Consider the following 252,565-nt stretch of genomic DNA (forward strand, 5'->3'; position numbering starts at 1 on the left):
AGTGTAGAATAGTTTACCTTTTGTGTAAGAAATTAGGTGAAATACATGTGATACAGGAAAATGGGGTGCAAGAGGATGGCCATGTCTCAGGTCTTGGTCAAATCCCTGGGATGTACCCCAAGTTAGGGACCTTGGCTTCATGCAGGAAAGAATTCAAGACCAAGCCATAGTAGAGTGAAGGTAGATTTATTGAGAGAAACACATACTCCCTAGACAGATTACGGGTCATCTCAAAAGGCAAGAGAAAGACCCTGAGGTGTGGGGTTGTTAGTTTTTATGGGCCCAGTACCATCATATGCTAACATGTGGGAGGATTATTCCAACTACTTTGGGGAAGGGGTGGTGATTCCCAGGAACTGGGCTACCACCCACTTTTTGACCTTTATGGTCAGCCTCGGAACTGTCAGGGCACCTGTAGGTGTGCCATTTACCATGCTAATATATAACAATGAGCATATGGTGAAGTTCAAGTTCTACTAGAAGTCAAATTTTCCACCATCCTGGGCCTCAGTGTCTACTGGGAGTTGAATTCTCTGCCATCTTTGTGCTAATTGCTGTGTCATTCTTTTAATGGCTGTGCCCTGTCCCGTTCCTTCCTGTCTCATAGGCATTGTGAATTTTTGCAAAAAGAAACACCAGAAAGGTTAAACTGAAAACTAATAAAAATGGTGACCTATAGAAGATGGGAATGGGATTTGGGGGGTGGAGACTGAAGTGAAACATCTCTGAGGATAACTGTATAGAGTTTTGATTTTTGAGTTATATAATAGGACTTTTATATTTTAAAATAAAATTACATCTAAAAAAAGCCAACAGTAAAGTTGAAAACAAATGCAAACAGTCGAACCTAACTATGTATTGAATTGCTCACATGAACACAGAGAGATAAGAATTATTTCAAATGACTTTATACAAGACGGTTTGACTGACCAGCCTTAATGTGACATAATTTAAGGACAAAAAGAGCTTTTAAAAAATCTCACTCATTGTTCTTACATTAGTTCATTTAAGATAAACTTAGAAAACAGTAAAAGGAGAAAAATTATGCGACACACAATCTAGAGATAAGTACTTTAAATGTTTTGAAGACATAAATATATGTTTTGTAATATATATATTACAGTCATCCATTGATATCCCCAAAGGATTGGTTCTAGGAAACCCCCTCCTGCCCCCAACAGATACCAAAATCTGTGGATGCTCAAAGTGCCTTATATAAAATGTTACAGTATTTGCATATAACCTATGAACATCCTTCATGTCACTTTCAAATTACTTATAATACCTAATAGAATGTAAATTCTGTGTAAGTACTTGTAAATACAATGTAAATCCTATGTAAACAGTTTTGAGCAGTGACAAATTCAAGTTTTGCTTTTTGGAACTTTCTGGACTTTTTTAATATTTTAATATTTTAATATCACAGGTTCTTTCTGTCAGTAAGTGTACATTAGCATCAGTTTACTGGCTACATGACATTCCATTGTAGAGCTGTCTTGTGATATACAGTAGTCTTCTTTCTCCCTTATGCACAGTTTCAGGTACCTGCAATTAACTCAGTCTGAAAACATTAAATGGAAAGTTACAGAAATAAACAGTTCATAAGTTTTAAATTGTACACCATTCTGAACAATGTGATGAAATCTGGTGCTACTTAGCTCCCTTGGTTATCAGAATGACTGTTGAGGTATTGCAGTGCTTGTGTTCAGGTAACCCTTATTTTACTTAGTAATGGCCCCAAATTGCAAGAGTAGTGGTGCCGGTAATTCAGATATGCCAAAGAGATGCTGTAAAGTGCTTTCTTTAAGTGAAAATGGTGAAAGTTCTTGCCTTATTATGGAAAGGGAAAAAAATTGTGTGCTGAGTTTGCTAAGTCCTATAGTAAGAGCAAATCTACCTGTGAAATTGTGAAGAAGGGAAAATAAATGTATGCTACTTTTCCTGTCGTACCTCAAACTGCAAAGGTTATGGCAACAGTTTATGATAAGTGCTTAAGGAGGAAAAGGAATTAAATTTACACAAGGAGATATTTTTAGAGAGAGAGAGAGAGCACACATTCACATAACTTTTATCATAGTATATTGTTATAATTGTTCTATGTTATTACTACTATTTTTAATCTCTTATTGTTCATAATTTATAAATTAAACTTTATCATAGGTATGCATGTATAGGAAGAAACAGTATATATAGTGTTCGGTACTACCCCATTTCAGGCATCCACTAAGGGGTCTTTAAACATAGGATAAGGGAGCTACAGAGGATAAGAGGAGGGGACCACCATATCAACTAGTCCTCTACTGTTAGATGGTGCAATAAACATCCGTTACTACACATCTTCTCATGCATCTGATTACTTGGAAGGGTGAGAATTCAGGCATGGAAAGGGCAAAGGTGGGAATATCAGCAGAGGCAGAGGAGACTGAAAAGAGTAAGTGTATGGGAAAGGTTAAATAACTTACTTTGGGCTATAGGCCACTGCAGAGGAGAGGGTGAAAGGAAAGATCTTATGATGGTCCTTGAACCGAAAAGAGTTTGAGAAGACTTGCTCTCACTTAATAATCTTGGACTATGCCAGATAGTGTTCTAAGCACTTTTTCATGTATAACTTATTTAAATGGCAGGTACTATTGTCATTCCTATTTATAGGCAAGGAAACTGAGGCACAGAGATGTTAAATTGCCCAAGGTTACCCATCTAGTGAGAGAGAAAGCCAGGATTTAAATGGGTAACAGTCTTGGCTCCAGTGCCTGAGCGCTATTATCAGGATTCATGCAATGCTGAGCTTAAAATCTGGGCCTTATTGACTTCAAAGTCTTAGATACAATATTAAACCGTGACGGTGAAAACTAACAGGGCTTGATCTGTCTCTCTCATACCCCCAAAACGTGAAGAGCATTAACTCAGACCACAGAAAACTTCATGGATTCCTCATCTCCAAAATACAAGAGGCATTTAACACTTAGCATTGCTCCCTAAAATGGCCAGTTTGCCTGAACTAAACTGATTGGCAGTCAGGCTTCAACAGAGAAGAGTCAGGTTCCACAGGTTGATAATTAAATTCCAAAAGGCGCGCGAGCCTTCAGGAGAAGCAGTTTCCCGCCTCCCAGCCGGTTGCAGCCAGCTCGGCAACAGCCTCTCCTGCCCAGGGCCGTGACGTCAGTTCAGGCATTGGGCCCGCCCCTGGGATCTTTCTGCTTCTGCGCTGTTGAGTAACCGGTGAGTTGCGCTCTTAGCTCCGCCCACTGCCCCCGGAAGTAATGCGGAAGCCACACCTCCCCCTTCGGCCGGCTGGGGTGCAGCCATTTTAATTCATATCTGAGTGGGCGGTGGCGACTCGCTTTGGCTCTCTGGCTCCGCAGGGCAGGGGTCAACTTTACTGGCTTGTGGGTGGTTTTTAGTTTGATTTTTCTTTTCCAGCTTCTCATCGCGGGCCAGTTCGCACGTTCTAACCGGCTGAGGCCATGTCAGGAGACGGAGCCACAGAGCAGGTGAGGAAGGAGAGTGGTGGGGCCTCGTGGCGACCTCTTCTCTCCGTGTCTCTGTTCATCAGAGTACTCCAGCCATGTTCGCTTGAGGAAAGAATCAGGGGGTCTAGTGTACCTGAAGGACTGGGTACAGAAGAACACGGGGGATGGGGAGCAAGATCTGACTGAGATTTAAAACTGTTTTTTGGCTTCTCTGATTTAGGCGTTAATATGAACAAATATTTAGTTTAGACAATAGCCGGGAAGTTGCTTCGTCCTGCTTAGGTTCATGGGACTACTCCGGTAGGGTTCCTTCCTTTAATACCATTTTGGTGTTAAAGGGTTAGGAATTAATTATTTTAACATGTACTAGCTGTTTTCAAAAACCTTGACAATGATCCTTCCACCGCCTTTCCGATGTATACTGAACCCAGAAATAAGATGACTAGTTTGAGAAATAATTTGAGATGAAATTGGTGTAGAGAAATAGACTCCTGCCAGAGTGAATGAGGAAGGAAGCGAGCAGTCTAGGAGTAGAACATGGTTATGCTGAGATTTGGGAATTTTGTGACTTTTCTCCTGCTCCCTCCTTTTCTCTCTTTTATCAGCGTTTCATTTTCGTTTTCCCAACGACACAGATGATTGCAGAATTTGATAAATCAGAAATAAGTCTGTTTTGGCCACTGTAAATAAAAGCATCTGTTTTAGTACTGGATGTGTGACATTTAAATATTTAAAAATTCAGATTTTTGGTTAAATGATTTGCTCCTTTTGCTCTCTGTTGAGAATTTTGTAGGATAGTATTTACCCTTTAGTTTGAAAGAGGAGACTGATGTTTTATGAAAGATGTCGATTTATTTTTTGATTTAAGTCTGGTATATTTGGGTAAATAGTTTTTTAAAATGGAGGCTAGCTAGCCTACAGAGTCTCAATTTCCTGAAATTTCCCATTGCCATAGCAACGAAATACACTTAGGTTTTCGTTTTTCAAGTCCCCAGCTTGTAACGTGGGGGCTGTTCTTGGAGGTTGACAGAAATGAGGGAAAATTGGAGCTTTCCTATTGAATAGTCTGGGTGACTGAATTTCATTATATCGAGAAAGTTTGGCTAAACTGAATTTTGTGTTTGCTTGTCGACTGATTTCAGCCCTGAAATCTTTGCAGTATTTACATTTTACATGTTAGAATGCCCAAGAATGCAGTCTTAAAATTATCATATCAAATCTGTTGTATACTTCCCTTTTGCTGGGTTCATATTTGTAATCTGAAAATTGAGGAGGGGTAATGTACTGAGAGTTCACTGAAAGTTTCTGAAATTCATTGTAATTCTTAAATTTATATAATTGTAAACATTGTGAAATGTTGCCATGGCCTTGAATATTTCAAAGTGGTTGTGTTTTAAGTGAGAGAAAAGGTGGTGAGAATTCACAGGAAAAAATTTGCCCAGAAATTTTATTGTGCAGAGTTTAGGACAAAGGAAAGGTGCAATGAATGCCTGCAGTACAATTCTTCACCTAGAATGACAATTGTTGAACACTTTGCCATAGTTGCTTTATCTCTTGTATGTATTTATTTGAAACTAAGTCGACACATGTTCAGCCCTCCATATTTCAGCACTCTCTTACATAGTATAACGGCATTAATGCTGTTATATAACCATTATACCATTTCCCACCTAAGAAAATTAATAGTAATACCGTATCAATTCTAAAATTCAGTCCATATTCAAATTTCCCCAGTTTTCCTAAGAATGTGATTCATAGGGTTTTGGCTTTATAAATCAGAATCTAATCTAGGTTTACATTGCATCATTTGGTTATATCTCTTGAATAGTCGCCTTATTTTTTTCTCCCCTAAAATACTGTCTATTTGAAGAAGAATCCAGAACAGTTCTCTTGTAGAACTTCTCATTTTCTGTTTGGGTTTATTTGATTTGTATGTGTGTGGTATCTTGTCCCCTAATCTGTATTTCCTAAAAACTATGATTAGGTCTAAACTCAGAGCTTTGATACTATTCAGGTTAAGTATTTTTGGAGAGAATACTTTATAACATCACATCAAAAGGTACTTCATGCTAGGTTGTTCCATTGTTAGTAATGGTTAAGATTGGTCACTTGGTTAGGATGATGACTGCTAAATCTCTTAAATGTAAAGGATTATTTTCCCCTTCGCAGTTAGTAATCTGTGGGTTGATATTGTGTTTCTCAATAGCCTTTTATCTAATTATCATCAGTTGGTATTCCTTGAATAAATCAGTAATTTCCTTGGAGGTGGCAAATGGTTTTTTTTTTTTTTTTTAAAGTTCTATCTCTATTTATACTGGCTCATATTTTTCTGCAAAAAAGAAATTCCTTTTCTCCCCTCCTCCTTTGTAAAATTGGGTATTGCTGTGGATTCATGGGATTTCTCTGTGTTTACTATGTTAAAATCAGCTATAGCTTTTTTGGTTTATTTGGTGCTTAACTTGTCCTGGCCTTTGTGGTACTCCCCTATATTTTTTCCATCAGTCTAAAAGACATTTTTCGACATCTGATTACCAACAAAGAGTCTTCCTATAATCTTTTAAACTTTGTAATGATACATTTCAGGCATGCAAGAGAAAAGAACAGTATAATATATGATGTTCCTGTTATAGAGCTTCAACTCATGGCTAAACTTGTTTTCTCCATACTTACTCTCCCCACACCCATTACTTTGAAACAAATCCGATATTGTATGATTCAACTTTAACTGAAATGGTAATTAAATGATACCTTAGAGGGTGACAAGATTAAAATATGAATCAACTAGCTTGCTCGATGTATAAGACAATAGTTAGTGAAAATTTAGAGGAAATGTGAGTGACGATAATAAAAAAAAAGACTAAAAGCTGAAGAATAATAAGAAAAAAATCAGAACCACTCTGAATCATGGATTTGCTTTGGAAAGATGCCAAGAGGTGGGATAGACAAAGAATTTTGCAAGATGTGAAGTGTAGATTTCTTTTAGCTGTTTAGTAGTGAAGTTCAAAAAAATAATTTGTTCAATAAACCTGACAGTACATTTGTTAATCAAAAATATGGGTGGTCATTTCTTGATACTGAAGAGAGAAATTATTGTAGACAAGCAAAATCACGGCTAAGGTTTACTGTGATTTTTTAAAACTCTTGTGAGAGAGTACCATTTTACATTTAGAGGACTATTTAAATTACCTTACAGTGTGGATGGCTGTTCCTCTGCATCTTTGTGTTTACTGTTTTTGCCAGTTTAATGGTGACAAAACTACTTGTGTATAGATTTCCCCCCTAACAAAAACACATGTGGTTCCTGTGTGGAATTATGGCTGTATTTTCATCTTGTACTTTTTTTTTTTAACTGCTTGGTTCAGCTTTTGATCTCATTCTTTCTTTGCTCCATTTTACCTTTTGTACCACCCCTACAGCATTTAATAGGCTATTGTTTAGGGTTCCTCCACTGGGTCTTTAGTTGAAAGGGCTGCCTTAGTTATTCACCATTGCACCTTAAAAACTTAGAAACACTGTTTCGATACTTAAAGGTGTTCAGTAAATGACTGGATGAAGTTTTGCATCTACAGGATATGCTGTATGTTACAAATTTTTAAAGATTTTATCTTTTGGGAACACAGGTGCAAAAATAATACAAAGTAAAATATTTTGGACGTAAGAGTGAATGGTTTCTAAAGTTTTGTTGGTAAGAGAAAGGGAGAGAAATGTGTTTGACCAAGTCAAGTCATATGAACCTTTAAGCCCCTAAAATTGTTTCTACACTTTTGTCTTTTAGAAATAAGATTTCAGTTTTCAAACAATAACCTATTCCAGAATTAAGAAGGCCTAAAATATAAACAGAATGATTCTTATTTTGTAAAAATTGCATGACTTGAAGAAGAGCAAATTAATTGCCAATGGTTCTTAACAAAGAGAGGAATTCAGGGTCATAAAATCAGTGTTTTGCTTTTGGTGAAAAATAAGTTTAGGAGGATACAAAAAATATACGTTCTATTATGTATTTATTAATGAGGAAAGAAAGATGAAACACGCAGTGTTGAAACCTGATTTATTTTGTTGGGTAACTGTTAGTATTTAGTAGGGGTTAAAAGGAAAGAGCGCCAATTTTAAACCCAAAGTGGATGTGTGTGAGAGTTAGGAAGAGGGAGGTAAAGGGCCAAGTATGACAATGTGTTCTTTGGGTCCACTTATTCTTACGTGTTTTTAACAGATCATTCTGTAATAGCCTTTCCTACTTTTCCCCCTCCTATTTTTAACTTCTATTTTAAGTGATATTTAGTGTAACAGTTTTGGGGCAGGCAGATTTGATTTGATCTTTATTGTTAATGTTTCTTGAGAAGACTGACTACATAGGATACTCTTCTTGGCAGTAATTGTTTCTAAGAGAGATTGATCTGTGTTTACAGAAATACTGGTTTTCCTTAGAGGTACAACAGAAAGGTACTGTGTTAGAGATTGCTTTTCTTCAGCATTAGGAATACAGAAACTTATATCCTAGACAGACCTTCTAGAATGGCAAAATCTATTCAGATGTTTGTAACTATTAAGTAGATGATTCCAAAAAAGAATTCGTAGTTTTAAGCTTTTCTGCCATTGTCTCTAAATTTCTCTTTAGACAAGACCTAGTTGTGAATTTGAGTCTTTTTGTTTTTACTGGACAGTTAGTAATGGTGTGATAATTGATTTAAAAAGGGATTTTAATTGGGCACATGTTTAAATTGTTTTTAGATTAATGAATAGTTTATAATAAGCAGCAAATATTGAATGAAACCAGAAGGGTAAAACTGTCCTAATTGTTGTTTTTCGAATGCTTCACTTAGTTTATCAAGTGAGTTAATATTTTGGCTATTCCTGGTCTAAAGCTGCATTTTTCAAACTCTAAAAGATTAAGATTTTTGTTTATAGTTTGTAGTTATTTGTTTCCTAAGAGGTGAATAAACAAATTTAATAAGCAAATATGATACATATAATTATTTGGACCAATAACAATTAGCCTACTCTTTTTTAAGTTTCTGAATTGTTTGCATGTTTAGTAGTAGACTTTTAGTCTTTGGGAGGTTTGAAGGGATTATATGCAGGATACATGTTCAGATTCATTCACAAAAAAGAAAATGTAGTAGAGTTTTGTTGTACTGGTAAAGGGACAGAGGACTAAGCCGGCATCCAGTACTAATGTCACCTGTCACATAAAATGCTTAATCTCTAGGCATGTGAATCAGCTTGGTTACTGCTTGCACATAGTCTTGCGGAGTGCTGCCGTAGTCTATGTTTAATTTTGGGGGAAAGGTTAACTACCAAGAGAGACTTTAGACTTGAAATGTATAGTATTTGCAGTTTTCTTGATGTTTTAGCGAAAAAAAAAAAAAAAGCAATGACTTAGATCTGATGCTACTTTATTCTTAAAAAAACAACATTTGGGAAAAAATGTATTTGCAGAACAGATGAGTCAGTGGGTGTTTCTCAAAATGGAGTCCATGGTCCATTGTATCTTGATATTAGATGCTTTATAAAAGTATAGGTGCCTCTATCTCAATTTCAGACGTACTATAACAGATCGTGTAGGTGGGGCTGAGAATCTTTGTTGGAAATGAGTATCACAGGTGATTTTTATGTCAATGAAAGTTTGCAAACCATTTAAGTTAGGAGTTCAAGATACCTGAATCTTCAAAGTTGTTTTTGAATACATTCTTGAGAAAATGGGGGAAAACATAATTTGAGGATGCTTAGGCTTTTGATAGTATTTTACTGATTTTTTTCCATCTACTACATGTGGTCAGTCATTACCCTTAATAGTGGAAAATGCTCATTACAAAACTAGGTTTGAGACTCATCTCTGCTTTTTCTGTTGGTCATTATCAAAAAGCTTGTATAAGTTTAAATCCTTTAACTTACCACATCCTTTCCTCCATTCTTTTGATGTTTATTACTCAGTTTAAATTTTCACCGATATCTAACTTAATTTCCATATGACCTCCAGCATAATACCCTCCCGATTTACCACAAAAATAGACAACTCTTGGAGAGAGAACTACATTTTTTTCTGTCCAAGTTTTACCTCCCTGGTGGAAATAGAAAGAAGAAATTAGATTATAAATTCTTTCAGTAATTAATATAATAGTGCCTGTCACTTCTCCACACACCCCCTCCATTAAAAACCCCCTAATATAAATTAAGCTACTGTATAGAAAGTGGTTTGCAGCTTAACTCAGTTTCCCAGAGGCTGCATTACATATCCACTGTTAAATGAAAAGGCTATTAAAAAATGCTTCTCCCTTTTCCAACTACATGACTGTAGTTTTGTAGTCTTATACTTCATCAAAAACAATATATTCAAATAGATTGAAGGCAGAAGGAGATAATGTCTTCTATTCATCCAGACATTAAAGAGGTCACAAAAATGTATAACATTGCCATTGTTTTCACTTTTTTTTTTTGGAAAATTTTTTAATATTTGTATTTAAAATATTTTAAATACAATTAAAAATGACTTTAAAATGAATGAACAAATTAAAACTTTTAGTTTTAATTTCTAGCATAATATTGATAGATTTAATGCACATTAAAAAAAAAACCTCTTTGGTTACTCAGTTTTAAAAGTGTAAAGCAATTCTTAAAAAGTTTGAGAACTGTTGAAATAGTGCACGGAGCCTGTGAGGCAGTGTCATAAGTTCTATTTCTCTGAGTTAGTTTCACCTAACAAAGGTTTAAATATGGAAAGTAAAAAGACAACTGACTGAATGGTAGAAAATTTTTGTTAATCATATATCCAATAAAGAACTTGTATCTGTAATAATGTAAAGGACTAAAATGGGCAAGGAATCTGAAAAGACATTTCTCTAAAAATATACAAAATAGCCAATAAGAACATGAAAAATGCTGAACTTCATTAGCCACCAGGGAAATATAGATGAAAACCACAGTGAGATACTACTTTACACCCCCTAGGACTGTTAATAGTCATCAAAAAGATAGTAACAAGTGTTGGTGAGGATATGGAGAACTTGGAACCCTCATACTGGTGAAAATGTAAAATGATCCAATCACTTTGGAAAACAGTCTGGCAGTCCTTCAAATTTTAGACATAGTGCCCTATGACCTAGCAATTTCACTTCTAGGTATATACCAAAGAAAAAAGAAAAAATGAACTCCACTCAAACTGGTAATAATCCAAATGTCCATCAAATGATGAATAAATAAAATGTGGGACAGCCATACAGTGGACTATTATTTGGCAATAGAAAAGAAAGTACTTACATGTGATAAAACATGAATCTTGAAAACATGCAGAGTGAAAGTCAGAAACAGACACATTTTATGATATGATTTACAGGAAATACCTCCATATCTATGGAGACAGAAGGTAGATTGATGGTTGCCTAGAGGTAGGGGGTTGGGGAATAGGAGTGACTGTTAATGAGTACAGGTTTCTATTCGGGGTGACAAAAATGTTTTAAAAATTAGTCTGATATACTAAATTTTGAATTTTACACTTTGAATTGTATGGTACGTAATTATGTCTCAATAAAGCCATTATTAAAAATAAAAAAGGTCAAACATATAATTTACCCTACCTCCATCCTTTTAGCCAATTGTATACGTTTTGTTATTCACAGAGAAAAATTGATGCTTTAGCAATGCACTGCTACTAGAAAAACAGTTCATAGAACTAATGCTAGAGGTAGTTCCTTAATAACATTTTCTTCCTTATACAAATAAAGTACATTATCTAGTTGACAATTTTTTCTTCATTTTTGTACCCATTTTAGTAGTATATGTTGATGTGCGTCTCTGTATACTCTGTACAGTTGTGTAACTTTTCTGCTTTTTAAAATCATACAAATCAAAGAAGTTCCCAATGTCCTACTGATATCGTTGGTAATGTTCATGCCTTGAGAACTAGTCCAGCTTTTGTTCTCATTTCATTTGGGGCCTATTTTATTCCCCATTAAAATCTCACTAAAGAATGATAATGGGATTACAGTTCATTCCAAAGACAAAAACTGGATATTGATAGAGTTTCTTATTGTAATGTTTTTTGGGGACATGTAAGCATGAGACAGCTATTCTTTTGCTATAACTAAGCAGAGTTCTTCTGACCTCATTCCATTACAAATGGGCAGTGGAAACTTGCCATAAGTTTTCTTAAAGTGACCTATTTCTCTAAACTGGCAACAGATTGAGGAAATAATAATACGACTCCATTCCTTATGGAGACTCAGTCTTCTTGTGGTTATTAGAAAACTTGTTCAGTTTTCCTTTGCCCTATATCAATGTGATAACCAGGCCACAAAACAAAAATGTTATGTTCTTGGCTACCTAACTGGTTCATAGCTGTGACGATGAATGACTTTCTGATGTGGGAGTCAAATGTGGCCCCCAAAATGTGGCCATTTTGGTTATCTTCCATTGTTAATCAATTCAGTTTATTGAGAATGATTTATATAGATTGTTTTGTGGACATTTAACTACATCCTTGACCAGAGGAAAACATTTAGGGTTGTAAGATTCTGAAAAGAGCTGAGCCATGGTTCTGTGAGATTGTAACTGGACTTTGGGCAGATTTGTGTAATTTGATTACATTATAAATTATGAAATGGGATTATCAGTTACTTAACAAGGAGTGATGATAAATGCCTGATGTGGGAGATGCAGAACAGATTTTTTTTTTAACATCTTCTCCTTCTTTTTCATAAGTTCTTAGATGCATGGTAACCCTGCTTCCTGGAGGTATCTGTGGATGGAATTTTCAGGGTTCCATGAACTTGGATGGGCAAAATAAAACTCTTTATTTTCACTAATCTCTAACTGAAATTGAGTCTTTCCTTCTATTATGAATGTAGGCAAGAAACCACACTAGTAGTAGTACTGTTAGCAACAAGTGTGTGACTGGGACAGAAATACTCAAAATACTGCTGTTCTCATCACTGGACTCACCACTAGATTTTGTTATATAATGTTAAGTATCTATTACTATAGAAGACTTTGTTTACAAACTATTTTGATAATTACATTTTAGTATAATTGGTTTCCTCTGAAATCCCTCATAGTTTATTTTGAATATTTAAGAATATTATTGTGAGAAAGGGCTCATAGGCTTCACTAGACTTCAAGAAGATTTAGTAGCACCAGAAAAAGTTAGGAACTCCCAGAGAGCTGTAGTTTTCAACTGAGGCCGCACATTTGAACCACTTGGAGAGTTTTTTTAAAATTAGTGATGATCCAGGCCCATTCCTAGAGATTCTGATTTAATTGATCTAGAGTGGGGCTTGAGCATTTTTTAAAATCCTCTTTACCCCAGGTGATTTTCATGTGCTGCCAGGGTTGAGAATCACTAAAGGAATAGCTTCTTTTATTTTATGAGGAAATATACTTTATACTTACTGCAGTTATGGTGGTCAGATACTAGACGCTGTCTTATGAGTTTCTTTGTTCTTTTACAGGTTGTGGTATATATTACCTAATTTGGTAGGTTAATTTTTAGCAAGTGGATTTGAGTGATTTGGCCTCCTATCCCACTGCTTTGAAACACTAATTGTTAGCATTGATTAACTAAGGCAATTCAAGTATAGATTAGCTGGGTTTTAGATCCTGATTTGAAGTTCCTATATCATGTTTACTTTATTGTTAACATTTTGTAGTTGATATCTTTTGAACTAAAATCCTAGTTTATTTTAAAATGTCTTTAAAACTTGTTTTGTCAAGAAGTAAACCGTTTGAAAGAAGTCTTTATTTTGTTGTATCCCAAGTGCCCCTTCAACAATGTCTGCCACGTACTAGGCACTGAGCAAATATTTCTCAGGTGAACAGTAAAAATTGAAACAGCAGAAGACTATACAGTGTAAAGTAAGTGTATGTGGTGTGTGTGTCTCTCCAGCCCACTCTTTTTTAACCCAGTGTTATGGAGATTGTTCCATGTTGCTATTTATAGACCTGCATTGCTTTGTTCTTTTTAGTAACTACAAATTCTATGATTTATTTAACCAATTCTTTTATACATGGTTATTTAATTATCCTGGTCTTAGCAACAATAAAGAGCCACGTAGCTGACTATTCTTCTGTATGCATCTTTATGCACATGTAGAGTAGGATAGGTTGTCGGAACTGGAATTCAGGGTCAAACATTGATACTAAATTGTGGTCAGTATTACTGCTTGCTCTTACCAACAATTTGAGAATGTCTGTTTCTACATACCCTTTCCAGTGCAGTGTTAATTATGAAACACACTTGATCTCTGTCTTATGCCTTTATAATAAGCATTTGTGTTGCTTTCAAGTGTTTAAAGTTCACTGTTCTTTTTCTATGAACTGTTCGAATACTTTGCCCATTTCCTTTTTGAATTTCTGGTCTTTCAATGGCTGGAGTTTATATTAATAAATTTAATATTCGTGCTATGTGTTGGGGATACTTCTTAAGTTTGATTTTTCACTTTCATTATAATACTTTTCTCAGGCACAAATTTAAACTTCAGGAGTTAAGTTTAATCTTTTCAAAGACTTTTTTGAGGGGATGGAAGGGAGGTAATTAGATTGTTTATTTTTGAGGTACTGGGGATTGAACCCAGGGCTTCTTGCATGAGCTCTACCACTTGAGCTATACCCTCCCTGCTTCAAAGGCTTCTGAAGAGCCTTTCCCATGCAGAGATACATTTCAGTGTTTTTTCCTCTAGATCTTTCTTGTGTTTTTACTTTCAGTGTTTAAATCTTTGATCTATCTGAAATTAATTTGGTAGAAAGAGTAAAATAGGAATTCAGCTTTATTTTGATAGTTGACTTTGGAGTTATAACAGATACAGTTATTCTAGCACCATGCACTGAATAACCCACCATTCTGATTTGAACTACCACCTTTACTATTTGCTAGTTTTCACATATTTTTTATCGTTCTGAACCACCTTGATCCAGTGATTGGTTTGTCACCATTACAAAACTGTTTTACTGTGTGTCATTTTATGTTTTAATATGTGGATGGGGCCAGTGGTCCTCCTTTATTAAAACTTTTCCATTTTAGTTTCTTAAACAAACTACTTGTAAACTACTTGTATGTTATTAGAACACCATGATTTTGATACAAAATTATATTAGTCTTTTAAAACACGTTTTTCTTTTTAAATAAATGTATACTTATCAGTGTTGGGAACTGTTTTATTACGAAGAAAAGTGTATTTCTTCCAGGTAGTTTTTTTCTCTTTAAACAGATGTCTTTAAATTTTTTTTCTAAACTAGTGTTTTGACAGGATTGTTTGATGAGCTATTAATTGTCACTTAAAAGAAAGAAGAAGAAAGATGTTAAGGGCAATGCTTCCCTCCCTGTCCCCTCTTTAATATTACCAATGTTTATTGCCGTATCATGGATTTCAAGAAGTGCTATAAAAAAGGCAAAACAAAACTTTATACAAATTAACATTTATCTGACTTATTTGAGTATTTCTTTTTGTGGTACACAGTAGTATTCTGAACAGCAATTTTAGAAGTAATACTTGAAATAATGCCTCGGGTCCTGGCTACTATTTTAGGTATTAATGTTTTAAGATTGTGTTTTTGTAATAAAAATAAAACTACATTATTAAAGGGTTTAGAAAATACTGAAGCTGTAGAAAGGGAGAAGTCACCTGCACTTTTCTATGTCATTTCGTGCTTTTTCTTTGTGGTTCAGGATGAATTCTCTGTAGCAGTATTTCTCAGAGTTGGTTCCGGGATCCTGGGGGTTCCTAAGACTTTCAGATGATGTATGAGTTCATAATGTTTCATAGTAAGATTTGCCTTTTTGACTCTTAATTTCTCATGAGTGAAATTTTTACATGATTTGGTGTTGTAGTAGGTTGAGTGCAGAAGCAGATGTGAAAATCCAGCTATTTTAAAGTCAGACATTAAACAGATTTGCAAATACATATAACAAGGGTATTCTCACAATTTGAAGTTATTTTTCATAAAAATGTTATTTATGTTAACGTAAATAATTTTGTCATTTGTACATGAATGAATATGTAACATTTTTCTTAGCTTTAATTTCTAATGTGCTAAATACTGAAGTCACACACATAGTCAAAAGCTCTTTGGTATATTCAATAGTTTTTAAGAGTATAAAATGTGCCCTGAGACCACAAAGTTTGAGAACTGCTGCTCTATGTTGTTTCATATAAAAGAGGGGTTTATTTAAGTTTTAAAATGTTTTTTTAAGGTATGTGTTGACTTGATTTTGTTATTTTCCAAGTGATTTATGAAAAGATAAACAGGCCTCTTCAGAAGTGAACATTTTTATGCTTTGTATTGTGATACTGCATTTGGTGGCTGATATGTTGTACTTGAATTAAATTTTGGCATGAGATTTTAAAAACAGTAACTTCAGTTCATTATTTTTCCCCCTAGGCAGCTGAGTATGTCCCAGAGAAGGTGAAGAAAGCCGAGAAGAAATTAGAAGAGAATCCATATGACCTTGACGCTTGGAGCATTCTCATTCGAGAGGCACAGGTTTAGTGTTATAGGATTACATTTCCTTCTCTATGGGTCCAATCACACTTCTTGATTCTGCAGTAAATAATATTTTCATAATCCTAACATTGTAAATGCTGTTTATTGGTTTTCAATTTTAGAATCAACCTATAGACAAAGCACGGAAGACTTATGAACGACTTGTTGCCCAGTTCCCCAGTTCTGGCAGATTCTGGAAACTGTACATTGAAGCAGAGGTTAATATTTTATTTTATTTTTTCTTATATAGCATTTGATGGGAATTGCAGCATACAGTATAGTGATAGAAAAGAAATTAGGAGCATAGATAGCACAGTTAGGACAAGGAGGATTTAAATGTCTCTTGCTTTTATTTTGTAAAATAGGTATAAAGGAGTAATTAAAGTGAATTCTTGAAATTTGGGTCTTTACAAGCTGATGATTGTTGCATTTTGGAGTTGCAACAACATTAAAACAGTTTCAATGGTATTGGAGTGCTTTAGCCTTTTATTTACTTGTCATGTGTCAATTTATTGCCTCCTGTGTCATTTATTTAGAACTCTTTTTCTTTTTATTCCTACTTACAAACTAATATGAATGGTATTAAAAGAAAATACAAAAATGTTAACTTAGTTTCATAGGCCATTTTGAGTGTCTGGTGAAATGAAACCTTTAGGTGAAAAATTATTTTGGATTTTGATTTTGTGAAAATGCATGGTTTGTCAATAAATGTAAGCACTTCAATAATTTAAAAGTTTTTCTATAGGATAAAGTTTACATTATACAGGAATAAGCTAATATGACTCAAACCTATGTAATCATAATTTATCCAATAATACTTTGTTTTTCTTTCTGTCTTGAAATTTGAAGTCAGGCATGTTTAAAGAGTAAAGGCCTCATTCTTGATTATGATTAGAAGGGAAATGTTCATATTTGAAGACTGGAATTAGCAGTCAAGATGATAATAAAGTGTTAATGTATTGATAACAGTTGGCACCAAGTAATCATTTTTCAGGTGATATATTAATGTGATGGAAGGGGTGAGAGGGGAATAGTTGATATCCACATTAAGCTGAAAATGATATCCATTTCTTTTTATAACTTATTTGTACTTATGAAGTATTCTTATTTGAATATTAACTTTGCAGTATAAATTCTCAACAAAATCTAGTACACTGCAGCCTCGTCATAACATTTCCACAATAGCTGAAATTTGATAATATGTGGGTCTGTTTTGGACCTGTCAAAGGGCTTTAGTCATCAACAAGTGTCAACACAACACAGTGTCACCTGTGATGTGTTCCTCAGAATGGACCCAACTAACAGCAGATTTAAATTGAGGCTACAGTGTACTGACTGTGTTTGTGCTATAGTTTATATTGTATTATTTTGTTGGGGATGGGGTGGGCATTACTGGCCAATAGCAGGAACATTGTGTGTGTGTGTTAAATTTTTTTGTGTGGTTGTGTATGTGGTATGTGTGTTTGTGTGTTTGTATGTGTGAGAGATTGTACCTTATGTGGAGTCTGGTTGTGGTTTTGGACCAAGGCATATCCTTAAGGTTTCATCACTTATCCTTTGGGAACATTTCTTTCCTTAGTATATTTAATCATCACAGTAGACTGGCGTGAAATTCACCAGGTGAGTGACTAGGCCTGTCTGAAGTATGCTGAAGCCAATGCTGCTTTGTAATACTCTTAAAACAAGGAACCTGGATCACCTATACTTGATCTTCATTCCAGTTTGACTTTACAAACACATTAGCTTATATGCAAACTCTACAGAAATTAATATAATTGGTACATAATCGTCTTTGTATAATGAAGTAGTGCTTTCTGAATTTTAGAAATTTCTTTCAGTTTCTCAAATATTCAGGCGTTGATTTTATTATAGCATAAGTTAAACTGAAATTGGCTGTTATATACTCCATTCTGTATAAGTATAAGCACTGTGAGTCTGTTTTTCCCATTTATTGGCTAAAAATACAAACTGCATTCTAAAAAAGAATTCTAAGACAGGACAGATGTTATTCCAGGGGGCTGAAAGTTGTCTATATAACAGACTCATTTCAAGTAATATTTCAGAGCTGTCAGCAGTTGCCTGATTCATTTAGTTCGTAATGTTTGCCATTTGCACATATATACACACAAATATGAATGTATGTATAAAACATCTTTTGAGAAAAAATGGTGAAGAATATATATGTGTATTTTATAAAATTTATATTTCTGATTTAGGAATTAAGGTGTTGAATACAAATTTCAAAAATATATATCCTAAGCTGTGTTTCTTTTTTCCTAATTTGCTCTTTAGTTTTTATTTTCACATTTGTGCCGTGTTTAGCCCGTGAGAGACTAAAGTTTTCTGTGGCCATATTATTCTATGTGGCCTTTAATATTTCTGGAGAAGATGCATAACCTATTTATAATACATTAAAATCTGAAGTAGTAATAAGAATGTCTTTACGTTAAAGATAATGCAGTGTTTACATAACATCCTGTATGCACTCTCAAGAAAATAAAGTTTTGTTAATACATTTGTTGTAACTCAGTACTTCATGTTGGGGAAATTATAATGTTTCTTTTATTTATGTTCAGTTAAAACCAATGTGTGTGAGCCCAGATACATTTAGTTTTTTCCTAATAGAAATTACATACATCTTTAAAAATAAGATAATTTGCTTCCCCAGACAAATTTATTATGAATCCTACATAAGAACAAAGTGGGAAAAGGAGAGAATTTTTGAGGGTGGGGGTGCTTTTAAACTTGAAACATCAATTGCAAATGAGAGCATATTATAAATGATTTTTAGTCAAGAAGTTATGACATTAGTCTGATATTTTTAATATTTGCCAATATATCAGCTTGTCTCGTATCAGTGAGCGTTTAGCAATACCTACTTACTTGTGTCAAATTTGAGCTTTAAAATGTCATCTTTAATTCATTACCTGCTTTTATTTATTTGTTTGTTTATTTTTGCTTGTTGGAAGTAAAACTCTCTTGTTCTAATGAAAGGACGTTTAGGACCAACATCTATGTATTTATAATACATCCATAATTTCAAAATTAGAGGTCAGATTACTTTAGTGTTGAATATATTACATAGGAGATGACATTTTGCCTCAAGTGCATGAAGTACATTGCTTTACTCTTGAATTCCAAATTGCTACTTTACATGATTTAGCCACATCATAAGAGCAAACAATTCTGACTATTCTTAAGTCATACAGTTATCAGATGTAGAGTCTAAATTATTATGCTATGAAAATAGTTTTGCTGCTTAGTTTTTTAGTAAAGGAAACATTTTAATACATCTCTAGCCATATAGTTGATATATAGATATCTTAAATCTGCAATGCAGTTTATTTTTTTTTATTAAGAAATGTGAATTTTTAAATACTAGAGTTAGGTTAGATGCCCATTCGGAATCTAAGTGCTCTTTAAAGAGCCACTTTTGAGATTGGTCAGAAGGGCCACTAAGTATTACAAAATTGAGAAAATTTATAGTTTTGCAATTTTAAAAAAAATTGTTTCTCCCCCTTTTGGTTTCTGTAGCTTTTCAGGTAGCTAGGTAATCAGTGTGACAGCATGTAAGCTACAAATATTTTACCCTTAGAAGTAATTTGTTTTTAATTGGGCCACATTCATAAGAAATTTTCCTATGAAAGGATGATGTTTTTTATTGTTAGTTGAAGGAGAAATGAAGGTAATGGTGCTGGTAATAGCGACAATGTATTTTGCTGTCTGTGAAAGCTGTAATTCTTTAATAAAAGTATATAGAGAATTGATTGCCTTTTATTAAAAAAAACTTTTAACATGGATCCTTTTCTTAGAAATAATGACTTGTGAAGTACATATTTCAGTTTTTTTTTAAAAAAACCTTTCTTCTTGGGAAAAGTGACTTTTAAAAATACCTTTCTTCTTGGAAAATGGAAATGAACTCAGGATGGAACATGAGTGACCTAAATTGAAATAAACTTCTCCACTGTTGATACTCTTTTAATGCCTCCAAGTAGCAGTTTAAATAACTGTATTATAATGTTTTGTATATATTGAGCAATGTGATTTTTAAATGCAGATAAATTTTTTGCATTATCATATAGATTATATTTCTTTCCTATACTTCAGCTTGCAATCTTTTTTTAAAAAACAATCTGTACTCTTTTCTTATAGATCTGCTCTTTTCCTGTTTGTAATAAATGTTGGTCCATGTCTGTGTGATTATTCAGACTGTTCTCTAAAATGCAATATGCTTTTTAATCTGTAGTTTCTTAAATGCATGTATAAATGTAGTGTAGGGGTATAAAAACAAATTATTTGCAAACACTGAACTGAATGAAAGTGATTTGAATAATTACACACAACTTTTAAAACAAAGGAAATATTTACATTTACTATTGTAAGTAGTAAACTTTTGTTTCAGGTCTTACTGAAATATCCCATCCATTTTCCCTTCTGTTATTGCAGCCTAGATGTTTATGTGTGTTGTCACTTCTCCTAATATCTATACATTTTTCCCCTTTGAGCCTTTTCTCTTCACCCAAGGCATTGCATAGTAAAACTGTTTGCAGAAGAATATAGTTAATTTAGATAGTGGAGTTTCTCTTTAAAAAAATCTTATTTTCTATTCTTTATGTCTTCTAGGTAATTTATTATTTTATATGAAATATAGCCATTTACTTTTAAGCAAAACTTTGTGTTAATCAACCTGATCATTTTTATATTTCTTAACTTTCTAAGGCAAGTTTGTCATTGTTGCCGTCACTGATAAAAATATTGAAAGAAAAGGGGTCATTTTTTTTTCCCTTTGCAAAGACTCTTAAAATTTTTAACCCAGCTTTTTACATTCTGTTTTTTGAGTGTCTAATAAGAGTTATGGTATGTTCTGAAAATCTGGAAAAGGCATCTCTACCCGTATTTTTTTTAAGGTACATACATTCTAAAATCTTTGATAAACATAAAAGACTATTGGATTATGCTATATGAGGTTTCCCTGTGGGTGTCAGCCTAAATTTCGTGGGAATTTATGGAATAACATAATATACAATACCTAATACTTAGTTTTATAAAATTATTGGGTATTGTAGTCAGTAAGATTGTAGGAGATTACCTTGGTATATGACCCTCACCCCTATCCCAATTGATATTAATTAAAGATAATGCTCCAATGTGTAGCATCCATGAATAAACACGTACCTAAGCCCTTTATATTATTATGGAGTTTAAAACCTCCATATTTAGAAACAAAACTAATCGTGACACAGGAAAGTCTTTTTAGGGTGCTCTACATTTTTGGTTCTAACCTGAACATAAGAGAACCTGGTGACAATTGATTTTCTCTTAAAAAAACAAAAGACCTCTTAAAGGCTTAAGTGTTTTCTAATGGGTTCATTGTTTATTTTGTTTAGTGTGTGCTTTCAACTTATAAACAGCTGTTCCTTTTGACTGGGTCTGGTCAGGGTATTTCCAAGAAATGAAGATGTCTGAAGTAATACTAGTCATGTTTATTAAAAGCTGCAGTTCTAAATATGGACAAGAATGCATTTATTTGCTTGTAAATAACTTACTTTTTAAACTTTATTACTAAACAGTTTTGCTCTTAGCAACTTTGGAACAGAAAACAAATAGTCGGTTAGTATAATGAGCCCCCCACATATACAGAATCTACAGCAATTTCAACAAAATTGTGAATATGTGCTTTGAATACAACCTGCTGAGAAACTAAACGGCTTTTCTAAAGCTCAGGGAAGCATAACCTGGGGTAAGTTTTACCATTTTGTATGCTAGGAGACCTCCAAAGAAAAAAATTTCTATATGGAAATGTTAAGTGATGGTTATGAAAACAAAGAATCTAATGTCAACAAGACGGTATTGAAATGTAGTTTTAGAATAAATACTTTGAAATGTAACAAGGTCCAAAGATAAAAGTCCCAAAGCTATTTTTTATCTTTTTGGTACATTTCTTCATGTGATAGAGCATGTTCAGTTACAACCTTTTTTTAACACAAAATTTTAGTTGTAGCATATATAGATAACATAAGTCTTTGTCTAAAGATTGCTATATATGGGAAATGGTCTTTTTTTTTTCTCAGTTTTATTGAGATATAATTGACACAACACTTTATAAATTTAAGATGAATGACATAATGATTTGATACATACATATATTGTGAGATGATTACCACAATGTTGACATACATCACGTCACATAATAAGGGAAATGGTCTTATATGATGACATTTTCTGTAACTTTCATACTGAGTTCGAAAAAAAAAGTAACTATTTCATGATGATAGTTTTCTTCAAATTTTTTTGATTAAACAAATTATGAGTATGATGTATTACATTAAAGCCAAAAGGGTATTAAGTTGAAATCAGATATTTAGGGATGGAAGATGAAATGAATCAGCTTAGCCCCTTTTTTAGACATGAATAAAATAAATTAAGAAACTGTTATCCCTTAGACCCATAATTTACAAACAAGTTTAGCATCTACCTGGAAAGCTTTTGAAACATACAAGCTTTGCAATTATAACAGTATTGACTCAATCTCCAAAGGATGGATACATGGAATCTGTTACTGTTCAGTGTTTCTGGTATCCAGTTTTGGGAATTGAGGTTTTAGAGGGCAATAACTGAATCTATTGCCTTAAGTATATTTTTTAGCTGGCAGAATACTCCCTGTATCTGTCTGGAGTCTAAAGTAATTAATCTCCTGGCTTGTTCTTTTGACTATACCATGTGATTTGTCAGTCTGTATAATCAATCAAGCAGTAATCTTAGAGGTATCTGCTATTTGCTTGGTAGTAGTTTTGACTGCGTAACTGTTAAAACTGCAGTCAGGTTTAGAGTTGCGTTATTAAACTTTGTCCTTTTTTTTTTTTTTTCCCCCCAACTGATTTAATTCCTGGGGTTTGAAGCCTGATATTTTCTGACTCCATAAACTTTTTTTTTTCTTTAAACACAATATTATCACCTAAGTGCCAAACTCTTAAGATATCAACTTGTCTCATGTGTTAAGAGGGACTTAAGCTGGCAAATGTGGCTTAAAAGGATTACTGCAGCTTTTTTCAACAGCTAACTCTTAACCCCTGAGAGTTTTTAAACATATGAATACCACATCTTCATATTTTCAGGTTATTAGCTAACATCTATCCTTTCTTTAAAAAAATCCTTTTTGTGTATAATTCTCATTGTTTTGGGGGTTGGGGAATGGAGTGTTCTCACAAAGAATCATTCGTTCTTTCTAGCTATTCCTGTAGTTTACGTTTGATTTATTTCTAAATTTTTCATTACACAGATGAGTGCAATATTTCAACCATTTTTAACTCATCTCCCTTTATTTAAATTTTTTTTCTTTAGTGGCTTTTGATAGTTTTTAAGTCAGATGCGTTTTTTTTTTTAAATAGTAATTGTAGTATTTCCAGTTAATGTCTATTTTCAAGAGAATTGGCTCTTTACAGCTATAATTGAGAATTTTGCTACCAATGCTATTTGTAGAAATACACAGGTAATATCCAAATTTCATAAGATTTAAAAATGATATTACCTTAACAAAATAGCTGGTGAAAGTGTAGACTGTCATAGGAGAGCTTTAAAGTATTTGGGGGAAGTGGCCAACAATATAGCTTATGTTTCCTATAGTATCTGTACATTTATTTTAGTTCTCTCATCCACCATTTCCTTTGGTATCAGTTTTACCTGTTGTGTAATAAGTGAATTTTTTTTCGGGTTTTGTAGTTCTCTTAATTAGAATGTGTTAGGTGAGAAAATGCTTAAAATATTCATTATTTGATTATCATTGTTTTAAAATTAAAGTTTGAAGTTGTATGCCAATCACTTAATCTGATTGACCAGTTTTTAATATTTGACATAAGCTTTACCAGTTCTATTTTTTCCTGAACTGTAGGAGATTGCATTGCATACACATGACCTTTAATACTTAAGTGTATTGCCTAATAACAAAGATACTGTCATGTATAAACAGACTAACGAAATTCAGGAAATTTAACAATAATAGAATTTTTTTTCTCAGGATAATAGATTTTTAATAGATTTTTAGAAGTTAAAAGTCTGCATTTAAAAAATCCATTGTTGATTTTCAGTTGTATCATGTTGGTAGTGATTTTCCCTTTATTCTGATTACTTGCCTAAATAGTAATAACTAAAATGTATTAGGCCTTTAATGTATTCTGGGCACTGTGTTTAGTACTTTATATGGGATATCTTACTAATCACAGTTTACCTTTTGAGGTAGGTAAATATTATCTTTTTTTTTTTTTTTTTTTAAGATATTCAGCTTTTCTGAGATTTAGAGTTCTTAAGTAACTTTCCTAATCAACAACATTAACATTTAAGTTACTGGGAAGTTAACAGGAAAGCTGGGGACTTTGTACTCATCTAATTCCTGAGTCTGGCCTCCTACTCACTAGCCACTACACTGACTTACCTAAAGGACCTAAACTACAGTAGAAATAGCTGTATAGTAGGTTCATAACTGACTCCTTTTTTCTTTGCTGAAGAGTTTCTTGCATTCTTACTTAGCTATTAGGACTTGAGGGTACATTTGGAAAAATATGTGTAACTACTCAAAACCACATAAAGTTGCTACAAATATTTTGGAAGGTAGCGTAGTACAATAATTAACATGTAACCACATCTTATGATTTGTATAAAATCTTAATTCTAAAATTCTACTTCGAAAAATTTTTTTACCCTTCATAATTTTTAAACTTTTCTGCAGCATGTACTTGGGTCTAATTTCAAATAACAAAGGAATTCCAAACAAAAAGGGGGGGAAATGTTAGCAATTCTGAACTTTTAAGAAATTTATAAGAACAAATTCTTTACAGGTCCAAATATTTATCTACATTCAACATTAATGTAAGAACAAGCAATTTTACCTTTCATTTTTGATTTAGCAATTAAAGGTTTTATTAGGATGGGATTTTCTCAAATCAAGGCCAAAATTTAGAATTTAGGGAAAGTAAGTTATCTTTGAATCTGCTTTATGAACAGTTATCTTCATCTTTATTTTCTTTCTGTAGAAGTCTTGCGAAATTAAGTTTTCGGATAGGATAGGCTATTGTGATTTTTTTTTTTTGGAGGAGAGATCTTTAAGATGTTTGAAATTATGAAGCAAAACTTCATGAAAGAATAAAAAAGGAAAGATTGAAGACAGGGGTACAATAGAATTCTTTTTTTTTTAAATGTGATGTCAATTCCTATAATTAACAGAAAAATCACATTTATTGAAGACCAACATTTCCAGTTATTTGTAATTTGTGGTTTATCAGACTTAAAAATTCAGAAATTTAAGAAATACTTTTGAGCACCTCCCCAGACTGTGTCACTGAAAACTGAAATATATTCGTGCATTTTCCTGATACTATTCAGTTGTTTCTGAATAAACCATTATGATGTTATGTCAAAATTTGAATTGTTTACCTTATATAAAAGAATTTCGCAGTTCTAAGTTTCCCACAATTTAAGAACTATAGAAATTTAGCGTGTTCAGTGATTCCTATTCTAAGATACTTTTTTGGTAGGAAGAAAAGTGCGAGGTGTAGTTTAACTTTTAGGAGATTCTGTACAGATTTAAATATGCAGAATTTTGTTAGCAAATCCTTTTGGCAAGTAATTTTACACGTGGAGTCCTTAAAAGTGTCCTAAAACAGTAGGTAGAATGAAGACTTACAGATGCCTATTGATATATTTGCCTGGATTGGATTCAGATAAAATTACCCAAAGTGTTACACTATTTTTCCACAGCACAATTGACTGTTGGATTTATAACGCCTTTAAGAAAAGTCATTTGGTACTTCTTCAGGCCCCATATCATTTTCATATTTTCATAGATTTATATTTGGCTCTGGGCAAAAAGATACATGAAGATGTCTTTGGGTTCTTGCTTTCACTTTATGAATCTGGGGAAAATGGAATTAACTTTCAAGTATCTACTGAGTAAATTCATGCTAGACACTTAGATGCAATGGACACCTTAGTGAAGAAATTACAGTTTGGTATAGGAGACAGTTAAAATACTGGTAGGTTCTTTGATACAGAGAACATGGGGACAGTATGTGAGGGTGGGTCAAGGAAGTCCTCTAGAACAAGACTTAAATGGAAGCCTGAAATTAAGAACAGAATCCCTGGCAAAGAAAGACACCAGTGCTGAGGCTTCAACAAAGGCGAGGGAAAAAACATGCTTTTTGAGGAGTTGAAACAGCTTAATAGTTTTTAAGTTAAACTTTACTTCTTGTCCTTCCCAGTATTTTAAACAAGTGACTTGTAACTATTTCATGAAATTTGTCTTAAATACAAAACACTAGCTCTATAGTTAGTCTAGAATTGCAGCTAAGCTGTTGTAGTTGGAGAAAAAGTAGGAACATCTGAAGTTTTATAATGCTAAAATAATGTGAATATAATCTTGCTCTAGGAAAATCTTAAGTTGAGATATCATTTATAACTCTGGGCCTTTTAACTCAAATGCTTGCATAAATGTAGGAATTAACTGAGTGAAAGTTTCCTTTTTAATTTTCAAAGAAAATTGCATGGTGATTAGAGATTCTCTTGATTTCATTAATTTTATTTTGTACTCAAGTCTTAAAGTTATATAATTAAGCAATGAAACGTTTTATTCTCTATCATAGTCTTAATATTGTTTGAGGAAAATGTGACATTAATTGACTAGGATATTCATTTGGGGGGAGGAAGAAAAGCCTTTTCAAAGGGGGAGAATTAGTTATTTTTTTAATATATAAAACTAGAGTAGTTGCTTCAAACAATTTGATTTCTAGAAAACTTTTCACAATGAGTAAAACCTGCTTTTACTAAATGCCAGTCAGTCCTAGGATACCATATTGCCAGTATGTCTAGTTTATCCAATAACATACAGTTCCCGGATTTACTTATACATGGGAAAAAAATAATTGCCCATCTGTTTATGAATTTTATTAATGAAGAAAAATGTATAGGACTATCTTTATTTGGTTAAATACATGTAAATATGCAAATACTAAAAGGGACAAAATTTTTTGAAATAACTACTTTTATTGATCGTAGTATCAAAGGTTTAAGGTTAATTTTGAACAAAACCCTTAAAACTAATGATCTGATATCCTGTGAATATTTATGGGACACTTAGAGACTGACTAAAATTAAGTGAAATCACAAGAACTGGTTTTTGAGCTTTTTGACAAAAATAGTTGGTAAATTTATAGTCATTTTCTAAATTTTCATTTTGAATGTTCATAAAGTCCAAAAATCTGTTAGGGCAGATTATCTATGACAATATCTTACTATAAGGAGAGAAATATTAATAAGAATTATACTAATATTAATGATAATGTATATTTTAGAAAGACAGTGGTATTACATGAAATACAATGTGTTTATAGCAGTAAATAGTTGAATATTATAATGGAACTTTGATCACCAAATTAGTGAGTTCTGGTTCTTGATTGGGTTTGGCTACTTTTGGAATCTCCAAAAATAATAAAATAACCAAGGTTCTATTCTAAGTAGAAATTGGATATAGTTTTTAAGAAAGTTTTTTTTTAGTGATTTTATATCTGTAAAGCCTGACATTTTTATTTAAGAATCAAACAGGTTGATTAAATAATTCATTTTAAATTATTAGTAAATAAGTATAAGAAGTGAATACTAGGATACCAACTTAAGTATAAAATTTTGTGCCTGATATCTGTATGATAGATAATTCACATAGTAAAGTCTCATCTTCAGTCACTCTGGCTTATTCAAACATTCTTGACACATTCCCACCTCAAGGCTTTTCTTTACATTAGCTGTTTTATCGGCTCTAAAGATATTTATCCTGTGATAGCTGCTTTACAAAATCCTTTGTTTCAAATTCTTGAAGTGTTAAATTTCAGTGAGATCTGCTATGGCCACCATGTTTTGAACTACCCTCCACTTCCCAACACCTCACTCATCCTTTCCTCTATTTTTTTCCACCTATAATGTTTATCTCCTAATACTGAATTTATTGTAGTTTGTCAGTATTTTGTAAATTGATGTTTCAGGGATGTAAAACAATGCTTATTAGCACATAGTGGCACTCTAAATATTTGTTGGGTGAAAAGTCCACAGTGGGAAGTAAAATTGATTTCATATTATTTTATAACTTGAATCTTAATTTCTAAGAATTAGAGTATGATATCAATTTATAACCATTATTTTCATCCAATTATAAGTGGTCAGTATCTTTACTGTTCACATAGGTTTAAAAAATGTCTTTACAGTTTTTCTAAAAATACAAAGAAAGTATCCTTTTGAATTGTCTACTACCCTCAGCTATTTAAGTATTTTTGAATAAGTGTCCTTGACATTTACAATTACTGTCTTGATACATGACTTAAGGGAAAGGTTTTTAAAGTGTTAACCAGTTTTAGAGAATTGCCAAAGGACATTACTAATTTACCTAGCATTTTGAAGTACCTTGCTTATTTGTAATTTTGAAATGCTTTCAGATAAAAACCTGATATAGGTTACAAGAAAATTTTAGGTGTATATATTGAAGCAAAATTTCTGAGACATTTGTATGTGTATCTATGAGATAAAAACTTGAGTTTTCACAAGGGGATTTATCAAATTTCACTGTTTATTTTGTCAGATTAGTAAAGCATAAACATTCTAACTCTTCCCCACCCATTTTCACAGCTTTGACTAATGTATATATGCACAATGCCAACATCTGATTGAGTGGAAATTCATTACGAGATCTTGATATTAAAGTATATATAAAGCTTCTGTTTTAACTTAATCCATAAACTTAACTTTATATGATTTATTTTTAAAAACAAGGATAAAGGATGAATTAGTCTAGCTTTGATCTTTATAAACAGTAGAACTTCTGTGTTAAATATTTATAATTTTACTTTTTGTTCTTGTAGCTTTCACCCAAACTTCACCTTACTTGGGCATAGCAAACACTAAAGGTAAACTCAGATTGCTGGTTTACAAAGTGTTTCAGAGAACTGAATTGCAGTTATTTGGAAATTCTCTAATACATTAGAGGAAGTATATTTGGTTAATTGAATTCTATAACTTCTTTTAACCTTTGGAATTTAGTGTTTCAAAGATAATTGGATTTTAAAGGTTTTAGTTGTTTTTCAAGATAATTTGCACACAAATTTTTACCTTAGTTTTTTTGAAGCTAGTTGTTAATATATTGAAGAAGATTTGAATGATATGGTGATCTTAGTCCAATCAGTGCTGAAAACAAAAGCTGCTGGACAGAATTTTCAAAACATCTTGAAGAACTGACAGCATAGTAAAGAATTACCAGGCTGAAACCTAATTGGAAAACAAACACACAAAAAATAAGAAATCTGGGAGATAAGCATGGCCCTTAAACTATTTTTACCCTGAGAGACTTTGCCCAACTGGGAGAACTTGAAATGCAATTTTGAATGCTTCTAGGAGCTCAGGTAACAAAAGTCAAAGCCCAAGGTCTGCCCAACAGGACATCCTCTTCCTTTAAAGTCATACTCGGAATGACAGTGAACCAAAGATCTGTGCTACCATATTAACCCTAGGAAACAGGAAATTGCTGTGATCCTGAGCAGAACAGAATGGGAAAGTCCTGAGATGTCACAAGTTGGCCCTTGCATGGATTTGTGGTCCAAATAAACGTCACTTGGGTGGTTCAGAAAACTTTTGAACTATGAATACAAGGTGGACTCAACCTGAATTATGCTCATAGGTACCTGATAATTTTACTCAGACTTTTTCTGGAGGAATGCACCTTCATCCTAAGCCACTAAAGAATCTCCATGAATGTTTTTCCAAAGAAAAGGAGTTCACTTGTAAAAAAACCATGTAAGGAAACCACATACAGCAGAAAGAGATCTGCAAAGACTTCAAAGACTAGAATTAAGATGGAATTAGGTTAATAATAGATTAGACACAGATGAAGAGAGAATTGGAGAATTGAAGAAATTCAGATTGGAGTTTAAAGAAATAATGAGGTAGAAAATATGAAAGGATTTGGGCCTCAAAGGATGGAGTGAAAATGTGTCTAACTGAAGTTACAGGAAAGCTATTGGGCAGAAGCACAATCTGAAGAGATAAATCCTAATAATTTTTTCAGAATGATTAAAGAACAGGCTCAGGAAGCTCAGTGTATCCCAAACAGGATTTTAAAAAGAAGAATTCCCCACATAGGCAAAGAATGAAACTACAGAAAACCAAAAAACAAAAGTACAGAAGCAGCTGGAAATAAAAAGACAAATGACCTTCAAAGGGGAATGGTAGTTATGTTGACAAATTCCCAACGACAACAGTGGAAGCCAGAAAAGAATGGAATTGCCTCTTCGATTTACTTAAGAAAAATACCTGTTGGAGTTCAATACCTAGGAGAAAAAATATGGGGGTGAAAAAAGACATTCTAGGCAAGGCTAATAAAAATAACCATTGTTAAAATTATATATGTATTTTTTGACATTTCCCATTATAGTATATAACTTCCTCAAACTAAAAGAAATTATACATGTATATTTTTAAAATATTTGTTTAGTTAGTATCCACCAAATAACTTTTTAAAATTAGAAATTCATTTATTTGGGTTAATCTTTTTTATATCTTCAAAGTATTTTTTGTCTCATCATATTACTCTTTAATGTTTTTCTTAATACGCTTTCTCTCCCAAAATCATTCTGTTCTAATGAAAGTCTCAAAAATGAAAGGACTTGTTAGAATTGTAATTCATGGTATATTTTGGCCTTCATTTTTTTAGAGGAAAATGGTTATGAATTTTATTTTTATTTTTATTTATAAATTGTTAAATTTTATTTGATTGGCTTATTAGTTCCAGAAGTTTATAAAGTTTGTGGTATGCAACAGTTTGTTAGAGTCAGAATTTTTACCTATATGTATCACTTTAATCTTATTGTTAAATGTTATAAATACTTTATAAAACACTTCAAGTAATCTTGAGTGACATTAGTGTCCTGTTCCATTAGTTAACACCCATTTATAGGTTTGAAAATTACCTAAGTTAAATTTTTACGGTAGTACCTCTGTAACTTTTTATCAGTTTGTGTTAAGGATTTTTTTTAAAGTGCTTAAATTCTACTAGATATTTAGAAGTTACAAAAATAATCATTTGCCTTAAAAATATTGTTAAATAGTTTTAACAGTATTATACATCTAATTTTTTTTTAAAGATATTATTTGTTTTTTGGAGGGGTGGGTAATTAGGTATACTTACTCTTTTTTTTTTTTTAATGGAGGTACTGGGGCTTGAACCCAGACCTTGTGCATGCTAAGCATGCACTCTACCACTAACCTATACCCTCCCCCTATTTATTTATTTATTTTAATGGAGGTACTGAGGATTGAACCCCAGACCCCGTGCGTGCTAAGCATGTGCTCTACCACTGAGCTGTATCCAGCCACCAAATTTCTGTATGCATAATACATATCCTATTTCTTTTATATACATTTTTAGAGTATTTGGAATGTTTGAGAATTACATAGAAAATTGTTTAGAAGCCCCAAAAGGTGATGTGTTAACTAAAGAGTTTTAAAATACATATTTTTTAAAAATAATAAAAAATATATTTTTAATATTTTGGAATATATATATTTTAAATATCCAAGATATAAAAGGGACCTATGAAAAGTCATCTACCCATCCTTAAGTCACACAGTTCCCCTCCCCAGTGAAACATGTTCAGCTTATTTTTTCCTCTTTTTACATGAACATTTGCCTCTTTTTTAAAAAAAAAAATTGGAGGGGTAGGTAATTTTTTTTTAATGGAGGTACTGGGGATGGAACCCAGGACCTCATCATGCATGCTAAGCATGCATTTTACCACTGAGCTATACACTCCACCTAACAATTACTTCTTATGTTTTACACATTGCTTTTTTTGTTTTTTGGTGTTTTTTTTCCTTAACAAAATAAATTTTAGAGATTAATTTTGTTGTTTTACAAGTACTTATTCCATATTTTGTTGAATCTGTCTCCTACTAAAGGACATTTAAGTTCTTCCCAAACTTGTTTTATTACAAATATTAGTACATGGAATATATGTGTATATATTTTGATCTGTGTAAGTCTATCTGTAGATTATTCCTAGCTGAAGGAATTGCTGGATCAGAGTATGAGGGATTTAAATTTTTTTCTATATTCAAATTACCTTCCACAAAGATTGTAGTTTGAAATCCCATTAATAATCCTTGCTTTTGAAAGAGTCCACTTCCTCACATCTTCTTAATGCAATATGTTATACTTTTTGATTTTTGCCAGTATTCATAGGTAAACAAGTATAATCTCAGTGTGGTTTTGATTTGCATTTCTTTTATGTATGTGATTATACCTGTTTTCGATTTCTTTTTCTGAGAGTTGATATCCTTACTCCATTTTTCTGTATTTTATCTGTAGGAACATTATACATTAGGGGACTTAAGGGGAACTTTTAACTTTAGCATGATTTGCTGTTTATTAGTTCAAGCAGTTTTGACATAACATTTATATAGTATGTTATCTTTATTGCTTATATTTTTTTTCTACATGTCAGATTGGAAGGAACGGTAAATATGCTCTGAGGTGAAAAGCCAGTATTTTCGTTTGTTATTTTGGTGTTCGTGACATGCTTTAAATAACTTTCTTCCAAATACTTCTTTCGTGCTTAAATTTTCAATTAGTTGATCAAATCTATAATTTCCCATTTAAATCTTTATTTGCTAATTATTTTTCTCATACGTGTCTTGAGTTTTTTATATTCTTGCAACTTGGTGTTAGAAAGCCATGAGGAGACTTGAATACCCATATGTAATGATAATAGTTTTAAGTAGACTTTATTAAGAGTATGTTTCTGCTGCTAGTTATGTGTTTTTCCCTTAAATTGATTTGCCTATAGAATATTTATGAAGGGAAATCCTGATTTACAGTACAGACTCTTTGAGTTATTTATAAGGTTACTGAGAATAGTGGGCATCAGAATTGTGAAGGCATTTTTCAAGAATCATAGTTCCTTTTGAACTGAATTTTATGTGTGAGGATTATTTAACATTAAATTTAAGCTGGTTTTCTCAATGGTGAGGTAAACACTTCATAAAATCTGGTTTTCCAATGTGCAAAGCCCTCCTAGCCAGTAGTGTATCTCAGCTATAGCAAGTTGAAAGTCCATTCTGAGATTATTGTGTGCATATTGTGGAATGATGAGGGGATGTGGGAAGGGGAAAAAAACAGTTGTCTTATCCCTGTCCTGTCTTCCCTTAGGTTTAGGGATTGATTGGGAAAGGGCTGTCAGGAGTTCAGCTTCTTTGAGAAACAGCATCAGAAAACTTTTAATTTTCCTTTTACTTTTTACATATCACAGCTTTTGATAATCTGACATCTCCACTAACCTGTTACATAAAGCCTGGACAAAATTAGACCTGTGTATTAGGACCCACTAGAAAGGCTGGCCATGAGCTTATTAGATTACAAGAGCCTTCCTCCAGACTTCATTAACAGGCTAAAGTAACATCTTGATCCAGGGCTTGCTATACAGGTTTTCTCCCCTTCAACTTTTCTTTACATTTCTGTCACAGCACAACAAAGGAATTCCAGTATAGTCTTTATTTCATTCTTGTCTACTAAAACCTTAATGGCAGTATTCCATATAGAATTTGAATTTAATTCTTTATTTTTGGTGATATCACTGGAAAATATCATCACAAACATACATTTGTCAGAGGTAAAAGGCAAACTATAAAGCAAATATTTCAAACTGTCTAAATCAAATTCCAGAGAAAATAGGGCATGCTTTTGTTAAGCCTTTAAATTTAGTCTTGTTTGATGTGTAGTTTACTGAACAGGAACCATACCATAATAAAAGTGTTTAAAATTTTTTTAAAGTAAAAAAATATGTATTTGGTCCTGTTTGGAGACATGCACTTAGGAACTTAGAAAGTAAGGAGAAAAGTTTTAAAATTTAAGTGCCTATTAGATGATTTAATAAACATTCTGGAGATAATACTTAACATTTCAAAGTAGGATTTAACCCATTAAATAGTGTTAAAATTTCAGTTTTGGAGCATGTCTATCAGAGGAAGAAGATTCATGTCTTAATCTCATTGATTCTTCTGGAGTTTAATGTTTTTTACCTGAATTTTTTCCTTCCTTTCATGAAGATTTGTTAGCTATGTCTACCTATTTAAACCTCTACTTTCAAAATCCCAACTCCTCATCTTTTAGGTGGCTATTTAAAAGCAGTTACATGGGAAATGAAAACCACGTTTCATTCAGAAGAATAAATGAAAAATAAAGTTGATTTTGGTGTTAGCATGGAGCCATGTGAAAATCTATTTTAAAAGAGTTTTAATCAGTCCTTATCCACTTTGTAAAATTGTTATTCTGGATTGTTTCACAGTATAATTCTTAGCATTCTTTTTAAAACTTTTTATTGAAGTGAGGCTTTTTAGTTAATGTTTAAACAAGAATTACAGAACTTATAATGAGCTTTCTATAAAAGTTGTGCATTTTACATTTTTACATTTCCATTGATAATAAGATATTAATTCCACAAGTTAATTTTGAATGTGCAATCAGTGATAGATTTTTATCCACATTCATTTAGCAACTGTTTACTGAATGTCTACTATATGTTAGGCACTATTGTATGTGCTATAAAATAAACTGATAAAAGTCAGTGCATTTTTAAAATGATGTTGACTCATTTTCAAATGAAACAATGGAATTACTCTTAGAGTACTGGAAAGATAGTTATTGTACGCTTTTGTAAACAATTGTCACTAAAGCTAAAAATGTAGATGAATAAAAATCTTGGAATTAAATGGTTCAGTTTTAAAAGGCAAGCATAATGAAGTATTAAATGAATAGAAGTTGAAAGAAGAGAGATGAAGAAAATAAACCTTGTTTGAAAAAAGAAAACATTTTTCTTATTTAAAAAAGTAATATAATTCATGTTTATTGCAAAAAATTAGAAAAATATAAGCATAAATGAAAGAAACATCCTATTTTCACTGTCTTTTACCACTTAGCTTTTCTAGATATAGCTATCTATAAAATCTTTAAACTCTTGTGTAACTTATGCTTTTTTACATGGTAGCATATTTTTGTATTATTGTTTATTATACAAAATCACTTTTAAATATGCCAAAGTAGTCCATTTTGGATACATGCTATTTAACCAGCCCTTTATTGTTGTACATTCATATTGTTTACAGTTCTTTGCTTTGTAAGAAACTAACATAATTTTACTTAAATATCTTTATACATTTATAATTTCTTTAAACTTTTAGAATTGATATTTCACTATCAGTAGTTGCCAACATGATCTTCCAAAAATTGAACCAGGTCATAATGTTTTTTAATTGCTTCAGAATTTTAGTAAAAATGGCCAATGTATAGTTTATCCAAGAGTAGAGAGGAAATGGTTATATAAATGTACAAATTTGGTGAAAAAAATGATTAGGAAAGATTATTTGATACAGATTTTTTTTAAAGGAACATGAAACATTAAGTTACTTCATTAACAAATAGAAATAAACTGCATATAGGATTGAGAAAGCTAGAATTCATGGATCTGTGTTGATAGGGAAATACTGGGAGAGGCAAATTGCTCAACATGTAGAGAAATGTAATCCACTGGATTTACATCCACTTCATTGTAGAGAAGCTTAATCTTGTTTTTGAAAAATGATTTTAAGAAAAGTTAGATTAAAGCATTACCCATGATACTAGATATTTAGTGTAAATGTTGATTTAGCAGTATAAAGTGTATATAGAATGAATTAGTTACAAAGAAATGCATAGAAAAACTTACATTTGATGTCACTGAAAATTAGGCAAGCAAAATGATACTCTGATAGGAATCTATCAAAATGGGGAGGAAAGTATCTTGATTTATGAGACTAAAATAAGAGTGACTAAAATAAAGCTTTTGTCCAATGATAATTAACTTTTTAAAAATAGCAATTCTGAATTTGTATGCAGTGAGATGTACAGTGAGAGATGAAAAAATTATAAAAAGTTTTAAGTAAATAGTTGTCTACTCTAAAAATTTTCCCCTCCACATGTTAAAAAGTTGTGTGACTATACTAATGGAACATTAACTCAGCAAATGAGAGTGGAGTGACACATTTTCTAAGGCAATGCATAGAATTCATGTGTAATCTTAGTGAAGTTATACTATGGAGTAATATTTTGAGTTTGCCAGGAAGGATTTTTATTTTTTTAAGAGAACAATTCATAAAAGCTGAAAATTAAGGTAGCAGGGAGGAGAAGGCTATAAATTGATGTGAAAGAAATAAACTGATACTAGACTTGAGGGAAGTGAATCAGCACACCTACTTAAGTACTTCTCTCGTGCAGTACGGAATTGTTTCCGTTTCTGAGATCAGTGGCTTATAAAGTTGGTTCTCTGACATTTCTGGTAGCTCAAAGATCTTAAACAATTGTATGTATTTCTCATTCTCAATTTTAATTTGCCATTGAAAGAAGATCTATGTCATATATCAATGTTGAGAGAGTGATGGGAGAGGTGGTGTACCGGGGCTAGAGTAGCAAAACCAATGAGCCAGGAAGATTAACTAGTGATTTTTGCTACTTCAGACCAAATTGCTCTTTTTTTTCAAAAAGTGAAGTATCCTGTTCTTTCTTACTCAAAATTTTCAGATTAGTTATTTTTGAAAAGTAATGATTTGGCATGGTGTTTACAAATGTGTTTACTGGGAGAAAAGAGTTTAGACATTAAGTGAAATAGGCAGTATCTATAAATGTCAAGTGAGGATTGTTAACAGATGCCCTATAAATTGGGGCAAAATCAAATTTAGGTGAAGGTTTTATCTTTGGCCATCTTGTTTTAAATCAGTTTTGCCTGATTTACTAGCAATTAATAACTTTTTTAGCTTTATAGGCTTGGCTAAGAGAATTTGAGAGCATTTTTAAATGTATTTTAAATAGAGATGTTTATAATCAGAGAAAAATATTCATGAATTACTCAGGAGAGGAGTTTACTGCCCCAAATCAGCTATGATTTTTTTTCCTCTTAAACAAAAACCCAGCTCTCTTTACTGCTGTGAAATTGTGTTATAGAAATAAAATCTGTCACAGAAATAACTGAGAAAAGTTATCTATTCTCCCAGTGATAACAGTTTTGGCTAACAATTTTGTGTGCACTTCTGAGTCTCTTGCACTCTAAATAGACACAGGGGGTGGAATGGGAAGGATAAGTAGATGGATAAACATACTAAATGTGTATCTATTTTTAAATTTCACTTTTTAAAATAATATATTGTGGACATATTTCCCTTCAGTATTATAGATACATATCATTGCTTTTACATTTTTATGTGTATATGCATAATCCATTCCGTTATTTAGACAAAGTATAATTTATTTAGTCATTCTGCCTTTGGTCATTTAAGTTTCCAGATTTTGTGTATTATTGGCACTCTTTCAATGAACATCCTCATACCTCTATCTTGGTAAAGAACAGTATAGTGTAGTGGCCAAGCTAAGCTAAATCAGCTGTGCAATCTTGGGCAGCTTACTGAACCTTGTCCCTCAATTTTCTCACCTTTAAGTAGTGAATAATAGTACTTTACTTGATTGTTGTTCTAAGGATTGAATGAGTTAATACATATAAACTCTTAGAGTAGCGCTTACATACATTAAGTATTAAGTAAATGTACAGCAACTACCATGACATTTTTATCATTTTTGTTCCCATGAAAAAAATCTCTCTAGTTTTTCCCTCTATATAACTTTCTCTCTGTTCCCCTTCTCCTAATTCAGGCCACCATTACCCAACTTAAGGATGACAGAACAGCGTCTTAGCTATTCTCTCAGTTAGTGCCTGCTCACCACATTCCATGCCACTGAAAGCCACTTCTGTTTTCTTTCCCACTTCCCCCGACCCTACCGGTGAGGCATAGTTTCTGTACTTTCTGATCTGGTGACATCCAGTTTTTGTGTATCAGGTTTAAACTCTGCTTGGCTTTTTAGGCCCCCTGTAATGGACCTCCACCACAATTAGCCAGCCTATTTTCCCAAAACCTATCCTTTCTTGTATGAATGTTTTCACTATTATATAGAAAACTTTAGAAACTTGTATTTCATTAACTTTTTTCTCGTTAATGGCCAGGATTCCATCTGCACAATGGTTTTCTTGATAACACTAATTTGCATGGAGCTCCTATTCCTCTGGATTTTATAAGACAGTACAAATATTAAATAATTTCAGTTTAGTCCTATGTTCTTTTCCAGTAATTTTATGTTTCTAACTAGATTATAAACTATTTCAAAGAGTTCAGTTCCATCTTCCCATGTTTACTTGATAAATATTAATTAAACACACTGCAAATACTTTTTAGTTCAGAAAATAGAATTTTAATATCTAATTGGGTTAGTACGAAGAATCAAAATGAACATAAATTTTATCCAGAACTGAAGATAACCATAACTTTGCTTAGCGTATTAAAATGTCATCATGAGACTATAAGTGGTTTATACTTTCCACTCATATTTAACAAATGTTATTTCTGTGCACATTTAAGTGCCTGGAAGAACTGAAAATTTATGGGACAGCAGCAGGATTTTGGCTAATCTTAAATCTAAATCTGTGTATATGTGTATGTATGCATACATTTGTAACTGCATTTAATAGGAAAATTATAGTAATAATACAATATGTTGTAGGAAAAATTAGGAAGTACAGATAAACAAAAAATTTTAAATTACCTAGTTTATTTGTCTGGCTCCCTCACTAAAATATAACTCCGTGAATTATAAAACTTAGTTTAATCCACTGCTGTATCTCCAGACCTAGAAAAGAGCCTGCCACATAGGCATATAATCATTTGTTGAATAAAAATGAATTGAACTGGGAGATACTCCTTTCCTGATATCGTTACTTTGAAATTGGGACTGGGTAGTGGAAAGGAAAAATGTTCTGCAGGTACTCTGGCAACTTAAAAATCTGTTGTTTGATCTTATAGTGCCTTTCTTCAAAGTTTCCCAAATTCTTTAAACCTACTTACATTCTGTAATCTAAGGCATAGGGGACTGAAAAGCAGCAGAAAAGAGTAGTCAAAAAGAGTAAATCAGTGGAAGCTGGGGTTTATATTTAGCATTCCATTTGCTTTCAGGTTTCAGGATTGTGGCTGAGCTTTTTGGATAATTAAGACAAGTAGAATTAGGGACTTCTGCAGCTCAAACTTAATTTAAATTGATTGTCCTAAATTCTACAAAAGTGTGTGTGCTATGCTTTAGAGCAGAAAAGATACAGAGAACAAATTAGGAATGTGGGTTTACAGTTAATTCAACTATTCACATTTAGCATAAGCAACTACCATGTAAACTCACTTGAGGTGGGGCCTAGCCCTGCCTCTACTGAGTGGATCAGTAGTGTCTTAAAAACACAAGCACTGACTTGCCCCAAATTGTTATTACATGAAAACATAAAATATAGAGAGACTTTTTTTCTTTAGATTTTTTTGGTTGTTTACTTTGCTCTATCTTGTCAGGTGGACTGCCAGATGACTGCCAGGTCATCCTGCCAGTTGGGTTCACTTGTCAAGTGTTTTTGAATCATTTGAAATTAGTTGTGCAGTTAATTATTAATGATTCTTAAAATTGATGTTTTAAATAACATTAAAAAAATTCCTGATGTTACGGGAAAAAAACTGGTGTTTTTTTCCCCTAAGCTGTATTATAAGAAAATAATGAATTTGAGGAAATCATCCAAAATGCTAGTGACGTGCAGAGGTTTATTTCTCTGATAAGAGAAATATTAGTTTTATAGTCATTTGTACCAACATTTTATAAAATGTTCAATGGAATATGTTAACATCATCTCAGAAAAACTATTTTTGAAGAGTTAAATATCATGACTTCTTTAGATCTTCATATAAAAATATTTCAGGTAAAAGGCATAACTAATCTAAATTGTATTATAATGAACATTACCATAGTTAACCAAAGGTTTATTAGACTTTTCATCTGACGTTTTTATGACAACATAAAATATTAAATACTCTGCTGTAAATGATCACTAGTTCCAGTAATTGCTCAGAGGATAGTTTTAATTTCAAAAGACAGTGTTCAATTAATCCTTGGGAAGTAATTGTGAAAGTTAACAAACAATTGGAAATAGGAAGTGTTCAAAAGTTAGGAAATAATTGTTTTACTCTCTCCCAATACCACCCATTTGAATTTAAATAAATTAAAAGTTTAATTAATCTTGATAGAATTCCACTTATCTTCCTCCTTTATAAAATAAAAATAGTAGGAAGTTGACAATTTAAAAATTTTTATTCCTTTTCCTCCAGAGCAACTTTTCATATCTTGGTTAAATTCAGATAATTCATAAAAAAGTAATATTGCAATTGTATGACAAAATTTTATAACAGTAGATATATCAAAGGATAATATTAAAAATTATCCTCAATTTTTTCTTATAATTTTTAATTACAAAAACGGAGGGGAGGGTATAGCTCAGTTGTAAAGGGTGTGCTTAGCATACATGAGGTCCGGGATTCAGTCCCCAGTACCTCCATTAAAAATAATAATAAGCAAACCTAATTACCTCACCTTTCCCCCCAAATAATAATATAACCACATTATACAAGCTTTGAAAGAACAATCATTCCATCACACTAACATACAAGTTGTTCATTTTTTGGTATATTTCCAACCACTTAAAAATTTTTTTGCATTAGAATAATTTGGGATTTCTGTGAAACATAAATCACACTTTTTAACAATCACCTCAGATGATTGTTTGCAAGTTAGAGAACCAAAGACTAAAGATAATTTTTTAAGAGCCCCTGTTATTTAAACTTACATAACATTACTTTTAACAGATAAGATGTGAGCAAGTTCTAATAGGCTTTGCAAAATTATGTGTATTATGTAATGGGTTTTAAGTGGAAGCATTTTAAATTTTATTGAAGTATAGTTGCAGTACAATATTATATAATTTACGGGTGTACAATGTAGTGATTCACAATTTTTTAAGGTTATACCACATTTATAGTTATTATAAAATATTGGCTCTATTCCCTGTGTTGTGCAGTATATCCTTGTAGCTTCTTTTACCCCTAATAGTTTGTCTTAATCCCCTACCTCTATACCACTCCGCCCTTGCCTCTCCTCACCGATGACTAGTTTATTCTCTATTATCTGTGAGTCTGCTTCTTTTCGTTATAGTCACTAGTTTGTTGTATTTTTAAAATTCCACATATAAGTGATATCATACAGTATTTGTCTTTGTCCGACTTATTTCACTTAGCATAGTGCCCTCCAAGTCCACCCAAGTTGCTGCAAATGGCAAAATATCCATCTTTTTTATGATTGAGTAGTATTCCATTGTATATGTATACCACATCTTCTTTATCCATTCATCTATTGGTGGACACTGAGGTTGCTTCCATATCTTGGCAATTGTAAATAATGCTGCTGTGAACATTGGGGTGCATGTATCTTTTCGAATTAGTGTTTTTGTTTTTTTCAGATACGTGCTCAGGAATGGAATTGCTAGGTAGTATGGTAGTTCTATTTTTAGTTTTGTTGAGAAACCTACATACTGTTTTCCACAATGGCTGTACCAATTTACATTCCCACCAGCAGTATACTAGGGTTCCTTTTTCTCTAATCCTTGCCATCATTTGTTATTCTTGTTCTTTTTGATGGTAGCCATTCTGACAGCTGTGAGGTGATAACTCAATGTGGTTTTTATTTGCATTTCCCTGAAGATTAGTGATGTGCAGCATCTTTTCATGTCCTTGTTGGCCATCTGCATTTCCTCTCTGGAAAAATATCTGTTCAGTTCTTCTGCCCTAGATGGAGGCATTGTCTGTTGGTTAATGACAGAAAGATCTGAAAATCCCTGATGTCAAAACAAAATTCAAAACAGTATTAAGAATTTTTATTTTTAAAATTTAAACCAAGCATTTGTTATCAAGTAGATTCCTATATAAATGTACATAACTGTGCTAAGTATATTTAAGAATATTTAACTTATAGGTAACATGTTTTCATATAAATCTAGTAAATAACACCTGGGATAACATTAGTAGGTCAAAGGCAGGGTGTTCACATGTTCTTGTGATAGTTTCAGCAATAATGGAATTTGAATATGACCTTCAGCATAACCTTTGCTTTTCCCTCAAATGAGGCCAACTATAATAACGACATTGATCTTTCTGGCTACTTGGTTTACATAGCTCTGTTCAGAGAAGATACAATGAAAACTTTATATTCTTTGGTTCATTGTTTTGTTAATTGGTATGATTTATGAGCACCTCGAATGTCTAGATGCTTTATTTTCTTTTCAGTCCTTGGAAAACAATTCATAGTAGATATTATTGTTTCAAAGTGGAAACACAGGTGCTGGGAGAGATTCAGTAGTTGATACAAGGTGATCAAATTAATTTTATCACACTGTTTCTCCAAAGCAGGCTGATATTTTAAAAAACTGAATGATGTTTTTTAAAAAATGAGATGTCTGCTATGGTGATGCTACGAGTGTAGGCTCTGTGAGTCTTCCTATATTAGTCAAAAATGTCTTTCTCTATATATGTGTTTTGAACTAATCAATTCATGTTGGAAAAAACTAGAAAATTTTTTTTGCATTTTTTACATACCCATTTATAGTCATAATTTTTACTGAAATGCATAAGTAGAATCATACATGAAGTACATTTTTTCTTGTCTTTTCCTCCCTCCACCCGTAGAACTCTGCCCACCATAACCATATTAACAACTTTGTTTTACAAAAATGAATTATATTACACATATTTAAATCTCTTTTCATTCAATAAAATCTTGTGGAAATTTCCCTAAATTACCTGTTATAGCACTAATTCATTTTATATGGGCATGTAAAATTCCATGATGTAGATGCATCATAATTTATTAGATCATTTCTCTACTGGTTGGCATTTACTTTGTTAACTGATTTTGCTGCTGCAAAATTTGCAGTAAGTAATTTTATACAAACACTTTATATCCTGGTGCTTTTATTTCTGTGGGTAGGCCCTAGGAAAAAGATTGCTGTGTTTAAAAGATGAGTAATTTTTATTTGAGGAGCTTTTGCTGGTGGCCATAGCAATTCATATTTCCTTCAGCAGTGTTTGAAATCACTTTTCCTCATTGCTTTAGTGGTGTTAATACCCTCTGACAGTTTTATCATTCTGATTAGTATAAAGTGATAGCTATTATTTTCATTTGTTTTTCCCGTTCTGGAACTTTGTACATGGTGCCATGTTATTTTTAACCATTTACATTTTCTCTTCTGAGAATTGCCTACCCATATTCTTTGGCATTTTTCCCAGTGAGTAGTTTTGGTTTTCCTGGCCAGTTGTAAGCACTGTATATTATCTGTCATCTGCATTTGGGAAGCTGGTGACTTGAATTCATCTTACTTCACTCCCACTCTCAACTCAACCTGTGTACCTGTACTGAACCAAGCAGCTGGATGCAAGGAAACCTCAGGCCTATGGCAGTCTCACAGAATAGGGCTCGTGCAGAACTTAGGGCAAGGAATAAGAAACATCTGTAGAAATACTTAGCACCCTTTCCCTGTCTTTCTGCCCCAGAGGAATGTTGACATCAGCCTTCAAGAAATCAAAATGGAGCTGAACTGGCAGGCTGAGTCCTCCCTACTCTTGAGCAAATATTTCTCTCTGGTTTTTCATCTGAAGACTACCAACAGCCAACTTGCTGTCTACACCTGTTACACAGCTGTCGTGGTCAAGAAGGGTCAACTACTACACTAGGACTGCCAATTCTGAGCTCAGGGAATGGACAGAAAAAAATAACTGCATATCCAAGGATCCAGCAACAGGAAAGGAATATAAACAAACTGTTGGGACAGGCCCCCAGCAAAACAGAGCTACAAAATAATAGGAACACAGTGAGACTGAAAGTGCAGTATTAAAAAAAAAACAAAAACAAAAACCCTCTGGAGCCAAAAGCCATTATTTTTGAACCGACTACAATGGTCAAATGGAGGAAAATGGTAACATGGAGATTTAAATTTGTGGTCCAGAGAATCTAGTGGAAGAAATATTTTTAAACCTAAAGCAAAAAGGTAAAGAAAGGGTAAAAATAACAGATTTTTATGGTAGAACAGGGAGACCTAATGTGTATAATGAGAGCTCTGAAAGGAAAAAAAAGGAACAGATTGAAGAAAGGCAATTTTAGAAAGATGAAAAGTCTTGAGCTGAAAGGGACATGAGTCTATAACTTCAAAGGGCATGCTGAGTTCCAGGCAGAATTTGTGGTAATAATAATAAATGTCAATTACTAAGTGCTCACTCTGCCAGGCAGTGTTCTTATGGCTTTATATTTATTAACTCATTGAGTCCTTACAACAGCCCTACGATATAGGTGAGGAAAAAGAGGTTAAGTAGATAGAAAGTGAATCCAAGAGATGTGACTCCAGAGCTTTCACTAAACTGCTTCAAAGAGCAAAGACCTATATTTAGGCAAATCTTGTTACAATTTATGAACTCCGGAGAACAAGGGTGAAATCTTCCAAGTTCCAGGGAGAAGGAGCAAGTAATCAGCAAAAGAAAAAGAGCCTGTCACCAGAGTTGTGATTTGTAGTACCATAAGCAGAAAGCAGTGGGAAAATTTATATGTACTACTGATTGAAAAGGACCACAAGCCAAGATTTCTCTAACCAATCACATTATTACCCTATCAGGCTGATACAAAGATTTGCTGGTTTATCACAATTGAACAACTAACCCCCGCTACCATCTGATGAAAATACTCAAAGAAAGGGAAATCTAATGACATTTAACCTTTGTCTTCACAGATGCCATTCCTCCTGCCTGGAATAACTCTTCCTTTTCTGTAGCAGTGTAACACCTCATTCTTTTTTTTCTTTAATTAAAGTATATAGTTGATTTGCAATATTATATTAGTATCAAGGGTACAACAAAGTGATTCAGTTTTATGTATACATCTATTTTTCAGATTATTTTCCATTACAGGTTATTACAAGATATTGAATACAGTTCCCTGTGCTATACAGTAAATCCTTATTGCTTATCTATTTTATGTATAGTAGTTTGTATCTGTTAATCTCATACTCCTGATTTCTCTCTCTCTCCCTTCACTTTTGGTAACCATAAGTTTGTTTTCTATGCCTGTGAGTCTGCTTTGTATATATATTCATTTGAATTATTTTTTTAGATTCCGCATATAAATGATATCATATAATAGTTGTCTTTCTCTGTTTGACTTGGTATAATATTCTCTAGGTCCATCCATTTTGCTGCAAATGGCAATATTTCATTCTTTTTAATGGCTGAGTAATATTCCTCTGTGTTTGTGTGTGTGTGTGTACACATATATATGTCACATCTTCTTAAGCCAACTATTTGTTGATATGCACTTGGGTTGCTTTTAAGTCTTGGCTATTATAAATAGTGCTTCTATGAACATTAGGGTTCATGTATCTTTTTAAATTAGAGTTTTCATTTTTTCTGGATATGTATGTACCCAGGAGTGGAATTGCTGGATTGTATGGTAGTTCTATTTTTAGCTTTTTGTTTGTTTGTTTTATGAGGAGAGGTAATTAGGTTTATTTATTTGTTTCTATTTGAAGGAGGTACTGGGAATTGAACCCAGAACCTTGTGCATGCTATGCATGTGCTCTACCACTTGAACTATACCCTCCCCCCTATTTTTAGTTTTTAAAGGAAACTCCATACTATTTTCTATAGTGATTACACCAATTTACATTCCCATCAACAATATAGGAGGACTCCTTTTGCTCTACACCCTCTCCAGCATTTATTATCTGTAGACTTCTTGTTTGTTTGTTTGTTTCGGGGGAGAAGGTGATTAGGTTTTTATTTATTTACTTTTAGTGGAAGTACTGGGGATTGAACCCAGAACCTTGTACATGCTATGTACACACTCTACCACTGAGCTATACCCTCCCCACTTACTGTAGACTTTTTCATGATAGCTATTCTGACCTAACACCTCATTCTTAACATCTTAACTTCTTTCAGGAAATCTTTTGCAACCCCCTAAGTCTGAGTTTTATGCTAATCCTAAATGTTCCCATAGCACCTTGTACATTCCCCATCTTGGCACTTGTCCTCATGAAATTGAAAGCTCTGTAAGGACATAGGCAGACTATGCACATTTTGTTCACTGTGGTAGCCCCAGTGCCTAGCACAATGCCTGGAGTATATAATAGGTTGACTGAATGATTAAAATTTATGTATAGTAAAAATTAGCAAATCTCTTTTTTGCCCTACTCAGATTGTTCTAGTAGTAGCTATTCAGGGAAAATAAAGCTTTAAGTTTGTCTTCAGTAGATACTTAAAGCCCTATTCAAGTATGCATTCTTTATATTTCTGTATTTATCTTGTGGCTGTTTTATAAAATTTTAAATTCACAAAATTACAACATAAATGAGTGTATAAAATTTATCCCTATAGAGTCAATTAATGTAAGGCATATTTACAATGCATATTATCCATGTTGGGTTCAAACTTCTATTATTTGTTCTTTTTGAAAGGCAGAATTAACAGGAAAGTGTACAAATGAATTTGCAAGATTAATCAAAACACTCAGATACAGTGTTTTAATACTCTGAAAAGAATTATGTTAATCCTATTTTTCTCTGTTTCTCTGCAGATTAAAGCTAAAAATTATGACAAGGTCGAAAAGGTGAGTTCTTTTAAATATACTTTGAATTTTATGCCGAAGTTAATTTAGAACTTAGCATTTTACTGTATTTGCCTTACATATATTAACAATTATTGAATCGAGGTAGTAATTATATGGGAGTTTATGGTACTTATTCAACTTTTTTATATGCTTGAAAATGTTCATAATAGAATTTTGGAAAAGAAAATAATTATATTATACTGACCAGAATTATGAGAATGATTTTGATTATGTAAACAAAATAGAAGGAGTTGTTATTTTCATGAATCTAAAATTCATGAAAGGAGCTGAATTTGTTTCTTTAATGTTTCATTGCAACTATGTACATATGAAATTTATTTAACTGTGGATTCTGGTAATATTTTATTGTATTTACAGCTATTTCAGAGATGCCTTATGAAGGTTTTGCACATTGATTTATGGAAGTGCTATCTTTCATATGTCCGAGAAACCAAGGGTAAACTACCAAGTTACAAGTAAGTGAAATCAGGATTTTAAGAATGCAAGTCTTCTCCAGGCACAGTCAATCCCATAGAAATTCACACCTTCTCTTAACTCCAGATGAGGAAACTGAAGGATTTAAAAATTCACAATTCTCTGAGAAGTCAGTAAACCATGGAAAAAATACTTCAAAGAAAGCCACTGGCATTAGACTTCTGGAGAATAAAATCATCCAAGCCCCTCTTCTATATTGAAACATTGTACATTTGCAACACCAAATCACTTTGTTAGTAGGCTTATTGTCAAACTTAATAAAAAGCATCTTATTACTTATCATGGCACAACTCTTGGCAGGTTACAATGCAATATGCAACTTAAGAATTCCGAGGCATCTTTGACAACTGAATTGTTGTGTATTTGACCTCCTCAGTAGGACTGACCCCCATCTATCCAACTTTGCTGATCTAAATAATAGACCTTCTCAAATGCTGTTTTTGTATATAGTAAACAGGCAAATTATCTCCATAACCAGAATTCTTAATTTTCTTTTCCTCATTATCCTTTACTGTCTTATATTAAAGAAGTTTTTTGTCCCTAAATTTTACTTCAGAGCTAGTAGATCTTCAGACATAACTTACCTTCTTAATCAGATATTTCCATGTTTGAATCTGCTACATATAAGATTAAGCAGTTTGAAGGATTAAATATAAATAAAACATGGCCTCTGTCTGTGATAAGCTCACAAGCAGTAGATAAAGTATATTAACTAATTACAGTGACAAACTAAACACAAAATAATTACTTTTTTATATACTTGCAAAGATGTCTGTACATTTTGTTTATAAAGGTTTAAATGGTGTTTTTTAAAATATTGTGTTTTAGTTGTACATACATTTTAATAATATATAATTTTTTAAAAAATGTCTTTCACATTTATTTCAGAGAAAAAATGGCTCAAGCATATGACTTTGCACTGGATAAAATTGGAATGGAAATTATGTCTTATCAGGTAGAGTTAAATCTTTTTAATAGGTATACCTAATAAATTTGAAACTACCAAGAAAGATACTAATATTTTATTTTATTTCTTAGATTTGGGTGGATTATATCAATTTCTTAAAAGGCGTGTAAGTATTTTTACAGTTTTATTTTCCATGTGAACAGTTGATTTAACTATAATGTAATTGATGGCATTTCTTATCCAATGCCAGGGAAGCTGTTGGATCTTATGCAGAAAATCAGAGAATAACAGCTGTTCGAAGAGTTTATCAGCGAGGTTGTGTTAATCCAATGATCAACATTGAACAACTGTGGAGAGACTATAACAAGTATGAAGAGGTAAATTAGACCAGAATAGTTTATTATTATAACCAAGCCATTTTAATTTTTATACATTGTGGATTTGTGGGTTCTAGCCTTTCTAATATCAGATACCTGGATATCAGTGCTGCATATGTTTGTTTTTATATTGATTTAATGAAAGAACCATTCCTAATGTTTTGATAGTGTCATATTACTGTTATTTTTTACAAAATATCCTGGGAGAATTATAATTCTTACAAAACTATTTTTATTCAGTGCTAAACCATATCCGCACAATCTTATACACACGTGTGGCCATTGATCTCTTATGAAACAGTTCCTTTTTAGAATTGTTTTTCTAGTAGTAATAATGAGTTGCAGATACACCTCTTTCACCCAGTTACAATGATGTGATTATTGCTTTGCAACTGTGAGATGTGGGTCTGTGGTCTAACATCTTTGTCTCATCAGTATATGCTTTAACCAGCTGAACTGCTAAGCCCATATATGTAAACATGCATGCCAAATAAGCTCTATCTTTAAAAGAAAGTTCCTTATATGTCTCCTGTGGTTTGGAAGAACTATGTAGGATATTGAAATTGTCTCTCATAGGCATGGGCAATGGTTCTCAAACTTTTTGGTCTTGGGGTTTTAAAAAGTATTGAAGACCTCAACTGACACAACATTGTAAAATGATTATAAATCAATAAAAAATGTTAAAAACAACAACAACAACAACAACAACAACAAAGTATTAAAGACCTCAAAGAACTTTTAATTTAATGTGGCTTTGATCTAGCAATACTTAGAATATTGGAATTATAACTGAGAAACTTTCAAGTTATTTATTTATTAAATCATTTAAAGTTTACAGTAATAAACCCCTTACATTTTAACATAGGTAGCATTAAAACAAATTGTATTTTCCAAAACAAGAAAAAATTTTATGAGAAAAGTGTCAGTTTCATATTTTTACAAATCTCTTTAATATCTAGCTTAATAGAAGACAGCTAGGTTTTCTGCTTCTAAATTCAGCCTGTTATGATATTGAATGTCATGTAGACTCTGAAAAACTCCACTGTATACCTATGAGAGAGGCAAATCGTGTCTTAGTATTATATGAAAATTGTTTTGATCTCATAGACTCTGAAAGGGCCTTGGGGAACAGGAATCTTTGACTGCTCTGAGAATTGCTAGGCATGAATGATATTTATGTCCCCTTCTGACTTCTACATTTATTTTTAAAGTTATGCAGACCTAGTTAGAAAAGCCATGGCTATTCACCCAGATGAATCTGTACATCATTCTTTGTTAGTACAATTTTATGTGAAATAATTGACCCTTTCTAAATCATTCCCTATCTTTAGAATTCCTGACGTATGGAAACTTACTGCCATCTCATGACACATGGGCAGATCCTCGAAGACCTCTTAAGCATATAATATGATTGAACTTTTATTTTATTAATAAAAAAAAAACTTCTTAAAATAAACAATTTAAAGTAGTTTAGCAGATGAATAAATTAACTATTATACTAACATTAAAAAATACTTGATTTTTAAAATAATATACATTTTCCTTTGTTTTTCTTAGGGTATTAATATTCATTTAGCTAAAAAAATGATTGAAGATCGGAGTAGAGATTACATGAATGCTCGGCGTGTAGCAAAGGTATGGAATTCCATCAGGCTACTTACTTTTATGTTTGTTATGAGTATGTTATTTACAGAGGAGCTTTCCCTGTCTGGTGTTGCTCTTAATATTTTCAATCATTAGCAATTGTAACTAATGACAATTACATTTTCTGAGCTGATATTAGAAATGAAATACCTCTTTACAGACAGGTTAAAGGACAAAATAGAATAAATGAAGTTTAGAAGAAATTATAGAGGCAAAGTTCTACTTAGAATTGACCAAGTAGTTGTTATCTATCCCTCCTTCTGCTCATACATGTCTGAACACTGTACTACTCTGTGGTCTAACGACATAGCTCTCAGGGACAGAGTTTTGTTTCTTGTGTACATACCTTTCCATTCATTGACACTGTTAGAAGTTATGGAAAATAGCCTAGTACAACAAACTATTGAAATTTTAAAAGACAGATAGTTTCTCCAAAGATGGAGTTAATGACGTCAACAGATCATCAGTCATGTTGATCTGTGTGTGTAACTCCTCTGTCCTGGAGAGTGACTTCCTAGACTACCTGCAGAGAGGGTCCAGGGGTGTTCTCTTCACCTGTTCTTGGGTAGGTAATCTTCTGTTATCTTTCTCCCTGCTCTTAGATTATATTAACAAAGAGTATCTGGGGGGAAAAAATAGGCATTTTGAATAAAATATTCCAAACTGAATCAATTCCATTCCATACATCTTAGTGGTTCTTAGGCTCACCACAGAATTCTAAATGTTTGTTGTCTAGGAATATGAGACAGTAATGAAAGGTTTGGACCGCAATGCTCCCTCGGTGCCTCCTCAGAATACCCCTCAAGAAGCTCAGCAGGTGGATATGTGGAAGAAATATATACAGTGGGAAAAGAGCAACCCTCTTCGTACAGAAGATCAGACCCTTATAACTAAAAGAGGTAACAAGATTAACCCTCCTGGGCCTCCAATTACATGTATGTTAGGCCACTTGATGTTGTCTATTCTGTAGGTTACTGAGGCTGTTATTTTCCCCAGTCTTTTTTCTCTTATGTTCTTCAGATTCAGTAATTTCTATAAATCTGTCTTCATGTTCACTGATCTTTGTTTTATCATATCCAATATGCTGGTGAGCCCATCTAGTAAATTCTTCATTTCAAATATTTTACTTTTCAGTTATATAAATTTCCATTTTGGAAATTTTTGTATTTTTTATAGTTCCTTTTTTATAGTTTTTCTTTCTCTGTTGAGATTCCATGGCCATTACCATCTTTTTCTTTATATCCTTAAACATTTATAACAGTAGCTATAAAATTCTTGTCTGCTAATTCCAACATCTGGGGCATTGTGGGGTTGGTATCTTTTTCTCTTGACTATAGGTCACATTTTTTTTTGTTTTGTCATGAGTCTAGACATTTAAAAAAATTTTTTGGACATTGTACAGATGTGTAAATGATACATAGTAAAGACTGTATTCTGTTATATTTCTCTGAAGAATGTTGAGTTTTATTTTAGCAGGAAGTTAAATTACTGGATGATCGCCTGGACCTTGTGGAGGCTTGGTTTTACACTGTTAGGATGGGTCTGTGTTAGTAGCCTTTATCTCACAGTAAATCTCAGTCCTGGGATGGAGGACTTTGCTCCCAAGACATAATGGAAAGTTCATGGTGTTTACCCAGACCCTCTTAACTTGATGGGACTCAGATTCTGAACTCAGATGGGTCTCCATTACAGCAGGCAGCTGATGAGGTGTCTGTCCAGCCTTTTCAGCTTTGCATTCTGCTTGGGTTCTTTGTATTCTTCCCTGTGTATGTCTGTTTCAGAGTCAGCTAAAATAAAGATTTGAGGGCATTTATGCCCACATTTTCAGGTTCCACCCTCTGTGGCTCTCTTTTTGGGGACTTTCCCCCTTAATTTACAGCTGCTCTGTAACCCAGAATTCCATGTTACTTACCTCAAGCTGGTTAAGACTTCAGCATTCGGCTTGAATTCTAGCTATCCCAGAACTGTACACACTGGGCTGTGCCCTTAAGGGGAAAAGCCGTATTAAATATGGATCTCACCTAGTGTGGTTCCAGTTTTTTAAGGGCTCAATCCTCTCTGGTTTCTTTTGGTCATTCTCTAGTGCCTTTAAATAGTTGCCTTTTGTATTTTAGGTTTATGATTTTTATTTTCAGGACAGTTGGTCTGATACAGACTACTCTGCCACTGCCAGAACTAGAATTTGGAACTTCTAAAAGTTCCTCCAGGGAAATATATACAAGATCTTGTGGTAGCTCACAGCGAAAGAAAAAAAAAATGTGACAATGAATATATGTATGTTCATGTATAACTGAAAAATTGTGCTCTACACTGGAATTTGACACAACATTGTAAAATGACTATAACTCAATAAAAAATGTTTAAAAAAATAAAAAATAAAAAGCTCTCCAAGACACACTAATTAGTAAGTGAAAAAAATACAATGCAGAACTGTGTGTATGGTATGTTGACTTTTGCCTAAGAAAGGAGAAGATGAAAATATATACTCATACTCTTTGTATTTGCATAAAGAAACTGGAAAGATACAACAGAAATTAATTTCAAAATGTTATTACTTGGGGTGAGAGGAATAAGATGGGAGCAGAGGGGTGGGAGTGAGAACTTTCACTGTATTTCTTCTCTTTCTGATCTCTGACCCATATTACCTATTTGAGAATAAAATAAAATTAATTTGAAATAAGAGTTAAAAAAAAAATTCCTCAATCCTGCCTTGGTCTCTCACCTGGAGGCTTTTGCAAATACTGGTTTCTTTGCCTACACCATTTTCACACCTACTTCTGTCCTCTGTGCACTCTACTTACTCTCATCTGGCCAGATTCTATCCCTTCTTCAGGTTTCGCTTAGATGTCAGTTCCTTAGTAAAGCCTTTCTTGAGTCTCTAAACTATGTTAAGTCCTGCTACCAAAAGTTTGAAGAGTACACTGTACTTTCCTCATCATAATACTTACTACTTTTCATAACTGCTTTGTTAATATTGATATTCCCAATATTCTAGATTTCTTGAGTATAAGGAGTCTTATTCACTGGTGTATTCAGTGTCTTTCACATTCCCTAGCATATAGTTGGTGCTCAATAAATATTAATTTAATAAATGATGGATGTGTGGGGCTAGGGTGGATGAAAGTGCCAGAAATCACTAAAGCTTTTAATTTCTAATTAGCATTTATTATTGAGGACCATGTCTTAGCCTAAAGATTTTATTCTGATGCTTGTATTGGTAGTTTCATAAATAATATTAATTCTAATTGAATGTTGCAAATGTCTTCCCTTAGTTATGTTTGCTTATGAACAGTGCCTGCTGGTGCTGGGCCATCATCCTGATATTTGGTATGAAGCTGCCCAGTATCTTGAGCAGTCAAGTAAACTGCTAGCAGAGAAGGGGGTGAGTATTCATTTGTTTCCCCTTTTTGGTCTTTTTGTGGTTTTGATATAGCAATAATTTGCTAAAATATAACACTGGATTTTGGTAATAAAGTGTAAGTGTTGAAAACTTTAATTTTATGTCAGTATGAATCTTGGTGATGTTCTTATATGATTAGACAACCTTAATCCGGATTAAAATATAGTGGCTATTTTTTAATGCATCAAAGTGATGAATCATTTAGGGTATTTATATGATTTTTCTTTATGTTAAATAATGGAAAAAGTCTTTGGAATTTTTTAAGAATCTAGAAATGCATATATTTCCATATGTATACACATATGGGTGTGTGTTTTATTCTCTTTCAGCTATGTGAAAATTGTGAGCTTTCTATTTTTCTCCTAGGATATGAATAATGCCAAATTATTTAGTGATGAAGCTGCTAATATATATGAAAGAGCCATAAGCACTTTATTAAAGAAGAATATGCTTCTTTATTTTGCATATGCAGATTATGAAGAGGTGAGTTAAAATATTTAGAGCTTTCCTATAATTGGATATTTTACTGCAGCACTGAATTTGTTTTCTGGCTGCTTTGCCAGGCATATTGCTTTTGGAAGACAGAGATGATGCAAAGTGAACAGTTATTAGTTCTTAGCTTACTATATATTTGTGCTCAAAGCAGGTGCCATTGTGGGGTGCAGCCCCTGGATTCCTCAGAGCTCAAATCGTGCTTGTTTATGAATATATATATTTATATCCACTTCTTCTCTGCCACCTTAGAGTCGCATGAAGTATGAGAAAGTTCACAGTATATATAACAGACTTCTGGCAATTGAGGATATTGACCCCACCTTGGTGAGTAACTTTACAAACCTCTTTCCCACCTTGCAGTCTGCTTTAATAAAAAATTTTAATTTACATAAAGGAAAATTCACTTTTTTTGTTGTATAGGTCTGTGAATCTTGACCAATAACATAGAGTCATGAACCACCATCACAATTAAGATACAAAACACTTCAGTCATCCCACAGATTCCCTCATGTGACCCCCCTTGTAGTCAGCCCTTCCCTGTCTCCCAACCCCTGGCAATTACTGATCTGTTCTCTGCTTGATTTTTTTTTTTTTTCAAGTGCAGCAATATGCTACAGCCACAGTGGGGCTTTCTCAAACACCTTCCTTGTGATCATGGTTTGAATGCCACATAACTGTTGCTTAATAAATATTTCTTTTTAAATAAATGGAGACAGGAGAAATCAACATTCTAGGAAGCAGTTGGATAGGAACTCACTTTATCGTGAATTCTGCTCTGTAACAGTGGTTTTCAAAGCCCTGAGTTTCTGTGAAATTGCAGTGGAACTCTTCCAGTGGGAGGGGAAGGGGACAGGCCCATGTGTAGAGCCCTAGATCCTCTGCCTCAAGCCAACTACAGCCATACTCCTTTTTTGTTTGTTTGTTTATCTTGGGATTCCACTGCCCTAATTGCTTGCATTTATTCGTCATTTAAAAATTCATTTAGCAAACTGATCTGTGCTATGTACTGTGCTAGATTCCAGGAATATAAAGACAAATAAGATAAAATTCATTTCCTGACAGAACTCATAGTTCATTCATCCATGTATCCGTCTATCAAAACTGGGCAATGTAACTTGACACCATCACAACTGGGCAAATCAGGACCCTACTGATAGTCACCCTATGTATATATAAATGTCCCAGGACATTTGTTCATTGAACAAGCATTGCATACTAATCATGTGTTGGGCACTCTGTAGATGCTGAGTATAAAATGGTTCATAAATAGTGTATCAATAAAGTTACACTATATGGTCTTTAGAAAACAGTGGGCCTTTAAAGCAGTAAATCAAGAAAATGTGAAGTTAAACATATATTGTTAAACATGCTTGTATTAGACCAAACCTTGAGTTTTCTGGGTGTTGGCTTTCATTAATGGAGTGTTTTCTAGTATTTTCACTTTTATTCCCTCAAGATTTAATTTGCATGTTCTGGCACTAGATAATTGTGATGATTGGAAAACCTTGTGAATATACTGAAAAACCATTGAATTGTACATTTAAAGGGTGAATTTTGTGCTATGTGAATTATATCTCAATTTGAAAAACTTAATTTGTATGCATCTTTAATATCAGAAAAAATTTGCTTGTGGATTTAAGTAATACAATATCTTACTTTTTAATTTCTTGGGTATTCAAAATTGCTTTCTTATAAAGCAAACATGTTAGTGTAGAAATAAGGTGAGCCTGTATTGGATGCTACAGGGATCACGTTCTGCCTAATCTGTAGAAAACAAATACTTTTTTTGCATAGGTATATATCCAATATATGAAATTTGCAAGAAGAGCAGAAGGTATCAAATCTGGAAGAATGATATTTAAAAAAGCAAGAGAAGATACCAGAACCCGCCACCATGTCTATGTTACTGCAGCACTCATGGAGTATTACTGTAGTAAGGTAAGCACTGAAAAAAAAAATATAAAGGTAAAATAATTTGCTTCATCTGAGATACATTAATTAAAAGAAAGGCAGTCCTAGTTCCTATCATTAAACTTTAATTGCTCTGTATCATAAAGGAAGCCTAAGTGTATCTGTGTGAGATTACCTGAAGCATCATTCATATCCCCTTTGCCTGCTAAGTTATGCCTATTAAACTCTGTATTTCTGAATCTAAATCCTGTTGAATGGTTTTTAGCTCTGCAGTTTTTACTTAACATGATTTTAATCTCCATTTTAATTTTTAGTGTACTTTGTCATATTTAGGTGTTGTAGTTTTAATAGTCTTTGAGTATCTTCTCTGACATTTCATGAAAATCAGTATTTTCCTCTCTACCTCTAGGACAAATCTGTTGCCTTTAAGATTTTTGAGTTGGGGCTAAAGAAATATGGAGACATTCCAGAATATGTCCTGGCCTATATTGACTATCTGTCTCACCTCAATGGTAAGTGGACTCTAGATCTGTAATGGTTACTTAATAAGAAACCAACAGTGTCATCTTCTGAAATTATGTTGCTGGGCTTTTTTCCTTCTCATACGTATTATAATTCTGTCATCGCACCAGAACCAGGCACTTGATAGGCACTCAAGAAATGTTCGTGGCCTGTCAACTCAGAATTGATGCTTACTGAGTAATGGTTGATGCCTTTTGACTCTGCAGGATGGTCTTTAATTCAGCATCAAAGTCCCAACAGTCGTAGGATAAAGCCACAGATCTCTAGCTACCAAAACTCGAACATGCCCAAGGAGTAAAGTAAAATGCTTTGAGGCTACAGGGGAAGAGATTTCAAAAAGAAACATTATGTTTATGAGCATCTTTATCTTTATTTTCCTATTTTGTTATAGTAATAGTAATGGCCATCCTTTATTAAGTTCCTACCTTATACTCGGCACTAAGCCAGGGGATTCATATATATATATATATCATTTGGTTTAGTTAATCACAGTTCAGAGTATATGTAATTTCATGACTAGGAATAATCTGGTATAAAAATTGATTTAAGAAAGAAATATAAAATTTTGTGCCATGTAAATGATATACAGGTATATATTAATGGTTTTAATGATATTTCAGAAAAATATAGCATTCTGTATACCTAAATGGTAGAAAAGAATAAAACTTAAACATGATTTTGTATTTCAGCTTAGTGGTTCCACGCTCTGGAAAAGGACTTAACTCCAAAAAGTGAGACGGTGGAGCATTTAATTAAAAAGAAAATTTCTTGTATAAAATGAATGTTCCTCACCAATTTTACATTATTTTGCTTGATTTTTAACAATAATTACTACTGTGTATAATATTTTTTACTCTAAAATTGAGGGTGGTATCTGATGTCAGCATTATTATCTTCTAAAATCAATGTCTTAGCTTGTTCATCCATCAACCCATCTATCCCTCATTTGTTCAGTACCTTTTGGTTAGTAAGGTCTGGAAATACAAAGGTGAATAGGACTCCATTCTTACCCTCAGAGCATTCTCCTCAGGGGATCAGATGTATAAATGTAATTGCATCATCATTTGGTTCTTAATTGTAGCATAAATTCTGGGGTTAAGTGTATAATCTTATTTCAGATTTCTTATATGCAGAATGGTCATAATAAGAGTATCTTTCATAGGACTGTTGAGAGAATTAAATGAATTTTTGCTTGTGTTTGACTTACATATGTGAAATGTGGTAAGCATACAATATATGATTATTTTTGATGATGGTGGCAATCATGAAAAAAATGTGCTGACTTTTATAATAGAGTCCTGAATGAAGTACTTTGGAAGCACGGAGAGGAGAGTATTATCTGAGTTCTAGAGCTGTGCTGTGCAATTACGGTAGCCTCTAGACGACTAAGTATTGAGCACGTGAAGTGTGGTAGGCCAAAATGAGATGTGGTGTAAGTCTAAAATACATACCTGATTTCAAAGAGTTATTCAGAAAAAAATGTAAAAAAACCTAATAATTTTTCATATTGGTTACATGTTGAAATAATAATTTAGACATACTGGATTAAATAAAATATATTAAAATTTATTTCACCTGTTTTTATTCTTTTAAATGTGGCTAGTAGAAAATTTAAATTATTGGACAGTGCTGTTCTAGAGGGTGAGAGAAGGGAACATGAGACGGGTCTTGAAGGATAAGTAACAGTTATCCTGGTAAAGAAGATACAGGAAAATGCATTATTCCAGGCAGAGAACACAGCATGTAGCAAGCAGTGGGAAGTTACATGGAATGGCAAAAAGTGTGTCTGGAGCAAAGCTTGGAATAAATAAAGTTAAAAGAATAAAATACAAGATTAACTTATTTTTTTAAGTACAGTCTGTTAAGTTGAAGATGAAAGCCATGAATGTGGTGCCATTGTCTTCAGTCTGATACATATAATCTCTTGGTTTTACTTTGCATATGTGGACATGTAGTAAAACTGAATAACTACCCCGAGGCAATAAAAACCAACTACTCTGCTGGATTTTTTTAAAAAGCAATTTTATTGAGGCATAATGTATATACTATAAATGTACTCATTTTAAATATACAGTTCAATGATTGTTAGTAAAGTTACTACTGGATTCTTACATTTTAAAAGATCTCTTATAGCTTAGCAAGCAGTGTCATTTTCCTGCTTCCAGCTACAGAGGAACCTCCTTAGACTTTTAAATTTTAATCCACCTCTGGTTACCATTCTTAATTCATTTGCCATTTGCATATTTTTTTTTTTTTTACCAATCTAGATATGGTACCTAGACAAGAATTCAAAGTACTTAAATACAGAGTAGTCTTGGTACTGCAAAGTAAGAAAATCAAATATGTAAATTTGTGATTGTCATCCTTCACATTCCATGTATTTTTTTAAAAAAAGGGAAGAGAGGGAAATAGCTCAGTGGTAAAATGTGTTTTTAGCATGCATGAGGTCCTGGGTTCATCCTCCATTAAAAAATAAAAATTAAAAAGGTAACAAATAAAAAATAACAATAGTCTGGCACTTATAATGTCATCATATAGGTAATTTTCATTATTTTTTAAAAAACAAATGAGATACCCGATTCATGAATTGTTTGACATTACAACTGCTGTATACTGTAGGGGGAGGGCTGAACTGGAGGTAAAGAGACCTGCCTTCTAGTTATGACTCTCTTACTCAGTAATGGTGAGCCGGGTCAATCCAGTTCATCTTTTTTTGAACCTTAAGTTTCCTCATCTATAAATATTCGGTGTGATAATAGCTACCTTTCTGCATAGAATTTTTGGGAGGATTAAGCAGGGTAATGCACTGTTGAATTGTAAAACTGAATTTTTAAAATATTTAACATCTTTTTTAATATTCTAGAGGACAATAATACCCGAGTTTTGTTTGAACGAGTTTTAACATCTGGAAGTCTTCCTCCTGAGAAGTCTGGGTAAGCCATCGTGAAAACTTGTTGGTCGGGTTCTAATGGCAGCTTTAATACTTGAATTGTGGTCTATAGGGTGAATGTTTGCTTGTTGAGTAAAAGTTTCAAGAGAAATTTCCCTTCTCTCTTGAAGCTTCATTTACCAGTGCCTGCCTGCATTATTTTCATATCTATTTAAGATTTGTTTTAAAAAATTTGCATACTGATTAGGATTATTTTGACAGATGCTTCAGTAATTTATTATTAAATATTTTAATGTATCTTTCTATATGTCCCTAGAAATTGGTATGAACAAATTAGAGAAGAGTTCTAAAATTTTTACTTCCCTTACTTGAGACCAAATACTCTTACATATTGAAAGTTTGACACGTTATATCCCTGATTTACGGTTTTGACTCTGTCAGTTTTACCGAACAGAGGAACAACATGACATAGTGGTATAGTGAAAGTAGCAAGGCTTTGGAATCTTGGGTTCAGATTCCAGCTCAGCCAACTACACCTTGCGCAGATTTCCTAACCTTACCAAAACTTACTTTCTTATCGAGTAGCAAAAATGTCTACCAGTATAGGACTTTTGTGATAGTCCTTTACCTAGCATATAGTAGGAACTCGGTGTATTACTTTAATACAGAGGTGCTTAGTGACACTTAAGTAGAGTCTCAGAGAATTAATTTTGGCTGTTAGAACAGTGGTGAGGCACAAATTTGTCCCTGATGATCCATATTAATGGGAAAAAATAGAGAGGAATCATGTTAGATTTTGGAGTATATGTTTATTCATATATTGCACCAAGAATGTATTCTGCATTTTAAATCATGCCACTAAACAAAATGGTGAAGCCACATCATTCAGCAGAAACTGGAAATTTGTTCCAATAGGTTTCTTTTTCAACTCTTCCACCTAGAGTTTACCCTCTCTAGGGTAAATTTCTCTCTTACTGACCACAAAGGATAGGAGGATATACTAAACAAGTAAACACTCAAAAAAAAAAAAAAAAAAAAAGCCTTAAATCTGGAAGTATTTAGAGTACAGGATTATGATGACTGTAATTTACTTTTAAATACTTAAGCAAAAACAACATGAAGCAAATAGAACAAAATATAATAATGATTAAATCTAGGTAATGATATTAGGTATTCATTAGACCATTCTATTTTTCTGTAGTTTGGAAATCTTTATAATAAAAAAGAGGTTTTTACAATTTAAAAAAAGGGAAGGAGAGAACTTCGGGCTTTTTTTGTAAGCCCCAAACCCAGAATAGTTAAGTATTCATTATATTTATTTTCTTACAGAGAAATCTGGGCCCGATTTCTAGCTTTTGAAAGTAATATTGGTGATCTAGCTAGTATACTCAAAGTGGAGAAAAGACGATTTACAGCATTCAAAGAAGAGTACGAAGGCAAAGAAACAGCTTTACTGGTAGATAGATACAAGTTCATGGATTTATATCCTTGTTCTGCAAGTGAACTAAAAGCACTTGGGTATAAGGTATGTACTCGGGCTCAAGATACGTGTAGTGTCTTTACTTTCTGGATGTTTTAGATTAGTTCACGGATAAACTTCACTCTAAAGTAAATTCTAAAATAGAATGTAATCTAGTTTTAAAATAGATTTGCAGAATACAAAAAAAAAAGTTCAGGAATTTTCCTTGGGTTTATGGAATATTGATTATCAAAAGTACTGAACAAAATGAGAATTAAAATGAGATTTAACAAATGCTTTAATTCTTTCCCTGAAATTGTCAATGCCTTATATCTTATGTCTTGAGGGCAGATGGAGGTGGGAGGAGGGAAGAAAAAAGAAAATCTGAACGTCACTTAGGTATTAGTTATTTTCTAACTGCTCTTAAAACTGATGAATGTGTTTGACAGGTGATCTTAAACCAAATATAATTCCTACTTTGTGGATATAATGAAGAAACATAGCTTGTTAAATCCATAAAGTTCCTTGAAGGATTTGTATCTTTAAAACAGCACTCCTTCAGTGGAGCCCTTTAGGAATTAGCTTATCTAGGAATGGAAATCTTCTATGTAGACTACTGAGTCATAAGAAAACAAATCTGGTACCTGAACCCATTCAGGCCAAAGGAAAGATTAATGTTTATGCAGCCCCAGAAAGAGCTCTTGCTGAGAAAACCATTGTTCTATCATTTCTTGATTATTCTGTATCATGTGAACAAAGACCAAGATGGAAATCCAAAAGGAAGTTGTATCTACAAGAGTCCTGGATTGGTCCCTTTAAGCCAACCAGCATTAGGGTGTTCCTCACCATCATTCTCCATTTCCCCACTGCCCTCTCTTAGCCTCTGGTCTGGTCTGGTGTTTGAACTAGATTAAAATGAACTTCAGACATTTTCATTAATGAAAGCTCCAGTTGTGGGCTAGCCCCATATTCCTGTTCTGAACTAAGGGGGTTACTGCTCAGGGATGAGCAGGTTCTGCTTCTGGTTTAACTGCTTCTCAGTGAAAAGCCAAAGACATTTTAAGACTACTATGTGGAATTAATGGGTAAGGCTATTTCAACTTTGCCAAGATGAAAACGGAAATTAAGAAAGTTAATGAAAATATCTTGCTATTTCTAAGTAGAACTACTTCTTGAATATGAATTTTCCATCTTCTATTTCTGTTTCTTCTGTTTATTTGGGTAAGATTATCATGCTTTTGTGTGTGGCATCTAAGTGAGAGAGGGAAAGAGAGAGGGCAAGAAACAATTCTCAGTGGGCCTGCTCATTTAGATTTGCCACCAGCTGCATATGAGCGAATTTTGAGAACGTGAAATACTCTTATATCCCTTAATGGTGGCAAAAGAGGCTCTGTTGGTTCTAGACAGGCAGATTGACACCTGCCAGTTACCTGCAGCAGAGGAACTTCTCTGGGGTAGGTCCTCTTTAATAGACAGAATGTTGCTCCTTTCGACCTGTCTTGGGGAGTTGCTCTCAGTGCTAGCAGGCGTTGCCGGTTGACTGACTTGGTGTGAGGTCAGAGAGGCCTGTGCTCTCAAATCCTCTCTCTGCTTTTCTACAAGCTATATAACCTTGCAGATATCACAACCTCTTTGAGCATCAGTCTCTTCTATAAAACAGAGCTGTTAACTATTTGCCTCATCAAAGAGGGAATAAATGGCAAAAACTGTCTTGACAAATAGTGGCTGTTTAATTAACATTCCTTCTCCCTGTAACAGTATTTGCGGATAATCTTTCATTAGCAAAATCGTATTAACTAAAGTGAGTGATGAGAAGCTGTATGTTAGCTTTCATGAAACAGGACCTCACTTAATCCAGATTCCTCACTTAAAGAAACTGATAGATGTTCAGTTTTAGTGGAAGGGAGATAGCAGGAAAATGTCTAAAACGCAGACTTTCTTCCAAATTTCCCCACCTCTACCTGGATGTATTTACCCACAAAAGCCTGTATCTATCCTACAAATGTCCTACCTGGCGACACTGATTCCGATTCTTAACTGGAGTTGGGTTAAGGTTATAAAACACCAAGTCTTTACAGCCTTTTAGCTTTCCTTGTTGTGAATTTAACAATCTTTATCATCATGGAAGTCCTTGCTTACCTTTCTCCATTCTCTCTGCGGTTTTAACCCAGTTATTCACAGCGTATCCTCAACTGTCGAATTGCACAGTTAAACTCTATATAAGTCCCTTTTTCAGGTTTAGGATTCTTCTGTTCTGCATTTTCAGGATGTCTCCCGTGCTAAGCTAGCAGCTATAATTCCAGACCCAGTTGTAGCTCCTTCTATAGTGCCTGTTCTGAAAGATGAAGTGGATAGAAAACCAGAGTACCCTAAACCAGACACTCAGCAGATGATTCCATTTCAGCCACGACATTTAGCACGTAAGCCATGACTTTAGATCCAGTACTGAGACCTCAATTTGTTTGTTGGTTTAAATCCAGAGGTGTGGGGGGCAAAGTAATGTGACCTTTCCATCTGTAGGTTAATTATTAGATTCAGAGTCACTATGACAAGTGGTTTGGCTGTAGTCTTTGAATAAAGATGAGTTAAAAATGTCTTTAAAAAAAAAAAAAACCTCACTCATCTAGACTGCAGTAACCCATTTTGGCAGTGATACTTAAGATAGTTTTGAGAAATGGTGCTACACACGGCTCACCTGCACAGCTGGAAACTTACTTCGGTGATGTTATCTAGTGGTGTTTATACTTACCAATGGGTAGTAGCCCCTCTGGATTCTATTTGGACAAGGCCCTTATGATGAAATATGTTACTGTATAACTGATTTTAAACATGGATTGCTGAAAAAAATGACTCGAGGCTTAGAAATGATCTTTGACAAAAACTGACTAGCTCAGCCCCTGGGTTGTCTTATGCAAAGTCACTTACTTTTCTGCCACCCAGTGACCGTGGGGTTGAGACTGCTTTCACTGTCTCACCTACGTGAGTTTGATCAAACCTGTAAAGCACTAAAAGCACTTTAAGTTGTCCAGAACACTGCAACATAACCTAGAACATCTTTATGTACAAATTACTTGTTCTGGTTCTTACGTGTGTAGAAACCCTTCCATCTCATTTGATTCCGACTTTTCTTTCTCTTACAGCTCCAGGCTTACACCCCGTCCCTGGCGGAGTGTTCCCAGTACCACCTGCAGCAGTTGTTTTAATGAAACTTCTCCCTCCTCCTATTTGTTTCCAGGTTTGTTCATTGTTTTCATGAGAGATATTTGCTCTATGGGTAATGACAGTAATTGTGTGCTTTTCCTCTTGTATCATCGGAAATATAAAGTAGGGCTCTTTTAACTTGTCAGATTATTGGGGATTAAATTTTCTTTGTGTCAAAATAGGGTCCTTTTGTACAAGTGGATGAACTGATGGAAATTTTCCGAAGATGCAAGATACCAAATAGTAAGTGATGAAGCTCCATTTTTAGAGTGGAATTTACATTGTTGTCTCCTAGGCAGGAGAGATTGTCATCCTTTGCCACTGAAGTTTCCAAAACCAGCTAGCCATCTTGCAGAAATACAATAAAACCTAGGAGGGATCCAAACCCTCTATGTACAGAGAGGCCTATTCATATTCTAATTCTACTAAGAAAAATGTCACCAAAAGCTTATCTTTTCTATTCATGTGAACACACTCAGATTTGGCTTACGAAAATATGTTTAACAGCAGCCTTTTTGTCTTTTCCTTTAACTATTTCGTATCAGTAGCACTAGCCCATGCTTTGCTAATAGTAGGCTACAAAATTAACTAAGTCTTCAAAGTAGTACATACATATTCCTTCGTAGCAGCGTACTTTTAAACGTCCTCCAACGGTCCTTTATGTTTTGCTCCAACAGCAGTTGAAGAAGCTGTGAGAATCATTACTGGAGGAGCCCCGGAGCTGGCTGTGGAAGGCAACGGCCCGGTGGAAAGTAATGCAGTACTCACCAAGGCTGTCAAAAGGCCCAACGAGGACTCAGATGAAGATGAGGAAAAAGGAGCTGTCGTTCCCCCAGTTCATGACATTTACAGAGCGAGGCAGCAGAAGCGAATTCGGTGAAGCAGGCGCAGAACCTGCCTCTAAAAGAAAACTTCGCCAGGATTCCTTTTGCCTCTTAAGTCTATGTTGAAAAGAGACAATGCTTTGTTACAAGGTTCTTGGAAACAAAGTTGTATTGTCATTGGTGCCTCTATCATATGGTTCTTGAGAAAAACCAACCAACCAAGTGAATTTCAGGATTTGGAACAGACCTATGCTCGAAGCAAAATTAGGTTTTCGAAAATGTGAGAACAGTACGAAATAGCAGAACCACATTCTGTTCCCTCTTCAAGGGTGTCTTGTATGTACCACTTGAAGACTTGTGAGTTTTCAACAGTTTTATTTTAAAAACTGGATGGCTTATGATTGTAAGGCATTTTATCACATTTTCTCAAAACAACAGTTCTTGGTTTGCTTATGTAGAGTCCTGCCTTATTGTTTGTTTTATTTATGGCAGAATGTATGGAGTCGGTTTTGTAGTTTAAAATTTTAAAACAATCCTTTAAAAAAATAAAAGGATCTCAAAAAAGTCATGTCGCCTGCTACTTTCACTCAGATTTTATTTAAAATAGCTACTTACGTTATTCAGCCAATACTTGTTTAAAAATAAATGTCAACAATGTAAGGAAAAGTCACCTATTTACCATATATACACTTAACTGTATGTCCTTTACTGGTCTTTTTTGCTACTATTTGAAAACATGAGAGATCCATTTTTAAGAAGCAAATTAAACATTTTAGAAATCCTCATATGAATGCATTTCCCCCAAATTAAATGAGGCGATTGAGGCATGTTCTCTTTCATCTCTTAAAAGCAATATAAGTGTGGGAATTCCTTTAACTACTCACTGTCTTGCTCTCAGGTAAATACATTTCAAAAGGTGCTCAATGTTCAAGAACTTTTTTCATGAGCTAAAACAAAGATAGCATTAAAGAAAAGTATAGCCAAGAACCAAAATCTAATTACAGTGAGCAAAAGTGTACCATGCAAACTAAGTCAGAATTAAGTTTTGCTCTTTGTTGGCAACACTATCTTCTCTTGCTCACTTCTAGAAAACTAGACAGAAAACTAGTTAAGCCTAAGGATTGTGATTCAGAATAGAAGCTAAAAATAAGGGAGGAAATAAAGAGGAGGCAAAGTATTAGGGCTACAGGCAATCTTACATCCTGGGTACACAATTTAGAATTTAAATTCAAGTGTGATTAAATATTAGCTTTAAATATTTCTATAAAACTTACAATGGAAAAGGTTATCATCTTGGATCATTTTTTATATAAACTTATATGTAGCAAGGTTATATTTACACAAGTTGACAACAAGCATGTTTTCAGTGTTTTCCCAATAAAGCTGAGTAAAATCTCAAAGTCAGCTGGCTCAAATTCAGATTTTATCGTCTCAGGTATCATTTTCAAGCAATGTGAGTTTTTTTTTAAATATCATAGTCATCAACAAAACGATCTGAAAGGCACAAGGAGTATCATATAGCAGAGACTTCAAAAAATGGAGATACGGAATCTTTCTTGACATGCTACCTTTGGGTAGTGTTAAGAAAACAAAGTGGTTTCAAACACCTGTAATGGTCTGTAATAGTGTTTCCATAAATGACAAAATAAAGCCACATGAATATGCATGAAAAAGTGATTTTTTTTTTAAGTATTGTAATAAAGAGAACACATATACACACACATACACACCCAACCCACCATGGTGAAATGTGCTCCTGAGCACTGTTAATGCCATTGTGTGTATTGCTCCTACTGCATTTATTTCTAAGATTTTTTCCCCCTAGATATTATCTGACTTCTAAACTTAAAAAGGATTATTTCTTGCTAAGAAGAAAACATTTTCTAATGTTCTGATATATATATATTTTATGAATTTTTAGTTGTCTGAATGTATGATACTTCCTTGTGTAAACAGTTGAACAAGTAGCGTGATGTTAGAAATCTGAACTTACATTTGGAAATCGATGTGCAAACTCTCATGGATGGTACATACAGCCAGTCCTACACATCCAAGGACTCTCACATCCATATTGCTGGACCCAGAGAAATTACCAAAAGACATCCATATCTTTCCTCTTAATACAAACAATGACACCATCTCCCCAATTCTAGCAACTCTAGAATTGGATACAAATTAAGGATCATAAATCCTTCCTAAACAAAAATCAAACTGGCCTTTAGCACTAAATTCCAAATGAGAAGTTTTATCTATGTTGCCACACAAAGTAAAAGGTTATAGCTGCTTAGTAAATGTAAAACTGACCAAACCGTACCACTGAAAAAGAGCGAAAAAAATACCTTTGTCAGCATACTGACCTTGGACAAGAATTATTAATTTATTTGGTAATTTTATAATCCTCTATTGGCCTGTACTTAACATGTAAAACTAAGAGTTCATTTACATGATAGTAAAATCATAATTACCATGTTCATAAATTTTGGTTTCTACATTTCAATGCCCAAAGCAAATTTCATTAAAGTTGGTAGTTCTTCCTTGACTGTGACATTCAGCAAGTAAAGTTCTATTTTAGTAAATAAAAATTTCAGAAGTCTTGAAAGGTGATTCATACAAGTAACAAAACTCAGGTACCATTACTGATTTAAGTAAAATCTTAAATATTCAACAGAAGTGTTAGTTTATCAGGCTCAGGGAATAAAAGTCCAAAATAACAATTAAGTTACTAAATCTTCTTCTCTGCCTGAACCCTGACCAAAGTTCTGCTTTAAGCTTGCGGAAGACAGTACTTTTAAAAGCAGAGACAACGTGAATGAGAAAGACAGAGGAAAAAAAAAAAAAAAGGAGTGTTATTTCAATTTTAAGGTTGTTTTTAAGTCAGAAGTTGCACTTAGTTTCTCAATGTTTAGTTCAGATAAAACAAATGTAAAAAAATGGTGAAATCTGACTATTGCTACTAACTCCAAACACATCTGATTTCTAAATTAAGTGACATTCCATCAAACCAGGCCCATAGATTAGTTCAGAAGACAACGCAGGTATGGCAGAAAGCCCACATGGGGGACAGTGCTAAGTAAAATTCTGCCTGGTTAGGTTTCTGACACATTTCTAGGACTCCAGCTTTTTCTGAAAGTATCAGTGAACATTTGATAGGTTAACAGAGGTTCGGGGGCTTAAAGGTTTTCCCCTCCCCGATCCCATGAAATTGCTTTGAATACTGTGAAGAAAAAGGCTATCCATTAAAACAGGTACATAACACAAAACCCAGTATAAATACACAATGGAAAACATCATTGTAATTCTTTATTTAGATTATGTTTTCAATGAAATAGTGCCTTTTAATGTGAGTTTCACAGCCCACCATCCACTACCATCCAGTCATCCACTCATTTGTTCTCTCACACGTTCATTTAGTTCAAATAATATAGAGTTGGAAATGGGGAGAAATCACTGGGGTGCAGATAAGAAGAGGTAAGATTGCAGGTCTAGTACAGAAGAGACGATAAAAGAAAATAACAGTTCTGGACAGGACAGGAGGAACGCCTTCCCTACAGGCCTGTAAAACGTGCTTGCCTGAAGGGAGCCTGGGCACCCACAGTCAAATTCATCATAACAGATGTGCACCTACAGGCAGAGGATTATATGCTCTCCTTTGTTGCTAACAAAGCAATCTGTAGTCCTTTTCCATGTACAAAGCATTCTAACATCCATGATCAAATTTAATCCTCACAGGAAGTGTGAGTTAGGAGTGTTCCCATTTAATGGATGAAAATACAGAGCCCAAGGGAGGATGACTAACTCAGCATCACGTAACTTGTAAGAAGGCAACAAAGGAAAGCCCAGATAGTCCTCTAAATCAGGAACTTTCTGCACAATCCTACTGCAGTCTACTTAAGTTGCTCCAGTCAGATTTACCACAGAAAGTCAAAACTGGAAGGGCACTTATAGGAAAATTCTAGTCCTTTCATTTTATAGGTACTGGAAATAGGTACTGATTTGTCCCCAACTAATCACGTAACAGAAACGGGATCAGAACTCTGGTTTCTTGACAGCTCCCAGACTTTCCACTCTACCACCCTGCCCGGAATTTGAGAGGTACAAACATTATACATATAAATCAGGGCATGCCAAAAGGTCACTGGAAATCAAACAGCAAACACGGAGCCTCTCCCTTTGAAACTCACCAGGAAAGTAGGTTGCTCTATTCCCAGGGATCTTAAGGCTTTGGAGAAATTAAAATAAGCACCGGCACAAAAACAGAACTGCTAAATAATCCATTCAGAGCTGTCAGCCAGTATGTGCACGTTATATGCCTATTACGTCAAACTTTTTAATAAATTTCCTTCACAGAGAAAGCAGTTCCTGTACACCTGTCTACTGTGCTAATCAGTAAGACATCAGTGTGATTCTTACCTGAAGTATATTTATAGTTGGGTTATATGGTTACATAAACAATCACATTTACAGCCTACTTTAGAAGTGATGAGATTTTTCAAAAAAAAAAACACATAGACTGAGAATCTACCCACCATTCACCCAATCAACTGAGAGCTGACAAGGCAGCAGTTACTGCTCTGGACAGTCACTCACTCATTCATTCATTAGTAAGACATCAGTGTGATTCTTACCTGAAGTATATTTATAGTTGGGTTATATGGTTACATAAACAATCACATTTACAGCCTACTTTAGAAGTGATGAGATTTTTCAAAAAAAAAAACACATAGACTGAGAATCTACCCACCATTCACCCAATCAACTGAGAGCTGACAAGGCAGCAGTTACTGCTCTGGACAGTCACTCACTCATTCATTCATTCAAGAGACTATCAAAGAAATCTAAGGGACCTGCTGATACTGACCCAACTCTCTAGGCACCCCGTTCTGCCCACATGCAGTGAAACCCTAATGCCAAATAAACTAAGCACCTTCATAAGAGACACTTGTCTTCCACGAATCAGTTAGGCACGAAAACACGTCAAATCCAGTCGGTATGCAGTATATAAAACCAATTCAATTCTGAGGGACGATTTATATGCTGAAGGATATTCTGTCTCGGAGGCAGAGCTGTAGAGGGGAGTTCCGACCAGATGCTTAGTGAACATTTCCCGAGTGACTAAATGAACTAAATGAGTTTTCCTGGCCCTTAGTGATAATCCTACGAGATTCCAGGAAGAAAACTAGCTCGCTTATCTTCAAAGAGCCACAACAAAATGATTCAATATGAATACTGTGATTCTGAACTCTGTCGCCTTCACTCTGGCCTTTGTAGAATTCTAGCAGCAGAACTGAGGCAGCGTGGGCCACGGGAAGTCTGTGAGGCTCCCTGCTATGTATGCATCAAGCTTTCAAACAGTCCAAATTCCATTCTGTCCGTGTAGGAACCCACGAGGGAAAAAAAAAATCTACTAAGAGTTAATTCTTACAAAAGAAAGCAGAACCTTTGAGACTGAGGGAAAAAGACTCCAGGAGGTGCGGACCCACGCTGCATATTTTGGAGTAAAGCTCCTCCCCCACCGTTGGGGGGGGGGGGGAAACCCAAATACCCCAAGGCTGAGGGGAGGAGGGGGAGCTGCCCCCAGAACCTCATACTATACAACCAGTCATCACAGCTGCCACACAGCAACCTGATCTCCAGGAACAACTCCAGAAGTGACCTCACTGAATACGCATGAAAGATGTGATTTTGTTCTTTCAAAGTTCTGCTTCCTGAACTTTATCCCCTTCCAATGAAACCAGGGACGATTTGTCCTTGAGTCTAAACTTTAACAATACGACCTCTGACCATGTAACCCTGCAGACATTTCTGATAGCAAGTAAAAATATGAGAGCACAGTCTGCAGCAAATTTGTGAAGAAGTCCCATTCCTCCCAGTATAACCATTCACTCCTCTGAAGCCTGGTATCATTACACAGTCTGCACGGTGAATGTTTCTCCAACCCTGTCCTCTGCTCTGCCCCGCCCCTCATCGGCTTGAATGTAGGAATTCCTTGCATGACTGCACGCCTTGCTGTCCCTGCAGTTAGAGATCGCTCCAACAACTTCACGGCTGTTTCGAATATCATGTCCCCATCTACAATACACACAGGCACACATTTTATTTTTTTTAACAGAACAGGTCATCCGTGAGACCCAAGCTACCCTTTCAGTCACAGGATATGTCAGGAATTCTGGTCGCTGAAGTTCCTTGATAAACACTGCTCAAAAAACCCAAGGATTTCCTATGACTTCGTTATCCAAGAAATAAGTGAGCATATGCTATTTTATCTGAAAACATTCAAATCTAATTCTGGAATTTGAATCCAGTTAATAAACCTGTGTATTGTATCACAGTGAATTTTTCAGTAAAAACTCCAGACATTTGTCTTCTTATATATTACACTGACATATATTAAAAAAAAATATTCCTCTTTAACTTCCAAGGCATAAAAGTCAACAAATTTTCCTTCCTCTGTATTCCATAACATGACTGCTATCATCCAGGCTCAGGAGTAATTCTGTATAAAAGAGTAAGCTTTTTAAAATCAAGTAACTCTCCTCTAAAACAGAAGGTTCTAGGGCTCTGACTGGGCCAGGCAGGGAGAAAGCAATAAATTGTGCAGGCGGGAGGGAGTCAGGGAAGGCAGTAAGACGATATAGAGTCCTTCTAACACAAAATACCTGGGGGGAGCCTTTCAAGAGGGGACAAGAGTCTAAACACAGTCTTGGCCTGGCTTCGTTCACTCTGGGGTGGCTGTCAGATACTCTTAGGTGTCTGGGAGAAAAATGACCCAGATGCTCCTGGGAGAGACAAGGCAGCTACAAATCAGGACAGAGTTGGGGTGGAGACACACAACAGTCCACCGGCTAAAACCTGAGTGCCACCTGCCAAACCCAAGATAACAAAAAGCTTCTTTGATTTGTAAACTTGCACTCATAAATACGAACCCTCAAATAGAATTCAGTGCCTTTTTTCAACAGTGATACACACAATAGTCTTCCTTTTGGATTCAGCGCTGTTAAACAGAAATGTACTAAATAGCCATTTTCCAAAGCAACGTTACAGTGAAGAACAGGTGTTCTGAGTTGAGCGGATCACACTGCCGCTAGAGGGCGCGTAGCGGTTAGGACCTGACGAGGATCTTACTGAGGATTGCATCATAGTAGGGACTGAAGACCATCTTGTTGTAGTTGACCAGGCGAGCAAATTTAACGGCAACTTCCTCCAGCTCTTTCTGAATCGGACCCAATCCCCCCGGCGCTGTGGGCAGTGGCTTCTGATGACCTGAGGCAAGGTAGGCATCTAAGAAGGTCAGGATTCGGGACTCTGTGATGGAAAGGAAAGCAGCTGTTTGTTTCTTGGTCAGGGTGACTTTACAAACTCCTACTTATGCTTCAGTTTTTAGTTTAAACATCAGTGTTTCAGGAAGGTCTTACCTGACCAGACCCCCAGGCCAGGTACCCACAGCACCTGCCCTTCTGAACATTCATCCCATGTGTCATGTTTCCTCCATCAGGCTGTTTCATTTCATGAGGTGGGACCATGCTCATCTTGTTTGTCACTCTCTCCCCAGAACCCAGCACAGCGCTGCCCTGAGACCTGCCACCAGGAAGAGCCCCAAATACACTCGGAAGGCAAGCAGAAGCTTGTGAATGAGTAAGGAGAGACTATGGGCGGACAGGTTCTGCTCTCAGAACAGCAAGACAGACTGAGCCCAACGTTAGCCATTGTTGAAGATCACATGAAAAGTGGGAAGAAAAATAGAGAGCAGGAAACACAGGTTCCCGCACTCCTGGCTTGTGATCTAGATCTTCCCACTAAGCCCACGTGAAAGAAGTATGAGCTTCCTTCTCTAAGGCCCACAAGGAAGGCCACGGAGCTGCGGGCATCTGTAAACTTGCCCTCCTCTGGGGAATAATGAGGCTGACGCTTTTTTCAGTCCATTCCCCTCTAAGGTATTTTTGCACTCTCCTGTGTATCTTCATCTGCCAAAAAAGTGTGCAAACCACACCTTGCAGATTTTATTACAAAAGCAATAGGGACATTTATATTGAATAAGCTTTTTCAAACTTCATGCCCAACCTCATGCCCTATGGAACCTTCTCAGGTACAACTGACTTTCACCCTTTGGACCCCAGTAACACGCTGTAACTGGCTGTGACTGAACCGCCGAGATGGCAGGACAGGAGCAGCCTGGGAGTCAGTGGTCCCTCCACCGCACTATTCTGCATCCTGCCTGGGTCGACAACATTGATCTGGATGGTCTGTGGGCCCTGCAACATCAGGGGGCTCCGCTCAAGAGACTGTAACTCTTTTTTCATAAAACATTACTTAAGAATTTTAAAAAGTCATAGTATTAGAAGCAAACCCATGTCACTGGTTCAGCCTCTACTCCCAACCTAGAACCCGATAACCACAGATCACTCTGCTCTTGCCTGCAGCCTAACTTTTCATTACTTATAATTTGAACACCTATCTGACTTCATAAAGAAGTTGCAGAGGGACTTCAAAATTAAATTATGATAATTTTAAAAATTAAGTATTAGATTAGATTGATCAACCAGTGAACAGGTTTCACAGTGCGACTGCTGTGATGATGGAAAGTGACCGCTCGCAGAGTAACAGGTTTAATAACTGCGCCTCATTACTGAGTCCTTACTAAGTGCTGCGGGGTACTGCCGCAAGCACTTCGCATACCCTCACCTGCAGCCCTCTCAGCAACCCTGCAGCTGGTGGTATCACCCCCTTTTTAGAAATGAGGAAACTCAAATATCATGTCACCTGCTCAAGCTACACAGTCCTGTGCTAAAGCTATGCTTCTCCCTGACTCACGCTACTACATGTTCAAACCGCTCTGACTCCAGATCTGGAGCAGACAGGTTCCCACACTAAGCAATTCTGTGATACCAGCTGGGTGTCCCACAATTTTACTCAATTCTGACACTACCTGGAGATGGTGTCAGCTCCCACAGGTTAAGAGCTCAGGCTCACAAGACCGCCCCACCTGACTCCAGATGCCAATCACAAGGAGCAGGTCACCCACAACTTCCATGTGGCTTGTCCACAAACTGGAAGTTCCTGTGACATCCTCTCCCTTGGGTCTTGATGATTTACTAGAACAGCTCACAGAACTCAGGGAAACACGTCCTTAGTTAGGTTTACCAGTTAATTATATAATAAAGGATATGGTAAAGGATACACAGTCAGTCAGAAGACATTACAGGGTGACGTTGGGGAGAGTCCTGAGAGCAAGAGCGTCTGCTCTTGTGGAGCTGGGGTGCACCACCCTCCCGTGACATGGATGTGTTCACCAACCCAGAAGCCCTCCAGACCCTGTACTTTCAGAATTTTTGTGAAGGCTTCATCACATAGGCATTTCCAGTCCCTCTCCTCTCTCTGGAGAATGGAGGGTAGGGCTGAAAGGTACAAGCTTCTAACCATAGCCTGGTCCTTCTGGTGACCAGGAATCTCTGGCCCCTCCAGGAGCCTGTCAAGAGCCACCTCCTCAGAACAGAAGATACTCCCATCACCCAGGAAATTCCAAAGGATTTAGGAGCTCTGTGCCAGGAACCAGCGGCAGAGACCACTACGTACATTTTCCATTGCTTCACAGAGCTGGAGCAGGCTTTTGACCCAAGACCTGTGATTCCAAAGCCAGAGTCCTAAAACAGTGATGACTGCCTGGTCACTTGCGCAAACCCTAAGGTGGCCCTAATAGCACTGTTGTGACTGATCACTCTCCCCACCTGTCAGCACTCATCATCCATCCAAAGCCCTCTAACTTCCTCAGAGGGGCCCGTCCACCAGCCCCTCGGCGGGCACATCCCTGGTCCTGCTTCCCCCAGACGTACCCACGATCCTGCGGATGGGGTTGTCGGGACTGGCCACGGCGTGGACCTGGCCCTTGAGCACGGCCTCCTTGTCCGTGGTGAGGGGGCTGAACCCGCACAGGGAGAGGCAGCTGCTCACCTCCAGGCAGACTTTCTCCCCGACGGTAGTCAGGGCATCCTCCAGATGGAAGGAGCTTGAGCAGAGAAGGGAAGGAGAAGCCAGGGAAGAAAGGGTCTATGAACAAAGCGCACCTCCACTCACTCACCAACCCCAGCCCAAGAAGAGTCACGACAACCAACTCCTGGACTGATGTGTTCAAAGGGAAAACTGTGATCTCTTCCCTGACCCGAACCTCTCAGACTGTGTCCACCTGACTCAGGGGCCTTTCCCTCTCCCCATCTCTCTCTGCTAGAAAGAACAGTGGGAAGGGGAGGGCTCAGATTACACCAGGACTAACAATCTAAAAGCCAACTTCTTGCTGCACCTGCGTGGTGAAATAAGCCTGGAAATGACTTAAGACTATCCCGGACATGGCCAGAGCAATACATGAGAAACCGGAAATGTGGCGGCCGTGGGACAGAGTGGGAGAGACTCCTTTCACTGAATGCCACTTTGTCCCTTTTGGGTTTTGAGACACAGTGCATTAACTACTTTCAAAGAATAAACAAAATTGAGATCTGAAAGTTAACAAAATGAGCACCTCGATTTCCTGGGGCTCCTGGGCTCTCCTAGAGTCTCTGAGGGGAGACCTCGTGCTGGTGGATATTGTACGAGGAGGCAATTGCCTTTGTCCTGGATCGAGATCCTTCCTACGGTAGAATGAGCAGGAGCATACATGCGAGCCCCGGGACTCACTGCTGGGCCAGGGTGCACATGACAGAGCAGGGCTGGCCTCCCAAGGAAGCTCCAGTCAGGCCCCCTCCTCAGTAGCTTTGACTGAGCAGTTCTACTGGAGGGGGACCTGGTGACAGCCGAAGGCCACACTTGTGCAAGGGCCTCAGGCCAGGCCTCGCCTCAGCAAACACCCTCCAGGCACGAGTCAAGACTACTGAACCCCAGGTCACAACTCGTGGACACGGCCTTCCCCACACTGAATACACGCACGCTTCGCGCAACCTCAGCTGTCAATTCCTCCACTTCGTCAGGAGGAGAATGTTTGGGGACACTCTCCCTGAAGAATACTCTGAGTTGGACTTCGTCAGATACAGTGTTAATTTAGAATCACTCAAAAATATTCTATATGCTGGAAAGCACGTAAGTCACCTAATCTGATTTCAACGCAGGAGCAGCAGAGCAGCTGCCCGCACACAAGTGTGCATTAGTGCTGGTTGATGAATAATCCACTTACACCCAGCTCAAAATGTCTCTGAGGAATGTGCGAAGGGCAGAACACTTTAATCACACTCATACAGCACAGGAGGAACACAGCTTGTTTCTTATTTGACCTTTCCCTAGGGCTGTGTTGACCAAACTGCTGGTTGGTTGTGAAAGTCATTCACTGGGTTTTTTTGTTTGTTAGTTTGTTTTAATGGAACAAGAATAGAATGGAAATATCAGGAAGCATTAAGCATAGCTGCATAAGTTTCACACACGTTTTTATTTCATTTGCATGTGTGTTGAAGTGTGCACAAGGTCACCCTGGAAGATCAATTTCCTTCTGTGCATCCTGGTCACAAACATTTGAAAGCCACTGTCCTAGAGCCTTGTTAATCAACCCTAGAGTTGATTCTGACTTTGACCATATAACCTTGAATAAATTCTGCTGGGGCAAAGGACGCTGGAGAGCCAGGTTCCCTGTCAGTCCCTAGAGGGAGGCTCGGGTTCCGCCTTGCACCAGGAGACCTCTGCTCCAGCCTTCCCTCTCCCACATGCTGCCTCCCACTCCCTCCACAGCTCTCGGCCACTTACGGCAGATGCATATCTGTGAGTAGGATCTTCACAAACATCTTCAGTTTCTCAGCAAAGTCAGCCCGGCTGGAAATTCCTGGGGCTGCCATGCTGAACGTGACCAGCAACACAGCCCCCAGGACGGCCAGTTGCTCCAACTGCAGTTGAAGCTCTTGGAAGCGAGAATGGTCCATCAAAACTGTCTGCAACAAGTAAAATAGAAATCATCTCTGAGGTGTAGGTTTGGGCTGCGGCCAGCAGGGGGCGGTGGGGCCACAGTCCCCACACAGGCCTCAGAAATTCCCCTCAGGATTTCCCAGTCCTTTCAGAGCCAGTCATCAGGGAGCTACGTGGGAATTTTCCTCCCGTCTCAGAGCCCCTTCTTCCTTAGAAACATAGACAGACTGGGTGCAAATCCAGACTTCGTCATTTAATAGCATAACCTCATGCAGGTTTCCTCAAACTCTGAGCCCTGCGGAAAACGGGGATTCCTATTTCACTGGGCTGTTTTAAAGATGAAAAAAGACCTAGTATATAAAGTGGCTGGCAGAGCAAACACTCGGCAAACAGGAGTTAGATCATTAGATGGGGAGAGTAATGAGGGACAAAGCGAGGATGACCAACTCGTCCCCGTTTTCCCGGGAGCGTCCTGGTTTAAAAACTGAAACTCCCAAGTCCTGTGAACACCACCCCTCCCCACTCCCGCTCCCAGCCCTGCACAAGCCAGACAGCCAGTCGCCCCATCCAGGGCACCGGAGGGAGCGAGGGAGAAATACACTTCTTCACCTCAGTCTCCCCTCAGCAGCTAGCACAAAGGAGGCTCTCAAGAACTGGTGAGTGAATAAAGAAAAAATTAAATGATAAGCAGAAAAAGCAGGAATGACAGAGATGACCCAACGCCACCTGGGAAGCAGCCAGTGAGTGAATTTCCACAACTGGGTCCCCCGTTGTTAAAGACAGCCCGGGTCCTGCAGGCCAAAGTCCCCTGTGTGCGGAGAAGGCAAGGGCAGTGCAAAGGCTGAGGAGACATGACTGCTGATCTGAGTTTTCACAGGTTAATCAGACAAACTTTTAAGGGCTGGCTTTGCTATAAAGAAACTAACACATGAAATCAAGCCTTTAACAACATGGGATCTTAGCAGAATTCTCCCTAAGATGTAAAAAGCAGTTTTGAAGGCTGAGACGCCTCTTCTGTTAAACAGAGAGGCTTCACCATCTCTTTTTTGACTTCACTTTGTTACACAGCATCCTTGCTTTGTGGCCTCCAAATAGTATGCAATACTTGGGTTCAGGATATAAAAGATTTCCAAGGATCAATTCCGAGACTAGCCATCTGTGCCCAGTGAAGACACCACTACCCCCCCCTCCCCGCCCCGGCTATTTGTTAAATGTCTCCGGAGGGAGGGGGGAGCATGTCACTGTTTCAGGAGCCCCTCCACCCCCACTTCAACACTCTCTTCAGAGCCTCCTCTGGCACAAAACAGGAACTCAGAGGCATGAGGTGAAACCTTAGACTTTTTACGTCTTGACAGGAAAAATAAGGAACTTAGATGAGAAAGAAATTTAGAGAAGTAGCGGGATCTGAGGCTAGAGGCAAGAAGACTGAATGCCCTCAATACAAAGGGAGAGTCCAGATGCCAAACCAGCTATTTGCCAGGGGAATCCCTTGCCGGTCATCTCCTTAAAGGACTCCCGTAGTGAGAAGTACTTGTTGTGAAAAATTTACAAAGGAAAAAATATTGCTCTGCATGGACAAGGAACAAGTTTCTTTAGATAAAACTGAAAAGCAACATCACTGTTATGGTTTTTATCGAGATGAGTAAAACAGAAGTTCAGCAGCACACATTGGAAGCCCCATACACGGCTGGTGGGACTGTAAAATGAGGTAGCTGCTTGGAAAACAGTCTGGCAGTTCCTCCGAATGAAACTCAAGAGTCACTCTGTGACCCAGCATCTAATCCTAGGTACATACCCAAGAGAACGGGAAACACAGGTCCACACAAAACCTTGCACACAGTTATTCAGAGAAGCCCAATTCACAGGAGCCCAAAAGTGCAAACAACCCAAGTATCCATCAACTGATGAGTGAATAAAGCAAAATGTGGTAGAGCCATACAATGGAATATTATTCAGCCTTAAAAAGAAAAGAAATGCTGACACATACAACTTGGAGGAACCCTGAAGATGTTACGCTAAGTGAACTAAGCCAGACACAAAGGACAAACACTGTGTGATTTGACCCATATGAGGCACCCAGAGTAGTCAAGTTCAGAGACACAGAGCAGAAGGGTGGCTGACAGGAGGTGGGGGAGGGAGGAATGAGGAGCTAGTGTTTAAAGGGTACCGAGTTTCAATTTGTGAAGATGGAAAAGTCCTGTAAGGTTGGTAGTGATGGCTGCACAGCAATGTGAATGTACTTAATGCCACTCAAATGTACACTTAAAAATGGTAATGTTTATGTTATATATATACATTTTACCACACACAATGGTAATGTTTATGTTATATATATACACTTTACCACACACACACACGCAAAAACTACAAAAAAAAAAGGAATGAAGTACTGATACATGCTACAACATGGATGAACTTCATGCTTATAAGAAGTAAGACACAAAAGGCCAATATTGCATGATTCCATTTATACAAAAAGTCCAGAATAGGCCAAATCCATACAGACAGAAAGGAGACTAATGGTTGCCAGGGATGGGAGGAGAGCAGATGGGTAGTGACTGCTAATGGGTACAGGGTTTCTTTCTGGGGAGATGAAACTGTTCTGAAATTAAACAGTGTAACAGTCGCACAATTCTACGAATCTACTAAAAACCAATAAATTGTACAACTCGAAAGGGAAAATTTTCTAGTATGTAAATTGTAACAAAACTATTATTTTTTAAAAGTTCAACAGCAGAAAAAGACACGAGCAGTCAGATTGCCCTGGAGCACCTACTTCAGGGAAAGGTCTGTGGAGGTGGTCCCATTTTAGAAGCATCAGGTATGCATAATTCTGGACTTCAACAGGATCTGGACTGGGACCGTCCCCAGAGCCAGCGGCCCCTTCCCCAGCCGGCAGGGCATTCTTATACTTCTGACTCAGAAGGTCATCTGCGGCCTCTTCCAGCCACTGGGTAACAAAGTCCAGGGAATCTGTGAAAACAAGGCTTCAAGCATTACTGGAACGGTCAGGAGGGATGCTTCCCAGAATTCCTTTAGGGAGGATCATTCTGGAAGTGTGGTAGAGTCTAGAGTATGGACTTTGGAATCAAACAGACCTCCACTCAAAACGCAGTTGCCCATGACTGGTTGAGGGATCTTAGGTACGTCGTAATCTGTCTGTCAAGATTCTTAACATAAAGAAATGTCCACCGCCACCTCACATTAACCAAGATTAACCAAGATGGTGGATATAAAGCATGAAGCCAGGCCCTGTTCAACCTGATGTTCAACAAACCGTCGCTTTCTTCTCCCCTACCCTGACTGTTCACTGCATGACATGTGGCTGGAAGCTCTGATGACTCCAGCTCAGTGAGATGCAAAAATTCTTGCCAGAGACAGATGGGATAAGACACTGGCTAGAATTTCCTAGTGTAAAGTATCCTCCACATTAAAGATGAGGCTTGTCCTTGTCTAGATCCTCGTCTTGTATCAATCTGGTTTACTTTCAGCCTGGTGAGAGGTTAAATTCTACCACATGTTTGATGTGCATTACGCAGTGTTTGCAGCACTGTATGGGGAACCTCAGTTGTCTCTCATCTGTCATCATGTTTTCCCTACTTTTCTAAGCTGAGTAAAGCACCATGGACTCTGAGGAACATAAGAGAAAGAAGATGAGGTTTCTGTCCACACCGAGCAAAGACTACATGCTACCAGTCTAAAGCAAACAGATAGAGTAATGGGTTAACATATTTGAAAAACAGGGTAACTACAAATCAAAAGTATACAAAAGAATCACAAAAACCAAAAAGAAACCAAGCTAATACAAAAGAAAATTATTAAACCACAAAAAGAAAAACAAAAGGAAAAGAAAGGAACAAAGAAGAAATACCAAGTCAACTGGAAAAAAAAGTTCAAAATGGCAATAAGCACACAACTATCAATAATTACTGTAAATGTCAGTGGACTAAATGCTCCAATCAAAAGATAGAGTGTCTGACTGGATAATAAAACAAGAACCTACAACATGCTGACTACAAGAGACCCACTTTAGGGTGAAGGACACACATAGATTGAAAATGAGAGGATAGAAAAAGACATTTCATGCAAATGGAAATGACAAGAAACCGGGAGTAGCAATACTCATATCAGACAAAATAGACTTTAAAACAAAGGCCATAAAGAAAGATAAAGAAGGACACTGCATAATGATCAAAGGAGCAATACAAGATGAGGATATTACACTCGTTAACATATATGCACCCCATATGGAAGCAGCTAAATTTATAAAACAAATACTTACAGACATAAAGGGAGAAATTGATGGGAGTACAATTTAATAGTAGACTTTAACACACCACTAACATCACTGGATAGATCTTCCAGAAAGAAAATCAATAAGGCAACAGGATACTAAATGACACATTAGAACAGTTGGACTAGGTTGATATTTTTAGGACATTACATCCTCAAAAACAGAATATACATTCTTTTCAAGTGCTCACATTGAGCAAAAAACCCCTCTGACAGGACCCTGAACTGGTTGCAGCTCTGCCCACGGAGGCTACCTGAAAACCATGTGGGCAGCCGCGGGCACGGCTGAAGTCCACCTTTCACTGCTGCAAGATGACACACTTCTGGCTCTGCCCAAACACTGACCACGCTGAGCTCCTGCTTCTGAGCTTCTCTCCTTTCAGCCTTTGGCAGACGGCACTCTGTAGGCCACCAGCTCCGGGAAACCCTGGCTTTCATGCTGTGAGCGACAAGCACTAGACTCTGACTGGCTCAGGGACTGGGCCCCAGCTGCCAGCACCTGGCTCTCATACTAAGGCTCTTCAGCCTATAAAACCGCAACCCTGATGTCTCCCGAGGGGCAATACAATACTGGTTGAGAAAGGGAGCTGTGTGGTCATCAGTTCTGATAAAAAAAAAAATCCCTCAAAATCAATTTCCACATCTGTAAAATGGGATTAAAAAACAGCACCTACCTCATGGGTTTACTGTGAGGTCATGTAAGGCAACACCTGTATGCCCCTGGCACAAGACTAGTACACGGTAAACATTAACCAAATATCTTCTTCTAGTACTGCTCCTTCTGCTCTGTGCTTTCTTGACTCTTCCTGGCCCCCAGGGCCATCTCAGACTTCCCTGTCTGGGGCTGGATGAACAACTGCTCAGGGCACTGAATTAACTATTCTGGTGTGGCAACACAATCTATCCAGAGATTGCCATTTTCATCTTGTGACCAGCAAAGTTAGAGGGTAAACAGAACTCATAATCAATTGGATCTGGAGACTGCAATTCACCCAGAACGTCAGCTGCCAATGCAGAGACCAAAAAAAGCACGCTAGAAATGCAAGATAGTTTTGGATTCTAAATTATCTGTTTCCTGCAGTCATCTGAGAGGTTCATAAAAATGAGACTTTTTCTGGATGTGAAACCGGAAGATTTATGCATACAGAACAGAACCAAAGTGAAATTCTTCACGTACCTCAGACGGAGGAGAAAAGTGAGTTAAACAGTCATAGGAAGTTTGTCATGTTTTTAAAATCAAGACCAAGTATACAATTTACCTCGAACTGATGTTTTCATTAAAAACTCATTTAATTTAGGATTCCTTCATTCTTTTAAATTTCTATACTTCTCTCCTGTTTACAGTTCTCTTGCTTGTCAACTAAGTTTTCAAGGCCTAACATCTTGTGCTTTTCTGTCTTCAAATTAGACTACTCTCATACTAAGCTGTTGTTTTGTTTTAAAATGTCGTTATGCAACAAGCCACAGCAACTAAAATGAATAAACACAGACAACAAACACCACAGAACATTAAACGTACTTGGCTGCTTCTCCAAAATCTCCTGAAACTGCTTCCTTTCATATTCAACTGACTGCTGCATGAGATGCGGTCTAATGCTACTGACCGCAAAGTTAGCCATGTCCACTTTCATCAGGTCCAACACAGAAAAGATTGCCCTGAAAGAAACGAGATGAGAGGATTTAGCACTGGGCGCTTGTAAAGTAAACGCTGTTGGAAAGGAAAGAAGTGAGCTGATCTGAGACAGACTTCTCATCTCAGAAAGGGTGGCAAGAAAAATTGGGGAAACCATGAGAAAGCAGATAGACAAATAAATTTAGAAGAAAGGACTGCACATTTTTAAGTGGCTCTCTGTCCCCACTCTCACCCCTAGGCAAACATAGCTTCCCACAACTGCCTGTCTGGCCCAGAACTCATTCCTTGGCTGTGGGTCAGGCCTCATGGCAGCCTCAGGGGAAGGACAGCCCCAGACCAGGGGTTAAAAGCAGAGAGCCCCCCATCTTCCCACTCCCCCCGCTCTCCATTCTCATGTTGGTTCATTCTCTTTCACCTTTCCTCTCACCCCAGTCTGAGTTTCGGGGCAGGTTTTATGCTGGAGCTCTGGTGGCATAATTGCTAGTCCACACTCTGAAAGCACCCGATGAGCAGACCTGACCCGACGCCAAGGATGCCTTCCATCCTGCCTGTTGTGTACCAGAACCACTCTTGCCAGAGGTGGGAGCTGCTAAGTGACCTACTTGCAGAAAGTGGTTACAAACTCAAGGTGCAGGTTTAGGTGTGGCCCTACTCGGAGGGAGGAACAGGGTCAAACGTCCTCCAAGTCTCCTGATGCCCTGGGGGACTGAATGAACATCATATGACAGAATAAACTCACCCACACACCAGGCGTTTATGTGTGTCTGAGAACAATTCAGGGCCCCTCCCCCTGCCATGCTGTCTGTCTCCCAAATACAGGGAGCAGTCCACTTCCTGGAGGGCATTCTGCCTCTTCTTTGAGCATTTCCAACAGTTCCCTAAATCCACACAGGAAATCAGAGACTACTAGAAACTGCCAACTGGCAGACCACTGACTGGAAGTAACCCACAAACATGTTTTGTGCTTTCATGGTGTTTTTAAAAACCAGGATTTCTAGCTTCTCTTGAAAAATCAAAAGATCTGGCAATGTGGGCCCATGTTCCATCATGGCCACAATCGGCTGGCACTAAGAGGCCACTGCAGCCTCCTTTAGGTAGGGTGTGTACTCCCAGTTTGCTCAGTCCCTTCTCTTTCCAGGAGGAATCTGAGTTAGGTTGAGTTTGCTACAAGGCATTCTTCCTTTAACTTGGCTAGACTATGAGCACTTACCGACTATGTTATTTCTAATGTCTAACACCATGCCTAGCACACAAGGTGTCCTCAGTTAGAGCCTGCTGAATGAATGAACAAATCAGTAACTATTTTTAGTTACTTTAGATAGTCTTTTCAACGTGCTCTTTATAAACCCTGAGGTAACCTTACAATGCAAGGCATTTTCCTAAACAATGAATACTGATATCATAATGAAATGGAAATGAAACTTTTTTTGCTTATAAAACTTTTGGAAAGCAACTTGGTAACATGCAATGAGCCTTAAAACTGTTCACATCCTCTGACACAGTAATCCCATTTTAAGAATCTATCTTTAGGAAATAACCTAAAATATAGAAAAAAGTTTTGTGCAGAGATGTTCATTGCAGGGTTATATAGTAAATAACTATGTATAATGTAATTGTCCATTTTAACAGAGAACTAGTTAATCCTATCTATGCAAATGAGTATTTTGCAGACACTGAAAATGCTTATGGGGAGTTTTAAAAAAGTTAGTTATGAAAGGGCAACACAAGAGATCCTTGTGGTGCTGGAACTGTTCAGTACCTTGAATGTGGTGGTGGATATGTGAACTTAGATGGTAACATTGCAAAAAAACTACTATACATAAACACACACATGTGTAAACAGGAAATCTAAATGAGACCAGTAGATTGTATCAGTGTGAACATCCTGGTTGTGATAAACTACAGTTTTGCAACGTTAACCACGGGGGGACGCTGGATAAAGTGTACTGTATTATTTCTTAAAATTCCATGTGAATATGCAATTATCTCGATGACACTTTCAATGAAAGCATAAGTGAAATAATTAGGGTGTAGTGTTAGCAAAAAGACCAGGCCTGCCACGCCCACTGGGAGGTCTTCTTAGGTTCAGCTGAACATTCAGACTCACAAGACGAACACAAGCCACAGGTCTGGCACCATCTAGTCACACAGCTTGCCAACAGGGTAGCACCAAGCACTCCTCTTCAGGAAGTTACAATATCAGGCATGAGCAGACATCTCAGAAAATGTGGGAGCCCCCTGGGTTAAAAGACTCACGCCCCAATATATTTTGTAACAACTCCATGGCATGGCTTCTAGGGTCTCCATGGTGCATGCCCAGTTATAAAAGTTACCCACTCAAGGAAGTACAAAGTATGTTGTCCCTTCCAGTATTTATAGCTCATTATCATTCCTTTCTATCTAGATGCAATTTACCAATTAGAGGCCATTTCACCCCACTAGCAATGCTGCCCAGTTGATACGTAACACCTTTATCCGTTTACAGGAAAACAGCTAAGCAGTTAACCGAAAGATAAATTCTCAGGCAGCATCTTGTCAATCCTATGTTCATATTAGCATAAAAATTATATAAATGTGATCACAATTATATATATTTAAAAATAAATATTCAAAAGACTAAAGGAAGTTAATATGGACTAAATGTTAGTTAATAGGATCATATTAATGTGAAGTTTCTTGAATGTCCTGGTTGTATTTTGATTATGTAGGACAATATCCACATTCTTAGGAAGTACTTGCTGAAATAGTTAATGCTGACATTTATCATCAGAAGGTTCGGGGGAAGAAATATACACACATGCGTACATACTCTTGTATATATAAAAAGATAAAGCAAATTGTTAAAAACTGGTAGATCTATGTAAGGAATAGATGAGGGTTGATTGTACTCTTTTTGCAACTTTTCTGTAGGTTTGTAACTTTTCAAAATAAAATGTTGAGGTAAAAAAAGACAAAAAATTTATATATCAATAACAGTGATTATGCTTTTGTGTAGTAAAATTATGGGTAAATTTTTTCCTTCTTTCTACTTTTCTATTTTACAACATGTTTTGATTTTTTGGATATTTCATGTCTTTGAATTTTATATTGATTTTGGTAAAAAATAGATTTGAATTGTAACATTTTTTAAACATATGTTAATTATCAGTCTTCGCCCTGACGTGCCTTCAACCATTTAGAGCACAGGGACTAGGACATGTGGAACTTCACTGAGGGTCCCCTCCCTCACTCCCTTCCTTCCTTCCTATCTTTCCTTTCTCTTCCCTTCCTTCATTTCCTCCTTTCCTACCTCATTCCTTTCTTATAATAATCATTATTTTTAAAAAATGCAGAACGCTCATGAACTTGCATGTCATCCTTGCGCAGGGGCCATGCTAATCTCTGTATCATTCCAATTTTACATGTGCTGCCGAAGTGAGCACAACAAAACGTTTGCTTTTCACTTTTTGTTTGTTTGCTTTGGGGGGGGTAATTCTGTTTATTTATTTATTTTTAATGGAGGTACTGAGGACTGGACCCAGGACCTCGTGCACGCTAAGCACCCACTCTACCACTGAGCTGTACCCTCCCCTCTTCAATTTTTTTTTAATGCATGAACAGCTATGCTTGAGGAAGTCTAACTTTGAAAACAGGCTCTGCATTTTACGTGAGCAGAAGGCGATTAACACAATTCCCATACCTGAAAAGGGGCACTATTTCCTTAATGTCCTTTAGCTTCTTAACTTCCTCGTCTCGAACAGGTGCACACAGTGTCCCCATCATGCCAATAATGAATTCTGCCAGCTTGGAAATGTCCAGGGCCCCGTTCTCTGCCTCTTGCTTTATCAGATCCAGATCCAAGACTTCTGTTATTTGGTTTCTCAGTCTAGTGTGACCAGGCAGCAAGAAAGATAAGAGAGTCTACAAGAAAGCACAGCCAAGTTTAATCAAAGTTTCCTAGTCAGACATCATTTTTTAAAATTTTACTTATTTATTTATTCACTCATTTATTTTTTGGTGGGGGGAGATAATTAGGTTTACTTATTTATTTACTGTTAGAGGAGGTACTGGGGATTGAACCCAGGACCTCATGCATGCTAAGCATGGGCTTTACCACTTGAGCTATACCCTCCCCGCTCAGACACCATTTTTGATTATTCCTAAAGGAACTTACAACTATCTCAATAGGGGCTTACCAATCGCTACTGTAATGGTGAACATATTTTAAACTCTTATACAACAAATCTACAGAAAAACACTTAGACTAGCTTTATTCAAGCTTCATTTAAGCTCTAATTTTCCTATGGACACAGGAATAAAATGTTAAAAATGAAAAAAAAAACCAAACCTGATTAATGTGAGCCTGTGAGCCAATGACAGACACCAATTTCCACAGATTCATTACTTCTTTGATACTGTTGCTAAAGGTATTGTAAAAACGGATCTACCTTCCACTTAATGTCTTCTCTACCGAACGGACTGAATCACTTTTTTGGTCACTATAAACTGAAGATGTGTCTATACCTATTAAAATTTTTATAAATCATCTATATTTTATAAAATAATGTGTTTTCTTTAAATAATTCTGTTTTTTTAAGATATGAACCTTTTTTTCATTTATAAGAGTAACGCCCTCAGGTTATCATAGCTTGTTTGAAATTTTTTAAAGGGCATTAAGCCAAAAATACTCTAAATCCACATTTCCGCAAGCAATTAGAAATCTTGATCCTTCAATTTCCTTAAGGTCTTCTTGCACAATAGCACAGAGAAGTTGAATAAACAGTCCTAACACACCAGAAAGCACCACAATGTGCTCTTCCCCTCACCTCTTTGATCTCGCCAACAAGCTTGATGGCCCGGTCATACGTTGGGGGGTCTTCACTTAGCTGAACACTCAGGCAATCCCAAAAAGCTTTATGTACAATATCCTTTACTCTCTTTTCCAAGCTGGTAGCAAATGAAAAACATAAAAGCCTCAAATCACTTTCAAAAGCACAAATTCTATGGGCTTAGGGTGAGAAATTTAAAAAAATAATAATAATTTGGATGAAGGGAAGATTTCTCAGACATACTTAAAATAATCACTTACCTTATTTTTAGTTAGTGATCTATTTCAATAAGTACCTCACTGCAAAGGATAACTTTCAACTAATGTGACAGATGACATTAGTCCAATTAACAGCACATAACAGTCTATATGATAAAAAGAGTACCGGAAAGTCCAAAGCTGTTAGTTACCTGATACCAGCAAGTTTCCTAAAATATTTATGATGGAACCTTTTCCTAAGACTATGATTAAGTAGTTTAAGACTTTAAACTTCAAGTTTGTTTCTCATGAGACATATGGGACAACCGTTCAATGATGTACCAAACTATACCAACTTATATATAACATTTCATGAAAACTAGTCTTTATATCATGAAAACAGAACAAGTAATTCTTCATTATTACCAAGAAAAAAATACTACCCTTGCAGAATGTAAGAAATGTTGGTAAAGTCATATTCAGAAGCCACATGTGGGAGACACTGTAGCTTGCTGACCCAGTAGCCCATTTCTCCTCCTTTGTCAACAGAATACCAATTTTTTCATGGGATTATATTCACAGTTATAATGGGCAATACTTTTTTTTTCTTTCTGGTGACAGTCTATCTTTAAAAGGTGCACCTTACAATCAATACAGCTTTTAATCCAATGTATGTGCCAGGTGCTAGGGATAGAGAAGAATGCACAGTCCTCATCTCTGTAGAGTTTAGTCTGATGAAGAACACAAGAAAATCAACGACTGTGGTACAGCGCGACAGTTACAAAGGAGAAACGCAGGAAGCAATGCAACAGAAACACAAGACGAGGCAGCTAAATCCTTTGGAGTAAGGAGAAGCTGACATGAAAGATTTCCACAGGAGATTTCCAGACCTGTTCACATTTTGAAGGAACAGCTGTCCTGAGATCCACTTTCAAATTCTAGTAATTCCCAGGATAGGAATTTTTTTTTAAACAACATATGAAAGGAAAAATACATTAGAATGTACTGACATCAGTGAAGAAGGCATTTCCAGAAATGGAAAATGGTTGTGTTCTACTAAACAAGACAACTCAGTAACAACCTCACCTGTCTTCTGGTAATTCAACTGGTTTAATCCGAAAGTCTCCATTTACCACAATTTCATGGGCCAGGGCCATGTTAGTGACTCCTTTTGCAGTCTCTAGAAGTTCTTCCACTGTCACAAATCGAGGAGGACTAGCTGTAACAGAAACCCAGTGTAAGAGGTTTGCTCCTCTAGGTTAGGATTTCTGTTGAATTAAGAAGGCAGTGAGTGGTTCTGGTACCAGCTAAAAATTTCAATTATGCCTCTATTTATGAAAATACTCTGGCAATTTCAACAATAGAATTTTACCTATTTCATATTGACTTTTTTCTTCTAACCTAGACTTCTAAAAGCAGAAATCATTTTAGTACTCAAAATATCTGGTTTTCTTTTTTTTTTTTTTCTTTTTTTGCTAAAACCAGTCTATGGAAAATGATTAAACTGAGACTTAGAAAAACTTTTTAACGTTACTATCACTTTCCCAAGAAGCAGAGGATTTATTTTCTAATCCCTCTGCCTCCTGTCTATCTTAAATGGGAAAAAAAACACCAGATTTCACATCTTCTCTTTCGCTTCCCTCAGTAGTTTGCATTTCGCTCCATCACTAACACTGCGCCATGAATGACTCTCCCCAAAATAAAACAGCACTAAGTACTTTAGGCTGGTGCTGTTTAAACAATGCTAAACTACTACCCTGGACAGGATACTAGGACAGAATATGAGTTCTGAAGTTGACCAGTGAACAAATCAGAGGATGTGTGACACAAGAATTTGTAGAACGCAGGCCCATTGATTCAAAAACCTCAGAGTCAGCTCTGCTTTCTCCCTTTCCACTGCCCTGTTATCCAGGTCCTGTCAAATTTACGTCTGTATCAGCAGCCGCAATAGCCTCATAACTGATCTTTGTTCTTCTCTATGTCTTGATAAAGACTGTGACTTATCTTCCAGAAAAAAGTTCTCATACAAATCTCCTCAGGTGTTTCTGAGCCAACGAACAAAGAAAGGCTAACTCCTACTCTTAAAAACTCTATGATTAAACACGTGTATCTTTTTGTATATCAATTCTACCTCAGTAAAGCTGTTTTTTGTTGTTTTTTTTTAAAGTCCATGATAGCAGTTCCTGAGCCTGTATCAGAATCAGACAGAGGGCTTGTGAAAATAGGTTGGTGGGCCCCTCTCAGGGTTTCTGATTTAGCCTATCTGGGGTGGGGCTGGAGAGGTGCATGTCTCACAAGTCTCCAACTGACACTGATGGTCCCAGAAACTATACTTTGAAGAGCACTGGCCTAGAAGATGATTCTATTATTTTTATGTGATGGTGGTAAGATCTAGGCTTAAAATGAGTTTGCACAGGGTCTAATAGTTATAAAGATTTTCCTAGGTTAGTGAAGTTATTTCCCTCTTCTTTTACTTTTTTCTTTTGTTTACCCAAAGAAGGAATCAAATTTAAGAGCTCGTCATATCCTGCCTGGTAAAAATCTTTATTTAGTCACATAAGGGGAAGTTGAGAAAACTCACAAAATTTTTTTTCAGTATTTCCAGAGAATATAAATAAAAAGAATCAATAAAGTTGGCTTTATGGATATTGGTAAAATACAGTAAGTATTCAAAATCAAGGCCCAACAGATCCCCCACGAACTTTTGTTTGGTAACAAGACTCTTTCAAATAATAGGCAAGTATTTTCTCATTGTTTTGGGCATATGTGGGATCAGACGCACTTGTACCAGGTGCAGAAACCATCAGACAATCAGGAAGAAGAAAGTTTTCAGGAAATGTCCAAGTTAAAGACTACTTGAAATCAGACTTATTAATGGAGGGTACCTGATCAAGAAAGATAAAAGCTACAATTCTAAGATATGATCAGGATATGTTACAGATCTACACGCACAGGAATTATTCATGGCATGCTAATTATAGGGTTGTGGGATTTTTTTTTTTTCTCGTTTTTTTTCGGGGGGGGGAGTTCTCAAATTTACCAATTTCATAAATAAGAACTTACAAAGATGCCATCTAGTGGACAACATGGCTTCACCTCAATTTGTGAGAACCTCAGTTGCAGTAAGAGACATGAAAAGTGGTAAGGTTACATTCATTTCACCCTGCAATTTATTTTACTACATGATGTAACACTAAAGCTGCTGCTGAATTCTGTTACAGTGTTTGTGCACTGATGCTCTGTTAGAGAAACTGAAAACTACATTAAGTTAAATATGCTCTTTGGAAAACAAAAAACAAAAAACAAAAAAACATGCTCTTTGGGAGGCTAGGAACAGATTCCAAAATAAAATGAAGCTCTAATTCAGAATGGTTATACTCTCTGTCTTTTCTTACTACGGTGTTCTGGGATCTCTAAAGATACGATTCTAGTGACACAAGTGGATGGACATTTACTGAAGGCAGACGGCAGATGTCATTCAAACAGCTACTACAGTGAGTACAATGAAGCAAGGGTAAAGCCTATCCATAAATCACATTACACTGTGCAGAATTTGTTACAGTTTCTTCCTCACTGAACTGCAAGCTCCCTGAGGGACCAAGGACATGTGAGCCTGATTCATTGCTGGATTCCTGCTACCCACCGTGGACTGATTAACTAATAAACATTGACTGATCAACTGGATATACAGACACCATAATTCAGTCTAGTCTAACTGAGTTCATAATTCATTTCACTTTAGAAATATAAGAATTTAATGTCATCCCTTTATCCAATTAATCTCACAAGGACCTGATTTAATACACTAAAATGCTAAATGGGAAATATTAACTGGAATAACTACTGATGTTTTTCATCTGAATATGACATCTTTTACCAATCAACTAGGTGACTAAATGCTACAGCAGAAGGTGTTTGTGAGCAGAGAAGTGTATTTTTAAAAATTCAAAAAACACATAAAAAAATAAAATAATAATGATACAAATGAATCTGTATACAAAACAAACAGACTCAAAGACACGGAAAGCAAACTTATGGTTACCAAAGGGGAAAGGCAGGGAGGGATAAATTAGGAGTATGGGATTAACAGTTACAAACTACTATACATAAAATAGATAAGCAACAAGAATTTACTGTATAGCACAGGGAACTATATTTAATATTTTATAATAACTTACCATGGAAAATAATCTGAAAAATATACACACATATAACTGAATCACTTTGCTCTATACCTGAAAGTAACATCATATTGTAAATCAACTACACTTCAATCAAAAAAAAAATCACCATTAGAATAAAATAGTAATACTGGTGCAGGCAAGATCTTCTGGTAAAAGGCTAAAATTAGTGGGTTAAAGGTTAAGCAGAAAAAGGTTATCTGCATAGTCCCAAAGTATTGTAAGCAGATAGGGTTGGTGGTCCCAAGAGAAAGAGACTGAGGTGTGGCTTTCTTAACATAAGAGAAGCCATTTTTGACCTAAGCCACTTTGTGATCTAAGCCTGCCCACAATGCTTGCCCTTGAACAGGTCTGAGTAATTAATGATCTTTAGGGAAGTGAGATAATGAAAGAACAAAGGAAAAGTAGTCAAGACACAACAATTCTGTGATAAAGCAGAGTCCTAATTCCTTCTCAAGGAACATACATAATAATCTGATACATATCTTTGAGTTCTGTAGAAACTAAGGCCCCCAACCAGGTGGAGGATGGAAACTACATGCTGAGACCTCAGACTGGTCAGACCCTAAGGAATGAAGATGTTGACCTTTTCTGACCCTCCCGATTTCAATCAACTGTTTGGCTCTGGCAACCTTTGCCCCAATTCTAAGTGGAATTCTCCTCTGCTCAAGCTCCTTCATGAATATACATGCGCCCTTATCTTAAAACTTCCCCAATTTTGCTGTTCAGGGAGGCACTGCTAATGAATGAATGAATAAATGAATGAATGAATAAATGACTGAATGAATAAAGTATATGGACGCAGAGAAATTTACAGGAAGCATTAAGTTACAGTTGATTGATCCTTACTCTAAGGATCTCTATGTTTAAAGAACAAATCATCTTTTAGAATGAAATCACCACCTCGGATTAGTGCCAACCAATTCTTACAAGCCAGACATTTTTCCTTTCTGTATATTCTGTATCAGTTACTAAAAGTTCTGCACTCAAATTCCATTAAGTGTAGGGGTGAAGGATTTCCCCCCCACACTACCAAGCAATTCTCAGACACCAGCGGGGGTGTCCTACAATTCAACTCAATTCTGACACTATCTACATGGAGTTAGGGTCAGATTCCACAGCTTAAGGGCCCAGACCTACAACCCGCCCCAACCCCCCACCGGCAACTTCAGACAACAGTCCTAAGCCCAGGTTGTCACCTCTGCTTCTGACAGACTGGCTACAGATGGAAGTTGCAAGAACCCCTTCCTTGGGTTCGATTAATTTGCTAGAGCGGCTCACAGAACTCAGAGAAACATACTTACTAGATTACTGGTTTATTATAAAAGGATGTAACTCAGGATCAGCCAGATGGAAAAGATGCATAGGGCAAGATACGGAGAAGCAGCGTGGTACTTCCTCAGCGTGCCACTCTCCCAGCACCTCCACGTGTTCACCAAGCCAGAAACCCTCTAAACCCCATCCTTCTGGGGTTTTATGTAGACTTCATTACATAGGCAATCTTGATTAAATAACTGGCCATTGGCAACTGATACAACCTCCAGCCCCATCCTCCTCCCCAGAGGTAGGGTGGGTGAGACAGAAAAGTTCCAATCCTCTAATCACAAGGTTGAATCCCAGACAACCAAGTGGCCATCCTTGGGTTAGGTTACTTCGGTGCTTTCCAAAAGTCACCTCATTAGCATAACAAAAGCATATTTCTAGCTCTCATCACTTAGGAAATTCCAATGGTTTAGGAGCTCTGTGCCAGAAACTAGAAGACCAAACATGTATTTCCTATTAGAAATCATAGTATCACAGTTACCAACAGCAGTTCTACCCCTTAAAATTTACTCTGTATTATAAATTTGAAAGGCTAAAGGCTATCTTTTTGCTTTTAATTTGTAGATACCCAGATGTGATTTTTACTTTAAACTCAGTAGCTCCACATTCACATGGTTTGGGAGAAGTGTCTGCAGATAGCTAATTTCCTATTTTATAAATTCTTATTTATACTCTCTGTAAGCAATGATGCCTCTTGACCTGGTCCCCAGTCTTGAGGTCTTAGTTTTTACCACAGTACTATACTGATATAATTACTACAAGGAGAAGGAGCAAGAAAACCAGAGACAATATTTTCAGGCACTGATTTCAGATCTCATTTTGACATGGACCTCTGTGAGAATTTAATGACAGCTCCCATGATCTTCTTCCTAGAAAAATGGACATACACCCAAATTGATACACCTTTTTGACTGTTCCCAGAACACTTGATCATGGATCCCAGGATAAGTACACTTGTCTTAAGGATACATCCACATACAATTTCAGACAATGCAGTCTAGGGTTGGCTTGACATTAATTTGGAATCATGCCATCAGACTGACAGGATGCCAAAAGCAAGGCCATTAATCAAAGAATGACTGAAGAGCTAAACCAAAGGCACTCTGTTACCAGAAACTGCAAGTGATAAAACTACCATATTGGCCACAGACAGCCACGTTACAGCCATCAGTCCTGGATATGTTTAAATGCAGCAGATGACATGGTAGTAGCAGTAGTATTAACAACTAATGTTTATTGAGCATTTATTATGTGCCAAGCACTGTTCTAAGAGCTTTATGTGAGTTCATTTAATCTTTACAACCACCCTAAGAGATGTGTATTTTCCTTATTTTTAAAATGAGAAACGAGATGCTTTTTAACTATACACATTGGAGACAACGCATAAAAAAAAAATGCGTGATAATACAGTTTCCTTCCCTGAACACAATTTGACCTAGCAGTATATTTACCAGAATCTATGTGATAATAAACCACAATAAAACAGTAAATACCACAAATATACCACAGTAAAATCTGGTGTTTGCTATAAGAATACTATGCTGACTATAATCAAATACCTGGGGAGGGCTTTTATCATTTTTAAAGGAACATAACCTCAAACCCCAAAATGTCTGTATTTCTTCCAAATATTAAGAATCACTGATCATCTAACTTTAAAGAGATAACATCAACACTGACATTCTTAGACTATGACACTCCCTCTTAAAACCTTCATTTTTGGATTCACTTCAAAACACTTGAGTATTCTTAATGAAAGACAGGAGTTGGAGCCTCTGCTGGGAAAACCTGCAGAAATTGCCAGCCTTTCATCCACCAGGCCTGCTCCAGGCCAGGCATCTGAATTGACTTCACCACACACCTTCAGCCAACTGACTCCCCTCAAGCTCCTGGGAACTAAGCCCCTAGGCAGTGAGTTTAGGGTGTGGTGCACTCACTCACAGTCAAAAACTTTTTTCTCTAACCTGCACAAGCACAGTCCTGGCTGTAACCTGTCTTGGACTTTTCTAACATTCTTTTAATTAAAGCTGCAATTTACACTCCACCCTCCTTTTCTCAGAGCACATCAGAAAAACTGGAATGTCGCTGAGGCTGGAGGAAGACAGAAATATTCTGGACATTATTCTAAAATTTTAATTCCTTATGCAATTGAAAACCTACAAGTGACTAGGCTGTCAGTTGTGAAACTATTGCTACTCTTAAGTGCTAATTATTGGCAATGTTATATTATTAGAATCTAGCTCAGGGCAACGTGTACAAGGAAGCCTAATAAAAATATCTGAAAACAATGAAAATACTGCTTCTAACCAAAGTCAAATGTGCTTACCATGAGGTCTTTGCACTCTTCTGGTGCTAGGAGAGCCCGACTTTATTTTTTTCTGTAAAGCTTTTTCAGAACCTTCCACAGCATCTTCAAGGCCTTGCTCAGAATCATTTGATTTTGATTTTCCTGTTTCATTTATATTAGACTTGTCAAGATTTTCAGACATTCTCAATTAAGTTCATTCACTTTCCTACAAAATAAAAAAATAAATGAACCAAAATGTTCTTGCTCTAACACTAACTAGCAGTGTGACTCTGGGCAAATGATTTAATCTCTTTGGGTTTCAAATTTCTCATCTGTAAAATAAATGGGCTTGCTAAGATCTTATCCAGCTATAATATTCTACTTCAATGATTAAACAGATCACCTGTAAAATGACACTTATAACTATCAAATTTATGGACCTGTACCTCAGAGGTTAATAATTTTAAGTATTTTTGTCCCACTCCGAGTACTATATCAGTAGAACACAGGGCCTTGAAATGTTAGAAGATAACCTATAAACTGCCTGCTTCTATTTTAATCAAAGAGTGATTCAATTCTTTAATTCCTGAGAGCTGACTGGAAAACTCTGGAAATAATGCTTTTCATCAGATTTTGAAGTGAGTATATACACTGGGCTGAGGAGTTGGTTCTCTGATCCTATTATGTGGATATGATGCCTGGGGATGACAAACAGAAGGCAGAATCTTATGCAGCATTTTAGAAAAATATATGGGGCAAATATTTTTATTAACTCCTTGCCAGTTAGCAGGAAAAAATGGCGAGTAAAGTAGGAAGTTGCAAACAACTATAATGTATGTGGTTGGGTCAGGTTTTAACTGACTTAGTTGCTGATTAGAAGAGGAATAATACCCAACCCGGTGGTCTGGGCCAGACAATTAAGGCCTGGAATAGTAACCTCTTATAAGCTATGGAAGTTTTTTGTCAAGTTTCTTCCCCCCTAGTTTTTCCCTAGAGCTCTCTATTCCTAAGGTGTTTCCAAGTAAGAGAGAAGAAAGACACAACGTTTCTGCACTTACAATACTGAAAATATTAGCATTTGTACTATTAGCACTTAAAAGGTCATGAAACATTTTCATATGTACTAATTAGACTTCATTACACACCTGGAAGGTTAATCCAGGGATCAAAAGAAATGTTGACTGTTCTCAGGAGGTTTGGAAGACTTCCTTCTGCACATTAGACAGAAGAGTCACCTGATACAATTTTCTGAACATCAGATGTCCCCATTAAATAGAATGACGTTACTGGAATTGACATTTCCAGGCCTGTAATTATCAATATGAAGGTTGCTTTAATGTAGTTCCCCTTTACTTTCCAGCATCCCACTCCAGGCACCCATCTCCTCTCTGTCCTAAATCCTATTTGGCTCTGGAAATGCTCCAAGACTCAAAAGATAACATTACCAGCATATCCTATGAGAAAGGACAAACAAAACCACTTCTAATTTTATCCTCTTTACATGCTGGGAATGAGCTCAGAAAGGATGAAGTAACTCATTTTCGCAGTGAGGAGGAAAAGCAGGATTTCCAGGTCTTTAATATTCAGCTTAGTAAACTAACCCAACCTTTCAAGATTCCACACAAGGCCTGCCTCTTCCCAGGTCGCTTTCCCACCCTCATCTGTGCTTGAACCTTTCTGTGAAATCCTGTAAGAATGGTTAGTAGACATCGAGCATTCATCCCTGCCTTAAATCCAATTAAAAACATGCTTATTTACATAGGAACAGAATGATGAAAAGTCATGGTCTAGAAAGGGAGGCAGACATTCTTACAAGGAAACATAGTGAAACTTGAGCTTTAACGGCATTATGAAATCACTAAGAGAATATTAGCAGAGGGAGAAACTATTCTGCCTGGAAGGAGGCTGGGATAACCTTCCCAGAAAAGGTGATATTTGAACTTGTCTTTTTGAAGAGTAGGATTTCATGCAATTTGAAAATGTCTGGAGAGAGAAGAGGTGAAAAGGCAGGGGGTAGGGGGCACATTTCACTCAAGGGGCACAAGCGAAGGCAAATGAAATGAGTAGAAGAACAAGGGGCAGGTGAAGAGGGAGAGATGGGTTAGGGTCAGATTGTCAAATTGCTAGTTTTTTTTTTTTTTAACTCTTCACCTAGATCTTTAACTTCTTAAGGGTAAGACCAACCATATTCCCCACACATGCTCCATACATAGAAGTATGTCCCCCAAACAGATACCCACTAAGAATTTGTTGATAGCTGTGTCATCTCTTTAATGTTTATAAGGGAGGGATGGGCGTTGGTCTCAGACATACCTGGGTTCCAATTCCGGCTCCTAACTAGCTGTGTTAACTTCAGTTTCCTCATCTGTAAAAGACAGCTACCTACCTCTTCGGTTTAGGGGAAGTGTAAACCTCAGAGCGTGCATGACGACAGCTGGTACACAACAGGCTTCCCACATATGGCAACTATAATTAGAGGGCTTTAGGATGCAGCGAGAAACCATTTAATTGCTTGCAGTGTGCTCATTCATTCAACAATCCCCAACTCCCGCTACGCCTAAAAAGGGAATCGAGGGTGGGGGGATCCTCGCACTTGCCGTGAAGACCATCTATGTGAGCTGCACGCCGAGCCCAAGAGACTCCTCAGCAGAAAGGGTCTTTCAGCAAAAGAAAGGGGCTCTGTCCACCGACGACGAGAATCACTTTCTCTAGCACTCAGTGCCACTCACGCCCAGCGTCCGGATTCCGTTGTAAACAACTGTTTGGGCTGGCGAGGGAGTGGCGGGGCCGGGAGCAAGCGAAGGAAGCGGGGCGCGCCTGGAGGACGGCCTCGAGGGGTGGGACAAAGGCCGCGCTAAAGCTCAACCCGCCCGCCGTCACAGCCTCGTCCTCGCCTCCAGCTGACATCACCGGGACGCGACCCGACCCGGCGGGAAAAGGCGAAGAAATGCCTGTGTTCTCGACCTCGGTCCCCCCGTGCGGGCCCCGCTGGGCTGCCAGCCTCCGCGCTCGCTTCCCTCACCTGCAGCGGGGTCGGCGTCCTCCCTCCTGCCGCTCGGCCGGGAATCTGCCTGCGGCCGGCGCCGCGTTGGAGGCGGGCAGGATGCGCGGCGGGCAGGGTTCAGCCTCTGCCCCTCCGAGGCCGCATCTCTCGCTGCGCTGCGAGAGGCCCTCCCCGCCCGGGTCGGGTGGGTAGCGGCCAGCACGGCCGCTCCTCAGCGTCGGACAGCGGAGGGCAGCTCTTAGCCGGAGGCGCCCGCCTCACGCTGGACGACGCCATGTTTCCGTACGGAAAGGTTGGAGGCGCGGCCCAGTGTTCGCCAAGGAGGTTCAGTGGGCGGGGCCTGGAGCCGGGAGGCGCCTGTTTCTGTACCAAGACGCAGGAGGGTCGCCCCGAGCCTGCCGAGGGGAGCCGTGGGCGGGGACTCGGAGCCGGGAGGCCCCCGCCTCACACAGAGCGGCGCCATGTGTCCGTACGGAAAGGCGGACCCAGCGGGCGGCGGCGAAGCGGCGCGGAGTCAGTCCAGTAAAGGAAAAGGATAGGCCGCTTAGCGGTATTCAAACTTAAATATTACATCTGTTTTGTAGCTGCTCAGTTTGTTCCCTTCCCCTCATTTTGGCTGTTTTAAAAAAAAGGTCATGCCCATGTCCTAGATAGCCAATCCTCACTTTAACGGCACAGCCTCAGTTTGGTTTAGATCATCTCTTTTATCCAAGGGGCTGCTACATTTTGTCGAAAGAGGAGACTATCTCTGAAAAGATGGAGGGCAAGGGGACAAACGCTGTGTTCTAGAAAGGAAAAATCCCACGTTCAGACAAGCTTGTTCTGGAGCTTCCTTTCCCAACACCCCAAGTGCTAGTTGCTGATGCAAGAAAAGCTGATGCAAGCTACATGCTTTTCTCAGCTTATAGCAGTAGGATAGCAAACTGAACGAATAGAAATAGTTTTGGGGCCTAATCTTAAAAAAGTGAAAGCTATGTGACTTCTAACTGTTCATTTATAAAATGCTTTAAGACAGCGTCATGACTGGGACATTGTACTGTACACCAGAAATTGATTGTAATTAACTATACTTTTATAAAATAAATAAATAAAAAGACTGAGCATCAATCATGTATGTCTTAAAATGAAATAGTCAAGTCTCCTACCTGTAGCCTATGAATCTTGTTAAATTTAAGTAACTAGAACAAAACAAGATGGAGTGGAGTTAGTGCTTTCAAACATTTTTAAACAGCTCTCATGTGGGAAGTTATTTCTAAAGTACTGAAGGCTGAGTGCAATACAACACTCTCAAACCATTCACTAATGAGCACGTTAAAGGGGAGGAGGGGAGAATCCTTAAGATATTCAATTAACTGGAACTAAGATTTATGAAGAAAACATTCAGTTCTCACTTCAGAGTCCAGACTAGTGTACCAGTTCAGACTATGGTCTCTAGATTTGTGGTTCTCAATCCTGACTACACCTTAGAATCTCCTGGTGGTTCTAAAACTAACACCTGAAGAGGGGGGAAGGGGCGCAGCAGGGCAGGGCGTGGCGTCAGGCAAGAATTCCTAGATGATTCCCCTAGTGAGAGTCCCCTAGCTGCCTTTAAGGATTAATATAAACGATTTTCACATGTGGAGAGGAGCTGTAACACCACCAAAACCACCGATTTGACTTGGAATAGCTTACTTGTAATCTTTTGATATATTTTGAGTTGTTTCCTTCAAATATTAAAACCATTGACATGTTTGCTTTAAGGGTAAGAGAACTGGAAACTCAAATTACCTCTAGGTAAAGGAGTTCACTGCCCTGCTACCTAGGGTTTGGAAGAAGGCTGGCTGCCGCTCTAGAGATTAGTACTACTCTATCATCTTCCCAGGACACAGAGGATCTCGCATCACATCTCTACTTCTTGGGTGCAGTCTCTTCACTTCTCTATACTAGAGACAAGCTTCTCTATTTTCTTAGTTGTTGCTCCTTCATAATTTACATTTTTCTATATCAAATTTGATTGGCCAAGCTAATTTTGTGAAGTCAGTTTTGGGAGCCTCCGGCTAGGCTGTCCTTGGATCAGTGCTTAGCCCTGGGCTACTCAGCCAGAATGGTGGCAACGCTCAGTCACCTAGGCATCAGGTGTATAAGTGGAGATGGGTCCCCAGGAGGGCATCAGGGATGACTGAATGAGGGCAAACAGCAAGTGATGATTGACAGTTCTCGTGATACAAGAGTGTTGTCCAAGGCACTCAGGGTAGGTAGCATCAGACCTATAGTTTAAAACTTTGAAAAAAAAATTTGCTAAAACCTGTCATAAACATGATCAATTTTTCTGAAAAATTTATGATGTTCAAGGTAAACTGTGGTTTTAACCAGGTTTTCCATGAGGTTATCATTCTAGTAGAGTGCTGCATATAACTAGGCAGTTTTGTTGCCAAATAATCACACTATTCCATTATGTGCAAAATAAAGGCTGCAAATCAAGTACATATAGTTGTTCTACCAACTATGCTCTCACACTTTCAGTAGTTTGTTTCTAAAAACATCCTCAATGCTTAAATCATGATATACCTTCTCTTTTGCCTCATTGTAAACAGAGCTGCCTTCCCGAATTTCCTATGCAAAAAAGCAAAATACACACCACAAAAAAACCCAGCTGACAGAGTTATTCCCTGCTTTATTAGAATTAGTATTATAGATACACTATAGATATGAGTCCTCAACTTTCTCCCATTTAAAGACTGGTCAGTATCAGTTCTATCTTAGAAAATAAAAATATGCTAGCATATTGGTACCTCACTTTAGTTTTCCCTACCTTTCGTTAAAAGTCTGAAGTTTAAAATTTAGCCTCATGTTAATCTTTAGGTTTTATTATTATAAGGATGCACGATTTAAAATTGTACTATAATTGTGTTATATTGCATGTCTATTTGCTGAATGTATCTTAACAGTGTAGTAGTTTCAAAATAATCATTAACTTGGATAAAAAGTTGTTGAAGACTTTAGCTCTAATGACTAATTTACAAGAAATGAAGAGGAACATGATATAGTACAAGCTTGCAGTCAGCTAAATCCAGACTGCAGGAAACTCAAGAACAGCTGACCAGGTTTATTCAATGACAGAAAGTGACAGTGACAGAGACAGAGAGAGAGAAGAAGGGAGGACGGATAAAGAGAAAAATCTATAGAGTAAAAGATTTAAGAAGCACATTATCCAATTACAGCTTATGAACTGTTTGGAGCCCTATGAGAATAAACAGTTAAAATCATATGAGATCATAAAATGTCGACACTGACTGCTTTTTTGATGATATTCAAGAATTGTGGCTTTGTGTGTGTGATAATGATACTGTGGTTATGTTTTGAATGTCTTTGTCTTTTAGCCATGCATACTGAAATTTTATACATGAAGTGACAGGATATCTGAAATTTGCTGAGGTGTGAGCACAGAATAGATTAGATAAGATTGGCCATGAGCTGACAACTGTTGAAACTGGATGATGAGTACATGACAGTTCATTATTCTGTTTTTGCCATATTTATATATATTTTACATTTTCCATAATAACTTTAAGAGATGTTGAAACTTTCAAATGCATTAGGACAGTTCAGTTTCTGATTTGTCTACAGTTTATGGTAATTGGCAAAAAATTACTTTATCATAGCCTAAGTTTCTATCTTACATCTTTAAGGATACTTTCCAAGGTACAAACTGCACTCCTATTAACTTGTAGTTACAGACTTCCTTACTCTTTAATTCTTTCTTATATAAACAACATCATATCATTTAAATTCCTATAATGTTCTATAAATTATTGTGCACAATAATTATAAATCAACTCACCTAAGAGAGGTCACTACTTAACAGCAATACACCATCTGATACTCAGTTTCAGACACAAAAGATTATAAAAAAAAGTTTTATTAAGTACATTTTCATATTTGGAAGAACATTCAATATTACAATGTGATTGGATCTTTAGGATACATAATTTACTCTTAAAATACACAAGTTATATACAGACATTAGAAACTCAGTCTCCAAAATATTCAATAAAGATGTTTGGGTGACACTTATAGAACTGCCCTAGCAATTTTTTCTTCTCTTTGGCAGACAGTTTTGAATCCTCATCAATATTTTTTAGTAAATTCAGTAGTTCATCCTTGGTCGTCATCTTTGTATGGTCAGAATAATCACTTTGATCAATTCTCTGGCAATAAAAATATCCTTAAAGATTAAAAGTAAAAAAGCTGAGTTAATGAATCTATTCCTCAGATTTAACTAGAAAAATCAAGCAACATTTCTATATTTACGTATTTTTCCCCATTTTGCAAAATGCATGTAAAGATGCTAAGCACTGCTGACTTTCTCTGTCAAGTTGCTTTTTGACAGAAGGAGGCTCTCTGCTAAGTCTGGATAACTCTGAGGAGCTCGTTTAGAGTCCAGTTGAAATTAAAGTGCAAGTACTACAGCAAAACACTTTCAAATAAACAGTAGAAATTTATATTTGTGAGAAGTAATATTTCTCAGATTACCCGTGTCTCTATTTGGATCTCTTCCCTTCTGAATGTCCATGAGCTTAACACTGACAATTTTATGTAGAGTTCCAGGAATCTTTAAAAAAAAAAAAAAAAAAAAAGGAATGGAACATTATTCAAATGCCCTTTAATCCAGTGATCTATTACATATACTCAACTACTTTCAGAGTTTTACCTTAAAAACATCTTTTTGATGATCCATTAAAAAGAGTACCAGAAGATCAGTTTTGCCTTTGGATAAATTTTTATTGTCAACAATAGCTTTTGAGAATATCCTTTTCACAACCATTCGGTTGTCACTCTATAAAACAAAACACACCCAATAGTACATATTTTTAAGAATAAGTGTCAAATAAAAGGCAATGTTAACTATTAATAGCTATTATCCATTTCAGCATACTTGATGCTGACAATGGAATAATCTAACACATGCATCCGATAAGTATTAGGGATACTGAATACAATTAACATTTAGACAAAAGACTTACTTCTTTCTGTAATTTAAATTCAGAAGGATGTGCTGCAACAGCCATGAAATACAGCAGTCTTCTAAATTCCTCTCTATTTTGGGAATCCAAAAGCTTTAGAAAGAGCTGAGTAGCTTCTAATGCTATTTCAGTCTTCCCATTCACTTTAGCCAAAGGAAAAAAATGCTTTTAATTTTGACCAAACACGACTATAGTAGAGGGAACAAAATTCAAGTTAAAGCTTAAGCTAATCAGTAAACTTATCCCAAACTATGTTCAAAAGCAAAACAAAACAAAAAGACTAGGAATTATAATGAATGACCAATACCATCATGAAAGCCTATAATCAAACTGGCAACTAAGCTCTAAGTCCTTGTCATATACAAATCTTAAGATGTTAAATCTAACTCTTGGCTTTGTAAATAAATTTCCAGCCATTGTTTTCCAATAATTCAATACATTTCAAGGATGCCTATGTGTACAGTACTTATATATCCAACTCTACCTGAGAAAAATAGAAAGGATTTTCTGAAACGTCCAATTTGTTTTCAACAAACCATGTGGAAGAGTCTGGCTCACTGGTACAAAGCAGAGTGTCTGCTGTCTTGCAGAGAATGAAGGGGGAATGGTCATAGTGCTGGTAATATTTGCTGAAAAAGAGAAAACTGCTATTCTATGCTTATTAAGCTTCCAGTGAATGAGGGCAGCATTCTCCTGTGGCAACCAGAAGTCCCTACATAACTTCAGAGCTTACTACAGCCTCTTTCCAAGTGAGCCCTGGAAGTTTTAGAACAGACATACTTTCCATGGATTAGTCCAGATCCACTCCCAACTTGAAGCAGTACCATTTTGGTTAATTTTGAGGACAAGTTAACTTTTTCTTGTTTCCTCCAAAACAGAAATTCTAGTATCCAGTAAGATCTTACTTACCTAAGAGTTCTGCAATTCCGTTATGAACATCAGATAAGTGATTTAACAGAGGTTCCCTACTACTGTAATGTCTGCCAATGGCATCAAACAGAAGTTCTTTGACTAAGTCTATTCTATCTGGTTGCTCAGGAAAGTTTCTGCTTATGTCCACAACCATCTGGTCTGGAAGGTATTCCAAGCAGTCAATTGCTGAAGAGAGCCACTCATCTTCCCTATAGGGGAAAAAAAAGATTTAAAAAAAAACGGAATAACAAATACACACACAGTACCTAATTTCCTAGCTATTTCAAGTTTGCTACCAGGATAAATCTCTATAAACCGAGATAAAGATATGAATAATTCCTTTTAGTATATAGCTAGATCATGTATCACAGATAAAAAGTTAGGTCTAATATATGTCTTCCTTTTTTTTTTTTTTTTTAAAGAGAAAACAGAAAGCTATCCGCTATAATACAGTGCTGAAAAGAATATCAAAATTCAAACTCTACTCCTTAAATTTACTATGGAGGTCCAGAAACTCTAGGTTACTTGTCTAGAGTCCCAGGCAGGACTGGATCCCAGATCTGACTTTAGACTAGCATTTTGCTAATACAGTGTTGCTACTTCAGAACTCTGTATGATCTATCATCTCTGACTTTGGCTAGAAGAGAATAAAGGGAGATAAGGTAGGACTTCAAAATAATTATATATTAATTACCATTTCTAATAAAATGCCAGGTAGGTAACTTTAGAAAACTGCTACCTTCCAAGAAATAGAATGACTAACTTTTAATATTCAATTTGGTAATATATAGTTGTTTTTTTTTTTAAATCACGTCCTCCACTGCTGGGGACTCGGGAAGGTCATGTCACCTCTCTAGTCATGCTTCATCATAAGATGTGGACAGATGATCTGCAAGGACAATTTCTGATTCTGTACTTAGAGTAATTATAAAATGTTTTCACATGTTACTTTAGATTATAGAAATGTAATGTAAATTCCTGTAGAATAATAAACTTCCTATTTATATACAGAATTCAATAACTAGTATGCTGGGGTTAATTTTTTCACATAAAGTTTTAAGTGACCTTTTGACATTCAACTATTTATTAATAGTTCATTAGAATGTAAAACTGGTGAAGTGCTAAAAATGTAAGTTGTATTCCTTTCAAACATTTCCATCTTCCTAACTGTACTAGAACACTATCTGCTAAGGCAAAATACTTAAAATATTAAATAAGGTAGAAAATACATGATTTTAACTTTTAATAATTTTACTTAGGGGAAGAGTTACAATGTTGTAAGGAAAATAGAACTCTTCCTTAAGGAAAAATAAAATCATAATTCCCTTAGCACCTGAAATTAAGCCTTCAAATTTATATTCAGAAGGATGGTGGTCAAAGGTGAGAGCAAGTATTATTTTCTTTATATTTCTTTAATAAAACTAGTTAATTAAAAAATACATATTTAACAGGCAGTCTAGAGGAGTATAGAAGTGTCTATAGTCAAAGGAGTCTAAGAATTTGCCAAATCCTTTTATTTTGTTCCAGGTCCCTTGGAAAACCAGAGGCAGCTCTGAAAGAACAGACAGCCCTACACTTCAGCAAAGATAAGAAGATGGAGTGTAATCATTTTCTTCACTTGACATGCAAGTAAGGTGTATGTGAAACAGAAAAGAATATGAAAAATAATGACATTTAAAAATCTTGTTTTCTAATTTTGACCAAGGTAATTTTGTTCTTTACTTTTCCCAAAACTGATAATATCAACTCACCAAGCATATCTGATCGTGTATGGACAGAAGAATTCAAAAGATTATCTCAAAACTACTACCTTTCTGCAAACACACTCAAATTATTATATGTATTTCCACCTACTGAGATTCACTGTAAGCCTTGAGAATCCCTCGATCCAGATAGTTCCTGTTGTTGACCAAGTCAGGCTGTCTCTTAGGCTGAGGAACTTTAGGTCTGACCTCTTGCCGATTGAGTAGGGAGTCCAGGAGTGGAAGGTCTATAAGTTGTAGCAGACGCCCAATTGTTTCTTCTTGCCATACTTCATTAATAACTGCACAAGGAAAACAACAAGGGGAAAAGTAACAATTAATAGTTACTACATGCTCACCATAGTATCTGCCTAGGCAGGTCTAAGCTAGTAAGTTTGTGGCAAAAAAAAAGAGAAAAAAAATGAAAGAAAGAAAAAGAGTCAACTTTATGAAGTGGTTTCTTATAACAAAGTAAAACAATTCAAGATTTGTTTAAAGTGTAGGAGAATAGACTTTGGACAACAGAAATTCTTTTCATTCTTGTACTGTAAAAAGCAATATGGCTTGATAAGAGATCAAGTCATATAACATGTTAATAAGGACCTTGGAAGAAAGAATGATTCATTCAGTGTCAAAGCTAGTTTGAAACTATTGGCTGCAGATTATTCCACTCAGGGTTTCCACAACTAGGATGAGGAGAAGTGGAAATCAGTCATTTAAATCACATTCCACAGCCACAGACAAGGAAAAACATTAGAATCCTGTTAATGTTTTAACATAATTTTCAAATTTTTATTTAACCTAATAAAATCTTAGGGAAAGAAATACCTGAGAGCGGATTTTAAATACATTTTTAAAAATCTGCATGCAAAACATTTCAGATTTGAATCTCTGCCAGCTGATAGGACAAAAGTCAGTGTTCCAGAATTGCAACACTGATCTATTTGTTAAAGATAATAGACCTCTGTTAAAACTTAATATAAACAGCTTTAATACACAGTGTGCTCTTTCTTTGTGCTTTGAATATTTAAATTCTAATAAAGGTTAAGACTGAAAAATTTTAAATAAGTTTATTTGAAGTTAGTCGTCTTTTTCTTCCTCATATCATCTTTAGCTTACCTTGTGGTGACAAGGAGGCAGAGAGATTTACATGAGGGGAATCAGCAGGCTTTAAACTCAGATTTTCCCACAAGTCCTCTAAACTTGCCGATTGGGTATCAGATGACTTAAATAATGTATCTGTGTACCTAAAATGAATTTACTTCATAAATTAATGTTTATTAGTGAGCTCACAGAAATATTTTTGTATCTGAGAGCTAAGAGTTTCTAGAAAGTTTATACATTTCAGAACAAAAATACAACAAATGCAAATTATAAGAGTAGAATAAAATACAAAAACATGCCACCTTCTTTCTCAAATCTGAATATACACACTCTCAATAAATTCTCCTTTGAGCACTTAGATTTAAGTAATTCAATGACTAAAATTTTAGTCTCCCATTTTAAGATACAATCAAATGTCATCAAACTTCATTATGCTTACTGTCTTTATTAGTTAATTCTATTTCTGGGGCATTCTTTGGTAGACAGTGCTCATCATTTTCCAAATACAGATCTACACTCCTTTATCCACAATTCTTTCAAGAATTTAAAGTTTATTAGAACTCATACAGTGGCAAAACCTGTCTATAAAGACTAACATAGCCTTTATTTATCCCAGTTAGTATGAATATTTTGTTCACTGCAGAAATGTTAACATGTTTGATTACCAGATGCTGTCTCAGATCCCTCTAGGAGTGTTATCTAATATATATATAATCACCTTTCTAAAACCTCCAAAGTTCCAAATTCACAAATACATCTGTTCAGATAAAGCACGTGGACCTACATTTGCAAAGTACTGATTGTGCCATACCTTATCCTTGTATTTCCTTCCTATATAGGGAGGTAAATTTTATCATGATTCAAATATGGAATTAAAAAACTTTTGAGTGTAAAACTCTGACTTTGGGTCAGATGTGAATTATAAGAGCTTCAATCACATGGTCACCTCTAACCAGTTTAGCTGAGGGAAATAAAAGGGAAAAGTTGTTTTATTTCACAACAAATAACTAAGTTAATTATGCACATAACACCTACATCCACTTTAATCACTGGGTCCTACAATTCTGTCCCCCAGCCTCCCTTTAAATGATTCCCACTTCCCCACTGCTGCCTACCTCACCCTCATCTGCAGACAGCAATACTGCAAAAGCCTCCTGCCTAGCTCTCCCCATTAGGCTGTCCATACAGCTGCCAGGAAGACCTTTCTAAAGTACAATCTCATCATGCTTAGAGGCTTTCTGTGGCCTCCCCAACATCTGTGTGATCAAGTGCAAATTCCTTAAAATGTGCTGCAAAACTAAGCATTCTGACTCCCACTTCTTCACATCTGTTATTTTCTGGATTCTAATGACAATCTACCTGCTTGCCTTCACCTCTTCTGCTCTCATGTCGCTTTGCGTATAAGCTCTCTAATATTTCTTATACTATAATTTTAACCTGTAACATTTTTTATACTATGCTTGTAACCTGAAGCACAAAGGCAAAGTTTGATTGTTTTTGCTAAATATATAAACAGACAAGAATTCTAGGAGATATTAAAAAAAAAATTCACTCTGCTTTATCAAATTTACCCACAGACCCAGATTTTAGCTTGATTTACTGTTTCAAAAATAACAAAGATAGTCAGCATCTCATTAAAATATAGACAAAAATCCTGCCAATATCCCCCTGATATTCTAACATTATATACTAACCTGGAAGGTGAATATCGTTTGTTCTCTTTGCCTAGTTGGCTGTTTTGGTTATGCACCTTTGTGAATCTGTAAAGGCTGCAACTACTATCTTCAAATGTAGGTTTTTTGTCTTTTCCAAAGACTTTGGTTGAAACTGCTTCAAACACTTTGTAGTCCATAAGTGCTTGACACACTCTCACCACTTTGGCCCGAGGAATATCTGTATCACCAAAATATTTATTCTGAATTAGGTGAGAAAAAATGACATCTACAGCTTCTGAACCAACAAAACAGTCACTGTGTCTTTTTAAATGGTGCCTTCGTTTTTTCACCTCCACTTGTGTTTGAAGAGTGTTTATAATGCTGCTCCACACATACGTGGCTCCAAATGGCTTCTGGGCCACACTGAAACCTGGAATGGGGAAAAAAAAATCAGAGTCACCTCGCGTATTTGTTATAAGGTCTAAGCAATCCTTAAGCAAAAAGGGGCATTCTCCAAAGTTATTAATAAGGAACAACTATGAAGGTAGCTTGTTATTGAAATACAAAATTATTAGTAGCAATTCGTCAAAAAATTTAGTGCCTACTATATGCTAGGTTTCTTTCTTCATTTTTAGAGGAGGTACTGGGGATTGAACCCAGGACCTTGTCTATGCTAAGCATGTGCTCTACCACTGAGCTATACCCTCCCCCATGCCTACTATATGCTAAACACTGTTCCATGTGCTAGGATACAACAGTGGGCAAAATAAAGTCCGCTCTTATGGACTTACACTTTGTGAGAAGGTCCAGATAATATGTATTATCAGTGTTAAGAAAAAAATATAAAGCCAGGTAAGGAGAGAATGCTATTTTAGATGGGATGTCAGGAAAGACCTCTCTGACAAGGTCATCTCTGAGGAGAAGCCTGAGTAAGACCAGGTGGGCAAGCTGTGCAGTCATCTGGGGAAAGAGCAGAGAAAACAGAAAGAGCAAAGTCTCTGAGGAGGGAGTATGCTCTACTAGAGAACAGGAAGGAGGCCACCATGAGGGAGAGAACAGCAGGAAGTGAGATCAGAGTGAAGATGGGGTTTGGAGTGGGGGGTTGGGGGAGTGCAGATCAAGCAGGATCTTGTGGCAGTTACCAATTATGTGCAAGGAATTCTATTAAGTGCCTTCCATAAATGATCTAATCTTCATAGCAACCCTATGAAGTAGACATTACCTCTATTTAAGAGATGGAAAACGGATCCAGAGGTTAAATGTAACTTCCAGACAATATATTATAGGAGGTGGTACTGGGATTTGGTTCATGGTCTATATGATTCCAAAGCATTTATCAGTCAGATAGACAGATAGATGTATAGTTATAGATATATACACACACAATGCTTGTTGGAATAAACTAATATTTTTAAATCTTCCTATTATGCAATCTCATGAGTTAGGTGCTTTGTAAGCAGGGTAAACTAATAGTTTGGTTCCTGTCCAATAGGACCTTATAACCTATTGCAAAGCTAGGAAAACCAAAGAAATAAAGCAAGATTTTAGCCAAACAGAAAAGAAAACATGCTTTCAAAGATGTATCATATTTTCCCTCACTTTACTAAATTGATACTTGGCACAAATACAAAGGAGAAAAGGGGAAACAAAAGAAAATAGGAGGGGGGAGGGTGTAGCTCAAGTGGTAGAGCACATGCTTAGCATGCATGAGATCCTGAGTTCAATCCCCAGTACCTCCTCTAAAACAAACAAATAAATAAATAAATAAACCTAATTACCTCCCCCCTCAAAAAAAAAAAAAAAAAGAAGAAATAAAGAAAGAAAATGGATTTTAAGTTCTAGTAAGCTGATGGAACCAAGTCAAGCTAATGGAACTAAGTCGAGCTAATCATCAGCTTGGTGGCTAGCTGGCCTGCTCTCTCTTTCTGTGTAAACAGGGTAAGCCTTTTTATGTGTTACACTTTTTAATGATCCTCTGAATATTCAGTGGTTCTAATTTTTAAGTCCTCCTTTTTGTTAAGTATATAACATCTTTTATTTTTATATTTTGGCAGAGAAGTTGAAAACGGATTACTTCCCTTAAGATAATCTAAAAAGGAAAACAGTATGCATTAGCACAACAGTAAGGAATAATTAAAGAAACTGCCACCTGAAATTACTTTCCTGCCTTTTTTAGATAAAAATAAATGTGGAAGATGAAAGCAAAGATAAGTTTCTGAAGGACACTAAAACTCCACTCAATGCACTAGAATCATAAATATTAAGCAGGTCATTTCGAATTTATCTTTTGTGTTGCAGTAAATACAGGGAGTGTAGTGAACCACAGTGTATTCACTGACCGTGTAATTTTGTAGCTACTATAAAAATTACCAATATATACATACACAGAAAACCCTTTACTGCTTGTTTGTATATTTCCAATATCAAAAGTAGATGGGTAATTTTACCATCTACCCATTAATATAATGTTACTTTAATCAGCAAGATTGTTTTTAATTATCAAAATTATATTTTAAAATTCCACACACTTTATAATCTATTACTAAACAAAGAAAGAAGTAATTGATGCTAGTTTTCCAAATATGTGAACAGTTTTAAAAATTGAATTATGGAGAATTAACTAGATAAATCCAGCTGAAACTAGATTTACTACTGGTACTATATTTAGTCCACTGAATAGAGCCAGAATCAGGCATTTGATGGAACGTCAAAATACGTCCAGGTCATTCCAGGTGTTCTAAACTCAGGAGTAGCTATACTGTTCCCGGCCACAATGACAAGATAAAGGAAGATTAACACTTAATTTTCTTACTTCCTAACATACCAGAGACTATAGCTGAGCTTTAAATAAACTTAATGTCTATTCTTTAGTCTTTTTTTTTTCAAATCTTCATTATATTATTAATAATAGTTAATATTTGAGTACTTAAAATATGACAAGCTCTGCCTTCTCTCATTTAATCCTGATAAACTTCTCCGAAATAGTTGTTAATAATCCTATTTTGAAGAAATTGAGGTTCAGTGAATTAAGCAAACTTGCCCTCAATTTTACAGACAGTAAATACATACTAGCTTTTTCTAGTACTTAAATATATAACTAAGCCACCAGATAGTTTTAGCATTAATCTTTCACTGAAGACAGATTACGTCAAAGACCTTCAAGTGAGTCAACAAGATTAAAAGAACAAACAGAAAAACCCCTAAGATCTGTGTACCCTTAATCAAGCCATTTAAAAACATTTAGTAGTCATTACTCCTAAAATAATACAGGCTACCATAAATTCTACAACATACACTATCCACAGTACATAAGAAAGGAAAATAAGCAAGATTCAAATTTGTAGTGCTCAGACTGCCTATTAAGCACCAATGAAACAGACTTCTGGGCTAGTAATAATATTAAAGATGAAACACATAAATCGTAACAGTAGAGCAACAAGTCATCTAGCATACAAATCCTAAAAGATAAGGCTGAGTCACTTATTAATTTGAGATCAATAAGATCACTGATGGGGTGAGAGTCTCAATGATGTGGAAAAGGCTGATATTCACAGGGGAATTAAGAAATAAAGAATATATTTCCCCATATTAACTTGCTGTTTAAATATGGGCAATCAGGAAGTCTTGCATATTGGATAACACAGTATAAAAGATTAAAGAACAGGTTAGAGCAGAAGAGTAGGCACCTGTGAGCCACACAATGTTTCCAGAGTCCTCCGGGCATGATACAATTCAGCCCTTTTAGGTCCCCTCTGTTCTTACTGACCATTAACTCCCAACCATTGCATCCTGGGATATTTCCCCTCAAGCACCACCACCCACAGACCCAAACTAGCTCATGTTCATTCAGATACTTTAATACACAATATACCTTGGACTTGGCGAGTAAATGTGCCAAAACCCACACCAGGATAACCTGTTTTTTTAATGCTGACTTCACCAGTTAAACACAGATCCCCCACATGCTGGCTTGAAACTTCTTATTATCATCCTCTAAGAGCTGAAATGAACATTGGTATAGCTGACCATGGTCCAGTAAGATGAATTATTGTGACTTTTAAACAGGATCCAAGAGACTGGAAGTATAAAATAAATGTTTTTTAAGTCTAACAATCAGAACTTAACCTTTAGCTTGTCCTCAAACTTCTCCTGCATATGAGCTGAATAATTCTTTAAAATTCATCACTATCTACATCTTGATGGTTCCTCGTTTACATTTGGTCAAGCATGTTCTAAAAGCACCATGACCAAATGATCAAAGAGTCTAAGGGGGAGGGGGTATAGCTCCCGTGGTAGAGTGTGTGCTTAGCATGCATGAGGTCCTGGGTTCAAACCCCTGTACCTCCGTTAAAAAAAAAATTAAAAAGCAAATTATTCAATACTTGTTAATTATAAATTATTGCCAACTAGTAAAATATTTTAAAGAAGGGTTCATACAGTGGTTCTTAGTGGGTGATTCTACTCCCCCCACCCCGAACCACTGGCAATGTCTGGTGCCATTTTTAGTTGTTACAAGCTGAGGAGGGGGGAGCGCTGCTGGCGTTTAGTGGGTAGAGGGGCCAGGGATGCTGCTTAGATGTCCAGGCCAGCCTCACAACAAAGAAAATGTCAACAGGAGTTCAGGAACCCTGGGTTAACTGAATACTGTTTAGACGTGGAAACTTGTGTTAATGCAGCAGGCACAGTCAGAGAGAAAGGCTCTGTGAACAGAGAAAGACAAGAGTGTGGGTTTCAGAATCCCAGAGAACTAGGTTCTATTCTTGGCTCCATCATTTACAAATAATGCAATCTTGGGCAAACTGCCTAACTTTTCTGGTGCAAAGCAGAGCTAATTCCATTTCTCTCAGTTACTGTGAAGATTATATGAGACATACATGAAAAGTGGTAACTAGAACAGGACCCAGCAGTTAACAGATGTATAAAAACTACAGGGGAAACTGTCTCAATCTAGAAAAGCCTAAAGAGATGTGGATTCACTGTAATGTAATATCCTGGATGGGATCTGGAACTGAAAAAGGATGGGAGACAAAAACTCAGGAAATACAAGTAAAAGTATGGACTATCAATATTGGTTCACTAACTGGGACAAATGTACTACACTAAAGATGTTAATAAGGGAACCTGAGCGAAGGGCACACGGGAACTCTATGTACTAACTTTGTGACTGTCTATAAATCTAAATCTGTTCCAAAATTTTTTAAGATTTATTTAAAAAGTAAAAACAAAAAAAGGGAAGGTCTCTTTCTTCCTCTGAACTAAGAGGACACAGTTCCAACCCTCAGAGAGATTATCCTTTACCTATTCATACCACCTGGATGATGATTTCAAGCTTTGAACAGTATTCAATCAAATAAAGACCACTAGCAGATAAGACGAATGTGACACATATCAGAAGATTTAACTTTTCATCAGAAAATAGTGAGTATATAGATCCTAAACTATTTAGGATTTGAGAGAATTTTACTTAAGAATTATTTTTTTCAAAAGAGGTTTTAAAATATTACTCATAGAATTGTTAAGACAAAGGAGAAGGCCTACATTTATTGGACATTAACCAAAACCTCATGAAAAAAGATAAATGCAGAGAACTGTGTTTTGGGTGTCAAAACTGGGCAGCTGTGACTGAGTGGGTAAAACCGCCTATACACCAATACCAATACGGCAACACTTTTACTGCATATCGGTTTTAGTAGTTGAAGTTAGTTTTCCTCTTACCTGGCATTAGAGATGTCAACCTGAGACTGACATTGCCTCTAAAAAGAAGGCTGCAGGCATGTAAACTATGTAAAATAAATCTCTCCTAATAAGAACAATTTTAAAATATGTTGGGAGAACTATCGACAAAAGTAGGCATTGGCCCCTCCTTTAATTCATACAGATTAATGAGACAGCATATGGGAAGCACTTTGAGCTCCCTGGAAAAGTGATACCAGGTGAATTCAAAGAATTAGGTTACAGTATAAAGGGAAAACTGGATAACATACCACTCTCTTTTCTGTCTCTATTAAAAAACGAGTATCTTCAAAGTAGTTACTAAAGATTAGCGTACAGACTTTATTTCTATATAAATCAGGTCCCTGGTCGTTACAGCCTCTTTAAAGTATGGAAGAGTTACTAATAGGTAGAGAAACAAAAATACAAAGCTGCTTGCCAGAACACACAGAAAGATAATGGCAAGGAATCAAGAACCAGAGGCTCCTATTACCGTGCTTACTAGGGCTGTGACAAGGCAACTAAAGAGTAGAAGGGGAATTAACACATGACAACAGGTGGGGTTCCAACTGAGGCAAGCAAAACAAGTGAGAAAAGGCAGTGGGGCCCTTCTCTACGCACTGCACCTGGTGTGCAGAAGATAGTGGTCCTTTCCTTGGGTTCAGTCAAATTCTATAACCCACATTTCAACTCTTCCTTCTGAGAGCCATTTACTTAATTTTGAATACATATTCCCTTACACTGTCTAAGAACCTGTTCACAAATGACCAAAGCTCGTAACTGGTATTTCAGCTGTTAGAGAAGGTAGGGCACTATATTTTTAATCAGGTAAAATCTGGGAATTTCTTTCGCTCAGAAAGCCTAAAGATTTATCAAGGTTGGGGAGGGGGGTATAGATCAAGTGGGTTCAATCCTGAGTACCTCCTCTAAAAATAATTTAATAAACCTAATTAACCCCCAAACAAAAGACTTCTCAAGGATGTTTCCAATATTATTTGATTTTATATTCCTAAATGATGAAGTATTCCCTTCTCTTCACAATGTAAAACAAGGAGAAATTCTGAATGCAGCCATCATGTGCTTATCTGAATCCTTTCAACTGGAGAATAAGGTCAATATTAAGATCATTCTCAGAAAAATACAAATGAAAAGTGGTTCTGTATAACAATTTATCATTAGCATTTTAAAGATGAAAAGAAGCATTACTAATTATAACTCAAACATAAAACTGAGGCCACTGAGATGCACCCATTTGACCTACACCAATCCACTGACTACTGTCACCTTGAGGAAGGAGTCACAGTTTCACTGGCTCGCTTTTACAAATGAAAAGGTTTTGTCAGATAGGGAACTAATTCCTGTAACACCCTACACTGCAGCTACAGAAAGGGGGAAAAGCTGTAACTCATCCCAAAGGAAAACAAAAAAGCCAAATGTTATTTGGACATCTATTTTCTGAGTTGTGGGGTATGCTGGAATTGGAACGTTAGCACTAATCATTCAATTTCCATCAACTGTTTGGACATTTAAAGAAACCAAGATGTTAGCATACTAACATTCTAAGCAAATTGCTGCCAAAGACATAATTAAGCTGGCAGAATTCACCAACGTCTCTCCTAATGTCACGCAATCGTTAAAAAAAAAAATCAAAAACTTCTATTCGTTGAAATACTGTTTCTCCAGAAAGTATAACTAACAAAAACCTTTTATGCCAAGTTTCTGCCGGTATAACTAAAATACAACAGAAACCTCTCAACGCTCCCGAGAAGAGTCTGGGGAACAAAGTGGGCAAGAGAGGCACTCGGCCCCGGGCAATACTGTGGAGTCAAGGTTTGTGTCTGACACAGGCGGCAAAGAGCAAGACAAGTCCAGATATACCTGTCACCAGTAATGATGTGGAGCGTATCTGGAGACCTACCGCGAGTGCCTGGCACGCAGCGGGCGCACAGACCAGGGCGCGGTGAAGTTCAAGTTTGGGTAACTTAGTAGAAAGCAAGGGAGCAAGGTCTGCCTTGGCAGCCCAGTAGTGGGAGCCGGACGCGATCCGCCCCGACGGCGGGGCCGCCGGCCCGAGTGGCCACAGCTGCGCGCGGCTCCCGGAGGCCGCCGCCGACCCAGCTGTACCTGGCTGGGTCCCCGCCCTAGCGAGAAAGGCAGCCTGAGCCCCCAGCCCCTCCCGGAACCCCCAATGTCCCCGGACGGCATCCTCGGCACCTACCGGGAGGCCTCTGCGCGGGGCTCTGGAGTGCCGAGAGGTTTAGCGCCGCCGCCTTCTCCCGCACCGTGGCCATGGCCGCAGCCACCAGCACTTCGCCGCTTCAGGCCGCGGCACCGCGAAGTGCGCGCCCGCGCTGCCGCCGCCAGTTAACTGGCCCGGGATGGGCGGGGCTCCCGCTAGGCCCCGCCCCCGCCCGCAGACCCGCCGCCGAGCGCCACACGCCCGCAGTCACGTGCCGGCTGAGGCTGAGCGTAACCCGAAGCCCCGCAGGCGAAGGAAAGGTGCAGCCCTCGCCCCAGGCCAATCCGGGTGCGAGCGATAGCCAGGTGGAAGGTTTTTCGGTATGCGGAGGTCCTGCAAGTCCGCGCCGGTCCCACGCGTCCCACATACCGCCCTCTTCGGCACAGTCCAGGCGCGGGCAGGGCTACACGCAGGCAGGCTCAGACCAGCTAGATGCAAAGCGCGACCCACCGTGGGTCTGCTCTAGGATTCCGCCCCCTGTTTAACTGCCTTGGGCCTCAGTGTCCTCACCTGTGACGCGGGGGCAGTATTAGTACCCGCTTCACGGGGTACTGGGGATTGAACCCCAGGACCGCGTGCATGCTACATGCGCTCTACCTCTGAACTATACCCTCCCAACCTGCCCGTAATTTTTTAATGGAGATGTCACAACTAATTCATGTTAAGGATTTTAGTGGTTGGATCTGGAATGTAGGTTATTAAAATTATGTCATGGTGATAAATGCCTCGGGTTTTTCACGCATCCCTTCCTGTAAAGAACAAATCTTTATCTTAGCCCAGACATTGGCCCAGGAGGACAATGTCTAGAGGTCACAGGAGGGTAGCTGGCTGGCCTTGGGGCTGGCTGCCAAGAAAATCTGTTCGGCCTCCAAAGTAACTCCGGGTCATGTGGGTAGAGACAGAGCTAGAAAAGAAGGGGAGGGGGACTCTTAAAGAGAAGTTGAAAATAGGGAACGCGGGGATCCAGTGCTGGGGTACCCCTGAAAAGATGAGTGATTTAAGAGACCAGTAATTCAATTGCCAGATACTTGGTACCTCCCTACTCCCGCCTTTTTTTTTTTTTTTTTCAAATTTGGCGATTTTGCAATCATTTTAAACCTTTGGTACATCTAATAAATGCCTTCTTAGGAAGATTCCTGTGTGATTAGGTTATAAATCAGAATGGTCTTTAAGTGGGAATTCATTACTTAGCTTATTGCAGGAAGCTTCTACACGTGGTTGCTTCAAAACACTAAGAAGAATACATACATGTGATTATTTCAAAGAATTCATACTAAGAAGCTGTGACCCTAGGGACCCCAGTTTAGTGGGCAAGACATGGGCAATTACTGCCCCTAAAATTTAGAAAAAGTTGCCAGTATTAGTCTTTTTTTTTTTTTGTAATGTGCTCTCTCCCCCTGGTGGTAGTAAACCCCAACCTCACCTCCGTTCAAGCCATTTCCTTTGTAATTTCTCAGCTACTGCTCACAGAGGTAAGGTACAATTTAGGACCAGTTTCAGGTACCAAACAGACCAATTAACTTTAGTCTATCCCATGCTGTGTAACTGAATGAACACACAAATCTGTTTTCACTACTTGGGAGAAAAAAAATCTCACTCTATTTCTGGAAACAAACCTTGACAAACACTAATATCGGGTCTTTTGAAAAACGCAGGTGACCTCAGTGACTATTTTGATACTTTATATAACATTTCAAAGAATTTTTACCCGCCTATATTATCTTTGTCTCACCTGAAAAAAAAATTTTTTTTAACCTATCCACATTCTATGTACCCTGGAGACCTAATTCAAATCCTGCCTCTTCACTGGACAGGTTTTTCCAGATTACCCTGATATATTCCCTCTCTGACAGACCCATGGCACTTATCAAATACATTTCTATTTAGGCCCCCATTGTATTGATACTACCTAATTATTTCAACACACACATCTTGATTGCCTAACAAAGTTGGAAAACTGTCCAGGGCAGCGAGCATAGCCTAACCTCTCAGATTTCTTTCAGTATCTGTTGTGTTGGGCACATAACAGATGTCTTATATAATGATGATTATCCTCATTAAAATACAGAGATTTTTAAAAAATATCAGCTTCATGCTCTTTAAAATTTAATGCTTAGATACCTCTAGCAAAAAAAAAAATTAAAAATCCCTCTCATATCTGGCAAGTATCACAATCAGACAGTTTATGACATAAAAGAACATTTCTTCCATCCCTTTCTGGATGAATCTAGTATACTATAAAACTACTATAAAACAGCATGCACCTAGGTAATTTTTGCAGGGTTTGGTTTTGTGTGTGTGTGTGTGTGTATGTACTTTAAAATCATTTTTATTGATTATTTCTCAAACAAATATGTCAAGTTAATATTATATTTAACAATGGGAAAACTTCACTGGGTCTAACTTATCTAAGCCAATCAAGAGGTAGGAAACAGAACTAGTTGATAATTCACCAGTCTGTTCTGGTGCAATCCTGTATCCACAGACACTAAATCACCTCAAAACAAACAACCCGCACTGCCATTCTCTCTAGCAATGTAAACTAGAAATATGAATCTAGAAATGTAAAAAAAAAAAAAAAAGTGATGAATAAAAATCTTTTGGAGTTTTTGAAAAAATTTTGGTATTAAGGTAGCAATTTAGAGTCATCTTTTCACTATTAAAATGTGGAAAGTGTAATTTTTAAATTTCCACCTCAATTTTGGCTAAATCAGACTTCAGGCTTGTATCTGGCTCCTTCTCCTCAATCTCAGTTTCTGATTTCCAGCTTCTAGGGTGGTGTCCCTGAGAACCTCCATCGTTTTTTAAAAATCGTGGTAAAATACACAAATCTCCATTATTTACCACTGATAATTAAAAAACACTAGAGATAATGCAGAATGTCAGAGAAGAACATTTTGAGAAATAGTCCTTTAACACCTCACAAAATTTCCTTTTACCTGATCGGACTTTTTTCATGGAATGTAAGTTCCAAGACCTCAAGGATTTTTGTCTTTTCACTGCTGAATCCTCAGCATTTAGTTCAGAAGCTGTTCATAATTGGCTCTTAGCAATTGTTGTGAATGCCTGAGAAAATAAAATATTTTGGGTGCAGTTAAGTCTCAGTAAAAAAAAATACATTTCAAATATGTATACAGTTTTCTGTATGCATAGTATACATAATGTAATGATATATCCTGAGTTTTTTAGAAAAGAAGCATATAATTTTTAATGTAAATTTCTATACAACGTTACTTGGATACTTATATAGTGTGTGAAATAAATTAGTATTAATAATGAATTGCCGTTCATGTGAGTTTGAACACAGGGCTTTTAAAATGTTCTTATTAGTTGAAGGCTATGGGTGCTATAAGAGAATTAGAATAAATCATGTTTACCATAAATACTTTGTAGAAATATTCTAGTTATTCACAGTCTACCCCCTTTGTCACATAAACTGTAAGTCAACAATGACCCTTCTCATGGAGTGGTGAAATAGATTAGATGGTTGTTTTACTCTCATTCTATACAAGTTTCAATTAATTAAACACTGATATATATCATAACCAATATTTAGAACATAATAATGTCTGAGTAAAGTTGTGTGACTACTTTGGGCTGGTAAACTAATAAATAGAGATAAACTGTGACCACTGTTATCATAGTTTTACTGAGGTCCTTAGAATTTGGCTTAGATTGACCATTTTCTCTTTTACAAATGGAGTTTCTTTTTTTTTCACCCACAAAATTGATATAACTATTTTTTTGAAGTAATATGTGCAAAGTTGAAAAAAAATCACTGAATATTTAAATATAGAGATTTTCAGATTTATAAGCATTTAACTTCTTTAGTTAAAAAAAAAAAGAACTTGAGTTATTATTATATTACCCAAGAGTCAACATCCAGCAAAGGATAGCTTTGTTGATAGTTACAAAATACTAAGCCAAGAACTTCAAGAACTTGTTTTCCAGACCATGACACTGAGTATTTCTCCTGTCTCACTGACTGTTATTCCTCAGTCTCCTTTCCTCTGATACCTCCTCTTCTCCCTGCCTTGTAATAATGTTCAGGTGTCCCAGAGCTCAGTCCTTGGTCCTTTTTTTTTTTTTTTTTTATCATTTGCTCCTTCAGCCAGTATTATGTTTTAAAAAACTATTTTGAAGGCTCTCCAAATTATTATCTCTACTGTAAACATTTCACTAAAACTTCAGCCTCATTTATCCTGCTGGCAACTCTACATCTCCACTTGGACATCCAGTAGGCATCCTAAACTCAACATGTCCAAAACCACACTCCTGATCTTTCCCTCTTAATCTGTTCCACACAAACTTCCTCCAGCTAAGTTAATAGCGACTCCCAACTCGAGTAGCACAGGCTGAAAATCTTGACTCCTCCTTTTCTCTCGCTCTACACCACACAATTCATGAGTACATCTGTTGGCGCTATTATCAAAATATATCCAGAATTTGACCTTGTTCCACTGTCTCCATTCCTATTACTTTGGCCTGAATCACCGTCATCTCTTGCCTGGATTAGTAGAGTAGCTTTCAAACTGGTCTTACTTTTCTCTTTGTCCCACCCTTTTAAGCAACTAGAGTGGCCCTGCAAACACAGAGAAGATTATGCCACAGAGCAAACCTCTGCAAAGGCTACCCGCACTCTTCCCTCCCATCATTCCATTCCAGCCTGTTCTCTTCACACAGCAGATATTTTCCTACATTAGGGGGCTCTGTACAGCTGTTCACTCTGCCGGCAGTGCTCTTTTCCCAAATAAACACATAGCTAACTCTCATATTCTTCAAGTTTTGGTTTGAACATCGCCTTCTCAATGAAGACGTCCTTAACCATCCTGTTTAAATCCTGGACTCATGACCTCATCTCCCATAGTTATCCCTAGCTCTCCAGAGCCTCCTTATCCTGGTCTTTTCCTCTTTTTCAAATTTCTTAGCCCTTTCTAATACATATACTGACTTTTAAAAATATCTACTGTTTATTGTCTGTTTCCTCCCTCTCCCCCAATATAATCTTCATGTGGACAAGATTCACTGACATCTTGACTCACAGTAGGTACTCAGTGAACATTTGGTGAATTAAAGAATGAAAAGTCCGCATCTCCTTGGTGTTAGGCTCTCTTACTTACATTTCAGAATTGTCCTGTGGGCTCCATTTTGAGTTTTTTTGGTCTATTCAAGTCTAATATTTGCTTAAAAAGAGGGGGAGGAGATCCTCTTTGGATCTCCACATTATACACTGCTGTGTTGTTCAGTAATTTCTCTCCAGTCTGTAAGCGGCAGAGCTCATTGTGTAAGGTCTATAAAGTCTACTAGATCTACAATCCAATCTCCTGAGAGTTTCTTTCTTGTGTCTGGTGAAGTCTCTGTACCAGGGTCAGCTTTTTAACTTTTTATTTGGTCCAGCTCCTGTTCCACATAGACACTGTGACTATATTCCATCTCTCTTATTGCAGAAGTAACACATCACCTGCTGGCTTATGTTTGCTGTGGGCGTGCTTGCCCTGAAGCTTTCCAACTCCTGTCGTTTTTGAAGGCTTTTTAAATGTGGCCTTCAATTGGACTGCTTTCCTAAAGTCTTGTGACCTTATTCTTCCTGCCACTCTATTCCACTGAATCAGAGGTTGATAGTTGGATTCTGCCAAGATCTCCTTTATTTGTTTAACATATCAACATCCTGTTTTTTTTGGAAGAGAAGTTGAAGGTCATCTCTGGTTTTTTTTTTAATCTAGTCTTGTTCAACAGTCCATGTAGCAGAATCTTTGGAGCATTTAGATCATACCTACTTATTGATGCAGATTTTTTCCATGTTTTTAAGTTCTTTTGGCCTTTTCAGTTGTAGTTTGGCAGGAGCCAGTTATAAACTGGTGCTTGGAAGTCCATAGAGTATATAATTTAATAATTACCAGTAGGATATGTTCAGAAATTTTCCATCTCTTTTGCACTTGGAAATAAGCTCCCTAATGACTTCAGGATGCAGCTAGATTTGGGGACTGCTAGATCAGATCATCAGTGAGGCTTATATTTAGGATTTAGAAACCTTGTGCTGACTACAAATTTACCTGAGAGCCTTAAGCATACACTCAATTTGTCACCACTTAGCTTTTTTTTTTTCTGACAGTTCCTTGTTGTTTTCAAAACCCAAAGGCATTACCCAAAATCAAGATACTGCAGACATCAAATTATCATCACTGCTTGAGAGGTGTGAGACAAAGAATTTTGCCTACCTTTTCAGTAAACAAGACTGTTACCTGACATTTCAGTATTTTTTGAATGGATAAATGATTAAATTCCATAATTAAGATCTAATGAAGTGGAGAATATAGCTCAGTGGTAGAGTGCATGCTTAGAATGCATGAGGTTCAATCCCCAGTACCTCCATTTAAATAAACAAACAAACAAACAAACAAACAAACAGACAGACAAACCTAATTACTGCCCCCCCAAACAAAACAAAACAAAACAAAACAAAATGCTGCTAAAAAAAAAAGATCCAATGAAATTATGGGACTAGACATTGAATACTAGAAAGAATTTTTCCCCTTGAAACACTGAGAAATTATAAGGGGAAATAGTCTAATTTGAAACACCTGTCAAAGATGACTGGCTAAAGGAGTTGTGGTATATTTATACAATGGAACACTACTCAGCCATAAAAAAGAATAAAATAATGCCATTTGCAGCAACATGGATATACCTAGAGATTGTCATTCTAAGTGAAGTAAGCCAGAAAGAGAAAGAAAAATACCATAGGTATCACTTATATGTGGAATATATATAAAAAAAAGGACACTATGAACTCACCTACAAAACAGAAACATATTCGCAGACATAGTAAACAATCTTATGGTTACCAGGGAAAGGGGGTGGGAAAGGATAAATTTGGGAGTTTGAGATTTACAAATTTTAGCCACTATAAATAAAAATATATTTTAAAAAAAGTTTCTTCTGTATAGTACAGGGAACTATGTTCATTATCTTGTAATAACCTTTAGTGAAAAAGAATGTGAAAACGAATGTATGTATATATATGCATGACTGGGACATGGTGCTGTACACAAGAAATTGACACATTGTAATTGACTGTACTTCAATAAATAAAATAAAGTAGATAAGCACAAGGACCTACTGTATAGCACAGGGAACTATATTCAATTTCTTGTAATGAGTTGTATTGGAAAAGAATCTGAAAAAAAATATGTATATGAATTGCTTTGCTGTACACATGAAACTAACATTGTAAATCAACTACACTTCAATAAGAAATAAGAATTTTTAAAAAAAGAATGTTTGACTGAAAATTATATATATATAACATGTATATAGTTTATATTTTTACATGTTATTATAAATATATTTAATCATTATTTTTATCAAATGCAAACATGATACAAAGACTCATACACATATCAAATATGGACCATTGTAGTTTTGCATAAAAACTTTCACTTAAAAATTTTAACAGCTGGAGGTCCTAAGCACAAATAGCAAATATAGCAACATCTATTCAAGAAAATGTATGAAAACTGAGTAAGAAAAGCAAGAGTCTGTGGTATTGAGTCCAGACCACTCCCTCCTTCTTCTTCTCAACTCAGCAAGGAAGAGACTGTACTCCAGACTGCTGCAGGGTTCCCTAGTACCCCAGCTCCCAGTGGGAGGACTTTCGTTCTAGGTGGAACAGAAAATCAGCATTTCTCATTCTGCCCCCAACTCCCTCTTTTGAGGCTAAGTCCTGGTAGGGTATGGTTGAGAGGTGGGGACTCCCTTCTTCTTCCTAGCTCCCACTGATGGAATGGAGGCTCTATCTTGGGTGTGACATGCTGAGAATACTGGGACCCTAATCATCCTTGCCCTGGCTCATCAAGCATTGGTTCCATGTCAGGAGAGACAAGCCAAGAGCTCAGCTGCTCCCCACTCAGCTGCTCCACTACCATGAGCACTCAGCTCTTAAGTGATGTTATTTAGAGAGAAGCTTGCCATCATGTTCCACCTAGCTTCAGAGCCCTGGCTCAGAAATTTTGTCTGGCAGTAGAAGCAGGTCATATAAAAAAGATAACTATTCATCTCTTTCCAAAGGAAGTGACTTGATTTGCAGCAGAGCATGGAGAAGACCAAGTCTAAGAGAATTCACAAGGACAGTACAGGTTATGGTGAAAAACAACTGGAAGGAGATTCAAGATACAAGCTAAACTGTAGGCTGACTAGTTTTCAGACGAAAATCCAAATTAAGACAGCAAGGGGGAGCCCTCATGGAATCTGAACAAACATTCAACACTGACCTCAGTACTATTCCTTCAAATGAGCCTCGATTAGAGTAGTTTGTAGGGCAATTTATGCCCAGGATAAATTGTTAAAAACAAGAGCGCAATCAGCTGGAAATTAGTGAAGCTTAACACCTGAGCGTGATCAAGGAGGGACAGGATCCATTCTTTCTTTTTAATAGTCAGTTTACAATGTTGTGTCAATTTCTGGTGTACGGCATAATGTTTCAGTCATGCATATACATATATATTCCTTTTCAGATTCTTTTTCATTATAGGTTACTATAAGATATTGAATATAGTTTCCTGTGCTATACAGTATAAACTTGTTGTTTATCTATTTTATATATGGTAGTTAGTAAAAATATGGAACACTTCACAAGGTTGCATGTCATCCTTGCACAGGGGGCATGCTAATCTCTGTAGCATTCCACTTTTATTACATGTGCTGCTGAAGCGAGCACTCTTCTGTTTACTTTGGTTTTGATTTGCTCTTCTTTTTCTAATTTCCTAAGGTGGAGGCCTAGGTCATCAATTTTTAGCTCTGTTAAATGGGTCCTGGATCAGCCTATATTCCAGGCCCAATTCTGTTGCCCTAGTGAGCTAATAATCTACTCTCAACGTGGTAGTATTTGTAGATGGAGCCTTTGAGATGTAATTAGGGTTAAATGAGGTCATAAGTGAGGGACACTCATGTTGGGATTAGTGCCTTTATAAGGCACGACGAAGCCTGCTCTCACTGCTACTTGAGGACACAGTGAGAAGACAGCCATCTGCAAGATAGGAAGAGAGCCCTCGCTGGCAGCTGACTCTGCTGGACCTTGATCTGGGACTTCCAGCCTCCAGAACTGTAAGAAAATAAGTTTCCATTGTTTAAGCCATCTAATCTGTGGTATTTTGTGATAGCAGCCTGAGAACATTAACAGTGGTGCGCAGCCTCCAGTTAGTGATGACCTCTCATCTTTCTCATTTGGATGGGAGTGTGTTTTCTCATAAGCAGTAGGGGTGTATTATTTTATGATTTTTTTTTTAACTTTTGGGTATACTTAAAAAAGGCAAATTTTTACTTTGCAATGCTTTTAATCTTTTTGACAGTGAATTGCTTGCAAACTCCTGTGATAATGTTAATGCATTTGCATTAGTATTGGCTGTGAAAAACCTTAACTTCCTGACTTCTACCGTAGTCAAATAACATTATCTTATAATAAACTCAATGAAGGACTGGCATTGAAAAGACCTTCTACTGATCGGCCCATTAACAGTTTTTAAGTCATTGATAAAGAGTCTATGTAAACAAGGCTAATTAAAAAATCTCATTCTGAAGCCAGGTTTTCTGTTAGGCTTGTTGCTAGTGTTTTGAATTCTCTTGCTTCTCTTAAAGACAGCTGCTCTCTGATGATAGCCCATTCACTGCCATAGATTAAGTGGAAGTTACAAATAAGAATTAAGAGAATGGACTCTGGTCTGCTGAGAAGCAAGCACAGTGAGAATTCTGAATGACTTGCAAAGGGTGGGGACTATAAGAGAGAGATTTTCTTCCAGAGGTAGAAAGAGAAAGCAGGGAATGGATCACTGACAATACAGCATTTTGAACTACTTAGAGGCCAGTTTGAACACACTTTAAATTGATTCCAAAGAAACTCTCATTTCTCATCCATCCATTCAACACATACCTATTAAATGCCTACTGTGTAAAAGTCTCCATGCTATTGAAGATATAAAGGTGATAACTGTGGATACAGACCGTAAGTACTTCACAACTGACTGATGATACCAGACATGATCCTCATTAATCTTACAGTAGTATCTCAAGATGAACTGAGTGCTGCTAGGGTGTGTATGTATAAAATACCTACTTAACGATTGTGATAGAAGTCTTGCAAGTTAGTAAAAGATTGTAAATAGTATAAGGCCACTCTTATTCTGCTATACCTCTCTTTAGGTGCTGCCAAACTGAACTATTCTGCATTCCTCTCAACATTCATTAACATCTTTAGAAGACTTTCTTACCTTACTTTCAGGATGAGAAAACAGATTCAGGTTAGGCTTCACACGACATGCCTGAGGACAGAGCTTGTTTAGTGTCAGGACTGAAAACCATTCTCCTGAATATAAACTAAGTATTATGCCTTCTTCATCCAGCTGTTTAAAAGTCCTCTCAACCTGAGGCTCCATGGCTTAATCACTAATGCTTCCATGAAGCCTTCTCTGACCCTCCCCAAGTAATGAACCCTCGTCCCAGGAGTATTTTGTTCACAGAGAGTACATCTAACAGAAACATTCATTTATTTTTTTTTCACCAGTACTTTGTTCCCTAATTGTTCCATCTGGGGAGTCTCAAGCCCAAAAAACGGAATGTGAAGTCCTGGTCCCTGGGCTCTCTGCGTACAAGGACAAAATACAGAAAATGATGGCCACTACATTTGACTTTTGCATAAAATACCAGCAATTTTCTGATTATACAAACTCAATATTGTCATTTTCTTCTGATGTTGCAACTACTATTGCTCATTAAGATCATGAACACCTTTATTAAAAAATCCAATGAGTACTTTCCTGTTTTTACCTTTATGTTCCCTGTAACTTCCCGCTCATATATCCAGTTATTCATCAAATATTTAACGAGACCAGATACTGCACTAGATGTTGGGGATGCAATGGAGAGGAAAACACATATAGTCCTATCATCAGATGACAGGATCGAACACGAGAGAGACCACCAATCCAGCAACCACAACACAATGTGGTAGATCCTACATTAAAGGAATCACAGGGCATATGATCTGGTCCAGAGGGTTAAACCCTAGTCTGACTGGACAGAAGTGATGTTAAAGTGAGATGCAAAAATTAAGAGATGAAGAATAATTCAGCAGAGGGAACATGAAGGCAAGAAAAAATACACATTCTTTAAGCCTGGGCCACAATGGGGAAAGAAGGATCATTTCATAAATGGCTTTATAATCTATGACAGAGAGGGTTAAAGGCAATGAAAAGCCATGGAATGGTTCTGAAGAGAGGAAGAACAGGAAAAATATAATTTTGGCTGCAGTTTAAGGAAAAACATTTCTACCATGTGCATTTTTTTAAACTCTAAGTCTTAAATGATTTTAATTGCTGCTTTAGTCTAAATACTGTAAGAAGCTAAATTAAAAGAAAATCTGTATTTGATTTGAGAGAAAACTCTCTATACATTACAGGTAAATTATATAAAACATAAGCTATTCTTGCAAAGCAACTTCTTGACTCCTGATTAACATCACAAAATAGATAAGGTTTAACAATAGACTAATAGGTAATTGTATCTTCCTTTTATTTGAAACCAGTCAGTTCTAAATTATTCATGCTAATTGAAGAACATATAACCTAAAATGATCAATAATCCAGATAATTTCTATTTCACTTAGAAATATATCTTTTCATTTTCATTTAAATACGGGTGTCTCTGAAATCTAGGTATTTACTTAAAGCCACACTACAGAAAAGGGTCAATCCATAGACTTAAACACTGTGACCCATCCCATACTGGGAACTTGAGAGTATGTTCTAGGCTGATGTCAAGACTTAGCAGGAAGTGACTTATGGCCTCTTCAAAAACTTTTTTTTGTATTCTCTTTTTTTAAATACAGTAAGAATGAGTAGCTTTATTATTTTTCTGGTAATAAAAACATTTCCACATGGAAAGCAAAGAGTAGAAGTATCCTCTTTCACATCTTTCTTGAGGTCACGTTAAATAATTGAGTTTAGAGACCTTCTCTGAGACACAAAGTACATTTTAAAAATGCCAATAAAAAGAACTATATAGTAACAAGACATTTATGAAGCAATATAGTATAAGTACTATTATTTAGGTTTGCAATATATGTTATTTGAATAATGACTATTTTCTAAAGTGAACAGCAATTTCAGCAACCAAAGAATACAACAGGAATGTTACAGGATTCTAAAACTTTTTGATAGAGGTCATTGATTAGATTTATTTTTGTACTGTGTAAAATAAATCAAAGAATGAAAAGTGCTTTTACTATCAAAACTAATTAAAACCTAGCCAACACGTTATTTTTTACTTGAAATACTTAATATTTTAATATATTATATATAAGGCAGTCTTTTTCATTTGAAAATTAAAGAATCAGTCAAGACAAACTCCTTTTTACCTGTTCAATAGTTTATATAGATAAAAGTATCTGGGTATCAGCAATTACTTCCAGCTATGCATTATTTTCAAATAAAAATTAGAAAGGTGATTTAATGAATTATACTTCTTTGTAGGTAGAAAAGGCCTGAAAGAGTTGTATCTTAACACAGAAACTCTAGGGTATTTTCTGATATTGTCTGCCAAAGCAGAATAATTCATCAAATAACAACTTAATCTTTTGAAAAAGTGAAGGGTGGGCCCTACACCACTTGTACCTAATAACTGTATTTAGGAATCTATAGTACAGTGTGTGTTGTGTGAGGAATCTGTAACATGACAATGCATGGACAATACCTCAGTTTTCAATTCTTGAAAATAAAAGAACCAAACCCCAAAACATTCTGATTTTGTTGTTTAAAAAATTGTTTTCATTTTAATGATCTGAGTTAGTAACAAACAAATATACAAAATTGTCTTTCACATTTCCATACATTGTATTATGGACCACTTAAAACTCTGGACTACAAATGCAGTTTCTTTGTATCCTTAAATTCAATTATTGTCACATAAATAACTGTGATTTGCGAAAACATGCATTTGTGAACACAGAAGCTGAAAGTTGTACGTGTAAGTTAATGTACAACCAACAGAGTACATGGTTCATTTGTGCAGTTATGTGTCAAGTGTAATTGACACAGAAGCAGTTATCTTGGGCTGTTTCACTCTTTGAAAAGTATTTTTGAGAAACTGTTGGAACTACAGTTTAAAACAAAAACTGTATTTTACAGACACAATAAAAATTCACAACTTGCACATCTGAAGCAACTTCTGGGACTCAAAGCTGATTCAATAACCCTGCTGCCATATTAGTTTTATGAGTATATTTCCAAAGTCATAGGTTGGAAAATAGCTGCTTTAACAAAAATAAATATATATATTAAAAAGACTGAGACTTTGAGAATAATAATGTATAAGTCATCCATAATTTTCACTGTTTTAGAAATTAAAAGAAATTTAGAAATTTAAAGGTAATCTGAATATTTTCTAAGCCATTTTAAATTTAGATTTTTCTACCTTACCAATGTTTTCTATTTGACAGCATAATAGAAAAATGGACAGTTTCTACTGTTGACTTAATATAATTCATAAATCATTATAAACTTACGACTTCATCAGAATATCAATTAAGTTGAAACTGGGTCATCATGAAATTGGGAATAAGGAGGCCCCTTCTTCAACCACTAATCCGAACTAAAGTACACACCAACATAAAATGGTTTTTTATAGTAAGTTATTTCTGTATTTCTGTAGGTAGGAAAATCCAGTTTTCTTAAAAATGTTTTCCTGGGTTGTAGCAACATGTGCTTTTTCTCTTGAACTCCATCTACAACCTAAGGTTATTTCTATATTATAAATTTCAAACTCCCTGGCAAGGAATGTGAATATTAACAAGCTAGGTATTTGTTCAACTTAGTACAAAGAAAGGACTCATATATGGATGTCATTGTAATAGTCCCACTTTTCACTGAGGCTGGAGTTTGATGTCTTGGCCTCTGCTATACAGATCAAATGAGAAGATGGTGCAAAACAATTGGGTCACCTCCAGGCAGTAGCATAGGCTTGGCCTCTGATTTAATGAAAATAATTAACTAATATGAATACAACTGCAAACAGCTGGAGGGCAACTGAATGCAGCTGAAAAGGAAATGGGTTACTTTCTATAGGAAACAAGATTACCTTTAAGGAAATGTCTGTTTTCCATGAGCCTTATCATGGAAAAAAAATGTGACTAGTGATTTCAAACATGTACTTCAAGAGTTACCTAAATGCAAGATGGCTTTTAAAAATGTTTAAACCATCAGTGATTCAGGGAAGTAAGCTGGGGGAAGTAATGGAAAGACGTATACCTACAAAACTACACAGGAGATGTAGTTACCTACTCTGCACTTTGGAAATGAAAGAAACCAATTCTGTCCAGAGTCAGTATTGGAAAGAAGTATGGCTGCTTCCTACTCTTCTCCACTTAGCAAAATTAATTTTGTGATGCTCTCACTGCTGATATTCTCGTTTGAGTTAGGAAAAATGAATCTAATAGGTTACTTTTGGTTTCAAAATAAGCTGTCTAAACAAGTTTTTAAAAAACTTTCAGAAATGGAAGATTTAATCCTTCAGAGAAATTTCTATTACTATCTTGTCTAATGGTAAATACAAGGATTGCTGGATTTAGGATTATTGCTTTCAATACGATAACCATCAGAAATAAATATGTAAGCTTAACTCAAATACTCATTTTTCACCCAAATGCTACAATGTTTTATTCTCAAATCAAGTCACATTACCTTCAATTCTTTGCCACTTTACTGAGGTTTTAAGTATATGAAGTTGGCATGTTAACTCAAAATCAAGATTAACAGCAATATCCACATAAGCATGTCTTATTTGGGCATAAAGCAGTAACACTGCTTTTTTGATAGGACTTAAGGCACTAAATGGTGGTAAAATAAAACAAAAGTATGATGATTAACAACTTTAGAATCCTAAAAAAGGAGATCGTTTAGAAGGACACTAGTAAATCTTTTTCTCAAACAAATAAGGCATCCTGTTGGCAAACACAAAGAAAACACAAGGTCATGTTGAACCTAATACATTCACTGTCTCAGCTAAACTACTTGAAACACTAGCTATGAAACTAAAGAGAGCTACCACAGCATGTATAAAGGTCGGAAAGGCACCAGAGGAGGACTCTACCACTTCCAGTTCCGAGAGTTAGGTCAGTGAGCTGTGTTGAACACTGCATGCAGTCTAATTATAAATTTTATTCTTCAAAATGTACAGTGTGGTTAATTTTTATTTTGACAAATCAGTTAACCAAGTGCTAGTTTACTAAGAAATTTATTTTCATGGAATTAGAAAATTACTGCAGTGTCTAACACAACCCCATTTATAAAGCTAAACTAATTCTAGTACTGAATGCGTTTTCTGGATAACACTGAAGCAAATCTGTATAAACAAAAATGGTTACCTCAGGAGAGAATTCACAATAGAAATTCAATATATAACTAAATAAGATTTACTGAAAATAATGAAAAGTGTAGTACAGATACATTGAACATAATCATAACCACAACATTTTCCTTGTGAAAAATACAACTATTAGTGAAATAAAATGTACAATTGAAAATTTTTCCAAAGGAAAAACAGTATAAAGGAAAATACTTTTCTTCGATAGGGAAAATAGTATGTCATTGTTTTCTCATCACGATATAATTTGACACAAAAAGCAGTCATAGAATTGCACCAATTCCACATCCAGTTTCCTGAACATGTTAAGAGTAAAAGGAGTTCATAAAGCAGAATGCAGTTTCTGAATTTTACATTTTAAATTGATGATATTCTCATACAGAATGTCACATCACACCAGATCTGTTTACATAATGTACAATACTTTCTGTTTTGTGGCCAGACGTAAATATTAACATGTGCTTTCTGCTACCTCTCTTTCGTTCTGGTGTTTAGTCAGAGAGTCAGGAAAAAGTAATCAAGTTACTTAAGTGTTATCTCTCTAGCAATAAAGAAAAATTATATTTAGTGCATGCTTCATCCTTTGTCAAAAAACATTTCTGAAAATAAAACTCAGTTACCCAATGGTTTACAAAATAGAAAAATCATTCATTAGGATAAAAATGTGGTGGGATTTAGGTCCATTTCCAAAGGACTGACTTCCTTGGCAGCACCACTGTCCCTCAGCAAGGCTGTGATGCAAGTTCATGATCAAAGCAGGTGTGCCTGCAGGAGACCACTGCTTGACATTCGATTATCTGAGGCCCTTGACCCCCCTTGACCACCCGCCTCTGCCATCTCATTAGTGCTAGAAAATAAATGGAATTTTTGAGGAAATGTTAAGAACATTTCTGCTGTACATGATTTAGAAGTTCTCCAAATTTTTCAAATAGGTCTTCCACCCATTTTACATTTTTCATACAGAGTTGGACAATTTCTTCTTGTCCTAAATCTTCGTTTTTTTTCTGCACAGAAGAAATCTAAAATAAAAAGAAATGCCAAATTACTTATCACTTATACTTATCACTCTTCATGAGGGATTACTGTTTCTATATCCTGAATGAAAAGAGGATTTATAAATTCACCTACAAGTACAGATCTTTTTTTTTTAAATTCCATCCATGGAGAATGATTATTTCATATAAATTTGGGTGAAGTCTAATCCTATCATTTCTCGCTCCATGGGGGCAGGGAGGAAGTGGTTCAGACTTTCTCAGTTCCAGTTGTCTTAAAAACCAAATGACAAACAAATCGGTCAATTCTGCGTTTCAGAGCATTGTAAAAATTGCTAACGTACTTTGCATGACCATCTTTGCTAGACAGGTTAGATTTAAGAATATCTTCCCATACCAGACCATTAGCAAATACATCATGTATAGCCTTGAGCCAACTTAACCATTTTTAATTAAAAAACTGATAATGCTTGTCAAAAAAGGTTACTGTTTACAAACATTTAACCTCTAAGGAAATTAATCCTTACATCCCCATCCACCAAGTGGTATTACTGTCATACATCATTTCTGAGCAACTTAAATTATGATACTTAAAAGTTACAATTAAATTTTAACTATTATTTCTTCATGCCAAGGCGCCAAAACCCCATTTCTCTGCAATGTCTCTGAGATAAGGCGATTCTAATGATAAGGAGGACAGCGAGATATTTAAAGTAGTGACTGAAGTGACTTAATTAAAGCAGGATCATTATGTATTACGAGAGAAGAAAATGCAATAAAGTGCCATTATTATGGCAATGTAAAAGCAAGTATTATGGCTTAAAACTACTACTTACAGCTCCTATGAGAGGTGGTGAGCCTTAGATTAATCTGAGAGAGCATGGACACAATTTTTTAAACAATTTTCAAAAATTCTCTTTAAAACATCAAAAAGTACTATAGCTAACTAGTGAATATAACAAAAAGAAGACTCACAAATACAGATAACAAACTAGTGGTTCCGGCAGGGATGGGCAGTAGAGGGGTAGGGGAGTGGGAGGTACACATTATCGTGTGTAAGATGAGCTACAAGGATGAATTGTACAATGTGCGGAATATCGCCAGTATTTTGTAATAACTGCAAATGGAGTTTAACCTTTAAAAATTGTACATAAAAATGCTGTAGCTACAGTCTTCTTCAAGTTCAGAAAAACATACACTTCTTTTTTAAGTAAATGAAAAAAATAATTACCTCATCCTTACATATCAGATAAACATGATATTTATAATGATGGAGTGAATGATACAAAGAATATAACTGTATTTTCTCTGGATCAACAGCAAACTCCTATAAAAAGACAAAGTTTACAGATACATTTACTTCATGGAGCATCTGAACTAAGAATACTTCTATGAAAATACTAGACCAAAAGTCTCAATGGAAATCTTGAAAATGACTTATATGGCTAGATATTAATATGTATTAATATGGACAAAAAGGCTTATTCAAAATAAGTATTTAAGTTGTATTTTAAAATCTTTATTATTTTTTCTGACTATAAACATACACTGTTTCAAAAAACTTAAACAGTAAAGAAAAATTTAAACAGTAAACATGAGATGACTTATGAAGTAAAAGAATTCTATAATCTCTTGCATCAGAGGTAAACAAGGTTAAGAGCACGTCATATATTCATCCATGTTTCCCCCCACGTATAACATACATTAATAACATTACTGTTGTAATGGGAAGGGAATCATACCATACATATTGTACTGCAACTTTATTTTTTATTGCAACTTTATTTTTTATAACTTTTTTAACCTAACTTGGATAAAGCTTGGTTATCTTTCTATTTATTACGCCCCCCACCCATAAATTATATGAGGGTAGGGATTTTGGACCACTTTTCATTGTTGTATTCCTAATACTTAGAACTGTATTTGGTGTATTATACACACTCAAAAATTTTTTATTGAAAGAATGAATAAATCTAACTCTTCTTTTTAAAAAGTACATAGTATTACCTTATCTGGGTAGCTGTTTATCTAGTCTCACACTGGTGAAACCTGACTGGAAGTGCTCTTACAGAAAATTCCACAGTGTGCCAAGGCATGCAGTTTTTTGTATTTGTGAATGTTTCTATAAAACACATTTCTGATGGGGAATTGATATGCTGCTAAACTGTTTTCTGAAAAGGAAATAATTTAGACTATGATTGAAAATAAATGAATTCCAATTTTAATAATTTTACAGACATATTGAACCTTATGGAATGTGTGGACACTCACTTATCTGTATGCATTTGTATCCAATGATACACAAAAATATAAAAAATATAAATACAAATGTGGGATGATTCCTTGCTTATTAGTCTACTTATAATATTTGTGAGCACTCATCATATGAGATGCTGTGATAGGCAATAGAGAAAAACAGAGTAAGACCAAGTCCCTGTTCCTTAGGCCAGACCTGCTCATTCCTACCTGAAAAACACTTCGCATTTACCAATATAGTAAAATATTTGCTCATTTCAATGTTTTAAGTAGAAATTATATTAATAACTGGAAAAGGTATAATTACATTAATCAATATATACTTACTTGTGCAGATTTAGTGGTTGTTTTAGAAGTCCTTAGAGTTTTTTTATTATAAGCTTTGCCATTCATTTTGATTTTAGAAATAGTGGATCCCCCACTTTTTGCTTTAGTGTCTCGAGTAATTATTGTTAGTTCAGGAAAACTTTCCAAAGCATTCTTTAAAATAAAGCAAAAATAACTGATATCAGAGGAAAAGTGATCTCAACTATTTCCAGCTATTCAAAATGTATTTTTTTTTAAATTTAGAAATATATTCATACACGTACATATACACATAGAATATATGTGGGGGTACTGACTGGGGTATGGTAAATACATACAACCTATACATACATATACATACATATGTGAGGTGTTAAACATGGCCACAAGTTCTTTGTAGCTCCTCCCATCAAGAAGTGGAATCTAGTTTTCCATCACTTGGATCTGGGCCAACCATGTTTTATGACCTGTTTTAAGCAATAGCGTGTGACACTGTGGGGACTCTTGAATGAGACAGAGAGTTCCTTCTAGAAATGCCTCTCTGGCTTAAGGCAGGGGAAAGAAGAATACATGTAAGCCTCAACTGTTTTATAAATAGTTACAACCTTTAAGGCCACTCTTTTGTGAACTTTGTGAAGTTCCCAAGAACCTGGTATTTTGACATCTCAAACAGTGCATTTTTAAACATAACTTAATTTTTTTTTTGAAGTGTAGAAATGAACCATTTCATTTTATAGAAATAACAGAAGTTTTGGTATTCCCTACCAGGGTGAGCTATTAATTTCTAGCTTCATATTCTTTCTTAGGTTATTTCTGCTTTTATTATATACCTTGGTGCTTTCCATATAGAACATGTCCAGGCTTGAAAAACTTTGGACCCAGAAGTATTATTTACAACAAATGACACTTAGAGACAAAAATGGATTCTAAATTTAGAAACAATGACATGGAGATGAAAGCAAAAAATTTATTGATTTTTCCAATAAGCACAAGATGCTAAAGATAATTGGAAGTACATGGATTTCAGAGGAAAACAGAGCATCATTAACTTCAAAAGGATTTATGATTCCTCAAATTACCAAGATCATTATAGGAAATAGTGCTAATTATTTCTAAAGACCAGAAAATCTTTTATAATCTACTGTTTGTAATATTTTACATTAGATCATTCTAACTTTTAATATTGTGTGTGTATTTTGGCTTTGAAATACAAATTGCTGTAAATGAAAACTATCAATATTAATAACTAATTTCAAAGTTAGAAATTGTGCTTTTTCTATGAAAATAAGAATATGAAAATGAATCTTTCAGTTGTTCACCATAAACTACTATATATGATATAAATATCGACTGAATCTATTAAAATTCCAAGTGGTAGCTTTATTTTAATACAAGTTGTTAGAGAACTGGTTTGACATTTCTAAAATGGTTGGCCAAACTGGTCATTTTTAAGATTTAGTAAATATTCAGAAAATATAACCTAACAACATTCCTTTGTTTGTGGAAAACATTTCTCAAAGGAGTATTTCAAGACAGCAGTTGAAGCAGAAAATACTGGACTAGGAGTGAGTAGAACAAATTCTTAGCACTGGGCTTCTTACTTAGCTTCTGACATTTTTTTCCTCTGCAAGTCCACAGCAGTGAAGAATACATGACTACTAGTAGAGTTTGGTATCATTTAACTTCAAAGTCAGTCTCAGAGCCTTAACATTCACCTAGCTAAAATGAAGTCGATTTTCACTTTTATTTGTTCAGATAAAATAGGGAGGGAGGGATAAACTGGGAGTTTGAGACTGGCTGATACAAACTACTATGTACATGATAGATAAACAACAAGGTCCTACTGTATAGCATAGAAAACTATATTCAATGGCTTGTGGTAACCTATAATAAAAAAGACTATGTATAACTGAGTCACCATGCTGTACACCAGAAAATACAACTGAAAAAAAAAATTGAAAAAGAAAAAATATAAACACACAAAAAAAAAAAAGAAAAAAAGAAACAAAACAAAACAAGCTATACAAATTATCCGAAGGAGTTAAAAGACTTACGTCCACACAAAAACCTTCACACAAATTTGTATAGCAGCTTTACTGATAATTACCAGGATTAGGAAAGAACTAAGATGTCCTTCAATAGGTTAATGGATAAACTGTGGTATTCTGACAATGAAATATTACTCAGTGCTAAAAAGAAATAAGCTACTAAGCCATGAAAAACCATGGCGGAACTTTAAATGCGTATTAGTAAGTGAAAGAAATCAACCTGAAAAAGCTACATACAGTATGGTTTCAACTATATGACATTTTGGAAAATGTAAAATTATGGAGACAGTAAAATTGTGGATCAGTGGTTGCCAGAGGTTAGGGGAGAGAAAGGGATAAATTTGACAGCACAGGATTTTGGAGGCAGCGACAAACTACTGTATCTATGGAACGTGTAAGAATGAACTGTAACATAAATTATGGACTTTAGGTCATAATGACACGTAATGTAGGTTCATCAACTGTGACAAGTGCATCACTCTGGTGGAAGATTTTGGTAATGAGGGAAGGTTATTCATGTGTGGGGATGGGGGGTACACGGGAACTGTACTTTCTGTTCAATTTTGTGTGAACCTAAAACTGTTCCAAAAAATAAAGTCTTTTTTTATAAAAGCTATACAAATGTATTAAAAACTTCTCTCAAGATAGATATAACCAAATGATTCTAGATGTTATGCTATAATTTGACTAAGAAAATCTGGAAAATTTTTGACTACTAAGTAGTTTCTATGATAAATTTTCTGAATTTAGATTAGCTTTTTGCTGTTCTCTATAGTTGGAAATACCAAAAACCAATTTATAGTGGGCCAAGAGATGTTAACAGATGTATGTATCTCTTACCATTATGTGAGGGTCAATTTTTCCTTAGATACTGGGTAAATCAGCCAAGTAAAGGGAATTTCAATAACTGCTAAGGCCAATTCTAATTAGATGAAATGTGAAAAATTCGGAAAGGTTTATAAGAAAAACAAGATTGGTATATGCTAGTTTAAAGGAAGTACTTTCAAAAACACCTGGAAATTATTGTATAGAAGGAATACCAGATGAACATAAAAAGCTGAAAAATGAATTCAAGCAGAGAAAAAGCAAATGATTAACACTAAGAATGTGCTTAATAAAATAAAAAGACAAACTAAGATCAGACTCATAAGGAATAAAAATCAAATTTTTGTTGGGTGGAAAATTTTATAAAACTGAGAATGACTCTCATAAGTTTTCTCTCCTGAGTTTGCTAATAAACCATCTGAAGGAAATACCTTGAATGACTGATCCAAATGAAGATTCAAAAGAAGTCTTTTTCGGTTATCATTCAGCAAGCTATCTATTTTTTTCATATGAGGCAAAAGTAGCTCATCTAAAAAAGGATAAAAATTTATTGTAACAGGATAAACTATCAACACAAAAACTTGTTAGAAATCCAACTTTTCCTTAAAACAGTAATAGATTAAGACATTAAATTCATTGGTTATGTAATGTATCATTTAAAAAATACTAGACATGAAGCTTTTTGAACAAAAGCTAACTTGAAAAAAATTTACAATAGCCAGGTGAGAAGGAAGCGGTGGAGGGTGATGATGGAATCAAGAGTCCTGGGTGTGAGCCTGTCTGCGCCATCAGAACTGACTGACGGGTAGGCAAACTGCCTAATCTGTCTAGACCTCACTTAACCATGTGAACAGTAACAGTATTACAACATATACATTTAACACCAAAATTTGATAAAACACTGTGTGTGATATTCTTAATTCACTATAGTTTAGGGCAAAGAAAAAGTAGGGCAAGAAAAATAGTCAAAACCCAGTTTCAAAAACACAAGGGAAGAGTCAAAATTGTTATTTCAGAAAAGGAGAGACTAAAAGGATGATGAAGATGCCTATCCAACGATTCTGCTCTTTTTCACCCTCTGAAACTTAAAGCTCTTTTAAGAAAAGCACTTTCAGAGTGTAAGTTAATTACTTTTGGTGCTGTATTAAATATTTTAGGATACTAGACTATTTCTTAATTTATCAGCATAACATTTTATAATACTAATTATCTTTAATAACCATTCTAAAATGTATATATAATCCTCAGAATCTGGTTACTAATTTCATAGTTAAATAAAAGGACTACATTTGGAGAATAAACACAAGAACAGAGACCAGCAAAAGAACACTTCCTTGAATTCAAGAAAAGTCTTCAGTGAGGAATGTCTTTGTCATGACAGCACACCTGATAGCTTTCAGTAATCTAACAGTGATTAAATCTATTCAAATACTGTAAGAATTTATATTTCACAAAAACAAGTTTCAAACATTTGTAGACTATTTTAAAACATAACTATTAAAATCTTCTTCCCTCATTTTAAATGGAGAAAAATAAGAAAACAATAAGCAATAGAAAAAAATCATTTAAAATACAACTACCTAGACGGGAGGATCTAGCACGAGGTCCTGGGTTCCATCCCCAGTACTCCCTCCACACATAAATAAATAAACCTAATTACTACCCACTCCACAAATACAGCTACCTAGAAATGACTACTACAAAGAAATGTGTATTTTATGATGCAAAGAGTTTTGATTGAGAGAGAAAACAAATGGTAGAAATTCTGACCTGGGGAATTAATTATGGGTTTTAATTGTGGCTCTTCTACCACTAACTTGTTCTACAACCACAGGAAATACATTTAATCTCTCTGAAATTTAACTTACAAAGTGAATGACTTAGATTAGGTAATCTCTAATGTCTCTTTGAGCTTTACAATGGCTGATGTATGAATTACTATTTCTGATTATATTACTATCTCTGATTATATGGTCAAAAATGCAAGACCAGAAATTAGAAGACCTTGGATTATAATCCTTTCTTTGCTACTTGCAAGTTGTGGGCTCTTAAGCAAGTCACTTAAGCCTCACCTCATTGTCTTCATCCAAAAAATGGCTGTCTAAATTGTTCTGGGATTAACATAGAATAACGTAGTCAAAGTACGTGGAAGTAATAAAAAAAAAAAAAAAAATATATATATATATATATTAATAAGCACTGTTGTTTAAGTGTAGTGTTACTGACTATTCTTTGTTACTATCTTTTTGAACTTACACCTGTTCAACTCATTTTGATAGAGTAAGGGTAATGGAAACCGGTTCATTAATCCTTTCATTCTCTCTTTAGTTGTCCCTTGTGAACGGTATAGTAGCTAAAGAGTAAATATTAGTGAGCAACATTAGATATATGAATTACTAGTTCATTTCATATGTCAATTTCACCCCTACTTTACTATAAGAAAAATTACTAAGAGTCAAAAGGAATAATATTAATAAATATAACCAAGGCATTTATCATTTTACTACTAATTGATTAGAAAATAATTACTCTGTGATATATCTTTTACTGGACACAAATACAAAGTTTTAATCATTACTCTGCTATTATCTGGTTCATCTTTCCAATTATTAGAAAACAGATTATATTGACATCTGGACCTTTCATGTAACAGACACAGTAAAATATTATGAGGATAAAGATTCTAAAATTCAAAGAAACTAGTGTGTAACTACACAATAATATTCTCATGAGTAGGAATCAAAAAAATACACTCAATGTGAAGTTGGTCAAGTAGTCAAACAATTCATGAAAAATATGACCCCACTTTATAGAATCAATATATCAGTAGTTTGTTAGCTGACAACATAAAGGTATATATTAAAAAAACCACATATTAAACATGTAACTAACAGAGAAGAATAAAAAAGATCCAGAAAGTACTACCAAGAAAGTACTACTTAGCAGACTGTACCATTGCTCTTCTCTAAGGCTTGCATTGTGTCGGGATCCAAAGCAATGCTAACAAGCAATTCCATGTAACTCTTAAAGGTTTCCTTCATTGCTCTTGTGTTCAGAAAACGAGTGACAAAGGGAGCTGGAGGATTAAATTCTGGGAGGGAGAAAAGATGAAATATTAAATATTCCTTCCTGACAACTTTAAAAACACTTTGCTCTCTAGTAACAGCCTATAAGCAGATTAAAAAGTTATGGATAGAATTTCTTCAAATTCAAGGTTCTCTCACTCTGCCTTGAAAAACACCCTGGGTAAGAGATTCCCAAAGCTGGCTTACACATCACAATCAATGACTGGAGGGCTTTTAAAACAAAATAAGCCAGATAGCTGAACTTAATAAAAAAGAATCTCTGGGGGTGGTGATGGTGGCCGTGGTGATGGAGCTTAAATGTTGTATTTTTAAAGAGGTTCCCAGGTGACTCTGAAGCCCAAAACCAGCCCAGCATTTGAAAACATCTGCTCCATAGGAAACTGTTTCACCTCCCCTGGCCCCCCCAGGGATCTGCTGTTGTAACCGAGCAGGACCCTATTGCCATCATCAGTGACCATCTGATACCTGTAATCGTGTTTGTAACTACTTAACTGTGTAATGGTTTAAAGGGTTTTTCTCACACTCTTGCTGACCAGGAGTAGACTACAGAGGAGGGAGGCTTGGGTGGTCTGCCCAACCCCCCAGTGGTGCTGCCTGTGGGGATCATGCTCAGTGTCCTGCTTTTGCTCCCACTACCCTGCCTTTGACCCCAGCACCTCAGAAACAGCAACTGGGTGTTTTATGCTTCTTGTTGTTCATAACTTCCCCCAACTACCCACGTCTGCAGTTGCTTTTGCCCCCTTGTGGTTTGCTTGTATCCTGTTGTTCAAGCTGCAGGCCTCAGCCTGTAGCAGGAGATCCTAGGCCTCAGCCTGCTGAAAAGGCTACAAGTATTTATCAGTCTGACTTTAAACTGAACACGTTTTCTCTAAAGCTCTTTTCCAAAGACCCCCTTCCTATGCATCCTTTGTTCCAGGTACAAGAATATGACAAGAGCCCCAAAGCCAGAGGTAAACTTCATACCCAGAAGAGGGAAGGGGATCACTGCCATCTGCAAAAACAAGAACAACTCTGCGACAATTTGTTACCTTGTATACAATCTCTATGAAAACTAGCTCTGCCCCTTAAGCTGGAACTTTTACTATAAAACCCTCCAGCAGGCTCACAGTCTTGGAGGCATTAGCCCCCTGCAACCTCCTTTGCCTGGCAATGAAATAAGGCTGTCTTTTCTACTTCATCCAATACTCTGTCCTCGAGTCTCAATTTGGTAAGCAGGGTACGGAAGGACGCCATGTTTCAGCAATACTGCCAGGTCAGGCTACTTCAGAACTGATGGTTTCTCTATAGTATTTAATTAGCAAAGAAACCACAAAACACCTAATGTATGAGTTAATATATACATATCTCTTCTTTTTACTTCTATACTTAAATTACTGTATAATGCTGGTCTAGAGCCAAGATATATTAAAAAAAAATTTTTTTTAATGTAAACAGCCTGTGCAAGAAAACGTCACTTAAATTCAATGGCAAGAACTGTAAGATTAGAAGTGTCTCAATTTTGACTTTTTCATTCAAATATATAACTATTATTGCAGCCTTTAACAGGAATTCTTAGAGTTGGGTCCAAAGACCCCTCAGGGGGTCTCTGATGTCAAATTGTTTTCCTAATAATATTAAGATGTTATATACTTTTTTCACTCTGTTGACATTTGTAAAAGTAATGGATAAATTTGCTGGTGTCTTACTTAGCATGAATTGAAGCAGGGACACCAAACTACTAGTAGCCATATACTTTGCCAGGACTGTCATCTAACTGCCATCCATTTGAAGGGGGTAAAAAAACAAAACCAGTTTCACTTAAGAACAATCCTTGATGAAGTAGTAAAAATTACTAATTGTATTAATCGTTATTCTTGAGTAAATTTTGTCTTAACATTCTGTGTGATGAAATGAGGGGTACACACAAAGCACTTCTGCTATGAAATATGATCTCCATGAAGAGCATCATGCAATTGTTTTCATTACAAGATGAACCAGTCACCTTTTCCCCTAAGGAATACTATTTTTATTTGAAAAATATAACTGGAGACGCACTATGCCTAGTTAGACTTGGGTATCTGGCAGATATTTTCTTAAAAATTAGTAAGTGAACTTGTCACTGAAAGGAAAACAACTGACAGTACTCGTTGTCAAAGATAAAATTTGATGTTTCTAGTGAAAATCAGAACTCTGGAAAACCACTTTCCACCACTGTGAGCTTGACAACATCCCAACAGTTAAAGACTGCACTGATGGGATCAGTGGTTAATATTAAAAATGTTATTTTTTGATACTATAAAAATGTATGATGTAAATGTAAGAACTAAAACCATAAGACTCTTAGAAGAAAATACAGGGATAAATCTTCATGACCTTGGATTTGTCAATGGATTCTAAACATGACACCAAAAACATGAGCAATGAAAGAAAAAATAGATAAATTTGGCTTCATCAGAATTTCAAACTTTTGTGGACCAAAAGACATTGTCAAGAAAGTAAAGTATCAACCTACAGAATGGGATAAAATATATTCAAATCATATATTTGATAAGGGTTAAATATCTAGAATATATAAAGAACTCCTACAACTAAAGAACAAAAGGAAAAACAACCTGGGCAAAGGATTTGAATAGACATTTCTCCAAAGAAGATAAGCAAATAGCCAGTAAAGACATGAAAAGATACTCAACATCATTAGCCGTTAGGAAAACACAAGCCAAAATCACATTAAGACACCATGTCACACCTACTAAGAAGGTTATAAAAATACATATATACAAGTGTTGGTGAGGATGTGAAGAAATTGGAACCCTATGCATTGCTGGTGGGAATGTAAAATGGTGCAACCACTATAGAAAACAGTTTGGTAAGTCTTCAAAATGCTAAATATACAATTATATGACTTAGCAATTCTACTCTTTGGTATATAAAGAATTAAAAACAAGGACACAAATTTGTATTTGTATGCCAATGTTCATTGCAGCATTATTTACAATAGCCAAAATGTGGAACCACTGAAGTGTCCATCAATAGATTAAAAAGATAAACAAGATAAACAAAGAACATACAATGGATTAATTTATAATGGAATAGTATTCAGCCATAAAAACAAATGAAGTTCTAATATATGCTATACAACATGGATGAACCTTAAAAGCATTATGGTAAGTGAAATAAGCCAAACATAACACTTACATGAGATATTTAGAGTAGGCAAATTCATAGAGACAGAAAGCAGATTAGAGATTACCAGCAGCTGGAGGAAGGGGAGAATGGTGAGTTACTGCTTCATGGTTACAAAATTTCTGTTTGGGGTGATGAAAAAGTTTTGGAAATAGCTGTGATAGTTGTGCAACAGTGTGAATGTAATTAATGCTACTGAATTATACACTTAAAAAGGTTAAAAGTGGTAAATTTTATGTTATATGTGTTTTACCACATTTTTTTAAACGTGGAAAAATTAATTAGACCAGGTACATCAATGAGCTAACAAATATTTTCACCTGACCAATAAATAATGTTATAAAGTCATTCATGGGTGAAAGATACTTCAAAGGGCAAATCAATCGATTTTGATGTAACAAGTATGAAAAGCTGAAAAAACTACCTACTACTTGTCAAGTTTACAAAATAAAAACCTTTGAGTACTGAAGAAAAATATCCATAATTATCTGAGAAGATAATTAAATACTCCTTTCTTTCACAACTACATATCTATTTGAGGCTGTGTTTTCTTCATATACTTTAACCAAAATAATATAGAATAACAAACCAAATGTAGAAGCAAATATGAAAATGCTACTCTTCTAAATAAATACTGTTGGTTTAGGAAAATACAGTTGATTAGGAAAACTTACGTTAATATGTAATGTGTTTATCTTAAATAAATATTTAAAAATTGTCTGTTTTAACCGGTTCTTAGTGATACACATAGATACAGGCCACAAAAAAAAAGTGTTTTGGAATCCTCAATAAATTAGAAGATTTTATATAAAGAAGTCTTGAAACAAAAAGTTTGAAAACCACCAGCCTATAAATATGTTTATTATCAATATTTGCTTTCTTTTTAAAAAGGACTAAAAATGCTTGCTGTTAGTGACACCTAATGGTAACTCAAGTTACCAGTGAAAATTTTCATTCTGCTTGTCATTTTGAGGAAGCTGTATAAATCGAGTGCAGATTCAGAACCCAAACTTCTCCATCCTAAACAGTAGGCAGGAATGCTGACTGCAAAATTATATGTAATGCCTTCCACACATACTCAAAGCGTTCAATTTCTTTTTAAATGCTGATGCACACACTTCTGAACAACTGTTCATAAGTAGTGTTTAAATACAATACATTTAAAGTAAACTTCTGTAATGAAGAAACATTTTTATTATGATTCTATTTCTATTCAAGTAATCTCTAAAATCAGGTCCCAGGTAAAGATACTTGTAGTGTCAGAAACCATCCTGGGTATCATACCCTCGACACGCAATTCACCACTCAACCTCCGCAAGATTACATCTTGCATTTCTCCAACGTGCCCCCTCAACTTCAGATTTTACCATGTCACTCCCCCACTTAAATCCCTCCAAGGGCTCTCTTTTGTTATGGGATCCCAAGCTTCTTAGTTTTAGCATGGCATACACAGCCTTCCATTATCTTCATCTTTTCCAGATGACCTTCAAATGTATGAACTAGAAGAAGGTCAGTGAGCTTTTTCTGTAAAGGGCCAGATGGTAAATATTTGGGGCTTTAACTGCCATATGCTTTCTGCAGTAACTACTCAAATCTGCCACTGTAGTGGGAAAGCAACTGTATAAAAATATGAACGAATCAGTGTTCCCATAAAACTTTACAAGAATAAGCTGCAGGTCAGATTTGGCCCACTAGCTGCAGTTTGCCAAGCTCTCATCTGAACTACTGAGCTGCTAGAAATTTCTTGCATATATTACACAAGTCTGATGGAATGGTGTATTCCACTGTAAAGTAAATATCAATATATATAGCTTACATAAACGCTCTTTGGTGTAGAAGGGTTCTAAGGTCAAAAAGTGTGATAACTGCCATCTATTTCAACCCCCTCATTTTATAAAAGAGAGGGCTAAGGCACAGGTTACCTAGCTTAGTCACGGGCAACTCTATGCCTAAGCATAACTTAATCAGGTAGCTAGATTCCCTGAAAAATAAATACATTTTGAATTGTCAGCATCACTGCTCCTCTCCATTCATGCAGATAATCTAAAGTTATCAAGGTATTCACTTCATGGAGAACTCACCCTCATCGTCACTACTACTAGAGTGCATCTCAGGAGATGAGTCAGACTGGGATGATGAAAATTCTTCTTTCCATTTCTTCCTTTTCTTTGGTGGTGGCTCAGCCTTTACTTTTAGCTGTTTAACTTTGGGTTTTGTGGACGGGGCTTTTGTGGTTGTAGTTTTTGGTGTTGGAGGATCAGAACTTTTACTGCTACTGCTTGGCTTAGCCTGAACAGTTCTGCAATGTTACAAACAGACTTCATTAACACACTGAAATCTCGTCAAATTAAAATAAGACAAAAAACTGAGAAACACTGGTAAAGAAGAGTTTATTTAATGAAAAGTTTATTTAATTACCTCACCAATACCTTCAAAATAAAGTCCAAGTCGTATGCATCTCCAATGGTAATTCCCCCTAAGTTCTCCTGAAATATACTCTTTAAACACTGACATTGAATATTCAGTTATTAAGGGACTATTAATTCAATCCCTATTTCTCTCTCTCTCCACTCCTCCCCTCCCTTCATGAACTCATTTTTCTGAGGATGAGGCTGTACAACAGACGATCAATGGGCTTCAGGAAGCAATGCATGATAAACCCTTGGCAGCCCCATCCAGCTCAGACCATAAGAAACTCTCACAGGCTGGGGAGTCCCAGTGCATCTGTCCTAGAGCTCCTCAGCATAATCTGTGGTAATATTATAGTTCTAGAGGTTTGAGTGAGTGGACAAAATTCCATCATGAAAACAAGGTGGGCTGCTTCCAGTAACTTGGAATCTTAATCAAACTAGATCTTCCTACCACTAGACTGAGAACATCTAGGTTCACATGCCTTCTCCCATATGGACCTAAGGGACCGTGGCCAGGTCAGCTGTCTTCCAAATTCTAACTCCAGACAATCCAGAGTCACGTTAACATATGATGACAATTCTGCCATGCACTTGCCTTGTTAACGTACAACAGGTCTTATAGTTTTCTCTCAAAATTTATCTCATTTTAAATTTGACATTCCATTATTGTTTTCATTTTATGAATTTAAAAAGTGGCTTCAGAAAGGTTATCTTAATCTAGGTCACAAAAAGACAGACTCAGACTTTTAAAATCTGAATCCAGTTTTCTTCCCTATGCTAGGGTGACACCAAAAGGATTTCAGGGAAGAAAAGGGTACTCATCCCACCATGATAGCTGGGGCTTTAGAGTTCCTGTCTCATTGCTTCAAAAGGAGCCACCTATTACATCAGGCACTGAATTTTCAGACTATGTATATAATGAAAAAGAAAAATCAGTCTCTTTAATTGATATAATTCTTTGTAAAGACATCACCAATAATAAGCCTTCCAATAACTACTACAAATATGTTACATAAAATAATAAATACCTGATAGTTTGTGAAGGCTTATTTCTCGGCTTTTTGGAACACACTCTGACATACTCCTTTTTGTTTGTGTTTTCAATGAACTTCACATATATCCTTTTGTATTTACTCTTTGCGTCTCCAAAATATCCAAGGTACTAAGGAAAGAAACACTCTGAATTATATAATTGTACATTCTGTACATAAAACATTACTTTATTGGCTTGATAAGAGTATCACACGGTCATCTTTCAAGTTTTTCAAAATGTAGCTCTGGCCAGGCTAATTGTACCCTCAATGAAAGTGATCCCAGCCTCATTTTTTTTTTGTTTTATTTTGAGGGGATGGAGGGGGTAATTAGGTTTATTTATTTATTTATTTCTTAATGGAGGCACTGGGGATTGAACTCAGGACCTTGTGCATGCTAAGCATGTGCTCTACCACTGAGCTATACCCTTCCCCCTCAACCTCATTCTTAACTGCACGCCTCTACACAGATGCAGTCTTATCTGGCTAATCATCAGATGCTTACTTACTCGATGCCATTGAACAACTACTTAAGTATGAAAGAATAACTTCTGTAAGTCTTCTGGTATATCAGCATATTTGACTAGCAGAATAATCAATTTAAGAGCCTTTGAGTCCATCTGAATTCTTCACAGACTAACATTAATTCCTTTCCTTTATCAAAAAACAAAGACTAAACAATTTAAGTATCTTGTATTTAGACACTGATTTTATTTTAAAATCAAGAGTATCACATACTCTGTAGTTCAAATTTTATGCTATTTTATATTAGAAATGCTCAATATAAAATAAATTTAAATCATTCTGTATTTTACTCAGGATCACTATAAAAAAAAAACAGGAAGGTTAATGTAAATAAGCTTTTTACTCACACTATTTGTAGCCGCAAATTCTCTTTGCCCATCTCGAATTTCAGGAACAAATTTCTGTAATAAAGCTTTTTGTACTTTCCAAATAGCTGGGGGTTCTTTTCCTGTTTTTAAAGCCTCCTGTAATAAGCAGAATTAATTAATTGATAAAAACTAGCAACATATTCTAGATTTATAGAATCTTAAGAGCTAAAAGGAATCTTAAAGACTTATCTAGCTCAAACATTTTTGTCTTTTACCTAGCTGAACTTTTGCATGATTCTTGTAAGTTGGCTATTCAGCCTCTGCTTAAATTCCTCTAGAACTAAAGGGCACAAACAAGCAAAGGTAACCCATTATCCTTTTGTATAGCTATTGGAAAGTTCTCCTTTAATGATACTGCTATACGTTATTTATGCAATTTTATAATAGTATGTACATATTAAAAAAGACCAGAAACAAATATGCTAAAATATTAACAATATTTAATTGTGAATGGAAGGAATATGGATAATTTAAATGTTATATTCTTCACTGTATTTTTAAATGCCATTCCTTGCCACCTCAATTTAAAGTAGGTTTACTTAAACATAGCTTAAATTTTCTTGTATGAAATTATAACATTCTACTCACTGTTCTACAGTTTGAAATTATGAAAATAAGTCTAATTCTATTCTGTTCTATATTCCTGTTATTTTCTTTAAAATTTTAAATTAGATAAATAATCATTTTCTCCAAACTCCTAATAATACAATGACTTGGGAAAAAATTAACATTTCAAAACTGTTCCAAATACTAGTACCTAAACGCAACATACTGACCAGTCAGAAATACCTAAAACTCAGACACGAGTTAAAATTATTTTAAGCTATTTTCTTTTTCAAAATATCTGGCATCTACTAGTTTGATTTTATTACTTAACAATTATGATAACTTAGAATAATTATAAAAATACAACTTTTTGCAATTCAAGCTAGATGCATGCTATTAAGTCATCATGAAGGCTATCATAGGGCATGCCCACACAACTATGACCTTTAATACCTGTGAACATTCACATCACCTTAAAAGTCTCTATGTCTTCTATCTTTACCACAAATTCATCACGCTCTCTGTATTGGCCTTCTCCCCCACTTTCTGTGTTCTCCTCATCTGTGAAACCTTCTATGGCAACAGTATCCTGTCCTTTTGCAACCTGGTCTGAAGGAAGACCATCGAGTTCGACGGGCTTTGAGGGTTCTGTAGAGTTGATATTTTCCAGGGTATTTACTGCAGATGAAGTTAAGTGGAGAGGTTCTTGCTTCACTGCACCCCCAGTGGTGGAGGAAGTAGTAGCAGTACCACCAGTATTGGCAGTCTGGCTAGTAGTCGCCACCTTTAGGGCTTCTGAAACTAGATCAAGCAAATGCAAATTAGTAATACAAACAATTAAACATTTACTTGTTTCGAGTAAAACCTGAACAGTTTAAAAAGACTTGATTATTTTTGCCATCAAATTATTTGAAACAATGAAAAACCACAGTAAGAAATTAAAGAAAGACTGTTAATTTCCAAGAATCAAAGTGATGAGAGTTACATCTGGATGACAATCAGACTGAGAATTTCCATCAACCTACACTTACCCCCAGTTCCACTTAAGTAGCACAAAGATTTTAAACAGAATAGACACATAAAAGTGATGGAAGGAAGGGTCAGCCACTGAAGTTGTGAATTCCTAGAAGAAAAGTCAATTGGATGTGGAAAACAAAAACCCCCATCCCACACCAAAATACTTTAAAACAGCACTAGAAGCTACAGAAATAAAAAGGATTCCTAAAATAATAATATGAAAAACTGTATGCTAACAAGTAACTTAGATGAAATGGACAAATTCCTAGAAAGACACAAACTACCAAAAAGAGCTCAAGGAGAAATAGAACATGTGAACAGACCAATAACGAAAGAAGAAATTAAAAAGCATCCCACAAAGATAAGCACAAGCCCAAATGGGTTCATAGGTGGGTTCTACCAACAGTTAAATAATAATTAATACCAATCCATTATAAATTCCAAAAAATAAGAGGAAACACTTCCCAATTCATTTGAGGCCAGAATTATTCCAATACCTAAACCAGACAAAAACATCATGAAAAAACTATAGACCAGCATCCCTTATGAATATAAACACAAATATCTTCAGCAAAATATGAGCAAATCCACCAACACATAAAAAGAACTATACACCACGACCAAGTGGGTTTTATCCTAGGAATGCATGCTTAGTTTAACATCTGAAACTTAATTAATCACCATATTAATATAATATAGGGGAAAACTTCAGGATCATCTCAACAGATACAAAAAAAGAAGCATTTGGCAAAACTTCATAAATGAATGTAAACACTTTTATGATAAAAACACTCAACAACCTAACAAGAGAAGGGAATTTCTTCAATCTGATAAAGGGCATCTATAAAAAAAAAACACAGCTAACATCATACTTAACAGTAAAAATAAAGATGCTTCCCGCCTAAGGATGTCTACTAAAGAAATAAAACTATCTCTATTTGCAGATAAAATGATCTTGTATACAGAAAATCCCAAGGAATCCACTAAAAAACTATTATAATAAATAAATTCAGTAAGTTTGTAGGGTACAAGATATAAAAATCAACTGTATTTCTATATACTTGCAATGAGCCATCCAAAAATGAATTTAGAAATAAAATTCTATTTATAATATCATCAAAAAGAAGAAACTATTTAGGAATAAATTTAACAAAAGTGCAAAGTTTATACTCTGACACCTATAAACACTGTGGAAAGAATTAAAGGTCTAGATAAGTACAAAAACATCCTATGTTCATCGATCGAAGACTCAGTGTTGTAGGAGGGTTCCCTATTCTCCACACTCTCCAGCACTTATCATTTGTGGACATTTTAATGATGGCCATTCTGACTGGTGTGAGGTGTTACCTCATTGTAGTTTTGATTTGCGTTTCTGATAATTAGCGATACTGAGCATTTTTTCATGTGCCTACTGGCCATCTGTATAAGACTCAATGTTGTAAAGATGGCAATCCTCCCCAAACTGATCTACAAAATCAGCACAATCCCTATAAAAATTTTAGCTGCATTATTTTTGCAGAAACTGACAAACTTCCTAAAATTCATATGGAAATGCAAGAGATCAAGAAGAGCCAAAATAGTCCTGAAAACAATTAACAAAGTTGGAAGACTAACATTTCTGAAATTTCAAAACTTTACCACAAAGCTATAGTTAAGACAGTGTAATGGTGGCATAAGTATAGACATATAGATCAAAAGAGCAGAATGAAAGTCCAGAAAAAACTCCATTATTTATTGTCAAATGATTTTCAACAAGGGTGCCAAAACCATTCAGTGGGGAAAGAATGAATAAACTTGTTAATAAATAGTGCTGGAACAACTGGATAGGATAACTGAACACAAAGGAATAAAGTTGGATCCCTGTTTCACACCACATACAAAAATTATCTTCATGACCTTACAAGTGACAAAACAAAAAACAAATTGGACTTCATTGAAATTTAAAACTTGTGCTGCAATTGATGCCATCAAGAAAGTGGAAAGAGTAAATTCACACTTCGTTAAGAAATAAGAATTAAAAAAAAGAAAGTAGAAACATAACCTACAGAATGGGAAACACTGTTTAAAAAATTATGTTTACTAGAGATTTGTATCCACAATATACAAAGAACTCTTACAACTCAATAATAAAAAGACAAATAACCTAATTTAAAAAGTCAGAGAGGGCTCCATTTGTTCAAAGAAGATATAAAAATTGTCCATAAGCACATGAAAGGCCATTCAACATTAGTCATTTGATCAATGCAACTTCAGTAGATAATTACAATCTCACATCTACTAGGATGGCTATAAAAAATACAGACAGTAACGGGCTAGCAGGTGTGATGATAAACTGGACCCCTTGTACATTTCTGGAGAGAATGTAAAATGGTATAGTCACTTTGGAAAACAGTTTGGCCATTCCTTAAAATGTTAGGCATGGAGTTATCACATGACCAAGGAATTCCACTTCTGAATTCTACTTTCTAGAGAAGTAAATTTTTAAAAACCTTCCACTCAAATACCTGTATATGAATGTTGATAGCAGCATTATTCACAATAGCCAGAAAAAGGAAAAAACCCAAAACCCACAGCTGATGAATGGACACACAAAATGTGGTTTATCCATATTAGGGAATAAAAAGAAATGAAGTACTCATACATGCTACAACATGGATAAACCTTGAAAACATTATGCTAAATGAAAGAAGCTAGTCACAAAAGGTCAAATATTATATGATTCCTTTTTCATGAAATGTCCAAAAAAGGGCAAATCCATAGAGAAAGTAGAACAGCAGTTATCTAGGGTTGGGTGTGGGAAATGACTGATAAAGGGTTTCTTTTTGGATGATGAAAATATTCTAAAATTAGATTGTGGTCATGGTTTCATAACTCTACAAAACCACCGAATTGTACACTTTAAATGAGTGGATGGTATGGTATGTGAATTATAATTTAACAAAGATGTTTAAAAAAGGACTTTGACGGCTAGGGCTGATAGAGGAACTCCAGGTTGAGAAATAAATATAAAGAGCATGGAGCACTGCAGTGGTAATTTTGAGTGGTGCTGATGAACTAAATAATATAGACACTAATAAGTAAATAAAACAGGAAGGCCAGTGATCCGCTTGCTTATGCTGAGCTGTTAGGCAGCAGGGGTGGTTTGATGAAAGGCCAAAATGCAAAAGCTGTTTTCCTGAAGAAAGTGAATGACACCTGCCTACAGGAGTTGAGAGGGAATCAAAGCAGAGCCCAAGGCACATCCAGACATATAAAGAGCAGAAACAGTGGACGAGCAGACTGGCAAGGGAAGTAAGGGACTAACGAGTCCAGCAACTAGAGTAAAGCTCTCCCTTATTCTAGCTAATTAGGAAGAGAAGGGGCATCTGGGGGAAGGGAGGGCAGGTCTGGCAGCTGTCACCAGCCCGCCTACCTGTTCTGTATCCCACATTAAAACTACCCTCATACACTTACATGATTCCTCACAATCAAAGGGAGAGGACTGTCGAGAAAATACAGACGAATAATCTAATCAAGTCATTATGCTGTACATCTTGAACTTACAGTTTGTACATCAGTTAAATCTCACTAACAGTGGGGAAATAATCTAATCATGCTAGAGCCCACACTAAAGAATTTTATCCTAATGCAATGTATTTTTATGCTATTGTAATTATATACCATAATTTCTAACTTAAAAACGTACATAAATGGAAACAGATTTTATGTCTGTAACCAGAAGGCTCTAAATATTAAACACTTCTAATATTATAACACTTGGACATAGATCCAAACTAATTTTTTTCAAATTTAATGTAAGGGAAATGGAAATGTAAAAAGGACGCTTCTTTTGAGTGGATGTGGCATTTTAAAATTATTCATTTATGGATCCATGGATGAATATTACTTATTGAGATAAAAGTTTTACAACCAACTTTATTTCTGTCCATTTTTATCGATAAAGAACTGGGAAACACTGTTCTTATAAATAACAGCCGAATGATGAAATAAAAGGGATTTTATTACAGCAGCATTACTGAATTTTGAAAATATGTATTTTCTAAGTTACAAAACAAATCACACAGCTACCTATGAATAAAAACAGAGATTCTGTGACTCTCAAAAAAGTAAATTGTAAGGGACATGCTTCAGTTATAAACAATGTAATCTCAAAGAGAAGATGTGAGGTGCAAGAAAGAATGAAGGGCAATGTGGCAAATATAGAAATAAATCTAAAGAAATCCTGACTATTTAAAACACTATTAATGATGTCCCATTGAGTTTCAGAAAACAAGACAGAATTAAAATACATGGTTAACAGTAACATTAAAGTTACCTAAATTATTAGGAGGGGGTAAAACGGAGTTCTAGTGTTCAGAAGTCTTCATATTATTCAGGAGGAGAACAAGGTACTAATAGATCTGGAGAAGCTGAAAATGTATATTGCAATTCCTATTACAACCAGGAAAAGAACAGAAATACTTCATCAAAATAATCAGGGGGTGAGAGAGAAAAGATAGGAATAAAACAAGACCATGTACTGATGATTACTGAAACTGAGTGATACATAAATTGGTTTAATTAAACACCAATCTTTGTAATTTTGTTTATGTTTGAAATTTTCATAATAAAAAGTTAAGGAAGTATTTTATAAAAAGAATAACTTCCAAATTAGTAGAAGGAAAAATGTATCAATACTATATGATGCTCTTTATGAGAAGTTTCAAAATGAGCCAAACAAAAGTATAGGGATGCATACACAGGTAGTAAAATTACAAAAGAAAATCAGGGGAGTGATTACTACCCAAATCAGATCATGGTCAGTCCTCGAGAATATGAGTTGGATTTAACTTAATACTCACTTATTTTTGTACTTGCTTGCTTTCTAATGAGTGGCATTTAATATCACAAATTTCCTTCTTTGTCCTACCACTCTTGGCATATCCCATTGGTTCCAAAATATAATGCTCCACTGTCCTAAGCGGTTTGTCATTTCAGTTTTGGTTTCCTTTTAAAGCCATGAATTACTTAGAAGAAGTTATTTAAAAGTTTTAAAAAGAAAAACTTACCTTTATTTCTTTGTCCATTTTTTCTTTCTGCTATTCTTTCATGAAATTACTGCATTGTGGTCAGGGAATATTTCTTAACTAATTGTCTGCATTATTAAATTTATGGAAATTTTATGTGTGTGTTTTCCTTATGTGTATTCTATTTCATTATGTGAGTTATATTTCACAAGAAAAATGGCTCTGAAAGAAACAAAACAGAGATGTGGAAAACACACTAAAAATGCTAACAGTAACAAGATTAATATGGCAATATTAAAAATGGAAATGAGAAATTAAATGTGAAAAAGATTTAATTATGATAAAAGGAAATTAAACTGTAGTAAAATTTTATGCACCCAACTACATGGGCTCAAAACATCAAGTAAACAGTATAATAAAAACAATAAAACATAGTTGAAAAATTTAACATATTTTTTTCAGGAATCAACAGATCAAGCAATCTAAAAACAAATAAGGATAGGGAAGATTAAAAAAATTTTTTTTTATTAAAAATTTCAAAGATACACAAAAGTGTGGAATACAAACCCTCACATACCATAACCCAGTTGTAACAAACTGGAACATTTTGGTATATTTCTTTTATCTTTCTGTCACCCCTTTTATATTTGCTGGGATAATTTAAGATGAATTCTAGACCTGTCATTTACTTCCAACATATACATTAAAAAAAAATAACCTAATGTCTTAACCTAATGTTTGTTTATTACATTAAACCGAAAAAAAAAAAAAAAGGATTTGAACAATATTAAAAATAAAATCTATTAGCACTTGGCACTCATGGGATATTTATAAAAATTTATCATTTACTAAGCTACTAACAAAATTTTCATAAATTTCAAAATGCAGACATTATTTAAGCCACATTCCCTTGACCACAATATAACAAAGCCATAAAAATAAAATTTGTGGGATATAGCTAAAGCAGGACTTAGAAAGAAATTTGTAATATTAAATGCTTATAGCAGAAGAGAGGTCTCAAATTAAGAATTTAGGCTTCTATCATAAGAAACTACAAAAAAATAGAGCCAAATAAACCAAAATAAGCAGAAAAGGAATTAACAAGAATAGCATATATCAATGTCAACACAGGAGAAAAATTAATGAAACTAAAAGCTGGTCTTTTGAAGTGATCAATAAAATTAATACACTTCTACCCAGACTGACCTAGATGCAAAGAGAGAAGGGATAAATTACCAACATCAAGACTGTGAGAAGGGAAATCACTACAGAACCTACAGAAATTAAAAAGATAAGGAGGAAACACTAATAACAACTCTATACCCATACATTTGACAACTTAATGAAACGGGCCAATTCCTTCAAAGATACAAAATACCAAAACACAGTCAAGAAGAAATAGGTAAGTTGAATAGTTCTATATCAAAGAAACTGAATTCATACTTTAAATTTCTCTGATAAAGACAAAGAAAGCTCCGGGTCCAGATGGTTTCACTATACAGAAAAAATTTAACTTCAATGCATACCTCATATCTTATACAAAAAAAAAAAAAAAAAAAAAAAAGGGGGATCCTAGACCTAAATGTAAAATGCACAACTTAAAAATTTCCAGAAGAAAACAGCAGAAAATTTTTATGACCGTGGGTTAGGCAAAGACTTCTCAGGATACAAAAAGCACAAATCATAAAAGGAAAAATGGATAATTTAGATCTTGTTGCAATTTAAAACTTTGTCCTTCAGAGATATTTAAGAGATGCGGGAATTTAGATATGAGCACTAATTCCGCTGGGAGTAACTTCCACAAAGTGACTTTAAGATGGTCTTCAAAGATAACTAAGTGTCTGCCGGGTTAAAAAAAGAAATTGAGAAAAGGGCCTATGTAGAGAAAAACCTATTTAAAGGAGCACAACTGTCAAAGTAACTCACAGGTCCAGGGAACAATGAGAAATTCAGTTGTCACAGAACAGGGCAAGTGGAAGGAATGGAGCAAGAGAGTGAAACATGAAAAGGGAGAATTTTTACACATGACTTTCAATTTTTTTCCCATGGAACACCAAGATGTATTTCAAAGCACAGAAGTAACAATTGGTTTTCCTTTTTTATAAAGGTAAATGTGATGACGATGTGGAGGATGGCCTGGTTCAGACACTGGTGGGAAGGTTTCTAATTAGAAGTCTGTTGCAATAGTCAAAGCAAGAGATGATGAGTTCCTGCTGATGAGGAGGCAATGGGGATGGTAAAGGGAGAACTTCAAAGACCTATTAGTAAGGATCAGGCTGATGGTGATGATTATAAATTAAAATGAGATAACAGCAGTTGTCTGGAAGAAACTACTTTTAGATTCATGTTTTGGAACAGAGATTATAAAAGGTTTGTAAGGGGGAATATAACAATAACTGCAAAACACTGAACTGGGGGGAGAAAAGTGTAAAACCTTACTAGGATTAGCCACATCTGTAATATCTTTGACTCTAAACAATGATACTCCATTTTGCTAATTTCTCTACATAACAAAATGAGGATTCTTTAGAAATGGATTAGCAGACATTTATGCTAATAGATTATTTCGGATACCAGCTGTTTTATATCACTTTAGTAGTTAAAAAGGTAGTAGTCTCAAGTCCGGAGAGAAGCTGAAAAGTACATCACAAGGTTTAACTCATAAAGCACCACTCTATTTGTACAAAAGAGCTAGGCAGGAATACAGGTTCTAGAACCAGACAAACCTGAGATCAGATTCCAGCTCTGTCACTCACTAGTTGTATGGACCAGGGCAATTCATTTACTCTGTTATATCATCTGTATATTGGAGATAACAATGAACATTCACAACATTGCTAGTAGTTCCTGGCACAGAGATGGTAGCTATTTTACTGTTATAAATATATTTTTCTTAGCATGTTCTTTAAAATAGTAAATTTTATACTACTTGTCAATTGTTTACATAAAGCAGTGCTTCTCAAAACAGCTCCTCTAAATGTTCCCTTAACTACAAAGTAAAGTGAAACACACAACCAAAGACTTGGGCATATAGTCTGGAGCTGGCACAAAATTTTAAAAGTTTTAACTTAATCATGTTAATTTGCATGCTACACACAAAACAACCATATTAAATAGTAAAATGTGAATCTTTAGGTAAAACTGGCATACCAAGAAACTATGCCAGTTTATACAACAGGGACCTCAATACAATGTTTTATATTCATAAACCATCTCAAGATGTCTCAGATTAGAATAGTCGGATAGTATACTATGTAAATTATGTTGCACATTGTAAAAAGCTGAGAAAAACCACAACTACTCAACCTAAACCCAGAACTTTCCTACATGCAAAGAACATTTAAAATACGTCTTCAAGATATCTAACCGTGCATTTTGTCCTAAAAATTTGCAGACCTGCTTCAAGCTAAGAAAGCTTAAAACCCAGTCTATAGACAGAAAAATAATAGTGGAAAACCATAATTATGAATCTAAAATTTAAAACTGTACCTGTCTTCTTCTTTTTATCAGAAGTAGAATTTGAAGTATTTAAGGTGGTAGAGGCCCCTTTATCAACATCATGACTGCATACGCCAGGATCTTCTTCATCAGAAGAAAGTGAAGACAAATGATCCGAGTTTTTAAGTTCGTTATCAGCTTTTTCTGATGGACTATTACCCCCAGTTTCAGACACTAACGGTGCGGATGTTGCAGATGCAGCCTTTGGAAGTGGAGGGGGACAAAACGTACGAGCAATCTGGGTTCCTGGTCGTCTAGTCCTGTTAGGCATTCGTACAGCAAGAGTGGAAAACTGCTGCTTGGGCCCAGATTTCAGAAAATCTAAGAAAGAGGCAATAAATCCGGTTTTGACTTCTGGCTGTTTTTCCTCTACTTCTTTGATCTTCTGTCTCATTTTTTCTTGATGCTGATAACCATCATGGCAGCTTTCTGAGGAAGGGGGAGTATATGGCAAATATATATCTGTTCCCCTTGGATTCTGGCGTTTGCTTTGGGCAGGTCTTTTCAGCTGTTTCTGATTACTGTTGTCTTCCTCTTTAATTTGCCCTTTTCCTTTAGTTTTTTTCTTCTGAAGGTTAAAATGCGTTACATCTTGGTTTTCCTCTTCAATCTTGACACTGATTGCCTCCCCAGGTTGGGCCATAGCCAACAGAGCAAGCGCACTCCTAGCCGGGTTCAGTGACACACTGCTGTCATCACCCCCTAAGGTGAATTCACTCTCCGATGTAGCACTATCTCCACTTATACTTCTACTACTAGAAAGAAACTCTTGATTTCTGTTATTATTTAATGTACTATCAACAGGAACTTCACTGTCTTCTTCAGATTCACGATTGGTAGCAGATTGTTTCTTGAATGGGCCAGAATTTTGCTCCTGGACTTCATGACCTGGTCCAATCACCGGTGAAGTTACTTTAGATTTATTTTGACCAGGTGTTTCAATGTGCTGTTGATCGAGAGTCACCTTTGACTGAAGAGTAGGTACTGGTGAAAGGTTTACAGTAACTTGATTTCCATTTAAGGAAATATCATTTATATTCGGTGGCTTTCCTACTGTAGCTGCCATGGAGTTAAAATCTGAAGTCACATGCCCAACATCTAATGACTGCTGAAAATGAGATTTAGAATCACCATCTTCAACAGCAGGAATGGTTTCATTTGAAGTTGACTTGGAAAAATCAGAAGGTGTAACCCCACAAGCTGCTGCTGTAGCTGCTAAGATATCATCTACATTTGATAAAATATTTCTTTCATCACTGAGAAGCATTGCCTCTGGGAAACATATTGATCCAAGAGAAACAAAATGATTCTTTGAATCGTGTTGATTTGTCTCACTAAAATGGCTCTTTGTTGTTAGATGTTGTTGTAATGGTTTTGAAGATTCAGAGAGGTCCATTTTCATAATTTCAGAATTTTGAGGATGGAGCTGCTGCTGCTGAGAATTATCGCCATTGCTCTGAATAATATGACCGTCAATTTGAAGGAAAGGATGTATTATTTGTTGAGGACTCTGAACACGCTGTACTTGTAAAGATGCCTTTACTTGTCCTAAACCTGCCTGCAGTATTGACTGCTGAAGGATTTGTAAATCACAGGCAGAATCTAAAAGTACCTGTGTACTAGGAAGAGAAGCCTGATGGCCATGCCCTAAAGCATGATTTGGAATTTGAATCTGAGGTGAGGCATTAATTATTTGATCTTGATGCTCCTGGACCTTGGCTTCATGGACCTTCTGTATAAGAGAATGCTGCTGACTTAGGTCTTTAGTGTTCAACCTTATTTGTGGAGTTTGCATTAAATTAGTTGTCTTCTTAATATCAAGGGTTGCTGCATTATTGACTTGGCCAATTTGCTGGTTAAGTTGTGTCACTGAACCAACTACACTTTCTTCTTTTTTTGACCCTTGTAGAGCAATCCCAACTACTTGATCTTCAAGACGGGAATTACTTCTGATTACGCTCTGAGAATATCTGTCATCTGCTTTTGACACCTTATAAGCTGATTCTTGAACATTAATTTCCCCATCAGATAGCCTTTGGGTTGATGATTCAAGAGATACTTGTTGCTGTAATACTTGTAACTCTTGCATTGGAAAATCATCCTCTTGCTTTGAAGATGTATACACATTTGAGTCAAGTTTTCTTTCAGCGTAAGACTTCGGATCAGGGGAAGGTATGTTATTCTGTAATGACTGACAATGAGTAGAGGATGCAAAGGTTGACTGGACAGCAGGCAAAAACTTCTGGGACTGGGGAGATGATGACCCTTGAGTCTGAGCATTTTGGGAAGAATGCATAGAAATATAGTTCTGAGTTGGGCTAGAATCTGGCAAATTCTGAGCCCGGGAGGCGGAAGAGTAAGAAAGAGAAGGGGCTGTTAATGTTAGGGACTGCCCTGAAGCATAGCTTTCTGAAGGACTAACAACGGACAAAACCTGTGACTGAGATGAATAACTAACCTGTGTCTGGCTAACTGGTGATAAACCCTGAGAGTGACCAGATGTATAACTCTGAGCCTGGCTAACTGCAGGCAGATCTCTTGTTTGAGCAGGGTAATTCTCATTTGTAACTGAAGATAATACCTCTTGCTGATTAGAAGAATAATTAAGTGTCTGGTTTTCAGAAGTTATAGGCTGAGATGACTCAGAAAAAGTCAATGTTTTATATAAGGATGGCAACTTCTCAACTTTGCTGGACCTATAAACCTGTGAATGAACAATAGATGGCACATTATGTGGCTGTACTAAACCATAATTTTGGGACTGACTAACTGATAAAAGGCTTGGGAGCTGCGCTGTAGAATAAATTTGTGCTTGGCCCGATACTGCAGAACTCTGGTTGTGTAAAGGTTTGGAATAGCTTAGTGTTTGCACAGGAGGAATTATACTTTGAGGTTTGGGGGTCTTGGTTGACGTTAGTGGTTGTTTTGCAGAACAGCTTTTTACTTTTGTAGTAGAAGGAGGGTACCCTGACGATGGAACTGCAGACGAATAGGACTGAGCAAGTTCCACGGAGACCTGGGAGGTCTTCTGCTGCAATCCTCCATTGCTCACCTGAGTAGAATCTCCAATAGGGCTACAGGATAAAGATGACTGCCTGCTTGTTTCCTGAAAATTAACCACACTTGCGTTTGATAGATAACTGTGTAAGGAATGCTGTGAACCAGTCAGTTGTGCCTGAATAGACTGGCTACCTGAAGGCCGCTGATGGTGTTTGATAACACTACATTCTCGAAGAAGAGCTCTTTCAATGGAAGCAGTAGAACTAGTAAAGAGAGTTGAACCGTAGGCTTGAGGGGTTTGCTGGGCTCCCCCAAGTGCTGAAGGCAACAAACTAAACTGAGGTTGTAAAAGATGGGGTGCAGACTCTTGAGCTGAGCGATATGTTGAAGACTGAGGTGGTGTGCTGTTACTTAACACAGAACTGCCCAGGCGCTCAAATGCCAAAGCGGTTGGAACAGTTCCCTGGGAAGTCTTGATTTGCAGCAAAGGGTCATGAGGATTTAAAATTCCATTTGATGTAGTGTTAAAAGTTGAATCCTGAAGCACCAAAGGTGAGGTGGTAGCAAAGTTTCTATTGCTGAAGGTGGTGGGATGCTGATAAGCAGACAGGGCAGAGGGTGGAAGTGTTCCAGTGGTTGGCAAAGGTCCAGTAACAAACAGCTCAGTTGCTGCTGAGGAATGCATACCTATGAAAAGAAAATGTAACTACCTTTATGCAGTTACGGCACACTTACATTTGTTCTCATAGTACAGACCTATAAAACTTACATAACCTTCAACCCATCAAAATCTCTTTAAAATTGAAAAGCCTGACAAATTAGTTCTGCATATAAATTTTGAAAATTACATTTCAAAATAGCTAGCTTTCATAAGGCAAAAATAAAATTACAAAGGTATCAGCTCATATTTATGACTCATATAAATATGAGCTTAAATATAGTCAGATAAGATCATTTGAAAATTACAAAACCAGTAAAAATGCACATAATCTCTAGTGATTAATTTACCCTGGATCCCAATGCAAAATACCAATGGACAATGTTCATAACATAAAATCAAAACTAAACTGTCTACATCCCTTAACACAATACTAAAAATAATAGGTTAACACTACAAAGTTTCTTTTATCAAAATAAATGCATTTAAAAAATTCCTTGCATTTCAAGTTTTGACTTTCTGTGAACAACTTTCAGTAACAGTAGACGCATGCTTATCACAAAAAGCTGATCACAAATTAATAAAGTACTGTCAAGAAGAGATTGTTACATGAAAATGAATATTTGTATGTGCATATGACTGAAACATGCTGTGCACCAGAAACTGACACTTTGTAAACTGACTATACTTCAATAAAAAAGCTCACAGAATAAAAAATAAAAATAAAGACAATTATGCCTATTCCACTCAAAAAAAAAGAATAAGAGATTATTAACATTTCAGGACAGCATTCTAGCCACATACATCAAAAGCAAAAATGTGTACACCCTTGTGATCCAAAAGTTTCACTTCAAAAAATTTACCCTATGGAGATAAGGGGACATAAAGATTTATTCAAGATATTCATTAAAGTTATTGTGATTAACAGGTAGAAACAACCTAAATGTCCATCAATAGGAGACTGATTCAATAATTATGAAATATCCTAATAATACTGTTGCTATAAACACTGCTTAGGTGTTTATACAAAAAAAGTTTTGATATACAAAGATACCAAAGAAGAGTAAATACCAAACAGTTAACTCTTCTCTAAAAAGTGGGACCATAGCCAGGAATGATAGATCACTTTCCATTTAATACACCTTTTTATTGTTTACCTATTTTTTGGTGAGTTTTCATTAAAAAATTCTTTTCATTTTGGAAAAATGGAGAGGAAAAGATTCTCTGGTCCTTTCAAAAACATTCTTCTCTCGCTTCTTCCATTAAATGTCAGAAAAGTATTACCAGTAGAAGAACAGAAAATGTGTAGTTACTCTTGAAAGAATAAATAACACTTTAGAATTAATGCTTAAAATAATATAATCATAGAAACTGGAATAGAAAGTCTAATCAAATACACATAGTGTAAAATTTACTCCAGAAAGCAAAAAATAAAGCTATCATGGTTTAAAATATTCTTTAAAAATTAAATATATTATTTCACACTAAAACATTAATTATCTCCTTGAAGGCAAAAAAAAAAGTTTCTAAGACAGAGAAGCTCAATTAATGGAATGATTTACCAGAAAGATAAAATATTATTTCCTATAACAATTACTTAAAAATGTATTCTTTAAAATGAAATCTAAAAACAAAAAAACAAAGAACAAAAAACCTAACCTGTCATCCTACAAAAAATAAAAATATATACAAATAATTTGGGAGGCAATAGTTGAAAAATGAAATAAAAATAAAATAGGAAAGTGCATAATGTAATAATATCAACTTGTAATGGCTTCTGTTAAATAGTGACAATGTGTTCAGTTAAGGATAACTTTACAGAACTCTTATGATGGGATCCAGTCCAAGATTGTTTTTTCCTACCCAGCCTGAAGTCACTAAATAAATAAAATGTAATCTTTCACCAAACCCCCCTCAAAAGACAAATACGTGAGGTGATGGATGTGTTAACCAGATGAGGGGATTCTTTCACAATGTAAATGTATATCAAATCACCACAATGTACACTTTAAATATCTTAGAATTTTTTATCAATTATACTGCCATAAAGTTGAGATGAAAAAAAAAGAAAAGAAATTTTGTCTTTGCTCCTCTCAAGTAAACAAGTAACTACTTAAACTGCCAGATTAAAAACTTTACATCTAGGATTTATCTTTAACAATTACCTACCTTCTTCAACTTGTTAGTTTTCATCAGAGTGCTAAAACCGAATTTCTGCTAGTAACAATTTCTTGAATTTTGTCTACCTTAAAATAGTGAAAAATTCTAGGTTTTAAAGTTCACTGGAAAATCAATAATTAATATCACTCTCAGCCATGCTACCATAATGACAAGACTATAAAAAGTGAATGTTTATCAGTATTTTCACAGGACTTAAAAAAATTCTGAAAACAAAGAATCACCTGTCTGCCAGGATGGGGCCCTGAATTGTGGTAAAAGAGTAGTTCCTGACGAAGCAGCCTGGGCAGTTCGGGATTCAACAGCAGAGAGAAAGTTCATCACTGAAGATTCTTTAGTGTTAGTGCTGGCACTGTTCACACTAGTATCAAATATTCCAGAAAGACCTACATTTGAAGATAAAATGTATCCCAAAGTAAAAATATATGTTAATATAAAAATGATATTCCTGATTCTACTTTAAAAAAGGAACCTCTGAAATTTGAGGCCAAAAGTTCTACAACTCTAAACTATTTTGAATAGCAAATAAACATTAATTTGCTAAAGCATGGTTATAATTTAAAATCTACAAAGATACATGAAAAAAAGATCTTCCTACTAATTAATAATACAGATATTCCCCATCAGTAAAAAAACAAAGCTTATAATCTCATTTTCATTTTAACATTGCTCATGGCACTATTATGTCCCACACACTTTCAATAACCCAATGTGTGAAAATTGATTTTCCTTCTTATTCACTAAATGTACCCAGATTCATGGCGTATTTCACAAGAGAATTTTTACCGGTTGGCTGAGGTGTGGTAGCATATCCAGGAAGCTGATGAGAGGCTGCAAAAGTCTGTCTCTGAAGGAGATCTGTTTCAGAGTGTGAGGGATGTCCTTCTTCATAGCTTAGACTAGAGGAGAATAAAAATAAGTGACAAAAAGCACACAGCTCAACCCACATGATCAAAAAATTTCTAGGAGAGTAATTATCAAAAGTAGTATAAGTCTGACTGAATTCCTGACCTACAGATCAAGAGATCAAACACAGTCTGACAATACTCTCAATACAGGGGGGAAATTCTGAAGATATACTAGGAAGAAAAATGATACATAGTATTTTTCTTAATTCAACTTTACCTCCAACAAAGTCCTTCTACTGGGAGAGGTTACATGGTACAGTAGGAAGAGCAATATCCTGGAAAACAGGAGAGCTGAATTCACTGTCCAAGCTCTACTACTGGCTTACCATGTGATTTCAGTAAGTGATTCAGTTACTGTCAAACTAATTTCCTCACATGTGTGAATAAGGGACCTAAACAAGATCATCTCTAAGGCCCCTCTAATTCTAACATTCCCTGGAATATCAGATAATTCAAATAAATTGATAATTAATACTATTTCTCAATAACTCTCCTGAGAAAATTTCAAGCTTATATATTTTGAGAGTAATTCAGAACAAGATATTTTTCTCCCCTTTCTGAGTATTTTAAACCTACAGAAAAATTGAAACAGTACAATGAATAACCTATATATCTGTCACTTAAAATTCAACAATTGTTAACATTTTGTTGTATTTATCTTTATACGCAGACATACACACGCTTTTCTTTGAAACTACTTGAAAATAACTTCCAGACATCATGAAACTGCATCCTTAAATAATCCATTTTTATTTCCTAGGAATAGGACATTCAGCTATATAATCAAATATCATTACTAGACTTGAAAAAACTTAACATTAAGTCATTATAGCATGTAATACAAAGGTCATATTCCAATTTCTCCAATTGTTGCGAAAATGTTTGAGATTTTAAAGCTCTTTCTTTGTAGGATGGAGTAAAATTCAAGAATTGTATTTGGTTATGTATGTTTACATTTAGAACAGTGCCTCTACTCTGCCCCTAATCCTAGATTCTTTTTGCCTTATTTTCATGACACAGACTTTTTATTTTGAGGAATTCAAGTCAGCTGAATGTAGGCTATCCAAAATTCTGGATTTGTCTGATTTCTTCATCAGATTTACATAAGTGATGTTTTATAACTTACTCCATTACATGAGGGCGCACATAATGTCAGTTTGTCTCATTATTGGTAATGCTAAAACTGAAGTAAAGGTACTATCTGCCAGGTCTCTCAATATAGTTATTTCTTCTCTTTGAAATTAGTATGCAACTGTGAGGTGTATTTTTAAGACAGTGTAAAGATCTTATCCCAAGAGCCAATGGTTTCAGACACCATGCATCCCAACCTTTATCTCAATGACCGCACTGCAGATTAGAAACAGCAGTTGTCTAATTACACCATTCTTTCAATATTTAAAAGTTATCATTGTTCTATAAAACAAAAATGAGGTTTTCCCTTTTCTCTCTTATCTATATAAATATATACTTACATAGAATATATACGATATATACTTATATATTTTAATATATTTTTTAAATGTGTATACATTATACTTTAAAAATATATATCTTGTGGACTCTTGATGTTCAGTTTGTCCCTTCCATCCTGTTTCCTTCTGACAGGTCCTCCAAGGTGCTCAGAAATCCTAACCTTCTAGCACAAAATGTTTCAGGTTCACCTTGTATTTTTACCCTGTACCAGACCTGAAATCAATCATTTCTACTAGGAACCCTTTTAGTGATGAATGGCATTTTCAAACCAAGAACTGGATGGCAGCTGTGTTCAATGCCTGAGGTGTCACTGCTTCTAGGCCCTTTCAATAGACAAAGTTTAAATACCTCTCTTTTGAAAAACATGAATTCATAATGACAACTCTAATTAAAATTCGTATAGTATTCCTCATTTTCCTCCATTTCACATGTGTATTTCCCTTTTCTACAGTCAGAACCCCAGTTCACAACTACATTAATGTTTGCTCATTGGCTCTATCCAAAAATACTGTAACATAACCTCTACCAAAAACAAAACTCCCAAGTAAAGTTAAGTATTACTTCACAGTACTTTCTGTCTCGAGATCATATCCCACAAAGTATATACAGCTAGAACATTGATTCAAGAATTAAGTAAATTATTTGTATAGCTATGTAATTAAATTAGACACAGGAGTTAGATTTTGTTTCAGTCTGAAGATTCAATTTTAGGATTAATTTAAAATCTATTTTAAACTGTATAAATTAAATTATTAAGGTATAATTTACATATAATAAAGTACATCAGTTTTAGTGTACAGTTCAATATATACACATTTTTGGATAAATGTATACAACAGTATAACTACAATCACAACCAATTTGCAGAACATTTCCATCACAACAAAAGGCTTCTTATGCCCATTTGCAGTCTGTATCTTTTATCTCACCCTTGACCCCAGAAGCCTAATGTTACTAAAATTTAGGCCTCCTTGTCCCAAAATTTCATATAAATGGAATCCCACAGTCTGCACTCCTTTGTGTCTGGCTTTTTTCCATTTCAGCATAATGTTTTTGAGATACACCCATGTTGTTACATATCTTTAAGTGGTTCATTCCTCTTCATGGAATTATATGACTATATCACAATTTTGTTTAGTCATTTACCTACAGTGAACATTTGGATTGGTTCTAGTTAGAGGCTACTATGAATAAACCTCCTATGAACATTTGTATACAAGTGTTTTTTTTGGGGGGAGGTGGTTAGGTTTTATTTATTTTTAATGGAGGTGCTGGGGTTTGAACCCAGGACCTTATGCAAGTCAGGCACATGCTCTACCATTTGAGCTAAACCTTCCCCTTTGTATACAAGTCTTCTGTGGACATATGTTTCCATTTCTCTAAGTTAAACGTCTAGTAGTGGAATTACTGGGTGATAAGGTAGGTGCAGGTACCATTTACATCAGTATCAGTAATTAACATTCCATTTTTGCTTTACATCCTTGTCACCACATGATCTTTTCAGTCTTCTAAATTTTAGCCATTCTAGGTAGGTAAAGTGGTATCCTGTGGTTTAATTTGCATCTCACTTATAAATAAACGATGAGGAGCAACTTTTCATGTGCTTATAGGCTATTCTTTTAGCTTCACTTGTGAAGTTTGTTCAAATTTTTTGCCCTTAGAAAAAAAAAGTAGGTTGTTAGCAATCTTACTGGATTATGAGATGTTTTTTATATATATACTGGATCCACTTTTTTTTGTCAGATATAAGTACTGTGAATGTGTTCTTCCAGGCTGATGGCTTGCCTTTTCATTTTCTAGTGTCTTTAAAGTTTTAATCAATTTTATTGTGGTAAGAGCACTTAACATGAGATCTATGCACTCAACAAAGTATCTGATACAATATTGTTAACTACGTGCATTATGTTGTAGTAGATCTGGTCATGCAAGATGAAGAACTTACTCATCTTGATAAACTAAAACTTTTTATCTCCCCATTTCCTTCTTCCCCCAGCCCTTGGCAATCACCACTCTACCCTACGCTTCTGAGTTTGAATAACACGGTTTTAATTTTTGATCAGCCCGAATTATCACTATTTTTTTCTTTTATAGTTAGTGCTTTTAGAATCCTGTCACTAATACATTTGTATGTTTTCTTCTATTAGTTTCAAAGTTTTAGGTTTTATGTTTAGGTCCAGGAATCATTTTGAGATACTTTTTGTGTATGATGTGAAGTAAGGTTCATATTTTAACTCCTTTAAAAATTAAAGAAGTTATCAATAAAAGTCACCTTTTCTAGTGTACAGGTCAGTGAGTTTGGACAAATATGTGTAAACACTGCAAAAACTGAGAGAGAGAACAGTTTCACCACTACAAAAGACTTCCCATACCCCTCTGCAGTGAACCCCTCCCACCACCTCTACCCTCAGACAGACACTGACCTATTTTCTCTTCCTATAGTTTTTTTTCCCCCCAAAATGTCAAATAAGTAGAATCATTTAATATGTAGCCTTTTGTATCTGGCTTCTTTCACTTAGCTTAATGCCTCTGAGATTGACTGATGTCAGTAATTCATTACACTGTATTGTGGAGCAGCACTCCATTATGTACCAAAGTTTGGTGGTGGTTTTAATACATTCATCATTTGAAGGAACTTTGAGTTCTTTCCTGTTGGCAATTATGAATAAAGCTTCTATAAACATGTGCACAAGGTTTTGTCTGAACATAAGTTTTCATTTCACTTGAGTAAATACATAGGAGGGCGATGGCTGAGTTACACGGTAATGTATTCAACTTTAGAGAAACTGTTTGTTAAAGTAGCTCTACTTTTTACATTCCCACCAAAAATGTATGTCTGGTCTAGCTACTCTGCATCCTCACCAGCACTATGTATTATTAGTTTGTAGGTTGTTTCTTTTCCTTTTCTTTTAAAAAATTTCAGCCATTCTAATTGGTGTGCAGTGGTACCTCACTGCGGTTAATTTGCATTTTCTTAATTACTAATAATGTTGAGCACCATTTGTTTGTCTACCATGTAGAAATATTCTTTGGTAAAGTATCTACTCAAATCTTTTGCCGATTTTTTTATTGGGTTGTTTGCTTTCTTATCAATGAGTTTTAAGAGTTGCCTGTATATTCTGGAATCAAATCCTTGGTCAGAGACATGTTTTGCAAATATTTTCTCCCAGTCTGTGACCTCCATATTCCTAACAATGTATTCAGAAGAGCAGAACAATTTTTTATTTTATGAACTGTCCTTCTTATGTTATAGCTAAGAAATCTTTGCCTAATCCACTATCTCAAAGATTTCTTATGTTTTCTTCTAGAAGCTATTTTTTCCATTAAGGTCTATGATTCATTTGGAGTTCATTTTTTTGTAAACGGTGTGAGATAAGGCTTGGAATTCATTTTTTTTCAATTTGGATATGTAATTGTCCCAGTACTATATATCAGAAAGATTACTGTTTACCTATTGAACCAATATGAATCTATGACCAAAAAAAAAAAAAATCAACTAACAATATATTTGTGGTTCTCTTCTTAACTATTGTGTTACACTGATCAGTGTTTGTTCTTAGGCCACCAACACAGTCTGATAAACAATTCAGGTTGTACAAAACTTCTAATTTTGTTCTGTTTCAAAATTATTTTGGCTATACCAGTTATTCCCATATAAATTTTAGTCAGCTTGTCAGTTTCTACAAAAACAGCACAATGACTCTATATATCAACTAGGGAAAACAACCATAAAAGTATTGAGTCTTCTAATATGTGAGTACATTACATCTATTTATTTTGGTCTTTAATTTCTCTCAGCAATCTTTTATAGTGTTTAGTGTACAAGTTTTACAAGTATAAATCCCTAAAAGTATCTCATTCATGTTATTTTGTTCTAAATGTTTTTTTTTAATGACAGCTTTATTGATACATAATTCACATACATAAAGGCCACCCTTTTAAAGTGTACAAATCAGAGCTCTTTTAGAATATTCAGGGGCTGTGCATTCATCACCATAATCCCATTTTAGAACATTTCATTGCCTCAAAAATAAAGCTGTACCCATATCCCCCTGTAGCCAGCCTCTGGCAATCACTAATCTTTCTGTCTCTATGGATTTGCCCACTCACAACATTTCATATAAATGGAATCATATTACATGTGGCCTTTTGTGACTGTTCTTTCACTTGGCATGTTTTCAAGGTTCATCCATGTTACAACATGGATATATCAGTACTTCATTCGATTTTATGATTGAATAATCTTCCATTGTACAAATGTACTCCATTTTGTTTAGCCATTCATCAACTGCTACACATTGGGCTGTTTCCACCTTTTGGCTATTATGAATTATGCTGTGATGAAAATTCACGTATAAGTTTTTATGTGGATGTGTATTTTTAATTCTCTTGGGTGAATACCTAGGAGTGAAATTGCTGGGTCTTATGGTATCTCCATATTTAACATTTTGAGGAATGGCCAACCGACATGGCTGCACCATTTTACATCACCAGTGTTTAATGGGTTACAATTTCTCAACATCTTTGCTGATACTTGTCATTGCCTGTGTTTTCATTTTTATTATAATAGCCATCCTGTAGGTGTGATGTGGTATCTCATTGTGGTTTTGATTTGCATTTACCTAATGATGTTGAGCATCTCTCTATTTTCTTCCTGACCAAACAAAAAGACAGAGGGGAAAAACCTTACATTTATAAGGATATGTCAAAGGGACAAAGAAGCAAATTTAAAGAGCTCCCAATGACCAAAGGTGAAACATTCTGAGCAAAAACATTAAGTAGTATATATCCATGAATCCATACTGATAAAATTAAATTATTAAATAAATAAATGGAGAAAACACAAATCTCCCTTGAAGAATTCTAAATAATTTATATAGAAACTCTACATTCAAGGTGGTGGACCCCTAACTCCCCATTCCTTAATGGGCTGCACACAGCAACTTTCTTCCAAAGAGGACAGTATCAAAAAGAGAAGAAAAAAAAAAAAAAAAGAATAACTTTGCAGTGTAGAAACCTGACGAACACTACCTCAGCCAGGTGGAAGAGATCAGTATCAACAGTGGTAAATCATGTTAATAAGATGGACCGTTAATATGATGTGATGAAAATAACACTTTTTACCTCTGTAATCTCCCTCTGGAAAATCCGTAACTCCAGCCTCTGATCATGAGAAAAAACATCAGGTAAATCCTGAGAGAAGGACATGCTACAAAATACTTGACCAGTACTGCTTGAAACTATAAAGGTCATCAAAAACAAGGAAAGCCCAAGAAACTGTCACAGCCAAGAGAAACTCTGGAACACAATAAACAAACATAAAGGGGGATCTCTGGAGAGACCAAAAAAAATATATATATTAAGTAAAAACTAAGGAAATTTGAATAACTATGGACTTTAGTTGAAAACAATGTATCAGTATCAGTTCATTACTTATAATAAAAGTACTGTAAGAATGTAAGAAGTTAACAATAGGGGAAACTGGGTGAGGGGGTATATGGGAACCCTGCACTATCTGCAAATCTAAAACGGCTCTCAAAAATACAGTCTACACTAAAAAAAAAAAAATCTGTAAGCTATGTTAAATCTGAAAAAACCCTCTTAAGAGTTAGAATAATGATCAAGGTAATTTGTAAATATCAGGAGGTTCTGGTGCTGGCTTTGTTTTGTCTTGTTTTTTTTATAAATCCATGCTAACTCCAATCATTTCTTTAACAGACATAACCCCTAATTGGTCTCTCTGCTTCTGCCCTAACCCTTCTCACCCCTCATTCTCAGCTCGAGTCACTCCCTTAAAAAGCGAAGTCATGACAGTTCTATTTTTGGTTTTTTTTGAGGAACCTCCATACAGTTTTCCATAGTGGGTGTATCAATTCATATTCCCAACAGTGCAAAAGGGTTCCCTTTTCTCCATATCCTTTCCAACACTTGTTATTTGTTGTCTTTTTGATAACAGCCTTTCTGACAGGTGTGAGATGATCTCACCGTGGTTTTGATTTGCATTTCCCTGATGATGAGTGATGCTGAACATCTTTTCATATGTCTGTTGGCCATCTATATATGTTCTTTGGGAAAATGTCTATTCAGGTCCTCTGCCCATTTTAAAAATCAAGTTGGTTGTTTTTTAAAATACTGAGTTACATGAGTTCTTTGTATATTTTAGATTTCAACCCCTTACCAATAGAATTTAAATTAAAAATTAAGTTAAAAAACAGAACTACCATACTATTCAGCAATTTCGCTTCTGGGTATTTTTCAAAAAAAAAAAAACAAAACAGAACATTAATTCAAAAAGATGTATGTACCTCTGTGTTCACTGTAGCCTTATTTACAATAGCCAAGATAGGGAAGCAACCTAAGTGTCCATCAATAGATGACTGGATAAAGAAGATGTGGTGTGTGTGCACGTGTGGTATGTATAACGGAATATTGTATTCATTACATGTATATAATGGAATATTACTTATCCATAAAAAACAATGAAATCTCGCCATTTGCAACAACATGGATGGGCCTAGAGGGTATATGCTAAGTGAAATAAGTCAGAGAGACAAATACTGTATGATTTCACTTATACGTAGAATCTAAAATACAAAATAAATGAACATAGCAAAACAGAAACGGACTCACAGATACAGAGAATAAACAGGTAGGTGGGGGATGAGTGCAACAGGTAAGGGAGATCAAGAAGCACAAACTCCCAGTTACAAAAGAAATGAGGCACAGGGATGTAGTGTACAGCATGGGGAATATAGTCAATAATATTGCAATAATTTTGTATGGTGACAGATGGTAACTAGACTTATCATGGTGACCATTTTGCAATGTACATAAATACTGAATCACTATGTTGTTCACCTGGAACATAGTGTTGTACGTCAATTATGGATTTTTTTTTAACTAAAGCTAAATCATGAAACTTCTCTGCTCAAATCTTTCCAATGGCTCCCCATCTCACCCTTGTAAAAGCCCAAGTTGTTACAATAATCCTCAATGCACTAAGTGATCTAACTGCTGCCCCTTTAAATTACTCCAACTTTATGTATTTTCCACTCCAATCACACGAGTCTCCTGGCTCTTCCCTCAAACGTACGAAGCTGGTTCTCCCCTCACTTCCTCTGAGGTCGCTGCTCAAACTTCACCTCACTGAAGATTTCCCTGATCACCTCATATAAAATAACATCCTTCCTCTATCTTCTCTCCACATTGCCTAACCCTCTCTCCTTGCTTTATTTGTCTCCGTATCACTAATTAACACTTGACATAATTGACTAGTTTGCCCATTAGCCCCTGAAATGAACACTTCATGAGGACCAGAACTTTGCTTTCTTCACTGCTATATCCCCAGCACCCAGAATAGTATCTGGCATATTGTAGATACTCATAAATGTATAGGTATAATCTATGTTCAGTTTCAGAAGAGAAGCCACCTTTAAGTTACAGCTCAATCACCTCCCATGCAAATATGTACTGAGTACTTATTCTGATTGCCAGGCATCCTGATAAGGGTTGAGAACTCAAAAATGAAGGAATAAGCTAGAAGGACAGCCCTTTCTAAGAAAACTGAATATCCTGAGACTTCTATTAATTTTAGGCACTGTATGAGTTTTCAGTATAAGGCAGAGATCTAACTGGGCCACTGTTCAATGGATTTAATTACTGAAGCCCAAATTAAGAATGTTCTACACCATAAGTCGTAAAGGGAGCAATCCAGATAAACACCCTCTCAATAATCACATAAAATAAGTTTAAAAAAAAAACTTATATATAAAGCATAATGGGATAAAGATTAAATGTGATAAAACAATTAGCTAAGTGAAGCAACACTAGTTCACTGAATTTTTTAAAAAACTAAAATTCTGTGCTTCCCTCAAATAATTAAACATAGTCACCACATGGCCCAGCAGTCCCACTTCTAGTTATATACTTAAGAGAACTGAAAATATGTATACACTTACACAAAAACTTGTACATGAATGTCCATAGAAATATTATCGTAATAGTCAAAAGGTAGAAACAATACAAATACAACTAATAAATGGATAAATAAAATGTGATATAGCCAAACAGTAGAATATTGTTCAGCCTTAAAAAGAAATGAAATACTAAGACATGCTACACATGGACGAACCTGGAAAATACTATGCTAAGCGAAAGAAGCCAAACACAAAACACCACACATAGTATGACGCCATCCATTTCTGTGAAAGAAGCAAATCCCTGGAGACACAAAGCAGATTCCTGTGGTTGCTGGGGGCTAGGGAGAGGGCAGACTGGGAAAAGACTATTAATGAGTTATGTGTTTCCTCTTGGGTGATGGAAAATGTTCTAGAATTAGATAGTGGTGATAGTTACACGGTCTTGTGAATAGTCTAAAAACTACTGAATTGTAGAATTTAAAATGATTTGTGAATTATACCTCAGTAAAAATTATAACCATCCAAACTTAGTGATTATGGACAATTTTTCATGAAGTGTGCAATATCATCAAACAAGGCGGTTCTAGACAGATTTGCTGTCATGCATGTGTTTACGCTCCCTCCTATGGCTGGCCCATCTCCACATGTCATATAATAATGATTTTTTGGTTATTATTTGTATATAATATTTTTATGGTTTTAAAGTAAGTTTCAAAATTATCTGATGGTAACTGGCTTGTTGAGGTAATTTTTTTAAACAAAAGCCACATTTTTAAAAAAGATTTTATCCTGAAAAAAAAAGGAAGTCTCAAAACATTGGTCTTTGTTTCTAAGTCCTATACTTGAACCAATATAAAATCTCTTTCGAATAAAGAACCTTTATAAATAAATATAAATAATATAGGACCTCCTGTGGCACAGCTCCTCCTAGCCCCCAGGGCCTGGATGGATGGTCGGGAGAGAGAACCCTCCATGCTCCAAGCACTATAGGAGTTAAGGCCCAAGGAAGAGGGAGGAGCCAAAGGTAAGAGCCACAGCTGCGTCAGATTCCCAGCCGAGCATAAAACCTCCATCTTCCATCCCCTCCCCATACTCTCAAAGTGTGGTATAGACTCAGTCTTGGTGATAAGAAGGGTCAGAACTTTGAAGAGTATCATCTTCCTTCAATGGCTGTTACTTAAATTCCAAATTAAAAAACTGACATTTTCCATTAAAAACAAAAAGATCATTCAGTTACCACTCTCTACCCTTGTTTACTCTAAGTGTGAACATTCTTTCACTAAGCTGCTTTCCTAATTTTAGTTTAATTTGTTTAACAAAGAAAATTAAGTTTAAGGTAGGTAAGAAAGCTGTGACAAAAATCTCATCTAAAATTGCAATTTGTGCAGTGAAGATGGCATATGACCTTAAGAAAAACGCTTCTGAGTGTATTATTGAGAATAAACTATCTTAATGGCTTATAACCAGATTATTAATAACATGTACAAATCTTCTCCTTGGGTAGCATACTCTTATGTTCATAATACTTAAGAAATAAAACACATTCCAAGTTTTAAAATCAATTAGCAAAAGTTCCATGAAATATGTTAAATCCCAGGTAAACAAGTCAGAACTTGCACACAATAAGTTACTTAAGCACTGAATGAATGATTTGGCCTTAAGTAGTATTTTCTTCTCTGTGCTAAAGAACTAGGCCACTGAAAATACATACATTCTAAAATACAATAAAAAACAAATTTAGAAGTTATTATTTTTATCTTCGGTATATCAACTTTCCACAGTTGAGAAAGATAAGAAACTTGGATTGGAAGTTAGGAGGCCCAGATTGCAGTCCTGATTTTGCAAATAACGTGTTTCAAGACTTTCAGCAAAGCACATAATCTTGTAGAGCCCTAGTTTCCCTATTTATGCAGACTAGTGTTCTGTGTATTTCTAATATTCTGAGTTAAGCAAAATATTTTTACTTCCTCTATCACACAGTATTCTTTAGTATAAAATCTGCCTTCAAAATTGAGTACAATGATAACACTGAGTTCACTGAGTGAACTTTGCTTTGGATCTCTCTAGCATGTCCGTCCCCCTCATATCTAAATATTAAACAATATGAATCTTTATTTTTTTAACTAATTGTACTCTGAGAATTAAAAATGAAAAACCAGAAGCATAAGAATAATCAGCCCTTATTAAGGAATTATTTATTGTGAATTTGAAAAAATAAACAAATGAATGGTGAGACAACTATGTGACAGCTATATAAAGGCACAAGCTTTGCAAATAAGCCGCAGGATTCAAATCCAGTTCTGTACTTTACAAATTCTGCAACTTGAGGCTAACCATATAGTCCCTCTAGGTCTCAGTTTCCTCAATTGTAAAATATAGTGAATAATAATATGTACATTTTAAGGTTGTTGTGAGAGTAAATGATAAAGCATACATACAGCACTTAGCACAGTACTATGTTTGGCACACAAATCAATGCCATTATTATTGCACCTACAGGTGAAGTCCGCATTTATACAACTGACATTTATTGACTGCCAACTACTATGCTATGCACTAGAAGACACAGAAATAAAAAGGCATAAGTAAATAAATAAACAAACATTACACAGTGTAAGAAGGCTTACCTCTAGGAAATGACAGCTGAGTACTGAAAAAAAGAGGAGAAATTATAGAAGGAAAGAAAAAGAAGAGTATTTCAGGAAGAGTTAATACCATATATAAAGACCTGGAAATGTAAATAAGATGGTACATTAGTAGACCTTTAACTAAATTCTTCATGGTTGTGCATGCAGTAACATGCATTAGAAATGGGGATATGAATCAGACAGGAGCCAGATTATGGAAAATTATATGCCAAAATGAGAATCACACATTTTATCTTCAAGGGAATCAAGGGCCTCTAAAGAATTCTAACCAGCATTAAATGATTAAATGTGATTTTAGAAGAATGGTTTTAACCAGAGGTGTTCATCAGCGTCATCTGCTGGGTTTTTTTAAACTATACACTCCCAGTTCTCACTTTCAGAAGTTCTGCATTAGTAGTTCTATGATGGGACCATGTAAGCCACTTTGAAAAAGCTCTTAAAGCAACTCTGCCATACACCAAGAGTAGAGAATCACTCTTAGAAGGATATCTGATAAGCACTGTGAGGAACACAGCAAGCCTAAAGCAGGAAGGCCAAGATCCTACTGCAGAAAACCAGGTAAAAAATTATAAGGACAGAACAGTGGCAACAGTTAGACATTTAAGAACTCTTACAGAATAGAACTGACAAGACTCAGCCCACAATGATTTGTGGGGGAAGACAGAGGAATCATGAATGTTAGGGAACCACTCATAAGGCTGAACAAATTTGGGAGAGTTTGATTTTGAATGCATCACATTTGAGGTGAGGTGTTCATAAGAGATAAAGTGGGAAATACCCAAAAGAGGGCTAGTGAACACCCCCACTCAGAACTCGGGAAAGAAAACTGAGCTGGAGATTAAAAATGGGGAATCATTACCACTTGGGTATTTCTGAAGTCATGAAAGTGGATGAAATTGCCTGAAGAGTGTCCTCCATGAGAGACGGGCTGAGGACAGAAGCTATTGGGACACTACTTCTGGAGGAGACAGCAATCAGCAAAACTTTCCGTGGAAAGGGGATATTAAGCTAACTCTGCGCCAAAGAGTTATGAGTTGCCTGAGGTGGGAAAGTTTGCTATGGGGAGTAGTGGAAGTAAAAAAGACCAACGTGAGTGTACTGAGGGAAGAGGACGGTGGCAGGAGAATGCATTCACCTGGAGAGGCAGAAGGCAAGAGGCAGACATAAAAACCCTGTGGGCACAATAAGGAGTTTGGATTCTATTCCATGTGCAATGGAAAACAACTGAAGAATTTTTAAGCAAGAAGAGTGATGAAATACACTTTTAAAAGGTGACTCTAGCTGTCATCTGCTACAAAACTTCCCTTAGTTTCCAAACTAAAATTGAAAGCAAAGGGAATCCTAAACTCAAATAGGTTTTTCAATGTCATTAACGACCCTCCGTACAAACATTACTATCTAAGTAGCTCCAAGTTTCACGAAATACTACTTTAAAAATAAGTATTAAGGCCAGAAACTAATACAACATTGCAAATCAACTATACTTTGATAAAAGAAAAAAAAAAAAAGAAATACAAAGAGGGTTTACAAGTGTTTAGAAACATTTTTGGCTTTTAGTCTTACAAAGACTATTTTAAAAAAGAGTGTTAAGGGATGTAGTTTAATGAAGTTGACTACCAACTGCTGAGTAATTCTACAGTGATGTCCTCTAGTGTCAACAACGTGATGGTAAAAGATACTCCCCTTTCTTTTGAACACAACTTTACAGAAAATCACGTGAGAGGAGACAACTCTGGGTTAAAAATGGTGAACTTTTTAGGATATTAACGGCTATAATTTTAAAAATGGCTATAATCACAAGTGTTGACAAGGAGGTGAAGAAACTAGCACTCTTAAACATTGCTGGTGGGAATGTAAAATGGTGCAGCCACTTTAGAAAAGTCTGGCAGTTCCTCAAAATGTTAAACACCATTATCATATCACTCAACAATTCCACTCTTAGGGATCTACACAAGGAAAATGAAACACGTTTTCACACAAATATTTTCATGCAAGTGTTCACAGCAGCATTATTCAAAAGGGCCAAAAAAGTGAAGAAAAAAAAAAAACCCAAATGTCTATTAACTAGTGAATGGATAAATAAAATGAGCTGTATCTATACAAAGGTATATTGCTCCATTACGAGTATTTGTAAGTACTGATACATGCTACAACATGGGTGAATCTCAAAAACGTTATGCTTAGGCAAAGAAGCCAAACACAAAAGAACATATATTTTATGATTCCATTTATATGAAATGTCCAGAAAAGGCAAATCTATAGAGTCAGAGAATAGATAAATGGTTGCAAAGGACTAGGGGTGAGGATGGGGAGTGAGGTTTCTTTTGGGAATAATGAAATTGTTTGAAGATTAGATTGTGGTGACACTGTGGTGATGTATATATACTAAAATCACTGAATTGTACACTCAATATGGGAGAATTTTGTGGTATATAAATTAAGTTTCAATAAAGTTATTTTAAAAAAAAGGACTGGAGGAGTCAAATGGCCTGGATTCATTATCTCTAAGGGGATCTCTGGCAATTTATAGCTTCTTTGGGCCTTAACTTGCTCAATTTTTAAGCCTACCTCAGAGCACAGGTAACTACTACACACTGCATCACCGCGGCTCTCCAGGCACCATGAGAGGTAGCTCCTGAAGGAGATCAGAAGGCAGAAGAGAGGAGCCCGAGTACTGTTGTCCACTCCCTCCCTGCTTCCCAACCAAGGTTCCAGCTATGCTACATCTCTCCACAACTACACCTCCTTCTGGGCTCCAGTAATTGTTGCCCCATCACAGGCCTAGAAATGGCTTCACACTGCTGCTACCTACTCAGTGTCTAAATATCCCTGCTTGGTTCCCTTAACACTGCCCCCAGCAATAAAGTTAAGTCCTCCACTAAAGTGGCCTCAGATGAATCATCTGAGTGAAATTCCATTTCATGCAGGGCTCCCAACTAATCATTGGTGTAAAGGAGGTACAACTGATACTTCATACCAACAAGTTATTGTTAAATCAAGTATGATTTCTTGAGATAAGTAGATTTAATTTTATATACATCATTAATGACCTATCATTAATGATCTTTACCAAAAAAAAAACCCACCTCATTTTGTATAAATGATACATTTAAATATACATTAAAAATACAAGTGGTTAAACAGAAGGTGTCTCTGTTTTCACTAAGGTGAAATGAACAGTATGGTATTCCTGCCTAGTGAAGCAGTAGAACATAATCAAAAACCAATCTTGAATTCCAAACATTACCTACAACAAAGGGACAGATTTGTAACAGATGCCCCCCAAAACACAATGCCAAACTCAAGGCCACTCAGAGTTTCCGTCTGTCGTTTTGTCGGAAAATAAATGAAATGTGATGGTGACATGGCATATGCTTGGCTATATCCATGATAACAAGAGTCACCAAGACCTGGATTGGACACAATTCCAAAATCCCATTTCATCATCTTCCTTTTTTATTTCTGCCATTGCCTGCACCACTGACCTTTCCTTTGAACAAAGAAAAAAATTTCAGGTACAACTTTTCCCATCCCCAATATTTTTCTATAACACTTTTCTTTTGAAAAAAAAAATACAGCTGTCAAAGCAAATTATTCTGTGATTTGAATTGCCTCAAGTATTAACTATCTGTAATGTCCAGATATTAACATTCATTTAAGAGGTAAACAAAATGGTCATGTGGGTCCTGGATGATTACCTCTGATTTCAGGCTATGAAGAGATTATAAAAAAATGAACTAGTAGAGAGCTGGTTACTTCTCACAATAACACAGCAGAGTTCCTATTTCCATGATTCAAATGCATAGATGCTATGAAACATTTTAATTTCTTCAATGTATCTTAGTTTTATGGCCCAGGCTTTCCCATACCAAATTAAGTTTCCTTTTTTTTAAAAAACTTTTTTTTTCAGTTTTTTTTTTGGAGGAGGGAGGGGGAGGTAACTAGGCTTATTTATTTACTTATTTTTGGAGGAGGTACTGGGGATTGAACCCAGGACCTCATGAATGCTAAGCATTTGCTCTACCACTTGAACTATATCCTCCTTCCCTAAATTTCCTCTGTATTTGAGAAATTAGTAGAGTTGAATATTTAGCCATCACAATTTTGTTAACTAATGTTAATATGGTCTAGGATTTCTGCCATTAGGTAAGGAAAGTCTGTCCAAAGATACACATTTATAACAATAATAAACATTTGTGCACTAGTTTTATAGATAAACATCTATACATCTTTAGTTTAATATAAGAACAACATTTTAGAGGGGAAAAGATTTTCAGGTGAATCAAAATCCGAAGTTTGAATATTCATTTTGATACTCATTGTACTATTTCTTCTTTCCCTACAAATTCGAATAAAAATTAGAAATTTTTCAGATGCTCAAAAGGTCTTCCTAAGGAAATTCCCAGAAATCTGTAAGCCCATTAACCAAAGACTTATAATAAAACCAATAGTATTTTATATGATTGTAATTGTACTATATTATTTATACTAAGATTGATTTCAGATACCAAAGCAGGTAGGACATCTTTAGACTGCCTTAAAATATCCCACATATTGTGGTCATGTTGAAAAAAATTTTCAAGTCTTTATCTTTCAGAGACATACTATGGTTGAAATTGACACATACATGGTCTGAAATTTGCTTTGAATTAAAACAAAGCAAATACAAAGTAGGGAGAGAAAAGGGGACATATATGAAACAAGACTGACCACATGCTAAAATTGTTGAAGCTGGTTAATGGATACATAGGGATTCATTGTATATTCCCTCTAAATGTGTTTGATTTGAAATTTTCCATAATAAAAATGTTGCTGTTATATGCACTAGAGAAAATCAACTTCTAGGTGGCTAGTTCATGTTCTAGATTTCTGGTAGAGGAAGAAATTATAACAAACATTAGAGAAAAGGCATATATTTTGAAACAACAGTTAAAGATTTCATAAAACATATTCAAATGTCATAATTTACAAGTTAAAGGATCTTAAAATTTCTTAATAAACATGTCTGTTAAGCATGAACAACAGACATACTCACTCCAAAATACACTTTATGAAGATGATGCTAAAATGTCCATAATAAGGTACACAGTGTTAATTAGCTGATATAGTAGATTAGCTTTTAATAGCAAGTCTGGAACCATCATCTTCTATGCTATATTAAAATATATGTTAAAGAGGATCAGATTGAAGCCAAATTTACTCTTGTTAAAAAAAAAAGTAATACAAAGATATTAACTAACAGCAAAAGATCATCTCTAGTTTTGTTTTTTTGTTTGTTTATTTGTATAGCCACAGTTCTACTTAAAACCTCATCCTTTCCAATGGTTCACACTTTTATTTTGGCATTATTCCACTAGACCCTTTGTGGATTTGGCCAAATCAAACTCTGACTTCAACAGTCAAATGTCTAAGTGGGGATAGTACCAGCTGCTTACCAGATTAATATTCATTTTGCAGTTTGCTCAATATGAGAAATGTTTTAAAATGTTAAGCTAACTTAAGCAGATCCAAGCAAAAGTATTTTAGCTTATCCACATTTTTGTGTTTGCCATGCTTCATTGGGTCAGACAAATCTGATCTCAAGTAACTTAAATAGGATCAGTGATCACACAGTAATGAGAATGATGGCATTAAATCATATGAAAATTTCATTATTTTATGGTTAGTTATATTCTATAAATGCCTACAGTCCTATCCACATAGAACAAACTACCTAGTCAGGATTTCTAAAGAAACTTACGGAGGCCAAATTTAAACTCCAAAATATTAGATAAGAAGTCAAAGCAGAATATGCTCCAGCATTAAATATATTCTTTATTAAATCATTATCTATTGAATACTTACTATGACAGATAGAGATATGGGGGGGGGGCAGGGGGGAGGACCAAACAGCTCAAGCCGGACTGTCAAACACCCAAGGGTTAATGGACAGGGACCAACAATAAACAAGAACAGAGAAATATTTAGTATCAAGGATTGACAAGTGTTATCAAGAACCTTAAAGCAGGGTACTGGACAATATAATGAGGGTCAGGGGTACCCCCACTGAGGGTACTCAGGAGAGGTCTCTCTAACAATGTGACATTCTGAACTGAATGAAGTGAGGGAGAAAGCCATGGAGATTATCAGAGGGAAGAGTGGTCCTAGCCAGGAAACAGCCCAAAGACCCTGAGATAAGAGCATTCCTGCTGCTGTTCAGGGAACAATGGGAAAATGGCGTGTTTCACTCAGAGATAAAAGAGACAGAGAGCAAGGGAGAATCTGTGGTATGGTTGTAGAAAAAAAGTGAAAGAAAAACGAGTGGATATGCTAAAGCCAGGCCCATGTCCCCCCATTTCCCTCTTCATATTATACAGTATCTCCACATATATTTGAATACAGCTGGCATGGTGATTAACAAATGTTTACTACTGACCAAACAGAAAAGAGAACTGACTGCAAAAAGGCCTAGACTGGAAAGGCCTGGCTGGTTCGGTCCAAGTGAAGATTCAGAAACTGTGTATTAGCAGCAGCCCGAAACAAGTCATCTAGCATGTTCCTAAAATTTAAAGCAGCAGTAGCAGCAACAAAGGATAAATATTTAATAAAGAAGTAAGATTTTTTTGTAAGCAAGTTTAGCAAAGGAGTAGGCTCTTTTTCCCTTTATTTGTTTTATGAGGGGGGAAGTAATTAGGTTTATTTATTTATTTATATTTGGAGGAGGTACTGGGGATTGAATCCAGGACCTTGTGATGCTAAGCACGCACTCTACCACGTGAGCTACACTCTACCCCCCATTTTTTAAAAATAAAACTTGTAGTCTCATTTGAATTGCTGGGAGGGGGGGGATCCCTTACTGAAGTACCATTTCTCAAGTAAAACACTTCTCTTTTGAAAAGACTGCCACAGCCAAGTCTTTGTTCCAATAACACTATTTCAATTAGCCTGCCCAGTCCATGCTATTTGCATCTGCAGTGCCTCCCCATCAACCTTCCATTCTTCGTAATCTTGCTTTTTCCCCCTCATATCACTTCCCAATAATTTACAGGGTCATGTTTATTAATTATTATCTGTCTCACTCCACTTACCCAGTGTAAATTTCACCAGGGCAGGGATCTTGGTTTTGTTCGCTGATGTATCCCAAGCTCCTAAAGCAGTGTTTAATATGAGAGTTGTTCAGTAAACATCTGTAAGATTTCCATAACCTTATGGCAACCATTCAATATGGTATAAACTCAGGTTCCCAAGTTTTCCCCAAAACCTTTTCAGTGAAAGTATGGTCTGGGAAAATAATTATAATTTTTAAAATAATTGAGAAAAGTATTGTTTTCCAGCATAAATGTTAATGCCCAAGAGACCCAACATCCTTCTTAAAAGTCTCCCATTACTAAAGCCTCTGACTTTTTTTCACTTGCCAATACTACTTCATCCTAAACCCACACACCCAAAAAGTTTTCCCTGAGAGCCAGAACACCTTGACTACCAGCCCAGTCTCTAAAGTTGTACTTCATGTGTTCAAATCCTGCCTCTGCCCTTGACCAGCAGTGACCTTGAACAAGTAACTAACAGCTCTCTGCTTGAGTTTCCTTCTCTGTGAACCAGCTAACAACAGCAGCCACCTCATAGAGTTGTGAGAATTAAATGAGAACACGCAGGTACTGTCAGACCAATGAGTGGCACATGGCAGCCATTCAGGGCCTGCTAGTTATCGCCAAGAGCTGAGGCTCAGGTCTCAGCCCACTACCCTTCATTCCCAGAAACCTTAATCTCTGAGGTTCCATGCTTGTCTCTATGCAGATGTCTATTCAGACTCCATACGTTCGCCTTTCTGGCCTTGTCAGCTGAGGACAAATAACTTAAAGAACATAAAAGTGCTGTAATAAAGAAAATTTGATGAGGCTACTTCGGATTTGGTGGTCAGGGAAGACTTTTGTGGAGAGATCACTTTTAAGAAGAGATAACATGGAGAGGGTGGTAAGATGACAAACAGCATTAGCATCACCTAAAAGAACTAGTTAGAAATGCACATTATTGGGCTCCACCTCAGGCCTAGTGATTCAGAAACTCTGGGGTTAGGCCCAGCAACCTGTGTTTCAACAAGTCCTCTGGTGATTCTGAAGGACTCTTAAATTCTTAACAACCACTGATTTAGGGTAAGATCATGTCAGAGCAGGGAATTAACAGACTTGTTTCAGCCTTAGGACATTTGCATGTGCTCTTTCCTCAGCTCTCAGGGAAATGCTACTTCTTTAAGCAGGAAATGTTCTTGTTTTTTTTTTGCTTTCTGACTTCCATTCCTTTCCCAAGAATGTAAGCTTCACAAGAACAGATGTTGTCTGTCTTAATTACCACTGAACCCCTATTGCCTAGAATATTGCATGGAATATTCGTTGACTAAAATGAATGAACATTAATATTTTTCACTGCATCATTCTCATCAGAAAAAAAGGTCAGCAATATTTCCCTTTTTCTTACTTTTTAACATGTACTCTGCCAACAGTCTCAGGCAATTTGATCTTTAATGACTCTCACATCCAAAGGAATCTTCCTTTCTATATCAATGTCAGCTCCAACCTCCTATCCCCTCTGTGATGATTAATTTCATGTGTCAACTTGACTGGCCATGGAGAGCCCAGATTAACCATCATTTCTGGGTGTGTCTGCGACGGTATTTCTGGATGAGATTAGCATTTGAATCAGCGAACTCCATGAAGCAGACTGCCCTCCCCAGGGCAGGCAGGCATCATCCAATCCATTGAGAGCCTGAATACAACAAAAGGTGGAAGGAATCTGCCCTCTTTTGCCTGCCTCACAGTTTGAGCTGGGGCATCTCATCTTATTTTCTCTTCCCCTCGGACTGGGATTTACATCATGGACTCTCATGGTTCTCAGGACCTAGAATGAATAATACCACAGGCTTCCCTGGTCTCCAGACTGCAAATAGCAGTTATATTTATATACTGCTTATTGGTTCTGTTTCTCTGGAGAATCCTAATACAACCTCCCTCCTGTGTGGTCTGATGATTTTTCTTACTTGGTGTCCTGTTTTCTACCTCTGACAATTCATTCTGTACTTGACTGCCAAGTTAATTTTATAAAAACACTTTTTTTTGTTGTTAACATCATCATCAGTATTCTCAAAAATCTTTCAAAGCTCCCTACCGAGCTATAGAGACTAAACTCCATGGCCTGACATGGAAGGCCCTCTAAAACCTAGTACTAATACACTATGGTACAGTGTTACTCTGGTGACTTCTCCAATTAAACACACCTTTGTATAGTCTCCTCCCATAACTCAGCACTGGACCCAGGACTGCTTCGACAAGCAGACTGTGGTAGAAGTGATGCTGTGCCAGTTCAAGGACCAGCCCTTAACTGGTCTAGCAGATTCCATGTCCTCCCTCTTTGGAATACCTGCTCTTGGAAGCCCCCTCTTTCTGCTAATACCTTAGTCCATTCATGCAATGTTAACAATATGCAGATCAGTTTGTATGTAATACACCTGAAAAACGCTTTCATGATCCCCTTGAACTTGGTATCATTTTTCCCTCTAAGTCCCCCAAATATTTCTATACCTCTTAAAAAGAAACAAATATTCTGTCTAGTATAGTTATTTCATTCATTCACTGAATGTTTAATGGGCACTTAACAGTGTGCCAGACATTGTTTTAAGCACTGACAATAAAGCTAATATTCTATATACTACTCTATATGCTATACATCGTTTGAAACATTTTTCTGTGTTATCTCATTTAACCTTCAAAAAAGCTTTCTCCTTTTACATAGGGAACTTCAGGCATAGAGAAATTAAAAAACTTGCTTAAGATCACACTGCAAGTGGTGGAGTCAAAATATAAACTCCCCAAATTCTGATTTTAGAGCTTATGCTGTCAACTACTTCTCTAATCTGCCCTCTACAGACATGAATAAGACAGCTCCCTGTTCTCAGGGAACATGCATTCTACCAGTGGTGGTTAGTGGTATGGGGAAAGGGCAATGATAAATGACATGTAAATCTATAAAATTACTTCAGAAAGTGATAATGCTATGAAGAAAATAAAACTCTGTGATATGATACAGTGACGAGAAGTGACTCTAGATAAGGCAGGGAGAGAAGGCCCTTCTGAGGGGTGACATCTGGGAGAAGACCTAAATGTCCAGAAGCACCAGCAAAGCCCCGCAGAGGAACTCCAGATTAAGAGAACAACCAGTGCAAAATTCCTATGACACAAATAATCTTAGCAAGTTTCAAGAACACAAATAAGGCCAGTGAGGCTGAAGGAGTAGTGGGAGTAGAAGGACGAGGCTGGAGAAGCAGCTGAGGCTCAGATCACTTCGGACCTGGCAGGCCATGATAAGGACTTTGCACTCTCCTCTGAGTAACATTAGGAAGTTTAAAGCAGGGTAATGACATTACCCGATTTGCATTTTGAAATGTTAACCCTGGCGGTTGCATATTTAATAAGCTCTAGAAAGGCTAAAGCAGCAGCAAGGAAAGCAATAGGAGGCAACTGCAATTGTCCATGTGGGGAATTATGAACATGGAGGTCAAACCAACAGGTTTTACAGAGGGAGTGGATATGAGGAAAGAAATGATCATAGATGGCTCCAAATTTTTAGGCCTGAGCTACAAAGTAAATGATAGTATCATTTAGTAAGGTGGACTTGGAAGATTAAAGGAGGACCTGGTTGGGGATTAGAGTGATAATCACATTTTGGCTATATTATGTTTGAAATACTTATTCAGTATCCAAATGGAGATGACAGAGAGACAGCCAGATATGAATCTAAAGATATAAACGTGAAAATCATTTGATATATATGGCAACTTCACCCAGGGTGAGTGGAAAGAGAAGGAAAAGGATGGAACCCCACGTTTCTGGGCACTTCAACATTTAGAACCCAAGTAGAGAGGCAGCAAGTATATCACCCTATCACCCTTCAGGATTACAAGTTTTGTTTTTTTTTAATTGAAGTGCAGTTGATGTACAATATTAGATAAGTTAAGAGTATATAATATAGTGACTCACAATTTTTAACGGCTATACTCCATTTATTGGATCACAAGTTCTGAGAGGCAGGACCGTGTCTCTCATTTTTGTGGTACTCTCTAGAACTCACCTTAGTAACAAAACTCAGAGATGCTCAATGCATTTTAATAAGTGAATGAAAGCTTACCATTTGATTTCTCAAGCTTTCACTGCAGAAATATGACACTTGAGGATAAAGGCAACAGTGCCTCACATATAGTGGGCCCTCAAATGTAGTTTAATGAATGAAAGAAAAAACCTGGACTGTGTTTTGCTATGCATTTTAGCACTCACGTTGTTCCAGAAAGCACAGCAAGGAAAGGCAGAAAGCAAGCAGCAGCCTACACCCCCATACTTCTAACCAATGACCATCACAAACACCCTAAACCCTTCACCTTGGTCCCTATTACAGGGCAGAGGGGGAAGACGAGGAATGGCACTAGGGGCTGCAGCAAGGAAAAAAAGGACTTCCAATTCCCACACTAAAACAGAGTTCTGGCCTTCATGTCATAAATACGTATTAAACACAAACTACATGCCAGGCCCTGGAGTATTCAGCAGCAGGCAAAACAGATAGTGTCCCTCAAAGAGCTTCCATTCTAAAGAGGAAGGTATCTATTACATAAATAGTACACAGGTATGTAATTACATTTTTCCTAAGTATTTTATAAAAGTGCAGTAAACGTGTATCATTGCACAAAACAACAGGGGGCGGAGGTTGGAAGGCAGCATATTTTTAAAATGAGATACCTTCAGAAGTCAGGTTGGCAGGTAGGGAAAGGGTGAGAATTAGTTAGGTGGAGGTAACAGCATGTATGAAGGTTTAAGGTAGAAAGGAATTTAGGATGATCCAAGGAATATTAAATGGGCCAGTAAATGCAGGGCCATGTACAGCACATTACAGATTTTTAAAAACCTGACCCTAAGATGTAGTAGTGATAGAAAGGGTTTAAGCAAAGGAGCAACATAATCAAACTGGTAGATTTATGTTTTTAAAAATCACTCTGGATGCTATGAAGAGAATGAACTGAAGGAAGGAAAGAAAATGTTCAAGATTACTTAGTTATCCAAGTGAAAAATAATGGTGGCTTAGATCAGGGTGAAACAGCAGAAATACAAAGTAGACAATTTCAAGATTATTTAAGAGATTAAAAAAGAAGTATGGCTGGTGACTGAGCCCAAGCAACTCCCAGCTTCTGGCCTGGGCAACTAGGTGGACAGAGTGTGACTTACTGAGGTAGACTTCACTAGACAAACAGAGGTGAGGTGGCTGGGGAAGGTTTGAGCTCGTCACTAGGGATGCCGGCTATACACACAAGAAAAAGCTTAAAGAGGTAGTTGGATATGCGATTAGGTACTCAGAAGAGGTTTGGGCTTTAGATACATAGACCACCACCTCCAGAGACGGTATTTAAAACCACAGGCATGGAAGTGATTATCCTCAGGAGAAAGGAGAGAATGGACAAGAAATCCTATCAATCCCAAGCCCCGAGGAAACAACATGTAGAGATCAGAGGAGCAAAGAACCAGTGAAGAACAGGAAAAAGCTGTGGGCCAGAGAGGTAGGAGGAAACCAGAAAGTACTCAAAGGACAACGGTGATAAAGAACACTGAAATAAGGATATTAATGATGGTTAAGCTTCCGGGCCAGTTATAAAAGGTTATTAACCTATTACATAGGCAGATTACAGCATCAGACCACCTTACCATGAAGTAATGCAGTACCGTAATGAAGTATGCAGGCTCTAGATACACAATGCCCAGGTTTAAAGCCCAGCTCCGTTATTTACTAGCTACGTGGCTGTAACCTTATTAATGTGCTATGCCTCAGTTTCTGATTGTTAAAAAAGAAAGTGAAAATAATACCTACCTCAAAGGATTGTTGTGAGGATTAAATAAATCAGTGTGTGTGTGTTTATCACTTAAAACAGCAGTTAGCACAAATCAGTTGTCAATAAATACAGTTACTATTACTTACAACATTGTTTCTATGGGGAAATACTTTCTGAACACAGAAGTTTGTTTGAAATAACCTTTCACTAATTTGGGAATGTCTACTCCTTATAAATTGTGATCTTATAGATCTTTTTCCAAAAGCCTTGAGGGGAATTCTAGATTTAAAACTTACCCCAAAAGTCCTTAATATGGGAGCTGACTATTTTTACAGAAGCTAATCATTGTTTTGTTTTTTTTGGAAGGGTACCTACCACACTCATTACATATTCATGCTACAATCAAAAAGAACTTACGTGTTAGGAAATTCTAAAAACTGGTGGCAAAAAAAAAAAAAAAGACTGTTTCAATTCAGAAAGGCAAAAAACAAATATAATTCTATTTTAAAACAAAACACTTCCATTTAGTCACTTTCTGGTATATATTCAAATACAAACACAACATTTATGACCACCATGATGAAACAGCCTGTCTCTGTCTGTTCTCTACAAGATATAAATGTCAGGTAGAGAAAAGGTAGCAGGTGTAGCTTCTTGATGATCACTTTATTTCCAAAAATATCTAAAATAGCGTATCTATTTTAGATACCAGTATTTAAAACAGCTCCACAAAAAAGTATTTCCAACCGCACGGTGACAGGCAAAGATACGCTTATTTGATCCCTAAAATTGACAAGAGTACAAACAAATGGAGATTTATATGACCAGGGCCTATCTCCGAACTTCCCACAAACGCAACAAGCACTATTTAAGAAACTAAACATTCAGAAATCTCTCTATACACTCTACTTAAGGTAAAATGGTAGAGTTTTCCCATTAGCCTTTTTTTTCAATTGTTAAAAACAATGGAAATACCTAAATCTGAAGGAGCTGTTATACCAAAAGAATATTATTTCAAACTCATGAAAAATTGTTTACCATGCTGTTTCCTATCAACTGATAAAAATGACCCATTTCAGGACCAAGTAAAGACATAAAGTAGGATATTAGATCCCATGTCGGTAACAACTGAATATCATTGCCATCTGTTAGCTTCAGAAGAGGTTACTGGAAACAAGGTGACAGACAGGCTAACTCCTTATGGATAAGTATCCATATTACATCATCACAACTAGTACTCATTTGCACCTTTAAGAAAAACTGCCACAAGGGGGAACAAAAACATTCAACTGATACATGAATTATGAAAAACGTTTTTAAAATGTTATAAAAATACGAATAGACTTCTGAAAGCACAAAATACTTAAAAACGTACAGGGCATATTTTGGATTCAGTATTTTTTATATAACTGAAATGAAAGAGGACATTGCACATTTTGAGGAATAAAATGAGGTACAATTAAGAAGTGTGTAGCCCTGTACAGATGGCCTGATTCTAACACAAGATGTTAACAAAGCAAGTTGGTGGGGGAGGGGGAAAGCCTGCATTTTCTATGCTATAATTTAGCTAACTCCACCCCCAAAATATATTTTAAGAGGGGAGGGGCTTAGCATTTAAGAATCAATAATTTCCAATAAACAGAAAATAAATCCCTTTTAGATTATGTGTTCCAAATAAATCTACTTACTGTTTTCAAATGTGTTTGGGAAGTCATTCTTTGTTACTTTGATAAATAACATTTGGAAAATATGACAAGTAGATTTTAGTTTCTTGCCTCAGAAGTATTCTGCTAAAAGAAATAACAGAAATAACTAGATAGCATTTGTTTCATGTACCTAATAAAACATTTTTTCATTTAAAACATAAAAATGCTGCACAAATACCTATCATCACTGTTCACTAAAGAGAAAGTAACTTAAATTTGTAAATTATGGTATCTGATGCAAAAGCTACTTGAAAAATGAGAGTCAAATTACCACCCAAAAAAAGGGAGGTGCCAGACATTTTTCATAGAACTCTTTAAAATGTCTTTTTGTACATAATACAAAGTTATGACTATTTCTGAAAGGTCTCAGCATTCATTTATCTCCAAATTGGCATATCACATTATTATTTTTTCCACCCCATCTCTTTAAAACAAGGGACCTAAAATTTTCTAAGAAAGCTTATTTTTCTTTTCTTGAACCAGATTTTTCTCATTCTCTCACAATCAACCCAAGGAACTAAGACAAAGACCAGCTACTCTTCGCACAAATTTTCGCACAAATCACGAACGTGGCACTTTTATAAAAACAAAGAAGATAACCTAGAACACTGTGCTATATAAAGCAAAAAAAAAAAAAAAAAAAAAGTTCACTTCTGTAGTGACAATAATAAAGAAATCTGATGAGATCATAAAGCCACGAAGCTTCCTGTTGGTAGCTGAGGATATGAAGTCATTAGCAACCCAGGATTCCCTGGTCCTTGTAATCAGAAGCTGCACCTACCAGATTCTGCATTGTTCGGAAGAGGTGGCTTTAAAAACACCCCGCTCCCGAATCGTCCAAACCAAACCACGCCTTCTAGTTATCATTCAAATGGACCGTTTCACAGTGGGGCACTACTACACATTTCCCGCGAGCTTAAATATCTAGTTAGAGTCAACATTTCAGATTCCCTTGGTCATGCTGGAGCAAAGATGAACTCTTGAACCCCACGCTACATAATGAGCCAGGGCTTCAAAAACCGAGATGGAGAAGCATGCTTCTGTTCTTCAACCTTTATGGCCTTCACTGATCGCCCCCACCTTCAATTTCTTCCCAGCTCTTAGTCACCCCAAGACACAGAAGGCAAAGAGAGATCCCTTACTTCCTGCTGTTGTTAAAAGAGGAGGAAACCCAAGAGTTACTTTGAACGCGTTAAAGAGCAATAGCTTAATCTTGGCCACCACTGCAAACATATGTCACCCAGCCCTGGCGCAGCTTTCGCGCCCCACCGGGCCCCCTCTCAGGCCCCACTCCCCGGGGGTTCTCCCGCAGCCCAGCCCGCCCGAGTCCCCCAATGACAGGGACGCGGCTCCGTACCTCTTCCTCTCCCGCCTCCCCCACCCTTACTCACCTCCGGGGGCCCCCAAGACCACATTGTCGGTTTCAATACAATGGAATGTCATTGCGCTGAACTCCTCGGCGCCCCCCTGACCCCCCGAAGCCAGTCCCGGGTCTCCCTGATCGTCGAGTTCAGCCACGAACCCAAACTTCACCATGTGAGAGGCCAGGACCCAGGACGTGACGGAGATCCACGACTCCCGCCCAACCTTCCCTTTTACCCACGGTCCCCGACCAGCCCTAGCTGCGAATCCAGCACCGGCCACCCCTACCCAGCCCGAGACCACTTCACAGGAGTCATCAGCAGCCTCTCCCGGCGGGGACGAGGGCGAGGAGACGAGCGGAGAGTTACCCACCCGGCCCAGACCCCTGGGCGGTACTGCACAGGGCAGAAGGCCCCAAACGCATCCCTGGCCTTTCCTGGCCCACCACGACCCCGCCGCCCACCCTCCCTACCTGGCCTTGAGGCTGGGGCTGCTGCCGCTGCTGCAGCTGCTGCTGGCGGCGGCGGCCGCGGCTCGGGGTTCGTAGGCCCAGGCGGGGGCGGGGGGTTGTGCGGCGGCACTGGCTGGGGCGGCGGGGGGCGCGAGCGGCGGCGGCGGGTCGGCGAAGCCGGAGGTCGCGTAGTTCCTGTCCATCGTGGGGGTTGCGTAGGGAGGGCGGGCAGCGGTGGGGGCTCCTCTAGGGCCCTGTGAGAGGGGGGCGGGAGGGGAGGGAGGGGGCGGGGGGAGGAAGAGGAGGAGGCGGTGGCGGCGGCGGAGGGAGCTGCCCCCTCACATGGCCCCGGCGGGCGGACGGGCGGAGGGCGCGCTGGCCAGGCTATGCCGGGGGAACTCGGGCCACGGCGCGCGGCGAGGCCCCAGCTGGACGTCAGGGAAGCGGCGGCATCCGCGGCCGGGATTCGCGGCGGCGGCGGCGGCGGCCGCTGAGCCCCATGTTGGTGGATTTCCCAGGATGCACCGCCCGCCCCCTCCGCCCCGCGGCCTCGCCCCGCCTCCCCTCGGCGCCCCGCGCTCGCGGCTCGCGGGCCAGGCGGGCGGCGGGCGAGGCCTCCGCCGCCTCTCCAGGGCCAGCCGGGGCGGAGAAGGCTTGAGGCCTGTCCGGCCTAGCGGGCTCCGGAGCGCCGCCAGCCGTAGCCCACTGGCCGCAGACTTCCCGCCCTCGGCGGCTTAATGGGGAGCTGTCCGCGCTCGCCGCGCCCCGCGTGGGAAGGGGCCGCGCCTGCCGTCCGCCCTGCGCGAGGGTGGGGAATTGAGCGGAAATCCAGCGCAGGGTGCTGCCAAGGGGGAGGCTTGTCAACGCTTTGCCTGGAGTTCGTTATTTGACCCTTCGAGTTATTTTCAGTGACTCAAATACTCAGTTTCCACATCGCGATTCCTTTCTCTGCGCCTCGTCCCAAAGCAGAAACAGCTGAGCGGGCTGTTTCACAGTTCCGTTTACTCCCTTCCTGCCCAAAGCTTGCTGGGCTAGAGGACCCTTTTCCTGCTGTTAGAGGAGATTTATATTCAAAGATATTCAAATTCAAACGTATTATTTTCCAGTCCTTGTTGAAAGGACCTTTCCCAGGGGCTCTTATTAACTGTCCCCACCCCCACCTTGGGGATTTTCTCACTTTGGTTTTCAGAATCTTCTATCCCAGGGTAGAATACTACCTCTTCATCGATTACTACAACTACCATCTGAATGACTTTAATTACGATAAATTTAAACTCACTGTGTACACTTTGTGTTGGAGTTTTTCGTTTGAGACTTGAAACTTCAGCAGGACTCTACCTAAACATTTCCTATCTGACCTACAAGCTGTTTGGTGAGGGATAATTTAAAGATTATTTGCGGTTCTTCTATTGTATATCGGAGTTGCGTTTCTTCTAGTAACTCAATGAGTTAGTGGAACTTAGGGATCATAGAAATCATCATTTGATCCTTAAGGCATAAAGTTAAAATTAACTGTAAAGTTTATTGACCACCCCCCTCAAAAATCAATACAGGTTTAACACCTATTTATGTGCTTAGCACAGAAATCTATCCCTCAAGATAAGCCTAACTAAAGGTTTAAGCAAATCAAACAAGTATAGTAGAAGACCTAATGAATTTGATACTTTATCTCAGATCATCATTAAAAAGCAGTTTAAACTTTGGTAATACCTGGAATTGGATCTGCTAGTCCTTCTGAGATTAATTTTGTTCTGGGAGATTCTGTTTTCCTCCTGACGCCTACATCCTTTTGTTCCTATTCATTCCTTTTTGTAAGTCTTTCGGCACCTGTGATGCTTGGAGTCTGGTCCCTGGGGTGGGGAAGCAAAGAAGTGAGTAGTCGTTATTTACAAATGAATTAAAATGTGTAGACACAAGTGACTTTGCCAATTTTATGTTAATCCCAGTATGCATTTACTGAGTATATCTTTGAAAAGTGGTTTTCTTTGGGGAAGGAATTTGCCAGATAATCTGAGATCCTGCAGAGAAGTAACCTAAATATTCCTTACATTTATTTTTATTACTTCAGACTGGAGATCTGTAATCTAAAAAAAGTTTTAAACTACTAACTATTCATTTGTAAGTATTTTTTTGAGCACTAAAGTTTTGTCTGTACAGAAAGTGTGGGAAGTGGAGTGGCATGCTGTAAATGTTTTATGACACTTAGTTTGATACCCACAACTGGTACTCAGAATGAGTTATGCAGGCAATACCAAACAAGTGGCAATAAAAACTTTATAGTCCCTCACACCATTATGTAGTTTGTTTATGTCACATAAATCAGAGAAAAGATATTAAGGGAAAATTTTAGTGAACATTTAAAAAATAATATTACTCTGTCACTATATGTGATGTTCCTTTGCCCATTAAGTGAAATTTCCTTAGTTTACCCTAAATCCATACAAGTATATTTCCAATGTTACAACATGTCTATAAATAAGATCATAAAATCTTTCTGGTAAAAGTGATGATATTATTTGAAGAATGTCTTCTTCCTTTTTAAAAATATATTCCCCACACCGCAAACTTTTCATGTTCTCCTTCAAATAAGAGAACCAAGCTGTGTAAGTCGGGTCTAGACAAAGTCAAAAGTCTACAATGAGCTTTGTTGTTATTGTTTTAGATAAAAAATGTTCATTCCATTCTTTGCCTGTGGAACTTCTACTCGTCTTTCAAGATCCAGATCAAATGTCATGTCTTCCATGACATTTCCCAAACTTTCCAAAGCAAAACCAATTGCTTCCTTTTCAATTGCTCCATGGTGCTTATTATGTTTATTATATTTAACACTATCCTGTTGCATTACAGTCACTTGTGTATCTGCCTCTTTCCCTCACAGATCATGGGTTCCTTAAAGGTAGGAGTTGTATTTAATCCATCTTTGTATCCCCAGTATCTAGTGCTGTGCATGACATTATAGTAGGCTCTAAATACATATTTATTGAATGAATAAATACACATACCATTTTAGAAATACCCATTCAAGAAATTCCACTTAGTCATTTACATACATCTTTCTAAAAACAAACAAACCACTATTTTGATTTCAGTACTAAAATTGGGGGACAGGGCTTGAACATTAAATCAAAGGCAGTTTGGTTCCAAGATAAATTGAGATCCTACTCTTAAAGCAGTCTTTCCTCCTCCCCACTCTCATCTTCACTTCCTTCTGAGTTTATTTTCTAGAAGTTAGTGATGCCCTAAAACATGTCCATGAACAATCTCCTCACATTTCCCAATCTTCCTCCCATCCCATTAGAAAATTGCTAAGTATTTCAACAGGTAGGAAATTTGGAGTTAGACTGAGTAGTTCATCACCCTCATTTTGTTGTTGAGGGAACTGAGGTCCAGGGTTCAGCAACCTGCTTTAAGGTGATAAAGGCAATCATTTGGGGGAGGGAGCAATGGAACTCCATCTCCACCAAGGCAGCCTTTTTTATTAGCTTGTTGGAAAATGCAGAATTTGGGATTGTCTGACCAGAAATGTAGTCAGTGAGTCCATATATTCCAATGTTACAAATTGACCAACCATTAATTAGTAAGATCCAAGAAGGTCAAGTTTGTGGTTTCACTGAGAATACCAGGGGTACATTTGTGTGAAGTGGGTTGATTAGGTGAGAGAGCCTTACTTTTCCATTTTTCTTTCTTTTCTGGTGGGGGAAGGGGAGGGACTATAAACCCTGTCTTCACTAGGGGAGCTCTGATTTCAGTCTTGCAGGTCAACATCAGAAATTGAAATATCAGAAATGAAGTGAGTCCCAGTTCCATTTTCTCTGGCTTTGAGGCTTGATCTTGTCAATCATCTTTGGCTGCTCTCTCTGTGGCCTGTCATACCCCTCAGGAAAACAGCAGTGGAGTCAGTAGAGCTGCATGTAGGCCTGCTTCTTTGGAAGCTACAGGTGTCACTGAAAGACAGTGATGAGTCACATTCCTCCCAGTGAGCAAAGCTTCAAGGAGCATACTTGATCATCAGTTCTGTATGTAGAGGAAGCAGTCTGATCTGTGGGTATGCATGGACTCTTGAGCTCTGGTGACTGGCTTAGCAATAGAGATCTGGAAGAAGCCAGGTTAAATGACTGGAGACCAAGAGGTCTGGGGATGAAGCACAGTTTGCGAGCTGGAAAGATGAAGTCTTTCACTGAGTGTATCTTTTATCTCCCTGAATAGATTACAGGAAATTTAAACCGTATTCTGTAGATGATAGCTATTCTTAACAGAATAACCAGTATGTAAAGTTTGAATACATATATGCTAGGTCCTGTGCTGTGGGCTTTGCATGGATTATCTTATTTAACCTTCAAAATATCCTTACAGTGTGGGCATCGTATTGTTATTTCCATTTTAAAGTGAATTGAGGCTTAATTAAGTTAATTGCCCAAATCTTGCAAGCTTATATGAATTGATGATGGTGCAAGTAGAGCTTTAAACCAGCTATGTTTGACTCCAAACCCCAAAAAGTTTGGTTAAAATCCTACTGCCAGGTAACTCCACTGAAGAGTTACTATATTTTCTTTTATAATTAATAAATATTTTTGGGGTACTTTAAGACTGTAAATTTCTGAAGCATCATTCCTTCACCACTCATTTTAGCATCTGTATTAGTTTCTTGTGGCTGCTGCAACACATGATTACAAGCTGGATTTAAGGCTTAAAACAATAGACACTTACCATCTCACGATTCTGGTGGCCAGAAGTCTGAAATCAAGATGTCTGCAGGGCTGTGTGCTCCCTCTAGAGGCTCTAGGAGGGAATTCTTCCTTGCCTTTTCCAGTTTCTCATGGCATTCTTTGGCCACCTCCCTCCAATCTCTGCCTCTGTCTTCACATTGCCTTCTCCTCTATGTGTCTGTCTTCTCTTCTGTCCTTTATAAGAACAATTGTCATTGGATTTAGGTCCCACCTGGGTAATCCAGGATGATCCCATCTCAAGAGCCTTAACTTAATTATGTCTGCAAAGACCCTTTTCCCAGATGAGGTCCCATTCACATGTTCTGAGGATTAGGAAATGGACACACCTTTTGGGAACCACCAATCAACTCACTATAGCATCCACTGATGATTCTTGATTGAAGAAATTATTATCATGGTTATCAAATTGTGATTTTTTTCTTACTAACTCCAACACTTCGTCTATAATCATTATTATCATTCTTCTACAAGAAGGAAATTTCCCTTACCTCCTATTTATCTACCTATTTATTTACTTATTACAGTATAGATTCATGAATTCTTTTTTATCCAATGGATTTGTGCAGTACAGAATTAACTCGACAGGCTCAGGTTGTCCAAACCCTGTACATTCCAAAGAAAAGTTTGGCCCTTGCCAGGCTCCAGGGTAATAACTTCTCCTTTTTTTGGGCGGGGGATGGACTCCACTGAGAAAGAACAACTTCAAGTTTGTAACTGATCTTCCTTATACTCTGCACTTTGTGCCTTTTTCCATCGCTGATTTTAATCTGTATCCTTTTGCTATAACAAACTGTAACTACCGTCAGCATAACAGCTTCACTTCCCTATGAGTTCTTGTAGCAAATCATTGAATGCAAGGATGGTCTTGGGGATTCTTGAACACAAGATTATAATCCATTACCATAGTGTTTATTTTGATGTGCAAATAGTCCCATTTTGGGCCCAATACTCAAACAGTTAATTACTTTAGTATAATTCCTCACAATAAGGAGCCATGAGAATCTCTTAAACAGGGAGTACATGATCAAAGCCATGGAAAACATTCCCTTGCCCTTCCTAATGTCCCACCCTATTCTGTATCTTTAGCCTTAGAGGAACATTGGTGTACCAACAGGAGACGTATAGTCCCTTCTTAGGTTTACACACATACACACCACCACCACCACTACCAGCAACACCAGCCTCAACAACAAGAAAAGAAAAAAGCATTCCACTACTTAGGACAGTTCCATTATATGCCCGTTGTCCCGGTTGTTTGCAAACACAACTTGAGGCAAATGTTTTCCAGAGGTTTGGCTGCAGGTGGATTGAACCTCAAACCAAGGATGGTAGAGTATGTATTCTCAAGCCTCCAGCTTCTCTTGGCTACAGTCTAAGTGTAAGGCATTAAAGCACACTCTGCCTGAGCAGAAAGCCTCCTGCATAGCTGGTTTATATCCTCTCCCTTCTCTTGCTACTTCTCTGTTCCCTTCATCCCAAAACCCTAGACATGGTAGTGGTAAAGGAAGCTTGGTTGGGAGGATCTAGACTTCACCTAATTATCAAGCATATTAATGTTAGCACATGTATATTACCTACTAAGCAAATCTCTATCTGGTATCAGATTCAGTTTTGTCCTATGGAATTTCTCAGTTACTTAAGATCTGGATAAGGTAAGCTCAAACATCATGTGGAAGTCCAAAACCCTTTTCCAATTTTCTGCAAATTCTGGGGAAACTTATAGTCTCTTGCTCAACATGTCTTCAGGTTTCTTCTGCTTCCATGAGTGATTTCCCTTTCCAAGGGAGAAACTGAAATTCAGCTTCTTTATAGAGTTACGTACAGACACACAAAATCTACTCAGAGAACATTTATGAAAGTAACAAAGTAAGCACTGGGCTATTCATTATTCTACTTTTATTATATTTATGCATACTCATTTTTCTGTTACTCACGTAACATGGCTGCTTGCTCATAACTTTGAAAACTCAGAGGAAATATTGCTCATGACATGTAGCAGACCCTTCTGTTGCCCGCATCACGTTCCCTGTTTCCTCTTCCATAAAACTAGGTCGTAATATATGCCTCATAGAGGTACTGAGAGAATTAAAAAACAATAAATGCTTAGAACAGTACTTGGCACATAGCTTTCAGATTTCGCTTTTTTTAAACTTTTAATTTTGACATAAAGTAGGTTAAATAATAGTACATTGAAAACCTTAGATCATTCTTTAGCATTTCATGAATGTTAACATTTACTACATTTGCTTTCAAATTCTCACATACCATTCTTCTCAACATTGTACTGAAGCTTCAGCCACTGCAATAGGTAAGGAAAACAGAAAGAAAAAAGTAAAACTCTCTTTATTTGTGAATGTCATGATTATGTCATAGAAAATCCTAAGGAATCTACCAAAAAAAAAAAAATGTTGAACTAATAATTGAATTTAGCAAGATCAAAGGATACAAGGTCAATAAATGAAAATTAATTGTATTTCTATATAGTAACAATAGAAAACAATTAGAAACATAGAAAAAATTAGAAAACATAATTTTCAGGGGGAGATAATCAGGTTTTTATTTATTTATTTATCTTTAATGGAGGTACTGGGGATTGAATCCAGGACCCTGTGCATGCTAGGCATGCATTCTACCACTAAGCTATACCCTACCCCCAATAATTTTTTAAACTGAGATATAATTCACAAATTCAAGGCTCATCCATGTTGTAGCATCTATTAGTACTTCATTCCTTTTATAGCTGAGTTCCATTATATGGATATACCACATTTTGTGTATTCATTCACAAGTTGATTGACATTTGGATGTCTCCACTTTTGGGCTACTATGAATAATGTCGCTATAAATATTTATATACAAGTTTTTATGTAAACTTATATTTTTAATTCTCTTAGGTATATACCTACAAGTTGGAAAATTAAATTTAAAAAATTACATTTTTGGGGGGGAGGGTATAGTTCAAGTGGTAGAGTGTGTGCTTAGTATGCATGAGGTCCTGGGTTCAAACACCATTACCCCCTCTAAAAATAAATAAACAAACAAACAAATAAATAAATAACCTTCCCCTCCAAAATAAATTTAAAGAAAAGTTACATTTTGTATAGCATAGAAAGATCAGCTGCTTAAGGATAAATTTAACAAACTATATGCAACACTTGTATACTGAAATCTATAAACACTGCTGAGAGATATTTTTAATATCTTGAAAAATATATTATGGATTGGAGGACTCATAATTGTTGAGACTGATTCAACTCAAATATTTCTATAAATTTAATGCAATTCCAAATTCCCAGAAGTATTTTGATTTAGAAGTTGTCAGGCTAATTCTAAAATATATATGGAAATGCAAAATGCCTTGAATAGCCAAAATAATTTTGGGAAATAATAAAGCTGGAGGACTTATACTACTTCTTTTTAAGACTTTATGAAACTACAGTGAGCAAAAGAGTACAGTATTGGCATAAGGATAGACAGAGATGTATGAAACATAGCACAGGGCGCCAAATATATCATTAATTGATTTTCAACAAAGATTCCAAGAGAATTTGGTGGAGAAAAGACAGCCTTTTAAACAAATCTTGCTCAAACAACTGCATAGTTGAACGAAGGAAAATGAACCTTGATCCTAACTTCATATATACACAAAAATTAGACTTACATGTAAAAGCTGAAACTGTAAATGCCAGAACAAAACAGAAGGAAATCTTCACAACCTTGGGCCAGACAATGATTTCTTGACAGGACACAAAAAACAATGAACAAAAAAGAAAAGCTGGTAAGTTGGACTCCAGCAAAACTTGAAACTTCTGCTTTTTGAAAGACACTGCTAAGAAAATGAAACGGCAAGCCATGACCTAGGAGAAAATATTTGCCAAACCTGTATCTGTCAGTGGACTTATGTCAGGACTATATAAAGAACCCTTGTAATGCAAAAGAAGATAAATAGACCAATTTAAAAAAAGGCCACACATTTGGATAAACGCTTGATAAAAGAAGATATGTGAATAGCTAGTAAGCGTATAAAAAGATATTCAATGTCATCAGTCATCTGGGAAATGCAAATTAAAGTTATAATGAGATATCACTCCAGACACCCCCCAGAGTGGATAAAATTACAAGAGTGGATAAAATTACAGCCAGTGTTGGCAAGGATGTGCAGTCACTGGAAGCTTCCTGTTGGACATGTAAATGGTTCAACCATTCTGGAAAACAATTCGGTAGTTTCTGATAAAGTTAAACATACACCCACCTATAACCAGCAATACTACTACTAAGTATTTACCCAAAAGAACTGAAATTACATGTCCACACGAAGACTTGTTTATAAATATTCATGGTGGCTTTATTCACAAATGCTTAGCAACAGGTGAATAGATAAACAAATTGTGATATATCAGTATAGTGAAATACTATTCAGCAATAAATAGAAGTAAACTACTGATATATGCAACAGTATTCTGCTGAGTAAAAGAAACCAGCCACTAAAGAATACATGTCACATGGTTTAATTTAGTATATAAAATTCTAGTATAGGTGAAACTAATCTATAGTGACAGAAAGTAGATCAGTGGTGGCCTGAGGCTGGAGAGTCAGGACATTGACACTAAAGGGATAGATGGGAACGCTCTGCAGTTGGGATGATTGTTACGTGGATGCCTTTATTTGTTAAAACTCATGAAACTGCTCAGAGAAGATGGCTTCATTTTATGGCATGTAAGTTACACACTAATAAAGTTGTTATAAATGTGGAAAAAAAACCCCAGAGAATACAGAAGTGCTCTTAGAAATTAAAAACATGACGCTCTGAAAGATTTTAAGGAGTGCTTTCTTTAGTTAGATTTTTTTTTTTTTTTTTGGTGGGGGAAGGGAGGTAATTAGGTTTATTTATTTCTTTATTTTTGGAGGAAATACTGGGGATTGAACCCATGACCTCAGGCATGCTAGGCATGTGCTCTACCACTGAGCAATACCCTCACCAGCTTAAAATTTTTAAAATTTAATAGAGTTGAAAGTTAAAGTGTAAGAGCTTATATAGAAAGAAGAACAGATGGAGAAAGAAATTGAAAATAGTGGATCAATCCAGTAAATCCAACATTATACCACTAGGAATTACGCAAAAAGTGGAGAAAACAAAGGAGAAGAAAGTAGCAGAAAAAATTACACAGGAAAATTTTCTAGAATTGGGGGGCCCAGATCTTCATATTAAAAGGAAACTTTGGATACTATAAATGAAAACCAAGGCTCAGATTTGTGAATTCCAGAGGATGGAGACTAGACTTCAGGAAACATGAACAAAAACAGGGAGACCAGTGTTATGATGAATTGTGTCTTCCTAAAATTTAAGATGTTGAAGCCCTAACTCTTAGCATCTCAGAATGTGACTGAATTTGAAAATGTGGTCTTTAAATGGTTATTTAAGTTAAAATGAGGTCTTTAGGATGAACCCAAATCCAGTATGACTGGTAGCTTTCCAAGAAGAGGAGATTAAGACATAGACATATGGAGGTAAAAACACAGAGAAGATGGCTAGACAAGCCAGCTAGAAAGGCCTCGGAAGAAATCAATGATGCTGACACTTTGATCTCAGATCCGTAGCCTCCAGAATTGTAAGAAAATAAGTTTCTATTGTTTAAGGAAAAAAAAAGGTTTCCAGAGGGAGAAAAAACGTCCATATGTAAAGGAATGGAATTAGAACGCTATTAGGATTTGTCATGGCAATTAGATGCTAGGAGGTATTAGAGGAATATCTATGATATGCCAAGGAAAATTATTTTTAATCTAGAACATTACACACAACCAAATTATAAATCAAACATGAGAGTGACGAAAACATTCAGAGGCAAGTAAGGATAAGGGATTTGATTCACTTTTTTCAGCTACTTGCCTTGACCAGCTATGAAATAGGTCCCATTTCTCAAATTGTTTTCAGTGTTATCATCTCCGATAAGCACTTCAAGCTGTTTAAGGCTTTTTAGTGCTAGAAACTGTAGGAAAATGAACAAGGTGAAAATGGTAAATAATGAGGCCTTACAAAGTTTTCAAAAGCAAAAATAATATAAGTATTAGGTGTTAACTCACATTTACATAACATTTTACAATTGAAAGACTTTTAAACGTGCTTATATGAAATGAAAGATCGTAGAGGAATCATTTGGCCTGAGAACTGGCACATGATAGATGCTTTTGGTGGACAGACCCTAAGTTGAACCCTGATGATCCCTCACTGCTGGTATTCACATCTTTGTAGAGCCTCATCCCTTGGAGGGCAGGTGGAGCCTGTGACTTTGTTCTAACCAACATAATACAGCAAAGGTTATGTGAAGTCTCTCTTGTGATTATGTTGCATTATATAAGGCTTCATTTTGCTAGCAGAAACACTCCAGAGAGCTCTTTGTTGGCTTGATGAAGTAAGCGATGATGTTGAGGAATGTCATGTGAAAGGGAACAGCAGGCAGCTTCTAGCAACCATAAGTGGCTTCTGGAGATGATGTTGGCCTCTAGCTTCCAGCCTCCAGCCCACAAAGGCCTTCAGTTGTACAAATGCAAGATGAATTCTGCCAATAACCTGAGTGAGCCTCAAAGAGGATTCTTCCATGTAAAGCCTGCGGATGAGGACATAGCCTGGCCAACACCCTGAGTGCAGCCTTGTCAGACACTGAAAAGAGATTTTGCTAAGCTGTGCCTGGACTCTTGACTCATAGAAACTGTAGTTAATAAGTGTTGTGTTGTTTGAAGCTGTTGAATTTGTGGGAATTTGTTATACAGCCAAAGAAAACTACTACAGTGCTCAACAAATGTTAGTTGATTTGAAATGTAAATAAGGTTAGGACTACTGTCTAAGTGCCTTCTTTCTGACTATCCTCTTCGTTCTGGACTGTTTAACCCCTGCCCCACCTCATCTGGTTTGGTACAAGAGATTCTGATTGCCACTCATCTTGGGCTGATTCTTGACGTCAGCAGCAGAGAGCTGGTTTTGCTGCGCAACATCCATTTCCTCCTGGTTTGGTAACAGCATCGTCTTCTTTTGGGGAACTGTCTCTCTCCAACTTCCAATTGTGGTATGTGGCCCTCTGGATACAGGATGGACACATGAACCAGGCCTGCCCACTGATTGGCCCAGTTAAAGTCCTGTGACCCAAGCTTTGCTGATTAGAATCTTGGTGGTAATGTGTGCTTTTGGTGAGAGAAAATTGCTTCTCTGCAGTCACTGGGCAGTATGATGTAAACTGGTGGCTGTGCCCTTCCTTGGACTTAAAGAAAGCCTATGGGCAGCAGGACAGTGTTAACATAAAGAAGAGATTTTAGAAGAGCTTAAGGTATTAAGTCCCTGAGGACTGTTCCAACTCCTGATTTCCCAGGTTTGTAGGCCAGTTTGCATTAAGTTTTTGTGACTTTCAACTACAGTTTAGACTTAGATAGTGTCTTTTACACCCTTCCTCCTATTCCATTTACCAGGGACCCCTACATCATTTCTTCTAGTCCCCGAGTGAGAAAAATATGCATTGTCAATGGACTTGACAATCCTGTACTCTTTGTGGGGTTTTTTGTTTGTTTGTTTTTGATTTTTGGTAAAGATTAGTATATTTACATAATTCAGAGCACCTCCCTCCACACAAAAAATTATTAATTACAAAAGGAAAAAGAATAACTTTATATTGAATGAGCCTGGCAGACCACGTAAATCAAGAGATCAGAGGGAACATCATCAGGAATGGGACAAATCTGTACCGTGTGTTTGGATGCAATGAGATGAACACATGATCACTTCCGTGATTTTCTAGCTTATAATGCATAATTTGAATCTAATCATGAGGAAATAGACAAACCAAGCTGAGGGACATCTGTTAAATAAATGGCCTATAATCCTCAAAAGTGTCAAAGTTATGAAAATCAAATAAGGCTGAGAAACTGTTCCACACTGAAGACAATGAAGGAGACAGGCTAACCAACTGTACCGTGCGGTTCTGAGCTGGGTGCTTTTGCTGTAAAGGACATTGTTCAGTCAACTTGAGAAACTTGACTGGGGACTAAGAATTGGATGGTTGTAATGAAATAATGTTAATTTCCTTATTTTGATGGTTGTATTGTGGTTTTGTAAGAGATTGTCCCTTTTTAAATGAAATACACAGAAAGTATTCTGGACTATCAGGTTGGCAACTTATTAAATGATCAGGGAAAAAGAAAGTATTTTTTTAAATTGAAGTATAGTTGATTTACATTGTTGTATTAATTTCTAATGTATAGCATAATTATTCATTTATATATATATATTCCTTTTCATATTCTTTTTCATTATAGGCTATTACAAGGTATTGAATATAGTTCCCTGTGCTACACAGTAGGGCCTTGTTGTTTATTTTATATATAGTAGTTAGTATCTGCATATCTTGAAGTCCCAACTTATCCCTTCCCATTCCCTGTCTCCATTGGTAACCGTAAGTTTGTTTTCTATGTTGAGTCTGTTTCTGTTTTGTAAATATGTTCATTTGTATCTTTTTTTTTTAAAGATTTCACAAATAAGTGCTATCATATGGTATTTTTCTTTCTCTTTCTGGCTTACTTCACTTAGAATGATGATCTCCAGGTCCATCCATGTTGCAGCAAATGGCATTATTTATTCTTTTTTATGGTTGAGTAGTATTCCATTGTATAAATATACCACAACTTCTTTTTCCATTCATCTGTGAGTGGACTTTTAGGTTGTTCTCATGTCTTGGCTATTGTAAATAATACTGCTGTGAACATTGGGGTGCACATATCTTTTTGAATTAGAGTTTCCTCTAGATATATGCCCAGGAGTGGGATTGCTGGATCATATGGGAAGTCTATTTTTAGTTTTTTAAGGAATCCAGGAGTAATGTTTTATAAATTTGCCTCAGACAACATATTAAATATTAAAACTGTTTTAAGGAAAATAGCATTTTCATAACTGCAGCTAAATTGTTTAAATAGAAAGCTAGCAATGGGTGAAAGATACATACAGCAACACCATGCTGTAAACATTGTTATGAAAACATGCAATGCATTGTTCACATTGAATTCACATAATCATTTTCATTATATGAGGAAGAATGTTTCATTGAAACAAGCAAAAAATTTTTGCTTAGCGTAAAGTAAGTACATTTTTATTCACATGTATAAAAACTATCTGTAATAGGAAGTCCATTAAAACCAAAACATAATCAAGCCTGAGGGAAAATTTGTATTAAAAAATGGGTTGCTCTTTCCAGATAATGAAAATGCTGATATATTTGCACCAAAATCTTGTACTATTAGGGAAACATTTTTAAACAACAAAAGGCATTGAAGGAAACACACAATACAGAGAATTGAAGGTATCAATATATGCCACACATGTTCCAAAATGCCACCAGGCAGGATCTACAAAAGAATCATTTTTTTTTAAATCACAGAAATTCTAGACACTCCTTTAATAGTATAAATGCCATACACAACACATCAAATCAAACCAGTAACTGATACAAATTTGTTACATTCAATTAGTACAAAAGAAATATGATATACATGAAATTAAGCTTTTAAACAGCACCAACAAAATTTTTTTTATTAAAAAATTCTCTTGTACCTATAGGAAAAGTATACACACACATAAGTTATCTGAGAAATAGAAAAAAAAAAGTCAGAATTTTACAGGCAGATGGGAAACCAGACCAAGAGGACACTGTTGCTCTAGTTTTCAATTTTTCTGAGAATTTTCACCAAACTCTGTGTATTTACTCAGAGGGCACTTTATTATCAGATGCAAAACTTTGACATAATCATAGTTTGTGCTCTGTTTAATTTTTTTCATTTTGAAAAGAGAATATTCTGTGTAGAATTATCTATCCCACTGAAGGCATAACCCTATAAATGTGTATTTATCTTTTTCTAGTCTTATTCCCTTTTCATGCCCATATCACATTCATTTCCTGATTGTAATAGAGGGGAAAACTGTTCTAATTAAATATAAAACTTTGTCAAAATAGATTTAATGGTTAACACTAATCAGTTACCTGGGGAAGAAGTACAAACAAAACAAATCAGTCAAACTAAAAAACCCACCACCAAAAGTACAACAGGACTAGAAAAGGGTGCATGAGATAGAAATATGTGTCAATAATTTTATATTGAGATATTTTCCTTTCAATTATCATAAGCATTTGTTAATTATGGTTCTATCACATTTTCCATTTTTTTAAAGCTTTTTAAAATTTTGTTTTGTCTTATTTTTGTTTTTGGGGGGGTGGAGGGGGAAGGTAATTAGTTTATTTATTTAAAAAAAATTTTTTTTATTGGAGGTACTGGGGATTGAATCCAGGACCTCGTGCATTCCAAGCACACATTTTTACCAATGAGCTATACCCTCCCCCCTCCTTTTTATATTTAAAGTATTATGAGCTCAATATTGGATGCTCTACAAATACCAGTGATTCATCTTAATGATGAACTCTAGATTTGTTCAAGTTAGAGCAATAGTTTTACACTAAATGATGACATATGACAAATCTAGGCTACCACTGGGGCAACAGGGGTTGTCACAGGCTCTGAAGCTAGCTTTACAGTTTAGATTCTTGTGAGTCAATGGGAGTAAACAAGTTCGTGAAATAGTTCAAATTGTGATTCAATAAAAGATGTATCATATCTTATATCTTATATTCTTATTCCTCCTAAGAAACACATATGAATATGACAATACTATACAGATATCTAATATATGCACATATAGATTTATATATATATATATATGACAAATGCATATACATTTCTCATAAAGACTTAGAACTGTATTTAACAATTTTATAACTTGAGACAGCATATTTCTGTAGGTATGAGATGGGCCTAGAAAAGTGTGCTTGCTCATTCTAAACTTAGCTCTCACCAACATGTTAGATTTTGAGCTAGTTATCCTTCTATGCCTTAGTCTGATTGTTAAAGTAATAAAGTAGAGTTTGCCTCCGACCTTTTAAAGAGGATTAAAATAAGTGCAAAGTGCAAAGTTACATGAAGAAAAGTGCTTATGTAAAGCCAAGGCATGACTAATAGTAAAATTTGTATAGGTAATATGTGTGGCTTGAAGAGGACCACTTTTTGTAATATCTAAATGTTGCTAGATGACTTCTTTGTGACAAGCAACTGAAGAGACTGCAAATCTAAAAGGTAAAGTCTTTGGCAGTCTGTAGTGATTAAGGTTTTGCTTTTATCTGTCTTAAGATCATGCTGTCTTAAAAGAGAGGCATACACTCACACAGTGTAATATGATTTATGTTTTTTAAACATTTATTTGGAAAGAATTATCAAATGCCTGTGGGGTTTAATCTCACCTCTGTAAAAATGATAGAACAAAATACCGTTTTATAAATGGTCTTAAATAATAGGAAAAAGCAATGCCTAGCAAAAACATAGAGAACAGAATTTTCTATTTCTCAGAAGTAGGTTATTTTTTGAGGTCCTTCAAAGAGGAAACAAATTCACATATACATACACACCCACTCAAATAAATGTGTGCAAACACATCCATTCCAGACGTTTATAGCTTATACTCTACTACGTTCTTGAGGGGAGACTGGTCATATATAAGATTAGAAGAAGATACAAAATACAGGTCCAAGTGATTACCTGTGGAGTTCTGTGTCCAGACATTGGGGTTGAGATACAAGGGGTTGCTGGTCACTTTAATCAATATTATTTGCTAGCAGAGAAGTAAGTTACTTCTTCTAGATTCTCAAATTATTATTTATGAATTTCAACAAATTTTCCAGATTAATAATTTACATAGTTATATGCAGATAACTTAGCAATGAAAATGGGTGTGTCTACTTGACAGTAACATGTGCAACTTTATCAAGTTCTACTCATGCTTAGCTCTGAGGCCTGTATATTTCTTTAATAGTATAACAACCCTTGCAAATCCTTGCCATTACAACCCTGTACCCTCTGAAGAATTAGTTCCCTAGCAAGTATTTTTTTAAGAGAAATTACTGACCCCACTCCCAATAATAAAATATGACCGATAGCAAGAGTTCACAACTAAACTGTGCAAAATATAGTGAATGCTGTGCAATAATTTAAAACATAAAACCAAGTGATCACATTAAGGTCACCAGTTTATATTTAAGTGCCAAATTCTGTGAAGTATTTCCAACCAAAAAGAAATCCTAAAAAAGAGCAGGTCCAATATTATGACTTGGGATAATCTAATAATTAGAAATTCTTACTTTTTAAAAAAATATTCAACACAAGATGCCTAAAACCTTTTTCTGTACAAAGGATATAGACAGCTCACCAGTCCTAGCTGTGATATCCATAATGCAGAGTTTTTGAATGACTTAAATGAACAAAAAAGTGCTCTCCTAACTGCAAGGATATGGAGTCACAGTTCTTTATCCAGCTGATAATGATCAAGTCCAGGTCCAAGATGCCGACAGAACTTCAGCAGCATATTACATGTGCTTATTCCTCCTTTATGCTCTGTAGTTTGTCATAAAGGGCTGAATTGACATGTCTTTTCTGGTCCAGGAAAATGAGCCATTTAAATAATGTGAATGTTCTATATCACCAAGACAACAAGGCAGGCTTAGTGAGATGGGAGTGACATAGACTTTTTAAATACCCTAAATCCTTTTGCTGGCCCAGGATATGGTGGTGGCGGTGAAACATTGTGTTTTCTGGTCAGTGCCATTGCCTGCTCATAAGAAGGTAATCCTGTGTCCTCCACTAAAGATGGCGACGGAGACAAGACGGCCTCCTCAGGTCTTCTGAAAATGATGGAGGGAGTATGTCTGCCCCTTCTTACGTAGGTGTCTGAAGAACTAAACAGAAACAGCATTTAGGTCTAGGAAAGGCAGTATTTTTAGGTTAACATGGCAATATTAAAAAAAAAAATCCAACTATTTTGATAAAAGTTGAACCTGATTTATTAATATAAGAATGGTTTTATTTTATCCCTAAACTCTGAAAAAGTCTTGGTATAGGGGAAAGATCAAGAGCTTTGAAGTCAGTCATGGGTATGAAACAGGATCCTGTCATTTCATGGCTATGAGACCAAAGGCCGGTTAACCTAACTCAGTTTTCCTCCTTTGTAAAATGGGGATAATAATAGCTACCTCAACAGAGTTGTTTCGTGTGGTCTGAGAAAGATGTCATATGTGAAGCATCTCAGCAGTGTCTGGAGTACTATAATGAAGACTCAAAACCTGCAATTCCCTTTTTCTTCCGCTCCTGAATTAAAACTTTTCCAAAGGATGGTGTGAAACCAAATCCAGGCTTTGTTGAAAGGCAGCACTACTCCATGCCAAGGAAACTGATGCCTCAGAGATGATCACAACAGCAGATGCCTGTCTCTCTCCTCTGTCCCCCCCTGCAGCCCAGCTGTCTGGTCCACCCCTTCTAAACAGTACTTCCATCATGTCAATCTTCTCTGGGAAAGTCTAACCTGCAGTCTACTTTCCACTGAATCAAGTTCTAACTCCTGTGCCTCCTTTTCAAAATCTCCCTTATTCTGGCCTTGCCTTATTTTCTGTAGCTCTCTGCCATTGCCAAAGTAGCTTCTTGACTCTCCTCTGCATGTGCAATGAATTCTCTGTTCTCTTTCACTGGTACTGTTCCTTTTCTCAGATTACTGTCCTTTCCCCACTTCCCCACTTGTTGATCCAAGCCCAACAATTAAAAAAAAAAAATATGGCTTAGACCAAGTCCCGCCATTTTCACAAAACTTTGTTACCTACACCAGCCAATGAAAATTGAAATGCAACACAGGTCTGGTGTTTTGAAACTACATTTTCCCTTCTTACTTGTGAATTACAAATTATAATTTAAACATCAGTAAGCCGATCTGGTTAGACTGTGAAGTTGGCTGTCTATGAAGTATCTATGCATAAATTTACCTCCTACAGTTACAGCTGATAATATAATTAAAACCTATGGGTAATCCCCAACCTCTACTCAATATTTACAATATTCTTCCCACAAGACATAGTTCAGCCGACCCAAAATACTGTAAACTTTTGCAAACTAAATTAGTCAATTTGCCCCATAAGATACCTTTTCCTTTGTAGGTAATAGTGAGATCTGAAACTGGACAGAAGGAGAGAAGAAAATTGCAGAGAGAGAGAGACAAAAAGAAAAAGATCTGCGTAAATCTAGGAACTGAATAATTAACCCTTCGATAGTTGAGAGGTGACGGACAGCATCAGAAGTTTACTTAGCGGGCTCAACACAATTCCTCCTCTGTCAGAAATCTGGAATGTATTCATGGCAGGCTCGTCACTTGCCACATTCATTAGCTTGTGACGAAAAGTGCTACTTGTTTGCTTATAGGAGACAGGAGAGACATGTTTTATTTGAGCAAATAAATTTTTCCATGTTGGCCTTCAAAATTTAAGTTATAGGAACAGTATAATTATATTAAAGTCATTAAGTGTCTAGACAGTGATTTTTTACGCACATCTTAAATGACTGAAATCAGTAAGTACCCACCAAGAACATCTCAAATAAACTGACAACATCATATTATGCCAATTTTCCTCCATAAAATATAGGGACTAAGAAATGAAAAGATCTTGTTTCCCATTTCTTGGCATGTATTACAGAAGAATGAGGCAAACTATTGTAACAATGAGCTTATTTTTTACTCTTTTCTTTTTCAAATAGTCCTTCGCCCATCCACCATTTCCAGACTTGCAGACTATAGAAAGAGAACAAATACTTCTGCTGGAAGAAATGTCTTGGGACAATTGATGAAAAGCACTTTAGTAAGTATTTAAAAGTTAGTTCTGACATAAGTGAATGTCTAGTAAACCTAGTTTGAAACGTCCCTTATAAAGTGTTGCTTTGAGGATCAAAGTGAGACAATAGACATAAAAATGATCTGTAAATGGTACAGCATTATACTGTACTAACATTAAGTATAACCAATCTTACTTTTAAAATGAGATAGCTAGTTTTTTTTTTAATCTTATGATAACATACTCAGAAAACACACATAATAATGACACCTCTTTGCTCTCTGTGTTTTTGAATTCGTCTTCCAACCTCATGCAGGAAAGAAGCGAGAGGTTTTGCAGAAAAAAGGCATAAGGTAAGAAGATGTAGTGAGTGCAGAAAAGTAGAAAAACGAAGAAAAACTGGGGAGAAGAGAGAATAAAATGTCATGAGGATACTGAATAACGGCTTTGCTATCACATACCTTGAGGGAAATGATTAAACACGAGGTGCATACATGGACTGTTTTGGCAAAATATTGTGGATGAGGTGGAAAAGAAGGAAAGCTAAAAGGCAAGAAGAGTTTCCAAAGACCCATTTTGCCTATTTCTTCATTAACTGTGAGTTTCTAGGTATCCCGCAGCTTGTGGAAAAAGCCGTATTGAGTAAAACCTTAGTGAAGAGTCATTTCCTGTCTGTTAAGTAAGGGAAATTAGTAGAACTCTCTCAGCTTAAAAGACAGTGGCTTAAGAAAAACTGCACAAGTTCTTTCTTACTTTCTCTCACTTTTCGAAATTTTATAGGATTTACAAAGGTCTCTGACAATCTCCTTAGTCCCTGCCCATCAATCACATTAATGCCTTGGGGAACTGTTCAGGAATTCCAGCTTGGGCACAGAATTACAATTGTGGTGCCCCTGTCCTCTGCCTTCTTTGCTGCCATGTCCTCCTCTGCACCCTTACCGAGGCATCCTTTAAAGTTCTGTCCCTTGCCTTCTGTCGTTTCATCACACTCAGAGAACTTGCCTACTCTCATGGCTTAGCTTTAATCCTCTCATGGAGGAATCCCTTTTTTTTTTAAAAATTATTTTATTTTTTATTGACGTTTAGTTGATTTACAGTGTTAGTTCCAGATGTATAGCAAAGTGATTCAGTTAAATATACACACATACATACATATATTTTTCAGATTCTTTCCCATTACAGTTTATTACAAGAAATTGAATATAGTTCCCTGTGCTATACAGTCAGTCCTTCTTGTTTATCTATTTTATATATAGTAGTGTGTATCTATTAATTCCAGACTCCTAATTTATCCCAAATGGAGGAATCCTAATTCCACATCTGTTGTCCTAAACTCTTACCTCAACAATAAAGAAAAAGTATTTATTGTGGTAAAATATGTATAACATAAAACTTGCCACTTTAACCATTATAATTGTACAACTCAGTGGTATCAATTATATTCACAATGTTGTGCAACCATCACCAAGATCTGTTTCCATAATCTTTTCATTACCTGGTTACCATCATGAGCTTCTTCACAGAATTTGTAAGTGTGAATAGGGACACAAAAGCATAAATTTTGATAGCCTGTTTAGCACCTGGTGCTTTTTTTGAATAAAGGTTATGTCTACACTCCCCCATCTATACTTACAGAGAAGATACTATGGATAGTATAGAAGATAATAACTTTTTATTCTAATAAGGATGTTGAGATTGTATTATGCAGACAGTTGTGGCCTTTATGAAGCTTTAGGAAGCTTTCCTCATGCACTGGAGTTCATTTTATAGCTATGTACCAATATTGATTTGTTAGTTTTACAAACATGTTCTGGCAACATAAGATATTAACAACAAGGGAACTGGGTGAAGGATATATGGGAGTCTCTGTGCTTTCTTTGCAACTTTTCTGAATATCTAAAATTATTCCAAAATCAAAAGAGTATTTTAAAAAATAGGCAACCGTTTTTAAAGCCATTTAAAAATAACAGTATAGAATGTATAATAGTGAATTGAGTATTTTTACTTGGTACTTACCCTGGATATTGATGCTGGTTACACTTAGTGATACAAAGATAGTAACCAAGTAATCCAAAAATAACCAAAAATACTCCAGCAGCAATTAAGCCAGTCAGAAGACCCATAACATCAATTTTCTCTCTGTTGCCATCTTAAGAGAAATCATTAAAATAACATAAGTATAACTGAAAAGCACCACCTATGATTTCAATAAATTTCATACTGAATGTATGCACACTATTAAGCATCTAATAATTAATATTGATTACTTTTAAAAGTCTGTGCTAAAGACATGACCAGAAAAAATTTCAATTCACTTTCTAAAAGCCCTAGTTATGGCTTCATTTATTTTAAACAAGTCATATTAAATGGATAACATTCAAGACTAAGTGGGATAAACATTCTTTGTTCAGTGATACGTATTTTGGTATTAACTACTAAAATAAGTGTCCTATGCAGCTCCAGTGGAGCCATGTAGTCTCCCTACAGCGGGGACCTACCTAGAGGGGATGAAAAAATAGCTGGCAAAAACGAAACAAAACAAAACAAAAACCTGACTGAAAAGCAGTTAGAGATGATCAATGTGAATAAAATAAAGGATCTCGCCTTTCTATGAGTTATTTAATTCTAACAATGTTAACTTACCTACTAGCATAAGTATTCTAGTCACTTGTATAAAGAAAAGAATTAAAACAGTTTACTACTTGAAACTAACAGAGTCCTACTTTTATTCTGTGCAAGTCTTGACTTAGCTGATCTGTTAAAAACAGCATTAAGCCTATTATCTCGTTTCCCTAGTATCTCACCAAACTTGATTTTCAGTGTATAAATAGATGCATGTGACCTTTTCTGTCTTAGACAGCCCAGTGTATAATTGAGAAATCTTCCTCGGATTTACAAGGTATGTATATTGTGCAACAACCATACTTAAAATAATGAAATGAAAAATGTATTATAACAGAGAGAGGGTGGGAAAAAAAAAACATTAAAATTGATCGATTCTTGCCTTACCTGATTTTGTGGTTGGTCCTTTAATAGAGTATTCTTGCCAAAATGCCATCTAAAAAAAGGTAAATATTCCAAGTTTATTTAATTGCTTTATTATAATTTCATTTGGTCTCGGTGACCCAGACTAGGGGTACAAAATTCCTGGCATGTGCCACAGGTAGGATACCAGTCCATTCAAGCTGGAGGGAGTGACTCACTCTCATTAAAGCACTGCACCCACCACTGTTTCTGCCAGCTTTCTACCACTGTCCTCTGCTATTCTCCCTTCGCTGGCCCAGAGCCCTCACTCAGGCATCAGGGAAAACTGTCACATTAGAAAGTAGATGAAAGTAGCAAAGGTGAACGTTGAAACAGGGGACTCACTATCACGTTTGAAAAGGAGTCTGATATTTTTCTACACTAGATGGGCCCTCAGTTTGCTAGGAGATTTTACTGAAAGGTATTTACTGGTTTGGAAAGACATCCCTGGGACGGTTTCAGTTCAGTGTCACTTGACAGAATGGAAGCCGATTTTAAGGAACTGTGATACAATTAGAAAATGGGTTTGTGAAAAACAGAGTAAAATTTCAACAGACACAGCTACAAGGTACAGACTTTGTTTCCCTTCTCTGACAGATGCAGCAGATGATGGCAGGGAACGGGAGCCTGGGCACAATTTTGGGAGGAAAAAGAACTTAGTTCCAGTAACACCTGCATTTGAAGGATACACAGAGAGGTTCTAATTGACTAAAGTGTAAAATGGGGTTCTTGAGGAAGGGGAAAAGGAGAAAGCGGTTCTTTAAGATACAAAACTAAATAATTTAAGTCACTTTACATTTTAAAAGAATATGCCAGATTATAACAGAGATAGTGCTGCTTCTTTTGTACTTTTTCAGGATTAAAAGACAGGATTTAATTATATTTTAAGGGAGAGCTTCTAAAAGTTCACTGCCAAGCAATAAACTCCTGAAGGTGAGACTATATATTCTGTACCCTCAGTCTCTAGCAGAGCACTTGGCACATAGCAGATTGTCAGTAAGTACTGGAAGTATACATAAGGTAATCAAAAAAAGTAAGTCCAATAGGAAAAATTGTTAAGTCTTGAATGATTAAAGCCTAAGTCAGAGAGCTAACTCAAATAATATCCTGAAGTTTAATCTACTCTGCTTCATGATTGTTTTTGAACATCATAAACGTTAAACACACAAAATCACAACATAATTGATACTTTGCTAATTACATAACCCAGCTAAGTATAAAGTCAAGTCTAAATGGGGTAATTAGCATTTTAGGAAAGTAGAAAGAGATAACAGGTATACAATCCTAGTTTTATTTAAGGCGTACAATCTCTAATGACTTACGGAAATGAAAGTGCCATTTTCTTAAGTGCAATTTAATAAATGTCTAGCCAATTAACATCATCAACCAAATTACCGTTTTATCTTCATCCACAAAAATCTCTCTGGCTTCCTCATAATTACAAAGTTCTTCTCTGCACTCTCTTTCTAGGTCACCGGGAGTGAAGAGCTCCAAATCAAATCTATTGTATAGAAGGTGTCTATGGATGAATGAGTTTGCCTCTTCTTTTGATGTAAAGACTAACGAAGAAACAGAAAGATTTCACACATTAATAAAAACAAGGCAGAAAATTCCTGTTTTATTTGTGGGAAAACCGAATAGTTCTCTTGATGTGGTTAAATTATACCAAATTTTCTTGTGTGGTTTTAAAATCTGACAAAAAGAAAAATCATAAATAAAAATAATTTCTGCTAATCATGAAATACAGATATTAGCAAAACTCCAGAACATACATGAGTTGATTATGTCCAAAATTATCAGCATAAATGAAAATTGTTTAGTATCACTTTTCCTTCTAGACAATTATTTCTCCAATAAATGACAGGCCAGACTATTCTATTTCTAAAGTGTTGGTTTCCTATTATCTTGACTGAGAAAAATTAGTCTGGTGTAATGAACAGAGTATTGGATTAAGAGTTAGAAGACAGAGATTCTTCTTTTTTGATTTGGCTTAGTTATCAGCTGTATATCCTGGGATAAGTCACTTACATCTCTGGGTTGCCATTTCTTTATTTGTAAAATTGGAATATGAACTAAATAATCACTAAGATCTCTTAATGTTTTAAATTTTTAAATTGATACATTTAAAATTTTAAATTTGATACATGTTAAAATTGTTGTATCAAGTTTATACTAAAAATGTTTAAACTTCTAAGTTGATAAAATTATAAATTAATTGTAAGATTCATTAAAAGCCATTCAGTCCTTCCCAAAGGAGTAGCTCCCTCCACCCAGTCCCTAAACACGTGTCTACAAAGCTTTACAAGACTCCTTTTACATTTGCTGGGAAGGTAAATGGTAAACATGATAGTTAATCACAAGTTGACACAAAACCAAAATATCCTACCATGGCAGTATTTTCAAAACCCACAGACTTCAAACTCGTTCTGGTGTCACAAACAAAGCTGAAGGGATCTGGCCCCAGATCACATTACAGAGACTGGAATTCAGAAACTCTGAGAACTACATCCGGTGCTGAAAAGAATTTAAAAGCGTTGGTATTTCTCATTGCTAACCATTACGAAAGGAGGAACAAGTTCAAATGGGCGAGTGAAAGACAGATCAAGACTGAGGACAGCGCATGGCCTGGAAGACTAAGACTGATTTGAGAGTGACCTCAGGTTGGCTATTTATTCTTAGCCTTTGAGAACAGTCACACCTTGGCCAGGATATTTTTCCTACTAATCAATCACTTTTCCAAGCTGGTTTGAATCTTATAGAGCTGTTTTGTTCAATACAGTAGCCACTAGCCACATGTGCCTATTGAGCACTTGAAATGTGGCTTGTCTGAACGGAGATATACATGGGACTGCAAAGACATAGTGAAAAAAAGAAAGAAAGAAAGTGAAATATCTCAATGTTTTATATTGCTTATATTTGGAAAAGATATTTTGGATATATTGGGTTAAATTAAATTCATTATTAAAATCAATTTCACCTATTTCTTTTTACTTTTTTAATGTGACTACTAGAAAATTTTTAATTATGTATATGGTTCATATTTTATTTCTGTTGGCCAGTGCTACTCTAGCAGATTCATTTTTATGTTATAAATAAAATACATGGGCTATCTGAACCAAGCAGGAAGCTAGAATGGGGTCATTAGTGATCACTGCTTTGAGAAATATTCTAAGAGGTAGACCAGTGTGATGAAACATTTTTGTTTTTTCTTCTCCATTTCCTTCCCTTTCTTGTAGATGTTATGTTACCACTAAATGGAGACAGAACGAAAAATTTTCCAAGTCTCCACTATCTCTCATTGGGATTCTTGCAACGGTCCTCTAAGGGGGTCTCCTTGTGCCCTACAGCTGCACTGGATTCCAATATGCCTGGTTATCTCCTGCCTTTGTACCTGCTATTTCCTCTCAATAGAACTTCCTTCTTTCAGTTTTCTCTGTCACCTCCTTCAGGACTTTGTTCAATATTACCTTGAAACCCATCCTCAACCACCCGCTTCCACAATCCCCACTCCCTATTATACTTTGTTTTTCTCCGCAACACTTATGACCATCTGGTGGTCCCTATGCTTTACTTACTTATTTGTTACCACTCTGTTCCCCTCACTAGAAGGAAATTTCCATTAGAGCAGGGATGTTGGTTCCCAACACACAGAGGTGCCCAAAAAATTACTTATAAATTACATGAATATATGCGACATTCCTATAGTGGGAAGGAGCTCTTAGACCGAAATTCTACCAGTTGAAGCAATTCAGAGGTATAGCCTGCTACTCAGCTTGGCATGGGTTTACAATACTAAACCAATGATAAAGTAACTCTGAGCTTGCCTAACTTAGCTATAATGTACTTACTACATGAAATCTAATTCTAGAATGGAGAATTAGCAATCTGCCTCTGTATTGTTGCTTCTCAGATATGCCCAGATATTTACATTTTATTGGCTAGAAGAGCAATGCCAAATTTCTCATTGTCAGTCTCCTGTTCAAGTCAGTTATCTGAATTGTAAAACACCTCTGCCCTCCAAATGGGATTCTCAGCTTGAAAGGAAAATAAGAGAGTCATAAACATTTTGATTGTTCCTGAAATGATATTTATGCCAATGAAGGTCTCTACCACTGTGTAAAACGTGCCTTCCAAGGGCTGCTGTTTATCACTTCCCTGAGTGTCAAAGTTCTGATTCAGTCCACAGTTGACCTTAGACCTTCAATGCCTTATCAGATTTCTTCCTGCCTCCCTTATGATCTTAGGAGAAATACTATCCTTTGATATTTGGGTTCTAAGTAGCCTTGGATTTGCTTATAGTTGAAAGAAGTAAACTTCCTTGCCTCTGGAGTATCCTGAACTCTCAGTGAGAATTCTGTTTTCCCTCTGGCCATTGCTGGAAGATGCACTAGCCTTGAACTTTTGTATCTGCCTCCTCAGATTTTCTTCCCATCTCTTTCTCCAGTCTTAGACCATATTAAGAGGCTGCATGTGGATTCTGCTGTTTTTAACCCACCAACTGAGATATTCCATTCTCTCCCTCTCTCCTGTCTCCCCATGTTTTCTAAATAAAATCCTTTTCAGTCATTTCAACCCTCCTCTTGGGTTTTGTCAGAATGTAGCTGAAGGTTCTTTATTTTCCTAACTGCTTCTCATATCTCTATTTATTATATCTCATATGAAGATAGAGAGCACTGGCTTCTGTGCCATAGGTTTACACCCTACCTCTCCCACCAGATGAAGCAATCCTCCGATCCTCCGGGGCAGGGATTGTAGTCTTTCATTTCTACATCTCCCATACCTGGCACGTTCTATGTATTGATAAATTAGTTATTAACCGAACAAATCAGCTTTTTAATATAGGATTCCTCATTTACATTTCCCACAGATCTCTCCAGCCTTCCACACTCAAGTATGATCTCTAAATTCCTTCTGTAGTTTGTGATGTCCTTAAGAGTGTCTTTTGTGCCTATATCATGTGAATGAATGAACACACTCACAAACACTCTGGGGATCAGCATCTGGTCCCACTGAGTATAGATCATCAACTTTATATACGAGTGGACTGTCAACCTTATATAGTGCAACCTGGGAGGCACCAAGAAGGCTCTCCTTCCAAATCTCCCCTATCCCAGCAGCTAGACTATCCAACTGCCTAGAATTCTGCTGTCAGCGCTTGACTCCTTCGGGTTAGGACACTTCCTTATCTTAATACACACACAGACTCCTAGAAGGTTTGACACCCTAATCTGTATTAATTATTAATAAGTCATCCAGTAATATTAGTGTAACTAGATCCTTCCCAAAAGAAAATGAGGTGAGTAGGATCTGATGAGAATGAATAGGGACAGGAATGTGTAGGACAGGAGGTGGATCCAAAGCACTGGCACTGTGTAGGGAAGCACAGTGACTAGACAAGAAGAAATGAAAGCCTTTTTTTCTTCTTCTTCTTCTCTCTTTTCTGTTTTTTTCTAGGTTGGCCTTTTAAAATGTGGTCAGGAATCAGTCTGTTTGTGACCTGGAGCCCACTAGGTGTGGAATTCTAGGTTAGCATGCCCCAAACCTAATCTTCTCACACCATCTGGCTTTACCCAGATAACCAGACATTTTAAAGTTAAAAAGGATCTCAGAGATCATTCCACTCCCCACCCCCTCATTTTACAAGCTGGAAGGGGTGAAGTAACTTGCCCAGGGCCTCACAACAAATCCAGACTAGATCCTGGACTCCCTGTCCGTCTTTCCAGGAAGAACAAGTAATTATGTTTATTATAATTACCACATAGCCTCATCTAGAACAAGGGCACTCATTGATTTTCAGAAGTTGAAATAGGTTTTCCATTCAGTTAACCACAAACCCGGTTTTAAATATATATGTTTATCAAAAGTAACTCACAGAAACAAATGTGTATAAAATGCGCTTAACATAACAAACCACAACATTACCAAATAAGCCGTAAATTGAAGGATGTTTTAGTGCTTCTATGATTGATGGTGGCTTGTAATCTCAAAGACTACACTTTCTCCTTTAAGTCCTGTAATACGCGGCTCGGGTTTCCACTACAGTTTTCTTGGAAACTGAAGCCAGGCTTACCTTCTTCCTCATGCCTCGACTCCTCCGGACTTCTTGCGCAATGAGGAAACGCGAAGGTAACTATGGTCAATTGGCTGAGTAGCACCAGAAGTATAAACATAGTCCAGCAACTGTCAGACAAACTGAAACAAACAAAATAACCAACAAGCAAACAAGAAAACATGTCAAAAAAGCCCCTGGCTCAGCACTTGGAGTTTCTGTGGGAACTGAGTCACCGACCTGTTGTGCTCAAAGCCACCGCGCGACTGTGTCTCGAGCGCGGTTTCGGTCTCCAGGGTCGGACCAGCGCCTGGAAGCAGCGCCGGGGAATAAATGCCACCTCCCGCCGCCCCGCCCCCAGGACTTTACAGACCGCTGAGCGGGCACCTGTTGCCGTGGGTGACCCTCTGCTTTGTGTTCGAATCGGACCCAGTCTACCGAGGTGGCCGCCTCCGAGTCACCCACTCCCCACCCGGGGGCCGGGCCGTCGGACCCCGCACCTGCAGCTCCGGGCGCATGTTCCAGCAGCTCCCGGGCCGGAGCCCCGTGCTTGGGTAGTCCCCGAGGCCGCCAGACCCTCTGTCTCGGCGCCACCCAGATCCGTGCGTCTCTCTCCGAAGAGTCGGGGAGGCCCCCGCGCTCGGGCAGAGAAAGCCCCTGAGGTCGGCAGAGGGGCGCCCTGGCCACTCCGGGGACGCGCGGCGCTGAGTCCTGCCTGGATCCCGGGAGGCCGCGGAGTAGAGCGGTGGGAAAGGGAGGAGGCAGCTACCTGGGAGTACCTGCCCGCGCTCCTCCTCCCAGGGGCCGGCCTGCCTGCGGCGGGCGGGCAGTTGGCAGGAGTCTCCAGGAAGCCTACGCCTCGTTGTCGCCGCCACTGCTTCTGCCCTGAGTGCTGGGCGAGCCTGGCCGCCTGCAGCCACTTCTGGCCCCGCCTTGGCGCGCGGGTGGCAGGTTTTAGATTCCTTTCTGGATCCTGCGTCCTCTGCCAACTCAGGGGAGCGTGTTCAGCTCCCAGTGCTAAACAGAGCCCTTCCCCTCCCGGCCCCAACCCAGACCACGGCGCGTCCCGGGCTTTTGGCTTTGGGTTCCACTAGACCCCGAGGCAAGAGGGTCTGTCTTGGGGCAACCTTAGGTTTCAAAAATGTGGTTCGGGAACGAGAACAAGATAGTCATCAGAGAAAATACACTATTAGTAATATGAAATGGAAAGTGCTTAAAATTAATCAATTACATCGGTTCTCAAACTGTGGTCCTCTGGGTTTGGGTCATCTCCAAGATCCGTTCAAGAGGCCGAGGCCAAAACTATTTCCATTATGGTACAAAGACACGATTTGCCTTTTTCACTTTCATTCTCTCATGAATGTACGGAAATTTCCAGAGGCCATTTGACGTGTAATGATGTTATCACTCAGCTCCCTAATAGAATGCTTGCACGTGTATTGTGTTTTCCAGCACTTTCTATGGTAGTGGGTTTAAATATTAATATGAACATTTGTTACAGAGATTTAGAGAGATTAATGAAATCTGCTTGTTCTCAGTGTTTCTGTACTTTTATTAGCTACCTTTAATTTAGTCATACCTGCTAAGATAGCTGTAACTTCATTATGCTCAAATAGTTACCTGAAATCTTGAGCTTTTCTTTGAGCCCATACAGGAACACAACAAGAAGTAAGTACTTTGTTGTCTTGATTTGAAATAATATTTTGAAAATTTCTCAATTTTAGTATGTAAGATGATAAATACTAGTAGATATAAATCACATAAGGGGTCCTCAATAATGTTGAGGAGTGTAAAGAGCTCCAGAGATCTAAGAGTTTGAGGACTGCTGCCTCAGGTAATGAAGATCACCTGTGCCAGATGATGTTCACAGACTTCCTTGTCTGAACAACATGGTTAACAGCTCTTCAGAACATTATTCAAGTTTCCATGCTATGGCCAAAGTGGCTTGTTACTTGCTAGAAGCAAGGAACAGGAAACATCTCCTTAGAAGACCTGTTCTACTATTTATTCATTCGCTTAGCCAGACTAAGCCCTGAGGATAGAAAGGTAAACACCATAGTTTCTGTTTGGCGGTAGAATTTAGTCTAAGATCTGTATCTAAGAATGTGGGCCCGTAAAGTTCTTATCGCAGGGGAGAACTGACTTACTCATCTTTATATCCTCCACAGTTCCCAGCAGAGTACCTTTTGCGTTGTTCATGCTCAATACACTTTTTCTAGGGGGGCGAGGGTAGAAGCAGTTTATTTTCAGATCAGAAAAGTGCTTCACACTGTATTTGGAGAGGCAAATAGTCAAATGCCTCATGCTGCAGAACTTTGGTAGACATTTCTTGGTAGAATTCGTTCACCCATATATCCGAATATTTGGACCAAAACTAATGAGGCTTTGTGCTTACATCAAATACCAGAGTTTACAATCTGAGAGGAAGTCAGATATGGAAGCAAAAGTCTGTTTCTCAGTGGTAAGTTACATCCCTGTATGTTTCTCTGTAATGTTGGATCCTAAAGAGTATTAAACCATTTGGCACGGGCACACAAACTTCAGCCACTATGGAGCTGCAAGATATTTTGAGATCAGGAAGCAAAGAGAGGAAAGAGAATAGTCAGCAACAACATTGTCCAAGATTGTCAATTTCTTCTGTTATTTACTTGCCGTTTTCATTTTCTCATTTTATACCATTTGGGGGATACATTTAAAAGTCACAATATTCTTATGCCTTTCTCCCAAAACATTTTAAGAGCTTTTATTCTGGCCATTTGAGGAGTTAGGCCAGATATTATGACTCTTATTTTACAAAGAAGGATACTGAAGCATGAAGAAGTAAAGGATCTTGCACAGTCATTGGCCAAGTAGTAACCCAGCTCTTTCCTCTTTTCAGTGCTTTTTTGTGCTACTACCAAGCAGTGGAGACCAGGAGGTAAAGAATTATTTATTTTCAAAAGAAAAAAACAATCAGAGCAATGGGATTAATGGACTTGGATTAACGTGATAAAACATCTCTGAATTTGAGCACAAACCCACCCACTTACCTGTGTGAACTCAAGAATGAAATGGAAACTTGCTCGATTGTGTGGGCATGAGGATTGACTCAAAGACTGTGACAGGAAATGTTAAGGTTGCAGCCATAAAACTCTGCAGTGTTATGGTCACATCCACATCTTTAAAGGCACAGTGATAACTGTGTCATTGGATTACTCAGAACAGGAAATGCAACTTTACTGAACTTACGTTTCTATGACATTTTAGCCTTGACATTTCAACATCAGTTGTTGTTTTAATTTATCCCAGTAAAATCAGTAGGTGGAAAATGAAAAACTCTGACTGTTCAAGATGGATTATATATCCATATACAAGTATTTTCAGATTCAACACCTAGGCAAAAGGGTTAAAGATTTTATTTTAAACCTTTTCTTACAGCCCTCTAAAGGAACTTTTGACTAGGGCTCACATTTAATTCTATCATTTTAGAACAATGATTAAATGAAATAAAAAAGTGTGAGAGGTTGGCTGATTTCCTGGTCATCTGGTTTCATGTCATGCTGTGGGTAGTAATAAGAACTACACATCATGTTAAAAAAATAATCATAATCCTTGTTGTCTGTACAGGACACATAGAAACTTGAATCAATGTGGTTCTGGAGCTACCCTCAGGGGCTTGTGCCAAGGACTTGTGTCACAGTTGATCACAAAACTTTCACTCTTTGGTCAGACTTTGGCATTTTTATAGGTATAATTAATTCTTTCACTCACGGGACCTGATTTATCATCATAATCTTACTCTCAAAAATTTTTTGGCCTCTTTTTTTAGTGAACCCATGTTCAGGTAATCATAATGTTCTAAGTAAACACAGATTTTTTTTTTCATACCTAAGTTTATTTGGCATCATCAAACCATACTTTGATGCAAAATGTGTGAAACGTTACAAATTTGTGCAAAATGTGTGAAACATAGACAAATTTTTAGCTATACAATTGATGGTGTATAATCAGAATGAGAATTATTCATTTATTCTGCATCTAAGAAGGATAATAATGCAGTGTTGATGTTGCTGGTACCAATTAAAGACACACATTGTATGGAAAACCTGTTAGGATATCTACAACCCAGAATCCTGCTTATCCTCCTTTGGTGAAGGAATTTCCTCTGTTATCATGTACCAGCTTGGCTTGACACTTCCAAATGAGAGTTCTCAATGACTGAGTTTTGACATATAATATGTGGCGTTTTAAGCATTGTTTCTTTTCCTATGTGCACTAATGGCTTTAGTGGAGTTTATGGCTCTCCTTTTCCCACCCTCAACCCTACCACTCCAACAACAACCTGAGAGCCAGGAACCAAATTTACCAATCTTTGTACCTTATTAAGCACATGGCAGGATTTCCTGACTGCTAAGTGAAGGAAAGAATGAGTAAGATCTTTGTCCTAGGTCTCCTCTCTAGCTTGAACAAATCCCTTCTTAGAAGTCTCCCTGCCTCTTCTAAGACATTGTTTGGTCTGAATGAACTCTAAGCCTCCTTCCTATGCTAAAATTTTATGTTTCTTTGATCATCCTTAATGATAAAAGTGTAAAGAAGGCTCTATTTAAATAATTTCCTAGCTGTTCTTTCCTGTCTGGATAGTCTTGGATTATTTCCTTTTGTATAATTTATGTCATTTAAAAGGAAACCAATCATATCAAAACATAAATTTTAGAATTTGTCTATATTCACAAATTACATATTTTATTATTTGTTCGCCCATAGTTATAGAAAATTGGAAATTGACAAAATTTTCTATGTGATAAAAGAGATATTAAAACATTTTTAGATTTACTTTCATTGGCCTCTCTATTCTGATAACCTGATTTGTACTTTTCAGTCTCATGTTATCAGGTGACGTTGCTGCAGAATCTTTTTCTTACCATCAGGGATCGTATTTTATTTATTTCCAACTTTACTGTCTTTTTCTTCGATTTGTATTGAATTTATATATATAGTATTTCTACTACCATTTTCCATGTTTTAACTCTCCTACTATCTCAATATTTTTTTCCTTTTCTCTTTTATCCTAGGAATTTAAAAGTATGGGGCACGTTGATCTCTTTCTTCTTTAAGGGGAATAATGTTTTCTCTTCTTTTGAGGCACATATCCTGCCTACCATGAGATTATCTATATAGTGTCAGACACTCAGTATATATCGAATGAATTAATTATTAAGAATTTATTAGTTTTTAAGCAAATAAACAGAAACCCAAGCTCATAGATACAGAGAACAGATTGGTGGTTGACAGAGGCAGAGGGTGGGGAGTGGGTGAGATGGGTGAAGGGAGTCAGTAGGTACAAACTTCCAGTTCTAAAATAAATCTCATGGGGATGTAATGTACAGCATGGTGACTACAGTTAACAATACTGTATTGCATATTTGAAAGTTGCTAAGTGAGTAGATCTTAAAAGTCCTCATCACAAGAAAAACATTTTTTTGTAAATATGTTTGACATATGCTAACTAGACTTATGGGATAATCATTTCACAATAGTATACACAAATATTGAATTATTATGTTGTACCACTGAAACTAATATAAAGTATGTCAGTTATACTTCAATAAAAATTTTTAAAAGAATTTATTTGTTTTTATTGCTATATGTTTTTATTGTTCTATTTTTGTTTGTATGTTCCATTTTTTCCATTTTCCAATTCAATTTTTTTTCTTTTTCCTTTCATTCCCTCTTATTTCTTCTAAGTTGTTATTTTGGAAAATGTTGTTTTTCTCATGATTTTCAACTCATTTTCTTTAAGGAATTTTTGTAATTTTCTTAGTTTGAACCAAATGAAATTGCCATTGTCATAGGTAAAAAAAATGCTCGAATATCAGCAGTTTCATATGGTTCAACATAATAGTTTTCCTCAGTGCCTAGCACAGAGCCTGGCAGATGCTCAATTGATATTTGTTGAGTGAATTAATAAATAAATTCTCCTTTCCACTGGTTTTTCTGAAGGCCTGGATATCATTAAGGAGAGAATGCTTTACCAGTTGTGGACTCAGAAGTTTTTTCGTCAATAATCTTACTGATTTGATCATTACCTGATTTTTACTAGCTTTTTCATTAATATGCTAAAAGTCAACCTGAGGATATGCCTATGAGCAGGCATGTGGTTACTCACATCAATGTTATTATATACATATATGCACGAATATTAGTAAATGTAAATTTTTGGAGCATGTGTCTTTTTGTGAGCTTTTGTGGATATATATGTGATTAGCAGCTCAAAAAGCTGAAATATGTTAAAAGAGACGCAGCAGAAAATGAAAGTAAGGTTAGGTTTCTTAAAATACTATTTTAGTCTCATTAGCAGTAAGATGAAATGCCTGTTATTCCTAGAACATTCACCTCTGATATTCCACTACCCTCAATGGGCCTCTGAGATTTACGCACACTGAAATGACAGCTGAGCCCTGGAGAGGAGGCATTAATTGAGGAAACATTGTAAGTTTCCTGAGTTGCAAATGACTGGAATTACTGTCCATGGAGAGTTTCAGTTCAAGATGCTTTTAATACTTTAATATGCTCATTCATAAGCCCATCTTTTCTGACAACTAAGATCTTTGTTTCATGCACTGACAAACAGGTGCAGAAATTTTAAGAAATTTATCTGAGGACATTTAGTAAGTGAATCGGGGGAGCATTGAAACTTGGATTTCTGGTTTCTACCCAATAGGATTTCCACTTCACCCTGTTGTCATTAGAATTCTACTTAATCATTCAGTAATTTCATTTATGATTCACACCCTATGATTCATGAAGAGTTTCTTTGTCCTCTTTTAGTCACTAAAAGGTGAAATTCAAGATCTAACTCTGACATGTGGCATCAACCACTCATGCAATGAAGGGCATACTTTTTCTTTCCTTTTTAAAAAATGTATTTCCAAGTATTTCATAGCAAAGCAATATGTACACTTGGTAAAATATCTAAATACTGTGGAAGTTAATTAGTAAAAAGACAACTGCTCCAAAAGGAAACTATTAAAGTAGGTTTTTACACAGCCCAATACTTTTTAAATGAATGCTGAAGAACTGTTTAAATGCTTATGTCTTTTAGGAAATTTTGTTATGTTAAGTGATTACTCCTTGGACACATTAAATATTTCAAATATTTTCTTTGCACAGAATCTGTTGTAATGTGTAACTTTTTTTTTAATGTGTTTTTAAGAGCTGTCTCTCTCACATCTTACTCCAAAGTGAACTCCAGGTAACTTAAGAATAAAATGAAAAAATGACCCCATAAAAGAATTAGAAGAAAATATAGGTGGATAATATCTACTGTAGAGTGAAGAAGGACTCGCTAATAATAAAAGCAAAGGAAACATGATTAAGGAAAAGATTGATATACTTGACCTCATAAAAATTAAACATTTTTAGATATTATAAGACATCATTAAAATGAAAGGCAAATGACAAAATGGGAAAAATATTTGAAACATATATGACAGATAAGGAGTTTAGATCTTTACCCTTTAAAGTATTGTAACAAACCAATAAGAAAAAAGATCACTTAAAAAACAGATATAACACATGAACAGACAACTCACATAAGAAGAAATATGGATAGCTAATAAATAAACCTCAGAAAATGTTCAGTTTCACTAATAATCAAAGAGATGAAAAGTAAAATGAGATTCCTTTTTTGCTAGTTACATTCAGTACTGAGAAGGGTGTGGTAAAGAGGGCATTCTCTGTTCACTACTGGAATAAGCATTTGAGGAGGCAATTTAGCAATTCACTTCAATAAACATGGAGATTTTGCTCTGAAACATCACAAGAGATTATTGCCTTGTCTATTTGCATCCACCTAACTATTGCACTTTTGCATTGCTGATTTGTAAAGATAATATCTCATGGGTCATCTATCCAACTGTAGCTCTAACAGTCTCCTCAGTTATTTCCGTATTTCACCTATTTATCATTTTCTGTGTATACCACTAACAAGCTCAATAAAGTTCTAGTTTATTCATAAAAGTTTAAAAGAATTAACAACTTGACTTCAAGAAAGTAAACTGATTCTTCCTGCCTCCATGACTTTTCAAAAAACTTAAGAAGTAATTTTTATTATTTTCTATTACAAAAACAATACTTATGTTTATTGAAGAAAAATTTAGGGGATAAGAACAAGGGAGATTGCCCAAAGATGCCTCATTCCACCTACAAGTGTACCACTTGGAGTACTTCATTCTAGGCCTTTTTCTAGCCATAACTATATGTACTATGTACATTGTCAAATTAACCTCCAGAATATTATAAGTGCATATGCCCACTTACATATAATGGGAAATGACAAGCAAGACTATAATTTCCTTTTGCCAAAAATGGTTTTAAAATAGCCTCTTGTTTTAATTAGATTTTTTTTTAAACATACTCAATGGATATTTATAGTTCTTTTTGAGTTCCTTATTAATATTTTTTGCTGGATTGTATTTTGGTCAAGTGTAATCCCACTGTTTAGTTTCACTTGGGCCTAGTCTGTTCTTGGAGTTTCTATAGAGCAATAAATTACCATTTATCTCTGGTTTGTTCTGTATGCAAACTATGATCACTGTAATTTATAGAAGTTGCTCGAATCATTTCACCTTTGCTTTTAAGACCATATTAAATATCTTTCCCTTAAAAAAAAACCCCCCACTTTCTTAATGATATCTCTTTAGGCACTCTAGGGGATATGAAAGTGAATAGTAATATAAATAACATCAAATAACTGAGGTAAAATTCAGAAAACATAAAATTCATTACTTTAACCACTTAAAAATGCACCATGGTGTGCAACCATCACCACTATCTAATTCTAGCACATTTTCAACACTCCAAATGAAGCCTCATACCCCTTAATCAATCAGTCCTCATACCCCCTCATCCTCACACCCCTGTCAACTACTCATCTACTTCAATCTCCATGGATTTGCCTGACCCGGACATTTCATATACATGCAACCATACAGTATACTACGGTCAGTCTGGCTCCAGAAGCTGAACTCTTTACTACTCATTACCTTAAGACACGTATTGTTCAAATAGTGAGCAGAAGTGTTCAATTGTGAGCAGAAGATAGCTCACAAGTAATAAAACATGGTGAAATGAACTAAGAAGTATAAGCACTGTGTAATGTGTTCAGAGAATTGAAAGTCTCAGGAAAGGCTTTCTAGAAGAGGGGACATTTGAAGTGAACCTTAATTTATGGGAACAAATTCAAGAAGAGGAGCTGGGGTGAAGGCCAACTAGGTGAAAGGACTATTACAGGGATGGCAAGCTAGTTTTATATCAAGTGCCAATCCCAGTTGATCAGCAGTGACTGTCTGTAGCACTGTATTAAGATATTGTATGCCAGCTCAGTGGGAAAGAGTATGATGAGTAATCAGCAAAATCTGCCATGGGCAAGGGAGGGGAGATTTAAAGACCTCGTGATACGAATTTTCATCACCAGACAATTACGCCATGGAGATGAGAAATTATGGGTCATGTTCTGGAAAACGATGATTTACATGGTTTTTGACTGGATCACAGGATATGTGTAGGAAAGTAGAGGCTCAGATAAGATTGGAAATACGTGATGAGGCCATATTGTGCTGTGTCTTAAATGACAGACATTAAATGAGTTTGTACTTAACTCAGGAGACAGTGAGGAGTCATTGAAGATTTTTGAGCAGAAGAATGCTGTCATAGGAATCCTACTATAAGAAGATTAATCTGGCAGTGGCATACAGAATGAATTGACATGGAGAAAGATTAGAAACAAGGAGACCATTTAGGCAGATGTTAAAAAATTTAGTGGGTGGCGATAAAGCCATGTTAAAACAGGAAACTACCATTTTTTCCCATTAATTTGATAAAGATTAAAATATAGGTGTGAGGAAATGAACACTCTAATGTTCTGTTGGTGATACATTAGTTCAGCTTTCCTGGAGGGCATTTTGGTAACATGTATAAAAAGCCTTTAAAATGGTTTATTCTTTTAAATCCAGTATCTGGAAATTTATGCCAAGGAAGTAATTCTGAAAATATGCAGAGATGTAGCTCCAAAGTTGTTCACTGCATTGCCATTTTGAAAAACAAATATAGCCCAGATACTGGCTGTGCAGTTTCCCTTCTTGTCACCAGCCCACCTGAGTCAGGACTCAGCATTTAACTCACAGTAAAGAAGTCACTGCATGAAAACCATTAAGTTAGAAGTGTTGAATTTACTAATGATTACGCAAGGGAGAAGGAAGAGAGATTTAAAAAAACCACACACACACAACTGAAAAAACGCTCAGTAAACGTGATAAATACTCCTTAGACATTTCTGCTTTTTCACAGTGCTGAGCAAGGATGCTCATATCTCTGACCCTTCCCCACACAGCCCTAAGCCCTGCTCCCTTTCCTCTTACCTCTTTTAACTGTTTTGAGTTCTTTTCTTTGAGAATCAAAATCCATTCTGAGTAGGTTTCTATTAGAAAAACCGATTTGTATTAGAAAAAAAAAGTGTCATAAATATTTGTGGAGGATATAAAAATTACTTATGAATTACACAAAACATGGGGAACACATATGTTAAAACAGACGGATTTGTGTAATAAACTATGGTACAACTTGTTTAACTTACTGAGCACTCTTTGGAAACATTTCCTCCCTAGGTGACTGTGTTCATTCTCATGGTTTTAAACATTACTTACATGCTCACAACTCCCAGATTCATACCTCTAGCACAAATCTCTCCTCTGTATTTCAGACGCATATTATCTCACTGCAGACTAATACATCTGTACTTGATACCTCCACTTGACGTCTCACAGACAGCTCAGACTTACCATGTTAAACCTGGTCCTCCATGACCCTGGTCTTCCCAAACTTGGAAAATGGCAGTACAATTGGAAAAGTTGCTAAAGCCAGAAACTTCTAGGCATTCTTGATTCTTTCCTTTTTCCTACCCCAAATCCAAAAATTATTTGCATGAGGACATTTCCCTTATCCTTATTCTTCATTTTAAATCATCTACGGATGGTTGAAAATGGCAGCCTACACAGTGTTTTAAAAATTGGGAAATTTCTAGAAAGTCTGGAATATTTGGAAGTTTTGGTAACAGTGGGAAACGACTGGCTGGGGCTGAGCAGAGGCCCTCCAATCTTCATCATCATCCACTGTCTTACACTTGGGCTGCTTTCCACATTGTTTTTTTCAAAACTTGGCTCCATAGATAATTGAGTTTTCAGGTCCTGGTTAAAGCCATTTGGCTTAATTATGAATACTGACTCTTACAGTAAACAGAAGAATAGATAAATATACTTTGGTATTCATCTAATGGCATGCACTTCAGCACCGAAAACAAATACCTTAAGGCAACATATAACAATTTTTAACAAATGAAATGTTGAGTGAAAAAAGAAAGTATAGGAACATATTTACATTACCATATGCCAATTTTATTACGTTTGAAATCACATGCAAATTAAACAATATATTGATTACGAGTACATTCACATGTAGTAAAACCATGAAGAAAAGTAAAGAAATGATAGAAAAGAGAAAGAAATGGCAGGAGAGTGGTTAATTACTTCTGAGCATGGGAGAGAAGGTGCAATCAAGTAGGGATAAAGAAAAAGTGGTATATAAATGATGTGTGTCTGTACACATTGTTTATGTACGAAATAGTAAAATAAAATCTCAGAGGAGTTCTCATGAAGAAGAATGGTGGGAAGAGGCATAGATTAATTGGGAATCTGGGTTTGCATAAGAGTATAAAATGGGAAAGGGGGAGGATTGAAGAAAATCTCCTTTTCAAAGTTTTACCCAAGATTGGCTTTTTGCAAGATAGGGATTCTATTTCTTTACATCTGAAGCTCACAAAAAGAAAATTGGGAAAAGGTACATATTTTGTTTTAACATTTTGTATAAGGGATTGTCACCCCTCAGGGCATAGGAATTGAAAACATTACATACAATAACAATGTGGAAAGTATAATAAAGGAATGACTTGATAAATTTGAAAGAGCACTGGATCAAGGGTCAGAGACCCAAGTTCCTAGTTTTGCTCTGTCCTTAATAAATTGTGTGACCTTGGGTAACTAATTTCTTCTCACTGAATCTGTTTCCTTAACAAGATGATTTCTAAGGCTCAGCTTTAAGTTCAGTCATTCTGTAAGTTAGAGAGCCTCTCAACCAAAAAGAAAGGAGGCATGTACATTCATCATTTTAATAAAGATATATTCTATTAATTTGGAAAAGCCGAAGAGAGTATTAATTTTCCTCCCACAGTCTTAATGAAGAAATAAGGAAACTAATTTTCCATTACCATTCAAGGGGCAATCCACTCCTTCACAGACTGTGAAATTAATGTAACAGATCCAACCAACTGAACCATCCATGCATCTTTCTTCCCCTCACCAATTCCAAGCCCAGGAACTGTATTTTATGTAAACAAAGTTTAAAAAGTTAACTAAAAATGAATGCAGTTTTAAAACTTAAATATATATATATATATATTACTGTATATTATAGTTAGAACAAAATACCTGCAGACAGTTTCCAGTATCTTTGACTTTGTAACATTTGTTATTATCTTTGTCTGAAGCACAGCAGATATTACAGTCTTTACTAATTATAGTTTTCCTAATGAAAATAACTTGTATCCAAAGTGCCTATGTCTTCCTAAGGTGTTCAGTGTAATTAGCAGATATTAAATCATTTATCTTTACAGCATATCAGTGAAGCCAGTAGAAGCAAGTATTGTTCTCATAATTTAGAGGAGAATATTAAAAGTCAATGATCATAGGTCATGATCATGTAGTAATTTTTGTTATGAACATTAGGATTATCTCTCTCTCATATATATATAATCCTCCCCCATCCACTTCCTTTTTAGGGGTAATTCCCCATTGTGTGCAACCCTAGTGGGATGCAGGGGCCTGCCTCCTACTACTGAAACCGAAGAGGGGTGATGTTCCCTCTCCAGGGCTTGGGGAAGCCAGAGTAAGGGCACCTTATCCAGGAACCAGGATTTGGGGGCACTTCAGCTCAGGGCCTTGAATCATGAGAGAGTAACACACAGAGGCAGAAATTACTTGTGCATAGTAGAAAAACAGCAAGAATCTACAATGGTGTTGGGTGTCTGTTGTCAGTCATGTCCTATGATGTGACCTCTAACCAGTGTCCTAACCAAACTGTTCCCCCAGTGTTGTCTGGGTTGTGGCTCCTGATGCTCAGGCTTCCTTGGCTTCTGTCCATTTCCTGAATCTCCTCCTTCAAGCTTCTCAGGGATTTTGTGAGCTGCCCAATACTCTTCCAATAAATTCCTCTTCTGCTTATGTTAGCCAGAGTTGATTTCAATTGCATGCACACAAGAACACAGATTTCCTTAATCTTATTGCTTCTGAAAGCACCATATTTTAATCACTGTATTGTCTTATATAATCAGGATGTTTAAGTTTTGCACTAAATTAAAAAAATTCTCTACCATATTAGTTGAAGTCTAGGAACAAAATCACAAGCCTATGTACAAAGCCTTTAGGATAATGTCAGTCACATATTTTTTACTGGGCCTAATTAATAAAGTTAAAATGGTATTATAGATTGAAAATATTTCCATTATATAAGCAAAGAAAAGCAAGATACAAAGCAGAATGTATAAAATATTACCAATTTGATAAACATATTTATGAACAGAAGAAAGTAGAAAATGAAAATATTTAGTGTGGTGGAAATCTAGGTTAGATTTCTTTGTGCTTTATTTTGACATTACAAAATTAACACATTATTTCATAATTAGGAAAACCCATAGTAACTTAAAATTCTGTGTCTTATAGAAATTTACTGTTACAATAAACATTTCCACAGACAATTTACTGATTTAGCAGGCTTTTACTTCAGTGATTCATGAATTGGTTAGCAACCAAACTGGTAGATAGAGAGGAGCTATATAAAATGAGAGATTTTTATAGACCAGAGTGAGCAGAAACAAGGAAGTTATATTGGGCATTTACTGGTTGGTTGAAGCAGGTTATTTTCCTTATACAGAGTAAAAGTGCGTTCTTGGAGCATGTCAGGTAACTTGCTGAGCAGACAAGCGATGATTGGTTGACCTAGGACTTCCTCTTTTAGGAGAGCCAAGCATAGAAACAGTTCAGTTTTGGTTTACTGGCAGGAGGCTTTGCATGAACTCCATCTTGGACCTCATCTGGTGATTTTAACAAGACAGAAATAGAAAAAGACCAGTCTTCATCTTACAAACATAGAGAAAAAAGTAGTCATCATTTGGTTTCTATGTGCCCCTTCTTGTTTCATCTGATATGTGCCCTATTCCCACTCATGATAAATTATCAGCTCAGAGACTTTTTTTTTCATTTAATTGATTATTCCTTCTTTCCCATATGTTATTCTCCCTTTTAGGAATTCTTAATCAACACCTTCTTTCACTCCTGAACATAATTCTCAAAATTTTCTTTCCTTTTTCCTTTACCTCTTTATTTTGATTAAATTTCTGAGTTTGCCTCCTGCTTTAATAATTCTGCTTCCAGCCTTGTTGTGTGCTGCCTTTAGTGCAATTTTAAGTCCAATCTTGTTTATTCTCAAATTCTTTCATTTTTATGAAGGCTTATTTTGTTCTCATAAATGCAATCTATTCTTTAATCATTACGAAAAAGAGTCAGAAATTTTTCTAGACATTTCGTGTTTCTGTAGTGAGTTTATTTTAGAGGGAGTCATTCCTTTGATTATTCTGGATTGGGGTGGTCAAACTACAGCTCTCAGGTGCCTGTTTTTAAAAATAGAGTTTTATTGTAATACAGCCATGCTCCCCCATTTACGTAGAGTCTCTGACTGCTTTTGCACTGGAAAGGCTACAATAGCTGCTTTCCTGTGACAATACAACTCTGTCTAGTTGCCAAAGACTGCATGGCCTGCAGAAGCTAAGAAGATATTTACTATCTGGCCTTTTACAGAAAAAGCTTGTTAACTACTTTTCTAGGTCGTGTCTTACTTTGAATTTCAGGATGTTTTCATAGGTCCCGAGATTTTTCTTTATTTGCATATCAATAAGGATTATGAACAAGGGGTTAGTACCAGAATCAAAAGGGGGCCCTCTCAAATTCTGCCTGCCTGGATTCCCCCATTAGACCTACCAAATCTGAATTCTCTTTTGTGCCAACCTTCTTCCTCTCACTACCCTGGTTCCACTGTCTGGAAGATGCCCTGAGCATCTGCCTTTATGGCCAGCTCTGTGATTTATACCTGCAGAGGCTAACTGCCTGGATGAAGTCTGCTTGGAAGACTAGCTTTTTTCTCCATGCTTTTCCCTGTTTCTCCTCTATGTTAGTACAAACTGACAGGAATCAAAATGTTACTTTAAGCAGCTTTGGCTTGACATAAATAGCTATGACCAGTAACTGAAATAAACTTGCATTTTTAACCTCCTTTAATTGGTTTCCCACCCATAGTATAGATCATACACCTGTTAGGAAGTTCACATAAGGCAATGTGAGTTAAACACCATTATTGTCTTGGGAGGATAAAATCTGAATTTTCTGCCCTTCTGGTTCTTCAAGCTTCAGAATTGTGGTAGGAATTGAGAATTTTATTTCTTTCTGGCTCTAAAATTCTTTACTGTAACAACACCTGGGTACAGTCCTGGAGCCTGGAATAGTGCTCAGCTCCAGTGGGTCTCACAGAGGAGCCCTTGGTGGCTCAGATGGCTGGGCAGGAAGTAGGGAAAGGCATAACAATGTAGAAAATCATTGAAAAACAGTACTATAGTTTTCCCCAAGACTGGTCCAGGTCTCTCTTACTAGGTCCTATGATGTCATTTTCAGCTGACTTACTAAGGATGTTTCAAGCCATATTTGGCCAGAATATGAATTTGTTAGATAAATCTGATCTTGCAAAAATTACCTCAAGTTGGCCTTGTGTTTTATATCTTTATTTAACTTAGACCCACGTTTTGGATACAGTTTCTTACTTACTGAACTCTGTGAATAAAGGGGCCCAACAAGCATTTTAGTGTATATTATAGCAGTATAAGTTTTAAGAGCTCTTTCATCCTTTCCCTACTTACGTGGAACTCCTATTAATGTCAGAGGGATTTACTGTGATTGAAATGAAGGGAGTCTGTGTCCCTGAAAAGTTTGTAAGCAGTCTTTAGATACGTAAATGGTATTATATATTTATGAAAAACATATAAAAGTTTAAACAGCAGTAACATGAACAGAATAAAATAAGATGTTAAAGATATGTCTATATTAGCAACTGAAGAGAATTGGAGGGGGAATTGAATTAATTATCTGGGTAACTGCCTTGTTTTTTTCACTTTAAGTTTGGGACAAAGTACTGGGAGAGGCTCACTGCTCAAGCTGAGTAATGGAAGTGCCTTCTTTCAGATATAAGGTTCCCTGTGTTTGAGTTAGTATATCAAAGATTGCAAGGGTAGAACTACTTTCTTCCCGATAAATTTTTTTTCCTTGTTCTCTTTAAATTTTTTTTTTAACTTGGGGGTAGGAGGTAATTAGGTTTTCATTTACTTACTTACTTATTTATATGGAGGTACTGGGGATTGAACTCAGGACCTCGTGCATGCTCAGCATGAGCCCTACCAGTGAGCTATACCACCCCACCCTCCTAGTGCCGCTCCTGTTCTCTTAAGATGGTTTGTCTCTGCATCCATTCCTTTGTCCCACAGTTTGAGTAAAGGAAAAACAGGTGGGTGTTTTATCTATATTCTAAAGCTAATTTTGGTGAAAGAAGGGGTAGAGATTGAACATTCCATTACATATTCTAGCATCAGTGTCTCTTTTTTATCTCAGTATAAATACTCAGTGAGGAATATCCCTTCTTCACTTATTCAATACAGACAAGGCTTAAGTAAACTTTTGTTGGAGGATATGAACTAAATATTTTTTCCAGATTTTATTTTTTTATTGAATGTACTTTATAATGTTGTGTTTCTAGCATACAGCAAAGTGATTCAGATATATACGTGCATATATATTTTTCTTTCATATTATTTTCCATTATGGTTTATTACAAAATATTGAATATAGTTTCCTTTGCTATATAGTATGACCTTGTTGTTTATCCATTTTATATATAGTAGTTTGTATCTGCTAACCCCAAACTCTTAATTTATCCCTTCTTGACCCCATTTCCCCTTTGGTAACAGTAAGTTTGTTTTCTATGTTAGTGAGTCTGTTTGTTTTGTAAGTAAGTTCATTTGTATCATTTTTTTTGGATTCCACATGTAATTGATATACGGTGTTTGTCTTTCTCTGTCTGACTTAATTCACTTAGTATGATAATCTCTAAGTCCATCCAAATGGACTGCAAATGACATTATTTGATTTTTTATGGCTGAGTAATATTTCGTTGTGTACATATACCACATCTTCTTTACCCATTCATTTATGGATGGACATTTAGGTTGCCTCCATGTCTTGGCTATAAATAGTGCTACTATGAACATTGGGGTGCATGTATCTTTTCTAATTAGAGTTTTTGTCTTTTCTGGATATATGCTTAAGACTGGGATTGGTAACTCTATTTTTAGTTTTTTAAGGAACCTCATACTGCTTTCCATAGTGGTTGCACCAATTTACATTCCCATCAACAGTGTAGGATGGTTTCCTTTTCTCCATACCCTCTCCAGTGTTAATTGTAGACTTTTTAATAATGGCCATTCTGACCAGTCTGAGGTGATACCTCATTGTAGTTTTTCATTTCTACAGTGATTAGTGATGTTGAGCATCTTTTCACGCAGTCAAATGTCCTCTTTGAAGAAATATCTACTTAGGTCTTCTGCCCATTTTTGGATTGGGTTGTTTGTTTTTTTGTTATTGAGTTGTATGAGCTATTTGTATATTTTGGAAATTAAGCCCTTGTTAGTCACATTGTTTTTGTCTTTTCTGGATGCTAAGACCCAATTGGTCTTAGGAGTCAATATTTCACTTTCCTTCATCTACATCATTCAAGATACATAAGTAAGTCCTGAAACCTGGAGGAAAGGAGTAAGAGAGAGGAAAAGACAAGAATATTGTTACTCTGAAGTCTTTATTTTGATTAACTAGGAGACTAATGCTACAAAAATGGCATAAGTAAAGGGGTCAGAGACAGGATCTGGTTGAAGGGGTAGAGAAGATAGATTTCATACACTCGCTGGGTTTGTCTTATTGCTTTTCCTTAAGATTTGAATTGGAAGTTAAAGGAAAAATCCAGTATATTAGAAAAAAATTAAAGTTTCAGGAAGAGTAGATGGATAAAGAAGATGTGATTGATATATATACACATATACATATACATATACATATACATATACATATACATATACATACACACAGACACACAATAAAATACTACTCAGCCATAAAAAAGAATGAAATTTTGCCATTGAAGCAACATGGATAGACTTGGAGGGAATTATGTTAGGTAAAATAAGTCAGACAGGGAAAGACAAATACTGCATGATATCACTTACATGTGGGCTCTAAAAATACAACAAATTCATGAATATAACAAAAAAGAAGCCGACTTACAGATATAGAGAACAAACTAGTGGTTACTAGTGGGAGGGGCAATATAAGGGTGGGAGAGAGAGAGGTATAGACTGCTGGGTGTGAGATAGGCTCAAGGATGCATTGTACAAAGTGGAGAATATAGTGAATACTTTGTAATAACTGAAAATGGAAAGTAATCTTTAAAAATTGTATAAAATTTAAAGAAATTTAGAAGTTTTAGGAAGAACATGTTTAATGCAAATTTTCTGATATGAATAATTTTTGATTTGTTCTCCTATGTAGTATATGTACAAAATAAGATTAAGTAAAGTCAACAAATCATAAGCCTACAATAATGCCTCTCCCATAGTGTATGTAATACATACAGTGAATGTTTTGTAGTTGATTAATCCATACTTTGATATTGACACTTAAAATTCAATAGCTAATTGACGTGTTACATTCTTATGCATGTCAAAGAGAAAAGCCAGAGTGAAAACCAAATATGTTAAAAAATATTAGAGAGATTTTTGACCGTGTGGTACTACCATTACATGAAATTTTTTAAGTTATATGCAACTTTGACTTTAAATTTAAGTATATATCCATAAATATTTATTAAATGTATATCATGTGCCAAGCACCGTGGTCAGGTTGCAGATACAAAGATGAATAAGATACAAATCCCTTCCCACAAACATGGAAACAAATAACTATGATGACGTGTGATAAGTGCTGTGACTAACAAGTTATAAGCACTTGTATTCACTATAGCATTTATATTAAGCTACAGAAACCTGTTCATTTACTTTGTGTATAAAACATCTTTCTTCAATGTACATATCATCTCCTGTTATTCTCCTAGGGAGTCATTGTGCTTATTCATGACAAATTCTAAGTAGTTCCAGGCCTATTAATATAGGATGTGAAAACTGTGATTATATAGAAACCAGTTTGGGAGACATGTAAATATGCTCACTCCCTTTACTACATCAAGTAAAAATGACATACTTTCACTCTCTGACAATTATGGCTAGGGCTGGATTAAGATTCTGAAGCCTTAACCTACGTTAAGTGTAAAAATGACTCCACATTATAATAAAGATTCACAATCTCTTCATAAAAGAACACACACTTTGCAGTGAAGAAAGCTTTTACTCTGCATATAGGTAAAGTTACATCAGATTAATTGAGAGGAGGACATGAGGACAGAGAGCTAAAAGGGAAAAGAGAGAGTGCAGAGGAAAGAGGAAGAATGTCCTATCAACTGGGCTCTGACTTAGATGCCTGATAGCCACCGAATATTTATCTCACCCAGTCAATTAATTTAATTAATTAATATTTATTGAATTCTTAAAAATAACAGGCACAATAATGATAATAATAATAAATAATAATACCATCACATATTGAGTGCTTACTACCTGCCAGGCACAGTAGTGTGCTCTTTATGCACCTTATCTATCATATTTATATCTTAGAGTTGGGTACTATCATTATTCCCATTTTACTCATGTGGATTTTGAGGTAGAGAGAGTTTGAGTGCCTTTCCCAAGGTCATCAGCTAGTAAAAGGCAGAGTCAGAATTTGTATCAATTCATAACTTACAGAATGAAGTTTTAAGGCTTCTGTCTATGAGGTATGAGACAGAAAAATCTCTACATGTCTAGCTTAAAATGAATCCTCACTTAGGTCTTTTGAGTTTTCCAGACCGTTTCATAAAGAATCCAAGGCTGCCAAAGAATTCTAAAGCCCTTCTTTAGGATTTTCCACTTTTAGTTTTTAGACTCTTCCTTTCACCTCTTCCCATACAATTGACTGATACCATGAGTTAGATCACTGACAGATATAGCGGGGTAGGTAGCACTGTTTCTAGTATGAGCCCATTAACTAATCATATGATAATTATGTAGTTAAGTATTATGGCAATCATATGATAAAATTATATGCTTAACAATGTTATGATTATAATAAAAAGGGGTTTGTTCTCTCACAATAATTTCCCTATTATTTTTTGTGCAATCTTCAAAATATCATTTTAGTGCATTGTAATTTACTCATTTTTAAATTTTAATTAATTTATTTCCAATTTCATGCCATTATGGATAATGCCATGATAAGTAACTTTGCATACATATTTTTTCCTTCATTTTATTTCCTTAGTACAAATTCCCAGGAATGAGAGAAAAAAAACAATATTTCATAGCTCTTCTCGTGCATTACCATATTGCTTTCCAAGAAGGGAATACCAATCATAAAGTCACCAAAAGTATGAGCAACCAATTTAATCACGTACTTCACCAGTGTTGGTTATTACAATTCAACAACAAAAATTTCTAACATAATAGGCGTGAAATAGTACCTCAAGTTTATTTCGACTTGCAATTCTTTGAGGAAGTACAAGGATCACCATTTTGTGGGTTCTCTTATTGTATGTAGAAGAAAATTTCAATTATGGCCTAAGGCAAGTCTATATAGTTATAACTCGAAAGAAAAAGGTGTTAGAATTTATCAAGTTTTGTTAAATACTTCAACGATTAAAAAAAATGATTCCATAAATTTGAGTGATAAGTTACATTGTGCTCAAATTTTCTATGATCTTTCTCAGAATTCAAAGATATGATCACAGTTTTAATCAGTGTACCCATTGTTCTTTGAGATTACTTACATTTTTATGCATTGAAATGGTATACTTATTTTTTAAAGGTTATAAAGGGTTTGAATATATTGGTATACTATGTAGTTTTCTAAATATCCAGCTATTTCAGAATGATTATTTCAAAATTTTTATTACTAGAAGTAGCACTGTTATGAACACCTTTGTACAATTACTATCCTTCCTTCTCCAGTCTCTATTTGATTATTGCCCTTGGAATGTTATCTCAAAAGTGAGACTTGGGGATGAAAGGATGTTTTTAATTTTATTGTTGTTAACATAATAATGAGGTTATTTTAAAGTGATTAACTGCTCTTGTTTTAAAATAGGCACTTTAATGGAAACCAAGGTGATTTCCATTGAACTAGACGTATCTATAATGAATATTTTAGAAAAGGAAAAATGGCAAAAAGCACTTCCAAAAATTATTTTAAATCTTTCTTTTAGGAACAAGTTATAATTTAAATTTATCAATCATTGGGAAATTTGCATAGAATTAGAAGGGGATCAGGAGTCATTAAGTTCAATTCCTTAACCTCTGTACACCTTAATTTCTTACTGTGCAAAAAGTATATAATAATAGTGTTGTTGTGGAGACTAAAACCAGATAATATATATGTAAAACACTTAGCTCATCGTATGACACATAGTACATTATCAGTAAATATTAGTCGCTATTATAGTACAGATGTTATAGTTGGCATACACCAAATCAAAAGGTCATAGTTCATACATTCATTTATTTGGCCAGGCACTTTTTGAGAATTTGGTATGCAGGAGTGAACAAAACTACTCAGCAAAGGAAACCATCAACAAAATGAAAAGACAACCTACTGAATGGGAGAAAATATTTGCAAATGATATGACTGATAAGGGGTCAATATCCAAAATATATAAACAGCTCATACAACTCAACCTTAAAAATACAGACAATCCAATTAAAAAGTGGGCAGAAGAACTAAATGGACATTTTTCCAAAGCGGACACGTGGATGGCCAACAGGAACGTGAAAAGATGTTCAACTTTGCTAATTATCAGGGAAGTATACATTAAAACCACAGTGAGATATGACCTCACACTTGTCAGAATGGCTATCATCAAAAAAAATGACAAATAACAAATGTTGCGTGTGGAGAAAAGTGAACGCTCATACACTGTTGGTGGGAATGTAAATTGGTGTAGCCGCTGTGAAAAACAGTATGGAGTTTTCTCAGAAAACTAAAAATAGAACTATCACATGATCCAGCAATTCTACTTCCGGGTATATATCTAAAAAAAACCCCCAAAACACTGATTCAAAAGAATACATGCACCCTTATGTTCAGAGCAGCACTATTTACAATAGCCAAGAATGGAAGCAACCTAAGTGTGCATCAACAGGTGAATGGATAAAGAAGATGTAGTATATATATTCAATGGAATACTTACTACTCAGCCATAAAAAGTAAGGAAACTTTGCTATTTGCAGCAATATGGATGGACTTGGAGGGTATTATGCTAAGTGAAATAAGTCAGACAAAGAAACAGGAATATCATATGATACCATTTATATATGGAATCTAAAAAATACAACAAACTATTGAATTTAACAAAAAAGAAGCAATCCCAGATACAGAGACCAAACTAGTGGTTACCAGTGCAGAGAGGGGAGGGGGACGGGGCAAGATAGGGGTAAGGATTAACAAGTACAAACTATTATGTATAAAATAAATAAAATTTATGGATATATTGTACAAAACAGGGAATATAGCCAATATTTTATAACTATAAATGGATTATAACCTTTAAAAATTGTGAATCACTATGTTGTACACCTGTAACATAATACTGTACTTCAACTATACTTCAATTAAAAAAAAAAAGACAAAAAAAGTGAACAAAACTGGTTTCTGCCTACATGGAGCTTAAGTTCTAGGATATAGACAATAAACAAATACACCATGCGATATGGTGATTGTGTTACAGGCAATAAAGCAAGGGAGGAGGTAGTTGACTATGCATGTGGGTATTACTATTTTATTTAGGGTAGTCAGCAAGGGTCTCCCTAATATGGTGACATTTAGGCAAAGACCTGAAGGGAGGGAGTGAAAAGAGAGTTCAGGACAGACTTTACTTGCAAATGAGGTTAAAAATTTGAGGACGGGTACCTTTCTTTCAGATTTTGGTAGCACAGAAAAACTATGTAGGATGCCTGAAATACAGTACATTCTATATTAATTAGGTGCCAGAATAGGTGTGATCATCAGTATGAGATCTACAGTTTTTCTCATTTCACTTAAAAAAGAAGATCAACATTTAGTTTTTGCATGGATAACACTTTCACGTGATTCAAACATAAAAAAGTATAAAAAGGTATTGGTGAGGTCTCCCTCTCTCCTATCCCTATCCTATTGCAGATCCTATTGCTCCCATTAGATTTTTCTTTATTCTTCTAAAGATTTTTTTTTAACATGGATATATAAGCCAATACTTAAAGCAAGTAAAGAAAAACATCAAATATCCAGAGACAACTTTCCAGGAGTTTTAGCTTAAAAACAAAACAAAATAAAACAATCATATTGCCGGAGGTGCTCAAGATTCCCAACCCTCCTCAGCTCAGGACCCAGAAGCCTGGGAACCGGAAGTGCCCTAGGGTGGAAAAGGTGAACCGGAAGCTCGAGGTTGGCAGAGAGCTGGAGGCGTTTGGCTGAGGTAACTCGATCCCTCACTGCCTTGCAGGTGAGCTATTTAGAAACAGTCCTGACTTTTTTTCATCCAGGGTGTGTTTCGGGGTTTGACCTGCATCTCAGGCTGCCCAGGGATGGACTTGCCCCCTAGAACCCTGGTGGTGGCTGGAGTCTTCCACCCCCGGCCCGGGGAGAGGGCGGCACCCTCGGACCTCGCTCTATTTGCCTGGGCCTCTCGTGGCTTTTCCTGGAGGCTGCGGGTTAGTAACGTGGGTCTTGTCTATTCGCTGAGAGAAGCGCAGACGCATCTATCCTGTATGTGTGCTTTAGGGTTTGTTTTGTGTTTAAGCCTCGTGTTTGCGTTATGAATAGATGTAATCATGTTGGTCATTCTTGTGGAAAATTTCAGGCTAGTGTGGTGCTCAAAGTTTGTAACATTTTGAACCGTGACTGGTGAGTCTCGACTTTGGTGGATGTTACTTTACAGAATGTTTGAAGTATTGTGTAAAAATCATTCTAGGGCTATGAGCAGTTACGAAAGTGTGTATGTCCTCAAGGAGAATTTCTCAGTTTTCTTTATTCTTAGGGTAAGTTTATTCTGAAGTGCCTTGCACAATTTAACTGAAATGTAATCTCCCTGGGAATGAAATGACGGAGCTAATCCTGATAATGCTGAATTGTATATTTAAATTATTCATGTTATTGTCTTAATCTTCCATTTAGCTTTGCTTTTGGACATAATTATTGATACCTCTCAAGGCGTTTATGGGAACCTTTATAATCAGTACACTTCGTTTAGAAAGAAATTGTGAAGATACCACTAAGAATCTTCCCTTTAGAGTAATGAAATCCTTTAACTTTTGATTATTTGCTGTTTTGCTTTAGTTGTGATAAATGCCTATGGCTCTTTTTGTTTTGTACATTGAAGGAAAAATCCTTGCTGAAATATTCCAACCTGAAAATCAGCAAATACTATGTGGGTGTAATTTACTCTGCAGTCCATCCCAATTTTCTTCTCTAGCCATTTCTTTAGCCAATTTGAGTGTTTATGGTAACCCTTCCTGGTTTCAAGGTTGGCTTGGGGTAGTGAATTTTAAAAATTAAATTCCACACTTGATGATTTATAAAGTGTGCTAATGTAACTTGAGAGAGTACTTTAATTTTTATGCAGCTTCATATCGTATTGCCAGGAACTAATATCAGCTTTTGTATCATAGTCCCCACTGGGTGGCAGCATAGTGTTTTTTAGTTTCTTTAGCTTTGACTATGGATTTCTTAACTCCTGGTGCTTTAATAGTGTTATTCCAATAGTAATAGGTATCATATGCTGAATGCCAGGCACTGGACTCAATACTTTATGCCCATTATCTCATTTAATCCTAAAAAACAAGTCCCAAACCCTGTAACCTAAGTATTCTCATTCTTATGTCATATGAGGAAGCTGTGGGAGATGAAATAATAATGCAAGGCTGGTAAAGTACACAGCCAGTAAGGGGTAGGGCCAGAATTGAAATGCAGGTGCTTAACTGCTACTTCTTGCTAATCAAATTAAAGTTGTAAGTTTGATGGAATAGTGAAGAACCAGCAGTTAAAATGAGAAATCTGTGGATATTCTGAAAGAAGTGATAACTGAATATTGGTTTTATATAATGTGCCTCAAGACAGGGTGGTGGGTGCATGTTTTCCAAAAGGAGCACCGGATGCAAGATCTGAAGCAAAAGTGAGATGCTTCAATAAAAAAAGGGTTCCTGTGACCAGAAGTGCTCTTGGAGGTTCATCAAAGTCTCTCAAAAATCCTGCAGTAAAGGAACCTGTTTAACCCAACTTTTTTTAGAACTGATAGCATTCTTAAACTTTCTGATTATATCCCACATTAAATAATACATTTTACATGCAGGCCCGTATAAACATATGTATATATACCTGAAATAAAATACTAAAATAAAATACACATTAGGCAATACTTACCTTTAGTATGAGTAATGTACTCTTACATTTTCTATTTTTTTTCTAGGTTGTTTAAAAGTGGTAAATATCTTTGTTGGTATTTATTCTTCTATCAGTCCTGGTAGTAGTTAAATGAGCACAGTGTTTCTTGTTGGGAAATTATCCTTTATAATCAATTCAGGCCACTAGAAAAGTAAGAGCATAAGAACAATTTTATTGTTAGAATTTCCCAAAATACATTCTTTGGGACACATGTTCCTCAGAATACTAGTTAGCATTATGAAGTATCAAAAAAGTGTTCCACGTTCAAGATAAAGCTGGGAGATTTGGGTTAAAGTTAAACAGGGTTTACCTATGCTGATGGTACTGTTAATTTCTAAGATGGGAAGTCAGCATGCAGGGTTTCTCAGATTTATTTGACCGTGGAACCTATTTTTAGAAATGTGTGTTGTGGACCTTGTGCCTGTTAGAATACACTTTGGGAAATGATCATGTTGATAGTAAAGCAAAAATGATTTTGTTATCATGTATGGGTTTTAGGTGAAAATTTTTATTGTAAATTATTCATCTAATTTTTATAATTCATTTATCATATTTGCTAATACCAACATGCCAGAGAAACATGTCAGGAAGCCTTTCTGCTTTCTTAGTTCCCTTGTGACCCATGGAAACTTTGAGTTAATAATAAGAAAAGTCTTTATGAAATTCTCTGGCACTGATTAATTTTATATAAACTAAAACTTTTATTTTCAATTTAAATTCAGTTTTCATCCGTGTTAGAAGCAGCCGTGTTAAAGACATTTTGGCAATTCTTGTTTCATATTTAGAAAAATGTGGAATTCAATTAAAAGTTATAAGTGTTCAAGAAATGTTTAAAGGATTATCCTATATTTTATTTATAAGGTGGCCACAATTAGTGCTTGTGTGCTTGATCCAAAGATCTCTGCAGTGTTGCTTTAGATTAGTTGAATTTATGGTATCTTTAATGGCTTATTTCGTGTTTGGTTCCGTAATAATCCTTATGGAGAGGATTTCCAGTTCTCTCATTTCCTTCACTCATCTCAAGCTGCTCATTTTTAGAATTTAAGTATTTCTAAGTTTTTAAAATTTGTATATGATATCCCTACTCCTTAAATCAAGAAGAAATCTGGCAAAGATTTACTGTGAATGGAGAGTATTTTACTCATAATAATGTAAAATGTTTTCTGCAAAACCTTAGTCTTTTAGTTATTATACATAATTTATAGAAAATTGAAGAAAATATTTATCAAGTGTCCCAAAGTGTGTTTCCCACTGGAGCTTAATAAACCTTCTACAAACATCCTTAGTTCTTACAACTTAATTTTTTATGTGGTAAAAGTTGAGAGACTGCCCATGATTGGTATTTTGTTTTAACAAGATTACCATTCAAAAATACGTAGTATTGATTATATTGGGCTTGAATTTCTTTTTTTGTGTGGTCCCAATTTCTGTATTGTAATGACAACTGAGCAAAACATTAATGAAAAATAACTTATATGGCAGCATTATAAACTGATGAAATAAGGTACAAAATTATGTGAAATAGGTAATAAGAACAGATATGTACAATAAAGTGCTAACCATATGATATGGGCAACAAGTACAGATCAGAAAAGGAGCAATTAGTGTCAACTGGATTATAAGAAAGTTTCATGGAGAAAATAGAATTTGATCTGATTTTTAAATATGTTTAAACAGAAAAGGTAGAGGAGGGCATTCTATCTGAGAGAACAGAATGTGTGAAGGTACTAATTAGTTCAGGCTCCTTAATATGGCATGGCTGACCCCTAAGACCTGCCTGCTTCTCAAGCCTCATCCCACCTTCTCCCAGCTTCACATGTTAGCCTCTCATTTCCTTAAACTATTTTTAGTTCCTCATTTAAAATGATGTTTTGTCCATCTGTCTTTGCTTATGCTGTTTTTCCCTTCTGAAATATGTTTACGTAATTTTTTTACTTTGCTAACTTCTTTTCTTTTTAGATTTTTAAAATCTCAGCCTATAAATTACCTCCCCCAGGAAGTCTCTGACTTTCTTAAACCTTTCTTTTTTTTCCCTTTCTGGATTGGAGGCCCTCTCTTTCTGCTATCATTATACTCTCTAGGAGGGATCTCTACCATTACATATGACCGCATTGTATTATAATTATCTTCATATATCTGTGTCTCTCCACCAGAGTTCCTTGAGGACAAGGTCTCTGGCTTTAAATATATATATATAGTCAATTTACAATGTTGTGTCAGTTTCTGGTGTACAGCATAATGCTTCAGTCATACTTGAAAATACATATATTCATTTTCATATTCTTTTTCAGCATAGGTTACTACAAGATATTGAATATATTTCCCTGTGCTATTCAGTATGAACTTGTTGTTTATCTATTATATATATGTTAGTTAGTATCTGCAAATCTTGAACTCCCAATTTATCCCTCTCCCCACTGGTAACCATAAGTTTGTTTTCTCTGTCTGTGAGTCTGTTTTTGTTTTGTAAATAAGTTTGTCTTTTTTTTTTTTTTTTTTTTTTTTTTTTAGATTCCACACGTAAGTGATATCATATGGTATTTTTCTTTCTCTTTCTGGCTTACTTCACTTAGAATGACAGTCTCCAGGTCCATCCATGTTGCTGCAAATGGCATTATTTTATTCTTTTTTATGGCCGAGTAGTATTCCGTTGTATAAATATACCACAACTTCTTTATCCAGTCATCTGTCGATGGACATTTAGGTTGTTTCCATGTCTTGGCTATTATAAATAGTGCTACTATGAACATTGGAGTGCATGTATCTTTTTGAATTAAGGTTCCCTCTGGATATATGCCCAGGATTGAGATTGCTGGATCATATGATGTCTATTTTTAGTCTTTTGAGGAATCTTCATACTTTTTTCCATAATGGCTGCACCAGACTACATTCCCACCAACAGTGTAGGAGGGTTCCCTTTTCTCCACACCGTCTCCAGCATTTATCGTTTGTGGACTTTTTGAGTGATGGCCATTCTGACTGGTGTGAGGTGATACCTCATTGTAGTTTTGATTTGCACTTCTCTGATAATGAGCGATACTGGGCATTTTTTCATGTGCCTCCCGGCCATTTGTATGTCTTCACTGGAGTCTTGCTTGTTTAGGTCTTCTGCCCATTTTTGGATTGGGGTTTTTTGTTTTTTTTTTTCTTATTAAGTTGTATGAACTGTTTATATATTCTGCTCTTTATATATTAAGCTCTTGTCAGTCTCATCTTTTGCAAATATTTTCTCCCATTCCGTGAGTTGTGTTTCTGTTTTGCTTATGGCTTCCTTTGCTGTGCAAAAGCTTTTAAGTTTAATTAGGTCCCATTTGTTTATTTTTGCTTTTATTTATATTGCCTGGGTAGACTGCCCTAGGAGAACATTGCTGAGATTTATGTCAGATAATGTTTCGCTTATGTTTTTCTCTCAGAGGTTTATAGTGTCTTATGTTTAAGTCTTTAAGCCATTTTGAGTTTATTTTTGTGTATGGACAAAATTATTTTGTGTACTGGACAGCTGCATGTAAATCAATGAAGTTAGAGTACTCCCTCACACCATACACAAAAATAAACTCAAAATGTGTTTTTCTTAATCATTACATTTTGAATATAGAAGGGGCTCAAGAAATACTTGTTTTATTATTTTTTTCTTGTTTCCTTTATTTGTTTACATTTATATTTTCAGGCTTTAAGATTCTTCTTAGTTCTGGTATTTTGAGATTTATTTAATAAAATCAGGTTATAATGTCCTATTCTTCCCTGGAATCTCAACAATCTCTGTATCTTGGCCCTTTCACCTTATTCTTCACTCTACTTTCTAAGAAAGAAAGAAGTGTTGTTCCCTTTTTTTCTGAAGGCTGATTATTCTCTCAGACCTCACTTCAACTGTTCCCTGTCTTTTCATATTTAATCACTTGATGTTTACTGGCTCTTTTTCTATGAAATGTAAAATGTTA

The 252,565-nt window shown here is 36.1% G+C and overlaps 6 protein-coding genes, 1 non-coding gene and 1 pseudogene across 18 annotated transcripts in view; 2 read left to right on the forward strand and 6 right to left on the reverse strand.

The window, feature by feature from the left end:
- Positions 1 to 3,272: 3,272 nt before the first annotated feature.
- Positions 3,273 to 65,289, forward strand: CSTF3 (cleavage stimulation factor subunit 3). Its single transcript, XM_010964711.3, has 21 exons — positions 3,273 to 3,491; positions 15,837 to 15,938; positions 16,061 to 16,156; positions 46,564 to 46,596; positions 46,975 to 47,072; positions 47,980 to 48,046; positions 48,130 to 48,164; positions 48,249 to 48,375; positions 49,933 to 50,010; positions 50,756 to 50,918; positions 53,292 to 53,401; positions 53,786 to 53,902; positions 54,164 to 54,238; positions 55,709 to 55,852; positions 56,235 to 56,337; positions 59,211 to 59,280; positions 60,567 to 60,762; positions 62,963 to 63,116; positions 63,837 to 63,931; positions 64,080 to 64,140; positions 64,575 to 65,289. The coding sequence occupies exons 1-21, from the start codon at positions 3,465 to 3,467 to the stop codon at positions 64,775 to 64,777; spliced, it is 2,154 nt and encodes a 717-aa protein (XP_010963013.1). The 5' UTR covers positions 3,273 to 3,464; the 3' UTR covers positions 64,778 to 65,289.
- A 717-nt stretch (positions 65,290 to 66,006) lies between these two features.
- TCP11L1 (t-complex 11 like 1) lies at positions 66,007 to 98,474 on the reverse strand. 9 transcript variants are annotated; one of them, XM_074372197.1, is made up of 12 exons: positions 97,701 to 98,192; positions 96,460 to 96,621; positions 95,354 to 95,540; positions 88,610 to 88,742; positions 87,324 to 87,444; positions 86,198 to 86,418; positions 82,405 to 82,541; positions 79,369 to 79,565; positions 76,437 to 76,618; positions 75,229 to 75,337; positions 74,549 to 74,721; positions 66,007 to 72,023 (listed from the first exon to the last, which is right to left on the reverse strand). In XM_074372197.1, the coding sequence occupies exons 3-12, from the start codon at positions 95,514 to 95,516 to the stop codon at positions 71,906 to 71,908; spliced, it is 1,554 nt and encodes a 517-aa protein (XP_074228298.1). In that variant the 5' UTR covers positions 95,517 to 95,540; positions 96,460 to 96,621; positions 97,701 to 98,192; the 3' UTR covers positions 66,007 to 71,905. The 9 variants fall into 9 exon arrangements, with proteins under 9 accessions (XP_074228298.1, XP_074228297.1, XP_045379875.2 ...); XM_074372196.1 differs by having other exon boundaries at positions 97,628 to 98,192; XM_045523919.2 differs by lacking the exons at positions 96,460 to 96,621; positions 97,701 to 98,192 and adding an exon at positions 98,337 to 98,474.
- On the reverse strand, positions 85,840 to 85,940 carry LOC123619631 (U6 spliceosomal RNA; annotated as a pseudogene).
- Positions 98,475 to 102,198: 3,724 nt separating the features above from the next.
- On the reverse strand, positions 102,199 to 116,821 carry DEPDC7 (DEP domain containing 7). Its single transcript, XM_074372198.1, has 9 exons — positions 116,665 to 116,821; positions 108,774 to 109,164; positions 107,095 to 107,222; positions 106,088 to 106,277; positions 104,231 to 104,442; positions 103,322 to 103,464; positions 103,009 to 103,134; positions 102,831 to 102,909; positions 102,199 to 102,522 (listed from the first exon to the last, which is right to left on the reverse strand). Exons 1-9 carry the CDS (start codon positions 116,735 to 116,737, stop codon positions 102,329 to 102,331), a joined length of 1,536 nt encoding a protein of 511 aa, XP_074228299.1. The 5' UTR covers positions 116,738 to 116,821; the 3' UTR covers positions 102,199 to 102,328.
- Positions 116,822 to 125,297: 8,476 nt separating this feature from the next.
- LOC123619630 (U6 spliceosomal RNA) lies at positions 125,298 to 125,401 on the reverse strand. Its single transcript, XR_006728312.1, has one exon. It is a non-coding gene; the product is annotated as a U6 spliceosomal RNA (small nuclear RNA).
- Positions 125,402 to 132,126: 6,725 nt separating this feature from the next.
- QSER1 (glutamine and serine rich 1) lies at positions 132,127 to 195,097 on the reverse strand. 3 transcript variants are annotated; one of them, XM_074372200.1, is made up of 14 exons: positions 194,333 to 194,378; positions 192,481 to 192,579; positions 165,793 to 165,905; positions 165,231 to 165,392; positions 159,162 to 162,857; positions 150,122 to 150,450; positions 149,083 to 149,199; positions 148,208 to 148,341; positions 146,850 to 147,067; positions 141,474 to 141,611; positions 138,952 to 139,049; positions 135,669 to 135,821; positions 134,317 to 134,412; positions 132,127 to 133,112 (listed from the first exon to the last, which is right to left on the reverse strand). In XM_074372200.1, the coding sequence occupies exons 4-14, from the start codon at positions 165,325 to 165,327 to the stop codon at positions 132,972 to 132,974; spliced, it is 5,217 nt and encodes a 1,738-aa protein (XP_074228301.1). In that variant the 5' UTR covers positions 165,328 to 165,392; positions 165,793 to 165,905; positions 192,481 to 192,579; positions 194,333 to 194,378; the 3' UTR covers positions 132,127 to 132,971. The 3 variants fall into 3 exon arrangements, with proteins under 3 accessions (XP_074228301.1, XP_074228300.1, XP_010963014.2); XM_074372199.1 differs by having other exon boundaries at positions 192,481 to 192,582; positions 194,333 to 194,371; XM_010964712.3 differs by lacking the exon at positions 192,481 to 192,579 and having other exon boundaries at positions 194,333 to 195,097.
- A 13,053-nt stretch (positions 195,098 to 208,150) lies between these two features.
- On the reverse strand, positions 208,151 to 223,710 carry PRRG4 (proline rich and Gla domain 4). 2 transcript variants are annotated; one of them, XM_010964714.3, is made up of 6 exons: positions 223,338 to 223,710; positions 222,859 to 222,980; positions 218,184 to 218,347; positions 216,774 to 216,822; positions 215,781 to 215,913; positions 208,151 to 211,850 (listed from the first exon to the last, which is right to left on the reverse strand). In XM_010964714.3, exons 2-6 carry the CDS (start codon positions 222,956 to 222,958, stop codon positions 211,616 to 211,618), a joined length of 681 nt encoding a protein of 226 aa, XP_010963016.1. In that variant the 5' UTR covers positions 222,959 to 222,980; positions 223,338 to 223,710; the 3' UTR covers positions 208,151 to 211,615. The 2 variants fall into 2 exon arrangements, with proteins under 2 accessions (XP_010963016.1, XP_045379868.1); XM_045523912.2 differs by lacking the exon at positions 223,338 to 223,710 and adding an exon at positions 223,078 to 223,325.
- A 22,917-nt stretch (positions 223,711 to 246,627) lies between these two features.
- The window catches only part of CCDC73 (coiled-coil domain containing 73), a 101,726-nt gene continuing 95,788 nt past the window's right edge, over positions 246,628 to 252,565 (forward strand). Inside the window, exon 1 of the mRNA XM_074372202.1 lies at positions 246,628 to 246,690. The gene's annotated coding sequence lies outside the window, so the exon portion shown is untranslated. The remainder of the gene's footprint in view (positions 246,691 to 252,565) is intronic.

The sequence above is a fragment of the Camelus bactrianus genome, chromosome 10, assembly GCF_048773025.1.
Source record: "Camelus bactrianus isolate YW-2024 breed Bactrian camel chromosome 10, ASM4877302v1, whole genome shotgun sequence".
Classification (NCBI taxonomy): Eukaryota; Metazoa; Chordata; class Mammalia; order Artiodactyla; family Camelidae; genus Camelus; species Camelus bactrianus.

Bases quoted from the DNA above. Each gene is read 5' to 3' on its own strand.
- CSTF3 (XM_010964711.3), top strand. From the start codon at position 3,465: ATGTCAGGAGACGGAGCCACAGAGCAG. The intron at 50,011-50,755 runs GTATGGAATTCC...TTTGTTGTCTAG, and splicing joins ATGCTCGGCGTGTAGCAAAG to GAATATGAGACAGTAATGAA. The intron at 54,239-55,708 runs GTGAGTAACTTT...TTTTTTGCATAG, and splicing joins AGGATATTGACCCCACCTTG to GTATATATCCAATATATGAA.
- TCP11L1 (XM_045523919.2), bottom strand. From the start codon at position 95,516: ATGTCTGAAAATCTTGACAAGTCTAATATAAATGAAACAGGAAAATCA. The intron at 87,445-88,609 runs GTGAGGTTGTTA...ATTTGCTACCAG, and splicing joins GTTGAATTACCAGAAGACAG to CTTGGAAAAGAGAGTAAAGG. The intron at 82,542-86,197 runs GTATGGGAATTG...CGTTTCTTTCAG, and splicing joins GAAATAGTGCCCCTTTTCAG to GGCAATCTTTTCTGTGTTGG.
- DEPDC7 (XM_074372198.1), bottom strand. From the start codon at position 116,737: ATGGCCACGGTGCGGGAGAAGGCGGCGGCGCTAAACCTCTCGGCACTC. The intron at 107,223-108,773 runs GTTAGTATATAA...AATTCATTTTAG, and splicing joins AAACGATATTCACCTTCCAG to GTACACAGATACATTATTTA. The intron at 103,135-103,321 runs GTAAGTCTTTTG...TTTGTTTTATAG, and splicing joins AATTTAAATTACAGAAAGAA to AGTGACAACCGAATGGTTGT.
- QSER1 (XM_010964712.3), bottom strand. From the start codon at position 194,514: ATGGACAGGAACTACGCGACCTCCGGCTTCGCCGACCCGCCGCCGCCG. The intron at 165,906-194,332 runs GTAGGGAGGGTG...ATTCTCCTCTAG, and splicing joins AGCCCCAGCCTCAAGGCCAG to TCTAAGCTATGAAGAAGGAC. The intron at 162,858-165,230 runs GTGATTCTTTGT...TTCTTTTCATAG, and splicing joins GGCCCCATCCTGGCAGACAG to GTATGCATTCCTCAGCAGCA.
- PRRG4 (XM_010964714.3), bottom strand. From the start codon at position 222,958: ATGTTTATACTTCTGGTGCTACTCAGCCAATTGACCATAGTTACCTTC. The intron at 215,914-216,773 runs GTAAGGCAAGAA...ATTTCTCTTAAG, and splicing joins AGGACCAACCACAAAATCAG to ATGGCAACAGAGAGAAAATT. The intron at 211,851-215,780 runs GTAAGTACCAAG...GTTTCTGTTTAG, and splicing joins AACCAGCATCAATATCCAGG to TTCTTCAGACACCTACGTAA.